The sequence below is a fragment of the Chanodichthys erythropterus genome, chromosome 18, assembly GCF_024489055.1.
Source record: "Chanodichthys erythropterus isolate Z2021 chromosome 18, ASM2448905v1, whole genome shotgun sequence".
Taxonomy (NCBI): Eukaryota; Metazoa; Chordata; class Actinopteri; order Cypriniformes; family Xenocyprididae; genus Chanodichthys; species Chanodichthys erythropterus.
The window spans coordinates 19,761,715-20,050,072 of NC_090238.1; the positions used below are offsets into that span (position 1 = coordinate 19,761,715).

The window sequence follows — 288,358 nt, forward strand, 5'->3', positions numbered from 1 at the left end:
AAACAAACAAATAAATAAAACATTATATATCTGTGATAAGTTGGATATGGCAAGGCAGCGGGGGTGGGGTTCCTTTCTGAAGCTGATTTCTTACAGAACATGCGCACAAAGTTCCTAGTTATTTACCATACAGGCAAAAACTTCTGAACAATTTGTAGTAATGAGTCTTTTTGGGAGTACAGCATATTATGCAGCATATAAATGCATATTTAATTGTGATGGACTGTAACATGTAGCCTAGTTGTAATTTCACTCAAGTAATTTTGAAAATGAATCATTATTTTCTGTTCATTAGTAGTTACTTCATAGTTATTTTTCTTGAACATTAATCAGAAGATAATTAATAATAGTTTTTCAGGAGGTATGACAGAATTAATTAGTTATTGATTAGCTAACATAATCATACAATTATATTACTGATTAGTTAACACATCTTCCTTAGTAGTTAACATTAGTGACTTAAGTCTTAATGAAGAATTACCTATTAGTTCTTTAGTAATTCCTTATTAGTTATGCAGTAAGTAAGAAACTAGTATTCTAAAGTGTTACCGAAAATACCATTATCATTACACAAAAAAATAGGAAAGTCAATGGAAAGTCCACATCATGATATAAATAAGGTTACAATGCCACATGGATGTATTCTATAATGTTTTCATACATGTAAAATGTACTCAGGCTGAAGGAAATGCGAATCCACGTCTGTACATTATAGAGGACTTAGCACCAACGAACCTTTCAGCTGACGTGGATCACAGAAAAATAGGACATAGGAGAAGAAACTTCACTCTTAAGCAAAAAAAAGAATAAAAAAGAAAATCATTTTTGCTTATTGGTATGGTTGATTTGGATCATTGAAGGTCAGCAGCAAAGACATTGGTTAATAAAGTGAGATTAAATACACAAAGTACATTTGGATTATTTAACATATTTAATTATCTTTGTTTTGCGTAATATTCTAATAGTCTAGAACTATAATAACCATCATGTTTACACAATGCCTCTGCACTTCACTCCTGATTTCTTTCAACATGGAAGAGGCGTCAGTAAATAAACTCAATGAAGTAAACGTTACTTGTTATGTGTTATACTTGTTATACCCCTAACACTGATGGTAATCATTCAGTGCCATTGCATAAATCAAAGTATTATTGTATTATCCTCCGATCCAGCGCTGTACCAAGTACTTTTTTTGTAAGGGTGAGTTGAAGCATGACATGCTAGCTCCAAATTAACACAGACTGCCATCTCAGTACTGTCCTATCTTCTTTTTCCCCTTAATTCATTTTCTGTCCCTTCTTGTCTCAACCACCATGAACAAGGGAATGCTTGGGCAAATGCAGTAGGGGCACATTGTGGATTTTGTAGTTTAATCATGTTCTGCTCTAATGGATTTAATGTAAATCTGAGGAAAGCAGAGCTGGCGTCAGGCCAAGTAGCTAAAGCAGCCTAGCGCTTTCAGGCTAATGTTACCGCAGCTCTCAGATACAGAATGTTTTAGGTCAAATGCTTTTTTATACACTGCCGCATCTTCTGCCATCTTGCATAGTGGTTCAGCCATGAAATCAGATGTCTGTGTAATAGTCGGTTGCTAAACAAGTATACTTTTATATGTCCTAGACCCGGTTGATTCAAATATTTTGTTAGTTTGTCGGTGTTCACATGGCTAAAATATATGGCATTGATGAAAACATTTGCATGCTTAAGATATGTAGTTGCAGTCATTCCTCTTTCGTTCTACTAGTTTTACACATTCTTGTTGTAAATGAAAGGAATGAATGTCTGCTGAGTGTTTAGAATAAATTATTTTTTTTCAAGCATAATATCCTGCTTAAAAATTCCTAAGTTGACACTTTGTTAGCAAATACTAACTTTCCTTTCAATCCTGTGACGAAAATGTTTACAATTTGTCATTCAGTGCAGAAATATATTCATTCACATTCATTCTGAGACGAGATGAGGTCCATACGCAACAATATGAGGCAGTAATGGTTTATTTTTCACATATTATAGCATTTTGAGTAGGCAAAATACATTATGACCCTCTGATGAAATGCATTGAAAATGGCTGATGCTTCTCTTAGGCAGTGTTTCTCTCTCTCTCTCTCTCTCTCTCTCTGTAAGGACAGATTACCCTTGAGATTTGTTCTGATAAGAGAAACATGCAAAACTGAAAAAGAGCTGAATCTTAGCTTATGAATGATTTATGAAGCATCAAGCCTTTGACTCATTATGGATCAGTTCCATAATTTTTTTGTTGCCTCAGTTGCAATGGGCCAGAGGGGTCAAGATTCTAGGCAGTGTAACACAATTTAATGCATAAACATGGTTCAGGAGATATTCAACTCAGCAGGAGGGCAAAATATGTTTACAGCATTTTTTTTATTTATTTAATCCTAGAATGAGAATCTGAATTGTAATGATTACCATGGAATGATTTTATGGTTTAGGCACATCGCTTAACCATTATGCCCTCATAAATATAAACCACAGATTTTTTTGCATTTCTTTGGGTTGACTGTGGTTTTTGAAAGGCTATTCAATATTTAAACATCAGTTTTGACTGTTACAGTTTTGTTTCTATGTATGTCAATACCACAATGGCCACCATAAAGGTGTGGTCACATTCACAAAATTTCCAACTTGAAACGGTTATGAAATATATGTGGGGGAAATGGGAAATCTCCTTATGCAAAATTCTCAATTGTGTGGATTCCTATTGAAATGACTGGATTTCATCTGCAAAAAAAAAAAAAAAAAAGAGCTTACAATGGTAAAAGCGACAGCACCTTAATACTGCCGCTTTGCTCTCATAGAGAATACATTGAAATGCCAGTGGACACAGTTATCTGGGCCCGTATGTATAAAGCTGCTCAGAGTAAAATTTTAGTCTTAAGTGTGTCAAAATTCTAAGAATGACGTCATTTTACTCTTATTCCTAGACTTAAGAATAAGTATGATTCATAAAGGTTCCAAAATGTCAGACTAGGTCTTAGCTCCTAAATTATTTAGGAGAGCTGGAGAGGAGTAACAAGATGGCAGCAAATAAGAGGAGACACTCTCTCCAATGAAGATATGAAGTACTGGAGTTATATGATGACATGATGTCAATTGTTTTTGTAACTGACCTAATAAGAAATGTAATAACTTTAAATAAATGTAATAAATAGTACTTAAACAATAATGAATATGTTTAATGTATTTTAATACATTTAATGACTTTGAATAAACATTTTATAACTTTAAATGTAACAACTTCTCCCACTCTACAAATCAATACTCTGACTGTAGAAATGAAATAGTAATTACATTTTTGGAAACTGTGAAAATGCCTTGGACCCATCGGTCCACGGTACTATTGCTAAACTTGCCACACCAAACATAGTGGCCAAAATTGATGTGCAAAGGTTTTTTTTCCTTTTTCTTTTAAATGACCCTACAATTTTGCTTGAACGATCAAAATATGAGGAAAATATTTTTATTTTTATGGTTATATTGTTAAATGTTTTAAAATATGACACTGACTACAACATACTCAGTTTTTTATATTTCATTGGTTCTATCTTGTTTTTGAATGTGTTCATAATTTCTTTGCATGACAGTCTGGCCAACAATAATTTGAAATAATTTGAAATTTCATTTCATTATCACACATGAAACAATTGACTCCAAGCACAGCTACATGATATGCTTACATCTTTAAACACATTTTTAAAAATATTTGAATTAAGGTTGAAGATGTCAGTTTTCCTATGGCCATTCGGCCACTACTCTATATGGCAGTTCATTGACTTTCCAACTGGCAATCAAACCATGCGGCAAAAGCAAGTCACTATTATGTTGATAGTGACATCATTGTAGTTCTTAGTTCACAACATTTAAGTCAGCACTTAAGAATCAGTCTCATACTTTGCTAAAACGTTGCTTTTAGCTTCTTTAGAAAAGTCTCCTACTCTTAGAAATGTACAACTCTTTACTAGGAATTTTTTGACACTAAAGTCAAAACTTAAGACTATTCTTAAGAGCATTTCTGAGAAGTTTTATACATACAGGCCCTGATCCAAAGCTATAGCTATTTTATAGTTTTCTCTCACATTTTCACCTTTTTGATCTCTTCTCTGATTACCATATAAGCATTATTTTGTGCAAATTAAATGTGTAAATTCATGCACAAAAATTAAAATGATGTTTTCTGTTAGCTCTAAAATGCACAGGTTGAAAGCACTCTTTGTACTTGACATTAATTTACATAGTTTATCTGTAAATTGTTGAAACCACTTTAATTTGCAGCAGATGAACATGTGAAGATAACATTAAAGTTTGAGGTTCATGCCTCAAAAAAAAACAACAACAACAACAAAAAAAAAAAATCAATGAGATGTAGTCGTTAAAACAACAAAATGTGTTGCATTTCCCTGGTTTCCCATAGCATGAGAGAAGATACTACTGATCACAGTGCCAAGGCTGTGTCATTTCGATTAGCTTATCTGTGGTGTTGCATCTCATTTTCCAAATGGAATCTTTGACTTGCACTTAACAGGATTGCCTGCATTATATCACCTGCAGCGCTGACATCAAACTCCCCTTTCTCTCCCTCACACACACACACACACACACACACACACACACACACACACACACACACACACACACACACACACACACACACACACACACACACACACACACACACACACACACACACACACACACACACACGTTCAATCGTTCAGCAGGCCATGTGTGAGATTGCTGAGTCATTTGTCTGACCGCACACCCATAGAACACAGACACACACATCCAGGGGTATACCTTTCTTTGTCCATCATCATGACAGATTGTATAATGCTGTTTCTCTCTCTCCTATTTAGAATAGCATGCTTGCTTTTTTTTTTTTTTGAAGTAAGCTACAAGTTCTATGCAGAACCAAACCTTTCAAAAAGTAATATGCTATAGCAAATAGTGTCCAGGTATTGCAATAATAATTTGTTATTTTGCATTTTTGGTCAAATAGAGTAGCTGGTCCTGTTATTCCATGCATAATTTTTTCTTTATTTTGCACAGTGTACTTCATTTCATAAATGGTATTAATATAGCATGTTATTTCAAACTCTTTCTCTTTCTAAATGATCATAACTCTAATCTAGCCCAGCTTTAAACAGATTATCACATGCAGTGTGTCTTAACTTTTATTAATAACAGTTCAGCAACCCTAAAGACCCAGAAGTGCACATTGTTTTTAAAGTGCTTTAGACTCATAAATTAACACTAAGTGAGTCTTTAAGAGCAATTAATAGTTGTCTGAATAATTACGTAGCAGCACATTAATAAAAACCTTTCCCATTGAATCAAATATAAAGGCAGTTGTACAGCAGAGGACATCTTTAATGTAATATGGTGCTCTGTTGCAGTGCCAGTCATTTGCAGCACATTTTATTCTGAATTTTAAACACTCGGTGCAGGGGTATAGTTCCACATGGTGTGTGAAAATCCCATCATGTAGCTGGATTACTTAGATTGGTTCTCATTCTCAAAGGATTCACCCTATAAACCTCGCACTGACCAGTTCAACAGACATACTGCATTGGCTTGACAGGGAAAAATTGGGTGTATTGATGTGAGACAGTGAATGTGCCTCTGTGCAACAGCATTATTGTCCCTAAGGGGTAAAAGGGCTCTGGAGATTTAAAAATTCTCTTGTGTTTTCCTACATGTAAATAACTTAGATTTGTACTCCGCCAGCCACAACATTATGATGTACAGTATGAAAAATGGATATTCATTTTGAGATTTGTTAATAAATTTGTATTTTTAAAAATTTAGGTGATGTGTTTAAATTAAATTGTTTAATTTAAATACTCGAATTAAATGATTTAGGCCCAGTTTCACAGACAGGGCTTAGACTAAACCAGAATTAGGCCTTAGTTCTATTAGGGCATTAAGGTAGCTTTTATAAACGTACCCTAGAAGAAAACATTAAGGGTGTGCATCTTGAGACAAAACAATGGCTCTGATATATTTTAAGAAATGTCAGTGCAAGTGGCTTTCAGTTAAAACAGCTCAAACATGCATTTTAGTTTAGGACTAGCTTAAGCCTTGTCTGTAGGGGTTAATTTATTTAACAAATATGTATTATCTGCTGATAACCAATATAGTAATGATTGACTGTATATCCCACAAAATAAAAATTGAAAATGCAAGTAAAATGACCCATTTTACTGTTGTGCACCTTCCTCCAGGTGGCGATAAAGAGGAATATCTTTTCTGGGCAAAAGCTGCTGGATGTCATGTAATCCAGTGGCTTCTTTGTATGAAGGTTCATGCTATGTCAATATATTTTCTCTTTAATTTAAACAGGCAGTGCACAGGGTTCCCCACAGAGAGATAGTGTGAGAGAGAGGGAGGCTTTTCTCAGCTATTAATGCCCAGACAGATGTTGAGACAGCTGTAGCTGTGCTTGAAAACATCTCGCATCTCTCTGTCACATGTTCGCACATACAAGTATCATACACACCTGTACTGCACTGCTTTCTGATATAATAATATATTTATTCAACAAAACGTTTGTGTGTGTGGTTCTGCATTTCCATGTCTGTAGTTCTGCAGATTTTGGGAAGGACAAGAACAGGACTGTAATTAATTCAGCATCTGAGATGATTTTTATGGCTCCCGCAGCTATAAAATGATTACTGAGGGCTGAAATAAAATGATTTAAGTTCTTCTAAATCTGTAAATCTGTGACAACCATGACTGCATATGCATGACCTCATTACCTCCTGCATTGTCCTTTCTCCTCTAATTTGGCCCAATTCCACTTCACCAGGAAATAATGACTACCTCTTGTTATGATCTGACCCAAAGACCATTTAATTAAAGTTCAAGTATGTCATTTTTCAGCACTAAATGAACAATGATGTTTTAAACAGGTTTCCTTGTGAGGGGCTGACCATCTATCCAGTGTATTTCCCTGTCTTTGGCCTGAGATGCAGGGATAACCTCCAACGTTCCTGTGACCATAAATTGGAGAAAGCAATATAGCGAAATATCCACTCACCCCATTTCCATTGATTTTGCCAGCTGATAGTTTTGCCTCAGACTCGCGCGATTGGATAAGTAAATGTTTTCTGTCGGGATGCTAAAAAAAAAGTAGAAAATACCAAAGAACCACTGTGTTGTTTACACGTTTGGCCTTTAAAGGGGACCTATTATGCTCCTTTTCACAAGATGTAATATAAGTCTCTGGTGTCCCCAGAATGTGTCTGTGAAGTTTCAGCTAACAATACCCCACAGATAATTTATTATAGCTTGTCAAATGCCCCTATTTGGGTGTAAACCAAAACATGGCATTTTTATGTGTCCCTTTAAATGCAAATGAGCTGCTGTCCGCATTCGAAAGAGGGTTGAGCTCATTGCTTATCCCTGCTTTAAATGCAAATGAGCTGCTGCTCCCGGCCCGCTTTCTAAAGAGGGCAGAGCTTTAACAACTCGCGCTTTAGTTGTTCAACAACAAAGCTGGAGAATCTCACGCAGCTAAAATGATGACTGTCAGTAACGGTGTTCAGCCTTACATTGTTCAAACTGAAGTTGGGTACTGATGGAGAGACTCAGGAAGAAGTTTGTGAGAACAAAATGATGGTGCTGTGGGTTGAAATGTGCAGATTAAGTGGTGGTAATATTATAATAAGATCCCCTTCCTTCTTCACAAGCAGAGTGAAATCTAAGCAGCTCGTTTTTTCACATGCTTGCAGAGAAAGGCTTGCCAAAACAAAATTACTGGGTTGTCCTTTTTCACGTTTTCTGGGTTGGTAGATGCACCGGGGACCCGATTATAGCACTCAAACAAGGAAAAAGTCAGATTTTCTTGATATGTCTTATTCAATATGCATTGTACGGAAGAGGATTAGGGCCAAGCAATAATAAAAAAATAAAACCATCTCGAGATTAAAGTTGTTAAATTTCGAGAAAAAACTCGTTAAATTTCGAGAAAAAAGTCGAGATAAAATGTTGAGAATAAACTCGTTAGATTACAAGAAAAAAATCATTAAATTATGAGAAACATTTTGACAAATTTTGATAAAAAAAGTCGAGATAAAATGTTGAGAATAAAGTCATTAAATTATGAGAATAAAGTCATTAAATTACGAGAACAAAGTTTATTCTCAACATTTTATCTCGACTTTTTTTTCTAAATTTAACGACTTTTTTCTCGAAATTTAACAACTTTAATCTGAAGATGGTTTTATTTTTTTTATTATTGCTTGGCCCTAATCCTCTTCTGTAGCATTGTCTCTGCATATTAAGCTGGTATTTTTTTTTTTCATCAAGAAAATGGACATTTCAGCTTTAAATTTTTTTCAATATTACTGTATTAATACATATTGCCTGTCAGATAGATAGATAGATAGATAGATATATAGATTTACACAATAAACATATTAAATTATATTTAAATCTAATATAGAGCATTATATTTCATACCATGTCTTCCTTAATTTGTTTTCATTGGTTGAATAAACAAAAAAAGAAAATCTTTACACACTAATGTGCGTGTGTGTGTGGGAGGGAGATGCTCTGATCTTGTGTTGCAGTTGTATTGATGAGCGTATTGATGTCTACAGGAAGAGTCATTTTTCCGCCCTGTCCCCTCATCTCATCCTTATCTTTCCACTGCGAGAGAAGATCACTACAGAACAAGATTTATTTCAACTCGGTTAAGTACTTAAGAATTTAAAGTGAGTCCGCAATACCCTCCCAAGGAAATGCTGCAATATGACTGGGAGAAAATCCATTCTTTACCTTCAAAATACTGTAATTGCATTCAATAATTAATGACACGGCCATTTCATGAGAGAGGAACCTGCAAGAATTTGGTGGTGATGAAGGCACAATCAAACATTCACCAGGCAAGCGTAAAGACATCAGGACTATAAATTATAAATGCACTCAAATTGAAATATCAGTGTTGGCCTAGTCACGGTTGACATGTTTGTTTATGCAGCACAAAAGATGTTTAGGACCACTGTAGTTGAAGGTGACAAAACTGTATTTATTACACTTGATATTTTGGAACCATATAGGTTATCAGAAATTATTAAAAAAAAAAGTATTAGATAATAACTATCTAATAGTTATTGAAATTACACTCAGTGTGCTTAAGTCCCAAAGCATGCCAACCACAGGGATGACCGAAGACACGGTGGCTCGACCAACTGAAGGAAGACATGAAGATCATCAACGCTGCCCTAGAGAACGCTCTCGACCACGCCAAAGGGAGAAAGCTTTGCGAAAAGGCAGACCCTGCAGACGAGCGGGACTAACATTTGGGTGAAGAATTGTAATAACACTCATGTAAAGTTAATCTTAAAAGACACTAATAATATAACACTGCTAAATGTAATCTTTAACAAATCTCAAAATTAATATCCATTTCATGCTGTAATAATGTTACATTATAATTCATTTGTAGCATTTTTTTTAGAGTAATATTAAATTTATTTTAACCAAGTAGAATGGAATTAAAATTTGTCACATCTGCCATTTATTGGTTTTATTCTGTTTTTTTGTTTGTTTGTTTTTTTATTGGTCTGCTGTTGCCAGTATTAAATATTTAATTTTTCATGCTCATTTCCACTATTTTTTACATTTTAGATAACCTTTGCTATCATCTAAAATAAAGTTATTCTTAAAGCTGCAGTCCATAAGTTTTGCCTCTTTGTCGCCATCTCTGTTTGAAACCTGCAATTGCAGTTATTTGCGGAATTATCATCTTTACGTGGGTTGTGCCTTGGCACAGCTTCTCAGCGTGGATGAATCTAATGTTTTGAGTATCATCTTGGGTTGTCAGTCAACACACCGGTGTGGATATTCACTGTATATCCAAATCACAGATTCACATCTTGGAAGTATGACCAAAATATGAATTTTCACCAAAAAATGTCATCTGAACAAGTAAGTGACATGTCTGCCACTTTTGTTCTGACCAACTGAGAACATTACAATAAATCGCTTTACCATTGGTGATTAAATCTAATGATTGCTTAGCTCATATCACTTTAAACTGTGCAAATTATTATTATTCAGTATTGCGTGACTACATGCATTTAGTGTGTACTCTGTCGATTGCAATTTCTGTATAGTCTAATCTCTAATTGCTTGGACCTTTCTGGATTACAATCTGCCATCAAAATAATTATTCCAGCTGCTGTGATAAAAGGCCTGATCCGCCACCTGCAGCATCCTCACCATAGACTGTATGCGATCCTCACACGTGATATAGCCTACTAGCTGGGGCTCATTTACGTGACATACTGACCGCGGCACGCTTGTATTTCCCATGGAAACCCACCAGTACCACTCAAATTAGAAAACATTATTATAAGCTTACTGTTGTGAATCGGGTTAAGGTAAGTAGATATTTTTGAACACTGGCTGGTTATGTACTTGCTCAAAATTGATTTTGGATTATTGGCTTTTTATTTAAAGGAATTAAATGATTACAAGGGATTTAAGGGAATATTGAAGAAGACATATGAATGGTAAAAGTTTAAGCAAAAAAAGATTCGGACTGCAGCTTTAAAATACACTAATAATATAATAACACTGTTCAACGTAATCTTTATCAAATCTCTGAATTAAAAGGTATTTTTAAATGTACTATACACAAAATGGTATAGAATTTTTAAATGGGCCATTTGTCGGTTAACAACCAAACATAATACTGGTACATCCCTAGCTGGAGTCATGAGTAAAGGGTCCAACAGTTCTGTGAGGAATTTATGTTCCCCACCAGGGATTCTTATCAGCAACATTCTAGTTATGGAGCAAGAACCATTCCAGCTCACCTCCAGCCTTCCTCCATTAAGCTAGAACAGATTAAACCTCCTCTCAATTCAACAAGACATCTACTGCTCCACCTTTGTAATGCTGCACGTACCCCTTCCATGTCTCTGCGGAGAAACAATCTCCTAGTACTGCAGAAAGCTATCTCACCCTGGCTAAATGGTGTGACTCAATAAATAGCTCCTGCAGACAATTGGCCACACCCTCTGCAGGCTAACCTTATATTCGGCGGGCGGGGGCATAGAGATTACTGTCTAACAGATACTGTGAAAGGTTTAGTGGAGAGAGCTCTTCACAAACACTTAATAACTCTCATTCCACGTTTTCACTTTAGCAGAAAAAGATGGGGGAGGACAGTTGAGCAGCATAATTCATTTTTTGATCTGCATGCTCTCAGAAATCAATCACTGCTTTGTATGTTAGAATCTTATTGTATGAAATGTACACTTAGTTTTTCATATATATATATATATATATATATATATATATATATAATCTATATATATATATATATATATATATATATTATCTCTTAATCACGGCATCTGTTAATGGGTGGGATATATTAGACAGCAAGTGAACATTTTGTCCTCAAAGTTAATGTGTTTGAAGCAGGAAAAATGGGCATGCGTAAGGATTTGAGCGAGTTTGACAAGGGCCGAATTGTGATGGCTAGACGACTGGGTCAGAGCATCTCCAAAACTGCAGCTCTTGTGGGGTGTTCCCGATCTGCAGTGGTCAGATCTATCAACAGTGGTCCGAGAAAGGAACAGTGGTGAACCGGCAGCAGGGTCATGGGCGGGTCAAGGCTCATTGATGCACGTGGGGACCAAAGGGTGGGGCGTGTGGTTCGATCTAACAGACGAGCTACTGTAACTCAAATTGCTCAAGAAGTCATTGCTGGTTCTGATAGAAAGGTGTCTGAATACACAGTGCATCACAGTTTGTTACGTATGGGGCTGCATCGCTGCAGACCAGTCAGGGTGCCCATGCTGACCCCTGTCCACCGCCAATATAAATAAACATACAGTAAAACAGTAATTTTGTGAAATATTATTACAGTTTAATATAACTGTTTTCTATTTGAATATGTTTTAAAATGTAATTTATTCCTGTGAAGGCAAAGCTTCAATTTTTGGCATCATTACTCCAGTCTTCAGTCAAATGATCCTTCAGAAATCATTCTAATATTCTGATTTTGTGCTCAAGAAACATTTTTGTTATTATTATAAATGTTGAACACAGTTTTGTTGGATAATATTATATTTATGTAAAAACAATGATACATTTTTCTTGGAGGAATAGAACGTTTAAAAAAACTAGATACTAGATAAAAATAAGAATATTGATTTCTTAAAAAAAACAAAAAAAACCTGTTGAAACATAATTAGGTTAGTCATCATTAGCAACAGCAGTCAATGGAAAGTGCCTAGCATGATAGAAAAAACAAATGTGTGTGTGTGTATGTGCTAATCTTCTCTGTGTATCATCCTTATCAGCTAAGAGGCCACCCTGATTATTCTTTGTTTACTGCGTCTATGCTTGAGTTCCATTTGCTTGTAGCTGTCAGCAGATTGAAAGTAGTGATGGGTCCCACTGGACTCATCTCATGTATCACACGGGGGATGGAAACTGTGCAACCGTTCCATCAACCTCTGCATTATTACCGGCTCACATGGGTGAAATGTGAGCTGCAGGTGAAATCTTGCCACGCTGAAAATAAAAACAGTATAGCTAGTCATCATCATGCTGTGCGGGTGGTTGAATTTGAGACAATGTCATCCATTGGTAGTTTTAAGAGTTTATACAATTTCTGTTTGCTGGGTTGATCCCTGAAAGTAGCCATTAAAGTGTTAGTTCAGCCAAAAATGAAAATTCTGTCATTAATGACTCACCCTCATGTCGCTCCAAACCAGTAAGACCTCCGTTCATCTTCGGAACACGAATTAAGATATTTTAGATTTAGTCCGAGAGCTTTCTGTCCCTCCATTGAAAATGTTTGTACGGTAGACTGTCCATGTCCAGAAAGGTAATAAAAACATCATCAAAGTAGTCCATGTGACATCAGTGGGTTAGTTAGAAGTTTTTGAAGCATCGAAAATACATTTTGGTCCAAAAATAACAAAAACGATGACTTTATTCAGCATTGTCTTCTCTTCTGGGTCTGTTGTATATATCCGCTCTCACTCCACAGTCCTAGCAACATTGCATGAAAGTCATAGAAACAAATTCCACATGGCATGGTAATAAATCATTCTGTTCTACTATATATTGGTGATGAAGGATTATGGAAAAGGAAGGTGCAGTAGTTCTTTTTCATATTTACACCTCTTCAAGGCGTAGTTGACTCTCTTGCATGCAAGAGAAGATTTATAAGAATATTTTTAAGAATTTAATGCTTTTATTCAGCAAGGACACATTAAAGGGTTAACCCTTCAAAAATGAAAATAATGTCATTTTTACTCACCCTCATGCCGTTCCAAATCTGTAAGACCTTCGTTCATCTTCAGAACACAAATTAAGATAATTATTGTTGAAATCCGATGACTCCGTGAGGCCTGCATAGGGATCAATGACACTTCCTCTCTCAAGATCCATAAAGGTACTAAAAAACATATTTAAATCGGTTCATGTGAGTACAGTGGTTCAATATTAATATTATAAAGCGACGAGAATATTTTTGGAGCACCAAAAAAACAAAATTACTTATTTAGTGATGGCCGATTTCAAAACACTGCTTCAGGAAGCATCAGCACAATGAATCAGTGTATCAAATAATGATTCGGATCGCGTGTCAAACCGCCAAACTGCTGAAATCATGTGACTTTGGTGCTCCGAACCGCTGATTTGACACGCTGCTTCATAATGCTCCGATGCTTCCTGAAGCAGTGTTTTGAAATCGGCCATCACTATATAAGTCGTTATTTTGTTTTTTTGGCGCACCAAAAATATTCTCGTCACTTTATAATATTAATATTGAACCACTGTACTCACATGAACTGATTTAAATATGTTTTTAGTACATTAATGGGTCTTGAGAGAGGAAGTGTCATTATGCCATAAATGCCATCAAGGCCTCACGGAGCCATTGGATTTCAACAAAAATATCTTAATTTGCGTTCCGAAGATTAACGAAGGTCTTACGGGTGTGGAACGCCATGAGGGTACGTAATATATGACAGAATTTTAATTTTTGGGTGAACTAACCCTATAAAAAAACTTATCAAAAGTGACATTTATGTTAAAACATATATTACAGAAAAATGAATTTCTTTTGTATCATGCTTTCCACAAAAAATATTTAAACTGTTTTCAACATTAACCAATAAAAAAAAAAAAAAAAAAAAAAAATGTTTCTTGACCAGGAAATCAGCATATAAGAATGATTTCTGAAGGATCGTGTGAAACTGAAGACTGAAGTAATGGCTGCCATCACAGGAATACATTACTGTTACAATTATGTTCAGGTTAGTTTTGTTCATGGATTTGTTTGTAAATCTTCAGTTCCTGTGTTCCTTTATTAGATTTTCCTGCCACTAATCTGTTATCATGGACACTAACTATCATCACAGCTGTTTGTCATTTAGCTCATCACAATTGTGTATTTAAGTTCCTGCTGTTCAATAGTCTTGGCCCGGTCACATTTATGTTATGGTTTGTTTGGCTGTTTGGATTAAACTTCGTATTGGATTTTATCTGTCTGACTATTTGTCTGTTTGTTTGCTTCACACACACCTGAAAGTGTGACAATTACATTTTAAAATATATTTTAAAAACGAAAAGTTATTTTAAATTGTAATATTTCACATTATCATTGATTTTACTTTATTTTAATCACATAAATGCAGCCAGAAAATAAGAGACTTTCCAAACCCCACATTTTAGAAAGATAATGCAATGAAATTGCAAAGTAAGCATACCCAGTGCAATAATATGATATGTTTGATTTGGAGAGATTGATTTGTGGTCTCAAGATTGGTTATGTATCTCTAGAAATGGTTTGTTGTAGGGGACAATTGAAGCTTTTTTTTAGTAGTGAAAATTATTTAGAAATTATTCTTTAGAATGGATCGACTTGATAGCAGATTCAGTGATTTTTCACTGATTTTCTTATTTTGACAGCAGTTTTAAAGGAATTTGGGATATACAGTAAATGCTGTGACCTTTCCCAGCACATCAGATGTCTCTGTGTCATGGCGATAAGAATGCATGTGTGTGCACATTTCTGCATGAGTGACAGATGGCGGCATCATGAACTGCAGAGCATGTTTCATCACTGGAGAGAAGGTCAAATGTGAGGCAGAAGTGAATATCTTAATACTTCCAGAACAGTGTGTAGTACTGTGTAGCTATATACGGCTAACTTCGGCTGATTTTAGGAATTATTTTTTCTCTTTAAATATCTATAAAATATCTTATATATATTTTATCTCTTTAAATCCATGGCTATGTTCTAAACGGAATATCTGTGCACTGTTTACTGCGTACTGAACGGGTAAAATGAAGGAAGATACCTCTAAGATGAATGTGCATTGTATATTAAACATATTTAGATAAAATTTTTGCTAACAAAAACCTTCAATGTAATACAATGTCACAGATCATAATTTTCCAGGGACAGAACATTTGATTTCACAAATGTTGACATTCAAATAAATGACAATGACAACATTAAGAAGAGCATAGCTATTCATTAAATCTGTTGAGATGAGATTTTGTGCCATCTATGATCAATTGATAAACTGAAGGAGGCGGGGTCATCTTGCCCCATCTTACCCTATAAAGCTTGTTTTGCATCTTTTTAAGTTCAGTACATTGGGTTGCTGTGTGCTCTGTTTTATATGTGTTAGCAGATAATCCAGGTGTTCCATGCATACAGAATGTGTAGGCTACACTACTATAATTGTGAAAATCAAATAAATATGAATTCTCTGGAGGCAAACTGGAGAAAAAGTGTGGGTTTAACAGAGGACTCTTAAGAAAACAGCAGTATATCAGATGATAAAGCCTGACAATGATTGGTTTAACCTTCTAAAGCCATGGCTCATCCTGATGTTATAGGCTGTTGGGTACTAGAGTGCAGGGAGAGCTGATTTATCTGAAGGTTAGTGGCCAGTATGAACCTTTTTAAGACTAATTTAAAGCTATTGTGTGCAGGCTCTTGATATATATTTAGGTGTATTTATTTTTTATGTGTTCTGTCTTCCATCAAGTCATCTCGGCTTCCTCAGGGGATGCAGACTTATACTAGCCATTTATTAGCGTGCCAAAGAGAAAATGTGTTTTTCCAGCTCTGCGTTGAGACAGTCAGCATTATTAAAGTAGGGGAAACTCTTGGCTTTAGCATGCAAGCAAAATATACATCTGCAAAGTCATAGCAAATGTATTTTCCAGCTGCGTGTGTATTTTACCCTGCGGGTCTCAGCATGATTGTTTGTGTCAACAACAAATATAAAGATCATACTAAGAGAGTGCCTGTATGTGTATATAAGAGAAAGTGAGTGTTTACACTGAAAACAGCTGTTGTGACTTGAATGCCTTTAATTTGTCTTTAAACAAGATTCTTATCTCAACTGATCTATTCACCTGAAAATGAGAGAGAAAAGCCTTCTGAAAAATTTTCTGGTGTCACTGTATTTTTATTTATTTTTTTAATGTTTGTTATTATACAACAGTCACAGTCCTCAAATGTTTATTATTATGTTTACAGTATATTTTATATATATATATAAAAAAAATATATATATATATATAATAAAGTAGAAAAAATAATTTGGAAAAAAAAAAGATTTCATAAGGCCCTGCATGTGTGGGACATTAATATAATGAAGTTTTGGTGATGCAAATTCAAAATCAGCATGTGGCATTTGCTGATCCTGTTCCCTCCCCTCCATCATGTCATCTCCTCCTGTTAATGTCCTCTAAATAAAAGTGCCAAACTCTCTAGTACTTCAAGTCAAATAACTCTGCAATACGTAAATAATTTCAACAAACTATCTAATTAAGTTTTGAATATCCATCCTAGACTGCATCCACATCCAACCTGAGGGGAGTGCAGTCATGGATCTCTGAAATCAGGGTGATTCTGAGCAGAAGAGCCCCAGCAGCTTCTCACTGGACCTGGGCCAACAGAGCATCTGGCTGCTGGACAATCCACATGCACTCATGCAGGACACACAGTACCGCAGTCTATAAGAAAGCTGACATCACTCTGAGACACCCCTAGCCTTCAGTCTAGGTCTGCAGCTTTCAAACTAGTCTGCTGCATCTGATATGAGGTGACAGCAAAGCGACAACATGTCTAATGATGACATTTGCTGTGGAAGTCATCCAAGATGTGCAAGTGTGGCTGCGTGACTAATTATCATGAGAAATATCTCCACACAGACCCAGACAGAATGCAGGGAACAGAGATGGATGGTGGCGCAGCTCTTGGCTCTGCAGGAAGTAACGAAGAGCTCTCCAACACAATCTCCCACCATCCACTATATATCTAGCACATTGCAAAAAAAAACAAATCATCTTGTTTTCCAGTAAAAATATGGAAATATCCTTAAATCAAGATAAATTTACTGCCTGCATGATATTAAGAATTATTTTCAGAGTAGTAAAACGAGAAAAAAATATTTTTGGCAAATGGGCTAAGAAAGACTTTCCAATTTTGCTTGTCAAGAAAATGTTTTTTTTTTTTTTTTTTAAAGATGTTTTGTCTTGGAAAATAAGACAATAAAACTGATTAAGATTTTTTATTTTTTTTTAAGGCACATGTGCTGACTCCACACCTGCTGCGCCGCAGTGCTGTCAGATGCGGTTTGATGGTGGGTGGGGTTTTCCCTGCGGGCAATTTGTGTTTAATGACCCAGAACAGCTAAAGAGCAGGTAGATCAAGGTGTAGAGATATATCAGCCTGATGACAATCTTCACCACCGCCACCTGTACCCATATATATATATATATATATATATATATATATATATATATATATATATATATATATATATATATATATATATAAGCTACTACTAATGCATAATGTTGCTTTTGAGGACATTTATATGTATATATTATTTAGTTGTATATATGTATATTATGTGTTTATATGTCTTTGTATTATATATATTTATACAACAGTTCTTTCTGGTTCTTGAATCTGATTGGCTGATAGCATGCAATATTTTAGTGATAACAGCACTCCTACTTTTTCACCGTTTGTATCACTGCTTGAAGCGACTGTTATGGCGGCCGAGCAAATCTACCATATTTTTTACAGTTTTAAGATTTTATTAGGCGAGAATGTTGTTTAGACCTGAAATATGTGACTCATATTTAATCATAGCGCCTATATTTGTTTAGACATTTTCAGAGATTTGAGCTCCAGGCCGTCAGCCGAGAACAGCTTCACCTCGGCCAGTGCTTCGGGGATTTGCTGCTGGTTCTTATAGTGTTTAAACATGATATATATTAATTTTATTTTTATATATATGATATATAATCAATTTTAAATAGAAAATGTGTGTGTGTCAGTCTGTGAGAATAGCTTTTAAGAGCGCTTTCCCTGTCATTGCTTCTGGCTGTGTAGGCTGCACAGTCTTCCTTCTGGGCAGTTTATTGAATGACAGTGTTGAGTACTGATGTTGGAAAATCATAAATCTATTTTCTTGCCTTTCTTCTGCAGTTCCCTTTGTCTTCGACAGCAGCACTGCAATGGCCATAAGGTAGAAGAGCACACAGTCTCTCCAAGGACTGCCTCAAGATTCATCATTCCCCACGATCAGTTAACGAGATCGATTTATCCCCTCTATCTCTCTCTCCTTCTCTCTTTCCTGGAGCATCAAGCCTCTTTATCACTCCTGACTTCTGCAGGAATGTATACAGTGTGAAGGTTTCCACGATTGCCATTAGTGGTCATGGGTAATGGGGGTAGTCTGAACATCTGAACGTGTGTGTGTGTAAATTGGGTCGGAATGTGTGGAACAGGACAAATAGTCCAGCTATCAGAAGCTAAAGTGGTTCAACCTACCAAGAGAGTAGGAGGTGAGGCAAGACATTTCTGTTTATGAGAATGTTTATCTCTCTCCTACACACATACACACACACACACTTACTTTAAAGAGCACGATCACAAACCATTGCAGGTAATGTCACCACTTGATCCGCCGCACCCCTCGACAGCTGCATGCGTGCTTTACGAAATTATGTGTGTGCCTGTCCATTATCGCCATCATTGCCTTTCCCAGATGTAATTTTCCTTGTTTCTTTAGTTTTCCTCGGACCGGAAGTCCGAAGGGATTCAGCCATTCAGCCACTGAAAGAAGAACAACCATTGAGACTCAAACGAATTAGAAGCTCAATCAACTTTACAAAGCAATTACCAAGAGTAGCATAATCTTCCGTTGTGGTCAGAAAGTCTAATAGAATGAAATGCATTAGTGATGAATGGAGGGGCATGAACTGATAAAATCAGGAGCTTGAAGACCTCATCAGAGTGGAAATGGCCTGTTTACCCCTGCGACAATGGAGTCGGATCCCTAAATCAAAATCCAAGCCACAAATTTCCATAAATATGCCATTGCACTCTGCAATGATATACAGTTTTTTTTTTTTTTTGATATTGCATTCTCTTTCTTGCTCTTTCTCAAAGGCGCCAGGGCTCATTTGTTTTTTATCCCTTTGGACCTGCGGAAGAAAATGTGTTTTGTTCACTGCTCAAAATGGAGCTAAGCACGGCAGTAATTGCAGCGGGGTCCCTAGACAAAGTTCTCATGGACATGGATGAAAATATCAAGCCGTAATGAAGGAGAATCACACGTACCCACGCAAAAGGATCACAGCATTCTTTCTCAGAGCTGATTGCACCAGACATTAACGCAAACAAATGAAAAATGAGAGGATGGATAAAGGGTTGAATGCTTTGATTAGACAGAGTTCCACACCTGCATGAACATTTAGAGAAGGGAATCAATATTACCCTACACTCTCGGTGGGAAACAGCGAGAGATTCGTAGAACTAATATTTGCCCTAGCGTTATCTAACTTTATTAAATTAGCTTAAAAATCTGTCATGCAGTCTCTAGCTGGGCTGCACAGATCAGAAAGTAATGTTTTTATGAAAGCATTTTATTTCTGTTCTGTTCTCTTTGCACTTTTTTTGCTTCTCTTATTCTTTCTTGAACTTTTTAGGATCTTTTTTTTAATACTATGTTCGGAATGGAATAAAACAGTAAAAAACTGTTGTCAAATTTTGTTCAGTTTGTGACACCAATGCAGTTATCGTCTCAGAAATAAATACTTATTTCATGTTTTTTTTTAAATCTAATTTGATCTGAATGGTTTAAAGGTGCGGTATGTAGGAATGACACCCAGTGGTCGAAATAGGTACTGCAGTCCAAATTCTAAACTTTGTTTGCCCTGCCCCCTCCTTCAAAGACGCAGGTTGCCAGCTTGAGGACACGCAACAAGAGGGAGCGCAATTGACATTGAAAGCTGAGGATGATTTATCTGTGTTTTAATATGCTGTCGTTCATAGAGATTTTTAGATGGATTCAGAGGCTTTTCAGGTCAGGTAGAATCTGTGATTCTCTGACCCAGTTTGGTTGCTGGTTTCCATGGCTTCAATACGTGGTGTTTTCCGCCACCTGGCAACCTGTGATGTCAAAATACTATTGGATAAACTGGCAGTACATGGTTTCGCACAGACCAAAACAAAGACAGACATTCCAACCGGAATGCACATTTCAAAGTAGAATATCTGGCTGTAGCATTGTGTTTCTGAGAAACAAGTAGGTGAACTTAGCATGTTTCCTAAATATCTGCAAACATATTAGGGTATTTTAATGCTTTATTGAAGTGAAAATCTAACATACAGCACCTTTAAGTTTCGGCAGTCCAATAAAATAGTAAGCCATTTGTTATTGGAAATAGAGTGCTAGTCACATTGCATTGTGGGATACAGTATTCCATGCAGTGTGTGTTGCGACTCTAAACGCAGGTGTGTCAATTACTCCAAGATTGAACATTTTCACTTGTCTGGCTATCACCAGACCAAGCTCAATTTAAAATTGAACATTGGTCTGGGGAGTCTGTATGTATTTTCTACTGCACAAGAGGCGTGATCAGTGAGCATTATTCACGCAATTGGATAGTCCTTCAACCAATCAGATCAACGATCTGGGTGACGTACTTTGCAGAGCGACGCAAAAACTCCAGACAGGTTTAGTTTGTAGCATTTATCAGCGGTTTGCAGAAGCAGCAATGGCATCGAGCGATTTTTGCAGGTTGTCCAAAAAAACCATGAAAGTGAGTGGTATTTACACCCACTCGAGCGATTTGTTTGCTAAACTAAAGAAGTCATTCAGCATCGTCAAGAGGTTAAAAGGAATTGGATTGACGGTCGTGCTTGCCGTCGCTTCTCTATCGTCATCGTGTTATACCCACCAATAGTGAGCAAGGTGGATAAACCCAATCTGTGATTGGTTCCCGCAAAAGTGTAACAGAAGCAGCAGAAATGAATGTACGGGTTCAAATCAAATCGCCGGCAGATCATCGCGACATTTTCACATTTCATCATGATAAAGTTAAGTAGAAACATCTGACATCATGTATTGTTCATCAGTGTCTAACAGGGAAAATGTAGCTGAATAGTTGGCTAAATAAAAGGTTTAGTCTAATGATTTGAAGGTCATCAAACATTACATGATATCCATATTATAACAATGATGGCATTTATAAATTATGAGACTTTCGTGAGTTATGAAAGTGTATCATCAAGCCTCTCATCATTGTAACATGTTTTTCAATATCGGTTTCTGGCAGATGCTGTAAATATTACATGGAACTGTAGATCTGTAAGTCTGTTCTCCATCAGCAGGGAATGTTCATCAGCTGTGCTGTTCAGCTCCTCTATCTGTGATCTTTGTGGTCCAGTGGTCCCCCTAATGAGCAGATGAACAGATGAGAAGAAATATAGGATTAGCCCGACTGAACCTCTTGAATGAATGGATGATGCTTTAACAGATTTTATTTGTTAATCTTATCATCTACAGCTAAGCTAGCCTCAACACTCATTTTAATTTTAGTGTTTGGTAGCCTATTTTATATGATTTTTTTTAAAATAAGTATTTTAGTAGTAATCAGTTTTTTAAATCTTTTCTATTTTTTCAAAAGACTATTATATATATTTTTAGTAACTTTTCAGATTTTGATTAAAGATTACCACGACAAACAATTTTATTCTGTGTTTTAACTTAGCACGGATTAATCGTTCACCACAAGACTAGTAATATGCACTAACTAAGTAAATAGGGTCAATTTTGATTTCATTTTTTTTTTTTCTTTTGCTGTGTAACCCCAAGCAACTTTATCTGTCCGGACTATGTGCATAAAGTATATGTGTGTGTTTGATTAGTCATCCTGTCAGTATGGATTTGTGCACCATGTGATCAGCGGTGCATAAGTAGCCAGGTTTGCTTGTATTTTCCTGTCGTCATAACACTGACTAATGTCTGTTCTGTGAGGTCATGAAATCCTGATCCAACAGTGGTCCTGTCGCCCTTAGTAAAACTCGTGTGCTCTTTATGAGGCCTGTAACGCAAGAGCTGACCTCCTGGCCCTGAAAGCAGTTGGTGCTATCAAGATTGTCGTTGTGTTATTCCAGGACACTCTGGATCTTTCTACAGGGCATCTGATTTGAGTCACATAAGAGTGTCAAAAGACTAAGATACAGTGCTGTAGGATGAAAGAGAGCAAGAGCAAAATCTTGCTCTCTCAGACACAAACATAGCAAGATGCACGTGTGTGTGTGTGTGTGAAGTAATGTAGCCCTCAAATGACCCCTAACCATGCATCTTCTGATAATTCTTCGGGAGGTGACTAAAGCGCTCCCATTTTTTTTTCATGGTTATGCTTGCGTCATGTCTCACATCTGAGTGTCTCCTATATGGACAGCAGGCCCCTTAAGTCCCTTAGTCAAAAACTGCTGCTTGTGCACACGTGCTTTTGAGTGTGAGTATATGAGGGTGTGCGTGTTTTTGCAGGTTATCCGTGTGACTATATGGGACACAGCTGGCAGAATCTTTTATTCTAGCTCCATTTCCTGCATATTAGCTGTCCTGCTGTATCATCAGAAGAAGATCAGTACTTACTGCTTCAGTGATATTTCAAGTTATTTTAGTTGTGGAATTTTGTTAAATGTATTCTATGAATTTGTTAATTATACTGTTTTAACCTAAAGGGAATTTTAATTTAATGGTAATTATACTATAAAAAAGGTGGACTATGATAATTTAATGCAGTGCAAATGTAGCTTTAATTGCTATTTCATGAGCAAGGACCACGCCACAGCCATAAATGTTGGAGAATTATTTATTAAAGAAAGGTAGGGATGAATGGGGAGAGGATGAAGAGGAAGGGGATGGAAATCAGGTTTATCCAGGCGTCTAGTGTTGGTGGCCGGGAGACTCAGAGTTGGGGCATCATCTCATTTAGATGTAGGCAGAGTGATTAGGACCCCCTGATACAACCTGGAAGGGAAGAGAACAGGGATGGTAAGGATGGATGGTTGAATGGATGAGAGAGGGAGGGAAAGGGAGGGTTCGAGAGAACAGTACTGTAGGGGGCAGCCCAATATAAGAAGGTTTTGAGAAGTCAGGTGAATGGTTGAGGTGTGGCCCCGCTCCCGAACTTCTGTTAACCGGTTAACTCCATGTAATGTACTGTACGGTGTTTGCAGAAGAAATGGAGATTGGTCAGCATCCGTCACTTACCAATTTAATAAAATTAAGGTGTGACAAATTGTTGAAGAATTGCGTTGTATTCAATCATTTAAATTAAGAATAAGTAAGCAGCAAAATTTTTGAATGTACCTATCTTCAGAATATTTGTACTTTATTGCAGTAGGCCTATTTTACGGAAGAGGATTAGGGCCAAGCAATAATAAAAAAATAAAACCATCTCGAGATTAAAGTTGTTAAGTTTCAAGAAAAAAGTCTAAATAAAATGTTGAGAATAAACTCATTAAATTACGGGAAAAAAAATCATGAAATTTTGAGAAAAAAGTCGAGATAAAATCTCTAGAATAAAGTCATTAAATTACGAGAAAAAAAGTTGGTAAATTTCGAGAAAAAATTCATTAAATTATGAGAAAAATTTCATTAAATTTCGAGAAAAAAGTCGAGATAAAATGTTGAGAATAAAGTCATTAAATTACGAGGAAAAAAGTCGTTAAATTTCGAGAACAAATTCGTTAAATTATGAGAAAAATGTTAAATTTCGAGAAAAAAGTCGAGATAAAATGTTGAGAATAAAGTCATTAAATTATGAGAATAAAGTCATTAAATTACGATTAGTCATTGAATTTCTCATAATTTAATGACTTTATTCTCAACATTTTATCTCGACTTTTTTCTCAAAATTTAACAAATTTAATCTCGAGATGGTTTTATTTTTTTATTATTGCTTGGCCCTAATCCTCTTCCGTACTATTTACATTTTGGGATTATTATTATTATTACTTATAATAGAGATTACTTTTTAAGCTATTTCAGTCATTTAACTGTGTCATTTAACTGGCTTTTCAGGGCTTCTGTATTTTCAATGAACCGATTCCCAAAAACTCTGAATGATTCTTTCGCAAATTGGATTGATCCGCTTTCAGCATTCTCTAGAAGATACAGTAGGTGTCCCTGACAGCAACATAGTGTTGACCCTAATCTGGCCCACATCTGGCCCGGGTGTAATCCAGATCTGGATCTGGGCCACACTATGTTGCTGTCTGGGGTGTTTGATCGGTGCAGACCGATCGGTGTATGTCATCAAAGTACCGTGAGAGCGAGAACCTGGATACCGGGATAGGTTTTACAATCTCTGGTTTTTTAGTCTTGTTCAATTCAAAAAGAAGCGAATAATGTGAAGTAAAATGATCGAATCTGCGGAGGATTTGACTGGCGAAGCGAGAAGTAAGTTGACTAAAATACTATTCAAATCCATATTTGTAAGTAACACAACTCACATATCCGTGTTATTCCCTTCTGTGTGCAGTACTTAATGTGCACAACTGTAAATAAAGTGTAGTCAGTGTTGTTTGTGTTGTTGGCGTGGCTGTTCTTGGAGGCCAAATGCATGCATGGATGATGCGGAGTCAATAGCCATAGAAAAGGAAAAGCAAAAGTATGCGCTACCAATGCATTTGTATGAATCGATACTTCATCCACCCCTAGTGACTGGCTTTACGCTGATGAGAATATTATCTTACTACTTACTTATGTAAATCCATAAACATTCAATTCATTAAAACTTAGTTTTTCAGTAGGCCTACCATTCTACATTATTGTCTCATGACGCCATGTTGCAATTTTAATTCAACTAGTGCCTCCTTTATAATATTGCAAACAGTAATTTTGCATCATTAATCTATTTTTTTTGTGAAAATGTTTTCACATTTGCCAGTCCAATAAAACAAGAGTCAAGAAACAGATGTTGGTATGAATGCAAGCTCATTTTTCACATGGATGGGCTGTCTTCCCTGTAACTTCCCTCAAGGATTTAGGGTCAGCTTTACCTGATTGATCCTGCACTTTTGTCTTTTTACACCACATAACTTAGCTGCTACATTACCAACATAATTAGTCAATTATGCTGTACGTAAAGATAATCGTTGTGCTCACTATTGTCATTATCATCAGCAACCATGAGCTCAACTCCCATTAGTGTTCTGATGCTTTGTTGACTAATCAACATGCTGCAGTTCTAATCAGTGCGCTGACTTGTCGACCCAGCCTTGTAATTGTACTGCTTAGTAATGATGGAAAAATTCATTATCCAGTTTCAAGCATGCACACTGTCACTGTGTGGCGTTTCAACTTAGAAATAGGAAAGAGTGGTTGTATGGCAGTTTGCATGAAACAGGGTCATGAGAACGCCTTTATGTAATTGGTTGGATGCAGAAGTGCTCTTTACTAGTCTCATTTACACACACACACACATACACACACAAAGCAGATTCTGTATTTTTCAAACATGTAACTTAAAAAATATTTACAATATATAAATATTAAAACAACTAAATGTGTAATATAAAAGTGTTAATAGCGAAAAAATCTGTTAACACATTATCTTTGACAGCTTTAGTTATATATATCACACCATATTGCATGATCATCTGCCATCATATTTGTATGACATTTTACACTTACATACAGTCAAAGACGGAGTTGAAAACTGCTTGAGTTTTAGGTTCTACTTCTGGAATGTGTACTGTTGCACTTTACTTTTCTGACTTTACGAGTTGACTGACAAACTTTTTTGGTAAGTATATTTTTAGGTCTTGTTATGACATTGTTCTGTGGTGAATCTTCTGACAACAGTGGTATTTTGATAAAATGTTCTTGTTTGTGGAATCCTTGATGTTCGTTATCTAGTTTTGAAATAAATCTCTGCACATAGTTTAGGGAAATTTACAGTTAAGACCTGAGGATCAGATATGATGAATGAAGACCAGATGCGATAAACTGAAGAAAATTTTACTGAAGAATAGTTTGCAGTTTTAGAGGACTGAGCTTGCAACCTTTATGCTTGCACGACAGAGTCATCACACCAGGACAAGCTAAGTTTCTTTCATTTATGTTCTTATTACAAGGACAGTTCTCCAGAGGTTGAAAAGATTTTTAAGAAAGAGCATTTTTTTCTGTGTTATCCATACCTGGGATTGCACTTGCAACCTTTGGATCGTGTTGAGGTATTCTCAACAGGAGGAAAGATGTTTAGGTGGAGCAGTATGTTAAATACATCTCAGTGAACATGAGATATGTGTGTTGAAGTATTTTAGGGGTTTCTGTCAAATGCATAATGAGAATAAGCAAAGGCTATATAGAATGACCTGCTCTTTTCAATACAATTAAATTCATGCACACTGTTGACCTCCCAAAAAGGCACTGAAGAAAACCATAGCGGTAGTAGTCCATATGTTTGATATGCTATTCCAAGTAATCTGTGTCTATGCAATAGGTTTGTATGAGAAATAAACAGAATTTTTTATTAGTATAGCACTTTACACAATGTACATTCATTACATTGCTCCACAGCAGTTTTGCACAAAAAAAAAAAAAAAAAAAGCTTTAATTGAAAACTGCATAAAAATTATGCCTTAATACAATTGTCATTACGCCCCAGCAAGGAAACCGAAGGCTACAATTATTTACAGAAATATTCCCCTCCCCCATAGCGCTCAAATACGATTCACATTTGAATCTTATCTATCAAAATGTTCAGATGTGTAGTTCTCAAAGCTGGTATATAAGCTCCATGTTTGAATAAACAGAGTGAAGGATTTTTTTCCCCATGATGACAATGCTTATTAGTCTTTTAATGCATAGCTATTATATAGTTTCATGTAGTCAGACCTTCAGACTGACGGCAGAAAGTCTGGACACCATAACAACTTTCATTGGCCAACGACCGCCCAGAGGCCGTCTGACTGATATGTAAAGCAAACAATCACAGTTCATTTTGTTCCTCGTCATGTTTAGGGGCGTGAAAACGTACAGTCGACGTCCCTACAATAGCAGACCGATGTGTAAAAATCTTGGACATATTTTAAAGACTATGCCGCAAACTTTATATACTTTATACTTTTGAAAATCCAGCGTTAGTTGATCCTGATAAGCTCTCATTGTCACTGTTGTAAACACAACAGCTTGCTTCTTCCATAAGGGGGTTTGGCTTCATGGCTTCTTTGTTTTTAGAGGAGGACCATTAAAGAATGTGACACACATGTCTTTCAGAAGTCTTGAGGAATTCAACCAATCAGATGACGACTTTGAAACTCCTGGGTTTCCAATTTTGTGTGCCATATGCAGCAGAAATTCAGCCAATGGTCCAGCACACAAATTGTAAGAATGACTTTTGGATGTTTTTCTGATACTTTTTGTAGATGGTGTCAATCATCTATTTTTAATCTATAAGAAATATCACCTTTTGTTTGCCATGGAAGAAAGAACAATTGGAAGGACATGTCATGAAGGTGAAAAAATGATGACAGATGAAGTATTTTATTATTATTTTAAGAACATAAAAATACTCCCATAAATATTGTGTAAAACAATACTTTTTTATTACTCTAAACTTGCAATGACAGAAAATGGGGGGGGGGGGGGTAGTTAGTCTGTCATTTTTAGAGATTGAGTTTTGTGCAGTGTATACTTGGATTGCCTTCCCCACATAATTGCACTAAAAACAAAGTATTTTATGAGGCCTCATAATTATTTTTGGGGTAGCTTTTTTTTTTTTTTTTTTGGGAGCATGCCTATGCTGCCTTAACATGCTGTCTTCAAAGGTTTTGGAACAGAACAAGTGCAAATATTATCTCAACAAAATGATTGTCAATAAAATTGAATACATATGTGCAGATTTACCTGAAATCCCTCTTAAACAATCTTTTAAAGGGGTCATGAACTGCATTGTTTTATAATGTTTCCTGAGGTGCACTTATAATGTTAGTATGCTTTTTACATCCAAAATTGTCATCATTTAGAAATAAACACCCTGGTTTTAGCCCACTGGTTTGAACGCTCTGTTTTAAGGGGAGTGTCTGCTGTGAGACTTCAGTGTAAACGCCCACTGCTGTGATTGGCTGACATCTTTGCATATGAAATAGCTAAGTATTATCTCTCTTTTAGCATGTTTTTACTACAGCTCTCAAGGTTAACTAATCATGAAAAGGGTTGCATTACATTTAGATCGATGTCATTATATTTAGATCGCGGCATGAAAGGTTGCAGAGATGAACATTGTGTAGCCAATCACAGACATGTTGTTGAGCGCATGAAACAGTGATCTCGTCATTGCAACTCAATTTCTTTACTCTAACAAATGCTTTCATCTTCACTAACAGAGCAAACGCGATATAACTAAAAGATTTGTTGAATAAAACGGGAGTTTTGCGCATCAGTCACTGATAAACTCGCCCTGTTTGATTGACAGCTTCAGCGCGCGCTGCTCCAATGATTGCAAAGGGAGCTTTCTTTGATCGCTTTCTTTAAAAATTTAATCACTGTTAAATAAATGATTATTTTCATCCTACTAAGAGAAACAACACAAGTTGACATTTAGTCACGGGTTTGATTTACTGACACACAGACAAAGAACATCTGACTGTACATGAATTATTACATTTCAGATCAGGCATTAGATTTAAGTTACTTACATGTTGTCGCATTACTGTCGAGTCCAGGCACTGCGCAATATTTTGTAATCCTCAACAGCATGTTTATTGCTTGGTAACTTGATCTGGTTTAGCACCACGTAGGCCTATGTTACTTAGACTACCTTCTTCTATTGCATGTCATGCGCAAATCGGTGGGCGGGGCTAAACAGGCAGTGATGAAGTAGGTGTTGATCTTCTTCTGCGGAGGAGGTGCTTGCTGCCCTTTGACGTCATAGATCCCCACTTTGTAAATCCTGTCGTTTGCTGGGTCTGGGTCCGGGTCCAAGCTTTTATTGGACTAATAGGTTTTCAGCTCTAAAACTTACAGGATATTCTTAAAGTATGATGACCTCTTATATGTCAAAAGCTCAAGGAAAATTTGATTTCTCAGTTCATCACCCCTTTAATGTTGAATTTGAATTTTAATCCGCATAGATGTATTTTAACTGTATTGAACAAATTCTGAACACATTGTGTCAACCCCATAATGTACATCAGTATCTGTCAACGCTTTTTTTTTTTTTTTTTGCTGCATTTCCCATAAGACCTTAGGCAGATTATGCCTTGCCTCCAGGACTCAGCAGCTGGTGCAGTGGTCATCTGACCTCCTGACCACCTGTTTGTGTTTATAGAAGAATCGGCGCTCGTTTGTCCTCTTGTTTAAACTCTTTTGTGCAGAGCTCACACTCTTTCACTCGCTCTGTTTTCAGTGGATGTGTTAACACTGTTGTGGGAGTTTGTTGTAATTTACACTCACAAAGCATTGCAGCGTGTTTGCAAACACACACATAAGCACATACATAAATATCCTGTGCTCTCTGATGAACACGGCAGTGACAGTGACTGGACTGTGAGCACCTGGTTCACAGGAACATTTTCCAGTGAACCTCTCATTTGTGATACATCAAATCATGAGGCTTGTTGTGGAGAGGTCTTCTAGTAATCAGATTTTTGTCTGGAATATGATTACTTTGTTTATTAATTAGTTCAGTGACCTTTCTGCAAGTTATATTGTTACATCTGTAGCTGGACACAAGTCAGTCAATGAATCAGTTGTTCTCAACTGAAATTTTTATGCCTGATAATCTAATAAGAATCTTCAAGTTTAAATATCATACAGGTTTCCAAACATCCATTTTGATTCATCCAACTTGACCATGATGCAGCTACATATAGCAATGCCCCAGAATACCCTAGGAACCATGTAGCAACCACATTAAAATTGTGGTGAAACCAATCTGCGTAGCAACACTCTAGCATTTCTGCAGCAAGTTTTATAAAGGCACGCACATTTTCTTGTGAAAATGTACAAATCTAATTCCTCTGTAAAACATTCAACAGGAGATTTGAGATTCTGACAGTGAACTGACTTAATCTACTTTTGTGAAGTGACAAGCTAAAAGCAAGATCAAGATTGTGTTGTTGCCGTGGAGATCTGTGGTACCCGTGTGTAAACTCCAGTCTTTAATCTGTAGCTTTCATAGTTCTAAAAGACAAACCCGCAAAGATCCCAAAGATGTTTAAAGGCTTTATTTTCCTGTTCAAGGCACACGACTCTCGGCTCTTTCGCTACATCTCAGCTGTTCATGACATGGAAAGAGAAAGAAGAGACATGAAAGGAAAGGAGTGCTCTGCTTTTTAAGGGTGACCAGATCAATATGGCAGACAAACCCATTTCTCTTTGAAGAAAGTGTATAGATGGACGTGAAGGAAGGTGGGGGCTTGTATTAATGAAAGTGTAATGTTCTGCTTGGAGTGAGGTGACAGATTGACCCGCTGTCCCAGCTGATGACAGATTCCAATAGATCCACTGCCCATCTGAAATTCAAATCAGCTTACTGCTGAGAACCTGCCAGTCTCCTTAAGCAGAGCAAACCCTTTTCAGCCAATCAGATGTGAGGGGAGGGACTAGGACAGTAATTAATTAGTGGTGTTTGCTGAGGCCTGCAACATTATTGCTGGTCGCATTACTGTTTGCAATAAATATTTTCTTGTTATGGACCATCAAATATAACTGGAAATGTATGCTATTTATACTATTTTGTCTAAATAAGTTAAAAGTAAAACAATGAAACCTAAAATCAATCATTTTAAATGCTTTTATTATTACAACATTATTACTCATGAAAAATTGATATTCATTATGAGGTTTGATAAAAAAAAAAAAATCACATTTCAGAGTGCTGTTACATGATTGAAGTTGCAATGTAACAGAAGTAGCGATATATCTATTCTATATCTATATTTATCATATTATGTACATCTGAGTAAAAATGTAGAATGAGGACTTGGTTCTATCCACTGGTTTTCCATTGGATGGAGGCAGATCTGAACATGAGGTTGCGGATGATTGTAAGAAGAGAAGTCTGCCAAGTGTCACCAGAGAGAAATTTGTTGTTTTACCAGAAAATTAAGTTTTATTTTGATTATGAAAAAAATGTAAAAAAATAAATAAATAATGCATTTAAATGTGTTAGGTGGCAGCAAAGATTATCAGTAAATGTTAAATTATATGGTAAATGTAAAAATATAGTAAATGAGCATGAACAATTTAATATCTGATATTTGCTAAATTGAGTTATACTGTATATATCTAATATCCAAACCGATAAAATAAGCTGTATCAGCTTGTAACTGATAAGGCACTGATAAATTATGCATCCCTAGTCTTTGGAGATGATTGTCAGAAAGCCAGATACTATAATTCATAATCAAAATGCTCCTTTTCCTCAGATAATCTGTATTAATGACACTTGTGTGAAAAATAAACAAACTACTTGTCTGAAAATGTCTTAATATTGAAGGAGGGACCAGTCTTGTCGTATATAGAGACGTCAAGGTGACTAGTGAGCAACTACGTAGCAATCACACACAATGTCTTAACTTAATTTAAAAAACACTCATAGCAAAGCCAGGATTAGTTCACTTCTGAATGAAAATTTCATGATCATTTACTTACCCCCATGTCATCTAATATGTTCATGTCTTTCTTTCTTCAGTCGAAAATAAATTAAAGTTTTTGAGGAAAAAATTTCAGGATTATTCTCCTTATCGTGGACTTCAATGATCTCCAAACGGTTGAAGGTCAAAATGACAGTTTCAGTGCAGCTTCAAAGTGCTTTAAACGATACCAGACGAGGAATAAAGGTCTTATCTAGCGAAATGATCAGTCATTTTCTTAAAAAAAAAAAATACAATATATGCTTTATAAACACAAATGATCACCTTGCAAGTGCTTCCACCATTCCGCTTTAAGTATTCTTCAAAAAGCTTACACTGTATGTCCTACGCCTTCCCTATTCTACTTACAGAAAAAAACGGAACTGGCGCCGTGTTCGTTCCGTAAGTAGAATAGGGAAGGCGTAGGACAGTGTAAGCTTTTTGAAGAATAAGGAAAGCGGAAGCACTTGCAAGGTGATCATTTATGTTTATAAAGCATATACATTTGTATTTTTTTAGAAAATGACCGATCGTTTCACTATAAGACCCTTATTCCTCGTCTGGTATCGTTTAAAGCCCTTTGAAGCTGCACTGAAACTGTAATTTTGACCTTCAACCGTTTGGAGACCATTGAAGTCCAGTATTTTCATCAAAAACCTTAATTTCTTTTCGAATGAAGAAAGACATGAACATCTTGGATGACATCTTGGGTGAGCAAATTATCAGGAAAATGTTATTTGAAAGTTTACTAATCCTTTAAAGGGAACCCCTGGTATTAAGACTTGTATGGCTTAATATAATGTAAATAATGACTCTTACTGAAATATGTAGTAGAAAACCCATGACAGATTTACTTTATTTAAAAAAAAGCCATGACTAATTTGGACAATGGGGGGGGGGGGGGGGGGCGCCATTGTGTTGAGGTGCACAGTGCGTTCTATGTCGATGACGTCAAATGGTTGCACTCACTGAGCTACTGACACTACCCTGTTGCTATTTTTACTGCAGCACAACTCTGAATGTAATATACAATATCATATTGTGCAGCTTTTGGTTGTAATATCCAGTCGAAGGGCAACAAGAGAAGCGATGCAAGTCTTCACTGCTTTACTAGCGATAAGAAGAGGAGAAAAGAATTGGAAATTGGGAATGGGAATGGAAGTGCACTAACCTCTAGGCTATCGCCTCCGACATTACATTTATTTTTTGAGTATAAGGATGGAAACCAGGCACCAGCCATTGCATCATGTTGATGGTAAATGAGATCACACCAGCTCACTGAAGAGATGAATAGCCTGTTTAGTGCTGTCTGTTTTAATCATTTTGCTATTTGGGACTGATATACAGTAAGTAGTGAGCTGTGTTCTTTAATGCACCCCATCCAGTTTTTAAATTAGAACCTCCTGGTCTAAATATCAAGAACGTTTAACTTTGAAATTTCAGGTTTTGTAAAACCTAAAACTTGTTGGGGTAATGAAAAGCATTCTCAAATGATTGGCCAGGGTAGCATTTGTAAAAGAATGAGTTTGGGAACCACTGGGCACTTTAAAATTACTTTTAACCTTTAGCTATGTTTTAAAAATCAATTCTTATTCTTACGGCACATTGTGGCAAACTTTTCTTTGAAACTCTTCTGTGCACAGCGAGACTATGACTGTGATTTGTTCAGATAACAAATGCCAAAAGGCGATAATAAGCACCCAAGACCTGTTATTACCCAGAATGCCAGAGCACAGGGCTTAGGAGAAACATGACGTCTGCCTTAATGGATGTCAATGTTTCCAGAGAAACTCTGTCTCTGCACATACTCAGGCAAGATGTTGTTTCTTTGAAGTTCTTCTGCGTGCTGCCTCTGCTTGAAGCACAGAGGTCAAATAGGGAGTGCCATATACATGATTTTTTATGCATATGTCATATTCCCAAAAAACAAACAAACAAAAAAAAACCCCATAAAATACCAACTTTCCAACTTTTTTTGGTTTGTGCCTTTCCCTTTTTGGGAATGTAATAAAGTGCCTATGGGCCATTTGGAGAAGATGAATATGGTAAGAAGTGTAATGAAGTATGCTGTCTCTGAAGTATGTCATTTATTTTCCATTTCCACAGCTGAGGAGTAGGGTGACATTTTTCACTAGAACAGAATAAAAGACATTGACATTGACATTGCTCTTGCACTTTTTGAAATGTTACACTTAGGTGGAATGAATAATAGAAAAAAATATCTTGGTCATTCCTCAATTACTTTTGAGAAAGCACTAGACTGTTTAAATGACATCATCTCGATGAGGCAAAAGTCAAACCTAGTCAAACGTAATAGTGAAAAGGATGGATGATCTTTTGACATTTACAGTGTTGTCATGATAAATGATAAATGTATTGCTATTTATTGATATTTTGCTTAAAAATAAAAATATAACTGTATATAATATATATATAATATAAAAGTATATTACTGTTATTAATTAATAATGTCTAAACTAATATTAATTATTATTCTTTTTAATTTTGTTAATTTTAACGTAGAATTGAATGATAGTAAAACGCTAAATTGGTAGAAAAAGTGTCTTTAAAGGATTAGTTCACTTTAAGTAAACAATACCCCAAGCCAAGCCATCCTAGATATATATGACTTTCTTCTTCCTGATGAACACAATCAGTTATATTAATAAATATCCTGACGCATCCGAGCTTTATAATGGCAGTGAACAGGACCAACGAGTATGAACTGAAGAAAGTGCTTCCATCTACATCCATCATAAACGTGTACTCCACATGGCTCCAGGGGGTTAATAAAGGCCTTCTGAAGCGAAGCGATGCGTTTGTGTAAAAAAAAAAACGATATTTAACAAATTTATGAAGTAAAATATCTAGCTTCCACCAGACCACCTTAAGTATTCAACGTATGAAGAAAGTGTAAAACTCTTGCAGTTCAAAAAGCTTACGCTATGTCTTACGCCTTCCCTATTCAGCTTACGGAAAAAGCTTAACTGACCCGACACCAGTTAATACGTTTTTAATAACTTGAAAATGGAAGGTAGTCTGGTGGAAGCTAGATATTCTACTTCATAACTCATTGACTTTAGGGAAGTAGCCATACTCGGGGGTGTTCGAACAGCCTATTTTGCACGCCGTGGGGACCCAAGGGATTGTGCCTCTGGTCCAGCTCCCCAAGGTACACCTGGCGAAACTGCAGTTGGACTCCGGCCAAAGGGTGGCAGGTCGCTGTTCCACGGCCAACCAATTCAATGGCCGCAGAATAGGTAGCAGGTGGGCATCCACCGAAAGCCTAATTGTCCCCTGCTGGCCTAAAAAATAACAGCCAAAAATCACCAAAATTGTAATGTGTAATGGCGGTATTGGGGGCAAAAGGGTAATACTGGAATTTTTGTCTGTTTAACGGATGAAACAGGTCCGCGAAGAATAGTGGGGTTGGGGGACACTCTGATGAAGAATAGGCAGTTAGGGGAAACAATAGGCTAATTGTGGATAAGAGGAAGACTTTGGTGAGGAATAGGCAGTCAGGGGACACCTTAGGCACTTTGTGGACAAAGTGATGAAGAATAGGCAGTTAGGGGACCAAATAGGAACTCTGTAGAAAAATAAGCAGTTAGGGTACACAGTAGGCTACTCATGGACGAGAGGAAGAGTATGGTGAAGAATAGGCAGTCAGGGGACAAAATAGGTGCGCCATGGACACGGTATGATGAAGAGTAAGCTGTTAGGGGGATACTATAGGCAAAATGAGCACATAGGGGGTCAGGGGACATGGTAGGACCTTTTTGGTCCCACTCAGTAGCTCGAGGGAATTCCTAGAGGTGTCCACCATACCCCACTTTACCCACAGTAAGGGGAACGTTTCCATTTCACCAGAAAATGGCCGTACATTCGTTGCTTCGATCTCACCAAAGTGCCCACATGTACAGTGGCAAGTTATAAGAATGGGATTTTTTCCATGAACGACCTAAGTTCCCTTACTTTTTTTTTTTAAACAAATGCATCGCTTCACTCCAGAAGGCCTTTATTAACCTTTATTTGAGTACGTTTATGATGGATGTGGATGGAAGCACTTTCTAAAGCTCATACTCATTGGTCCCGCTCACTGCCATTATAAAGCTTGGATGCTTGGATTAGGATATTTATTAAAATATCTCAGATTGTTCATCAGAAATAAGAAAGTCATATACACCTAGGATGGCTTGAGGGTGAGTATAACTATCATTTGAAAGTGAACTAATCCTTTAAGACAACTAGAAGTCATGTGATTTTCTAGTGACACTGAAGATTTTCCCACATGAAGCTAGTTCCACCTAGCATGTTGTCATTTCTGCAGTGACAGAATTATGCAAGTTGTATAAGTTAATTCGCCATAATTTGCTCACAGCTGCTCAACCCGATTTAACTTGTATCTGTTTTCATTATATACATTGGATGTGACATGGTACAGTTGCATCTAATGTGTCTTATATTTTCTCTTTTTACATTTTTGACACACCGCAGTCTGAAACTGTGTTATTTCTGTCTTAAACAGGATTCAAGCTTTCAGTGCCTGCTGAGTGCATATACTTTAACTACGGCTTCTTGCTCCAGTAGTTACTTTTTGTTAATGGACTCAAGAGTTTGAGTAAACATTCTTTAGCTTCTGTGCCAGGCTCTTATACAGAATTGGTGCAGTGAGTTGGAAATGAAAATATTGTTTTGGTCTTTAATATGCTTTTGTCTTGCTGATTTAATCACTGCCATCTGTTTGTTTGAAAGTACAATTTTCCCAAATATGTTCATGTAAAATAACCCCTGGTATATTGACTTTATATAATACCTATTACATCAAATCAGTTTAGTAAATTATGTGTTCTAGTCAGTTTGCATGTGTAAGTGAGGGAGCGAGAGAGATGAGGGGATACAATGAAAATGAGAGTTGGTAGAAAGACAGTGAGCAAGAGGGAGGAAGAGAACTGGATAAACACAAATGGGAAAATGACAATATTTATTTATTTATTTATTTATTTTTTAAGAAAACCAGAAAGATTTGTTTGACATTTTAAGTCATGTTCTTCTCACAGTCTAAAGTCTAAACAGACTAAAACTGTTTTGAATTGCTGACAGATCTGGAGACAGAACCAGGAGGAAAGGACACACACACTTAGACTCATAGCAGAATGGACCTTCCCGCTGCTGACAGAAACACTGCAAAAAATCGTTTTTGTAAGTATTTTTGTCTTGATTTCCAGTAAAAATGTCTAAACTGGATAAATGTATTTTGTTTTGTTTTTAAATTATTTTCTCATTTAAAGCACAAACTTATCAAAATTCATTTTGGACATTATTTACACCTTTTGTTATTCCCAAACCAAAAATGTTTAAGAAAAAAAAAAAAAAAAACGTTTAAAACCGTTTAAAAGTTTGAGGTTGGTATGTTTTTTTTGTTTTGTTTTTTGAAAGAACACTTTCTCTCTTACTTATTAGATTTAAAATACAGTAAAATGGTAATATTGTAAAATACTATTACATTTGAAATGAACTGTTTTGCATTTCCATATATTTGAAAACAAACTAATTAATTAACAAAATATTCCTGTTATGGCAAAGCTGATTTTTCAGCATCATTACTTCAGCCTTCAGTGTCACATGATCCTTCTGAAATCATTCTAATATACTGATTGGTGCTCAAGAAACATTTCTTATTTTAATCAATGTTGATAACAGTTGCGCTGCTTATTATTTTTGTAAAAATGTAATACATTTTTCATTCTCTGATAATTAGACAGTTCAAATGGAACTTTTACAATGTAAAATGTAAAAGTCTTTCTTAATGTCAGTTCAATCCATCCTGGACAAAAAAGTCAGCGATATTATTGAATATTATAATGTAAAAAATAGAATAAAATGCATGAAATGCATACAATGAAAACCATTTGGAAAAGAATGAAATTGTAAAAGTTTTTGAACAATATCCTCACCATTCGTTGTTATATAATGAAAGTGAATAGCAAACATAAGGAAAATCATTTACACAAATCATTGTACAACTGATAAGACATTATATTAATTTTTGTGTTAACTATCCCTATAATCCAAGATATATTTAAGCACAGTTTTGCTTCTGGAGTAAATTTATCTTGTTTAGAGACAGTATTTCTGGGAAATGAAAAAGAACAGATGTGAGAAAATTAACAGACAGACAGTTACAGATAGAGTTAGAAAGAGAGAAAATGAGTGAGAGAGCAAGACTGAGTCATGGGGAGAAAAAAAGAGGTATAGAAAGGAAGTCATAGGAGTGAGAGAGAGAGTTGAGTGATTATGATGCCCGTTGCTGGGATACTGAATCCTGTGTATTTGGAGTGCATGTGAAATGATGGAGAGGCACACTGAGTGATGTGGGCTGACAGCCGTGTGTGTGTGTTTGTGCATGTCAACATGTGAATACATATTTGCGGCCGTCTCTGTTTCTTTCTCTGTCGAAACTGAGTGAGTAGATCTACACTAGCGATAAAAATCACTGATGACAACCCCAATGGAATAACAAACGTCACAAACAGAGGTCTGCCAGCATGATTAGGAAACGCTACTCTCTGCACCTGAATCCAGGACAAACTTTGCTGATCACTACATTTTAAAAGGGAACACTACGGAAAGTGTTTGAGTCCTATGAGGGCAACAGTAATACAGGTTTACAAATAGCTGAGCGTTCAACATTTCGCTGCTATCTGACCTACAGCACATCTGAGGGAGAACTGAATCCTTGCAAGAACACAACATGCTGTCAGATATAGTGTGTCTGTAGATTAAAATGTTGAACAGTGTTTCTCAACCTTTTTCAGTACCTCTACAGGCCCATCATTAAAGGGTTAGTTTAGCCAAAAATGAAATTTCGGTAACACTTTACAATAACGTTCATTAGTTAACTGTCTTTCTTTCTTAAAATCAAACACAAGGGAAACACATTGAATCTGAGAGCTCACTTAACCCAAACTGTAAGTACATGTTATTGCTTGTACATGTCTTTTAAAGGTGCCCAAGAATGCTTTTTCACAAGATGTAATATAAGTCTAAGGTGTCTCCTGAATGTGTCTGTGAAGTTTTAGCTCAAAATACCCCATAGATTTCTTTTTATTAATTTTTTTAACTGCCTATTTTGGGGCATCATTAACTAAACACTGATTTTGGCAGCGCGCCGCCCCTTTAATTCGCCTGCTCCCTGCCACACAAGCTCTCGACTATATTACAGTGCATTATGAGGCTATGCTCTGTGGCTAACGGCTAATGCTACACTGTTGGAGAGATTTATAAAGAATGAAGTTGTGTTTATGCATTATACAGACTGCAAGTGTTTAAAAATGAAAATAGCGACGGCTCTTGTCTCCGTGAATACAGTAAAAAACGATGGTAACTTTAACCACATTAGCAACATGCTAATAATGAAACATTTAGAAAGACAATTTACAAATATCACTAAAAGTATCATGCTATCATGGATCATGTCAGTTATTATTGCTCCATCTGCCATTTTTCGCTGTTGTTCTTGCTGGCTTACCTTGTGTGTGCACAGATCCAGACGTTAGTATTGCCTTTCCTTGTCTAATGCCTTGAACATGGGCTGGCAAATATGCAAATATTGGGGGCATACATATTAATGATCCCGACTTTTACGTAACAGTCCGTGTTATGTTGAGATCCGCGTGTTTTCCGGAAGTCTTTTAAACAAATGAAATTTATATAAGAAGGAGGAAGCAATGGGGTTTGAAACTCAATGTATGTCTTTTCCATGTACTGAACTCTTGTTATTTAACTATGCCAAGATAAATTCATTTTTTTATTCTAGGGTAACTTTAAATGTATTATGTTACTATTCAACACATTTTTGCTTCGCTAGACAGTTAGCTAAATTCTATTGCATACTTCTCCAAAAACGCCAACAAACTTCTATGTTCATAGACAAACAGTTGTTCATGCTATAAATTAAATAATACCTTTACAAAAATGCTAATACTCAGTCTTGTATTAAGCCACAGTAAAGCTTTAATCAGGATAAAACCGTATATTGAAAGCTAACAAACAGCAGTAACATTTACAAGTGACAGCATATCAAAAGACTTTGACACAAATACAAACGGAAATACTTATTATTCTGAAACGTCCTTTTAAAAGCCGTGCTTGCAGAGATTCTGCTTGACCCTCTTCATCATTACTGATATCTGGGTCTGATTCGGGCTCAATTTTTATACGGCAATATACCCACACAGCAGGAAACTCCTATGCGGATCCACATTCAAGTCGCCAAACCAGCGTGACTGTCACATTCATTTTTGAGCCGCCCATAGGATCAGCTCCACCTCCGGGCGGCGCCGTAAATTCTACTGTCAATCAGCGAATCCTGAGCGGACCCATGTCGGATCCGCAGACGCGCATGCACCTTTACTGTAATGGTTGTATCAATTTGCAGGTCCCAAACGGACCCACAGGTTTTAATCACGGATACGGAGCGGATGCAGCTCAGAGCCACGGCTGGTCCGCGATCCGCCTTCATTGCGGATCCGTCACTGTGCGCAAGTAGACGCCGATACGGGTCCGTTGGTGGATACGTTCCGCCGCGGAGTTCTTTAGCTGTGAGAGATAAACGGCATTATTTACATTTCCACCGAAGCACATGTAACAACTAATGGCCCCTTGCGTGCCGTTTCCAGACACTTCAGCAAATCACAATACACTGGGCCAGCTAACCAATCTGAGCCCATTGCATATTTCGGAGGGAGTGGTATCATAGAATCAGGAAGTCAAATTGGCCGTTCAAATGACAGTGGAAACAGAGGTGTAGAATAAATGTAAAATATATGAAAAATACAGCGTTTTTTTTTTTTTCAAAATGAAGCATTAAGACTGCGCCCCATAAACACAATCAAGCCTAAAAAAAAAAACTGTGAACCACCCCTTTAAGCAAGCAATACAGAAATTTTAAACAATAGTTTAATATATATAACACACTTTTTTCATGCATGCAAAAATCTGCCTATGCTTTCAGGTGGACGGTTGCATAATTGATGCTGTGCATATGCCTGTGTGTTTGTGTGTATGTATTCGAGTGTGACGGGCATGATGTCTGTATAATGTACTTTTAATGTATCCGAGTGATCCTGTCGGTCACAGCTCTTTGTCTGGCTGTGATATTGTGACGTTCTGAGAATGGCACGGCTCATAAATCCTTTAAATTTAGCAGCACTGTTTCCGCTGAGCATACGTATGAAAAACGCTTCTGTTCACTTTCCGGGTTTAAATCGAGCTAGAGGCCTGGCGAGAGAAGCAGCATGAAACAACTGCAAAAAAGAAAAAGGGAAACAGGAAAGGAGAGTGGGAAGAGCTGAAGGGAGAGTCAAAGAGAAACATATAGTTATGGAACCAATCATCCACATGCTTCTGAAGTTTTGTTGTTTAGGTCTAGTGACAATTGTAGGCTCCTCTGTGTATTCTGTGTTTGAATTTGATGACTGGCTGCAAGATCATCCAGAATGTCATTTCAAGTCATCTTGTTTTGCTGGCTTCATATTTTTCTTTGCCTTTAAAAGCACAAATGTGAACCTTTAATGCTGTAAGCAACAGAAAGCACCAGGACTCTATGATTGCTGTCTTTCAACCTGTTTTTATGTTCAAACTGCTATTGTAACAGGCATTTTTAGAAAGTGGTTTCTGACAGCCTGCAATCTGTATTTGATACAAGCGCTTTTTTTATCTGATTTTATCCAGTGTTTTTGTCTGAAATTAATCTTGAGACCTTCATGAGGCCTTTAAAAACCAAGAATCTTATGAGTTTTGAGAACATATTTTAATATTCAGAATAATTTATACCAGCTTCTTTATGCTTTTGATATAATGGTCAGAAATATATTACTCTAACAATAATAAATCTGATTAATTATTAAAATATAATAATTCTTTAGAGAGAGATTAGTATGTAGAGTTAAAGGGTTAGTTCACCCAAAAATGAAATTTCTGTCATTACCTCACCGTCATGTCGTCCCAAACCCGTAAGACCTTCGTTCATCTTCAGAACACAAATTAAAGGTGCCCTAGAACCCCTTTTCAAAAGATGTAATATAAGTCTAAGGTGTCCCCTGAACGTGTCTGTGAAGTTTCAGCTCAATATACCCCATAGATTTTTTTTAATTAATTTTTTAACTGCCTATTTTGAGCCATTATTACATATGCACCGATTAAGCGTGCGGCCCCTTTAAATCTCCCTCTCCCCCAAACAAAGTTCACACAGCTAATATAACCCTCAAAATGGATCTTTACAAAGTGTTCATCATTCATACATCGATTATTGTGAGTATAGTATTTATTTGGATGTTTGCATTTGATTCTGAATGAGTTTGATAGTGCTCTGTGGCTAACGGCTAATGCTACACTGTTGGAGAGATTTATAAAGAATGAAGTTGTGTTTGTGCATTATACAGACTGCAAGTGTTTAAAAATGAAAATAGCGATGGCTCGTCTCCGTGAATACAGTAAGAAACGATGGTAACTTTAACCACATTTAACAGTACATTAGCAACATGCTAACGAAACATTTAGAAAGACAATTTACAAATATCACTAAAAATATCATGTTATCATGGATCATGTCAGTTATTATCGCTCCATCTACCATTTTTTGCTATTGTCCATGCTTGCTTGCCTAGTCTGATGATTCAGCTGTGCACATCCAGATGTTTTGCCCTTGTGTAATGCCTCAATCATGGGCTGGCATATGCAAATATTGGGGGCGTACATATTAATGATCCCGACTGTTACGTAACAGTGTTATGTTGAGATTCGCCTGTTCTTCGGAGGTCTTTTAAACAAATGAGATTTATATAAGAAGGAGGAAACAATGGAGTTTGAGACTCACTGTATGTCATTTCCATGTACTGAACTCTTGTTATTTAACTATGCCAAGATAAATTCAATTTTTCATTCGATGGCACGTTTAAGATATTTTTTGATGAAATCGAGGGTATCTGATCCACATATAGGAAACAAGTCATGGGTAGTAAAGACATTTCTCCTTATATAGAATCTTTAAGCGTTCTTTAAAATTAAGTCAAAAACCCTAGGGTTTTATTTTGAACCTTTTTCTAAGAGTGTGGAGAAAACCCCCTTCAGTCTTGGTAACTCGGTGAAAGGTGAATGGGTAAGAGTTGAATATTTTCTGTCGCACAACCAGAATCTCTGTTGAATGTCCACTGAAACTAATTAAATATTGAGAGCACCAAAGAAAGAGGGGTCAATAAAAAGGATTAATGTCCTTTGCTTCAGAAAAGAAGGATGGACAGATAAAACTACTTTGGCCAGCTCAGATGGCTCTCCAGGAGCAGAGACAGGACAAACTCACTCATTTGGAGAAGAAAAGAGATCATCTAATGTTGGAAACTCTGTCTCTATTCATCCTTGTCACTTGTCTCCTTTTTGTGTTGAATCCCACCAGGGCCGATACTTGAAATGTCCAAGTAAAAATGATCTATGAGCGCTTTGTTAGAGTAGAGACCATTGGGACAGACAGCAGAAGACAGTTATTCTGAAAACAAGCTAGAATAATATACATGACAGGAGCTTTTCTGTGGCTTGGAAACCTTAATGTCTTGGCCTTCATCTCTCTCTCTCAGTTGGAGCCTTTCGCTCCCTGAAGGTGTTAAATTTTAGTGAGTGATATGGATTACTCACAGTGTCATGGTAACAGTAACCGTGGAGAGGAGTGGGAGGGGTCAGGTTCTCTGAGAAACAGGGACTTACCGTACAGCTATGTTTATGGGAACCAGGAGCAACCTTAGTCAAGGTCACAAACTGGCTAACCAATCAAACTGGATATTTTAATGCTTTAGGCATTTACCAGTCACATCTCCAAGTGTTACGAAGCACTGGTAATTTATACTGCGTGTAACTTACCAGTGTGTTGTAATACACTCTTAAAGACAGCCGAGGTGAAACCTGCTCTCCTTGTTACTGCTTAACTTTTTACCTCATTAAATATCCACTTAAATTAAAAATCTTTTATTTGTCACATTGTGCATTTGTCTTCTGTGTGCATTTAGAGGAAACTGCAGATGTACTGTAAAAGTGTTTATTTTGGATCTAACTTCTAAAATACTGTTTTATTCAGAGCTGCGGACGTGATTTAATGAATTTGACAAAAGAACAGCATTTATAATTGAAATAGAAATCTTTTGTAACCATTATACAGTAAATGTCTTTACTGTTACTTTTGATCAATTTAATGCATTCTGCACTGTGAAAAAAAAAAGGCAGCTTTGGTTTGCCAGAATAATTAAGTAAAAAATAAAATTGAAAATATATTTAGAGAGCAACCTGTAAATTTTACAGTTTAAAAATGTAATTTACAAAAATAAAAACACCATCATGGTAACATAAAACCCTAATGTACATAACTGAAAAGAAAAAAACAATTAATAAAATTGAAAAACCATCAAATGTGAAGTGTTAGGGAATTCTAGGAATGTCAGTTTATGGCTTTTCACTGTAAATTATGAAATGATTTGTTTGTTTTACTTAAAAATTGTACATTTAACAGTATTTTACTGTAAAATTACATTGGTGAAAAATTGTGTAACGACAACTGTATATGCACAGTCCAGTGTCACAAAACACTTTTTAAAGTGAAATGATTTCTGTAAATGTAGTGATCAAATGTTGTGTAGGTCTCCGTTTTAGACCTTCTGAATATATATAAGTAGTAGGATTTTTTTAGAAAGAAACATTTAAAAGATAAAAAAAAAAAATAGTAGGGAGAATCAATGAATTCTGAATAATTTACTGCCATTGTGAAAATAACAATCATGTAGTAATCATGTAATCAATAAAAAAGTAACTGTAGTATGATTAGGAGTATTTTAAAATGTAATGGAATCTTATAACAAGTACTTAATTTTTGGAATCTGATTATATAATCCAGATTACATGTAATCAGTTACTATATATATAAAATATAAATTAATGATTATAAATTAATAATTAATATAAAATAAATAAATAATAGCAATAAGTTCAGTAAAATCACATCATCATCTTTTTTGGGGGGATTTTTAGATAATTTGTCTCATTTAATATCCCTATTTTCAGTCCTGTAGCCTGTTTCATCCTGTGAATATGTCAGTTCAAATTATTTTTTATTAGTGCCCCAAGTAATTCTCCTAGGCTACACGCACATTTACACTTGGCCTGTCTCTCTCACTTAAGTGCTTAACACTGCATACTCCTTTGTGTGGCTTCATAAACACGCATATTTAAAGAGCTCAGCTTGGACATTTAAACCCCCTAAAGGCTTAAGAACCAAATCAATGAATTCCCACAGATAGAGCTTGTCGTCTTCAGCCCCCTACACACAGCCAGTTAATGGCAGCCAAACAGCCGTTAGGAGTCTAAGAGAAGTCAAGGTGAACCCCATCAGACACAGGCTGAGAGTTTAATGCTCTGCGCTTGACACGCACACACATACACGCACTGATAGAAACGCACTGCGCACAGCTGCACACAGAGATTATAGTTAATGCTCACGCTACTCTGTGGTCAGGCCCGGAAGAGGCTGACAGTTGTTTTGATCAGAGGGCGACTTGGAAGAAAGCGATGGAAGGATGGGGGAATGGAAAAGAATGAATGAGCTAGAAAAATTGGATGAGATCAGAGATGATGTGTAGGATTTGATATGTGATATGTGGGTATTTCAACTATATTGCATAACACCAGTGTAATGAGGTGTCCAAATTTTAAGTGTCTTTGAAAGACAGGAAAAATGCTAAATATATTATTATAATTTTAACACCATATTTTGTGTTTAATAATTTTTCCTCTCATCTCTTTATTTTACAAAATAAAAATCATGTCTTTAATATTGTTATGTTTACATTCATGGCAATTGTTAATTCTGACTCTAAGATAGGCAGAGACAAAGTACAGTGAGATTTCTGACTAGCTGATCCTCCACAGATGGTTTTCATTTGCTTGTGCATCAGGGTGTGTTATTAAGGCTGTTCTCATAAAAAGCCTGACCTCCACTTTGTCATCAGCCATTATAGAGATATAAACCAAAGCAGAAGAACTCTAAAATAATCTAGATCCCTTTTCTTCCTCTTGCTTTGCCAACGTTAATGTGTTATTTGCCCTATGTTTGTAGTAGAACAACTCTGAAAGGAGTCGCATTATTCCTGCGGTTAATTATAAAACACGTAATAATATCATTGTTGTAATTGTGGGAAGTGTGACTGTGTTGCCGTGGTCATAATTAGAAGTGTGATTGCAGCGATGTGTGTGTAATTTATCTTCTTTGCACAGACACACACTGGATAACAACACAACATAATATTTATTCAGTTTCTTCCTTTATTATGCATGAGTACTGTATCAAATTCTTAATCTATATACACAATAAAATTGGATGGATGGATAGATGGACATTTGCTAGTGTTATTAAAGGGTTAGTTCACCAAAACATGAAAATGCTGTCATTAATTATTCACCCTCATGTCGTTCCACACCCGTACCATGTTGTTCATCTTCTAAACAAATTAAGATATTTTTGATAAAATCTGATGGCTCAGTGAGGCCTCCATAGACAGCAAGATAATTAACACTTTCAGATGCCCAGAAAGCTTCTAAATAATCTTTTGTTTTGAATCAGTGGTTCAGAGCGTGTATCAAACTGTCAAAGTCACGTGATTTCAGTAAATGAGGCTTTGTTACTTCATAAGTGTTTCGAAATTTCAATGGTTCACCACTGGGGGCCGTGACTTTGGCAGTTTGATACGCGCTCCGAACCATTGATTTGAAACAAAAGGTTCGTAAACCTTCGAAGCTTCATGAAGCAATGTTTTGAAACTGCCTTTTCATAGATATCGTTGAATAAAGTTATTTTGTTTTTTTGGCCCACAAAAATATTCTCGTCACCTCATAACATAAAAGGGGACCTATTATGCCCTATTTAACAAGATTTAAAATTAGTCTCTGATGTCCCCTGAGAGTGTATGTGAAGTTTTAGCTCAAAATACCCCACAGATAATTTTTTATAGCCTGTTAAAAATGCTACTTTTAGTGGTTGAGCAAAAACGAGCCGTTTCAGTGCGGTCCCTTTAAATGCAAATGAGCTGCTGCGATCAGCCTAAGAGGGCGGAGCTTAAAGAGCTCATTCTCCCCTCAGGATTCAGTCAGGACACAATATAATGTAAGAAACTGCGAATATATGCTGCATGGAGATAGAACAGGTATAATTTAGTTTAATTACGGTAATAGCTTATATTGTCTTCTTGTTTTTAATCTACTCTATATTAGTACAGGCTTATGTACCGTCCGAATGATGGCCAAAACTTTACAGATGAGTTTTATGACGTTTTATTGTACTTCACAGAAAAGATGTATCGTCTGTTTTCACTCTAGAAAATCACTGTATGAGCTTGATAAAACACTGCAAGTGCGCATTAAAATATTATCCATAAACACTCTCTCTTTCCCTTGTATTTTTATCACCAACATACATAGAGAAGTAAGTTAGCCTACACAGAAACACTGGCTACAACTAACAGTAAACAAATATATAAAGACCTTTTGCCTTTCGGGTGGTGCTTAATAAACTTTATACCTGTAAATCAACTCTGACGAAATGTAATAAAGTGCCCTCTTACCTTCATTACTGCCATATAGTATCACTCTGGAGGCTGTAAGCTGGAACACGAACAGTTTTTACTTGTTATCCTCCTTGAGTAGCACATTTTTAGCACAGTCTATGTTTTATATTGTCCCTTTGTATTGATATTCGTTCACAAAGCAGTCCGGTGTGAAATGATTCGCGCAGACATAAACGAACTTCGATAGAACTGAGGGAGCATTTTCCTGGAAAACCAAGTAAATCCACCTCGTTTCAGCAGCTCAGATTTAGAGAGTAAATGGAGAGAGTTATGTGCATTAATCCATCCAGCTACAGAACACCTAAAACGCTTGGGAGTCACTCTCAGCAGTGCATCAATGGCGGACTCGCTGTAAACAACGCGCTCAGGGCGGGTCTATGTTCAAACTTAAGTGTCAGTCAACACTGTGGGCGGAGCCTGTGGCTTTTGTGACGTCACACTGCCAGGGATCTGGAAACGGCTCGTTCTGAGACACTGCTTATGATTTATGGGGATTAAAAAAAAGGAGTGGGTGTTTTTTTATTACTATAGGGTGGTTGTGTACACACTCTGCCAACACACATTTATGTCCAAACACCAAGCAAAAGTGAATTGTGCATAATAGGGTCCCCTTTAAGGTTGAAACACTGTAGTCACGTGAACTGTTTTAAATATGTCTTTAATATCTTTCTGGGAATTGAAAGTGTTAATTGTCTTGCTGGCAATGCAGGCCTCACTGAGCCATTGGATTTTATCAAAGATATCTTAATTTGTGTTCTGAAGATGAACAAAGGTTGGAACGACTTGAGGGTGACAGAATTTTCATGTTTGGGTGAACCCTTTAACTCAACTTCAAGATTTACTAATGCATTTAATGCTCATTCAAAATCATTCACAAACAGATAAAGACATCGATAAGCATTATCTGAAGGACAACATGCATTACACTGCATACAATACTTGACCATGCTGCTTTTCTGAGCCGCTCAATGAAATGTGTTTCACTCAATAAAACCATTACAGACACTGGAAGGGAGAATTATAGTGGCCTCAAAAGATTGAGCTCACAGTGAATTCTGCCGGGCTTCGAAAGCGACGGAAAACACATTACAGCAGCTCCGTGTGATACATCCATCATATTTTAAACCTTAAAGGTCACCAGGTTTGGACTCTATGGCTAGATGGAAACTGTTGACCTTGACACATTTAAACTGTACACACACACACACACACATACACGCAGGTGATGCATATTATTTTTTAAATACAATACGGCCTACCTAGAGTGCTCTGTGAGACACTAAATAGGCCTACATGATTTCATCACCACACACACACACACAGTTCCCCCTTCTCACACACTCCATTTGTGAAATATTACCTAAGCAGGTGATTCAGTATTTTCCAGTGACTAACCGGTACTCACATCTGACCAGGCATTTTCCAGTGCTGTGAGGAGGGAACCTGCAGAGCACTCCTGAACATGGCAGGTGAGAACACAGGCTCATTTCACACACATTTTACACTCAGAATGTGTCATTTTCCATTAATACAGCAATATTTGCGTTTTGAGTGACATTTTGTGTCCAGTCACCTGCTGCCAGTCTGGCTGTCTTAAGGCCTGAAGAGAACATTATTGTTATACAATATATTGAAGAGCATTAAGTTCATTCTCATTTTGCGTCACTGTTCCTGTGGGAAAAAAAGTAAAGCGCCGTATTGCTGCAGGAATCTTTTTTTCATGTCTTCCTCTGGCTTCATTAAAAAGGAGCTCGGCTCTGTTACTCACTGCAGCAGCTGAGCGCTGACTGTGTAACTTCTGTTTACTGCTTCTTTATAATGTCTTTCCTTTTTGGCTGTTTTCTTAGTCAGAGAAAAATCTAAGTTAAAGTCTAAATCTGTCTCGACCGCATAGTAGAAAGTGGCATGTCGTGTTTAAATATGCATGTTTCTGCTATTTTGGTCATTCTGAAAGTGGCATGTAAAGCTAAATATTATTAGTTTAGTTATTTGGCTTTAAAGTAATTTATAATTTATTAACCTATACGTCATTACAAACCTGTGTGACTTTCTTTCTCCAAATAAATGTCTGAGCTGTTCTTTCTCATATAATGAAAGCGAATGGTGACCAAGGGCTGTCAAGCTCCAAAAAGGATTTAAAAAAGCACATGAAGTGTCATAAACGTGGCCCAATAGTCATACAATAGTTTTAAAGGCTTAGTACAACCAAAAATAAAATTTCTGTCATTAATTTCTCCACCCACATGTCATTTCTCTTTTTGTGTTACAGAAGAATACAGGTTTCGAAAAACATGAGGATGAGTAAATGATGACACAATTAACTGTCACATAACCACTTCCTGTATTGGATCTCCATGTGTGCATGTGTTTTTTTTTGTGTTTTTTTTGGATACAGAATGAATATGAAAGTGTGTCTAGTAAAAAGAATGTGACACACTTGACTCATTTTAATGATGGACTTTCACTGAAAATCTTTCCATTATACATAAGCATAACCTCTCAATCATGTCCATTTTAGGCCCAGTAACAAAAGCACCACCCTTAGCAAGTTCTCGGGTGTCCCAATATTAATGTGAATTACTTTGGTTTCTGAGCAACCAAGTGTTACATGAATAGCCTCTTTTATTCAACTCAAAAATGAAGCAATATTTTGTATTCTTCCCTTTTTCCCTCCTCATGCCCATTCCCATATTGTCACAGCAAGCCAATTTCCACATTTACTGTAATTCTTGCTGTATTTGTTTTTACTGAAGCTGAAAGCAGTCAAGAGAGGACACAGTTAGCACTTTAAAGTAGTAATAAATTAAAGCAGTGCTGCCTGAGATATAAGAAGACAGACACATTCAGTAAGTGAAGAAACAGCCTCATTCATAAAAATTCACATTAGCTAAACAGCTTAGTGGGTTTTGTACGACCAAACATTTCTAGTGAGACATTAACAAAAGTTTGATATTACAGTTGCTTGTCAAAACCAGATAAAGTTGAGCATTTGGGATACATGATGCATTGGTATAACATTTTCAATACATAATTTGTTTATCGATATCAGCCAGAATTTTAATGTTGATGCATCCCTATTGAGTATTATTTTGTGAAATGATCTTCATGAAGAGTGCCATTTTCCATGCTTTTAAGCAGATGTCTTTCTCCTGTGTCCTGGTGTGAAAGGTGGTGTTTTGATGCTCTGTTGTTTGCTCTGGTCAGCATGGTAGTGTTTCTTCTGAAATCACAGCTGCAGACACAAGCTGTGACCCCCTTACTTGCAATCACAGGGAGGCAAATGTCCATGAGGAAACTTTGATATGTTAGCCCTCAAAAAGACAGATTGTATCAACAAAGAGATACTTGCTGGAAAAAAACACCATTGTGTAAGATACCAGAGGTAACTGTACTTTCTTTTTTTCTTATGGGATCCTAATTCAGAAACTAGGGAAAAGGTAACTGGAGAAACCTGTTTCTGGGGAAAAGGTTAGCTGTTGGCCTCCACTGGTCTGAGAATTGTGATAGGGCAGAGCTGTAGAGATGGTGATGAGCTGTGAGGATTGTCATTTCTGCTTCCTTAACTTCTCATTCTGCATAATTTCCAGCTGAGAGTATGCGTGGTTATGCATGAGAATATGTACCTGTGTGATTTGTAAAATCAGAAGAGCTGCTAGCCTAATTTTCCATTCCTTTGATCTGATTGGAAGCCACTAAGAACTGGTGACGACCATCTGGAAAGTACCTGTATTCATGAGAGAATAACAAGAGCTGAAATGTCCATGTGGTATGCTTTTAATATCTGTCCCACATGTATTTTTTATATTTCTGATTTTCTTTAATTTATTTATTTATTTATTAACCAAACAACAATATCTAGTGATGGGCAATTACAAAATGCCGCTTCATGAAGCTTCGAAGCTATATGAATCTTTTGTTTCGAATCAATGGTTTGGAGTGTGTATCAAACTGCCAAAGTCATGTGTTTTCAGTAAACGAGGCTTCGTTACATCATAAGTGTTTCGAAACATTTCGAAATTTCAATGGTTCATGTGACATGTGGTTCATTGATACACGACCATCACTAGATATTGTTGAAAAAATGTTTTTTTTTGTTTTTTAGTGCACAAAAAGTATTCTCATTGTTTCATAACATTAAAGGGTTAGTTCACCCAAAAATGAAAATTATGTCATTAATGACTCACCCTCATGTCGTTCCAAACCCGTAAGACCTTCATTCATCTTCGGAACATTGTTTAAGATATTTTAGATTTAGTCCGAGAGCTTTCTGTCCCTCCATTGAAAATGTTTGTACGGTAGACTGTCCATGTCCAGAAAGGTAATAAAAACATCATCAAAGTAGTCCATGTGACATCAGTGGTTTAGTTAGAAGTTTTTAAAGCATCGAAAAAACATTTTGGTCCAAGAATAACAAAAACTACGACTTTATTCAGCATTGTCTTCTCTTCCGGGTCTGTTGTCAATTCAGGTTCACGACTCCGCTGATGTAAGACGCTGTTGACGTGTTTTCTGGTGCGCTTCGTTTACAGTCTGAAGGAGACACATGCTGTATTCAAGCTATTCTACATTGTTTGTATTTTGGTATTGCTATATTTTTTAAAATGGTGCGTAAATGTGCATGTCGCGGATGTCCTAATCGCCAAAAACAGCCACGGCGACGTAAAAGTGCATTACCAACGTCGACAGATGAAAGGATTCAATGGAATCAATTCAATGGAATCAATTCAATGGAAAGGATTCCAGAAGAGAAGACAATGCTGAATAAAGTCATAGTTTTTGTTATTTTTGGACCAAAATGTATTTTCGATGCTTCAAAAACTTCTAACTAACCCACTGATGTCACATGGACTACTTTGATGATGTTTTTATTACCTTTTTGGACATGGACAGTATAGCGTACAAACATTTTCAATGGAGGGACAGAAAGCTCTCGGACTAAATCTAAAATATCTTAAACTGTGTTCCGAAGATGAATGAAGGTCTTACGGGTTTGGAACGACATGAGGGTGAGTCATTAATTAAATAATTTTCATTTTTGGGTGAACTAACCCTTTAAGGTTGAACCACTGTAGTCACATGAACTGTTTTAAATGTGTCTTTAGTAGCTTTCTGGGCATTGAAAGTGTTAATTATCTTGCTGTCAATGGAGGCCTCACTGAGCCATCAGATTTTATCAAAAATATCTTATCCTTAAAAATGAATGAATTTTGAAAATTTGCTGAACTACAGTGACGTATATTTATTTGTTTGTTTATTTACTTAGTTTGTGTGTATACACTGATGAGCCAAAACATTATGACCAGTCACATGTGAAGTAAATATTGTTGATCATCTCCTAACAAGGTCACATATTAAGGTCTGGGTAGATGTAGATTAGATGGTAAGCAATCAGTTTTCATAATCAATGTGTTGGATACAGGCCGGAATAAAGATCTGAGCGACTTTGACAAGAGCCAAGTTGTTATGGCATGGAGACTGGGTGAGAGTATCTCTGAAACGACAAGACTTGTGGGTTTCTCCTGGTCAGCAGTGGTGAGAGTTTACCAACAGTAGTCTGAGGAGGCAGATCGATGCATGAGGGCAAAGAAGGCTATTCCGTCTGGTTCGAGCCAACAGAAGATATACTGTGGCACAGGTCACGCAGAATTTCAATGATGGTTATGGCAGGAATGTGTCACAACACACTCTGCGTATGGGGCTGCCTAGCCGCAGACCAATCAGAGTGCCTATGATGACCCCTGTCCTCCATCGAAAGCACCTATGGGCACATGAGTATCGGAATTGGACCTTGGAGAAAGTCATCTGAGTCACATTTCTTTTACATCACATGGACTGCCATGTATGTGTGCACTGTTTACCTGGGGAATTGGTGACACCAGGATGTACTGGAACAATGACAAGCTTATGGAGGGAGCGTGATACTCTGGACAATGATCTGCTGGGAAACCCTGGATCCGGCAATTCACATAAATTTGACATGTGCCACCTACCTACAGTACCTAAACATTGTTGCAGACCAGGAAGACCCCTTCATGACAAAGGTGTTCCCTGCTGGCAGGCCTCTTTCAGCAGGATAAAGCACCCTGCCACACATACTTAATCTTAACAAGTTCTTAATGAGCAGTTCTGTCTAATCTTCCAGTAAAAATATCTAAAAGTTGTTAAAACTAGATGAATTTACCTTAGAAGCAACAATGCATAAGACATTAAGACTTGTTTTCATAGATTACATCTTGAATGTTAGTGTTTTTTTTCAGTTTTAAGTATAAATGAAAAACAAAACACTCTCCAAAATACCTTCTTAAATAAAAATGACACTTTTTAGATACTGATGCTATTGAAAAGGGTTTGAGCAGCATACAGTACTGTTGCTATAGTAATCTCAGATGAACGCGATTTCTGTCAGCGGGTGTCTAGTAGTGCATTCTGGCACAGACTTTTGTGGTTACTCACACATTGTTTGGTAACACTGTTGAAATTCATGAACTGGTGTGCAAAAAGAAAATAGCAAGGCCCTCCTAAACCTTTTGTTTTGACTTTCTTTGAGGGTATCAAAGACTTAAGGGGTCAGACCCCACCATAATTTGCATCTTATTGAGGATAGTGTTAGTAGTATTAGAACCATGATTAATCTCTGTATTTTAAATAACTCACTTTTCATACAAAATGTCTCTTGCACCTGTAGAATCTAATATTTTACAACAGGAGTTTATTTGATTGACAGCTAAAGAAAGCCTACCCATGCTAATGGTCATAATCGCTATGCTAATGACAGGACGTTATTCACAAGGAGGTGAAAGCGTAGGCTGCAGTCTCTCTCTAAGAGAGGCCGCAACACAGGTTAAGAACAAAAACTTCAGATGCAATTATAACACTCCTGTTAAGAGATCTATTCAGTGCCTGCCTTCATTTGAATAACCACAGAATGGAGACAGTATGTTAAATCACAGTCTTTGATTTCTGTTGAATATCAGAATTAGGCCCACAGTATGCCTGACTGCACCATGCTGGACTAAACTTTACTTAAAGTTACAGTAAAGCCAAATTGACCATTCTTATTTTTTATGGTATATTTCAGTTTTTATTATAAAATCTTTATCCGTGCACATTGTTAGAGGTAGTTAGGGAGTAACCTAAAGGTCTTGGGTTCGAGTCTCAGTAGTGGCTGGAAATGTATGTGGTGGGAGTGAATGAACAGCGCTGTCTTCCAATCTCATTACCCACAGCTGAGCAAGGCACATAACCCCCAATCACTCCCCGGGCTCTGCAGCAAAAATGGTGTGTGTTCATGGTGTGCGTGTTCACTAGTACTCATACCTGCAAATTAGTCGTTTGTCGCCGTTTTTATTCAAAATATGTCATTTATGTGACTCGTGTAGATCCGAAGAGTTTTTTTATTTGGTTGGAAGGTCAGGGTGAGTTTGCAGGCACAACAAATCGAAAATGGGCTACTTTCCCATAGACTGTAGTGAGACCATAAACGCCTCTCGAGGTGTCGTGATCTTTTTAGGCGCTCTGTGGTGTGATTGACATTTCGCTGAAACGATTCAGTTCAAACAGAGGCAGAGTGCATGTGAACCGATCATCTCTTCCACTTTACAACACAAAATAAACATGAATGAATACCGAAGGTATGTTGAAAGATGCAGTACAACTTACTGAAATCCGTATCATATCATATGTAACGTTAATCGATCAATCATTGTTTCAACACCGGAAAAGCGCCAATAAAATAGCTTGTAAAAATGTCACATTTACATCACAGAAAAGCCGTTCAAAGTCCAAAAACTTGTTAGTCAGCTACAAAAATGAACTTATAGAGGAGCATTTTGATATATATCCACTGTGACTATAGGCCATTGCATATTCATGTACTTAATATGTGCTTCAATACTGAATGTATAAAACCGTTTTATGACGGCTACCATTTAAAGGTCGATATCAAAAACAAGTAGAAACATAATTATGTCATTAAAGGTGCCTTAGATTCAAAAATGTAATTTACCTCGGCATAGTTAAATAACAAGAGTTCAGTACATGGAAAAGACATACAGTGAGTCTCAAACTCCATTGTTTCCTCCGTCTTATATAAATCTCATTTGTTTAAAAGACCTCCGAAGAACAGGCGAATCTCAACGTAACACCAACTGTTACGTAAAAGTCGGGGTGTACGCCCCCAATATTTGCATATGCCAGCCCATGATTGAGGCATTACACAAGGGCAGCCAGTATTAATGTCTGGATGAAAGGCATTAGACAAGAGCAGAACGTCTGGATGTGCACAGCTGAATCATCAGACTAGGTAAGCAAGCAAGGACAACAGTGAAAAATGGCAGATGGAGCAATAATAACTGACATGATCCATGATAACATGATATTTTTAGTGATATTTGTAAATTGTCTTTCGAAATGTTTCGTTAGCATGTTGCTAATGTACTGTTTAATGTGGTTAAAGTTACCATCGTTTCTTACTGTATTCACGGAGACAAGAGCCGTCGCTATTTTCATTTTTAAACACTTGCAGTCTGTATAATTCATAAACACAACTTCATTCTTTATAAATCTCTCCAACAGTGTAGCATTAGCCGTTAGCCACGGAGCATAGCCTCAAACTCATTCAGAATCAATGTAAACATCAAAATAAACACTGTACTTACGCAATTAGACATGCTGCATGATGAACACTTTCTAAAGATCCATTTTGAGGTTTATATTAGCTGTGTGAACTTTTTTAATGTTGTTTAAGGCAAGCGCAAGCTAGGGGCGTGGAGCACCAGATTTAAAGGGCCACACACCCTGAATCGGCTCATTTTTAATTATGCCCCAAAATAGGCAGTTAAAAAAATTAATTTAAAAAAATCTAAGGGGTATTTTGAGCTGAAACTTCACAGACACATTCAGGGGACACCTTAGACTTATATTACATCTTTTAAAAAGAAGTTCTAGGGCACCTTTAAAAATGTATTATAACGTTATTATAAAAACTCCTTTATGTGTAATTTATATGTAAGTAGCTTACAAATCAATTAATTTTAACCTTTAATATTATAATGATGTACCAGCTGTGGTTCCCTGTATAGTTAACAGCATTAGTTGAGAGATATTTGGAAAATATTTGCCATGTACTGTACCTGATAGGCCTCAAATTAATCATTATTGAATTAAAAGGTGATCAAATCGAAATCAAGTCACAAGCTTCTGAATCAAAATTGAATCCAATTTTTTTTTTTTTTTTTTATTGAAGCAAATGTTGATTTTTCCACTTATTTTCTTGTGAGAGTGCACCAGAATTTAGTTTATATGTTAAAATCACAAACATTTTCTCCTGGGGGACAATGCCCCCAGACTCCCCTACTACTATTTACATTTAAACACCTTTTTCACCACTTTGGTGTTTGAAGGTATACCAACTGCTGTGTGTGTGCACTTGGATGGGTGTAATGCAGAGCCCAAATTCTGAGTATGGGACACACGTCACTTCAATTTTTCACTATTTTATTTTATTTTTTTAAATCCATGTGTCCTTATCATCTTTAATCAAAGTAACTTCCCTTCCCTATTCTCTTCTCTGATGACATGTTTTTGGCGTGAGGATGGGACAACCTGTCACTCACATGAGATCACAGCTATAGCAAACCACAATGATCCAATCAATTCCAGATGGACAAAATCAAATTCTGGCCTACATTTTTTCATGTTTGAGAAGCAAACTCTGACATATGGCAGAATAGGAAAGAAAAGACTATCTCAACTTCTGTTTCATGCCGACTTTAAAATACTTTGTTACTCAAAACTGAAAAATAGTCAGTTCTCCATATCTCAACAAATTATCTGTGACCTCTCCTCGCTTTTCAGAAGAAGAGTGATCGAGCACAGGTGAATTTTCCAAGAAATGAAATAAATTTCTGGTGAATGCTGTACCTCAATTGAACGACTCACCATGTCATGCTAAACGAGAGGGTTTCTGATAATTATGGTAATTATCTTTTAAGTACCCGAGCCTGAGACCATTAAAACGTTCTTACATAAATATGAAACTGCGGTGCTGCGGAGCTGACAGCTCCTGTGGTCCTGCATGCCCACTCAAACCTTTCTGCTCAACAACCCCCTGCCCTTTATTCACAAATACACGCGCAGACAAAAATCTCTTCCTTCATCCCATCTTCCTCTCTCCTCTATTCATCTCTGGTCCCTTCTGCACATGACAGACCACAGCTGGCGTTGAGTTCTGTCCCCATTACTCCCCGTCTTTTCTTTCTGTTCACACACACTTGCTCGCACGACACACACACACACACACGCATATAAGAATGTTAAAATTACGTTAGGTTCCTGTGACGGGTAGGTTTAGGTATAGTGTAGGGAAGGACGATAGCAAATTGAATCAACATTTAGTCTAATATAAAAGATTTTGTCCTTGTGGGGTCAAATTAAAGGACCCCACAAAGTCAAACATTCCATATATTTCATACTTTGTGTATTAAATATAAGTTCACTCATACACACAAACACACACACTGCAATTATCAAAGGCAATGAGACAGTTAGTTTGATGCATTGTCTATTATAAAGTTGCTGGAATAGAAAGACCTGAGTATGGAAGTGTTTGAACACAATTCCTTTTGAAAAAAGAAAAAAAAAAGTTTAATTTGTTACTTTTAATGGGAAATATTGTTACTTTTGCATGACCACCAGCTGTTTTATTAATGCAAAGTGGTATTTGAAAGGTCCAAATACACATATTGTCTCTTATGCTGAACAAGGCTGCATTTACTTGATCAAAAATACAGTAAAAACATTATTATTGTAAAAATATTACTATTAAAATATCTGTTTTCTATGATAATAAAATGTAATTTATTTCTTTGAATGTTCAGTAGTCATTGCTCCAGTGTCACATGATCCTTCAGAAATCATTATGCCATGACTTGATGCTCAAGAAACATTTCTTCATCTTATCAATGTTGAAAACAGTTTGCTGCTTAATGGTCATGGATTTTTTTCAGGATTTTTTGCTGAATAGAAAATTCAAAAGAACAATGTTTATTTGAAATAGTAATCTTTTGTAACATTACATATGTCTTAACTGTCACCTTGGATCAGGTAAAGGCATCCTTGTTTAGTAAGAGTATTAATGCATTTCAAAAAATAAGACCCCAACTGACCCCAAACTTTTAATGGTATATGTATATGTATGTGTCCTTGTGTTGTGATTTTCAGGTCTAGATGAACAGAGTGACTCCACAAATTTTTATACTTTGAACAAATGTTGGTCTCACCATCATAGTTTGCATGACCCTGTTCGCAGTATAGACTGCTTTGTTGATTACAGTGAGAGTGATCTAATTTTGTTGAGTCATGTGGACTGTGCAGGTGTATGTGAATACATTATGGTGAAGGGAGAGGTGTACAGTTTTATCTATCAGTAAATAAATGAAACAAATATAAGTTTTATGTATTACTTATTTTAAAATATTTAAAAAGAAATATATTTTCATCTGATTATTTTTAATACCCTCAACATTGCTGGTGGTTAAGGTCAAATAAAAGCACATGAACACACACACACACACGTTTGTTTTTGTGAATTGTGGGGACTTTCCATAGGCCGCAATGCATTTTATACTGTACAAACCGTACTTTCTATCCCCCTACCCTACCCCTAACCTAAACCTAACCATCACAGGAAACTGTGCACACCTTTATTTTCTCACAAAAACATCATTTAGTATTTTTATTAATTAATTTACATTGTGGGGACCGGTGGCTGGTCCCCACGATGAAGGTGAACTCAGGTTTATATTACATCATGGGGACATTTGGTCCCCACAATGTAATATAAACAAACCCACACACACTTTTCCCCCACATTCATACAGAGTCTCTTTCCTGAGCAGGTTCTTTGCGTTTCTCTTTCACAGAGAGGACAGGGAGGTCATCAGTGGTGGCAGGAGGTCATGTGCTGTAGCTGACTCAGTCCTGAAGGGTCAGTGTTTGGCTGGTTAGCATGCCCCAATTATCCCTTGCTCATAAATGTCAAAGCTACACCATCCAAGGCCAATGTTTTTACTTTCTTTTTTTAATCCTTTCTTTCTTATCAACATGTTTTGTTTTGTTACTTGCTAGTATTTACTGAAAATCTGCCAGTTTTTTGAGAGCCCTTAAAAGCATGGTGAATTTATTCCCTCTGTTGCCTTTGACAGCAAAGCTCAATATAGTTGCTAGTGGAGCTGGTGGGTTTCTTTATGTGTGCATTCTTGTGGTGTCATCAGCAAATCAACACTGTCATTACCACACTTTGGTTGAACCACTTTAGGTGTCTGCAAAAGCAAGTATGAGTGTTTTGTTCAGTGTTTTCAGTCATATTTGCATTGGTTAAAAGGTAGAGGGGGCATAAAAAGAGCAAGTAATCAAAGAAGATCTACAGTAAAAATAAGTCTGTCCATACAGATGTTGCATGTCTTACAGAGTGGAGAAGGTTCACTCAAATCCTTCGAAGTGTTAGCTACGTGATTTATTCTTAAGATCTTATGCTGCCTGACTCTCAAAGTGATATCGGTGAGAGAGGAATATTCTGTTGCTGCGAGGTTAGTTTCTGCATGAGCATTTGTTAGTCTGTATGTTTCCCATTTTAAACAACAGGCGAATCTCAACATAACACGACTGTTACGTAACAGTTGGGATCATTAATATGTACACCCGCAATATTTGCATATGCCAGCTCATGTTCAAAGGCATTACACAAGGGCAGCCAGTATTAACGTCTGGATCTGTGCACAGCTGAATCATCAGACTAGGTAAGCAAGCAAGGACAATAGTGAAAAATGGCAAATGGAGCAATAATAACTGACATGATCCATGATAACATGATATTTTTAGTGATATTTGTAAATTGTCTTTCTAAATGTTTCGTTAGCATGTTGCTAATGTAATGTTAAATGTGGTTAAAGTTATCATTGTTTCTTACTGTATTCACAGAGACAAGAGCCATCACTATTTTCATTTTTAAACACTTGCAGTCTATAATTCATAAACACAACTTCATTCTTTATAAATCTCTCTAACAGTGTAGCATTAGCCGTTAGCCACAGAGCATAGCCTCAAACTCATTCAGAATCAAATGTAAACATCCAAATAAATACCATACTTACGCGATTAGACATGTTGCATGACGAACACTTTGTAAAGATCCAGTTTGTGGGTTATATTAGCTGTGTGAACTTTGTTTATGCTGTTCAAGGCAAGCGCGAGCTCCGTGGGCGGGGAGCGTGAGCATTTATAGGGGCCGCAGCATGAATCGGTGCATAGTTAATGATGCCCCAAAATAAAATTAATAAAAAAAATCTATGGGGTATTTTGAGCTGAAACTTCACAGACACATTCAGGGGACACCTTAGACTTATATTACATCTTGTAAAAAAACGTTCGATGGCACCTTTAATGGCTGTATGTCTTGTCATGGCATTTATAGCTGCAAGTGTTTTTACTGATTTCGCCATAATAATGGTCAAACTGACAGTGATAAGAGCAGATCCTTTGGGAACCGATTCCGATGTGTATAGAGAAATACTTTGCTCTAAACACACACATACAAATGTAATTTGTACAATACTTGCCTGCATATTCTGTTGGACACATGCCTGCCAAATTTGAAATGTTTTCAGTTTAATAATTTAGCCTGTAATCCTCTTTTGGGGGGTGGGGTGATTTGAAGGTAATAGGAAACATTTTCTTCTGTACCACAAAAGCCCAGGATGTTGTTCGGTTTTCAACGGGGTGTTCTGACACTCCAAAGACATCTTGGGGGTCATTGCCGTTTTTAAGTTATTACACATGTAGTTATGATGATCTGACTCAATATGTGATAAAAGACATCAGCAGTGATTAATCGTTACTGTTAGTCTTAATGGAACATATTGGCAGAAAGCCTCACAGTCACAGCAGGAGTTCAAGTACAGATGCTAGGCACACACACAATGACCCAGTAATTGGAGTAATACTAAATCCCATGACTCCACAGCTGATCTGAGCTCAAATTGCTTGCAGCTGAGTACACTCCTTCTGGATCGGTTTGGTTTGGTTTGTGTTTCTGGCTTGTCTTTGGGCGTGTTTGAACAAACTCAATTCCTACTCAAATATTGGCAACTATCATGGCTAACTTAGAAAATCTGTCATGTTTTAATGAAATGGGAGAGATGAAAGTTTTATAAACTGTTTGGATGCCAACCGCGTGGCAAATAATCAAGTTGTTTGTGGAACGTGTTCATAGCTGTTGGTTTCCATTATCTAATTGGCTCTATAGCATGTAAACATTCAAATGAAAACAGATGCAATTTGTGCACACCAATATACAATATCACAAAATGTGCAGAAGTACTTTTATTAAGCAAGGATGCATTTAATTGATCAAAAGCAATCAAGATATTTCCAATGTCACAAAAAAATATTTCAAATAAATGCTGTTTTTTTATTCATAATAAAATAATAATAATACATTTTATTTGTAATGCGCTTTTCTTAAACCCAAAGCGCTACAGTAATAAAATAAAACAAAACAACACAACAAAAGCAATACAATTCATTAGAGAAAGACAGTCTTAAATAAGTGTGTCTTAATCAACTTTTTAAAATGACCCAACGTTGGTGCATTTCTGATGGGTAGAGTAAGCACATTCCATAGCTTAGGGGCTTTGTATGAAAAGGCTCTTTCCCCCATGGTCTTTAGCTTACGTGAAGGCTGGTAAAGTGAAAGAGAGTTAGAAGAGCGAAGAGAGCGTGATGGAGTATAAGGACTGATGAGATCGCAAAGATACTCAGGTGCAGTCCCATGAAGTGCCTTGTATGTTAAAATAAGAATTTTAATTCATCAAAGAATCCTGGGAAAAAATGAATCACGGTAACGTTCCACAAAAACATTAAGCAGCACAACTATTTTCTGCATTGCAAATAATGATTACAAATGTTTCTTGAGCACCAAATCAGCATATTAGAATGATTTCTGGTGGATCACTGAAGACTATTTTAAATTGAAAAAGTATTTCACAATATTACTTTTTTTTTTTTTATTTAAAAGCCTTGGTGAGTATAAGACACTTTCAAAAACAAACAACAAATCTTACCAACCCCACACTTTTGAACTGCAGTAGGTGTACAGCAGGTGTACCTCTGAGGATACTAGTCAAATAACAAGCTCATGTACCCATAATTTTTTTTTTCTTTCACTTTTCCCTCCAATGGTGCTTTGTGTGTGCTGTATGCACATGATTTTACTTTATATTTGTCAGTAATCTTTCTGATGATTGGTAATTGGGAGGGTGGGAATAGTAAGGGAATAAGAATATACAGTGCTGCTTGAAAGTTTGTGAACCCCTTGCAGAATCTTTGAAAATGTGAATAATTTTAACAAAATAAGAGGGATCATACAATATGCATGTTATTTTTTTATTTAGTACTGTCCTGAGTAATATATTTTACATAAAAAATGTTTACATATGGTCCACAAGACAAATAAATAGCTGAATTTATAAAAAAGACCCGCTCAAAAGTTTGTGAACCCTTGATTCTTAATACTGTGTGTGGTTACCTGGATGATCTATGACTATTTATTTATTTTATTTTTTTGTGATGGTTGTTCATGAGTCCCTTGTTTGTCATGAGCAGTTAAACTGCCCAATATTCTTCAAAGAAATCCTCCAGGTCCCAAAATATTTTCAGATTTCCAGCATGTTTTGAGCATTTGAACCATTTCCAGCAGTGATTGTATGATTCTCAGATCCATCTTTTCACACTGAGGACAATTGAGGGACTCAAACATAACTATTAAAAAAGGTTCAAACATTTACTGATGCTCCAGAAGGAAACACGACGCATTAAGAGCCGGGGGTGAACAAGGGACTCATGAACAACCATCACAAAACATAAAAACAGTCGTGGATCATCCAGGTAACCACACAGTATTAAGAACCAAGGGTTCACAAACTTTTGAACAGGGTCATTTTAATAAATTCAGCTATTTTTTTTTGTCTTGTGGGCTATATGTAAACATCTTTTATATAAATTATCTTACTACATAAGACAGTACTACATAAAAAATGACATGCATTTTGTATGATCCCTCTTATTTTGTTAAAAATATTTTCACAGATTCTGCAAGTGGTCCACAAACTTTCAAGCAGCACTGTAATTTGTGATGCTTCAATGCAACATAGTTTTATGATGATTCACACACATCTATCGACAGACACGTGAATGTGTCTGAAATGAGCAGAATCCAGTGTAGTGACTTCTGTCATGACCTCTGGCGCTCTGTGCTGCCGACGCCGTTTGCTCTCAAAAAGAGCAGCACACACTGACCTGGAAGGCAAAGCCAGACCCACTGAACCTCAAACACACACTAACAGCTACACTTGCAACTATAAAGATACTTTGGCATCATCATCCTCATGTTTTTCAAAACCTGTATGATTGTTATTTTACTGTAGAACACAACAGGAGTTATTTAGCCCAATGTGCATGCTGAACGACTGCTTTGTGTGAAGAACAAATTTAAATTATGTGTTCATGTTTTTGGAGTGTTTTAAGGCCTGTTCACACCAAGACAAATATTTGGTGCATAATATGTATTTTAATGATAAATATTTGTATTTTAATGAATGGCTCATCATGGTGAATGGTGCATCAGTTCAGACAGTCACAAAAATGTGCATGCTGTCAATCAATTAAACACTTTTTCTTTTTCTTTTTTTTACAGAGAAATCTCTTTTCCAATGCACTTCAAAGAAATCTGGCCAAACAACAAGTTTTACACTGCTGTTAGATAAACCGTGGTGACAAGTCAGTGACTTGTGTAATATATAATAATAAAGTTGTACAATGCTTTTGTACCAGAGTAACTGGGGTATTTGTATTGAAGAGATAAATCGCACATGAAAATTGGACTGAATTTTCATGCCAAATGTCTGTTGGGGTGAACAGGTCATTATTCTGCAATTTTGGCAAGGTCTCTCTCGAAAAAGTCTTTTCTTATTTTTTAATTAGATGATTTGATGATTACAATTTTCATTTTTGGGTGAAAAAATTCCTGTTAACTTAAAGGCCCACTGAAGTGCCTTGGAACGTGCAGCATTATTCAGTGTGTTGACGTAATTTCCACTGAAACAGTAAGACAGGGACATATCGACCAGCTCCTCCCCCTTTTTTTGAAATAGCCAATAGCGTTTTGTTTATATCACAGCTCGGCCAGAGCTGTTGAACTCGGTAAAGTTTAAGTTTCCTTCTAATCTCTAACCTTTTATCCTCCTAATCTCCTCCAAATCTCCTTAAAATACGTAGCATTCTGTGCAGAATTCAAATGTGTCTGATATGTTTTGTGGTCTGTGCTGATTTGCGTATATCATCCGCTCTGTGCTATCATGTGTTTAGACCGGAGCAGAGTAGACTGTGTGCGCTGTGGCGGTTTGCGTGACACCAACATGAAACCAAACTCATTCTCCTCAATGGAAAGAATATTTACATAGTCTTAATCGTTCCCTATCCCCTATATAGTGCACTATGTGCCATTTACCATTTAGAAAATAGTGTGTGAACAAATGACTGATTTAAGCCACAGCTTCAGCGTCTATTTATAATGTAGGGGGCGGGACACTTCAGATTCTAGAGAGCATTTGATTGGTCAGAAAATCTGATGAGAAGCTAAAGTGCAGGTTGGTGTCATCGAAACCAGTGATCCATATTGGCAGAAGTGACGAGACTGTAAGTTTTGAATGCTTTTATCTTCTAAATGTGAATTTTGTCATTGTTTTGGAGCACACTAGCTTATAGATAATCTTAAGGGTAACTTTCCATACTAAAAGCCAAAAAACTTCAATTTTGATTTCATGGCGACTTTAAAGGTGACCTAGATTCAAAAATTTACTTTACCTCGACATAGTTAAATAACAAGAGTTCAGTACATGGAAATGACATACAGTGAGTCTCAAACTCCATTGTTTCCTCCTTCTTATATAAATCTCATTTGTTTAAAAGACCTCCGAAGAACAGGCGAATCTCAACATAACACCGACTGTTACGTAACAGTCGGGGTGTACGCCCCCAATATTTGCATATGCCAGCCCATGTTCCCAACATTATGAAAGGCATTAGACAAGGGCAGAATGTCTGGATCTGTGCCGAGCTGAATCAACAGACTAGGTAAGCAAGCAAGGACAATAGCAAAAAATGGCAGATGGAGTAATAATAACTGACATGGTTCATGATAACATGATATTTTTTGTGATATTTGTAAATTGTCTTTCTAAATGTTTCGTTAGCATGTTGCTAATGTACTGTTATATGAGGTTAAAGTTACCATCGTTTCTTACTGTATTCATGGAGACAAGAGCCGTCGCTATTTTCATTTTTAAACACTTGCAGTCTGTATAATGCATAAACACAACTTCATTCTTTATAAATCTCTCCAACAGTGTTCAGAATCAGAATGTAAAATGTAAATTCAGAATCAATGTAAACACAATTAGATTAGACATGCTGCATGACGAACACTTTGTAAATTTTGAGGTTTATATTAGCTGTTTGAACTATTTTTATGTTGTTTAAGGCAAGCGCAAGCTCTTGGGGCATGGAGCACCAGATTTAAAGGGCCACACACCCTGAATCAGCTCATTTCTAATTATGCCCCAAAATAGGCAGTTAAAAAATGAATTTAAAAAAAATCTATGGGGTATTTTGAGCTGAAATTTCACAGACACATTCAGGGGACACCTTAGACTTATATTACACCTTTTAAAAAAAAGTTCTAGGGCACCTTTAAGGTTTTATTGACACACATATATTGTATGTATATAGTATATATTGAACATTGTATATGTTCTTGGTTTGGAAATAATTTTGGTGTATAAGTGGCAAATTTACATAAATGTAAATATCACCCAGACTTTAAAGGCCACGTTCACACTCTCAGTTTTTGTGACTGACAACCGCATTTACTTACAGGTGTGAGTCTCGAAATTTCCTGTTCACACAGCAACTTACAGTAGCATCTGTCTGTATGAATGTGCAGCGAGAGTCAACTAGCCTACTACCAAAGAGTATTGAACCCAAGAGGCGACACTCTGATACTTTTTGGGCAACAGTCACTAGTTGGCGCTCCGGTAGTGCGGCCGCCATTATGGGGTGAAAATACTAACTGGATCATAGAATCCTTCAAATCTTTTGCACCCAAAATCGGCGAATTTCACTGCCAAATAAGAAGCGCAAAAGAACATTTTTCAAATGAAATCATAAGTAAATTTTTTGGCACCTACAGTAAATGTTGTATTGTCTTATGTTTTATTTGACAAATAGTGGAATCCAACCATTCAACCATATGAGGTAACGTACTTAGCCTACTTTGAGTATTTCCATTTTATGCAACTTTACACATTTAATAATAGTATTAAGATTTATTAAGATCATCATATTCGCAGCGAACAATATATTTTAGACCCAGTGGAGTACGTAGGCCTATCACTCCACTAGGTCTGAATTGAAATAGGCTATATTGTATGTTTTAATGGATCACACGACAAACATAACGATATGATGATGCATATCTGTATCCGTTATCGCATAATTAACACTTTGGAACACTTTTGCTTTAACGGACCTTAGACAACACTGCAAAATCAAGCTGTTATATTCAATTATTGTCCAACATTCCCTATTTTTCTGATGCAAGTCCTTAATTTAATTTCATATGTTGGTATTAATTTGGTGTTTATTGCCAATACTAGATCTTTTAAAGAATTTTAACCCAAACTGACTGGGTTTCTAGAGAGCAAAAAAGTTGTGAAAAAAAGTGGAAGGCTTAAACAAAGTCTGTATAATAAACTTTTAAAAGGATTTGATGATCAAGTGATAGTATTTTATTCTGTGTTGTCATCATTCAAGTTTGATTTCAGCTTTAATGTACGTTTTTTTTAAACAAAGCAGCTGATACTGCCATAGAAAGTTTTTCGCCAAATAAAATGGCATTCTATTGAGTGCCTTACTAGTAACCATAAGTGACCAACGTAATATTAAAGATGGCGACGTCCATAAAACTGAAAAGTCTCATCACTTTTGACATGTCAAGAGAAGGCGAGTTCATCCATTCAAACTTGATTAACCAACAGCAGCATCAGTGTAAACACACGCTAGCCGGAGTCTTTAGCCGATACACTCGCGTCTCACGTCCTTTGCGACGTCCACAGCATTTGAATTTCGAAAAGAAACACAAAACTGCCGCGCCGGTGGGGAACATTGACTGGATTTAACACCTTGAGATGACGCACAAATCTGTGTCGCTGTAAGGTAAGTTACCGAAAGCAAACCACACACAAAACATCTTTTTAGAAGAGCGGCTCTCTCGCACTGGATGACGTGAGACAGACAATATTGTCCAGTCCGGTTCCGTTCACACAGCGCGGATTTTCTGAGAATGCGGCTGTGAGTCCTTGTTATAGCCACGTACACACTGTAGCTAAATTCGGTTGTCAGTTCACCTTTTAGTGCTTAATCCGGTTCTGTACACACACAGTTCAGTAAAATACGGGAGTGACAACCGCATTCTACATATTTCTATTAAAGGTAGCCTGACTTCGTCATACTCATATTCTAGGAAGAATGTGAGTGTGATACTGCTCCATTGCACTTGAATTATGGGGCGTGTCTTAACTGAACCAGTAAAAAAAAAAAAAACTCTCGCACTCAATTGGATAGACCTACAACCAATCAGAGCAACGCAGTAAGTGACGTATGTTGAACTTGTAGCCTACTTAAACTTTTGCCGAATCCCGTTGGAAGGACGGCAAACACATCTTTCCCATCGACAAATGCCTTGATTGCGGTTCTTTGTTCGTCTTTTAAAATTAATGCGCTGTCGATTTCTTTTATTACAGATGTGATAGCGGAATCTAAACATCTTACTTCTCCAGCTGCAGTCATTGTTGGTGAAAACCAATTCAACCCAAGTGCTCTTTGATGACATGAGTGGTTATGTAACCGCAGATAGCCTGTCCATCATCGATTAAAGTCCGCCCTGGCAATTTGATTGGCTCGGCCTTCTGGGAGCCGAGCATAATTACTCCACAATGGATCGAGTCCAGACTGAAATTCCAGTCCAAAAAATGTTGTGGGCGGGGTTCGGGCTGGCTAATTAAATGGTTAGTTCACCCAAAAATGAAAATTCTGTAATTTATTACTCACGCTCATGCCGTTCCACACCCGTAAGACCTTCGTTCATCTTCGGAACACAAATTAAGATATTTTAGTTGAAATCCGATGGCCTCCATAGGAAGCAATGCCATTTCCTCTCTCAAGATCCATAAAGGTACTAAACACATATTTAAATCAGTTCATGTGAGTACAATGGTTCAATAATAATATTATAAAGCGACGAGAATATTTTTGGTGCGCCAAAAAATAAATAAATAAGGAATTATATAGTGATGGTCGATTTCAAAACACTGCTTCATGAAGCTTCGGAGCGTAATGAATCAGTGTGTCGAATCCATAGTTCGGAGCGCCAAAGTCACATGATTTCAGCAGTTTGGCGGTGAAAACACTCCCGCATTAAAATACGGTTGTCACTCCTGAAACGTACAGTGTGTACGTGGGCAAAATGTACGGGTGTGAGTTCAGTTATAGATTGCGGTTGTCACTCCCGTAAATAACCGTACTGTGTCTGAACGTAACCGTATTAAGGACTCAAATACAGGACTGACAACCATATTCTGCTGCTGTGTGAACGTGGCCAAAATACTAGTGCTATATAGCCTACATGTTTTGCACCCATAAGGAAAAGAGAATGCACATACACAAAAACAAACAAACCACATTCATGGTCAACATTTCACAAATAGTCAGAAGACAAACAGGGTTTGTATCACATTTGGTCTGAGTGAGATGAAGCGATAAAGAACTGCTCTGTGAAGTGAAGACAGCTGAGAGTTATAAAACTAGAGTGAAAGGAAGAGCTTGGTGAAGTTCTCAAATGTTATCAGAGAGACAGGAAATATTTCTGCCATGTTATAAGATGAGAACATACCCCCACCCTGTTTAATTGCACTCAGTTTATCATAGATTAGTTATCAAAAGATGTGACCTGATCATATGACTGATGGTGTATTAGAGAGAAACAACTCTGCAGTCTGACAGAATCTTTGCTATAATAATGGGTTTTTCAGTTTGTCAACAAAATGTTATCCAATAGCTGTAATTGTATTCTGCATTTGGCCTTTTCACCCTTTGTTCAGCATGAGTAAGCTTCCATTTTTACAAAGATCCCTGTGGGGCCTATAAAACAGATTTTATACAATTACAGAAATTATACAATTACAAAATTAATAGATTATATAATGTTATATTCTGAGTGCATTTGTGGAAACGGCAACTGTCGTGATATGACATCACCTCTCTTTTTTAAAAAAACAAAACAAAAACAAACATTCAACATATAATAATAGATCCAAAATGCAAAAAATATACACTTTGCTCCACTTTGGGCTTTAAATGGCTTTTTTAATTCAACTAAAAGATCATTACATGACATATTGAATTTCTGAAAATATCTTAAAACTGACTTGTGAGGACATCTGAAGTGCTCTGTACTAATAGTGCACAAATCATGTTTTGCCTCAGAGCTAGTAATATCAACAGGTTTGTGTAAAGGTTAGGTGTTGAAAAACCACTTCTCTGTGTGTTTATGTGTGTGTGAAAGAGATAGTAGTTTACATATCAGGTTTGCTTAAACTGGCAGTAAACTGCTGGATCGATGTTGGAGGAAGAGAGAGACTGTGAGGGCGAGTGAGGGACGAGTAGAGAAACCGGCTGAGGGGAGGAGAGAAAGAGAGAGAGAGAGGCATCTCCCTCTGGCCAAAATGAACAAGAACTAGGCCACGCTGTACCGCACCTGAGCAAAGACAAAACAGCTGCTGCTTCTTTTTAAACTCACCTTTAGATTTATTGAGGGGGAAAAAAAACAACTACTGTAACTTTATTTTTACATTAGTGGCAAAGCTCAACGTCCTCTACACCAACCATGGTGGTGTCTTAGGAGCTGCAAGGACGTAACTTACAAATTCAACTTTTGCATGTGTTTGGCAGTGTGTGTTTAGCACCACTGTCACTGAGCTTCCTGGGTGTAAGATGTGGCCTTATATATCTGATCAAATACTGTATATCTGAGCCAAATATAGATGAATGAAACATTGTTTCAAAAAAAAGAGCACAAGCAAATATTTACACAAGTTTGGCAGTATATTTTCTTGTCTGAATCCACAAAGTAATATTAATTACATTAATATAGTGTGTTTTAGTGAGTAAGAAAAACAAATAGAGAAGAAATTCGCTAAAGAAAGACCATACTCACCTGTTCTGTAACTTCGTCTCTCATATCTAATATGGCGCCTCTGTTGGCCCAATGTGTTACTGCAGCCAAACCAAAAAAGTAGGTAAGCATGATACAGATTACTGTAAAAATGCTGCCCTTTTTTGTTGCTGATACTTTGTTTCTAAATCATAAACAGCAATATTAAAAAATAATAATAATTTAAAAAATACCAAATGAATCATTTTGATACATGTATGACTTTATGAACAATAGCATCTTAAAATGAAGTCATGTTGCATGTGTATTTAGTAATGGCATGGAAATTTAAAGAGAAAAGTAGCTTTTAGAAAAGGATGAAAATAAAAGGAATCTGCTTAGTTTTTAATTAAATTGTGCAATTAAGATGTAAATTAGAATTGTGTGTGCGTGAGAGAGCAAGCGAGAGAGAGAGAGAGTGTGTGTGTGTGTGTGTGTGTGTGTGTGTGTGTGTGTGTGTGCATAGCCTACATGTGAACCTGTTTATACATTTGTTTCTTTTGAGCCTGCAATGTTACTCGCAACATTAACATTTTGCTAACCAACAACAGTGGCACAACAAAAACAAGAAGAGTAGTGTGGAAATCTGTACATTTCCTTTTCAGTATTTATAGTCCTATATAAATGTCATTAAATTAATTTGTAATCATAAATTAAGGTATATTCATTAGCTTTGTCCAATTTAACGAATCGTTCTTTTGAGTCAGATCTTTTCTATATGCAGGTTTAAAATTCGGCCTGAATGATTCATTCACAAACTGGACTGACTAAGGGCAAATACCAAATAGCGTTTTTGCACCCTTGAAGTGCACTTTGGGAAGGGGATGCCATTTGTAGGGGCGTTCCAAATGAAAGTGGACAACTGAATCCCTTCATGAAGGGCCCTTTCACAAGTCTGTTAGTGAAGGGAACATGCAATGTAATTTAATAATTTATGGTCATGTGACCTAGGGTGTCAAGCACTGCTCTATATAGGCCCTGTCCCAAATGGCACATTTCATGTGCACTTTCGGTCTTGTAGACTTACAATGGCTGCCGTGCGCGCGTGTCCGTTAAGTCCCATTTGTCAATTTAGGTTTCAGAAGCTTCCTCTTTGCAGTTGTTATGTGCCCTCAATGATGTGCACCCACACTGACTTCTTCCTGACAGTCAAAGCAGCGTTACATGATGAATGTGCAGACTCGTGGGAAGACCGCGAGTGTTTAGGATGCCTTTTGGGACAGAGCCTATATAGATCAGTGGTGTCAAGTCCTTGCGATTCATTTTAAATCTATAAATAGCGGCAGAGTTGGAGTTAATGTATAAACAGAATAATTCAAGTTGGTTTGTTTTGTTGCGATATATTACACACATTTTCGTCATGCATTCATATTAAGTTTTTAAAAAGGTTCATAGGTAAGAAATGTTTATGCTTTGTCTTTAATCCTTAACTTATAATGTTAAGAGCAGATCAGGACTATGCATATAAAGCATGTTTTAAAAAACTTAATTATAACATATTTGTATCATATTAACAGCAATAATAAGATATTGCTCTTGTCGCTGTCTAGCGTTGTTGGTAACATTCAATGGGAAGCTAATGAGGAAATGACGTGGTCTTTCATTGCTCCCTTCTCCAAGTGTGTTCCAAACCGCTTCATTATGACGTACAACTGCCCTGCTCCCTCCATAGTCCCCACTTCAAGGGCTCTGCCCTCCGGAGTGAGTAGGACATAGGGTTGCTCACCTCCTATTGGAATTTGCCCCTACTGAACCGAGAATCTTATTGATTATATCGGACACTCTTTTTCGTGATTATTTGAAAAACGATGAGTGAGCGGATTGTAAAAGTGTATCATTGGACTTAAAAATTGGGCTAGCTACCCTGTTAAAAAAAAACACCATATGCTGGTTAAGGTAGGTTTTGAAGCTGGTATGCTGGTTTGAGCTGGTTTATGCTGGTCAAGTGCTGGTCCTATGCTGGTCCAGCATAGGACCAGCATTGGACCAGCATAGGATCAGCATGCACCAGCAGGACCAGTATAGGTCCAGCATAAACCAGCTCAAACCAGCATACCAGCTTCAAAACCTACCTTACCAGCATATGCTGTTTTTTTCAACAAGGTAAAAATAAGTTATTTTAATAGACAAAGAACAGAAATATTAGCCTATAAATAAAACGTATTAGACCCAAACAACCGCTTCGCTAAATGAGTAGATTTCCCCTTTACTGCTCACAAAAAAAGAAAGAAGAAAAAGTTCATCATAGAATGCAGTGGTTATACAGCCGGCTGGAGAGGTTGCGGAGATGTCGAGTGTATCATGCATTACAGCACTACAAAAGAAACTGGTATTGCATCACATGGTCACCGTCCTTGTTAGTGGCTGATAATTCATTCATTGATCATCAGTAACACGGATAAAGGGCTTGCATACATACATGTGTATGATGGCAACAAAGGGAGGGAAGAAAAAACACAAACGTTAAAGCAGAATCTCCGCTCTCTCTTTTTTTCTCTTCTCGAACGCAGCGCGCGTATCCCACTCAGAGCGCGAGGCTCCGCGGCACGCGCGCACACGCTCGCTCACACACTCACGCACAGTCACACACAGACTGAACCAGCCGAGAGAGGGAAGAATGAGGAAGAACTCGCACGCACATTTCAGCTCTCAGAGATTTGCTGATAAAGCATCAGATATTTGATCGCTACGGGTCTGTTTGGGGAAAAAAACAAACGCGTGTATGGAAATCGGAGGGTGCATATAATACTCGCGTGGGTCTCTAATCTTTCCTGCATATCATATATAAAAACCTAAACTAATGCGAGCTGGGATACTACTGACGGCTTCCGACAAGCACTGTCTCCGTTAACACTCCTGCTGCCGCTCAGACTTACTACTTCACAGAGCACCGTTACGGTAAGAGCACATTATATATATATATATATATATGTGTGTGTGTGAGTGTATATATATATATATATATATATATATATATATATATATATATATATATATATATATATATATATATATATAATATGTAGTATATAATAAGGATTATATATAAAGATATATAGCATATAATTATATATAATGGGATTGCATGAAGGTTAATGGTGGCGGTATCGTTGCACGAGGGTTAATATGGGGGGCTACAGACAAACCGAGTAGGTATCACATTCATATAATCATAACGGAGAGTGACCCGTTTTGATACAGAGGTGCGCTCTGGTGCCCGTACGGTGCGGTCCGGTCCGCAGTGGCCCGCAGATGATGATTTAACCGGGTGTTCGCCTTCACATCGTTTTACGGGATTCTAATGTCTAATGTGCACGTGAAAGTTGTATTAAACACGATCCGGTCTCGAGAGCCTCCTTGAACACATCGCGAAAAAAAGCCCTAGAGGCCACCGTTTTATCCGAATAATAAGAAATTGTTATCCCCGATAAGAAATGATGCAGGTCCGCAACGCCTAGGATGTAGGATAACAGATGTTTCATCAGTGGATAGGGTAGAGGTGCTGAATGAGAGCAGTAGGTTGCGGTAGATGTGAATGAGAGTGAGCGAGATCTGAGCAGTGCTGAATTAAAGCGCTGTTTGTTCGGTTCTTTTGTATTTCAGATCACTAAACCGAAGTTAAAAGATCGTTAAAGCTACTGAAATGCACATTATTATATAATTATGCAGGCCTATTAGTAGCTAAGTGTTTTAGATTCATATGAATGTGTGAGTAAGATCTCCAAGATTTTGCTGTGCACTATACCCATTGATGACTGCAGATATGAGTGTGTGTGAGACTGTGGGTGTGTGTGTCCATGCATGTGTTTTCCACCATGAGCAAGTGTTTCATCTTCTTGCCTCAAGGGCCGATTGTCACCCTTTGTCTGATGATGCATTTTGCAGGCATCGTTTGAATTCTGGACTGCTTGCTTGCAGTCAAGCCACCAGTGTCCCAACCTGAACTTCACTGGATTACTTTTTGGATCTAAACTATGCTCTGGACTAATTGCACTTTTTAAAGAAGAAATACCTTGCAGAATGTAATGTCATTCAGCACTAGGCTTAAGGGAGCATCTGGATTTTTTATGCATTCTGTTGAAATGAACCTGCTGATTGAATTGATAAATAAATGCAACAAATGCATAATCACGTCCAGATGCTCCGGAATGATTTTAAATTTTTTTTTTTTTTATCTAACATTTCTGGAATGTGGCTTTCAGCAAATACTGTTAAAATGTTCCAAAAAATATCAGACTTGAATCAGTGTCAGACACCCCATAATATAGCAATCACTTTTGACAACATGTATGTTGGTGCTTGTTGGTGATCACTGTCCTGGTTTCATTTCAATAGTTGCTAATCTGTTTTTCTCTATTTTCTTTTCTTCCTCCTTTTCTCTTTGTATTATAGCAGAAGTTTGTCACCGAGTAAGGAACGATGAGGCATCGTGAGACCTCCCCGCACCTCTTCCTGAGCTTTCAGTGTCTAGTCATGGTGATACTGCTCTTCAGCGTCCACCATGCGACAGCGGAACACGCTCCAGACCACAGCCAAGATCATAGTTCTCCTGCCAACAAGTCTTTGTCCTGTGGTGGGATTGTCACATGCTCACCTGGAGTCATCCTTCCGGTGTGGGAGCCCCCAAACCCTTCCTTTGGGGACAAGGTTGCCCGGGCCACTGTTTACTTTGTGGCACTGGTATACATGTTTCTGGGAGTTTCGATTATTGCTGACCGCTTCATGGCATCCATCGAGGTCATCACCTCTCAGGAGAAGGAGATCACCATTAAGAAACCGAATGGTGAAACGACCACCACAACTGTACGCATCTGGAATGAAACTGTGTCCAACCTCACCCTCATGGCTCTGGGGTCTTCTGCTCCTGAGATTCTGCTCTCGGTCATTGAAGTGTGCGGCCATAACTTTGAAGCTGGTGACCTCGGACCCTCTACCATAGTCGGCAGTGCAGCTTTCAACATGTTCGTCATCATTGGAATCTGTGTCTATGTGGTGCCTGACGGAGAGCATCGCAAAGTGAAACACTTGCGTGTTTTCTTCGTCACCGCCGCTTGGAGCATCTTCGCCTACTTGTGGCTCTACCTGATCTTGGCTGTTATCTCGCCTGGCATCGTCCAGGTGTGGGAGGGTCTTCTCACTCTTTTCTTCTTTCCTATTTGCGTGGTCTTCGCTTGGATCGCTGACCGCCGGCTCCTGTTTTACAAGTACGTTTACAAGCGATACCGAGCCGGCAAGCACCGTGGCATGATCATCGAGACGGAGGGGGACCGTCCTCTGCCGTCCAAGGTGGATATTGAGATGGATGGGAAGATGCTGAACTCTCACGCAGTGGACTTCTTGGATGGAACACTGGCTCTGGAACTTGAGGACAAAGACCTAGATGAGGAGGAAGCTAGACGTGAAATGGCAAAGATCCTGAAGGAACTGAAGCAGAAACATCCGGATAAAGAAGTAGAGCAGTTGATTGAACTCGCTAACTACCAGGTGCTCAGCCAGCAGCAGAAGAGCCGTGCATTCTACCGATGCCAGGCGACCCGCTTGATGACTGGAGCAGGTAACATTCTAAAGAAGCATGCGGCGGACCAGGCTCGTAAAGCAGTGAGCATGCACGAGGTGCGCAGTGACACTGGTGAGAATGACCCGATTTCTAAGATCTTTTTTGACCCTGGTTCTTACCAGTGTCTGGAAAACTGTGGAACTGTGGCGGTGAATGTGGTTCGGCGTGGAGGCGATCTCACCCAGACTGTGTCGGTGGAATTCCGCACGGAAGACGGAACTGCAAATGCCGGCTCAGACTATGAATTCACTGAAGGCACTGTCATTTTCAAGCCAGGTGAGACGCAGAAGGAGATCCGAGTTGGAATTATTGACGATGACATCTTTGAAGAGGATGAGAACTTCCTTATCCACCTCAGCAATGTCCGTGTGCTTCATGAGGGTGATGAGCCAGAGGCCACTGAAACCAATCACGTGGAGACCATCGCAACCCTCGGTGTGCCCTCCACAGCAACAGTCACCATCTTTGACGATGACCATGCTGGAATCTTCACATTTGAAGAGCCAGTCACCCACGTTAGTGAGAGTGTGGGTGTCATGGAAGTGAAGGTCCTGCGTACATCTGGCGCCCGTGGGGTGGTGTCACTGCCGTATAAAACCGTCGAGGGCACTGCCCGTGGAGGAGGAGAGGACTTTGAAGACTCCCATGGTGTTCTGGAGTTCCAAAATGACGAAATCTTGTAAGTCATAATCTCATATTTACAGTAAGATGTGTTTGGGTTCCTGTCCTAATGTGTCACTCCTAAAATATCACATTTTTTAAGAAATCACATTTTAGAACTTTTTCAAATTCAAAATCTGGATTTCATTTGTATTAGTATAGTGCTCTGTCAGAACAGGAAAGTAATGCATGTAAGATGTTTTTGAATTGTATGTGCCTGATAGAGCAGCATGCTTGATGCTAAGTATTTTGCTGTGTGACATCATTGTGATGTCACTATGATATCAGAAGCATTGTGTGCAAAGAGCAGCCGATGGAGGATGTCATCAAAAAGAAACTCCCCAGATCTACTCCTCATCTTCTCCTCTTCTCCATCTTTTCATGTATCTTTCATTCACAATTCTTTCTCTTTAGATTTTAGCCTCAAAGCCTGATTCCTCAGTCAGTGTGAATCATGATGATTTATAATATCCTGTTTGGTAGATGTTTAACTGTTTTGTATCCTGTTTATTTATTAATTATTTTATTTATTGACTGCTTCGTGTAGTGTTTGCGCAATGTTTAATGAGACTTCTTTTTGCTTTTGACTATAGCCTTTGACTTGAGTTTTTCGTTTCTGGTGATGTTGCATGGATGCGTGTAGCTTATGTCATGAATATATTCCCTGTTGAAAAAAAAACATCTTAAACCAAACTAAGATGGTCTTATTTGATCTCCCAATCTTGGACAGGCTGGTTTGTTGGCTGGATTAGGTGAGTTTGGAGCACTTTTCCAGCTGGCCACCCATATAAACACTATCTTGTCCAGGCTGGGAGACCAACTTAAACCAGCAAAGACTAGCAAACCAGCTTAGGCTGGTTTAGTCTAGATTTTTTTTACAGTGTTTGCCCAGTTTTCTTGCTATGCAAATCCCATAGATTTGCCATTCTGACATTATGACAACCAATTTTCTAGGCTACAGATCATAGAGCAAGTGTGTTTTGTTGTTTGCTGACAAACTGTTTCTTGACATGAGAGGGAAGCCTCAAAGCTATCTCTAACATGTCTCCTGCTCCTGAGCAAAGGTTATTGTAAGTGAATAATCAGCCCGTCTGCATAATACATATAGTAAAACAGAAAACTGTCCCTCTGTCCTGGTATACAAGGCGTTAGGCAAGCACAGTGACCGATTGTAACAGGGCCGTGTATATTTTAACCAGATTCAAAGCAGATGTTGAGGGTCAGACTTTCAGGGGCCTGTTGGCCTGTTGCATACTTTCCATAGAGCAAAGCTGTGCGTGCCTTTAAGTGGATTTTAATAACACTCCTGTAATGAAATGATGAAGGGATAGGGGGTGTGTCAGGCACTGTGCTGTAGACAGGATTGTGGCCACTTTAGTCTTGCAGCTCAAGTCGCATTCAAGAACTCAGATGTCTTGATTTCCTTGGGATCTTAAAAATTTCCAGAACGTATAATTAGAACATTATCTCAGCATTCTGGAATATGAGTGTGGAACAAGGTTGGAATGCAGGGTTACCTCACTGTGCAGGACCGTGATTCATTGCACTTTCTGAGCCCTTTTGGAACCGTTTGGACGCTCTGTTTACTAAATACAGCTCTGTGAAAGTTATTCGCTCCAAAACAGTATTTGACTAGAAACATTCTGGATGTCAGTTAAAGATGAATGGACTGCCAAACTCTCCCTTTACTGCCAATCTGTTAACATCATAGATGTGCTTGCAGACACACTACTTTTTATTTTCCTTACAGGATTGTGTGGTCTCTCTGTCACACAGTAGATCATCCAGATTGAAACTCGTGTGGTAAATATCAGTTCAATATGCCCTTTATTGTGGTGCCTTCTGGGTCTAATGGTTGTGTTTCAGGGGTATGATGGTATCATGGGATGTTAAGTAGTCCAGGCCAGATCTCACAGAAGGAGACAAGGCTGTGAAGCACCATTGTGCTGCGATGCCCTTGAACACAACCCAGATGCAAGGCACAATGGATTGCTCTGGAAAAGAGAGAGAGAGAAGGAAAAAAGTAAAAGGGAATGAGAAAATAGATGATCTACATCCCAGAGCCTGAGGCAAACTCCACCCTAATTTCAGTGTCGCAGTTTGTTAGAGAAACACAGAACTAAAGTTTGAGCTTCTTGCGGGCCTGTAGTTTCTTTACTCCCATTGGATTATTCCAAGAGTCAGGAGTGCTGGCATTAACTGATAAGCAGATTTCCACAGAGCTAGAGCACTTGTCAATCACAAAGTTCTACAAAGCTCCCAATAAATGTGTAGTACTGCAGTCCTGCAGATTTTCCCATGAAATCAGTAAATTTAGGAAAAAAAATTACAAATTCTATTTGCAGAGTCTGCAAATGAGTGTGTTAATGAATTCAGGGTTGTGTTAAATTGTGTCTTTTATGTTTTTGCATTTAATGACTTTTACTTTCCAATTCAGTTCCTTAATTTTAATTTTAATTGATGTAGCAAATAAAATGCAGAATTTTTTGAAAGTTTTAAGAAAAAAAAAAAAGAAAAAAAAGCACAATCTTGGTTTCCCTGTATTCATTTCCACCAGATCCCACTTAAAACAATATTGGCCAAGTCAGTGCAGTGCACACAGATTTACTGTACATTGTCAGCTGTAACTGGCATTTTGACTTTTGTGCTCATGAAATTGGTGGCAAGGAGAGTCATTCTAATTCTTTTACATCTGTTGTTTCCTGGTTTGCACATGGTCATCCAGTTTTGTGTGTGTGTGTATGTGGATGTGGCCTATGTCATTTTGAAGCAGCCACTGGTAAGATGTTCTTAAGATCAGCTTTAGATCAGTCTTGTTTATGGGATTATGTGTGTGCAAATACAATAACCGTGCAGGTGTAAGTTATAAAGCGGTGTGACAAATGACATCTGTATCTGTATCTGACAACTTAATCATCAGACCGTCCTACTGGACAGATTCCGAATAAAATGAAAGAAGAAAGAAATGAAGGCAAAACACAAGGGAGAGAGAAATGTGTTGAGAAATAGCTAATGAAGAAACTTAACACAAAATATAAGAGAGTGGCTGTTTAAAAACCTTTTGAGCTGCTGACATAGAGAGCATTTTGCATCACAGACTTTAATGTCCAAAAAGTGCTGTGGACAGCTTGCTAGTTTTTGAAACAACCTTGCTATGAATTTATATTTTGCATTTAACTGCATATAAATGTATATTTTTGAAATAGAAAATATAAGCTAGTTTTAATTTTATATTAATTTTGGAATTATTTAATTGTTTTTTCCCCCCGTACATATGAGTTTGGTGACCACACTTCTATTTTATGTGCTTTGGAGACCAAAAAACATAAAAAGAGTGGCGTAGATAAACTTGTAATGTTAACTTTTTTTAGGTGTTTAGATGGTTTAATTTAAATCACTCATGTCAATTACATCTATGAGGGTCATTCTTGCAGTTCGACTTCCATGTACTCTGTTTGAGTTACTGGCTAAATTGCAAGTAACTCCAGATTATTCACCTGCCGAAGCATTTGGTGCTTGGTAAGTGGTAATTTTTCAACTCTGGCAATAGGTTAAGAAAAAGGAAGAGAAAGATGAAGAGAACCACAGATTCAAAGAGAGAGAGTAAATTATAGATGGGTAAAATGAGAAAGGGAAAGAAAGAGACACAGGGTCAGTTTTGAAGTGTTAATCTGCTCTGTCTAATTAGAGCCAGTAACGGCTGCAGGAAACAGCATAACTACAAAATTCATTCAACACATAGACGCCACACACAGTTAGACACAAGCTAAGCACACTGGCGTAAGAGACTCCCCTGACCCCATGCAAGGGGCCTTCTCGTAACATTGATTAAAATATATTTTGGTTAAAACTGGTTCGAATGTGGTACCTATACCATTTTTATATACTGTTTAATGCTACACAGACAATATATATATTTATGGGATTCATGACCAGGGTTGCCAGGTCTGCGCAACAAAACTAGCTAATAGCTAATCAAAAATAGCCCAATGTGATTTTCTTTGTTGGGGGGTGGGTCTGAGTGGCAAATTGTTATGCCCCATGAGAACTTAGACACATGAAAAAAAATTAACCTGCGGCAACAATTTAAAAGTAGCCCAATTCCATGGAAAAAATGTGGACATTGTCTATCTATCTATCTATCTATCTATCTATCTATCTATCTATCTATCTATCTATCTATCTATCTATCTATCTATCTATCTATCTATCTATCTATCTATCTATCTATCTATCTATCTATCTATCTATCTATCTATCTATCTATCTATCTATCTATCTATCTATCTATCTATCTATCTATCTAATAACTGCAATGTGTGTATATGTGTGTGTGTTTGTACAGTGGGGATTGAAAGTTTGGGAATCCCTTTCAGAATCTGTGAAAATTTTTAACAAAACAAGAGAGATCATACAAAATGCATGTTATTTTTTGTTTAGTACTGTCCTGAGTAAGATATTTTACATAAAAGATGTTCACATATAGTCCACAAGACAAAAAAATAGCTGAATTTTTTTTTTTTTTTTTTATGTTTTGTGATTGTTGTTCATGAGTCCCTTGTTTGTCCTGAGCAGTTAAACTGAGCTCTGTTCTTCAGAAAATTCCTCCAGGTCCTGCAGATTCATCAGTTTTTCAGCATCTTTTGCATATTTGAACCCTTTCCAGCAGTGACTGAATGATTTTGAGATTCATCTTTTCACGCTGACGACAACTGAGGGACTCAAACACAACTATTAAAAAAGGTTCAAACATTCACTGATGCTCCAGAAGGAAACACGATGCATTAGGAGTCAGGGGGTGAAAACTTTTGAACAGGATGAAGATGTCCACATTTTTCTTATTTTGTTGAAATATAATTTTTTTCATTTAGTACTGCCCTTCGGAAGCAACAGAAGATACTTGCATGTTTCCCAGAAGAAAAATTAAGTACAATTGACCTTGATCTTCAAATTCAAAAAGGTTTCACCCCTCGGCTCTTAATGCATCGTGTTTCCTTCTGGAGCATCAGTAAACAGAGCTCAGTTTAACTGCTCAGGACAAACAAGAGATTCATGAACAACCATCACAAAACATAAAAACAGTCATGGATCATCAGGTAGCACACAGTATCAAGAATCAAGGGTTCCTAAACTTTTGAACGGGGTTATTTTAATAAATTCAGCTATTTTTTTGTCTTGTGGACTATATGTGAACATCTTTTATGTAAAATATCTTACTCAGGACAGTACTAAACAAAAAATAACATGCATTTTGTATGATCTCTCTTGTTTTATATTATATATATAATTTTTTTTTTTTTTTTTTTTTAAGAATAATTGTTTTTATTTATTCTCTAATTTTTTACCTAAAAATATTTTTTTTATTTTTAAATTATATATTTTTTGTTTTATTGTCATCATTTATGTGACTCAAATGTTTAACCTTCTAAATGATATTTTTTATCAAAATAATTTAACAGAAAATATTTTATCACAAGGGCAAGAAGTATTTAAGAAACGGCTAAATTGCCAAATTAGCATCACTGACTTTCTGCAATTATCAACAATAATATTTTACAAACACTCATGCATGACATCTCATTGGTTTGTGAGCGGGGCCTTAAGATTTCCATGTGCTGTTTTTAACACACAATGCAGTATCCACTCACACACTAGATTTGCTTGCACACACTTATTAGCACTCTTTAAATGCTATTTAAAGGCTATTAGCTGTCTCATGATTGACAATTAAGAATAACATTATTCAGTTAAACGTTGCAGGAAAAATATATTTATATTATTTATTTTCCATCAATTGTTGGAGCAAAGAAGAAAATTCCACTTCACCTGTATGCATCATTCATTCATTTTAAATCATTATGATATTTAAAAGTAATGAGTGCAGCTGATTACTGTTCTTAACGATGTGTACAGCTTGTAATATGTTACTGTGTATAATAGCACTCCATTAAATAATAATAATGAACCCCAATATTATCCAAGATTTTAAATTGGTCTCCTCAAATCATTTCTTGCTTTCTTAGTCTCTCTCCTGCTGTCTGTTGGCATCTCTCTCTCTCTCTTTTTCTCACTCTGAGAGTGGCATGAAAAATGTTACATTCTGGGCAGAGACTGCGCGTCTATAATGAGAGGGTTATTAACAGTGATGTTTCGATTAGCACATGAGCTTCCTGTGCAGGTGGGAAGGGAGTGTTTCTGTCAGATATCCTGAACCCTCACTCACCCCGAGAACTGAGTCAAGCCTCACTAATGAATACCCGACACACTGTCACTGTCTCACTCGCTCCAGTCCCCTTTCAGCTCTATCAGCGCTTTCTGCTAGATGTCTTTCTTGCTTGTTTTAATATAGATAAAGTTAATGTACTGTATATTATACTTTAGGTTAAAGTGTACTCAAGTTAAATATTATATTATATTATATTATATTATATTATATTATATTATATTATATTATATTATATTATATTATATTATATTATATTATATTATATTATATTATATTATATTATATTATATTATATTATATTATATTATATTAATTATATTATGTGATAAGTGTGATCATCTTGTGTGAATAATAATTAATAGTTGTAGATGTCACACTTTGGGACACATTCATTTCAAATGTACTACCCAAATACTCTCCTACATCTTTCTTTTTCATTATCATGTTTTTTTTCCTCACTTTGTTTTTCAGTTTATTGTATGTGTTGTAGGTCTAAGAGAAAAAGTAAGAGGGTGAATGTTTATGGTTGTTCTGGTTTCTCTGTCAGTGCGGGTTTTAGTGTGTGTGTGTTTGTTATGGGTCACTCTGGTCGAGTTCATTCTCACAGAGGTGGGTGAGGAGGTAATAGGGGATTGGTGAAATGAGAAAGGAAGAAAAAATGAGAAACGGAGAAGGCGGTGGAATGTTTGTTGTATTTCAGCTCCCCTGGCAGGCACTGAGCTAACAGGTGGGGATTACTTCTGCCAAAACACTGCTATTACTATTTACTGTAACCAGAGAACACACACACAAACTTTGTGTGTGTGTGTGTGTGTGTGTGTGTGTGTGTGTGTGTGTGTGTGTGTGTGTGTGTGTGTGTGTGTGTGTGTGTGTGTGTGTGTGTGTGTGTGTGTGTGTGTGTTTTATTTCCCCTTAAGAGTTTCTCCTTTTTGACCTAAAATATTACACAAGAAGACCAGTGGTAGTCACACAGATAGATCCAAAGCATATTTTTAAATCGGTTTCCTGTGCTAGGAGCTAATTGATTCACAGAAGTAGTTTCATATAGTGTTTGGACATAATAGAGTAGGACCCATTATACCACTTTCTCTCTCTCTCTCTTTCCTACCTGGGCCCTGTTTAGATGTTTATACATGACCAGGCCTGCGCTGATTTTTGCATAAATTGGAACACCCATTATTCATGCATATGCTGGTTCCTATTTTGTTTGTTTATTAAATATTTAGTCTAATTTGGTTATTTTTTCAGTTACCAATACAAGCACAACACTCTCGCATTCATGCGTTTTTCCTTGTTTTAACATTATAGAATCGGTGTATAGAATCCTGCAGATATTTGCCCAAATTCAGTGCAGAGAATGTGGAAAAAGACTCAGTATAGGCCTGAACGTGAGGAATGAAATCACCTTTTCATCCAGTTACTTAGAATGAATGTGTCTGGATTAAAAAGGAAATGGTTAAAGTGTGCATATTAAGGAAAACAGGCTTTTACTTGCTCTGGTGAAATTGCAGAATTTGATATACTGCATAAATACACTAAAGCTCTGTTTGTACAAGACCAGTTTTCTTCCCTGAGGAGGTCAGGTAATTTCATATTGCAAAAAATTGCAGTACGGAATTACTGTATTGCACTTTTTACAGTAAAAAATTATAGAGACTTTATATAGAAAATAAAATAATTTTCACAAAACGCATCTCAGTTTTGATCTTTGTTGAATTACTTAATTAAAATTTCATTACAGAATTACATTGTTACACATTACAACATTACATTGTTTTTTGCCAACTTTCTAATTATAAACACTCCCATCTTTGTAAAAACAAATACTATGTTAATACTATATTAATAGTTATATACAGCTATGGAAAAAATTAAGAGACCACTTAACAATGATTTCTGAACTTGGAGTGGTCTCTTAATTTTTTCCATAGCTGTATATATATATATATATAGCACCAGAAGACAAACGAGAATGTCTGTGAATGTCGTATCTGTGTGACTCGTACAGAAAGTCGTGTGCCAGTATCGAGTTCTCTTTTGTGTTTGTGCTTAAACAAACAATAAAACAGAATTATACCAAAATGGCAGTTTCCATCTGTGTCATGTTAAATGTTAAACCGTTGTTTAATGACTGTCTGTCATTAATGTTAATCAAAGAACAAAGGTAAAATTTAAGCTTTAAAAAGGATTAATCTATATTTAATTTATAATTTATGCTCTGAAGACTGTAAAGTGTTTGATAACCTTTTATTCAATTCTGTATATTTTATACCTGTTAAAAAGTAGGAAGACTACTGGTAAATATGATATTTATTAGAATGGGTTTATGTTTTTAAAGCCTAATAAATGTTGAAAATGATCGCTTTCAGTTAAATTGTAATGTTGAATGTCAATAATAATTTTTTAAAATCATTTTCATAGAGACATCAGTATCAATATTAGTATCAGTGATACTGGCCTTCATTCATAAAAAGTAAAAAATATTTAAAATATACTGTCTTTAAGTTGTTTCTGCATTAATTTGGAGAGTAACTGTGAAATTAAACTGTGAAACTCCAATGTTTTTAATAGCGATGTGATTAATTCGTTATTTTTTTAAATTGATTGACAGCACTAATATATATGTATATATACAATCAAACCAAAAAATATTCAGACACTAGATATAATTTTTTGTATTTTTTACTAGTGGGTGCAGGACACTATAGTTCATTTATGTAAGTGAGGATTGCAAAATAAAGTAAACTGTTACATGTTATACCCCAACATTCTTAATACAGTAGACTACCAGTAAAATTGATAAAAATTTCAGACCAAAAATTATTCAGACACTTTGACCTGACCATGTTTTGCTTAAGTGTTATCTGACATAATTAAGTCATATTTTACCTTTTTTTAAAACTATAGTGAATAAACTGTAAAAATGAATGAAATGTTTGACTGTATATATATATATATATATATATATATATATATATATATATATATATATATATATGTATATATGATATACAAGTCAACAAGCCACATAGTCTTGAACGTACAGTACAAAAAGCTTGAGGTACAGAGTGGGTGGAAAATAGTCATAAAAACTAAATTATGGTGCAAGAAACCTTTTGTAAACATTACAAGTTGACTTCAGAGGAAAAATATATAAAATGCCATGAAAGTTTGAGATATGACCTCTTTAAATCCAGAGTGGTGCAATAAGGCTCAGTCAGGAGCAGTGAGTTACTTTGTGTATATGTATATGGGAAAGAGAGAGAGCTGAACTTAAAAAAAAAAAAAAAAGAAAATTCACTAAGCAACAGATGTGATGGAGTGGCTGCCATTCAAATGAGGAAAGAGAAACTTGGTGGGAGAAAATAGTGCTGAGAGAGAGGCAAAGAGGGGTGCTGTATAAATGAGCTGGTGCGGGTGGAAACATTGGCATGGTTCTCTTGAAAGATTAGTGGAGCAGGAAAATCCTGCTGCCGGTGGAGACCGATCCCCCTGGATTAGATCAATTTTACACACCTTTACTAGACTTATGACACACACACACACACTTAAACTCACAAAGTCTGAGCTATCATACTTCTTTGGAGTTGGCCTTTCGCCTTCTGCAGTGGAACTTTTAAGCTGCTGATCTTTCTCCTGTGACTTTTTCACAGGATTAAAACTTCCCGCACTAATCTACGGTGGCCTGCAGGTCCTGTTTCTTTCCGAACAAATCCAGGCACGGTTGGATGAGGCACATTTTATAGTGAGGTTCCCCAAGTTGGGCTGAAAGTGAGGGCTATTCCTCTGGCTGACACCAGTGATTTGCTGAATGTCAGTTCACTCACTGGCCTGCAGCGAACGAGGGTGCATTAATGCTTATTAGCTCTCTGAAAAGGAGGTTATTAAATGTCTTGGGTTTGGTAATGAGCTCAGCTTTAGATTCATGATGTTGAAACAAGCAGAAGAAGCAATCCGTCCTCATTATAGAAGAAGAAAGGCAGGAGGAGTAGAAAAAAAAGGACAGAGAGGGAAAGGAGAAACAGAGAGTGACAGAAAAAAAGTTCTAATTTGTTTAAATTCTTATTCATGTGATATATAACACTTTTTGTTGTTGTTGTTGTTGGATTTCAACTTTTAGTTTCAAAAGTCTTTAATGTGAAGAACACTCACACAGTCCAGCAACACATACTGAAGTTATTTGTAATTTCATGTCTCTGTATGTTGTTGATTCTTACAATTATACTTTTACTTTTTATCTATCTAAAAATCTGATAATGGGAAATAATTAAAGGGACAGTTCACCCAAAAATGTACCTGCCCTCAAGTTTACTTGCCCTGTATGTATTTTTTTCTTCTTCTGAACACAAAAGATGATACTATAAAGAATGTTGTAACCAAACAGTTGATCTTTTTCCATACTATGGAAGTCAGTGTGGCCAACTGTTTGGTTACCCGTATTTTTCAAAATATCTTCTTTTTGTGTTCACTGTTCAGCTGAAGAAATAAATTCATACAGGTTTGGAACAACAAATTTTTGGGTGAACTATCCCTTTTGAATGGATTTTGCCTATAATGTGAAATCACAAGGATTTTTGGTCGGTATGAGGAAAATGATGCAATGATAGTGACATTTCTTACATGTCTTACATTTCTTTTTTTGGAGATAAACCTTGGACTTGCAAGTTACTCAGCAGTCAATTCATGAAAAGATTTATGAAAATACTGTATCTGAATGATCTTTTTCAATTACCAATTGTTTTGGCAATGACAGCAAAAAATACTCTCAGATCATGACAAAAAATCTACAAAAAATAATCAAATTTTTATTCAAAAGTGTGGGCTTGATAAGATTTTTAAATGTTTTTGAAAGTCTACATTTATTTGATAATGCTATTTTAAAATGTAATTTATTCCTGTATTGGCAAAGCCGAATTTTCAGCATCATTACTCCAGTCATCAGTGTCACATGATCCTTCAGAAATCATTGTAATATGCTGATTTGGTATTTAAGAAATATTTCTTTCCATTATCACACAATTGTGCTGCTTATTATTTTTGTGGAAAACGTGCTACATTTTTTTTCAGGATATTTTGATGAATAGAAAGTTTAAAATAACAACTTTTTTTTTTAAAAGATTGTAATAATATAAACACCTTTACTGTCACTTTTAATCAATTTAATGTATTCTTGAGAAATAAAAATCAAAAAAGTCTCAAACTCCAAACATTTGAACTGTAGATTGTATATACTAAGTGCGAAATATAATTTCCCTGATGCTTTTTATACATTTTTAAAGAGTTGAAAAGTTGGGCAAGACCCAGAATAGAGGCATTCTTCTAAGTTAACCTTTAAAAACTTTAATTGGACCACTTTAAAAATAAGGCAAAGGCAATTAAAGTAGCACAATAAAAAGTTAAATGCTAATCTATCCTTTATAACAATTGAAATATTTTTCCTTTTTCCTCCGTCAGCATCAATCTTTTTTTTTTCTGTAGTTTCATTCTAGAAGTTCTTAACTCACAATAAGTAAAGAATCACCCATATAGAAGAGTAATGGAGGGATATCAAGTGAGATGAGTCTGTGTGTGTGTGAGGTGACAGCTGATAATCTCCTAATGCTGCTGAGTCATGTTATGAGGGCAGTTTTGTTTGTAATCCTCTGACAGGAAGTTGGCCCTCTCGGAGGTCCAGCTATCCCATACCTCCCCCCCTCGTTTCTGTCATTGTGTTGTGCACGCTTCCCCTCTTCAGGATGCATCGTTTCAAAGCCGGCAGATGGATACGTGCTGAGATAAAACATTTTTTCGCAACACAAAAGACTTCATGGATTGGTTCGGTCCAGTTCCTGGGAGGCAGAGATAATAACACTCGTCCCAGTTATCAGTGCTATGCTGAGGGAGAAATCAATCACACACACCGTTTAAATTAATCAAACTCTTTTCATCTGATGTACTATATATTGTGAAAAGTCAGAGTCTGTCTGCCTATGTACGGGTGGTGTTTTACTGTGGTCAAATGAATCTTCTTTTTTGGTATTTCACTATGTCTCTTTGTGTTTTGAGAAGCCTGCAACCTTGGCTGAAAAAAGCGTGCGGTGTAATGTGCTGTATTTGTGTACTGGTTTAAGAAGGCATGTTTTATGTTTGTGTACATGCACACACTAAAAATACACATGGGCCAAACTAACTGAACAGTTAACTGCTTTTGCACGCTGCGTGTCCCTGTAACCCATGTGCTAAATGTGCACTGTGAGTATTTAAATGAAGTTATTGTCATTCAGGAGTCTGGATCGCAGTGGTGGAGTGATTTACGCTGGATTGATTTACGCCACTAAGTTTTTGGTATGTTTACCGTTACCTAATTTTCATTATTTGTTCATGTTTTTGTGAATTCCCATAGAACAGGAGTGTCCAAACCTGCTCCTGGAGGGCCACTGCAGAGTTTAGCTCCAACTTACCTCAACACACCTGCCTGGAAGTTTCTAACAAAGCCACTTGAAGGCAAGCTTAGCTAAAAACAAAACAAAAACATAACGCCTGTTAATGCTGCAGTACGCAGGGAAGACAAGAAGCCCTTTTTTTAATGTATGTCAATGGAGGAGAGGCTTCACTACACTGAATAAACTGCTTTTATGAGAAAATGATTTATCATTTATTGAATCGATAGCACATCGGTAAATCTTAAACATGTTTGCTCTTAAACATTTAAACATTAAACAAAAAAATGCTGTTTTATAAGAGGTCAGGTTTGCGAGACAGGTTTGATTCTGTTTACGGCACTTCTCATTCATTTCTATGGTATCCACAAACAGTGATTGACTGTTGCACAGCTCTGAACGAAATTCAATGGCGTCAAGGCTGTAATGTGATTGGTTATCAAGACACATGTGATCCAAGTTAGCCATTACGCTTTATACAGTGGTACTACTATCTTGTAAGTCCATGAATAGCTGGTTCAAGTGTGTTTAATTGGGGTTGGATCTAAACTCTCCTGGACAGTGGCACTCCTGAAGCAGGATTGGACATCCCTGCCCTAGAGTGTACATAAAACCTTGAAATATCCATCTGTGTGTTGTGTACATTTACTGAATGAGTGAACAAACTGCTGGTAGCACTTTGCTTTTATTCGCTAACATTAGGTAATGAATTAGTAGTGTTATTTTAGTAGTGTTTATATGCTCTGGTCATTATTAGTATTAGTATTTTGAGCTTTTATTTTTATACATTATTCATTTTTTAGTCATTTTACTATGTGCTTTATTTGCATATCTATTTTTTACTTTATAATTTTTCTAAATAGTTTTAATTTACTTTTTATTTCAGCCTATTTATATTTCAGTTAGTTGCCAAGGAAACATTTAAGATTTTCATCTAATTTTTTTATTTGATTTCAGATTTATTTTAATTAAAGTGTTAGTTCACCTAAAAATTCTGTCATTTATTACTTACCCTCATGTCGTTTCACACCTGTAAGACCTTCGTTGATCTTTGGAATACAAATTAAGATATTTTAGTTGAAATCCGATGGCTCCGTGAGGCCTCTATAGGGATCAATGTCATTTCCTCTGTCAAGATCCATAAAGGTACTAAAAACATATTTAAATCGGTTCATGTGAGTACAGTGGCTCAATATTAATATTATAAAGCGACGAGAATACTTTTGGTGCGGCAAAAAAACAAAATAACAACTTATTTAGTGATGACCGATTTCAAAACACTGCTTCAGGAAGCATCGGAGCATAAATGAATCAGTGTATCGAATCAGCGGTTCAGAGCGCCAAAGTCACGTGATTTCAGCAGTTTGGCGGTTTGACCCGTGATCCGATTCATGATTCAATACACTGATTCATTTATGCTCCGATTCTTTCTGAAGCATTGTTTTGAAATCGGTCATCACTAAATAAGTCGTTATTTTGTTTTTTTGCTGCACCAAAAATATTCTCGTCGCTTTATAATATTAATATGAAACCACTGTAGTCACATGAACTGATTTAAATATGTTTTTAGTACCTTTATGGATCTTGACAGAGGAAATGACATTGCTCCTATCGAGGCCTCACGGAGCCATCGGATTTCAACTAAAATATCTTAATTTGTGTTCCAAAGATTAATGAAGGTCTTACGGGTGTGGAACGGCATGAGGGTAAGTAATAAATGACAGAATTTTCATTTTTGGGTGAACTAACCCTTTAAATGTTAAATGTTTTTAATAGTTTTAGTTTTTGTTAATAACGACACTGGCTACTAACAATGAACAATTTTTTTACTGCATTTATTAATCTAAGTTAATGTTAAATTTTGCATATTCATGTGTTATTTCAGGTTTACAAATGTTAATGATTTGAACGTTATTGTGAAATGAATGAATGAATTAATGAATTATCAGTTTATAAGTGGGGTTAAATGTAAATAAATCACACACACTCTCATTGAAAAGCAGGAATGCTTTGCATATTTTAAAGAGGCAGTTTACCCCAAAAGGAACATTCTGTCATCATTTACTAACCCCCATGTCATTTCAAACATGTATGACTTTCTTTTTTACATAAGATAATGGTGAATTTTGGTAATTAAACAATTCTGGTCACCATTGACTGGAGAAAAAAAAAAAAAAAAAAACCTTTAAAAAAATCTAAATATCCTTTTTTCACAGAAGAAAGGGCATCACACAGATTTGGAACAACATAAGTGTGAGTAATTGACAGAATTGTCATTTTTGGGTGAGCCTTTTCTTTTAAGAGGAAGTGATAAACTTAAACTGCTTGGAATGTGAAGTCTTCAGTTTGAGTTTGTGGTTTTACATAGCTATATTTATTATTTTTAGTCCTCAGAAGTTAGAAAAATTTGTAAGTTGGCAAACCTGTTTTTGAAAAACAAAAGTCTGTTGTATGTCAGATGTCAGATGTCCTAATTTAAATAGCAGGGTAAGATGTGTGTGTGTATGTTTGTAGTCATGGAGGTGTGTTAGTGTTGATCCCTTCATTTGATGTCTAGAGGACTCAAGAGGCTGTGCTGTGCCACTGCATTATTCATCCACCCTTTCTCTCTCTCTCTCTCTCTCTCTCTCTCTCTTTCCTTTCTCTCCATTCACTGTTCTTCTAGCTTTGGTAGAGTTGACTGAAAGGATTAGACAGACAGATTCACCCTCTATTGACAGAACATCATTACACATTTTCCATCGGAAACTTGTGTGGATTTGTGTATGAAGGTTAAAATTTAAATATATGCCCCAGATACGATTGTCAGTGACACACAGAGGATGTCAGATCTCTCTGAATGACAAATTCTCTATATCTGTCATCCTCCCATAGCATGTCATATTTTTGAGTTGCAATCCTGTGGTAATCAAACAGCAGCACAGTGAAAAACTTGATAATGTATTGTCACTTCACACTGATGTGGGTGGCTTGTTACAGAAGCAGAAAAGGCTCTTATAACACCACTTATTCTGTTGTCTGAAAGGTTAACATGAAGACACCGCAATCAGCCTGTCCTTCGGTCAGCACACACACACACACACATACACAGAGAGAGTTGCAATCAGTGAGTCGCAGGGTCGAAACATGTCAGGGTGTCACTGTGGTCTGTCTGCCATCCTGTTAGTGTCTCTTGGTACTGACTGTCCAGTAGCGGTGTGAATGAGAGGGAGAAAGAGTGGGTTAGTTGTTAGAGCATTCTGGGAGCACATGCCCTGATAGTGTCTCATTCTGTTTTGTAATCGTTAAGAGCTTTTTAGCTTTTGTTTCTGCTGCCATTTTTATAAGAGCTATTGTTTTTGCTTGCATTTTGGTACAGTTTGTGATTATTGGTTTACCCAGATGAAATTTTATTGCTCTGTGGATGTTCCTTCAAAACTTGTGTAATTCAAAGGTCTTTTTTTTATTTCAAGTAACCCAAAAATGAAAACTAATTTTTAAAACTTGTACACACCGTGACGATTATCACACTCGCTTATCGCCAGCGTTTTTCGTGTTCATACCCAAGCGATTTTCTCTGGCGATGCACCAAGTGAACGTGCAAATTCACTCCCTGACAGTATATGCCGCTTGTGCTTAGTGCAAGTGAATGGTGAAGCAAAAAACATATTTAGACATTAATAAAATTAAAGAAGTTAAAAATACAGATACAAAATGAAATATATGGCATATACATGACATGAGGACATGGTAGTCAGAAACGGTAGTGCAAATAAGTCACAATGACAATAGTGCAAGTGAACGGTAGTGCAAATAAACATATTTATGAAATAGACATTCTCAACAATATTTCTTGAATGTAAAAGAAAAAAAAACAATAAAAATACAGAAATAAAAAATGGCATATAATACACATCTACTGGTGTGGCCAAGAACTGGAAGAGCACCCATAGTTTGTAGGGGTCTTCCTTGTCTATTTACTTCATCTTCATTGTCTTGGTAACAGTGTGTGCTCAGCAAGACCGTTTTGTGGTTGAGCGCCACCAAGCCGTGTTTTACTGTAACTCCAGCAGCCCCAGGCACGTGAACAAAAGCGGCAGTCTCATTGGTCGGCCAGTTTTTAAATTGGCGTGTCAAACCAAAAATCCAAAGCGTTTTTAAAAAAATTACGCTTTTAAGGCTGGCATTTTGCGCGTCGGTGTGAACACTCACATTGGTGCCCTTTGTTTAGTCACGGGGCGTTAAACATTGGCAAAAAATGCGCACAATAATCGTCCCGGTGTGAACAAGCCTTAAGGGTGTGATTTATTCACTCTTAAAGGGTTAGTTCATCCAAAAATGAAATTTCTGTAATTTATTACTCACCCTCATGTCGTTCCAAACCGGTAAGACCTTCGTTCATCTTCAGAACACAAATTAAGATATTTTTGATGAAATGCAAAAGTTTTTTTTTTTTTTAATCTCCCTTAGAAAGCAACAAAATAACCACATTCAAGGTCCAGAAAAGTAGTGAAGACATGGTAAAAATAGTCAACATGACTAAAGTGCTTCAACCTTAATGTTATGAAGTGACGAGAATACTTTTTGTGTGCAAAAACAAAACAAAAATAACAACTTTATTCAACAATTTCCTCTCTACCCTATCAATCTCCAGTGAAATTTGCATTGAAGACACATTGCAGAGCTTCCAGGTTCTATTAGGTTCAGAACGTTGACTATTTTAACCATGTCTTCAATACTTTACTGGACCTTGAATTTGGTAATTTCATTGATTTCAATGGGAGAATAAAAAAAAAAAACTCAGATTTCATCAAAAATATCTTAAATTGTGTTCTGAAGATGAATGAGGGTCTTGCGGGTTTGGAATGACATGTGGGTGAGTAATTATAGACAGAAATTTCATTTTTCGGTGAACTAACCCTTTGTCATTCCCAAGCTGTATTACATTTTACTTTTTCTTTCCAATGATGTTTGAGAGCTACAGAAGTATTTTTTGGAAGAACATCATGGTAAGTAAATACAAAATTTTCTTACACTATAAAATCGGAGGGGCCGTGGCCCCACTGTGTCTTTGAAAAACAATTGCGATATGAAAGATGTCTCGTTTGTGATGTATTATTTCCATGAGTAGATGTGTCATATATTATATAAAGCAGTCCATGTCGCTCTCTTTTTGTTAGTAGTGTCTTTGTCTTAATCTTTCTTTTCTAGTCCTGGCTCAGTGGAGGTTGTCCTGCTTCATTTCCCTATTTCCGCTCTGGCCTGGTTCACAAACGTATTTATAGATGTCTCCTCAGGCCCCTGGCAACACACACGTGTTCCCCTGGTTTTTGTCTTAGATGCACCATCTCCTAATTCAGTAACGTGTACAGCAGGGTTGGATCTGTTCTCATCTTGCCATGTCAAAGTAAATGTACTCTGCATCAGTTCAGATGTTTGTACACTTTCAGCTGTTTTGTGCTAGTGATGTTGTATCATACTGTAGTGTTATGTAAGAGCCCCGACAGGTGCAGCCAAGTTTCTTATATTAGAGTGAGAAGAACATACGTGAGGACGAAAGAGAGTGAGAGAGGATATCCTGCTGTGCGCAGAAAAATGCAATAAATGCCAAACATTTTCTGATAGAAAGGAAGGTAATTATGCGCAGAGAGGATGCACACTCCAGGGTGCAGGGGCGTGTTTGAGCACTAATGCCAATATCAAGAGCAGGTTATGTGGACAGGTTTGTGTGGACAGTTACATGGCCACCACAAGCAAAAAAATATATTTTGTTGTCTATGTGTAGAACATTGTCCCTATACTACATTTCAAAAGTTTAGGTTCACTTTTTTTTTTTTAAGAAATTACAGATGCATCTCTTTAAATTAGTCGTGGAAAAGTTAATTTATTTCAGTAATTCAACTCAATAAATTCAGTGCACACAGACTGAAGTACTTTAAGTCTTTGGTTCTTTTAATTGTGATGATTTTGGCTCACATTTAACAAAAACCCACCAATTCACTATCTCAATAAATTAGAATACTTAATAAGATCAATATAAAAAATGATATTTTAAACAGAAATGTCAGGCTTCTGAAAGGTATGTTCATTTCTATGCACTCAATACTTGGTTGTGCCTCCTTTTGCATGAATTACTGCATCAATGCAGCGTGGCATGGAGGCGATCAGCCTGTGGCACTGCTCGGGTGTAATGGGAGCCCAGGTTGCTTTGATAGTGGCCTTCAGGTCATCTGCATTGTTGGGTCTGGTGTCTCTCATCTTTCTCTTGACAATAGGTCAGACGAGTTTGCTCGCCAATCAAACACAGTAACACCATGGCCATTGAACCAGCTTTTGGTACCTTTGGCAGTGTGGGCAGTTGCCAAATCCTGCTGGAAAATGAAATCAGCATCTCCATAAAGCTTGTCAGCAGAAGGAAGCATGCAGTGCTCTAAAATGTCCTGGTAGATGGCTGCGTTAACTGTGGACTTCAGAAAACACAGTGGACCAACACCAGCAGATGACATGGCAGCCCAAATCATCACTGACTGTGGAAACTTCACACTGGACTTCAAGGAACATGGTTTCTGTGTCTCTCCAGACTCTGGACCTTGATTTCCAAATTAAATGCAAAATTTACTTTCATCTGAAAAGAGGACTTTGGACCACTGAGCAACAGTCCAGTTCTTTTTCTCCTTAGCCCAGGTAAGGCGTTTCTGATGTTGTCTTTGGTTCAGAAGTGGCTTGGTACATGGAATATGACAGTTGTAGCCCATTTCCTGAAGATGTATGTGTGCGGTGGCTCTTAATGCTTCAGTCCACACCTTTTGAAGCACTCCTACGTTCTTAAATTGGCTTCGCCTGACAATCTTCTCAAGCCTGCGGTCATTCCTTTCACTTGTACACCTTTTCCTACCACACTTTTTCCTTCCAGTCAACTTTCCATGAATATGCTTTGGCACAGCACTCTGCGAACAGCCAGCTCTTTCAGCAATGACCCTCTGTGGCTTACCCTCATTGTAGAGGGTCTTGATGATCATCTTCTGGACAACTGTCAAGTCAGCAGACTTCCCCATGACTGCTGTTGGGATTACTGACCTAAACCCAGTATTTATACTCTGAGAATGGTCATTTAATAAAACTTGAAATTAAATATTCTAATAATATGAGATACTGATTTTTGTTTTTTATTTTGATGAGCAGCAAGCTGTAATCATCAAAATAAAAACAAAAAAGTCTGGAAATATTTTACTTCATGTCTAATAAATCTAGAATATGTTTAAGTTTTACTTTTTTAATTAAATTACAAATAAATTACAGAAAAAAATAACTTTTTCATGATATTCTAATTTATTGAGGTGCACCTGTAATAGTTTTATTCAGCAATGGTGCATTAAATTGATCAAAAGTGAAATTAAACACATTTATTGTTACAAAAGATTCTGTTTCAAATAAATTCTGTTCTTCAGAACTTTCAGAAATATGTAATTTTTCAACATTTTTCAACATTGATAATAAAAAAAGACAATTTAGCTTTGCCATCATAGGAATAAATTACATTTTAAAAAAATATATTGAAATAGAAAATAGTTATATTAAATAGTAATAATATTTAAGTAAATGCAGCATTGGTGAGCATTAAAAAAAGTCTTAAAAAAAATCTTACCAGCCCCATTTTTTTATCGTAATGTAATCCTTTCAAGACAGTCCTACAATGATCTGTGCGATTATTAAATAATATAATATATGCATCAGTAGAAGATGTAAGTCCGTTTTATTTCAGCTTAATTTCTTAAAAAACAAACAAAACAAAAAACATGCAGCTGATTTGAATTGAAGAACTACAATACCCAGAATTCTGAAAAAGGAAACTCTTTAAATCAACCAATCAGAGAAGCTGTTGTTACACCAAAAGCAGTGAACTCCTAATAGGCATTTGCAAATGATGTAATCAAATTTGAAAATATATTGCATTCTATACTAATCTCTTTTTGGAATGTACTATCGATTTTTTTATTTTTTATTTATTGGGCTGAGTAATTCTAGTGAGTGATGTTAAGTACACATTGTTTCACCTTTGTCTTTTCGCTGATTCTCAAATATTTTTTCACCTACAGTAAAACCAAAGTTTTGAGATGTTGTGATTCATGATCTCAGTGCTGGTTGATTTGGTTCATGCCTTAGAACTCTTTATTGAAGACTTTCTCTATGGAGGAAATGAACGGGCAAATACTTGGGGAACTAAGGCCATTGAAAAAGTGGGCGGTGACTGTTGCTCTTTATTGTACATTTAAACAAAATATCTTTGGAGTGGCTGTGACTGTCATACTGATTCAAGTTCAGCCTGGACACACAATTTGCCTTTTGCTGAAAACGTGTCACATTGTGCCTTGTCACATTAGAACGCCATGTTAGCAAATCATTTATGTCAGAGCTGTGACCTAGAAGTTAGCTCGGCCACATTGAGCCCGGCACTTGTGTGGGTGACGCAGATTTGAATCCTGTTTAAAACTTAAACAATGGTGTATGTTTAACCATGTGAATTTCTTTCCTGAGAATTCTTTGTGTCTAAAGGTATTTGTGATTTAAAAAAAATGGAAATTCTAATGGCTGAGTTCAGCTCTTGCTGAAGACTTTAGGATTGGCGATGCATGCTGGGAAGCCAGAGGCACTTTATTCTTCTACTCTTGAAATGAATGACTGCAAGCAGATAGATTTTCCACTATCTCTCACTTGCTCTTTTATTTTCTATTGCTTGTTGTATACTTGTCACTCTTTCACTCATTCACACCTTATTTTGCCCATTCTGCTTTTCCTTTTATTTATTTTTTTTTGAGGAAGAGAGAAATGAGAGAGAACATAAATAATGAAGCAGGTTGAAGGGTAGATTCGGTTATCTGGGCAGACAACCCAGCCCCTCAGGATTTGAAGCACACATGCATGAACTCAAACACACACACACACACACACACACACACACACACACACACACACACACACACACACACACACACACACACACACACACACACACACACACACACTAGCTCAAGGAAAGAGAGAGAGATATACTGTAGGGGTTCGAGAGCGATACAGTAAAGGTTTAAATTGAGTGGACAGTTGATGTCAATCATATGTACAGTACAAGAGCAGTATGAATTTCAGTTCTGGCCCATACATACTAAATAATGTCTTCATGAAAATGTAATTTTCTGCGAAGGTTAGGTTTAGGAGATACTGCAGAACTGAGTGTATCAGAATAAAAACTATAAAAGTCAATAGTAAGTTCCCACTGTGATGGAAAAACAAACATGTTGTGTGACTGCATTGAAATCATCTTTAATGTATTAGATGTATCATGGAAACACTAAAATGCCATAAACCGATAAGAACCTGAAACCACCGTAACCATAAAAGATGAACCATAAAAACTGACCAGTGAGACAGATCCCGACTGAGCAAGCAAACTGAACTAGACAACCTGACTCTGTTCTTCTTCTAGAGAGCATCAGTAGAAGCGCTAACTGTTGTTTGTCCTAGCTGATGTTAACGTCACTTCTAATTGTATCATTGATCTTCAGTCGTTTGTGTTGGAAAAGACGTTCATCGGATCTTTAGCTGCCCACGGCTAATGTCAATGAATACAATCAATCATATTCTGTCACGCAGAATAAGCCAGGTGTCAGCTGTGCATTTGTGATCAAGTGCTTCGGTTCAGCTGTGCTTTAACATGGATGTTATAGTATTGAATGTAACTTATTGTATGATGACTCAAGATGACTAACTAGGTGCTGCTGTAAGCTGTTGAATTAGTAGAACTGAAAGGCAAAGTAGTTGTGGTAAAGCTAGTTTACTTTACCATTCAACACTATAGGGACAAACCAGCATCCCATGGGGAACAGTAATGCTGGTCTTTTCTGCAAGGCTGGTGGATTTGATCTTAATAACAGCTACAATTGTGCTTTGGGTGAGCTGATGAGCACAAACACTGTTCCTTTACAGCTTTATAACATTTCAGATAAAGACAAACACACAAAAAAGCATGCACCATATTTATAGCATTGACTCATTCACCTCCAAAAACATGCCAGACTAATACAAACAACCCCCTTACACACACACACACACACGCAAGCCCTTTTCGCACGGGATTAGTATTATCTGGGGACCTAGTGCCATCTGAATTTTGCATGGGATAAGATAGTTGAGAGTCAGGCAAAAAAAAATCTTGAAAAAATGATAAACGACCCCGCCAAATCACAGAGATGCTGATTTGCATGCGCCTAATATTATCACAGGACCTCAGTGTTTGGCAAATTATGGTAGTTCGTTTGTGGAGGATTTTTTACTTTACAAATTACAGACATGACCGATTCACATGGGATTAAGATCACAGACAACCTCGGCAATTATTACAAATGACTAGAGGTCACCAGGTAATCCTAATTCTGTGCGAATACGGCTACCCATCTTTCAGATCTCTGCTAGGACAGTTTTTGAAAAGCTTTATGCAAAAACAAGTTTTCTATAATGTCTGATATGCTTCATTAATCAGACTGATTAAGGGGTGGCACTAAATCCTACTTCTATTACTGATCTGAGGCCATCAGTGCTGGTGTATAATTACAGGAAAGAGCTGCTGCGTCTTTTTACTGTTCAATAACGCCATTGGACTGAAAAAGTGCTTTCATTAATTTTAAGCGTCCTCTGTCTGAACTACCTTGCACTGCATCACTAAATCAGCAGCAATACATCTGATTAAACTTCTCAGTCTAATGTGGATGTTCAGGAGGGTTGTTTCAAAATTTGATTATTTGAACAGATTTTTTGTGGAATATGAGGATTTCATTAGTTGGGCAAATGATGAAGTTGTGAGTATACATATCAGCAGTTGTTTTGTGGTGAAGAGATTACAACAACAAGGGGAAAATGTCATTTCTTTTATAGCTGTCTGTCCCTTTAGCATCCTTGTAATTGCTAATAAAGAGCTATCTTTAGCTAGCTCTATTATCTTGAGTTGCTATAGCCCTACAATTGCTGCAGTGATGTTTATGGGTATAATGAACATTTTGGTATTAAATTGGATCCTTCCGTGTGCTGTAGAAGGGGGAAATGGGAATAATGTGATGCAGAGATGCTATCCGTTTCAGTTATGGTTATTTTATACATTTTATGTCACTTTGTTAAGCTCCTCCCACCTTGGTTAATGTTGCTAACTCAACAGTAATGAACTGGAAAACCGATTATAAGTCAGTAAAATTACCTCAGAAAGTACAGCAAAAAAGTTATTTAAAAACATGGGTTGGTATATATTGTGACATTGTAAAGCACTTTCTTCCCTTTTACTGTAAAGACGGCTCATTTGAAAGCGATTGTAAGTGATAACATCAGTGTAAGTGAACACAAATGTTTCTACAGTTTCTGCAACATACTCTGTATGGCACTGTGAAATTTGCAGTTGCTATCAACACTACAACCTGAATCAGTATGTGCATGATTCAGCATTAATTATTAAAATGAATATACCTTGGAGCAAATGTAGCCTAGGTTTACTGATGTTCTGCATGTTCATTAAGGAGTGAAGGCTGAGAATGAGTTTAATACACAGCGTGTGCTTGTCAAGGTTTATTTAAATATTTGAAATCTTTTCTAAATGTTTTACCATATTTTTTGACTAAAATTACATTTAAAACTATTCAAACACACAGATCTTCCATAGACCTACCAGTGTTATAATATACATATATAGTATATGGAATATATATATATATATATATATATATATATATATATATATATATATATATATATATATATATATATATATATATATATATATATATATATATATATATATGTGTATGTATTAGTTATTGTTTTAATTTTAATTTTAGTAGTAGTTTTATGTGCTGTTGATTTTCTTTTTTACACTTTTGAATGTTTTTTTTTTTAATTTAAGTTTTATTTTTTAGTAATTTTAGAACTGCCAAGGTAATTTTCTAATTTTAAGATTTTCATCTATTTTTTATTTATTTATTTATTTTGTACCAGTTTTTTTTTACTTTTATTTAACATTTTCAACACTGATAATTACATTAGAAATGAGCAAAAGCTTTTGAAATTGAGAAATTGCTAGAAGGCAACCATAGCCAAGGTATGGCAAGCATCTTTTCTATGAACGGTAACATTTAGGGTTAAAATAAAAAACCAAGATGTCATGATAAGATTTTGTATTGAAATGCAAGGGAAGGTGTGGAGGATAATGGGATTAGAGTAGGGGTGTAACGGTACACAAAACTCACGGTTCGGTACGTACCTCGGTTTTGAAGGTCACGGTTCGGTACAGTTTTCGGTACAGCAGGTGGAGAGAAAACTAAACATAAAATTGCTTTTTTTTTATTATTATTAAACAGAGGTTTACTGAACAAATTGTGTTTTTGTCTTTAAATATATTAAATTAAATTAAAACTAAAAGTTAAGGATAAAAAAAATGATCTCTGCTAAGGCTATAAACTATGTAGGGAGCCCTAACTTGAAAGAAGCCCAAACTATTAGCCTAAATTCAATTGCTTTTTATTTTTAGATAAAATAATCAACACTCAAATAACAAATTGTATGCAAACCTGTAAGCTGCACCTAAGGCAGTTTTTGCATTAACTTGTAAATGTTTTTACTCCAATTCGTTGTTGAAATATAATCATTTCTACACAGTGGCTGTTATTTTAACATCAGATTTATTTAAACATACATTAAATAGGATATCACTAAAAGATTAAGTAAAATAATGAATATATTGGCTAATACAGTGCATATATTAAGCGAAAGAGTTCATTTCTCTAGCGAACTAACAAGCTGTGAACACTGAATGGCTTTTCTGAGGTAAATGCATCATGACATATTGTTGAATAGGACGCTTTCATTAATGTCTTTCCACCGTTGAAACACTGAATGAGCGATTACATGAGATATGACCATTTCAGTAAGTTGTACTGAATCTTGCAACATACCTTCAGATGTTCTTTCATGTTTATTCTGTAACCAGTATTAAGGAGGAAGAGATGAACACATTCACTTGCGCTCCGCACTCGCGCTGCCGGTTGAACTGAGGCGCCTGTACAGTGATCTGTCACCCCACATCAAAGCACGTCAAAATGGCATTTTCTGTTTAAACTTCATGATTTCGTGGACAGAATTTGAAGGATGACACTTTGTTTCTTATCGAAAGTAACAAAACGCAGAGCTTATTGCGGTTATTGGTGGTGAATATTGGTTGCAATGTAATGCTTCGGTACACACGTGCACCGTACCGAAAGCCCTCTACCGAAACGGTTCGGTACAATACGTGTACTGTTACACCCCTAGATTAGAGTTTGATAAATTTTGTGTTTTCTTTAAAAGATTAAGATTAAAGTTAGATTTAAGCTTTGGGGTGGTGAAATATAAAAATGCAAGGTTAGGGTGAAAGATAAGGCTGTAAATGAGGAAACAGGATCAAAGGTTAGAATTGGGGATAGAGATTAAATGATAGGTTTAGGCTGAGGACAGATTTAAGGTTAGGGTGTTCGTTGTGGCATTGTCACCCTGGAGATGGTGTAACACAAAAAGAGCAACACTTCGAGAGCAAGAGACTGTGTTTGTTGTGTGTGTATGTAGGCAGTTCTGCTCCTTTTATAACTCATTCCCTGCAGGGTGTGGCCAGGACAGGCAAGGACAGCCACCCGCCACATACATACACACACACACACACACACACACACACACACACACACACACACACACTTCACACATTGTGCTCCGGGTCTTGTGTCTGTGGGATCTGAATATTGTCGTGATGGGTTGAGACCTTCTGTCACTCAAACTGCTCTGAGTCAAAAAGCATCCAATGACATAGATCTTCCCTCTCTCTCCTTGCTTCATCTCTATCTCGTTCTCTCTTTCTTTGTTTGCTGAGGGCATGTTGTCCAGTCTACTGAGAGGACAGAGACACTGATAAGTGTGTGTGTGTGTATGTGTGTGTGTGTGTGTGTGTGTGTGTGTGTGTGTGTGTGTGTGTGTGTGTGTGTGTGTGTGTGTGTGTGTGTGTACGCGTGTCCTTCCCCGTGGTTCCTGTATTCTGAGGTCTGTCCAGTTCTGTCAGCTAAACTCAGACCAGCTTTAGTTTGTTTAAGCTTTAGACTTGAACTACAAGTGAAATGTGAATTTACCTTGCATGCAATAATTAAAGGACAAAAAAAGTAATGTTGCTTTTTACTTTTAAACAAAAATATATATACTTATATATATATATATATATATATATATTTTTTTTTTTTTTGCAATTAAGGATCTTTTTTTTTTTCATCATTTATGTCTTGGATTCCAGTAAAAATAGATCAAATTTCTTGTCTTGTTTTATGTAGGGATTCACAATATATTGGTACCATAATGGTTATTGTAGAGTCACATTGAATATATCAGCTGATATTGAGTAGTTAATTGTGCATTATCATTTCCCCTATTTTTTACATTTAGAATTAAAATTACATTTTAATTTTTTCCATCATCTTATGGTGCCTAATGGTTATAAAGTCAAACTGGTAACCTGAAGGTTGCAGGTTCTATTCTCAAAACAGGCAGGAAATTTACAGAAGAAAATCTGTTGGGAACACCATTTTGTCATACAAATGTTGCTGTTTTTCAGATTTAAGCACATTTTCCTTACTGGAGTTGACTCAGTCATCAGTCCTTCCATCATTCCTTCCTTTATGTTTCTCCTTCCTTCTCGAGTGAGAAAATGGCAAACGGATTTACAGCTCCCACAGTAATAAGTGTGAACTGCAGTAAAGAGCAGGCCACAGCAGGGGGGAACAGGGGGAGAAGAAAAGAAACTAAGTAGGAGTAAGGGAATAAAGAATTAGAGAAGAAGAATTAGCATATCCATCTTCGTTTTTGGTTTTTAGTGCTGCTAGTGTTAGTGAGTTTAATGGCCTTGAGTCTGAATGTGAAAGTCCCCTGCTGTCCATTTCTTTGTTGCACTTATTTTGGCTGGCAGTGAGACGAACAGCCCTAGTTCTGTCCAGAAGTGTCATGAAGGCAGAGTCGGGGCTTACTGTCAAGCTAGTTGAGCTGTTTTTGAACTTTAATTAGGTTGTCCAGCTCAGTCAGGTTAGTCAAGGTGTTCTACAAGCTCTAATTGGACAGAGATCGTTTACAAGGTCAAATTGTGTTGTGGAACAAAGTTAGGCCCTAATCAACTTGAGGCTGGAATACACTTTCAGTCTGGACGAGTCAATGCTAGTTGTTGAAAGTCAGAGCAATCCTGTAAATTTTGGCCAAGCAGAGTCATTAGATTTCGTATAGTAAAATGCATAGTGTACTGTTTGATGAGCATAGTTTTAGCTTCAGTCTATGATTCGATCCAGCCATCGGCTATCAAACATGTTTGATATTTCAGCCGATTTTAGAACGTACATTGTTTTAATTTGCCTTGCGTCTCCTAGCCACAAGGTGCATGTTTCTTTGTAAGTTTGTTCTGTTCGCAATGAGTCGGCAAGTGTATGATGTTCAGATTTTAAAAGTTGTTTAGTATTCCAGCACTTGGTCAATGCGGTCTAATTGGTTCTAATTCGTTTGACCATTTCTATGTTAAACCATCTGGTATTCTAGTTAATCAATCAACTAATCCACTTTGGACCAGACAGACCAGCTCCAAACCACAAGAAATCATGTAAAACATACCTGGATTTTCCACCTCAACACTTTTGGGATCAGCAGTCAAGGTCATTGCAGTGTTTTGGATGAAGAACGGGGCAATTTTGCTCTTCTGTCTGGATTTCCTGATGATATCTGGCTTCTCTTTGCACCGTTTGAATGCCATTTCACAAAGAAAATGGCGAGACAGGGCTAGTTAAATGAGAAACGAGAGATGGCAGGTGACGCTGAGGGAGGTGAGCAAGATTGCCGTAAATTGTCAGCGTTTGAATCGTTGTTGTCATATTCCAGCACGTCCTCTCCAAATAAGCGCTCCCGGTGTGTGTGTGTGCAAGCATGTGTGATCTTTTGGAGTGCGTCACTGCAGCCCTCTGCAATGATGTTACCCAAGGCACATCTCACATCCCAGAATCCTCTGGTGTTCTGCTTAAGCAACTGTCTTTTCCAAGCCCTTCCACACACACACATTTACATATGTACACACACATGTCAGTCTGTGTGCAATTCCCCCGTCTCATATTCCGAAGCCAATTAATCCGCAGAAGAGCTGTAACCCACTCCACTGAACTGATCCCATAATTCATCTGTATCTTTTAAAAAATGAGTCTTTTATTATTTAACTGTGTGTCAGACAATCTCGTGATAAAAGACTCGTCCTGGAAGTCTGACTACCACTAGATCAAAAAGATTTGTGCCAACTGAAATGGTTTAGAAATAAGCCGGCCTTAATTATACTGGGCTTGGCTAGTCTGTCGGACTGACTCAGATCAGTTAAACGCCACCTCTAAGGCTCCACACATGAAAATTATATGACATGTGACGCTCTGACATGACGCAGAGTATACAGACAGCATTTAGTGGATTGAGTTGTTCAGTTAGAGACTCTAGTTCATTAATAAAACACGCCTATATTTATTTTTGCACCCTTATTTCTGCTTTGCTCTGACACACTCGTGTGCCTCATCCGTCTGTCTCCAGAAGCAAAGCGTTCTGGTGGGTGGGCAGAGAGGCTGTTGTTGCTGTCGAAATGCTGTCTAATTGACAGGAAGTCAGGATGTGAAAGATTGCTGTTGTCCATTTTGTTTTTTGGCAGGCAGTGAGATGAACAGCCTAACTCTATTCAAAGGGGTCCTGTGAGAAGGATGTTTTTCATGAAGTTTTAAGGTGATCAAGCTGTTTTAAAACATTATTGTTAATGTTAACCAGCATGTCTCCATCGGTTTACCAATTTTACTGGTAAGGTGTGGTCACATTGTCTATTGTCAACAGTGTAGAAGGGAAGCTTGTTTCCGCCACTGAATAAAAGATAAGAAAAATATATAATTGTGCCTTTTTGTCTCGCAATTTTGACTCGTCTGATATAAAGTTGCAATCGTGAGTTATAAAGTCAGAACTGTGTGATATAAAGTTGCAATCACGAGTTATAAAGTCAGAACTGTGTTATAAAGTTGCAATCGCAAGTTATAAAGTCAGAACTGTGTGATATAAAGTTGCAATCACGAGTTATAAAGTCAGAACTGTGTGATATAAAGTTGCAATTGCGAGTTATAAAGTCAGAACAGTGTGATATAAAGTTGCAATCGCAAGTTATAAAGTCAGAACTGTGTGATATAAAGTTGCAATTGCGAGTTATAAAGTCAGAACTGTGTGATATAAAGTTGCAATCGCAAGTTATAAAGTCAGAACTGTGTGATATAAAGTTGCAATTGCGAGTTATAAAGTCAGAACTGTGTGATATAAAGTTGCAATCGCAAGTTATAAAGTCAGAACTGTGTGATATAAAGTTGCAATTGCGAGTTATAAAGTCAGAACTGTGTGATATAAAGTTGCAATCACGAGTTATAAAGTCAGAACTGTGTGATATAAAGTTGCAATTGCGAGTTATAAAGTCAGAACTGTGTGATATAAAGTTGCAATTGCGAGTTATAAAGTCAGAACTGTGTTAAAGTTGCAATCGCAAGTTATAAAGTCAGAACTGTGTGATATAAAGTTGCAATCGCAAGTTATAAAGTCAGAACTGTGTGATATAAAGTTGCAATCGCGATTTATAAAGTCAGAACTGTGTGATATAAAGTTGCAATTGCGAGTTATAAAGTCAGAACTGTGTTAAAGTTGCAATCGCAAGTTATAAAGTCAGAACTGTGTGATATAAAGTTGCAATCACGAGTTATAAAGTCAGAACTGTGTGATATAAAATTGCAATTGCGAGTTATAAAGTCAGAACTGTGTGATATAAAGTTGCAATTGCGAGTTATAAAGTCAGAACTGTGTTAAAGTTGCAATCGCAAGTTATAAAGTCAGAACTGTGTGATATAAAGTTGCAATCGCGATTTATAAAGTCAGAACTGTGTTATAAAGTTGCAATCACGAGTTATAAAGTCAGAACTGTGTGATATAAAGTTGCAATCACGAGTTATAAAGTCAGAACTGTGTGATATAAAGTTGCAATTGCGAGTTATAAAGTCAGAACAGTGTGATATAAAGTTGCAATCGCAAGTTATAAAGTCAGAACTGTGTGATATAAAGTTGCAATCACGAGTTATAAAGTCAGAACTGTGTGATATAAAGTTGCAATTGCGAGTTATAAAGTCAGAACAGTGTGATATAAAGTTGCAATCGCAAGTTATAAAGTCAGAACTGTGTGATATAAAGTTGCAATTGCGAGTTATAAAGTCAGAACTGTGCGATATAAAGTTGCAATCACGAGTTATAAAGTCAGAACTGTGTGATATAAAGTTGCAATTGCGAGTTATAAAGTCAGAACTGTGTGATATAAAGCTGCAATCACGAGTTATAAAGTCAGAACTGTGTGATATAAAGTTGCAATCGTAAGTTATAAAGTCAGAACTGTGTGATATAAAGTTGCAATCACGAGTTATAAAGTCAGAACTGTGTGATATAAAGTTGCAATCGCGAGTTATAAAGTCAGAACTGTGATATAAAGTTGCAATTGCGAGTTATAAAGTCAGAACTGTGTGATATAAAGTTGCAATTGCGAGTTATAAAGTCAGAACTGTGCGATATAAAGTTGCAATCACGAGTTATAAAGTCAGAACTGTGTGATATAAAGTTGCAATTGCGAGTTATAAAGTCAGAACTGTGTGATATAAAGTTGCAATCACGAGTTATAAAGTCAGAACTGTGTGATATAAAGTTGCAATCGCGAGTTATAAAGTCAGAACTGTGATATAAAGTTGCAATTGCGAGTTATAAAGTCAGAACTGTGTGATATAAAGTTGCAATCGCGAGTTATAAAGTCAGAACTGTGATATAAAGTTGCAATTGCGAGTTATAAAGTCAGAACTGTGATATAAAGTTGCAATCGCGAGTTATAAAGTCAGAACTGTGATATAAAGTTGCAATCGCAAGTTATAAAGTCAGAACTGTGTTAAAGTTGCAATCGCAAGTTATAAAGTCAGAACTGTGTGATATAAAGTTGCAATCGCGATTTATAAAGTCAGAACTGTGTGATATAAAGTTGCAATCACGAGTTATAAAGTCAGAACTGTGTGATATAAAGTTGCAATCACGAGTTATAAAGTCAGAACTGTGTGATATAAAGTTGCAATCGCGAGTTATAAAGTCAGAACTGTGATATAAAGTTGCAATTGCGAGTTATAAAGTCAGAACTGTGTGATATAAAGTTGCAATCGCGAGTTATAAAGTCAGAACTGTGATATAAAGTTGCAATTGCGAGTTATAAAGTCAGAACTGTGTGATATAAAGTTGCAATCGCGAGTTATAAAGTCAGAACTGTGATATAAAGTTGCAATTGCGAGTTATAAAGTCAGAACTGTGTGATATAAAGTTGCAATCGCAAGTTATAAAGTCAGAACTGTGTGATATAAAGTTGCAATTGCAAGTTATAAAGTCAGAACTGTGTTAAAGTTGCAATCGCAAGTTATAAAGTCAGAACTGTGTGATATAAAGTTGCAATTGTGAGGAAAAAGTCTTTTTCCTGGACTTTATAACTCGCCATTGCAAGTTTATATCTCACAATTCTGAGAAAAGAAGTCAGAATTGCGAGTTTAGATCTCGCAGTTGAGATATTAACGGGCAATTGTTAGTTTATAACCATCAATTCTGACTTTATTTCTCGCAATTGACCCTTTGTAAAGACCCACCTCCCTTAGTTACTGTTGCTTTGTCCGACAAGCCGTGGCGCTGTCACACCACACACAGCGGATAATACATTGTGGAGCAAAGAGGACACTGACAACACGTCGAAAGACAAGACAAAGCGGGTTACTTATGATCTTAAACAAAGTCCTAGCTTTCAAACTGTAGTTTTTTAAGAAATTCAAACAATAAAATCTGTTTTGTGGCTCTTTAATGTGATTGCTGTAGTGCCTCAGCTCAAGCAGCTCAACCGATCATCTCTTCCTATTAATTAATGTATAGCATCAAATAAACATGAATGAACATGAAAAGGAATGTTGTTTCAAACGCGGAAAGACGTAAATATACACAATTTTTTAAGTTTAACTCCACCGAGGTTAATCTTCTAACTACTGACTGCTTTGTCGGACAAAATGGCGGAATCGGCATTCTGATTGGTTAGATCGCTTGTCAATCAAACTCCCTGCAAAGGGTCAATTGTGGGTTTATATCTCGCAATTCTGAGAAAAGTAATCAGAATTTGAGAAAGAAGTCAGAAGTAGTCACTGATAAATGTATATTTCCTTTAGATTAAAGACAAATGTTTGTTTGATATTATTTCTACAGTAACTTTAAAAGGTTGGACTTGGTGAATGCTGGCATTACAGCTGATCAATCAACTAAACCAGCTTTGAGCAGCTGGAAACTAAAGCCTACTGCCATCAGAAGCTGGTTTCATCTGGATTTTCTTGCATGGACTCAAACTTCAACACTTCTGAGAGCAGTTAAGCAGGTCTCAGATCAGCAGTCAAGGTTAAAACCGTGTTTTGAATGAAAAACGAAGCAATTTATATGTAGAAAAGATGATTGATTGTAATGAACAAACGCCTCTATAGATTGTATGTTAGCATGTCACAAATATGCACACACACACACTTATTATACATGTCATCATAAATGCCATGGTCGTTATGGTGAAGCTTTGATGTGCGCATCACGTTTGCACTCTTTTATGTCTTCCCTCCCTCCTTCTCTTTTCGTTTAATCTGCTGTGGTTCTTTTCCAGTCACTCTCTCTCTCTCTCTCTCTCTCTCTCTTCTGCCTGTAACAATGCTCTCACACTGAGAAGAAAGAATATTGGTGTGACATGAAAGTCACTAAGAAATCTACACCAGTCTAAAAGGAAAAAGTCTGTAACTTCGAATAGGTTAAAAAATAGGGCCAGAAAGTTTATTTTTTGGTCAGTAAAAATGGTCAGTATGTAACAAATGTTATTTCTTGGGTTTCACAATTTTGAAGAATGTTACATGTTTTGGAAGAGAGGAAAATCATAAAGTAACAGTCAGACATCACTAAATATTAATAAAATTGGTAATAAAGGACATCTGATAGCATACTAATTTTCAATATAAAAACATTTGACAGTAAAAAAAGAAGTGTCATGTGTGCACACATTTGCGTATGATTTGCATACTGTCACAGATACACTCAGCTTAAATTGCCATCTAATCATCACTGTGAAGTGTCCATTCACTCAGTTTAAACAAAAGGAAGTGTATTATTTCTTTTTCTCCTATTGCAGAGTCATGAATCAGATCCTCTCTGCTGATATTCGTTTATCCTCCAGTGTTAAGGCCAGCCATCAGAGGCACCACAAATTCTACGTGTCAGACCATATTTTGGCTTTAGAAGGTCAATACAACTTTGTTTACTTGTTAGTTTGTTTTCTTGTTCTGAAGTAGTGCAGCAGTAGTGCTTTTTTTGTATGCGAAACACTGTTACATCTGTACTGGGAAATGCACTGTACAAATAGTGTTCGTCAAAATGAAATGTGTTACCTGATTTATATAATTATTTTAATGAATATTGTTCTAAAACAATACAGACACTGTGTACAAATTATTATTTATTTATTTTCTTGTCAATTTAGTCAATACATTTTTAATGTTTATTTAGTTATTTAAGTGCCAGGGAAAGGACATGGACACTCGAATCTTGTTAATTGTTACTCAGAAAAAAATCCCTCTGTGCAGAAAGATTGATTTGATACATACATTTGCTTGATACATTCATTAGATTCGTGTTTCAGGAGCTGATTACATTTGTGCTGGTAGCTGAACTAGCCGTTGCTCTGGTTCCATGGAAAAGAGTCTGGGACATTCTGAGAGGGAATGGAAAATGTCGGAATCCCCCAGGAATGCCCAGACATCCCCTAAACACACACACACACACACACACACACATATACAGTTCTCACAGTTTCTTTTAGTACGACAGCAAAAAGAAAAAAAGAATCGTGTTGTGTCTGTTGTTTTTGTGTTTGTAATTTACAATAATCAGCACCATGATTGGTACACACTGAAATTACAGAATGTTTAAAGATTACTAACCATGATTAATCTCTCTTTCTGTCTGTCTTTCTGTCTCTTACTGGCACAGCTTCTTGTTTTGAATAGCTACGTAAACTTCAGCATTTTTTCCATGACTTCAGTCCTTTTCATGCACACACACACACGCACACACACACACACAGCCCCCTGTGAAACTTCTTTGTCTGGTCTTGCCCAGAGTGCATGAGTTGAAATAATGGGGCAATGTCACCCGGGCAACAAGACCCCCAGAACCCATGTGTGTCCCCACCCTCTGGCCAGTGTTTTTGCCTAATGAAACATGGGATCATTGCTATATATATATATATACAGTATATATACAGTATATATATATATATTTATATATATAATATATCAGTGGTGTGCAGTCCACATAAGCTGCGAATGCTCTGCATACCCAAGCTTTTCGTGAACTCAGCAATTAATATTAGCACTATAAATACTATTAAGTCCCTTATTTGAGGTGTACCATAAATCCTACATGATAAAATGTTGGTAATGCGTATGTAAAGGTCCGTAATTTATTTATTTTCCAAATGACAGTAATTTTCTGTAAAATCTGAGACTTCCGGGTAAACTGATCTACATCAGCTTTTGTGCCTTTGCACTTTTGTTATGAAATGTCATCATTGTCGCACGTTCTCATTGGTTTGATGGCCTATGGGGGATTTCATGGGCAGGATAATCTGTGAGCGGATCGCTCACCCAAGAGGAAAAATTAGCTGCTGCTGCCAGATCTCGATCGCCGAAAATCACCTAGTATTTGAGACTAAACGAACTAGACTAAATCAAATGGGGGGGGGGGAAATCATGACTAAAACTATTTTCATAGTATTTCATTTTCTCCACAGGGAAATAATTTTTTTTTATTTTGAATAAAAATATTTTTTACGAAAACGTATAAATTGTTTAAGACAGTCCTGCGGTTACTATCAGAGGATGTTAATCGATAGTCTGTGCATTTGTTAAAGTCATCAGTTTGCTTAATTTCAACTTAAAAAAAAAAAAAAAAGAATACTGATATTTTTATTTATTATATCCTAGGCTACTTATATTTATTATAATTACATTTTACTTTTTATTTATAATAGGCAGCTAATACTAATTATATATTGGCCTACTTATTTTTAACTATTGATTTAAAAAGTACTTCTGGCATACATTTAAATTGACGCCATGGTGTTTTTTATTTGTAATCTCTGATTTTGATCTGTCTTAAACTGATACGTTGAAAGGAGAAGTATGTCGTTTCTGTGACACTAGCGGCACCTAGCAGTTTTACAAAAATACAGCATATTTTATAAACATACCTCTTGCATGTCGCGCCTCCATCGACTCAAATATCACAAAATCTCTTACGGTTGCTTGTGAAGGCACGTTTCAACTGGTAAATGTAGGCTACTCTCAATAAAAGGTCCAACATAATAGAAATACTTTTTGCTGTGTTGCTATTTGTCTTGAGCAAGCAAATGAGTAAACTAACACTGTCTAGAGAGAACGCGAGCGTCACGCTTATTAGCTAACTCTGAATCAGCCACATTTTTTTACATGATGCACCATCCAGCATTGATTTCATATATATATATATATATATAAAATTTTTGAGTACAGTTTATGAATATTATGTGTGTCTTCAGTTTATGAACATTCAAAGCACGCAAATGCCTCCTGCGTCTTAAACGTGTGTGAAATGTTAAACCGTTGCTAACCTCATTTTAGTGATTCCCCAAAACACCATCAATCAAATCACACAGCTCATACATGCCAATACTCGGGGACACTTGCGTGTATGTCACAGGTTTACTGCCTAATTTAATCTGGTGATGTAAGAGCAGGAGGGATGATAAGACTGTTAAAATGCTCTCATAGAGGAAGCGTAAGAAAGAATATCCAGTAAGAGTGAGAACAGCAGCAGGAGAGATGGACGGATACAGTGTCATGATGAAAAAGTGAAGCACTGAAGCATGTGGACAGATAAGAAGCAAACATGTGTGTGTTGTCTTATAGCCTCTGAGGCTGTTTGATCCAGATGGTTGCCTCAGAAATGAAACCCTGCCGTGGAAGACCAGCAGAGAAACATCCACACCACCCAAATCACATAAATATGGGGTTGAGCCTTTGCTGTTTTGTTGAAGTCCATATCAGGCAAACTCTTTCTCTCTGTGTGTCCTCCAGTTATCTATTTGTAGACTTCTTTTCATTCCTCTACTTCTTGTGAACTTTCAGACTATGTGGGTCCATGTCGGGAGGATGATGTGCATGATTTTGTGTGTGTGTGGTTTTCTGTAAATGCAAAACTGGCAAACTATCAGAGCAGGTTTTCTGAGAGAGCGAGACAAATCTAATGTTGGGAACTTAAAGAAACCCCCATGAGAAATGATCAGAATAACTATATTCGCACACAGACCCATACAAAGTTTTGCAAAAATATTGATCGTTTTATCCTGTCTATTTTTGTACTGCATTAACTGTTTGTAGTCTTACGATTCCATCTGGTTGTGTACTGTAGGAGAGGAATGTAAAAAAAGATTACTATGGGTTACTGTAGGTAAACAAGTTGTTCAGGCATGAGAAATGAATCAAGACCCTCCAGCAGTCGAAAGGTCTTCTCACAACCATTTGCTGTAAAGTGGGCTATTTGAGTGCACTCTTTTTAGGTTAATTTGAGGACCAATCTTGGCATATACTAGATTGGGTAAACCCAGCCTGATCTGCCGGCGATTTGATTTCGCCCGGCAACTCAGTCTGGAAACCCGTACATTCATTTCTACTGCTTCTGTTACACTTTTGCGGGAACCAATCACAGACTGGCTTATCCACCTTGCTCGCTATTGGCGGGTATAACACGATGACGATAGAGAAGCAACGGCAAGCACGACCGTCAATCCAATTCCTTTTAACCTCTCGACAATGCTGAATGACTTCTTTAGTTTAGCAAACTAAACTTTTTTTTTTTTGCACAACCTGCAAAAATCGCTCGATGCCATAGCTGCTTCTGCAAACCGCCGATCAATGCTACAAACCAATACAAACTAAACCTGTCTGGAGTTTTCGCGTCGCTCTGCAAAGTACGTCACCCAGATCGTTGATCTGATTGGTTGAAGGGCTGTCCAATTGCGTGAATAATGCTCGCTGATCACGCCTCTTGTGCAGTAGAAAATACATACAGACTCCCCAGACCAATGTTCAATTTTAAATTGAGCTAGGTCTGGTGATAGCCAGACAAGGCATATACATTTGGGTATACGGTCAAAATGTTCAATGTGGAAGACAATTTGCTCGTGAACTAAGCATTGAGGGGTCTAGAAATATTTCACTGATTACTCATAGGGTTAATAGTAGTGCTAAAATGCATAAGCATAATGTAAATATAGTACAGAATAACATTATATAAAGATAAAAAAACCCAAAATTGTTCTGTATATTAACACTAAGTATACTGTATACTGTATTTGATTTAGGGGCGACACCGTTTTCAATGAAAAACGGAAAACTTTTTATGCGTTTTGGCAGTTCATTTACGGGTCTCAAAATGCAAGTTTTTGAAAATGGTCTGCGTGTAAACAACAAAAAAGCGAATCTGTGAAAACGAAGACGTCATGAACATGCGCATTACATGTTCAGTCTATAGTGTTTCATCGCCATCTAATGGCCTGCCAGCAGAATACAGCGTTTATAGTCATTTACACAGATTCGAATGAATGGGAATCATTTTGAAAATGGTGTCGTCTGTATACGGAAAACTCAAAGGAAAAACTTCTCCGTTTTAACCATATCTTTTTCGTGTACACGTACCCTTATTTATGTAAGTTGTATTACTTATTTAGGTAGTGAGCATAGATTTATTTACTTGGTGGAGCTTTTGTGTATTTTCATTTAGTTTGTTACTTAGCATATTTTATTTAGTTACTTAGTATAGTTTTATTTAGTTAGTTACATAGTTGGCATACTTTCATTTAGTGAGCATGTTATGTAGTTGGTGGAGTCCTAATGTACTTTTTAGTTTATGGAGTATAGTTTTATTTATTTGCTTAGCATTTTGCTTTTATTTACTTATGTAGTAAGCATAGTTTATTTAGTTAATTGGTTGTTTGATTTGTTGGTTAGTGGTAGTTACATTTACACCTCCCATGAAACTAAATTGTAATCATTAGGGCTAACCGATTTATCGCATGCGATTGTCATGCGCATTTCGTCAGTAAAGCCGGTTCCCCGATTACCGCTAAATCTCTATCACATGCTTTCAAATGGAGCGGCATTTAATAGACAGAGCCACGCAATATCGTGTTCATTATCAAAGGTGATTCATCTGCGATATGAACGCGATATTGCGTAGCTTGTCAGTGATCTACGGCTCTGTCTATTAAATGGCGCTCCATTTGAAAGCAGGTGATGGTGATTTAGCGGTAATCAGGGAACCAGCTTTACTGGCGAAATGCGCGTGACAATAGCATGTGATATATCGGTCAGCCCTAGTAATCATGTTTCAAAGATGAGATTACATACAAGCAGTTGACAAACATAATTAAACATAAACATAGTAAATGTCAAATATTCACTCAGTACTGAGATTTTGTGGTCAGCACCCTGTTTCTGCCTCTCTCCCTGTCTCGTTTACTCTGCCAAACGCCTATGTAGGCTGTTAATTAAATTAAATTAAGGACCTGTTAGCTCAATTATTCATGAAAGACGAGAACATAGAAAACACACACACAAGCCGGCACCGAAGATGTGAACACAAGATAGCGTGAAGAGAAATTCAAGTGTGGGGGGGGGAGCTTTTTTTGGATAAGTTTGGTCTCTGTTGGTACAGTGCGTGTTAGAGTTCAGATAGCTTTGTGTGTTTTTGTTTTGTTCTATTGGATGTGATTTTTGTTTTGTGTGCCTGGGTTTTAGTGTGTTTATCATTGAGCAGGAATGATGCATTGGTTTTGAGTGTGTGTGTGTGTGTGTGTGTGTGTGTGTGAGAGAGAGAGAGAGAGAGAGAGAGAGAGAGAGAGAGAGAGAGAGAGAGAGAGAGAGAGAGAGTTAATTTCTTGAAGTTATTTTTTTTCCTATTAAAGAGACTGATGTTCCTGCCTCTGCTCTCAAAAAGTCAATTAACCAGAAAACAGAACCCATTGGCTGTTGCCATGGAGAAAGGAGGTGGGACTAAAAAGAACAGTCCTGATAGGTTGTCCTCTCAGAGTGATTAGTTAGGCAGAGTTTGACTGATCCGTTGGTCATGTTATTAATGTTTCGTACTGTGCTTTTGTTAGTGATGTCTGAGGAGATTTAGCTTGAACTCTGAGGAGAAAAGTCCCAGAAACATCAGTCCCTATTTATCTGTTTAATTGTTTTAAAGAAAGATAGTTATAATTACTACAGACTATACCTAACCTAACCCTAAAATACATTTTACTGTATGTATAAAATAAACATTATTTACTTTACTATAGTTTTGTCAGATTTTGCTAATATTTGCTAAGATTCATTCGAAGCTGTTGAACAACAAACTGTGATCACTCAAGATCAGCGCAAAACAAAAGAGGTACTCATACTTACACATTGAGAACAAAACAGATCCACCATTTAGACTTGCGTAAAGTAACAGCCCACAAACACGGGAAATTTAACGCTGTACTGTCGCAGCCCTCTCCGAGCTTCAGCTGAGCTGTGATTGGCTCAGAGCTGTCATGCAGCACGACAGCTCCTCCCACTCAGCCTCTCCGCTGTCATTGGTGCTGTCAAGCCGATGAGCCTTGTGGGAAATTTCAGCGTCTGAGGAAGTCACCAGGGAACACGCGGACGGCGGAATGACGTGTGCGACAGCGATGAACGGAACATCGTTTTGCCGAGTGACATTGTGGGGATTTTGTTGTCCTTGTCTCTCTCTTTTCTCATATCCAGCATGTGTTTTAAATTGACAGAGGTGTCTGTAGACTCACTCCGGGTGTCGTGTGAGCAGTGTGTGTGTGTGTGTGTGAGGCCCTGCGAGAGCAGCCATGCCATCCGGTTTAGTGGAAATTTAAAAGTGCTTGACTGCTTGAGGGATTCTGGGAAGAGCTTGATCAATGACTTCACATATTACCATCACAGTGACACACACAGTCAGTCACTCAGAGGTAGATGTTCCATATCATTCCACTACCATTTCAGTGTTAAATGAGGAAATGTTGAGTGTGTGTATGTGGGTGTTTGAGATGATATACTGCTTTAATTTCATGGGTTCTCTGTGCCTGGAGCTCCACTGCTGAAACCAGAGAAGAAAAATAAGAGATGAAATGAAAAGGTCAAAGCAATGCGTAGAGAGAGAGAGAGCTAGCACACAGTCCTGCTGGATAATATGGGTTAGAATGAGAGCATCTTGTCTCTGGTTAATCCCTAATCTAGCTGCACAAGAGCAGAACTCACAGTCACATCCTTATCTGTCATAATCGCACACCAGCTTCATATAATCCCATTATACTGAGAAAAATCCAGCTGCCTGCTGGATCAAAGTCTGACCTGTTATTAAGTCTGAGCTGTATCTTCAGAATGTGAGCCTGTGTAAATATTTATTCGTTAATGCAGGGGTTTTTAAAGTTTGATGCCACGGACCACCTACATTTCGTAGGCAGACCCATTCATACACTGTATAAATGTTTGTGCACTACTGTTCAAAATTTTGGGGCTAGTAAGATTTTTTTTTAAAGAAATGAATACTTTTAAAGTGCAAGGATGGATCAAATCAGCATATAAGAATCAGTTTTTAAAATATTTTTTTTTTAAAGATTTTTAATGTATTTTTGAACAAATAAATGCAGCCTTGGTGTACATATGAGACCTCTTTTTAAAAAACATTAAAAAATCTTATCAACCCCAAACCTTTAAACTTAAAATATTTATTTTATTTTACTTTACATTGATTTTCTTTGAACCGTTTATGGATGTCCTCAGACCCCAGGTTGGTTCACAAACCAAAAAGAAAAGTGTACTATCCGTTGAACTTCCTCATTCAATCGATTTGGTAAGAGTGGCACTGTAATCAAACTGAAATTCATGAGTTATTCAAAAGTGACTCCGGCTGTTTGTTTTAGTAGACAAATTCAAGTCGAATCACAGCAAGTAGCTCTCTCAGTCTTAGTAAACATTTCGTTCTTTCCCACCCGCCCCACCTCTTTATACACACACACACACACACACACACACACACACACATGTTTGTTTTTGTGAATTGTGGGGACTTTCCATAGACTTCAATGCATTTTACACTGAACAAACTGTACATTCTATCCCCCTACCCTGCCCCTACCCCTAAACCTAACCCTCACAGGAAACTGTGCAAACTTTTACTTTTTCACAAAAACTCATTCTATATGATTTATAAACCCATTTACATTGTGGGGACCGCTGGCTGGTCCCCACGATGTAGGTGAACTCAGGTTTATATTACATCATGGGGACATTTGGTCCCCACAATGTAATATAAACAAAAGCACACACACACACACACACACACACACACACACACACACACACACACACACACACACACACACACACACACACACACACACACACTCCATAACTCTCTGTGGTATTGTTCATCTCTGCCTGGTTCAATTAAAACGCTGACAGCAGCCACAAAGGAGTGAATTGAATGCTCCAAAAGGTCTTTTTACCATGCCGCCTGAGACAGCGAGAGATTGAGAGGGAGAGAGAGTCATCAGAAGAGAACAAATGCAAACAGAGTGATTGTTTTCCTCCACAATCAGCCTGATCTCCACTTCTTATCGCCTTTTGCAGCCATGCTAATGCTTTCGAAACTGATTCATACTGCTCTAAGAATTAAACATTATAAAATCTGTGATTTTGTGAATGTGCGTGTGGATGTGTGTGTGTGACATTCCCTCATTCCTTTCAGTGGCTCTGACCTCACATTGAATGTAGGTCACTTTGGATCCTTTGACCTGTCGTTAACCTTTCTAACATCCAGTAGTTCCTCATAATCCAGTCAGTGTTGATATACAGGCGATAACATCTAATTACGGTGTCACTCTCAGCTATAGATCAATGGTGTATGAACATAAGAGAGCTGCTATATGATTGGTCGTGTGTGTGTGTTAGTTGGTTGGTTTTAAAACGCAAAGATAGCATTGATATGGAAATGCACACCACAAGTCTGTTTGTTTTGCATCTTCATTTTTTCTCTTTCTTTGTTCATTGTATGTACATTACAGTAACAGTTTGCATGATTAGATAATTCAGATTATTATAAAAGCCAAAGAAAGTAAGAGAAGGTGTTAGAAAGAGGAAGGCCTCTCAGCACAGGTGAGATATACAGTACACACACCAGCACAACATGATAAATAAAAACGTGTACATACAGCACCCCTCCCCCTCACACACAAGCTTGTGTTTTCATGTGTGTCTTGTTTGTGATAGTCGAGCTTCATCTTTTGGTTCTCAGAGAGTCTAGTGGTGTAAATTTACACAGAGAGCACCAGACAGAGTTGTAGCAAAGCCACTTGAAGGCAAGCCTGCAAGGTTAGCAAATGAAAGCGTAACGCCTGCTAATGCTGTGGTACACAAGGAAGGAGACGAGGCCGTGTTTTAATGTATGTCAATGGAGGAGAGGCTTGACTACGCTGAATAAACTGCTTTTGTGGGAAAACGGCTTATCGTTTATTGAACTGACAGCCCTTCGGCTAATCTTAAACACATTTGCTCTTAAACATTCATTTTGGATTGATCTATTTTTAGAGGGAGTTTTCACGGACAATTGCACGACAGGTGTGATTCAGTTTATGGTATTTCTCATTCATTTCTATGGTATCCGTAAACAGTGATTGACTGTCGCACAACTCTGAACGAAATGTAATGATGTAAAGGCTGTAATGTGATTGGTTATCAAGGCACACGTGATCCAAGTTAGCCGTTAAGCTTTCTCCAATGGCAGAGCAACGACCCTCGTATCTCCCAATAATATGACCATCTATGGTAGTAACATAGACTGTAAAAAAAGATGGATGACACACCTTCACTCTCTTCCATTGTAGTAACTGAAGCCACCAGTGTGTCAATATGGCACTGACATCTTGAGTCTCGAGTCTGTGCATAGTGAACTTGGAGCCCAAGGTCCCGCCCACACTTCTGCAGAATCGGTTAATACTGCAGAACAACACATTATGTTGGTAAATAAACAGTTCTAAAAATGTAGAAATTAAAGTTAAAGCTCCAATCTCCTCCTGAAGATCTAGAGAAAAGTCTGTTAGTGCTTCAGCGACTATTTCGCTTAGAGAAGCTGTAAACTCAGCTGTCATTCATGATGTCAAAACCCATGTTTTTTAACTAACTTAAACTTAAAACGAACACTTTAACTAACATCAGCGTGATTAAAAACTGCCTAAAATGACAGAAACCATGTTTGGAAGAAAAATATTTGATGTGTAATTTGACTGTTTAGTTTGTCTCAAGTTGATTACATTACATGGAGAAGGCGGGGTTTATGACCTATACTGCATCCAGCCACTTGGGGGCGATCGAGACGCTTTGGCTTCACTTTTCAGGACTTGTGTGGCATGTTTGGGAAGTAATCATCGTCTTAAAGGGACAGTGCTCCCAAAAAAATGAAATTTTGTCTTTCTGTCACCCACGTCATCCCAAACCTGTATAACGTTCTTTCTACTGTTACATACATATGTAACAACCCAGCAATCTGTAAGGTCATATAAACACCTAAACATTCCATTCGGCACATCTAAATATTGCCCTTTATCCTGATTTTACTCTGCATGTCAACACAATTAGCTGGCAGCCCATAAAATTAATGAAAAATTATATTATATATTTTATTTTATTTATTTTATTTATTTATTTATTTATTTATTTTAATACTGAGTTTTCCACAGAAAATACAAAATATTAAAATACAAATGTATTCTTCAAGAGATGCATAAAACTATTGCTGTCAATAGGATAAAATAATTTGTGATGATTTCTGACCTGTCTTCAGAAAGCAGAATGAAATGAGAAATAATTTTATTTTAATTTATTATTTATTTTTAGTAAACTTAGTTTTCATTCGTTTTATATTATTTATTTATTTTAAATTTTTTACATGACTTTTCTTGTTCTAGAGAGTTTCTTGTACCCCCTTATTCGATGTACACGTGTTTGTTTACACTTTGTCATCAAAGTCAAAAAAGTTTTCTTGCACTGTTTATAGAATGTTCTGATTTTTGATAGTGAATTTGGTGTTTTTAAATACACTTAATGATGTCAGACTTGACACAATGCAAGTCTTATGCTAAGTTTAAATATGTCACATGTCACCTTGAGTAAACCACAATATATCTTATTGAACAGACTATACTCGTATCCCTCACAGCCTTGTTTTATTCATAAGTATTTATATATGGCATTGAGATTGGAACTACATAAGGGAAAGCAAATGACAGAGCTATTACTTGAATGGTTGATAATCTGGGCTGCTACAACTATTGCAGGTTTACAGCCAACTAAGGGTGACAAAGAAAGTGGGTCATATTCTTTCCCAGTCATCATTGTGGCTTGGAGCAAGGCACTTAGCTGGCTCCAGGGGAATTGAAAGTCCTGTCAATTATGGGACTTTAGGTCTGTTTGGAATGAAAAAGAGGCAGCAAACAGCAGTACAGAGAATTAAATAGATATTGACAATAAGTGACTGTAATACTGTAAGTGGTTGTGAGATTCCCTCGTCTGGGAAAACTCAATACACATAGAACAGTGAATAATGTCTCAGGTCAAATGTCAAACAGATGTCAGTTATCATCCACATATTTTTGTTCTGTCATTTTCAGATGAGGTCATAGGTCAACCCTATATCCTTCTTACAAGCAGACCCAGGAACCACATACGTGAAAATATTACAGTTCAGCCATAGTTCTTTAATTTATTATCTATCTCTGTTGCTCATGGTGCTTTAGGCAATACAATTTTTGTTTATGTGTAAATTATGAGAGGCTAATGTTTTTAAAAGAAGTCTCTTATACTCACCAAAGCTACATTTATGTTATATTACATGTTGATATTACAATTCAAAATAACTGTTTCTGTTTGAATATGTTTAATAATGTAATGTATTCATGTGATGGCAAAGCTGAATTACTCACATGATCTTTCAGAAATCATTCTAATATGCTGATTTGGTGCTCAAGAAACATGTTTTATTATCAATATTGAAAACAGTTGTGCTGCTTAATTTTTTAATGGAAACCTTGATACATTCTTTCTTGAGAAAAAAAAAAGAAAAAGAAACTTAATTTATTTACTTTATTTGAAATAGAAATTTGTAACATTATAAATGTCTTTACTGTTACTGCTTTGGAAATGTGGGACATTTCTAATTTGAATACCTGGAAATAAACTAAATTGATTCTGCACTATTTCTAGGTCACTAGTCAAGTAAATCACGTGACTCTTCATGTGATTCTTTATACTGACAGACATATGTTCTGCCATCGAAGCTCAAGATGCTCTTTGAATCCCTCAAATCATACTGGAGGACATGATCATCAGGTATGACACAAACTTGTGGAGATCATGCAGCTAGAGTGCTTTTGCCATTAAAGCAAAAGAGACAAACCAAAGACTTTTGGAAATTTGTTCATTTTTCATTAAAGTTTTACAATAGACACACAATCAGGAAATTGTGTGAACGGCAAGCTTTGATCTCAAAGGCAGAGCTACAAATTGGGATTTTCGTTTGAAGCATAACAGATTCTGCTCGCTCAGGGCCCATGTTGAATCAAAAAGCACTGTGATTTGTTTTGTTTTTACCTTGGGTATTTAGGAGTACAAGCCCATCTGCCATAGAGGATAAGGAACTAAGCTGAGCTATTTTAATTTACATCTTGTTATTAAAAAAAATCTGTTGTGCATGCTTCTCCTCTCTCTCTTTCTTTCTCTCTCTAGCTCAGTCATCTGTCACACATATATGCGCTGATTAAACTGCACGCACACTTCATCTTACATACATACTGCTTCAGTAGCTCATTTTGTATAAAAGAGCAGAATGAAGGAGAGATGTAGCGTATTGTAAGAACAGATGGAGGAATGAGTGGAGGATAATTGTGGCCTCTGTAACCAAGCGGAAAAGAGAAGCAGTTTGGCCTAACAAAACATACACACATCTACTGTGTGTTTCTTACTGCTCATCACAGCTGTGTGAGAGTCTTTGGCCTTTTAGCTAGAATACAGCATGAATGAGCATTAGGGATGTACAGCAATTTGTGGAATATTTATATCGGTAACGATTTTGCTGGAGATACAGTATAAGATTAAGCAAAATCGTGAATGTTTTAATGAGCTGTTTTGCCCATCAAGTTTCATTATAGGAATTCATTTACGATCTTGTTTTGTGACTTTTTGAGTATAAGAGAGATTTTTAATTGCAACAAAAGCCTTTTAGTGATTTTAAAAAGTGACATCACATTGATTTACATTATGACATTATTTTCTATATTCTGTAAAACATTTGATTGAATGAAAATCTTTTCAGGATTCTCATTAATATTCATCAATTAATGCCATAACGGAGTTTATAAAAACTGATAGATGTGGTAAGTTTGATTCATTTCCATAAGTCAGTTCAAACTGCCAATTTGAATGCATCACATCTAAATTCCATTTATTGCTCAGATGTTCATGTGGCATTTTTCATGTTTTAGTTAAAACATTTATTTAAGTGGGAATTTTTTATTTATTTATTTATTTTGTTCTTGTTTTAAACATTTTAGAATCTACTAAAATAGCTGTCAAGACGAAACATCATTTTTGTTCATCCTGTTTAGACATTTCAGAGCAAATGTTAAATTAAAGATAAATGTTAGGAAATATACATCAATCATGTAGTCAAAAGACAAAAATATTAAATTTTTTAGCTTTATTTCTTAGTTCACATTCAGCCCAGGCTCATTAGAAAAATGTACCTGTGTCAACATTTTTGCAAAACGCAATATATGTTGCGTTGTGCACGTTTCGCGACAGTTTCAAAATGAAATGTCCTATGAGTGGCGCTAAAAGCGAGTTTAGTTTTTTCCGGAACAGATGAACGTGAGGCAACGTTTTGTTACATTGGAGTTTGTACGTATCACCGCAGTTCAGAATTTAAAATGTCTGGAGAGTGGCGCTAAATGCTTAATGCTCCATCACATTAAATAACGTACACCTACACTAAACCCTAAACCTAACAAAAGTAAATGTGACATAAAAATGCAATCGTGGCATTTTAGCTTGTTTTTGAGCTGTTTTACTGAGACTCGTCTTTCGCTGGATTCGTACTCGAGCTCTTTGCGTCGCAAGTACAATTCTGTACCAGCTGAGCAAGCTTATTACATCAATAAAACTGAACATATGGAGCTGGGTAAGTGATGCAAACTCCAAAATATATTCGTTTACAAATCATGCACTATGGTAAAAAGTGTTTTGAGGTCATAACATTATTGTGCAAGGAGCCGTCTTTATTAATCCATAATCTGATCCTGTAATCATAATTGTGTGTGAAAACAATTAAAAGTGCTTGTTGTTTTACTGCCTCTAGCGTTCATATCTGTGAGAATCTGCAGTGATATGTACATATTGGTACTTATTTTGCATTTTGCAAAAATGTTGACACTGGTAAATTTTTTCCAATGTGCCTGTGTTGCTCAAATTAGTCGCTTAAATCAGATGTTGGTTAAATGCCACTCAGATTTATTAACCAATCTCAAATCTCAGATACCTTCATGTAACTAAACAGCAAATGTTGCAAAGACATTACATTATATTTATCAAGTGGACTAACAAGCTAGTTTTGAAATAATTAGTCACAGTAAAAAACGCCAAACCTGACAGATGGCACTGTTACATGCTCAGCGTGTGGCTGTAGCATTTCAGGTTTGATAGGAAACAGTCTGTGAGTGTGCAGTTGTTCCATGCGCCCCCACAACCAGCTGTCAAAGCTAATTCTCATTCAGACTGGACGGTGGAGGTGAGGAGGTGAATTTACTGCTCGTTGCATCCAAGTGGGATAAGTGTAGTGTTTTTCTCTGTCCATGAAGCATAATGTTTGTGAATTTGAACATATTCTGCCCTTAAAAAGTGGCTTCAGGTCTGCATGTAGTTGCCATGTGGGAAGAGGGATTGTTGACTGCATACAATTCGCACACTCTCATTACTGTATACTATGCAAAATCATTATTATGTCTCAAATCATGTGAAAATGCCAGATTTTTGAAGATGCCATAGAATTGGTCTGTATGCAGTGGCAGATTTTTGGTGCCCCTGGGCACTGACACCTAGAGTGACCCTCATCTAGGCCTACTTAAACTCATCTACTCACTAGTCCACTCTCACAGCCTACTATAACTTACTATAACTCAAACTTTTAGGAAAAATATTTTTAAACAAAGACTGAAAAAGTTACTGATGGTGACATTGAAGTAATGTGGTGTAGTTTGTTTATAATCTATCTTTAGCCAATCTTTGGCTTCTGCTGATTGTATTTACACTCTAAAATTCATAAAAGTATGTCATTCTGTACCATTCTATGCCTAATTGAGTTGTCTTATGGACAAATATACACACATTTATGTCAAAATATACTCATAAACACAAAGTTGGTTGGTGAACGTAAACAGCTGAGAAAAATCATGTGTATCAGTATATTGGATCCGTGCATGCACTCTTAAAGTGACAGGAGCCTAATATAACTGCTGCTATATGTCATTAATGTTAATTCCAGCAACAAAAGACAAAGAGAAAATCACTCACTGCTCTTGACTGAATAACTTTTATAAATTGATCTATGTGTTAATTATAAAATAAAAACTATGCAGTGTTATTTTATATTTGAGTTTGATTTCTACCTGAACTTTGTTCAGTTGAATTTATACAGTTATACAGGTACTGTTGCTAATATGTTTATTTGTTCTTACTGTATTTTATTACTGACTTTTTACTTGTATTAAATAATGTTTGAAACTTATATTAGTCAGTCTTGTGTAAGTGTTCTATAGGCTGCTGATTTTTACAAAAAGACAGAAAATTAATATCTTTGATATCTATATGTTTGACTTGGAATATCTTTTTGGAATAGAAACTGGAAATCGAAAATAATTAGAAGCTAAGCAGACTCAGAATCATTAGAATTCAAATGATACTCAACCCTAGTGTTATTGCTTGCATGCAAAAGCACATACCCTAAAACAAATGGGTCTGTGGTATGAAAATGTAATATCATAATGTGCTACTGTGTGTCCCAGTTCTAGAGACCAAACTAAAACATATTCAAAGTATTTTAACCCATCCAGAAGTATGTAATTTGGGATTCAGACATGGTCTTGGGTGGATTTGGGGTGACAGCGGCATGGACAGAAGCAGAAACTAATGAGTCCTTAAGGATGTTTGACTGAGGACAGCGAGATGGACAGAGAGAGACGCTAATCAGTCCTCAAGGGGTTGTGTGCCAGAGATGATGCTTACTCCTGGACTACAAACACACAGCTGAGCGTAAGGCGGACGTTGCCACCGAAAAGTTGACCGGTGCCATCTGTCAATCATCTCAAACACACTGGGAAGAGAGTGAAACATACATTTCACTTCTGTTTATCACAGCTTTTGCCTTTTTTCATTCATTTGAAGAGTTATTGCTTGTTTTGTTTTGGCTGTGCGAATGGTTACCATGGTGATGACTGGCCTGTTTTTGGGGTGTTTAAGAACTTCCATATTTGTGTACCTGTATGTGTGTGTGTGTGTGTGTTTGGGTGTCCACTCACACTAACGTACATGTTTATGCTATTCTCGCTGTGGTTGATCAATGGTAACTCGTGTAGAATAGCTGTGCAGTCAACTGGAGAGTGTTTATGTAAAACCAGGCCTGAGTTTAGTTAGTGTATGTTAGTATGTGTCCTGAAAACACACTTCTTACGAATGCACTTCTATAGGTTAAACATCCATCAGCGCACATGCTGATGTCAAATGTAGACTGGTGTGATATGTGTGCCACAAACGATTTCTGGAGGATTGATTGGACCTTCAGTGGAGCTCTATAAAAGTCCCAAACAGCTTCGGAGACTTCATTTTCCTGCAGAGCACCTTGCTTTTAGCCTTATTCTTTCTTCCTTCTTTTCTTCCTCTTTGAAAGCCTGTTTCTGTCAAGGCTTCTACCTCCTACGGTTATTACAGTACCTCACTCTCTCTCTTTTTTCCCTCGCATACATATTTTGCCTTATTCCATGGGCAGTTACCGCTAGATCAGTGTGTGAGTGAAAAAAAACAGGTGTTGAAAAGAGTGTCAAAGGTCATGAATTACTTGACATGTAAAAATTTCTGGAGCTGTCATGCATTCTTTATATATATAGAAAGAAGCATCAAACGCCTGATACTGGTGCGCATCACTGCAATTTGACTTTTAAAATTGAGGGTTTTTTTAGCTCAAAGATGGAGCTGATACGTTACGCAATCAATATTTCCATCTGTCCATTTATCGTACAATAGTATATCCTTGACCCATCAGCATCTTTGAACCCACAGTAAGAATTAGATAAATGAAAAAAGGAAAAACAGGAAAAAAAACCTGCTGTTTTTTTAAATAAAAAAATTAATTTTGAAATGGCAATTCATCCTATCTATTTTCCAAAATGCATATTATTGCTTTTATTGTGAATGATTTATCTATTCAGGTTTCATTTTTGAGCTTGAAATACTTTATCAAAATTTAGTAACGTTTTGTAAATGTCTACCTTCTCTCAGGTGCCAGACTTCTTAAAATATTTAGTTTGCTTAAACCTTTTACGATAATCATTTTCACTTCGATGTACATCACAATACAAATGAAAATATATATCTCTGCTGCCATTTCATTGGAACTTTAAAAATGCTTTAAAAATTACTAAAAGGTGTCCTAAAAGTAGTCTTTAATTTTTTTCCCACTGCATTTCAAATCTTTTAAAGTAATACAATAGATTTGTGTGAGGATAACACCAAAATTTAACTACCTTTCCCTTCCCAGGAAATATCAAATCTCATTTGCGCATTCAAATATTTAAATGGGGCGCTTTATGAGGCACAAGAAAAACCAATGATGTTTGACATCATTGATGTAAAACATAGTGTGATGTGTCTTAATGTTTGCAATTTGTGAATGTGTGAATAATACACAATGGAGGGGAACAATTTCTGTGAATACTTAAAACCAAAAATTTCTTTTTCTTGCACAAAGCTATCACCAGGCTTCAGGAGACATGAAATATAGTGAACTAGACATATGAACTATTTAAAGGGTGTTGACTAAAGATATAGAAAGACCATTCATTCCTATTACTTATGAATAGGAGATCTAAAACGCACAATATGGCGGAATATGTCCCGCCTTCTAAGTGAACGAGCCAATCGCTGATTGGTAAAGTCTTTGTGTCACTGCAGCTGCCGTTAGAAGCTCCAGTTCCCATAGAAACCTGAGACACACTTAAGACTGCACATGCACATTGGCGCGTCTAGTCTGAAAAATAAGCTTTTTTATGTTATTTGAGATTAAGAAACAACATTTATGAGATAGTTTGTGTCAGATTTTGTTGCTGATTTGAAATACGTTATTTCAAATCAGCAACAGATTTCAGGATTCCCCCATTCAAATAGATTGGACTTGATCTTGCGATGCCCGAAATAGCTGCCCGAAGGTGTTGCAAATATGGCCGCCGAGAGAACTGACTTTCCTTGAAAGGGACTTTGGTTTTGAGCATTTTTAAAGCAGAACAGCTATAGTGCAGCCTGAACATTTTGCCTAACATCTTCTGAAGAAAACAGGTGGAAATAATACTAGTAGGGAACAAGAAGATAAATGACAGAATGTACATTTTTGGGTAAACTATTGGGTAATTTACAGACATTTACATTATTTTGTCTATCCTCTGTATGTGTGTGAATGAAAAGACATGTCTTTTTTCAGTTGCCATTGAAATACAGGTCTGTTTTTTGTCACCTGCCCTCCCTTGTTATTTTTTTTCTTCTAGTTTTTGTCCCTTGAGAGCTTCTTTGGCTTTACAGACAACCTTTTGAAAAGAAAAAAAAACTGACACAAGCTTTTATAATGCATTTGTGTGTGTATTTCTCTGAGTAATAGCGTTGTGTGTGTGTGTGTCTGTGTGTGTGTGTGTTGCTCTATGAGTAATAGCTGTGTGTGTGTGTGTGTGGGCGGGTGGTACAGTAACAGATGCAGACTCGAAAGACGCATACACAGTGAAAGAGTGATGGAAGAAGAAGAAGAAAAGGAAAATGTTATTAAAACATGCCAGAAGAGAAAAAGGGACAGATTACAAGTTTTCCATTCAAAACTTGGAATGGCGACGTTTTTAAGTTTCCCCCCGTGATCTCGGAAAACCAGTTGCTATGACTTCACCGAACCTTCAGGAAACAAACAGCTCAATGACATCAATGTATTAGATTGCAATTGGCTCTGATTTGATTGACATTGCTAAATCCCACCCCTCACCAGAGGTCTTTGGTTCGCAAAGACCAGTTTTTCACTCAATGTATCATACCATCCTCTAAACGTGTAAAAGAGATTGAGGGTGTCAGAGCAGAGTTTTTTAACAGGTTTGATATATGCACTGGTCTGTACAGAGAAAACGACGGTCAGAGGAGAGTATTAATTATGCATTAAATGCTTTAGTTTGCACTCCAAAGTACCATTACTTGTCATTTTGAAGACTCTTTATCAAAAGCACATTACAGTACACTAAGTGCATGGACAGTCTTCATAGCAGAGCTTTTGCAGTTTGTCCCTGCTGGTAGATGCTGGAACTACACTATTTTGTGGAGAAAAAAAGGCATGTTTTTCCATTGAAAAGTAGCCATGTGTTATAATGAAATAACATTTTTGCTAAATAAAACTCTTTCCAAGTATTTAAGACCTCCTTGGTGACCTCTTTCCAGATATTATTATATTTATAGAAATTAGCTTTTGCTATATTTTGAATTGCTATATTTTACTCAAAACTTTTGAGTCCGTTCCCCAGAAAAAAAAAATGCTCAGATTTGTTCTGTGATTCATTCAGTGACTCATTTTGTAATTCACGTCATCATGACAGTAGGTTGCAACCAATCTTAGAAATATTATGAGTGAATCATTGAGACGTTCACTTGGGATTCTTTCAAAATCACCAAAAAAGGTCTTATTCTTTTTTTTTTAAATTGCTCATCTACATGATCTACTAAAAGACTCAAGAAATAATGCAATAGTAAGTGTTTACAAAGCCGATGTATTGTTTTTATTTCCATTTTGGGCTTTTAAAGCTGCTGTCCGCGATTTTTGGCCCTCTACCGGTTAATAAACAGAACTGCACGCGTCCTGGCAGAGGAACATTCTAGCCGGAGCTACTTTTCTCCGTTTATGTCTATGGCGAGTCACGCAGTTACTGTGATACTCTGCAGCGAGTCCGACCGGTCTGGTATGAAATAGTCCGAATATAAACATTTATTATAAGTGTACCATAATGATTCAGGATAAGACAAAAACACGGTTTGGAAAATTGATTCATGTTGTATATTCTCATTATATAATTTTTGTAAAGTTTTAACACAAAAAAAGTTGCGGACTGCAGCTTTAAGAGAAATGACAGCAATATCCTAAAAATGATTTATGAGTTTCAGTAATATGCTTAAAGTGTTTAAAGAGAGCTATTGAGATACTGTATTACACTGGGCACCATAGCAATGCATTTCAAGTAGGCTCCTTGCAGTTAAAATTGTGTTTGTCATCAGTCATTTTTACACATTCATAAATTGAGGATTATGTTGTATGTACACACTATAGAACTTGTCGTAGTGCTGCACTTTTTCCTCGGGCTGCTTATGCTTTGCTGAACTGAACATTCATTCTCATCCCAATGGTTTATTGTCGGTCAACAGATACTCATTCACAAATGACATGCCTCGTTTGTTCGCAAACAAGATGTTTGATTCAGTGCTTCTCTATTCACTCATTCAGTCAAACTTGGTTCAGTGAAGCAGTAGAATTCCTTCAGTAACTTTTACCAATTGATTAAAAGCTTGCCTAGTAAGACTATTTTCTCTGATGTGTTGCTGTTATAGCTAGTCTTTGAAGGCAGGAACACATTTAGAAGACTTACGAATCAGTGCATGGCAGTCGTTCAGGACTGAAACATCACTATTTGATATATCGCAGCCACATACTGAAGAGGAAAGTTATGTCAGGTGACAGTCTCCAAAGAGCAACTTGGAGTCAAGTGTTTCGCTCAAGGGCACGATGATTCAGAATCTCTGAAAGTCTCTGGTTCATAAGTTACTCTACCTGAGTTCAATCCCATGAGCCTTAGATCCACCGGTCTGAAACATGCTGTCTCACTTTGATGTCATGCATATACATTGGTTCATTTTTAACATGATAGATTACCACAAGGTTCCTCGGGATCTGTAAGTATTTTTCTTTTTGCAGTTTCTTTTCTCACTGTTTCTTTTTGGTTGTAACTCTCTCCCTCCCTTTGCTCTATATTCCTACCCATGCATGACTTCATTATATGGAGATTTTAATTACCTTGTTGCAGGTTATTTGCATATGCAGTGGGGTGATGAGTATGTTCTCCCTCTGCGGCTCTCACTGTGTAACCTTTGACATCAGTCAGGCTTAAAACCCATGAGAAGAGGCGTTGTAAGAGGTTTGTTGATCTCAGCTTTCATATACTCAAGTAAGAAGAAAGAAGAAAAGTCGCCTCCATACTAAAAACACATGAATATGTATTTTTTACTATTTCAGTATTTTAAAAATGTATTTTTTGTGATGGCAAAGCTGAATTTACAGCAGCTATTACTGCAGTCTTCAGTGCCACATGGTCCTTTAGAAATTCTTCTAATATGCTGATTTGATGCTCAATAATATTTTTGTGTAAATCATATAAAAAATTTTTAAATAGAAAATAGAAAGATAAAGCAACATTTATTTGAAATCTTTTGTAACATTATAAATGTCTTTACTGTCACTTTTGGTGAACTGAATGTATCGATGCTGAATGAGTATTGATTCCTTTTTTAAAAAAAAAAATATTTATATAGTTCCCCTAGACTTTTGAACAGTAATGCATGTAAAAGTCATTTTAAATTGTCACATATCAAATAAAAATCAGCAAGTAATAATATAAAGACAAGAGAAGACGATTCATTAATGGCAGGCATTACATGATTTTGGATGCAACACAAGGTTTTTTTTTTTATTAAAATACTTTGACTTATCTTAAAGGGTTAGTTCACCCAAAAAATGAAAACTCTGTCATTAATTACTCACCCTCATGTCGTTCCACACCAGTAAGACCTTCATCTTCGGAACACAAATTAAGATATTTTTGATAAAATCCGATGGCTCAGTGAGGCCTCCACTGACAGCAAGATAATTGACAATTTTAAATGCCCAGAAAGCTACTAAAGACATATTTAAAACAGTTCATGTGACTACAGTGGTTCAACCTTAATGTTAAGAAGCGACGAGAATACTTTCTGTGTGCCAAAAAAAACAACAAAACAAAAAACAACTTTATTCAACAATATTTAGTGATAGGCAATTTCAAAACACTGCTTCATGAATCTTCGCAGCTTTACGAATTTTTTGTTTCGAATCAGTTCTTCGGAGCGTGTATCAAACTGCCAAAGTCACGTGTTTTCAGTAAACAAGGTTTCGTTACGTCATAAGTGTTTCGAAATGTATCACAAAAAAAAAAAAAAAATTCAATGGTTCATGTGACTTTGCAGTTTCATACATGCACCGAACCATGTTTTGAGCAAGCCATTCGTTGGTTGATTTCTAGAAAAGTGTAAATGCTTTAGCTCTGTGGTGCTTCTGTTTGTTTGAGTGGCCCATGTCAGCTTCTCTCTCAACTAGAGTTGTCAAAAGTACAGACTACGGTACAAATCGTTACTGAAATTTTAAAATATGTGACGCTTTGAGCACTGTTAAGCAGATTCGTAAACACCACTTATTGGCCATTGTGTTGACGTGCTCATCAGATATGTCTGTGATTGGCTACTAGGGCTGCACGATATATCGCATTTAATAGATAGAGCCGTAGATCACTGACAAGCCACACAATATCGGATTCATATCACAGATGAATCACCTTCGATAATGAACGCGATAATGCGTGGCTTGTCAGTGAACTACGGCTCTGTCTATTAAATGCCGCTCCATTTGAAAGCAGGTGATGACAAAATGCACGTGACAATCTCATGCGATATATCGTGCAGCCCTATTTGCTACAACGATCAACGCATGGGAGCATTTGAAAGCACACGGAAGTGTGTGAATTTGAAAGCGTTCTGAAAGTGGGAGCAGGAGCATTTAAAAGCAGGCATCTATTAGCGAACTGGTCCGCGATAGATGCCTGCTTTCAAACACTCCCGTGTGTATCTGAGTAAGTGCTCAGTAAAGAGTGTCATTGATTACAATTTACAATGTTTTTGAAGCGTTGATCATTGAAGCCAATCACAGACATATCCGATAAGTGCGTCAATACATTGGCCAATCAGAGGTGTTTACGAATCTGCTCAACAGCGCTCAAAGCATCACATTTTTAAAATTTCAGTACTGACTTGGTACCGAAGTCAGTACTTTTGACAGCTATACGTTCAGCCAATCATGTGTGTTTGAGGTGGGACTGCTGAACTATCAAAAGGTGGAAAGTGAGATTGAAGCATTTGTAGAAACATGTTTATTCTAATGGGGTAAGACTGATGCCTCTCTGTATTGCATTATTGGTGCTATCAGTAGAACAGTGCAAATGGCTTCAGGGTCTCCTGGCCTGTCAGTCTGTTCCTGTTTGTCATTATTATCACACTAATGAGTTGAATTTTCTCTTAAGCAGTTGTGCTTACCTTGCACCCGTCCAAAGAATCAGTTAATTTATCTTTCCTCCAGTTCACACAGCCATTACTTCCTGTGGCAGAGGTGTAACCGCCACATTTGTGGATCATCTAAACAAGCTGCTGGGTGTCTTTGGTGCTAACAGGAGTAGCAGGGTGGAACAGGGTCTCCGTGACTCATCTGAGGGGCTACTGGCTGGAGCTGATGGGCCTCATCTGCTCTCGGTCCGTGCTGAATTGTTCGGAAATTAGGTGGATAATGATCTGGTGGGATGGGGCTCTGCTCTCTCTGATTTGTGAGCTGTCAGTTTGTCTTGAACTCAGCCTCACTGGTTAGCCATGTCTCTGCTGAGTGCCCAGCAGCTGCCGGGTGTGTGTGTGCATGTGTAAGAAACATTTGTATGGAATATGCGACTCTGTAGTAGACGGTAATCTGAGGAAAAGTGGATATCACTGCTCTTCCCAGAAAAGAAATCCAGAGTGAGTGCTGAAACAAGAGAAAGAGAGACATGAGAGAGAGATTGCTGTTATTTGACCTCTAGTAAATATATGACTTTTTTCATGCTGATGCTTGCCTGCCATCAGAGATGTAAGAGTATGTGTGTTCAATAAAGCATAAAACAGAATTGGAAACCTCTGAAAATCCTTCAACCTGATCCAGAGACACATCTCTATCAGTGGCGGAGCTTGCTGGGTCTATAGCCCTGCCAGAAATTTGCATAGCACATTTTTTTTTTTTTTTTTTTTTTTACTTTCACACTTTCATTAAAGTCATTAAAAACCTATAAATAAAAAGTGGTTTAAAGGGATAGTACAATTCTGTCATTTACTCCCCCTCAAGTTGCTCCAAACCTGTATAAATTGATTTGTTCTGCTGTACACAAAGCACAAACACAGTTAAATCAACTCTGCTCAGAGTGCATATGGTCCCTCTCTAAATAGTGTTAAAATAACACTGAAGCAGAGTTAAATTTAATGAGATAATTAGGCAATTAATTTATTGCGCATTAGTGATGAACACCTGCTGTTAACAAGCAGAATCACTGAAGAAATAAGAAACACAAGAACTACAAGTGACTTAAGTCACAGACTTATTAATTGCTTGATTATCTCATTAACTTTAACTCTGCTTCAGTGTTACTTTAACACTATTTAGAGAGGAACCATATGTACTCTGAGCAGAGTTGATGATTTTGATGTGAAGGAAGATATATGGAAGAATGTTTGTAAACAAGCAGATCTCATTCCCCATTGACTGCCATAATATTTTTTTTCCTAATATCGTAGTCAATTCTTAGTACCCCTTCCGTTAGTACCCCTTCTAAGTCCCAACCACCCCCTATCCCATTAGCACCCCTCTAAAAAAAAAAAAGATCCTGGCGCCGCCACTGATCTTCACATGTATGTAGAGTGTAGTAGCTACTGGGGAGTGCACAGTGTACACACTGTTGCTACGGTGACAGTAGAGCTGATGTACGTGGGATCTTTAGAGGAGGAGAGGTCAAGGGGTCAGCGCTGAGAAATGCATCCTTATATGGGCATCCAGAGAGCCCAGCAGAGTAAAAGACTACAGCACTATGAGGGTGTGACATGACTATGTATATATCTGTCGATCTATCTATCTGTCTGTCTGCCTCTATCTATCTCTCGGTTTGTCTTGTCTTGTCTCTCTGTTCTGATGCCCAAATTTAAAAAGCAAACGGCCCAGCAGCCACCTAGCAACACCCTAATAACATCCAAAAAAACTAGCAGTTGCCTCTTTAGAAAATGTAAAAAAACAAAACAAAAAAAAAAACAAATTAAGGTCTGAATGTCTTGGTTGTGTTTCTAGACATGTGAAATAGATTGAAGGCCGCTGAAACACATACGCACACGCAGACAAACGTGCCCAGCTTTTGTTCATTACAGCGAAACATCAGACAGGGCTGTTGCAGTTCCAGCAGCCCTTGATTTAAGGTCTTCTGTTAGAGAAAAGTGCACAGAGAGAGACGGTGAGACCTGCACAGGGCTGTAAATGAATAGAGAAGACAAGAGACACTATGAAGGTCATGAAGGCCAATTTTATTGCAGCTTTTTGTTCCACTCTCTGACTGTGTGTGTGTGTGTGCATGCTTGCACATACGTGCTTGAAGGCATGGATGTTTGTTGTGCTGCCTTTTTGTAAGGACTATCAACTCACACTGCCATGTCGCCACCATCCCATCTGAACATACTGCAGCTCTTTCAATTAATACATTATTAATGATTAGCAAAACAAAGCTTATGAATATTCAAATGCTTTTATCACTAAGGAGTTAAAAGGAGTTTTTTCACTTCACCAGAACACACCAGCATACTTTAGTCTCCTGAGGCACATAGCCAGTTACTATTAATCTAATTAACTGTCTCACTTAAGACCTGCCTATCAAAACTCACCCGAGAGAGGATGAGAGAGGAAGACACTGAGAAGAGAGAGAGAGCAAGAGCGAGAGGGGCGGAGTGAGCCAGATATCTGCAGACAGAAGCAATGGAGGTTTTGAAGCACTGTGGTTCTGAAATTGGGTCTTCTTGTCATTTCAGTCTCTTGTGACAGTTCAGACTTAAGAAATTGTGTCAAGAACAAAAATCTTTGATTCAGTTTGGATTCACCTTGACCCGGAACACAGAAATCTGAGAGCAGGAGAAGTGAACAGAGCCAAAAAAGAAAAATAATTTAGATGTACTACCACTTCCAAATTAAGGCCGGGAAAGTTTTTTTGGCACTTTTGCACTTCCATTAGATGACTTTCAAAAACACTTAATTATACACTGATTTGAGCAAAAACATTTTTAAAGGCCCACTAAAATGCCTTGGAACGGGCAGCTTTATTCACTGTGTTGACGTAATTTCCAATGAAACAGGAAAACAGGGCGGGATATATCTAGAAGCTCCTCACGCATATGATCCGCTCTGTGCTATCGTGTCTCTGGACCAGAGCAGACTGTGCTTGCCCTGCAGCAGTTCATGTGACACTAACACGAAAACGGACTTCAATGGAAATCATATTTACACTCTCTGAATCGTTCCCTATCCTCTATATAGTGAACTTCACCATGTAGAAACTAGTAAATGTGTGAACAAATGACCGATTTCACCAGCAGCTTCAGCGTCTGTTTATAGTGTAGGAGGGGGCGGGACTTCAGATTCTAGAGAGCATTTGATTGGACAGAAAATCTGATGAGAAGCTGAAGTCCGCTGTGATGTCATTAAAATCAGTGATCCATATTAGCGGAAGTGGGAGACTGTGAGTTTTGAATGCTTTTATCTTCTAAATGTGAATTTTGTCATTGTTTTGGAACACACCAGCTTATTCATTACCTTTAGGTTAACATATTCATACTAAAAGCTAAAAAACTTACATTTCTGTCAGGACCACTATCGTCAAATATGATTGATGATTGCATAGAGTATTTATTGGCGGTATGTTTCTGTTCTGGGCAAGAGCTCCCTGTGTATCCATGCAGCCTAGCATGGATAAGAGCTGGGAGTGCAGCAATAACCTCCCTAGGGTAAACAGAACAGAACCAACATGTGCAGATATAATTAATGTCAATAATTTAACATGTAGGGGAGAGCTTTTTGACTTTCTCAGTTTGTATAAATGTACTTAGGGTTCAGAGAATTTCTTTTGTTCCACATTAATTTCCACACGTGTCTGGTACAAATATGTGGCTTTGTTTCATTAATACAGTGTATACTTTTTACTTTATTTACCCTGAAAGAAGGGAAGTGAAATGTGACAACATGCCCCATAGGTGGGGCACATTGTAACATGTGATGGGGCATGTTGAAACATGACCATATGACTAGGGCTGGGTATTGAGACAATTTTCACATTTCAATTCGATTACTATTCACACGCTTGCGATTCGATTACGATTACGATTTCGATTCGATTCGATATCAATTATTTTGGATGTGGTATATCAGTTACAGTACATGCCAAATTTTCTAGAGGAAAAAAATCTCTCAACTAATGCTGTAAACTACACATGGGAGTCAGTTGGCACTACTATAATAATACTAAAGGTTAAATTAACATACAAACACTTAAATTACACTCAATGATGTTTTTTATTATAAATAAAGGTTAGAATTACATAATCATACTTCTACTCCAAATCGTGGCTGTCATAACTGATTTATTCAAACATGCATTAAATATTGAAGAACATTAAACATTAGAATGAATATGTAAAGGTTCATAGCTATATTTATCAGAATGTTGCTTTCTAGAGTACACCTTATAGCTGACTTATGAGTTTATGGTCACTGAATATGTTTTTCTGAGGTAAATGTGACGTTACGTGACATTGTTTACAAGCTGATTTATTGACTTTCCGAGGTTGAAACACTGATTGAGCTATTACACAAGACATGATACGGATTTTGGTGAGTTGTACTGTATATTTTAACATACCTTCAGATGTTTAGTCATGTTTATTTCACGCTGTATCTGGTATTAAAGCGGAGGATGTTCACAAGCGCTCCTTGCGGCTGCTTCTCTTTAACTGAGGCACTACAGCGATCTGTCACGTCACATTAAACAGCGCCAAAACATTATTTATTTCTCATAATAAGATGGACGTCATTTGAAATCTGAGACTTTGCTTCATATCAAAGGTAACAAAGCACAAAGATTATAGTGATTTATTGGATGGGAGGCGCGCTACATGTTCTGTTCATTCATCAACTGAAAACAGACTAGACTAATCGATTCTTGGGATTTAAGAATCGATATCGGTTCGTAAAAATGAGAATCGATTAAAATTGAGAAATCAATATTTTTTACCCAGCCCTGCATATGACAGCTAAAAATGTTATCTTATTTAACTAAATTTTTTTTTTACTTTTTTAAAAAAAATTCAGACTTTTTAATTTTAATTAATAATTTTGTAGTTTGACAATGAACACTCTCACAGAATATGAGATAAATAGACGAGCCATTACAAATGCTGTAAATTTCTTGAAATAATATTTTGTGAATGTTCTTCCCTTCTTTCATCACCTTTTCCCATGGTTTCTCAACAGAAATTACTAAAAGTTGATTATGCCAGTTGTATCATAGCTGTATAGAATAAGATAGTTCTAATAGCGGGGTACATTGTAATGCAGTGTTACAACGAACCCTATATGCGCAACTGGACTTTAAACCTGGTTAGTGTCTTCTGATAGTTAGTGAAGCATTAAAGAACTACCCAAACTGCTAATTAGCTCCTGAGAAATGCAATAGCTGCTGATAATACTGAGGAGCTTATATATGGATGCTGTGATAGGCGTCGTATTCCTAGACGCGAGTCACCTGGGAGTCAACTGATGCGAGCTTGACTGACGTGACCTGCCAGAATTGACACTAACGCTTGATTTTGATTTCAGGTGGACTTTAAGTTCCAAATCAAAAATGATATTAATTGTTATTGTAACCACCTCAGTTGCTATATATATGTGATGTGATCTGTGAACCTGTCGGATGTCACGATGGAACGTTTTCAGTAAAATCAAAAAATAGGTTGAATGTATTTTTTTTTTTTTTTTTGTCAAAATTGGGTTTTCATTAAAATATCATTCTATAACATCTTGTCTATCATCTCTGAAAATATATTGGCAAAATTCACCTGTTAAGTGCAGAAAAATAGCTATTTATAGAGGCAAGGCTGTCTTTCTCTAACATTACTGTTTAAGAATACACCCACGGAGGTAAAAAAAAAAGAAAAAAAAAGAAAACGCCCATAGCTTTCCCTCACTTAACACTACAAAGACAGTTCACCTATCAAAATAAACCACATAACATGTAGAATGAAGGTGTTTTAATGCAAATTTCCCACCAGTCCTGTATAAACTATGGCACACAAAGATTTTTTTTTTCTGATACAGCATTATCGTGAAGAGGCGGAGCACAAGAGAACAACAGAGCTATAATGAACATTCATGTTCTAATTATGTGCTTATTAGAGGTTGAATTCAAATCAAATGCTGCCAAACTGCCCATACTACTTCTGAATAGGATGTTTACTTCATAAAATGTATGAAAATATATGGTTTGGATTACTCAAATAAATGGAGGCGCCCTTAAATGGTCAGTTATAGACCTAGTGAAAACGTTTGGTACTGCGCCAAAACAAAATCTTACTGAAAGCTCATTTTTGAAATATTTCAACCTAAAATTTGGAATGTTGACATTTTTGGCTTTTAATTTTCGGCTTTTATTTCCCTGTAGTTTAAGAGTAAAACATGCTTTGTAATATATTATTATAGAATATAAACAATTATATTTTTACTTTTTCATAAACTTAAACTTCTATAACTTTTTTTAACATTTCGCTTTCATAATTTATTTCACTTCTACAATAATCTGATTTCTTTAAAACAAGACTTTGGTCTATATTCCAAAGCTTTCTTGAATTACAAACAAACAATTTGTTTGGATAGTGCATTTTCATGTCTGTGAAAAAGTTTTTTTCTCAAAAATCCATCTGAAAATCACAGTGATCAGCCGACTTCAGATAACCATAACTTTTGTTACAGACAAGCTATGAAAGAAAAGGGATTGATTTGAAAAGGGCTCGAATCCAGCTTTATGATTTTGAGATCCATCTTTTCACACTGAGGACCACTGAGGGACTCAAACACAACTATTAAAAAAGGTTCAAACATTCACTGATGCTCCAGAAGGAAACACAATGCATTAAGAGTCAGGGGGTGAAAACCTTTGAACAGGATAAAGATGTCCAAATTTTTCTTATTTTGTTTAAATATAATTTTTTTTTTCAATTAGTGCCGCTCTTCGGACGCAACAGAAGATGCTTGCATGTTTCCCAGAAGACAGATTAAGTACAATATTCCTTGATCTTCGAATTCAAAAACATTTCACCCCCCCAGCTCCTAATGCATTGTGTTTCCTTGTGGAGCATCAGTGAATGTTTGAACCTTTTTTAATAGTCGTGTTTGAGACCCTCAGTTGTCCTCAGTGTGAAAAGATGAATCTCAAAAGGACCTGGAGGATTTTTCTGAAGAATATTGGGCAGCATATACTATACGTGAAGCACCTGACAGAACCCTTTAAGGTTCTATATAGAACCTTTCTATTAAGAGTGTACTCTTGTTTTACATTAAATTACAAAATGTCGCTTTCTCCCCAACAGCAAGCCCTTTTAAAACAACCGCATTAGTGACGAAGCAACATTTACAAAAGAACTAATTGTAAGTTATGAAGCATACCATTGTGTAATAATTGCAGTTTGTAAAAGAACAATGAGCAAATGCACAAAATATGTCAGAAATCGGTGATGGTCCATTGTGCCATGTTTTATGAAAGGGCCTGAAAATGTTTTAAACACTAACAAATAAGCTTGTGACCTCAACAAATTAATATCATTAAAGTACTGAAAAGCACATGGAAGATGATGTTTTTGTGTCAGTGCCCTGTAATACTTATATTGAAGGCATATTCACTCGTCTGCTCAGTTTTCCACCCCCCCCCCCCCTCTCTTTCTTTCTCTTTCTTTCTCTTTCTTTCTCTCTTCTTCCGTTATTCACTAGCAGGTATCTGCAGCAAGCTCTCATTTCACCCCAATACGACACAATCAATACCTGCACTTTGTGTGTGCGGGTGTGTGTGTGTGTGTGTGTGTGTGTGTGTGTGTGTGTGTGTGTGTGTGTGTGTGTGTGTGCGCGCGTTTTACGTAGGCTTCAGTGTGTTTACACAAATGAGCATGCAAGCGGTCATAAGAATTTGCATGCACACCTGAGTCCATATTGCAGTAAAGAATATATCAGGAGAGATTGCAGTTGCTTACATTAGTTTATGCATTACCATGCACGTCTGGTCAGGTTGGAAATGGTTTCATTCTCCCTTTGAGACACACACTTAGTCTTATGCTCTCAATTTGAATTTTCCGTAGTTTAATGGTGTTTATGTTCAGTTCTCGCATATACAATCTAAGGAAGTGCATGTATTATTTCAGTGCAAAAACCTGCATCTTAACATTATGCAATCCAATTCTTTCACACTAAAATATTTATTTAAAACAAATGAATAATATAAGTGTTGTTGTTTTTAAAAATGATGATTATTATTAGCAATCCAGTTTAAGCGGACAATATCTGCACTAGTGTAGCACTACGACAGGCATTATCATTGTCATATGTCATTATCAATAATTTGAACATGCAAATGAGACATGTCAGTTATTTGCCTATTGCATTTAACATCTATTTTGCTTGTGTACTTTTTTTATTGATCCTGGCAGCAGTAATTCATCAAATGAAAAGAGTTAAATATTCATACACACAGTTGAACGGACTTGTTTTAAGGAGATGATTCAGGTGTCTGTATCGAAATGATGTAGTAAGGCTGTACAGTCCATGATTTGCACTGTTGCGTTATTTGCATAACTGCTGTATGAATCAGCTGTTAAAACAATATTGTTTATTTGTCCAGCATGTGCAAATAAGCAACGTTATCAGCGGCCGCAATTCATTCTTACTGAATCTCACCATGGCACAAGAATAAATATGAGTAAATATGCATATATTCATTCTATATTCATTCTAAACATGCTCAAACCCATGTGTGCGCACGCACACACACACACACACACACACACACACACACACACACACACACACACACACACACACACACACACACACACACACACACACACACACACACACACACACACACACACACACACACACATACACAAGTCAGCTTGTATTGATTTGATGTGGCTCCTCCTTGTGTTAAGGAGCAGACATGATCTGAATTTTAAAGAGGTTGCATTACTTCACCCTTTCTCTCTCTAGCTCTTATTCTCTCTCTCGCTCTGTTTCTCTTACACACATGCAGTGTAATGTGGCCTTTGGTGAATCGCAGTTGAAAAGTGGCTCTATTTTGGCTCTTTCTGCGGTTGCTAAGCACAGATCTAATTGCTGGCAAATGTTTCTGGACTCTGTGCTGTAAGTCAAACTGTGTGTGTTTATGTGTGGTTTTGGCATATAAATTAAGCTAATAGGTCTGGATCTCATTCCAGTCCAGCTGCACAGACCTAAACCTGGTGCCTGAACATTGATCAAACCCAGAGATATGTTCACATCACCGCAGTCACTAACTCACTGTAATGCAGCAGCGACGGCTGATCAGCTGCAAGCACTGCAGCAAGAGTGTGTGAGTTTAAGCTTCCTGACTGTCCCACAACTGGTCTATAAAACGTGTCTGCGGATCCTCTAGAAGCATCGATCCAAAGAAAATTCCGAACTGGAAGTGGCTGATGAGTTGTATGAGAATGTATTTTAAGGAGCTGTATGAAAGAGATTTTTCTTAATGTTGCTGTTGTTGCGTTGTGTGTGTCAGGATCTCTTCCGATCAAGGCTACTGCAATGCAGATATGCTAATGAACAGATAATGTCATATCATTTGTGTGTGTGCGCTGCGTTCTTCCCTCCTGTGTCTTTCATGAGTGAGATGCATGTGTGTGATCTCATGTTGCAGTGCTTGGTTTCTGGTCAGGCATGAATTGGAGCAGCTTTATATAACACCCTGATCAGAGATTCAAGACCCTGAGCGTCTCCCACAAGCCCCTGCCCATTTGGCTTAATCTAAAGCACGCTTTGATTTCCTGCAGGCTCAAATTTGAGCTGCTAAAGAGAGACAGGCTCTCAGAGGGGAACTCGGTACACACGCATAAAGCCACTGTCATCTACTGTAATAATATACAAGGAGAGAAATGCTGTACTGAAAACAAGAGGCTTCAAGGTGTGTCTCATGTCGATCATGTCAAGTGTGTGTGTGTGTGTCAGGTCAGACCCATGTGAATTGTAAAAGCTGAGATCACCTACTTTGTGGGGACGACGAGCCAATGGTTTGCATGAGGAAACTGCTTGATAAACATGCATAATGTCGTAAAGTAATATAAAAATGCATACAGGTTAGTTTGAAAGTTAGATTTCAGGTTAGAGGAGAAAATAAATATTTAAATAAATAAATATCTTCAGTATTATAAAAATCCTCAACATATAACTTTTTTTTATTATTGAAATTATTAAATTATTTATTACCAAAACAATTATCTTTACCTACATGGCATTTGAACAACCTAAAGATAAAGGTGCTAAGTTATCATAAACGTATCACAAACCTTAAATAAACAAAATTTACTGAAAGTAATGTTACTGACTCAGTTTAGTGAATCAGTAACTGCACTGAGTCAGTGAGTTCATTCAGTGAATGATTCGTCAGATTGATTCAGACCAGTAAATTGTTTGCAAATCTTATTGATTGATTTGTTGTAGAATGATCGGTTGATTATTTTAAAGTGTACTTTGTGAATTCCCAGGTGAAAAAAAAGTACACTTCCATAATGTGATTTAAAGTGCTGTACTTTTTTTGTGTACTTAATATACTAAAAATTCTTCTTTAGTACTTCTTAAGATAATCTTAAGAGTGTATTAAACTGTACTATTTTGACACCATGAATATGAAATAAAATGTGCTTTTAACATACTATCTCATTTAGTTACCACTTGTAGTACACTTGAACCCATCGGTGTACTACAAGTGGTAACTAAATACATTAGTAGTGTGAAGTTCAGATCATTTTACTTACTCGTATCTTTGAATCTCCTTCATCAAAATGAACAAATCTGTTTTTTCGTTCATTTCAGCAGAATATAATTAAAATGTTACATGTTAAATTCCACAATACATACTACTTGCGTGAATGTTGATCACATTTGGAATAAAAAAAAATAAACTATAGGCTAATGCAGCCATGAAGGCCAAATTTTTAATAAGAAATTATGAATTCATTGCTTAGCAGGGTCTTCAGGCTATGCAGTCTGTTAGTTCACCTCACCTCCTGATCCGAGTCGTTCTTTCTTTTGTCACCTCACATTTATCACGTCTGTTCCCCGGAAAGATTAGTTCACCTCTCGTGTCTTCGGGTTTGAGTCATTAGTTCCGTCGTAAGTGTCGGATCTGGGCCGTGACAGCCCCATATGCAATGCATGCAGTACAGAAATGATTAGTTCACCTCTCAAGTCTTCGGGTTCGAGTCGTTAGCCTATAGTTTATTTTTTTATTGGAAATTGTGATCAACGGTTGCGCAAGTAGTATGTGTTGGGGAATTTAACATGTAACATTTTATTTATATTATGCTGAAATTAACAAAATGACTTGAAAAAACGTTCGATTATTTTGCTGAAAGAAGATTCAAAGATCTGAGTCAGTAAAATGATCCGAACTTCCCGGTACATACTGCATAGCCTAGCTAGCCTATGGGGCTGTTACTGATGAAGGAATAACTTGAACCCGAAGACTCGAGAGGTGTACTGTTTCCAGTACAGAACCTATGGGATGTTGCGCATGTGCGGTCAACACAAAATAAATGTCTCTCTGACACAGTCATATTAAAGATTCATTAAAATTAATGAATCATTCATGAACGACACATCAATAAAATACATTTTTTAATACATCCACCTGGGTTGGCTCATAAGAGTAACTTGCTCTTAAACCGGCTCACTTGCGAATTAGACTACACTCCTTGCGCTGTGTGTTTGTGTTTGCTTGCGGAACAAGAAAAAGATGTGATTTCTCGTCATTGTTTCACAATATGCAGTCTATTTATATGCATTCTTTTTTTGCTTCAAACTTACATTCTCAACTCAGGTATGTAATTTATTTTGCTGTCACGCTGAAGGTTCTGCAATAGCACTTGATTTGTTTCGCCACCGAAAAGCAGTGTGGGCAACACTGCTTGTGAAAGGTGTAGATGATCTGCCAGTGTGTTTAGCAGGTGTTTTTTTTTTTTTTTGTGTCACATGGCCACATTTTGTCTCATTGAAGAGCTTAAACCATTAACATGTTTTCACTGAGTTCTGATGCATTGACTGCTTGTGAATGTGTTGATTCTTTTGAATGATGATAACTTCTGCAGCTATTCACAGAGTTCGGGAACACTTCTAATTAACATCTCGTCTACACCACACACACTTAAAATTATCATTTTGTTTTCTGTCAGATACTGTTATTTAGGTGATACATGGTTTGAAATGAGAGAGGGAGAAATTAGGGAAGTAATAAAATTATGCAGGTGTCCAGTAATTACAGATCACAGATGTCAAAAACAATTGACAAGAACAAAATGTACCATACAAAGAATAAATAGGAAAACATCCCCACACGCATGGCACACACACATACTAAAAAGGCATGCGCTGTCATTTTAAAACCTTTATGTGCTTGTAAAAGCAGTTCTATGACTTATTGATGTAGCCTTAGCACACTGACATAACCTCAGCTGAACCCAACCTACATTCAGATGAGCAGTGAAGAGGGTCATTCCCACACACATATAGCTTACTGCACCTCACAGTGTGGATCTGGAAACAATCTAACACTGTCTCTGTGACAACCAATGGGATGGAGGGAACATGAAATTGTCTATGAGAGGCAAGAGATGGAGAAAGACAGAAATATAGTCACTCAAAGCAGCATTTGATAACACTTCTGTCTTTCTTGACCCATTCCCTTATGCCTTTTCTTCATTAGCTGCATTTACATGGACCCTAATAATCCTTTTGTAATCAGAAGTAATAGTAGCACAGCCGGAATAAAAAAGTCACGTGTAACCATGTCTATCAGAATGAATTTGTCAAATCTGACTGAAATTTAATTTGGATTGTAAGGGGTGGTTTAAACCTTTTCTAAACACTTGAACTGGAAAGTTTTGCGCATGTGCAATGATGTAGGAATTGCATAATGATGTATAACACATGGAACAAGCTGTTGAATATAGTGTAATAAATGACTGTCATTCCAAAATTCTCATTCCACTTGAAGTCTGTGAAGTCTTTGCTTTGGACTCTCATCCACAGACGTCTTGTTTTGGGCTTTTTTACTGCTTGATGAATATAAGCAGCACAGCACAAAGCTTCATTGTGCTCGGCGTCTCATAATCAGGACCCGAAATAGATAAATATTGTCTGCTTTTTAAAACAAAGAAAAGAAGCGATGGCAGGATGATGGCTAGTATGCGCCAACAGCGGTAAACTCTGTATATTTGTGCAGTGTGCACATGTCAAAAGATTAAATCTGATTTTGTGACATATACAGTAAACATGCATCAACCTAATCACTTTATTTAGTGTTCATGTAAACACTATGTTTGGATTCATCAATCCGAATGACTTCATTTTGATTGAAACAAAGTGTCCATGTAAATGTAGCTACTGTCTGTCTTTCCTGCTGTAGCACCAGAAGATTGATTGCATTTTTTACTCTCTAAGTCTGGATATTGTTGGCACTGACAGTTTGTATATTAAAAAAAGAAAAAAAAAGCAATTAATACTTACTAGTACAATATTTTTTTTCATAATCACTCATTTCAGATCCTTCAGAGCTGTATCAGTCAAATGATTGAAACACAATAATGTCAACCAAACACCATCCTAGCTTTAAAGCCAAATTCAATTGAAATTCAGAACCCATTTTACCTCCATAATGTGACTTATTTTAGATTGAAATGTGATGAAATGAGAGAAGAAAAAAAAGTAGAAGTAGAAGCCAAGAGATGATTTCATGTTGACTTTAATCATGACATTAGGCCAATGTGACATGGTTGGTTGTGTAGATTTTCTGGTTGTAATGTTCTCCTCTGCAGATGCTCTTGGAGAAAGGTCATTCAAACATAGCAGCAAGTGGTCTGAGTCTGTGCATGAAAGAGTTTGTTTTTGGTTCTGATGATGATGCTGTTAGCTTGGAGGTAGAGGTTTTTATTCAACATTCCCTCTAAGCATGCTGGTCAGGATGTTGCTTCTGCTGGGAAAAAAATTCAGGAGGCCCAAAAAATCTGAGAAAAAGATTTCTTGAGTCAGAGCTTAATTAATGGCTGTTTCAGCTGGATTCCAACTGCACATTCATTGATTTTTATTTAACCTTTTCGCCCCGCCAGCGTTTTTTTTTTTTTTTCACTTTCAGAAATCTTTCATGGCCCCCAGAATATTTTGTTGTATGAATATTTGAACATACAATCAAAAGAAAGAACAGAGCATCTGCTTTAAAACAAACAAAAAAAAAAAAAAAAAAAACATTTTATTCAAGCTTCATGCATTCTCTTTTTATCAACACTTGGATGTGGGATAAAAACAAACAAACAAAAAAACAAAAAACAAACCAAAAAAAAAAAGCTAAGAAAATCGCTTTTTTTTGTCAAAGACTATGTTCAGATGGGATTCAGACTGATAATCGAAACACATAAACAGAGTAGATTGAGTCCATCAACACCCCCAAAGCTTGCATAGTCCTATACCTTTTGTGGGGGTCAACATTTCATTCAGTAACGTTTGGTAGATTTGATTTAAATGCTATTGAATGTTTGATAAATTACATATGCGTAAGCAATGCTTCTATCGCTTGTTTCTGCTGCTGCTTTGCTTGTTTTTGGATCTTGAGATTCTGTACTCTTTCAGAAGATATGTAATAGCACCCCCTATGGCATGACAGTGAAAACACAGATTGTATTGTGAAGGTAAAATTCCGTCAATACCAGGGAAGCGTCGTCATAAATGATGGAAAATTCCGTCAATGGCGGGGAAAGAATTAATATCATAAATCTTGCGTCCATAAATATGCAGCTCTGACTAATTCACAAGATGACTGCATCCTAGCAGAGATTTTAAGTTTAGAGCGGCACATACACAAGCCCACAGATGCCAAGCAATATTGTTTTTGTCTTGTTTTTTTTTTTTTTTTTCAACAAAAAAAAAATATTTTTATATAAAAAAAAATGGCTTTAGAAAACTTTATTTATTATTACTTGTATATTAAAAAATATTTAATGTATTTAATGATAATAATGACTAATGATATTTAATTAAATTTTTTTATAGGGCTGGCACTTTTTGTGATGATTGTTTAATGCTTTCATCCAAAGTAATGTCTTTGAATTATCTTTATTTGTCAGCTTTTCTTCGCAAATATTGATTATGTGATACATTTTCTTAAATGAGCAAATTGCTTATCAAATAAATAAGCATATTGTAGTTTTATTTCATGTATTTTTTAAACATATTTTCATATTAATTTAAATATAATTATTTTTAATAAATATTTATAAATATTTGTTTATTTGAAATTTTGATATGCACACACACGCACATAACATTAAAGTAGTTTAAAAATCTTTATTTCTACTTTAAATTAATGCACAGCAAGTACAAAAATTACATGGGATATTGATTTTATCTGTGTTTATTAGATTTACAGAGTCAGACTTGATGAGGCTGCTCTCTCTCTCTCTCTCTCTCTCTCTCTCTCTCTCTCTCTCGCTCTATCTTGCGTCATCCTCTTATTCTGACTGTCTGCCTGTGCATGACTGCATGCCGTTTATCTTTCTTTCATCTTTTTCTCTTGGCCTGTCTTTTCCTCACTCTTTTCTTCCTCTCCTCCTTTTTCTTTCTCCTTCCCTCTCTCCAGCAAAACAATAAAAGTCAGGATAATTGATGACGAAGAATACGAGAAGAACAAGAGCTTCTTCCTGGAGATCGGAGACCCTCAGCTCGTAGAGACCAATGAGAAGAGAGGTGGGGGCGTGGCCTGAGCCTGCTGAGGAAACCACACATACAACACACACACGCACACACACACACTGAACACCAGTCCTCTGGATCATCATCGGGATCAACTACAGGCCAAACTACATCCTCAACAGCCCTGTGGCACAGTCCCCTTGTGTGCTTGTTTGCGTGTGTGTGTGTTTGTGTGTGTACATCATGCATGCATTATTCCAACCCCCCTCCTGTTGTCTTGTTTCTGCAGGAAGACGATAACAGTCAGGGTTCTCAATCGAGAGGAATACGATAAGCAATGCAGCTTTTGCATAGAGCTACAGACGCCACTTTGGAGAAGGAGAGGATGGACAGTATACAGAGGTTTCTCTCCCTCTCACAGTGTCTCCTTCGCTTTTTACTCTTGTCTCCCTCTGGGCAGAGTCTCACCCTCTCTGTCTCTCTCTCCTGGTGTCTGTGTGCTGTCTTACTAATCTAATGACATTTCTTTGCTTTCGCTGATTACACAACTACTCGCACGATAACGCATACATTACATGTACTTTAAAGGGGCCATATGATGCTTGTTTTAATGGTAGTTAAAGATTATTGCTCCAAAAATCATAATTAAGACACAGTTTTCAACAGTCATAATGATGAGTCCAATGTTTTGATAGAATTCCTCCATATTTTACTCTCGTCTTTAGTTTTATACCAGTTAAGTAGAAGCCAGAGTATCTGTTAAGGCACTGTTAATGTTTAAATGTGGGGCGTCATACATATTAGCATCATAATGTGCACATGAAGATTTCAGAACGAGACTTATCTGCAGTTTTATGTCAGTATACACAACTGCTCAAAAGTTTGGGATCAGTAAAATTTTTTTAATGTTTTTGAAAGAAGTCACTTATGCTCACTAAGGCTGCATTTATTTGGTCAAAAATACAGTAAAAACAGTAATATTGTGAAATATTATTTAGTTTAAAATATTTGTTTTTTATTTTAATATATTTGAAAATGTAATGTATTCCTGGGATGGCAAAGCTGAATTTTCAGCATCATTACTCCAGTCTTTATTGTCACGTGATCCTTTAGAAATAATTCAAATATGCTGATTTAGTGCTCAAGAAACATTCCTTATTATTAGTGTTGAACACAGTTATAATGCTTAATATTTTTGTTTTAAACTGATTTTTTTTCCTTTTCAGGATTATTTAATAATTAGAAGTTCAAAAGAACAGTGTTTATTTGAAATATGAATCTTTTGTAACATTATATATGTATTTACTATCACTTTTGATCAATTTAAAGGGTTAGTTCAATCAAAAATGAAAATTCTGTCATTAATTATTCACCCTCATGTCGTTCCACACCCGTAAGACCTTCGTTCATCTGTGGAACACAAATTAAGATATTTTTGATAAAATCCGATGGCTCAGTGAGGCCTCCATTGACAGCAAGACAATTAACACTTTCAATGCCCAGAAAGCTACTAAAGACATATTTAAAACAGTTCATGTGACTACAGTGGTTCAACCTTAATGTTACGAAGCGATGAGAATACTTTTTGTGCGCCAAAAAAACCTTAATAACAACTTTATTCAACAATATCAAGTTATGGGCTATTTCGAAACACCGCTTCATGAAGCTTCGAAGCTTTACGAATCTTTTGTTTCGAATCAGTTGTTCAGAGCGTGTATCAAACTGCCAAAGTCACATGATTTCAGTAAACGAGGCTTCGTTACGTCATAAGTGTTTCGAAACGTTACGAAATTTCAATGGTTCACTTGACTTTGGCAGTTTGATACGTGCTCAGTGGTGAACTACTGACCACTCTGAACCACTGATTCGAAACAAAAGATTCATAAAGCTTCGAAGCTTCATGAAGCAGTGTTTTGAAATTGCTCATCAGAAGATATTGTTGAATAAAGTCTGTATTTTGTTTTTATTGCGCAAAAAAGTATTCTCGTCACTTCATAACATCAAGGTTAAAACACTGTAGCCACATGAACTGTTTTAAATATGTCTTTAGTAGCTTTCTGGGCATTTGAAAGTGTTAATTGTCTTGCTGTCAATGCAGGCCTCACTGAGCCATCGAATTTTATCAAAAATATCTTAATTTGTGTTCCAAAGATGAACAAAGATTTTACGGGTGTGGAACGACATGGGGGTGAGTAATTAATGACTGAATTTTCATTTTTGGGTGAACTAACCCTTTAATGCATGATTGTTGAATAAAAGTATTAATTTCTTTTTAAAAAAATGTATTGACCCCAAATATATAATACACAAAACACTTATGTAAAAAGATCAAGGGCAATTCAAATTTTAATGATATGACCCTTTAATTTACAGTGACAATCATGTCTTATTCAATCTTTGTGTAGTTTACCATATAGGGTTTGTTCCTGTTCGGGATACATTCAGAAAGAAAGCTTCAAAGCGAATTGTTTCATTTAGTTTCCTCGCAATAATCTCATAACAAGACACAAAGGAAATGTCAAAACACACCAGCAAATGAGTTCAGATACTGGCTGTAAATCATGAGGAGAGATTAGGGGATCTCAGAAAGACTCGGAGCTCAAGATTGTGAGCTGTCTTCAAAGCCAAGGTTGTTAGAGTGTGTTTCATCTCACATTTAGATAAACATTTATTTTCCAGGAAGCAAAACAGTTTGGTTTCCCAGCACTTCAGTGTTTTGATGTGCATCAAATGTTTTTGTCATATTTATTTACTTTTTGATATTCCTTTGGATTTGATTTATGCTTTATTTTACCATAATTGATATAAGATATAATAAAAAGAGAAATCCAAATATCAAAACATGGAAAAATAGGAGATTAAGAGGAACATCAGGTAGAGTTCAATCAAATGCAGCTGGATTTGGTAATGTATTTTTGATGTTTTGCTACTCAGCCATATGAGTGATTAACAAGAAAATTGATTAAGGCACTCAGATGAGTGGTGAAACGTTTTCAAAATAATTAATAATCAAGTCCATTTGCTTTTGATTAGCTTTGCTTGTTGAGAGTACTATAGATGATTCAAAACCTTCATAGACAAGAGAAAAGAGATTGTTTATTATGAAAGAAAGAAGAAAAGAAGAGACACTAGAAAAATAAAGGGCAGCAGAAGAGATGGTTGGATGAGAATGAAAGGAGCGGATGGCTGGATGGTGTGTGCGCGTGTGTGTGTGTTCGTGTGTGTGTGCGTGTGTGTGTGTGTGTGTGTGTGTGTGTGTGTGTGTGTGTGTGTGTGTGTGTGTGTGTGTGTGTGTGTGTGCATGCATGTAAGATGTGCAGCACCAAGCTGCAGACAGAAAATGATAGCTCTGTTTTCAAGGACATAACAAGAGAGAGAACCTCTCCAATTAAATCAATATCAAATTACATGACATGCGCTCTCCATCTTAATGTTGAAAAAAAAAATGTAGCTTCTCATTCAGTTACTAAAGCTAATCACAATGTCATAATGTGACCAGTTTAGTTTTAATTTGGATTTTTTTTTTTTCTTCACTTCTTAGACGTGCCACAAAGACTGTCAGTCTTTTCATTTACTTGCTATCCATCTTTTAGCTTTTTTTCTGTGGTTTTGTCACACAGTAAGTGTATTAATTAATGTATTAATTTTTGAGAAAAGTTCTAAGAAATGGACCCCCCCCCCCAACACACACACACACACACACACACACACACACAAGAAATGGTCCCACTTTATATTAAGTGGCCTTAACTATGTACTTACATCAAAAAATAAGTACAATGTATTGATATTCATATTGAATTGCTATTGAGGTGGGATATGGGTAAGGTTAGGGAAAGCTTTGGTGGTGTGGGTAGGTTTAAGGGTGGAGGTAAGGTGTAAGGGATGGGTCAACAGTGTAATTATGAATGTAATTACAGAAATTAATTACAGATGTAATTACATGCAGGTGTTTTTAAAATATAAGTACAATGTAAAAACATGTATATACACAATAAGTACATTGTATCAAATGATTAATTTAACATAGTAGTTAAGGCCACTTAATATAAAGTGGGACCCAAGAAATTACTAGGGGTGTAACGATGCCCTCATGTCACGACTCGATACATGTCGCGATGCTGAACTCACGATACAATATTATTGCACTACTCCAAGACATATGGTAAAAGGATAACAAAAAAATGTACTTTTGAATTAAAAGGCTAGATTTGCATTGGGAGTGGAAATTAATAGGTTTGGACTTGGTGCTGGTAGCCCAATGCACAGGACAATGGTGACACCAAAATAAAAATCTGGTGTCTTCATGATTCTGAAGCTGAAAATACAGAATTATTTTAGATGAATATGTTTGCACTCTGTCATTGACTAGATATATTTAAAATAATGTAGGCCACTTTTTAATGGTAACATAAGACATTTGGCATTTTCAGGACCCACAAATATTCCCTCATTGCATTATTATACATTATGTTCAACGTTATATATAGTAGTTTAATGTAGTACTGACACTAAAACTCTGTAAACCTGGATTTTTTTCTCACACAGTAATTTTCATTTTGCACTGTAAAAAAAAAAAATTACGGTAAAAAAACAACAGCTGTGGTTGCCAGAACTTTACCGTAAAAAATACAGTAGCAACGTTAAAAAAAATCTGTTAAATTTACGGTAAAATAACATATTTCATTAACTGATATAATGTTAATTTACCAACCTAATGAAGTACTAATATCTGTTTTGTACCTTTATAATACACTGACAGTCACCAAACACAGTGGTGATAAGAGTCACATGATGAATCAAAGTTCATCACAAGCAGATTTTACAACACTAACATATAGAAGGTGCACACAGTGTCATTCACACACACTAAACACCATCATGGTAACATGCATGAAATTTTAGGGAATTGTGGGAATGTCAATTTACAGTTTTTCACTGTAAATTTTACAATGAATTGTTATTTTTTTTTACTTCCAAAAACTGTGAATTTAATGGTATTTTACCATAAAATTACATTAAATGTTTTTTACAGGCCTTTTTACAGTCTTTACTGTTAAAATCACAGTCATTTTTTACAGTGTGGGTGAACTATACACATACACATATCGACATATCCATGATACAAATAATAATAAATATTATTATTTGATTGGTTGAAATATAAACAATAAATTAATACTAATCATAACTATAATAATATCTACATTTTTTATATTTAATTATTTTTTTCATAGGAAATTATGTTCCCTGCCTTTTAATTATGTAGGATTTTGGTTATATTAGTTAGTTTCTCTTATATTTGTTTTCTGTACAGTAAAGTCTTAATTCATGTGAGTGACTGCAGAATTTTAGCATGACGTCAATCAAACCTCTCTGATCCAATTATTGATATTTGTTATACCCAATTATTGTTCAGCCTGTACCTATTCAGTTATTTTATCAACTAGTCATTGGTCAGTCTATTATCAGATATTCATTTCATCTTGACTTAAAGGTGCTCTAAGCGATGTCACGCGTTTTTAGGCCAAAACATTTTTTGTCACATACAGCAATAATACACATAATTAGATATGAGATATTTTTGATAAAACCCGATGGCTCAGTGAGGCGATAATACACATAATTAGAGACTGGTACATGCTAAAACCATGAAGAATGCTGAGGAGTTGGTGAAAAAAACATATAAGACTAAACACAGTGTTTGTGGATAAAATGATCTGCAGTTCATAAGGACAGAGACAGAAAGAGATGGTGATGTGTGTATTTTGTTATCTCACAAATCAACAGGCAGAAAAGTGTGGAAAACCAAGTAATTCACAAAAAAGGAGAACTTGCCATCTGAGAATAAAGATGAACAGATTACTCTGCAGCAGATGAACATAAAATATCAAGACAGAGTGAGAGAGAGGCTGTTTAGGCTACAGGAACGAGTTGCTCTGCCATTAATCTGACAGTGAATCTTATGCAGGAATCCTCCACTAATGCCTCAGGGTTCATTTGTGGCTTGAGATTTATTCGTTCCATTAGATATTTCATTCGTTTATGCTGCCATTTCTGCCTATGAGGCTCGTGTTTGTTTTGAGCTTGGGAATGTAGTCTTCATAACATTGTTTTATGACCATTGCTGTTGTTGGTGTAGCGGTATTGCCAGCTGAGCTTATGAACTGAAAAGAAATATGAAATAAATGAGACAGAAAGAGAAATCGAAAGAGAGAATATGTGTGATGGGACTTAATTACATTTCCTCTGGAATCACTATGTTGCTGCCCAAAGGATTGTCATTTTCTCCTTTCTCCTTTCCCTGCCCTTTCCTTTTGTCTGTTAACATCATGTCTATAATGTTACTTAACTTATTTTATTTATTTATTTTTCAAACCTCTGTGTCTTTAGGTCTGCATCTGCTTCTTTGACCCTCTCATTTCATTGTGTGTGAGTGTGGGTGATTGATTGGGCTAAACCCAGTCACATGATCAGGGGTTGCTTATATCACACACTTGCTTACCCAGAATCCCATTGGGACCATAGAAGTTTCATCGCTGAAACAAATGTAGGAAAAATCCTGCCCCTGACATATTTCTCATATATACAGGGTCACAGTGGTCTGTAAGTGTTCTGTTACAAAAGTATGCTTTATGAAACGGACCCAGTTTTCTAAATTTACCAACGAAGATCTGAGATTTTGACCTTTTAAAGGATTTTTTCCCCACAGAGCCGAATTCTTGTGTTCACTGTAGCATTTTGACAAAAACTATATTTACACAATCCGGTTTGTTCACAGAAACCTATTGATCCACAAACACACTCTGGATGATTATATGAAATATAAGGTAGTTGGTCTGGTGGGTTTGTTTTCTACACTCTGACTGGTGCTTTTGTTTTCAGAGGAGGAGAAAGAGGCGGGGAAGGAAGAGGAGGAGCCTCTGACAGGTGAAGATGAAGAGGAACGACGCATCGCTGAGATGGGAAAGCCAATGCTCGGAGATCACCCCAAACTGGAGGTTATCATCGAGGAATCTTATGAATTTAAGGTGTGTTATTTTAGCTACATATATCCCATTCTTCACCCAAAAATGACAATTCTGTCGCAATTTAGCTTATGTCGTTCTAAACCTGTATGACTTTTGTCTTTTGTGAAACACAAAAGAAGATAATTGAAGAATGTTTCTGTGTTTATTTGTCGATACAATGAAATTCAGGAGTGTCCTATATTTTTTGGACCCCACTGACTTTCATTGTTTGGACCAAAAAAAGTTAATCAAATGATCCTCTGTTGTGTTCTGCTGAAGAAAGTAAGTCATACAGGTTTGTAACAACATGAGGTTGATTAAATGACAACAAAATGTTCATTTTTGCATAAACTTTTCATTTACATTCATATAGTATACTGGCATAAATTTATCAATAGCCAATTATCATAAGAAATATACAAAACAGAACTCCCATTCTTTACTGCAGTGGCTTTTTATTATGATTTGTGGATGATTTTCATTAACAATAGTTGCTAGTATTTACACTTAATGTAGGGTTACTACATTTAGCACTTACTTTATACAGTTTGAATCAGAAATTCATCAGACCGCAAGTGCGTAGATGCCGGTTTTTCGATAGTTTCCTTCGTTCCTTATAGAAACACTCTCATTCTGTCAGGGAAGTTCAAGGATCTTAAATGTTGGCATCTGATCGATCGCCTCCACACACTTCAGGACGATACACATGCGCACGCCTGCACTTTAGCCCACACGCACTGAGACGTACACACACTCTGATCCCACACACACTTCACAGCAGGGCAGAGCAGAGAGCAGTCAGAAGCACTCGATGGACTGTGGTTCGCCTCGTCTGAAGTGTGTGTATGTTTGTTTATTCCTGTTCTCAGTTGCACAGGACAGTAATGAAGCGGTCATACATTTACTTTGTGTGCTATCTCTCTCTCTCTCACTCTTCTCTATAGAACACTGTTGATAAACTGATTAAAAAGACAAACTTGGCTCTTCTGGTTGGCACCAACAGCTGGAGGGACCAGTTCATCGAGGCCATCACAGTCAGCGCTGGTGAGTCTGGTTTAGTGATTCAATAGCATCTTGAACAAATTCTTTCTTTTTTTTTTTAAATCTTTTAAGTGCTGCCAGAAGTGCCTGCAGTAGTTAAATGCCACTATTTAGCACTTTGCTTTTGATTATGTTATATCAAGGGTGTCCAATCCTACTCCTGGGGGCCATCTTCCTGTAGAGTTCGGCTCCAGTCTCAATACACCTGCCTGTTTGTAGTAATCCTTAAGAGCTCGATTAGCTGGTTCAAGTGTGTTTAATTTAAAGCTAGGCTCAGGCACAGTGTGTACATGTGCCAAGGAAGATCCTGAGATGAAATTTAGATATGGTAATAGGCAGTGTTTGTTAGTTATTTTTAAAAGTAATGCATTACAATATTGCGATACTCCCTAAAAAAAATGTTTGCATAAAATTCTGAGATTGCATTTCACTGTTTTTATTCATTTTGAGGAATACTGAATGTTTTTGTGCAAGTGAGATGAGTAAATGCATGTTCACATTTAGTCTAGAACTACAATATAGCCATCATGTTTACATAGCGCACACACCTCTGCACTTTATTTCTCTCAAAATGGGGACAGGAGAGCTGTTAGTCAATAAATGTGAAAAAAGAAACTGTAATGCGTTACTTGGAAAAGTAATCTGATTACATAACTCAAGTTACTTGTAATGTGTTACCCCCAACACTGGTAATAGGCATTTTGACACGCACTGTAAGCGGTAGACCAATCACAACAGACTGGGCCAATCAGAGCAGAGTAGGCTTGCGGAAAGGAGCGGTTTTGAGAGATCAATCAAATTCATTATTGAACCATTTGAGACACTGTGAGAAAAGAGATGATGCCGCAATGTATATTATGAGAAAATTATTTTTTTTTGGCCTTGGATGCATTGGATGTAGGAGACCAAGACAAATTAGGAAACTTTAACATAATTTTAACATAATTAATCATCCAAAGACCTTTTTAAAGAACCTTTTATTCAGTGGATATTAAAGGTTCTTCATGGAACCACCAATGCCATTAAAGGACCTTTATTTTTAAGAGTGTACATTATGTGTGCAATGTATCTCTGCTGTAAAGTGCCCCCTGGTGGCCACTGTGCTGCTCAGGAAATTCAGTTTTACAGCCTCACTTCACTCAGAAACTTATGGCCATGCAAAGGATTCTCCATTCTCTGTGCAAAGGACAGAAATAAATTAGATGAAGGCGGAGAAAGAGAAAAACTAGAGTTTTTTTTATTTTTTTAAATTTGTTTTCTCTAAAGTAATTAGCACTCACAGCACGTCCTCAGAGAGACTGATGATCATAGAGGCTACTGCTGCTCTAGCCGTGTGTGTGTGTGTGTGTGTGTGTGTGTGGATCAGGTGTTGGTGACTTAGTGATTCACACTTGAACACCTCTCAGTGTGCCAATTTGTGCTCTGGGGCAAAGCAAGGTTAAAAGCCTTTGTGTGTGTGTGTGTTGCTCTATCTGCTTTCAGAACTGACCTGTAATCACCAGTACAATACTGCTGTCAGACCAAGGCTTTTCATACAGCATTCCTTTGATTCTAAAACAGCTTTTTCTTTAATATATGCAGATGAGTTTAAAGGGATAGTGCTCCAAAAAATGAAAATTCTGTCATTTATTCACTCTTATGTCGTTCTAAACCTGTATCACTTAATTCTGAGAAGATGCAATATCCGATTCAATTATGAATTGTTGTTACAGTGATTCGATTCAGTAGTTCTCTCCTCCCCTACACCTCTCAAATCTCATTCAGTTGCACATATTTTCAAATTTGGTGTGTCAAGATGTGTCATGCCAGGTTGTCAATAATGCTAAATGTTCATAGTTCTTGTGCGTCTTTAATGATTCACAGTGTGCCAAATTAAAAATGTGCATTTTCAAGTCTTATAAATAAGATTTGGATGCACAAGTAATTTAGATTATTTATACAATAATTTCATGGTTTTTGTCATTTTTGCACCTAGGCAGCACCATTTACTTTCATACTGGAAAAAAGCAATGTAAACATCCTATCTAACATCAAACTTGCATTAATCGATTCCTAACAGATGTCATTGATGGATGAAAAATGGAACACTGTATTATGTTTTATCTAATGCCACTGAGGACAGAACAGAGATTTTTCCATGACTTTTTATCAGGACACGCAGACGTACACACGTACAGTACATGTAGGCAAATGCACACAGATAGATACAAAGAAGCGGAAAAAGGTCTGCAGCTAATGGCAGTAAATTGAAGAGTTTAAAGTTTAAAAGCTTTGCTAAATGTCAGACTCTGCAGCACAGCGAGATAATTTATATCCAAAGATAAGGAGAGAGTCAACACAGCGTGAGCAGAGGGTGTAGGGTTTACTTATCTATAGATTGGGCACACAATTGTCCACAGAATTGTGACAACCTTCTATTGGAGAAATTAAAAAAAGTTATTCATAAAGATTTTTCATAAATCATTTATAATAAACAAAACAATTATATGAGGAGGAGGAGGAGGGGGGGGGGGTTGAGGGTTAGAGTCAGTGTTGTTTTTGTTAGGGTAAGAAAAAAGAAAAAAAGAAAATGATCCCAGATTTACTCACCCTCAAACCATCCTTGGTGTATATGACAATCTTCTTTCAGACGAACACAATCGGAGATATGTTTAAAAATATTCTTGGTCCTCCAAGGTTTATAATGGCAGTGAATGAGGGGCCGCATTTTAAAACAACAAAAAAAGCATTACTCTTGCTGAAAGTAATCTGATGCTCTTTTATGAGGCATTTACACCCTTCAGACACACTCGTGGACAGCACATAAAGCATCATGTTGACCTTCTCTGTCTTTTTTACACAGATGTATCCATATTTAGACACGTGACAGCAAACATCATCGTGACCTTCAAATCCTCTTGTGCTGTGATGAAAGTCAAACATACACACATATACACTTGCATAGATCAGCTGACATTTCTTTCTGAATCTTCAAAAGCGACTCAAAATGATTCAGTCTTTTTTGAATGTTTTTGAAATCAAGGTGATTTTTAATTATTTGTATTTTTTTGTTATTCATATAATAAATAAAGTATGAATAGAATAAAGTACATTTGAGTTTTTTTTTATTTATTTTTTTTTATGTTCTGTCTTAGCTAGGGTCCCAGTCTAATTATCTACTTTATCAATAATCCTTTTAATCTCAGTGTGTAATCAGGTTTTTGCCTATGAATAGAAAGTCTTAGCAAAACAATGAGGAAATCCTCTGCCAAAGACTTGAATCCGTTTGCTCTCAGCCGCTGCAGTGAATAGGCGAGATTTCTGAACATCCTGTAGCATCTAATCACGCTTTAAAGGAACAGCCTCACCTGTCAGAGAGCAGTGTGTGGGCGTGTGTAAGCTGCTCTCTTTACGCTCTCAAGGAAACATAGCACCAACAGAATATCAAACAGATTAGAACCTCACTGAACACGCACACACACACACACACATGCTCTACATATCGAGTGTGAGTGAAGGCTTTATACTGCTGTGACTGCTGATCATTTGAAAGAACACATTTTTTTCTTTCCTGTTATGATGCTTTTAGGTAAATAAAATATAATTTTATATTTTCTGTAGAAAATTGCTGCTTGGTCTGTGCAAATTCGATTCCTCCTTCAGTGTAAATGAGGGTTCACGCTCAAATGATATTTCTTACTTGTTTTATCACATTTATCAGTCATATTTAATTATTTCTCCTTATTATCTTCCTGCAGGTGAGGATGATGATGATGAAGAATGCGGAGAGGAGAAGCTCCCCTCCTGCTTCGATTACGTCATGCATTTCCTCACCGTTTTCTGGAAAGTTCTCTTCGCCTTTGTCCCTCCCACCGACTATTGGAACGGGTGGGCGTGTTTCGTGGTGTCAATCATTATGATTGGCCTCCTGACGGCTTTCATCGGAGACCTAGCATCCCATTTCGGCTGCACCATCGGACTCAAAGACTCCGTCACAGCCGTGGTGTTTGTGGCACTGGGCACTTCAGTGCCAGGTGAGAGGAAGAGGGAAGTGGGTGACAGAAAAAAATCATGTGTACCTCAGATTTTTGTGTGTCAGCCACAGGTTTATATTTACATACAAACATTTATCAGAGAATGAGGATGTCCAAGCACTCGTGTCATGTGTGCGTGTGTGTGTGTGCATTTGTGTGTGCACGCACACAGGGCTATGATTATGATATATCATATAATTATGCAGAGCAAAGCTCCTTGCTACATTGCACCCCCATATATTACCTTCATCAGTCATGATAACTGTTATTTAAAACAGGAGAAACACACACACTGCAAGACGAGATACACAAACACCAAAATGTTCATGTACACACACACACACACACACACACACACACACACACACACACACACACACACAGAAAGACGTTAAATAGATTGTGTCTGCTGGAAGTGCAGTGCATGTTCACCATGTTTAGTATTCCAGACACACTGGACAGCTCATAGGGAAAATGCTGAGAGAGCAGAAAGCAAAAGCATTCCCTTCTCTCTCTCTCTCTCTCTCTCTCTCTCTCTCATGCTGTTCCTCTCCCTCTTTACCTCACTTACTCCATTTCTTTTTCTTTTCATCCTCCATTTCTTGCCCTTTTGCTCTTCTCATCTCACTGCAGAAAATCGTTTTCTTACATTTGCGTTTCTTGCTTTCCAGTAAAAGTCATCATGGACAATGTCATGCACGCAAAAGGACTTTTTCTTAATCAGTATTTTTTTTTCAAAATATCCTTAAGGGGATAGTTCACCGAGAAATGACAGTTATGTCATAATTTATTCACTTTCATGTCTCTCCAATCCTGCAAGAATTTCTTTCTTCTGTGGAACATCAAAGAGGATACTTTGAAGAATGGTTTTTGCCCATTCAATGTAAGTCAATGGGGTACAAAACAACACTGGACTCCATTGACTTTCATTGTACAGAAAAAAAAATCTCTGAAAATCTCTCAGAAGAAAGTCATAAAGGTTTGGAATGACAAAGTAAATGATGGCAGAATTTTCATTTATGCGTGAACAATCCCTTTAACAAAAGGATAAATTTACTTGAGAAGAAAAAATTTACTTGATTTCAGTCTTTTTTTCTGTCCCCAAATAGCATTGCAATAGAAAAAGAAACGTTAATGAAATATTGATTGAGTAGCACAGTTTGTGTAAAAAAGAATATTGAAGTACTTCAGCAAACAGTGTTCCATTTTTCATCAATCACTTTTAACATTTAATAGCTCTATTTTATAATAAATATCTGTTTTATTCCAGAAACCGATTTCATTCATCTGCACTTATGCAAAACAATTTGAAAGTTATAGGTGTATTGACGATAACCATGATATTTCAAAATTGAAATAGGCCTACTGATATCATGTTAATACTACACATGACAATATCAGGAAAAATAACACTGCTAAATTATTAATAATGCATCAGTATTTTTGAAAAAGAAAGAAAATCTAAAAGGAATATGATTGTTTTAAATGCAATAAATCCAATCATAATCAATAATGTTGGGCATTGTCATTTGAGCAGCATGAGTTGAAGTATATATATGAAGTATACCAAAAAAGATATATATAAGAAGTATATATATATCTTTTTTGGTATATATATATATATATATATATATATATATATATATATATATATATATATATATATATATATATATATATATATATATATATATATACCAAAAAAGATAAAACACAAAATGTAAATATTATTATTCAAAGTATATATAAAGTCCCCTCATGAAACACTAGATGACGCAGGCTAACTGGTCCTCTAACTCAATCTGCTCGTAATCCATCGTTATCTACACCTTCCCCAGCTCCACCTGTGTAGATCTGTTACGGGTAATTCATGTATGCTATATTGTGCAGCAGCAGCATGTCTTACTTGCTCACAGGAGCGTGTCATGTATGTATTGGCAGTAGCAAGTCCCGTACTTGCTCTGCAGCAGCAATAAGAGCAGCAGCAGCATAGCAGATCTATTCTGCCAAGACCAAACATGCAACATTGTCATACACATTACCATGCCAAACACTGATGACAGAATAGATATCTATAGATATGGCCAAGATAACTGTGTATTGAAAATTACATTAAAGCAGCCTTTTGTCCCAGGGGGCCTTTAGACACATTGTACCCTATCAACTAAAATCACTTGCTAACAAAAAATCTCTTGCTAACAGGAAACTATATTATCTGTGGGTAAATGTCTTTCCCTTAGGGTCAGAGAAAAGTTTGTTTGAGGGACCAAAACTTAGAAAATGTTTTTGGTCAAGTTTGATCAGTGGTTGAAAACAAATTGAATTAATAATTGAAAAAATATTTAAAGCAACATAACATCCTGAAAGACCAAATTTGACCCCTTATTTTTACAGAAGGAATATTTTAGGTAATTATTTTTAGAAAGCATAAATAAATAAATAGTTTTTATTGTGTTTGTTTAGATGATAAAATCACAAAGTCTAGTTCAGGTACCAAAAACTATGTACTATAACATTTTTTACTAGTAACAGGTCAAAAAATCAAGTCAATGGTAAGGTAAATGTAGCAAACTTTAAAACCCGTGATTTTTTTTTCTGCTGTTTCTGCACAGTTTGACAAATGCTGAATACTGAATGGGCCGATTGAACAGTTAGCAAAAGCATCAGTCTGTAGTGAGAGATGAAAGCCGGTAGTACTATGAAAACAACCGAACTTCCAATTAACCAAGCTCGTGGCCAGAAACCAGGCGAAGGACATGTACGCTCACTGATAAGGCAGCGTTCGCCAATGCTTTTGAACAGAAAACAAAGCCTTTAGATTCAGCGTATAGTTAGAGTATCTTGAATTAATAATTTGCTCGATGAATTTAAAATGAAAATGGGTTTGATGACTGGCATGCATCCTCTGAATGCAGTCTCGCTAATGTGTGGTGATGTGAAAGGTTAATTATAGTGATTTTTCTCTCTCTTAATTAAATATTATTTAGTCCACTTTGAATTTCCCAGCACAGCCATACATGAGCCACAGGGACATTTATAGTCAATAAAGTACTCATTTAAACTATATGTGTGGTCGTTCTGCACGGGTTTGTGTCCGTATGCAAACGTAAGCAGTATGAGGTTTATAACACTTTCAAAATCTGGAACGCTGATCCATTTAACTGCTCCCAAGCGTCTTTCTGGGATGAAGCTATTCATTGCCATGACACCCACATTAGCGGCAGTTGTCGTCCGCACGCTGCCAGGCTCTTTGGCAGGACTTTACACCAGACTGGGTGTTAGCTGAGCCTTAACTGAGAATTTCCTTGGTAATGCCATGGAAACGGCTCCATCCATGCTGTTGTTTACAACAACATAATAAGACAGTAATGAATAACGAGCAGGAAAATGTTATTTCAGAGTTAAGTGCTTTACAGTAAAACCCAGCTTTGACTTTAAAATACTGTCTTGAGATGCTGTTGCGTCAATTTTGGACTTTTAAGCTCTTAAATGACTGACGTTGTTCTCAGAAACTTTGTCAGATTTCCACAAAGAGTTTCTAACCTTCACTTTTAGAGAGATGTTGAGTGCTGCAGTCATGTCATGCTGGAATTACCGTAATTACGAGATGACAACTTTGAGCTGTTCGCATCCTTGGACTCAGAAATGATTCACTTCTGTTGGAACGCTCATTGTTGTTTACAGCGAAATGCTTCATCACGACAATTCTTTGCTGAATAGAAAGTTGAAACAACATTTATTTGAAATCGAAATCGTCTGTAACATTATAAATGTCTTTGCTTGATCCTGTTATGTGTGTGTGAATATTAGAGCGTGTATCCGCAGGATAGCGAGACCTTTAAATGAGGAAAATGGCTCTTTTGTGACCACAGTAAGCAAAGAGTAATATCCAGAGCAGTTCGTCAGGGTTATGTGTTATGGACTACATTAGCATAACAAAAGAGAGAGATGAAAATTAAAAGACACAGGGAGGAAGAAAGAGTTTGAAAGGGGATTCATGTGCATTTAGGGTTCTTCAGAGGCCTTCCCAGACAGAACGCACAATCAGCAGCCTCATGGTTTCTCAGCTGTCTGCAGTAGATCACCCTGTTAGCATTCAGCTGTCTCTGAGCAAGAGAGAAACCACACTGTTTAAATAGCAGACAGCCCACTGATTTCAACTCAAATCAGAGGTTAACCAGGCTGTTATTACAAAATTACATCCTCACCAAAAAAGGAGAGATGAGTGAGAGAGAATGTATGCTTGTGCATATGCTTGTTTGTGCTTTGCAGAAAAATATTTTAAAAAAAATAAAAATTTAAACTTTTTAATAAACGTATTTTGTCTAAAAAAGATGTACTGTTTTTGAAGTAGATTTTTTTTTAATTACTCATTCAAAGATTACTTGTCTTGAATCTAGTTTTATTTGTGTTATTCTAGGCATAAACCTCACAAAATTGTTACATTTTAGAATTCTCATTAGATTTATGATTTATTGTTTACTTAGCTTTACACTAAAGTTTTAGATCGGTACAAATTATTAATGTTTTAAAAGAGTTCTCTTCTGCTCACCAAGACTGCATTTATTTGATCCAAAATAACAAAAATAGTAATATTGTGAAATAACTTTACAATGTAAAATAACTGTTTTCTATTTTTGAATATATATTAAAATGTCATTTATTCCTGTGATGGCAAAGCTGAATTTTCAGCATCATTACTTCAGCCTTCAGTGTCACACAAACATGATTCTTCAGCAATCATTCTAATATTCTGATTTGCTGCTCAGGAAACATTTCTTATTATTATCAATGTTGAAAACAGTTGTGTACAGTGTGTAATTTTTTTTCAGGATTCTTTGATGTATAGAAAGTTCAAAAGAGCAGCATTTATCTGAAATACAAAGCTTTTATAATATTACACACTACCATTCAAAAGTTTATGGTCAATAACATTTTTATTTTTGGGGTGAGAATCCAAAGGTGGCCCAATAGTGCACAACACAGCGAAATGAAAAAAGCAAACATAAGTTCACAACACAACGAAATCGAGCCACAACACAATGAAATAAAGCCACAACACAACGGAATAAATCCACAACACAACGGAAACAAGCCACAACACAACAGAATAAAGTCACAACACAACGGAATAAATCCACAACACAACGGAAACAAGCCACAACACAACAGAATAAAGCCACAACACAACGGAATAAAGCCACAACACATTGAAATAAAGCCACAACACAACGGAAACAAGCCACAACACAACAGAATAAAGCCACAACACAATGGAATAAAGCCACAACACAACGGAATAAAGCCACAACACAACGGAAACAAGCCACAACACAACAGAATAAAGCCACAACACAACGGAATAAAGCCACAACACATTGAAATAAAGCCACAACACAACGGAAACAAGCCACAACACAACAGAATAAAGCCACAACACAATGGAATAAAGCCACAACACAACGGAATAAATCCACAACACAACGGAAACAAGCCACAACACAACAGAATAAAGCCACAACACAACGGAATAAAGCCACAACACATTGAAATAAAGCCACAACACAACGGAAACAAGGCACAACACAACGGAAACAAGCCACAACACAACAGAATAAAGCCACAACACAACGGAATAAATCCACAACACAACGGAAACAAGCCACAACACAACAGAATAAAGCCACAACACAACAGAATAAAGCCACAACACAACGGAATAAAGCCACAACACATTGAAATAAAGCCACAACACAACGGAAACAAGGCACAACACAACGGAATAAAGCCACAACACAACGGAATAAATCCACAACACAACGGAAACAAGCCACAACACAACAGAATAAAGCCACAACACATTGAAATAAAGCCACAACACAACGGAAACAAGGCACAACACAACGGAATAAAGCCACAACACATTGAAATAAAGCCACAACACAACGGAATAAAGCCACAACACAACGGAATAAAGCCACAACACAATGAAATAAAGCCACAACACAACGAAATGAAGCCACAACACAATGGAACAAAGCCACAACACAATGAAATAAAGCCAGAAAAACACCGGAATAAAGCCACAACACAACGGAATAAAGCCACAACACAACGGAATAAATCCACAACACAACGGAAACAAGCCACAACACAACAGAATAAAGCCACAACACAACGGAATAAAGCCACAACACATTGAAATAAAGCCACAACACAACGGAAACAAGCCACAACACAACAGAATAAAGCCACAACACAATGGAATAAATCCACAACACAACGGAATAAATCCACAACACAACGGAAACAAGCCACAACACAACAGAATAAAGCCACAACACAACGGAATAAAGCCACAACACATTGAAATAAAGCCACAACACAACGGAAACAAGGCACAACACAACGGAATAAAGCCACAACACAACAGAATAAAGCCACAACACAACGGAATAAATCCACAACACAACGGAAACAAGCCACAACACAACAGAATAAAGCCACAACACAACGGAATAAAGCCACAACACATTGAAATAAAGCCACAACACAACGGAAACAAGGCACAACACAACGGAATAAAGCCACAACACAATGAAATAAAGCCACAACACAATGAAATGAAGCCACAACACAATGGAACAAAGCCACAACACAATGAAATAAAGCCACAACACAACGAAATAAAGCCACAACACAAAGGAAACAAGCCACAACACAACGGAATAAAGTTGTGGCTTTATTTTATTGTGTTATGGCTTTATTCTGTTGTGTTACGGCTTTATTCCTTTGTGTTATGGCTTTATTTCGTTGTGTTGTGGCTTTATTCTGTTGTGTTATGGCTTTATTCCATTGTGTTATGGCTTTATTCCGTTGTGTTGTGGCTTTATTCCATTGTGTTATGGCTTTATTCCATTGTGTTATGGCTTTATTCCGTTGTGTTGTGGCTTTATTCCATTGTGTTATGGCTTTATTCCGTTGTGTTGTGGCTTTATTCCATTGTGTTGTGGCTTTATTCCATTGTGTTATGGCTTTATTCCGTTGTGTTGTGGCTTTATTCCGTTGTGTTGTGGCTTTATTCCGTTGTGTTGTGGCTTTATTCCATTGTGTTATGGCTTTATTCCATTGTGTTGTGGCTTTATTCCGTTGTGTTATGGCTTTATTCCATTGTGTTATGGCTTTATTCCATTGTGTTATGGCTTTATTCCATTGTGTTATGGCTTTATTCCATTGTGTTGTGGCTTTATTCCATTGTGTTATGGCTTTATTCCGTTGTGTTGTGGCTTTATTCCGTTGTGTTATGGCTTTATTCCATTGTGTTATGGCTTTATTCCATTGTGTTATGGCTTTATTCCATTGTGTTATGGCTTTATTCCATTGTGTTATGGCTTTATTCCGTTGTGTTGTGGCTTTATTCCATTGTGTTATGGCTTTATTCCATTGTGTTATGGCTTTATTCCGTTGTGTTGTGGCTTTATTCCATTGTGTTATGGCTTTATTCCATTGTGTTATGGCTTTATTCCGTTGTGTTGTGGCTTTATTCCATTGTGTTATGGCTTTATTCCATTGTGTTATGGCTTTATTCCGTTGTGTTATGGCTTTATTCCATTGTGTTGTGGCTTTATTCCATTGTGTTATGGCTTTATTCCATTGTGTTGTGGCTTTATTCCATTGTGTTATGGCTTTATTCCGTTGTGTTGTGGTTTTATTCCATTGTGTTATGGCTTTATTCTGTTGTGTTACGGCTTTATTCCGTTGTGTTGTTCTCGATTTCATTCTGTTGTGAACTTATGTTTGCTTTTTTAATTTTGTTGTGTTGTGCACTACTGGGCCACCGTAGAATCCTGAATCCTGAAAAAAAAAAAAAAAACAAACTACTATTTTCAACATTGATAATAATAAGAAATGTTTCTTGAGCACCAAATCAGAATGATTTCTGGAATATTTCGAAGGCTTTGCCATCACAGGAATAAAGTACATTTTAAAATAAATTCAAACAAAAAACAGTTATTTTAAAATGTTAAAATATTTCACAATATTACCATTTTTGCTGTATTTTGGATCAAATAAATGCAGCCTTGTTGAGCAGAAGAGACTCCTTACAAAAACATTTAAACATCTTATCGATCTAAAACTTTTGAATGGTATTTTTTTATTCATGCTTGTTTATTTGATTGTTTATTCATTTAAGATATTATTTCTCCCTCAGAATGTTTATGAATCTATCAACAGAAATATTTTACTGTACTAAAATCTCCTTTCTTTTTTCTCCTCATCATCTTCCTCTCAGACACCTTTGCCAGTAAAGTGGCAGCGATACAGGATCAGTACGCCGACGCATCCATCGGAAACGTGACCGGCAGCAATGCCGTGAACGTCTTCTTGGGCATCGGAGTGGCCTGGTCCATCGCCGCCGTCTACCACAACTCCAAGGGCCGCGATTTCAAGGTGGAGCCGGGTAGCCTGGCCTTCTCCGTCACCCTCTTCACCATTTTCGCCTTCATCTGCGTGGCGGTGCTCATGTACCGCCGCCGGCCCGACATCGGCGGTGAGCTGGGGGGTCCGCGGACTGCTAAAGGGCTGACCACCATGCTTTTCGTCAGCCTCTGGCTCCTCTACATCCTGTTCTCCTCCCTGGAGGCTTACTGCCACATCAAGGGCTTCTAAACACACGTACATGCGCTCACACATGCATACACTCAGAACTACACACCTTCACACACACGTTCATGCATTCTGTGGAAAACTAGCAAAGACTAAAGGTTAAAATAAAGGGAAAAGACTAAAGACTGCAGAGGAAGGCAACAGCGGTGGACTCGGTTTCTGGTTCACGTGGATAATCGTTTTCCGCAGACCCATCGGTCTGTTCTTCTGTTCTCTCCACACGCTACTCCTTCATCCTCATCTTCCTCTGTTTGTTGTGTGTGCTAAATGACTGCATCTGATTGGATGGGGTTTGACCACAGAGTTCAAACATCAAACGTAGACTATGAAAAGCTACTATTGCTACCTTTAACTACTGTAGTTGTGCTTTTTTAACCTAAACCAGTATAAAAGCCACGTGGGGCCGTGGAATCTGTAAGCTCCCTTCATAGTGCCATGGAACTCTGGGTAATGTGGCTGTGTGTTATAGGTTTGTTATCTTAACGTGGACCTAGCGGTAATTTTGCTTGGGTGAATTTTCAGACATACCACTTTATGTGTTTACAGATGATGTAATCGGAGTGGTCCTAACTGAAAGGGGTCAACTTTTGCCGTTTGTTTACGGCTCGGGCATCCTCCTAAACAGCTTTTGTCATTTTCAAGAGCAGCTCTGTGTAACTAATTCCTGTGAAGGCCAGTTTTTATCCTCTCTTGCACTGGTGCAGTTCATTTCAGATCAGAAAGAAAATAACACTAGGAAGAACGCAGTATGCCCGTTCCAATCTCTTCTAGCGCTGAAGCTTCAGAGACCAGAGATGCACTAGTGCAAGACTTTGATTTAAGAGCCTCAAAGATCGTAAAGTGCTATTGAATGAGCTTGGGTTACGGAACATCCTGAATTTTCTAACACGAACATACCGCTGTTCGTTACGGATTCGATTATTAATTTATGCAATCGATGGAAGGTCAGTGTAGTGAGATAATCCAGCATGTGACATGCTTTTGCCAACATCACATTGAGAGTTTACAATTATGACTGTTACTTTCCGTCCAAACAAAAGCGCATACATTTACAGACACACTATGAGAACTACACAAAACCAGTGGCCATATTTTCAGTGATTTGTTCTCAGACACACAATTTATAGTCTTAAACATGCAAGCATGTATAATTGGTAGGTTTTGCTTGATAAATATCCCATACAGATACACTCAGTCAATCATCTACGTGGAGTTTACGAGGGCACGCTTTCCCTCCAACCCTGCTGAGATTGCTTCTTTGTACTTTGTAGATTCGCTGCATATGGAGCTGTAAGGTAAATCTCATAGAGTAGTCACGGTTTTAGACGTAGGTCGATTTTAAAAGCAGAAACTGTAGAAGTAATCTGAATTTGACTCTAAACCTCTTTAGGATAGCATGGTTTAACACAAACGAACTGAAAAAAAAAAAGTAGCTCGTTTTATTGCAAGATTTTTCGTTGTCCTTTCCAAAGTTCGATTTCCAGTCTTAGTGGGTAAGTGAAAATTAAATGACGCTTCTGGAATGAGCACAGCAGATCTGACGTATATATACGTTGGACTGCATCTATTGTGTATTTTGCGCCAAATTTGCCAAAGGGAAAATCTTTCTAATGGAGAACTACAGTGTGCCACACAACCCCTGAAGTGGGTTTTGTATTTCGAATCATACATTTTTTACCCACACCAAAAAATGTCCTTGCAAGGATAAAGAGGCCTTGGTGACATTTCTTATAGGTGTTTGTACTGAAGGGATCCAGCCTACAGCTCTTTTACTGCATCTGAACACCTTTTCTTGTGATGAAAGAGTGTTTTTAAAGGAATTCTGGGATTCTGTGTTGGGGTTTGTAATTTCAGTAGTTTGATTTTGAAAGAGAATAGCTTGAATAGCTGTTTATTCTATCATTTTTGTTGTGTTTGTTTTATTTTGTTTGACATTTTTAATGAAGTTGTACTAGCTGTAGGGCATTTCTGTAGGAAACCTTCGATGATGACCTTCAATCCCTGTTGAAGATGGTCCGCTGTTGCTTGCTAATTCTAAGATCCACAGGAAAGACACTACAAACAACCAACATTGATAAAAAAAAGACTTTTTCTTGAAGCTTAATATCTATTTAACAAATAAACAAACAGATGAAGTTGGAGTTGGTGAAACCATGTGAATTACAGCCATACCAATTTCTGCCGAGAAGACTTTCACGGACTCTCGCCGTACGTGCTGCTCGCTAGCCGTCACGCCAACCGACCGCAGGTGCGTCTCTCCGTACGGGGCGTTCAAACTGTACATGGTCTCTCCGGTTTATACTGTATATGTATTTGCTTTGGCAGAGCAGGGGTCAGCAATTGTGTACATCTGTGCTCTGCGGTCTGTAAATCAGGGTGTGGCTGTATTGGAACCGCCCCCTGTGAAACCTAGCCCCTCCCTGTGCCCCACCCCCTTGTTTGCCATGTCCATATTTGGAATGTTAATGTGCTTCGTGTTGACAATGCATGGATGCTAACCTGTCTGTATATAGTACGCAGAATTCCCTTCATTAACGTAGTCGACAGAGGTTTGAAAGCTGTATAGATATTCAGACTTTGGTTTCGTTCGCTTGTTTGGTTGGTTTTCCTGTCCGTAAGTTTCGTTTGAATGTGTTTCTTTCTTTTTTTTTTACTTGCACATGTATATTAAAAAGGCAGTATCTGTCGTTTGGTACAGGAGCACATGTACAAACAAACGAAGCAATATGTCAAGGCCCTCTGCTTGGTTGTTGCAGTGGTTGTATTATGTAATAGTATGAAATATTTTGTCGTTGAAGCGTTCAGGTGTGTATGTATATACTGTATAGTAGAAGGAAGGCAGAATCATGGCTCTGCCATTATCACAGAGAGAATACAACATATTTATTTGAGACTCTTAAGAACTTCAGAATGACAAATATTGCCTTTTGGATTGATTGTTGCATAAAGCTTGTTTTGTTCTAGTTTCTTCGCTGAGCAGTGTGTGTGTGTGAGTGTGTGTGTTTGGTCTGGAGCAAACTGTGATATCTGTAAGAATTAAGGGAACATATAATCCGTTATTTATCTGCTCCGAGTCTGTAAACCATCTTGCAAAAATGAGTGAACCATCTGGAAAATGTCTGTAAAACATTAGGAGAATGTGTGTGTGAGGCGTCAGGGTTTGCCTTGTGTATGTCTTACATTCCTAAACCCCCTTCTCTCTTCCTCACTGCTCAGATGGTCTCTAGTCTTTCAGGGGTTTAATACTAATCTTTGATAATATTATTTCCTCCCCTCCCCCCTCTCAATCTCTCTGTCCTCTAACTCTCCAATCCAAGGCCTCACTAACATCTTGCATTAATGTGTCCAATGAAAACCTGTAGGCTGTTTGTTGTTAACAATCGCAGTGTATATGTGTGAAGATGTTCCTGGTATTCCTGAACAGTGCGTATATATGTGTTAATGTCTACATTTCACTTATTTATAATGTGTAAATTTATAGCATGTATAAAGGTTTGCAAAACCACTTATACTGCAAATAATATTGCTCTAAACTAGTCGTTTTGTCTTGTTTTCCAGTAAAAATCATTAAACAATACATTTGCATGAGTAAAATTATACTTTAATATATCTCAAATTATTTTTTGTTGTATCAAACATAAATATAACAGGTTGATGCTTGAGAACAAGAGAAAACAACAATTGAATATTTATAAAAACATTTTTATAGGAAAACAAGACAAAACACTGGATTTGTTGCAGTGTAAACAACATGGCAGAAAGCTCTCATGCCAAAGCAGGACTGAATGTATTGTATGTAACGTAATAGCTGATCTAAATGAAGGCTGTGAGTTTTTATCTTATCTTATCTGTCTTGTACAGATCGAGGGGCTCAAATCATTGTGTGTGTACGACCGCTGTAAGCTAAAGCTGAGAGTCATGTTAATGCAAGTGTGTGTGGCCTTGTGGCATAGTGTGTCTTACACAGTCCTCTTGTCATGGGCTTATTAAAGCTGGCACTGTTTTCCTCCTCACGCTCTCTCTCTCTCTCTCTTATCTCTTCTTTCTCACTTTTCGCTATTTCACGCTGTTTTGTTTTGATCGTTAGGTTTTAATTTCGATCGGAATAATTAAATATGAGATTTTTTTGTTTTGATTTATTTTTGTGTTGCACTCAATCTAATAAGATGGACGTCCACTAACTGTGATTGCTCCCCTAGTACACCTCTACACAGGAAATAAAGTTTGGGATATCCTGTTTAGAGCTAATTGGCTGCAGTGTGTCTCTTTTTATGATGGTATTTCTGCATACACACACACACACACACACACACTCAAAAGGTGTCATCAGTATTGAAATTAATGTGCAAGTGTAGTTTGCCAGGCTACTCATAAATTAAAGCAGTTCAGCTAGAGTATTTCGCAAAAAAAAAAGTAATTCGCAACACTAAAAGTTACTAACAAAAATGTAAGTAAGTACACTAATATTTAAAGGTCCCGTTAGTCGTGATCCCATGTTTCAAACTTTAGTTAGTGTGTAATGTTGTTGTTAGAGTATAAATAAAATCTGTAAAATTTTAAAGCTCAAAGTTCAATGCCAAGCGAGATATTTTATTTAACAGAAGTCGCCTACATCGAACGGCCAGTTTGGACTACATCCCTCTACTTCCTTCTTTAATGACGTCACTAAAACAGTTTTTTGACTAACCTCCGCCCACAGGAATACACAAGAGTTGCGTTTGTAGAGTGTGTTTGTCGCCATGTCGTCGAAACGCTGTTATTTTCATCCCGCAGTCCAATCACCTTTGTTTGGCCTTCCCAGGGACGCTGTACTTAGAGATCAATGGTTACAATTTATGTTTAACTCGGTTCCCGAAAATTATAATTGTGGTATCCTTACTGCAATAGTTAATGTTGGACTGCAGTGCACATAATGGCCACAAGAGGGGACTATGTTCATGTACATGGCTGTTTTCCGTATGAGGTACTCTTCTGAGTGAGTGCTAACGTTGTACATTTTCTCTTGCTGCTTGTGGAGATTAAAGAGTTCAGTCTCTCGGGAATTATTGTCTTTTGTGTTCATTCGGCACAACACCACAATAATCCACATGTAAAACTATGTGCAGCACACGTTATGGTAAGAGGCGTGACCTTTTCGGGCAAGGAGCGCTAAGCTGCTGTCGAATCACAACACAGGAACCGCTGGCACAATCAGAACTCGTTACGTATTTCTGAAGGAGGGACTTCATAGAACAAGGAAGTCATCAGCCCGTTTTTATGACAGTGGAAACAGCGGTATACAGATAAGTAAATTATGTGAAAAATACTGTGTTTTTTTACACGCGAAACATGAACACATGTTATATTGCACACTATAAACACAATCAAAGCTTCAAAAAAACACGAAAACGGGACCTTTTATTTCAGAGTGGGTAGCAATAGCAAGATCCCACCCTCCCTTCAGAGCATCTTCAAAGCCACGCCTCCTCCAAAACACATGAACGCACACAGCAGATCCTGCAAAGCATCATGGAAGACGGCTTTAAATTACTTAATTTGTCTCAAAGCACATAGCATTACAATAATAATGAATGTAAACTTAAAGACAGCTGACTTGGCAGATTTGGCAACACTGTACACCAGTTCTTAACCAATTTCAATTTAAAAAGTAAATAAATAACATTGATCATTTAAGGGGACAATATAATTGTTATATGTATTATATAATTTATAACTGTCAAGATGATGATTTTTTAGCACAACAAACACATTTTAATGATGATATAATTTAACAATAAGCACAACAAAACTTTTAAAAAAACATGAATTTATAGAATTTATATTTATATTTAGCACACAAGGCAATCGTTTGATTAGTGAACACATATACATGTGTTATTTCCAAAAAAACTTGAATGAACTGATTTGCTAAAATGAATCTGACTTCCCATTGCCACATATGAGAGAGAGAGAGACAGCAAACAGAGCTCTTTGATGCTTAATTGAAATTATTAGCTATGTGGTAATAATTATAGCAATGCAGTATATAGCTTGAATGCACTTTTTAGCATCTACCAAATTAATAAATGACATTTATTCACTTTGGACAGTACATTACAGATGTTTGCACGAGTTGTATTGGCCTATCTCATAAAATAACAGAGATTTCAAGATGAACATTCAGAACTGCAAAATCTTTTTTGCCTCCTGTTATTCTCTCAATTGTTAAAAAAAAAATAATTTTGGGGCGACCATGAGCCAGTCCATGAATTTCATCTTGAAAGCTTTTTTTGCAAAGAACACAAATCACTTTGTGATTCAGGTTCCATTTGTAGTTCAGGTAATGAGTTCTGATGAGACTGAACTTGGACTCACCTTGTCTGTGGAAAACGGCCTTGAGAAAAATTTCACGCCACTAATAAAGGAGACATTCATGTTGAACAGAATCAAGTCCTAACTGACACAATTTAACTATAAGCGGGCCCACAGAGTCCTTCAGTTCTGCGTGAACAATATACAAAAGAATCATCCCATATTGTACACATATTGTACATTTTGTAACGCATCAATTGTATTCTTTGTGTTCTCCAATCACCCACAATCATTTGCACATATTCCAGTTCACAAAACACTGCCCCAAATGAGTCAGCTCTGATCTTGTACAATTTCATTTTGAAATTCAAGACAAAAAAAAAAATGTCTTCAGAGATAAAGACATGTTTTCTTTTCTTTTGTTGTACATTAACCCTAAAAAGCTTATTGTAACAATCTACTTCATGGTGTCTATCTGATTGATATACTTTTAGAGTAAAAGGCTATGTAGTAAAATTCTAAAAACATTGTGGTATAAAATATAAACACTTTTAATAGGCATACTATAGTGAATCAGGGTAAGAAGGATTTATGATGTATTAGCTTATTATTAAAAATTTGTTCATTTTGAAGGCCTCCAAAACTCACAATCCCAATCCTAACCACCCTGCTGGCATGCAAGGCTAGTGCACTAAAAATAACGCTAAATACCGCACTCTCAAGCGGTCATCAGTGCGCAGTAGTTTACCTCAAAGACTATAGAATAACACAAGACATGTCACTCGTATTGTTTTGAATCGGAGAAATTGTAACGCGCAATATGGCGGAATAAATCCCGCCTTCAGCGGCCGTTAGAATCACCGGTTTCTATAGAAACAGTCAGACGCGCGCCTCCGAAGAGACGCGCATTTAGGTCTGCGCATGCGCATTAGCTTGATCCAGCAGGATTTTTTTCACGTTGCAGCAAAACAGACTTAAAATACTCAATTTTTTGTTATAGAAACAGAAGTAATATATTAACTGAAACTATAGAATCTCTTCTTTTATTTGTGTACACTCAGAGTAAAATCAAAATGGTGTGCTTTTTGCAAAATAAAGTAAACTAACATGATGCGTGATCTGTCTCCCTCTGAACGAAGTCCAATCTGATAGTTCTCAGAAAATTAACTGTAACTTAGTGAATACTAATGATACAAAAATGAGACTTATGTCTAAAGAAACGTTGAAATGTCAGGTTTTAAATTGTGTAAGTCAAATCGAAAACAAAAATTATGTGTGAATTTATGTGTAATCATTATCAACATATATTTAAAAAAACTAACTCTATAAATGAGTTCCAAATGACACTCACCAGATAGCAACTTTGTGCCGGCCCAAATCCGGCCCACATCTGCCACGAGTGGTATGATGATCTGGGCCACATGTGGCACGGAATGATGGTACTTGAGTGGACCGCTCCTGTTTACCAGATCTGAGCCACAAGTAGGCCATAGCAATGCCACATGTCAGCCAAGAGAAATGAAATAAACCAGAACTGGACCTTTTCTGAGACACTAAATCTTTATATATTATTTATAGAATAATCTTAGCATTAACAAGCCTGTTAACAAGCAAAATCTGTGCAGGAAAGAAGAGAACAGAAAAAAAGAGACAAACAGAAACACAAGAGCTACAACTGACTTCGGCCACAGCCTTAGATGAAATCATTTATAAAGCATGCATATGCACAGATTTGAGTGTGCGTATGCTTAAATCCATGCCAACGCTCATATTTATAAAAATGGTCTTTGATTCGGAAAAGTGCTTACGCCACGTCAGGGTCTGAGCAGACGCACTTTTCCTTGTCTGAGTACTGCAGGTTCTTTTTTTTTTTTTTTTAAAATCTAAGCTATTCTTGCAGCTCGCCATTCTGAATTAAAGGATTTGGACAATCTTTTATATGTAAATTACATTAATTAGGTGTCATTTACAATGCGGAGAACTGAAACCATTCAGCTACGTCGTGCAAGTTCAAGATCATTTGCGATTTATAGATATCACATCTGAAAAAGAGGCGCTAGTTTTCTGTGTGTACGTTCAATCTATGAATCACACATACGCACATCTGAGAAATGATCGTAAGATCAAATTTAGGATGGTTTGTGTGCAACATTTTATAAATGAGGCCCCAGATCTCTCCAGGTCTAAAACAACTCCACAAACAGCATTACAGCTTCATGTATTACAAACCAGACTGACTTTATTTCTGTCATTCATCTACAGAAGTTCTTTCTGAGAATTTACAGAAGTTTAACACTAATGTTTGTTTCATTGGTAGTCACCATAACGGTGATCAGTATTTCAATTACTTGGGCTCTTAACTCTTATAATACATTTCTCTTATAATAATCATTGCAAAATAGCATGAACTACTGATGTCATTTGAAATGTAATAATTGTGTTTTGCCCTTAATAATATTCAGACAAGATCAACTCTGGACATCACAAAAAGCTACTAAAAGACAACAAAAACCATAGCAAAAAGAAAAGCTAATAGTTAGAATTAAAGAAAATAATAGGACAATTCAGCTGCATAATTTATTCATAATGTGATGCATGCTGGGAGATTTATACTATTGTCCCCAGCATACATTGCAGCATGATGATGAAGAGGTTGTCATCATCTAGTGGTGTAATCTTACACAGATTTTTATCATGTAGATGTAATGCAGTTACTTTCAGCTTAATAATAGTCTGTTATAGGATGCATTGCGGCATGAAGCATGTCACCATTATTGAGATTTATATTTCTATGTAAGAGGGTCTATGGTTGGGAAGACGCTTGAAAGCCCTGCAGCGGTCAACCTGAAGCTTTTACCTGCACACCCACTGAAGCTAAACAGGGTTGAGTCTGATCTCTATCTGGATGGGAGACAGGGTAGCTGCAGTATGAGGTGTTAGAGAGGCCAGTGGGTCTGATCAACCTGATCAAAACCATCTCGTAAAGGAACAAAACCTACCGTCGTGGAGGTCACATAAAGAAAAAAAAAAACATCATTGAACTCTCGTAACGAAACAAAACTGACTTTTGTCTTTGAAATCTGTTAATGGGGATCCAACGTCGAGATCTCATAATAAAACAAAACCGACCATCATTGAAATCTCATAAAAGAACAAATCTGGATGTCATTTGAATCTCGTAATATAACAAAATGGACCACCATTGAACTCTCGTAATGAAACAAAACTGACTGTCTTTGAAATCTCATAAAAGAGCAAAACTGACCATTATTAAAATGTCGTAATGGAACAAAACCAACCGTCATTGAAATCTCATAAAGGAACAAAACTGACTGTCACTGAGATCTCATAACGAAACAAAATTGACTGTCTTTGAAATCTCATAATGTAAGAAAACGACAGTCATGGATAACTGACAGTAATAAGTGAGGAGACAGGAGACAGATGTACGTCGAGTCAGTTTCACTCTCCACTTCAATACAACACAACAGCGGTACAGTGGTACAGCGGTAGAGTGAGAGATGTAAACAACAATCTCCCAACGTTAACCCGGAAACGCTATATCCCCCAACCCGCTCCCTTAAAGTGGCAGTCTCTGGGTGAATGTCTCTATAAGTTCAACTTGTGGGCACCACAAGTGACTGAAATCTCGTGACCGAACAAATCTGACTCTCACTGAAATCCTGTAAAGGAACAAAATATCTAATAACAGTAGAGGGTTAAATATCATCTTACTAAAACAATATTGGGAGATATAGAGTGACAATTGGTATTTGAATGCATTTTACGGAAGTAGTCTGCTGTACTGGCTCTTGATGACATGGTAGCCGAGGTTTGCAGCCTTACTATAATGCAGCCTTTCATTTAATAGGAACCCCTAGTTGAAACCCTCAGTGTGTCTGGCATCATATGAAAACCTGGGAAGCCCCCGAGGCTGTGCGCTGGGTTTCCATCAGCTTTAGCTGGTGTGAAATGCACTGCAGTGTAACGAATGTGACAGGAGGACAGATTAAAGACTGCAGAACTTCATATTTTTCACATAGATTCATCAATCATCCAACACACATGAGTGTCAGCTGTGTTTCTGCTCTTAAGCCTCATGCGTTTCACTCAGGCCAAACGTTTGTTGTATGAGAGGCAGAATATTCAAAATATTCATAAACACGCACACATCCACAGTCTGCCTAAATGCTTTTCATTAAAGTTTAAAAAGGTTTAATGGGAAGCCTTCATGTCAGAATCAGATATAATCAGCTGTTTTCAGACCGAAATGCTCATTATGAAACAGAGCTTCTGCTAGCGAGCAGACACACTTTATTACAGTCATCTCTTTTTCTGTGTCATTTACTATTATCTTGTTGCTTTGAAGAGCTTTTCTACAATTGTTTTGCATTTGAATGAATCAGTAGAGATGATGTTCAATAATGATGTGCTTGGATATGTGCATTTCTAAACGGATATCATTCAGACAGGACCATCTTAGACTGCATAAAGAGTTTTTAAATGTCACATAAATGGCAGGGCAGTGGTCTCTGGGCCCTTAAGAGTGTGTTATGTTAGAGGGCCTGTCACAGTGACTTGTGCTCAACCAAATCACATACAATCCTAAAAAACTCTCTTTTCTCAGCCTGAATAGCTTAAAACGTTCCTTGAAACAAAGCAGTAATGTTGTAATGTGTTTCCATGTGTTATGCCGTGTTGTTGTATTCTTAAGCACTTGTAATTTAGGAGAGAAGTGTTCATTGTGTTTCAAGAGGTATTAGGCAAGGCTGTCCCCTTTCTAGGAAATTATTCAGCTTGTTACTGAGACAATTTTATGGAGGCAGTGGAGGGACCTCAAAGGAGTTTTAATTGCAAATGGAAGTAATACAAACAAAGTGTCCTCATCCACTTATGCTATAATAAAATAACAGTTTTTATTTCATTCCAAAGGATGTCAGAGCGTGTTAAACTGGTTGAAAATGCAGTAGCTTCTTATGACACACACAATGTCTCTAAATATATATATTTTTTGTAAATGTCTGATTGTTCAATAATTATTTTTCTTACATCCCACATAAGGGCATCAATCAATTTGAATACAATATTTACTTTTTTTTTTTTTTTTTTTACCAATCGCAATCTTGGTTCAGTTATTTCGCTATAGGTATAAGAAATAATACATAAGAGCAAAAAAAACTTTTTCAGACCTGGTGGAACACTTCAATTACAGTCAGGATGACTTGTGCTAATATGGATACTCTGCAGTAACTCTCCTTCTCTCCCTCATTATTCAATGAATAAAAAATGATTAAGACAACACACATGAATAAGAAATGATTGCAGATATGTTCATTTTTCAGTAATTAGCCCTGCAGATGAAATGCTAAATTTGATTACCACATGATTAACAGTAGCCGCTCGCTTTTCATTTAGGTTGTCCCTCTTCTCGAACCCTCTGTTGTTTAACGGACCATATCAAGAATGAAAACAGGCCATTGCGTGGCTGTATATCACACTATGGCCTGCCATTTTAAACAATGAAGCACTTAGTACATAGCGAGCATCTAATTATTCTGGTTGACGCTTTCCAAGAAGTGTATTAATGTCCTCTTTCTACATGGATACATCTAATACTTCACCTCAATGAAGTGAAGCCAACATTAACATTTATAGAGGATAAGTGGGAAAAAAAGAGATGAAATAACCAAACTGAGCTTGGAATATCAGGAAATAATTGCTTACACATTAATGCAGAGAAGCTCTTTAAGCACCAAAAATGGTCTTGCTTTGTCACTATTCTGTATATGGAACACTAATGTGTTCTGTCACTATTCTAACACTATCTCTATTCTAAATGCAAAACACTACTGTTCTCTATTCTATAAACTGAACACTATTTTGCTTTGTCACTATTCTATATTTAGATGACTGTTCTTCTATGTCACTATTAGTATAGCACTGTTTTGCTCTATCACTACTCTACATAATATTAATATTCTATAAGTAGAACACTATTCTGCTTTGCGCTATTCAAATGTAAAAATTAACATGCAACATGGGTGATCTTAGCATGTGCTCTTTTTCTAAAAGCCTACTTTTAATTATATTTAGTTGGAATTAATCAATCTGATTAACTAGTCAAACCTAATCAAACCTAATTCTTCTCTGGGTACTCTGTCAAAATGTTATCCTTGCAGATAATATAATAATCAACCCAGAACTTGGCAAAACAAATTCCCTCTGTCATTCTTAGCAGAAATTATTAGGCTTTTTTTTTTCCCTCAGACCATGAGCTTATAGCGACCCACAGTGGTGACATTCTGAAATACACACACACACACACACACACACACACACACACACACACACACACACAGAGAGATCTGTTTTGCTATCTTAGTGAGGACATTTCATTGACTTCCATTGATTTTATATCAGGTCAGTGATATTTTCTATCACCTAACCCAACCCCTACTCCTAAACCTACCTAATCACAGAAATATGAGCAAAACACTAGATTTAATTAATGTTTTGGTTGATTTATAAGCCTTTTTAACTAGTGAGAATGTTCTCACTAGTGGGTTGTGAAAGTATTTAACAACATTCTGTCCTCACGTATAGTCAAAACAAGTACACACACACACACACACACACACACACACACACACACGTTGGCGTTTATTACGATATATTATTACGATTATTACGAAGGGTTTACCTGAAAAACCTATACCTATATCAGGTTAATGATATTGTCTATGGTCTAACCCAACCCGTACCCCTAAACCTACCCAACATAGAAACATATGCAAAACATTAGATTTAAATAACATGTTTTGGACGATTTATAAGACTTTTTAAGTAGTAAGGAGGACCAATAATATGTCCTCACTGGTCATCATTACTATGACAGTGGTGTAGTCTAGTTTTTTGTAGTGAGTATACTGTGATTATACTGTGAATATTGAAATTTGTTCTGAGGTAACATTACAGGCATGAAAACGGGTCAGGGGTGAAAAAGGTGAGAAGGATATTACCCCTCTAGAGGGGTCCGGGCGCATGCTCCCCCGGAAGAAAAATTTAAATATTCCACATTTTAAAGCATCAATCTGATGCATTTTGAGATGCTTTTTTTGCCAACCTGGGGAGAGCTGGAGAAACTTAACTTCAGCCATGAGTCAAAAATGATTATGGCCTCCTTACTAAGTATTATGCAAGCCATTTCATGCCAGCCTGTCACTGGGTCTAACATTTACAGTATATTTGGGGGAAGAACCTAACGCTATGATTGGTCGAACTCTTCTTCTTTTGCTGTTGCTTGATTTGAGGACTGCGCGTGCACAGAGGCGTCATCAGGTTTTTGCGTAGCTTAGAGTTACAAATCGTACCAGCGTACTTTGAAGTCAAAATGCGTATCCGCTACGTAAATTGTGTACAGGTTGGCAGGTCTACTTATTAGAACAGTGGACCACTTTACCTTCTGCCTTGTCAGTCCCCTCACCTCAAAATCTAACTCCTCAAAAACGGTAGCATTAGCTAATAGATTTCCACCGGAGCTTTAGCTAGCTGGCTAACGTTGTGTTCTCTCCTACTGTGTTCAATGACTCAATTCATCAAGCTGTAGCTAACGTTAGCTAAGTCTATGTCAACAGAGCTCCTGGGTAACTTATATACCAGAAAATATTAAAATTATTGAAACCATTCAGGGCTCAACGCTCAACGCCCTGTTGGGCCAGTAGTTCAAATTTTTACTTGACCCGCCGAAATTTTCCGGGCCCCACAACAAAAAAATTAATAAAAGTAAAAGACAAGAAAATGGGCCTATAAAATAAGCATAGTTATTGTTTTCATTGTTTTTGATAAATTTAACCTCAATACATAAGGTTATGACACCAAAAGCTACTAGATTTATTTTAAATATTATATAATATAAATATATAAAAGTAAGTAGTAAAATAGCAACAAATAATCAAATTACGAGTAATAGCACAAATAAATACAACAGAATAAACATATAAATGAAATGGTGCTTTTCAAGTTTTTTATGTAGGTTTAAACAGAAGATTTTCAGGTACAGAAATTGTAATCTAATGTATAACTATAGAATAGATAACTTTATTAAAGTTAATCAAGAGCAGTTACAGATGCATAAAAATGTTTTTAATGTTCAAAATATAAAACGTTAAATACTGTTATTTGAAATTTTTAAAAATGAAGACACTTTAAATGTGAAATTTAACCCGCCAGTAGGTGGCAGCGAATCACTGTTAATGAGCGAATCATTGAGATTCAACCGATTCATTCAAGCGGCTGATTCATTCAGGAAGTGTTGCTCAGAGACGCAAAACAATTCGGTGGACTTTGGAACTATTTTCGTTGGTGAAATACAGCGAAACAGACGATTTGGTGTCTAAAAAGTAAGTCACTTGATATTAAGTTCTTGTTCATGAAATTGTATGCTGAATAAAATCAATATCACATTTGTAATCATGCTAATATTTGGAGAAAAACTGAGCTCTTTGTGTAATATTGATTAACTTTAATAAATTATATATGAAATATATACAGGGCCATTTTTGCCCCTTATCTTGAATTTTGGGGGCATTTTAATAGACTAAATCACGCAGTGAAAGCGTACACTTTAACTGTAGGTAACAACTATGCTGTTTCTAGTAACATAAGACTTGTAAAGTGAGGGACATACTCGATAATTTCAGATCGTTAAATCAACAATTAGCCTACGATATTATAGACGATATATAACGCACACCCTACAGCACTGGCCCGATCGGGCAAGTGACCGGTGCGTCTACTGTCCCGAGCGTCGTTCACACTGGCCCCGGGCCATCGGGCAGTCCTGTCGAGCCCTGCTATCACTCACCAAATACAGTCAGGTAAATCGCCGAGGCCAGGCGTGCTTTCAGCTTCTGATGGTGGTCTGTGATGCAAGGCCCTTCGCGTTAATATTTCCATGCACTCGCGCGCCCTTCTGGCACGCGCATCTGTTCACAGTTCACTGAATCGCAGGTCGCAGTTCACCGAATCTCGCGCTCCCTTCTGGCACGTGCACCTGTTCGCAGTTCACTGAATATGAACCCCCCCCCTTCAAAAAAAAAATTCTCATCGAATCTACACGATTCAAGTAGGTCACCTATTTTGGTTTCAAAACGGCGAATTTCGCCGAAAGGTGAGGGATTTTCATGCCTGAACATTAGCCTAAATTTGACGTTACGTGTTTACAAGCTGTTATTAACGTCTTTCCGCAGTTGAAACACCGATTATGCAAATACACAAGACATGATATGGATTTCATTAAGTTGTTCTGTATCTTTTAACATACCTTTAGAAGTTCATTCATGTTTATTCAACGCTGAAACTGGTATGAAAACGGAGTAGAGGGTCAGTTCATGTGTGCTTTACGCTACCGCTTCTCTTGAACTGATAAGGCGTTACACATCAAAGAGCGCCAAAACGGTATTTATGTTTTGTTTTTGTTTTTTTTTTTAATTTCGTTGTAAAATGGGCAGAATTTGAAATATGAAACTTTGTTTCATGTCAAAAGTAACAAACCACAAATCTTATTTATTGGAAATCTGATTTATTGGATGGTTACGTATCCTTGTGCTTTTTTAAGTGGGTATACGGAAATCCTTGATCTTTCCTAGTGGGTATACGGCGTATACCTGCGTATCACGTAGACTACACCACTATGTAAGTGAGGACATTTGGTCCTCACAAGTATAATTAAACAAGTAACGTTACGCAAACTCTAAAACTAGTAGCCTATTTTTGAGGGAGGATTTTCCAACCGCTGTATTACACATAATGGGTCAGGGGTTATTTTTGGCAATACGCCCATCAGGTTAGAAATAGGTCATGCAACAAGCTTAAACTGAAACAGAAAAATGTAAATATTAGTAATAAAATGTAAAAAGTAACGGGTAAGACGGGTAGCCTAATTGTAACAGGTAAGTTTGCTCACTTGCTATTTTTTATTTCCTCCAAAATCAAGTTAAAAATAAAGTTTACACACAAATTAGCATAGTTAACTTAAATATTTTTGAAAGTGTATATGTTTGCGAACTCAGGAAAAATATTACTTTATTGTTTGTCCACACAATTATTAATAATTTTCATTAACAAGGTGTAATGTTTGCATTTGGCAGATACTTTTATACAAAGCATGAACAATGCCTGTTCAATATTTGTTTTCCCTCGGAATCATTCAACCTTAGCTATAGTAGCCCACAGAGGCAGAGGTGAGAAAATATGGCGTTATCTATGGCGTAAATGTTCGTGCATCTACGCAATTTCCTTGAGTGGGAGAGAGATTCTTGAGCGCTCCGTTCTGCTCTCACACAGCTCGCGTCACACAAGTAACGTTATATGTCTGATATGCTGTGCAAGAAAAGTTGATTCAGGTAGTTTAAAGGTTGTTGTGTAGATTATATCTGCCAGGACAGCACGCGCAGAGACGAGCTCACAGGTGAAGTAAACACCGGCGCCGTACACAGCATTTTCATCCAGCAGTCGTATAAAGGTCATCAGCGAACTTCTCCTCTATGTTTGGAACAATCGTAGTGAACATGACGAGCTTGAAGGCGTTTACTTTTGGTAAGTAAATCTTTGTGATCTTTACTAAACTTTCTTTGTTCCTGGATAAAACGTGCAAAGTGAGTGATTGTTGTTGTTTCGGTGTTTGTGTAGGCTACTTGGTTTTCAGTTGTTCTAAATAATGCAGTTGCAAACGATGAATATAATTACATTTTAAAGAACAGTTGTTGCATAAGTGGACAAATCCATGTGCGGTTTGGATATATATATATATATATATATATATATATATATATATATATATATATATATATATATATATATATATATGTATGTATGTATGTATGTATGTATGTATATGTATAGGACACATCAAGCGCAACCTAGGTGGACTTGAACTGGCTTATGCTGTAGTCTATGGTGTGACTTCAGCTAAACGGATGCAGTTTTTATGAATAAATTTATATTTTTATTTATTTTTATTGAGTTACTAAAACTTGCTGTTTTGATTTTCAAAGGCTTTTCTTTTTTGTATGTGGAGGTGACCAGGTTTATACTGCAGTATTTGTTTGTGTTGCTTCTGTTAGTGTATGGGTGGCCATGCAGAAGAAGATCTGTGCAGAGGGTTTTGCCCTGCAGGATTATATTATGATGTGGTTTACATTTTATCTGTTCAAGTGCATCCCGAGCATGCAGCTACACGCTCTCTGCATTCCCTGGCTGAGCAGAAACACTCATGAATGGATGCTGGCCGCACAGGTTTGGATTCGTCTGCAGTACCGACTGGGGCTAAATGTGGCACGTGTAGATAGATCTGTCCATCAGCTTTAGTTTATTTCTTTACTGCAGTAAAAAAAAAAAAAAAAAAAATCTGGATTCTGATTCTGGATTCTGAATGAGTAAAACATTTGTACCAGATATTGATATAAAATCATTTTGCATAGACTTTTTTTTTTTTTTTTTTTTTAGTATTGGGTATTTTTTGCAGTGGGGCAGAAGAAATGAAAATATCTTTCCACAGATAACATCAGCTCAAGGTGCTAGGTACTCTTTCCGGTTTGATGCTTACATCAGAGTTTGTTGCTTGTTTTTTCCCTGCCTGTACTTTCAGCAGTCACCATGATCACTTGACGGCCAACATCCTGTTTCGGGTGATGGGATTTCTTAGAAAATACCCTTTATATTTCACACTCAAGTTTTCTTCAAGGACTTTTAGGAAACCAAATAACCTCTTGATTCCTCTGAATTGTATCTGTCTTTCGTGTGTAGCAGTGGTCAACACTTACACCCTGTTGTGTGTTACAACTAGAGGTTAAGCTATCTGGTGTGGGTGAGACTGGGGTGATAACCAGTCAACATGATCAATCTTTTCCCTCACCAGACCATAGGAAACAGTCAGTATTTTCTGTCTGATGTCTGAAGTTGTCTCCACTGTGCCTTTAGCCTAACTCAGTATAATGAAAGTCTTGCTTTCTCGGAAATGAGACAAATGATAAAAGTTAAAAAAAAAAATGCTTTGGATACTTATTTATCAGGAACTTGGACTGATCCAAGTGCTTATTGACCCAATGCTGTTATAATTTCAGGGCTAACATCATAGTGTTGGGGAAAGTTACTTTTAAAAGTAATACATTACAATATTGTGTTACTCCCTAAGTTTGTAAAAAAAAACAAAAAACATGCATGGCCCAGGTGATAAAAAGTAACATAATGCATTACTTTTTGAGTGAAATTAATGAGCCTCAGGTTGGAGGAAATGCAAATTCACGCATTTAGAGTAAAAGACGCAGCTCAAACAAACATTTCAGCTGTGCTGCCATTCTGGATTACACTTACTTAAGCAATAAAAACAAAGCAAAAATTAAACCCAAATGTGATGTTTATCTCAAGTCATTTTTGCTTATAGTATGGCTGAATTGGATCATCAAAGGTCAGCAGCAAAGACTGGTTAATAGCGTGAGATTAAAAAGATAAAGTATATTTGTGTTATTCAAAAGGATAGGTCACCAAAAAAATGAAAATTGTCACTAATGTCATTTCAGACATTTAAAAAGACATGTCATTAATTACTCACCCTCATGTTGTTCCAAATCCGTAAGATTTTTTGCTTATTTTTGGAACACAAATGAAAATCTTTTTAAATGAAATCTGAGAGCTTTCTGTACCTCCATAGACTGCCTTCGCAACTACCACTCTGAGGCTTTAGAAAGTTCATAAATAGATCGTAAAACTAAATAATTTGCAATGAGCAGTTTAGTTCAAATTTTCTAAAGAGACTTTATATGATGAACAGATTGAATTTAGGCTTTTATTCACATATAAACATTGATCAGGGAACATAAACAGAAGCTCAACTGAACCTGAATGATGCAAGAGAACAAACCTCTTGAAGAAGCTCAAATGTGCTGTGTAACACCTGAGAATAAACCTCATTGGATCTCGCATGCGTCAAGCAAACATGCTTGAGCTTCTGTTTACCACAACTGATGTGTGAGTTGATGAATGTTTAAATGTGAATAAAAGCCTAAATTAATTGTGTCTCTTCAGAGAATTTGGTCTAAACGGCTCAATTCACTGGAATTTTTTTTTTCTTACTTAGCATTTTTCTTGTTTCCAGTCCAAAATATCTAAAAATTCTTAAATCAAGTAGCATTTCCTAGATAAGAAAAATTACATAAGATATCTTGAACAGCTCCGAATATAACATCATGTGTTGTCATCTCAAGATTCTGGTAATTACAAGGTGGCGTGAACGCAGCATGAGTTTTGCATTCAGGCTTATCCAGATGAAATGAAACATTTTCCTGACTGAACAAAGCTAATCAATATTTAATTGCGAGCACCATTCAATATGATTAGTTTGATTGTCTTATCATCTAGTGCAGGCCCGGCGCCACGAGGGGGCAAAAGGGGGCATTGCCCCCTCAGATCTGATTTGTGCCCCCTCAGTTTCAATTTGTCCCCCCTTCACCCCTGAAACGTGATCGATTTAACCCTTTAACGTATACGATCACACTGGTGTGATTAGAATGTTCAGGGCTTCACTGCTAAATTCAATCCTGCTTTCAAGCTGCTGGCAGTGTTTTCAATCACATAATGTTTATTTGAGGTTTCAGACATTTACAGGGTTTCCGCGGGGTCTTAAAAAGTCTTAAAAAGTCTAAAATTCTGAACTTTAAATTTAAGGCCTTAAAAAGTCTTAAAAACGGCCAGATTTTCATCAGAGGTCTTAAATTTCATTTAGTCAGGTCTTAAATTTTTTTACCCATTTCCAGAAACGCTACCTGCTGAAAGTTATTACAAAGTAGCAAAAAAGTAGCGAGTCGTAGTTCTTTCTGGGGTATATTGGTGTTGGTATACGCGGTGATAAAACTACAAATCCCGTGATAAATGTAATACCTGCCCGCGAAATACGTCTGCGTCTCCTCAGAGTTTGTTAAAGTTCGGCTACGTGTGGAAAATGGGAAAGTGTACTTTCAACGAGACATGGCTAGATCACAGCGATTTCTGCTGTTGGTTACAAGCGGTACCCAGCTCCAGGTACGAGGCTCACTGCAAACTTTGCAAAAAAAAAAAAAAAAAAAAAAAATCAGTTAGAGAGTCTGGGTGTGAAGCGGTGTAAAGGCGCTGGAGTCACACGCCAGAGCGGAGAAACACAAGCTAGCCGCAAAATCCCTTCAGCGGACTCAGCCAATTAGCCTCACCACTGCCGTCGTCCTCCTCAATGCCTGGTCCCTCCGGTCTCCAGCGCAATATCATCACAGCTCCGTCGAACAACCTTCGGGGTACTTTTGGAGCGACTGACACATCGAAAGCCGAGGTGATTTGTATACTACACACGGTGACTAAACAAACACCACTCATTTAATAGCAACAGTGAGATTAGCGATCTCTTCCAAGTGATGTTCCCCAATTCAGTAATCGCGAAGCCGTTCTCTTGCGGGCCCAACAAGATCGCTTATGGCGAGATTTGGATTGGGGGAGTTTATAAAGAGGGAATTGATTCGTACTCTTACCGGGCCGTATGTCGTAACCATAGGTCGTAACGTTCAATGAAAGCCAAAATCAGACCAACAGGACCATTGTTCTGGAACAATGAAATAGTTTAGTCGAGGTACCTGGGCTCACAGTTCATGGGACAGTGCGGGACACACACACACACACACACACACACACACACACACACACACACACACACACACACACACACACACACACACACACACACACATACATACATATATCAGATAATCCATGTTAGATAGATACTCTAATTATCCCGAGGTAAGTATCTATCTATCTAAAATGGATTATCTGGTGTAGGTGTGTGTGCTACATTGGTTGTTACATGGGTTGGAGTAGCCTGTTCAATCTTTATTAGGCTATTAATATGCTGTTTTGTAATGTAAATAAATAATGAAATGAAATCTATTCTATTTGAGGGCAAGTTTGTTTTAGCCTATTTTAATTTTGGGCCTAAGGTTTTGGGCATTTGGCACATTGATGTGTGTGGAAGGTTACTAATGTGATTGCTTTATCTGTAAATTAAATAAATGCTTTTTCAATGACTGAATTCATTGAAATAAAATGATTTTTTCAGAATTTCTTTGATTTGAATATTTTTTGGTAATGCGTCGTGTAGGTCTTAAATTTCAGTCTTTATGGTCTTAAAATGTCTTAAAAAGGTCTTAAATTTGACTTACTGAAACCTGCATAAACCCTGATTTAAAAAGACATTTAAATGAAATACTATGTTATATATAAAAAAAGACATTTATAGTTTGTTAAATGCAAATTCCATACTCTGATATGGAAGCTGCAATAATCCTTTCAATTATAATTTTACAAAGTCTTTTATTCATATCAGATGCATTGCGCATGAAACAATAATGTTTACTCTCTTCTCCCAGTTCAACAGCCACTTATGTTTATGTATTTGGGGAAAAATGGATGAATTTGTGATGTACAGATCCTCTGTTTTATCAACTAACATGATCATTATGTTTTAAAACACATTTACTTCTACATATCTGTCATATATCAGAATATATCATATAATTCATATATAGTTAACAAGTTTGTGAATATTTTGAAATAAGACCGTGTACTTAATGTACTAAGACAGTGATATTAACAGACCAAACTCAGTAAACATCATACTAATAAACCATACTATGTACAGCAAAGCAGACAAGCCCAGAATATGAACACAATGAGTTTAATTACACGTTAAGTGTTTTTCTTTATAACGTTTTTTATGGGAGAAAAAGCTTAATGTCGCTTAAAGGTGCAATATGTAAGAATTTTGCAGTAAAATATCCAAAAACCACTAGGCCAATGTTAAATATTTTGTTAATATTTGTAATAAAAGTTCTGCTGCTCGTGAGGCGTGTGTTGCACAATCGCTTCAGCGGCCTAGTTCAGCTCCCACAACACTCGCTCCTGCTCTGCTTCATACTACAGTAACGTTAATATTCTCATCCATGAACATGAGTTCTTCCCGAAATCCTACCCCAATTTTTTTCCACCGGCCATTGAGGTGAAGACCACATTTCCCAAGATTCCGTGCTCAAACTTGGCATCATCAAGCCACACCTTTGTTTTGAATAGGCCTCTAGCGACCTCTAGCAGGCAGAAAATATTACATATTGCACCTTTAATGTAGCCTATAAGTGATGTTAAAAGATCAACCCCCCCCCCCCCCCCCATTATGAATGTCCCCCCATTTTGTGTGTCTTGGTGCCGGCTCTGATGATCATTGTCTCTGTACCATGAAAGCCGAGATCTGTGTTTGAATCTGCCACATGCCAGTGATGCCACTGAATTACACATGCACAGAGGCTTTGACACATATAAACTCACATGCGTCTCGCACACTTCCTTCCTCTCGCAGTTACTCGCAATCCTCCCTGTCTATATGCTGCTTGTTGGTTCCGTAATTGTCATAGAGCTTCTGAGAAGTGTTTGTGAACTGCTACTGCTCGTCTTTTTGGAATCCGGCACCCTTAAAGTAACTTGAATAGACGAGGAGCCTTTTTTGCGACAAAACAATAACAGGTTGTTAAGATTTTCTTCTTAAATAGAAAATAATCAAATACCATCACACTTGTCATATTTTGTTCTTGCGTATCATCACCGTTTGTCTTAACCAGTACGTTTTCTCTTCATATACATACACAAGCACAAATTCTGTATATTTATATTCAGAAACATTGACGCGGCAGTGTTGACATGATGTGGTGTTTCACCGCGTTTTTGTTTCGTTTTTTGCAGGGAGAGTGGCTTCTGAACCGGTGGAGGACACTGATCCCAGCAGCTTCATTACAGATATGGTATGCTTTTTATTTCTCCAAAACAAACATTTCATGTACTTATTTAAGTAAATGTCATACTTGACTCATTCAGAAGAGTTAGTTGGAATGCTATGTATTGAAGCCGTTGGGTAATACCCACTGCACTGACACATTCGTTGAATCATATGTGATGTTTAGTTTTGGTTTGTTATGACAGACTACACGAGTTGTAAACATTGTCGTCTTTCATATTGTGATCAAATGCCACTGATTATGTTAGTTAGACATGATTTTCATACATGATATCAAAGTAGCGTTGGATGGGAGGAGCATGTTTTAAAACCCACTCTTTTTAAATTGTTGTGTGATGCCCTCAGAGGTTTGTTCTAGCATGTTCTCTGCTCATTCATCCACACATCTGAAAGTTTAATTCCCCCCCCCTTCACTACACTGTACGCACCTCCTCTCTTCTAATGTGTCCCAACATGTAGCAAGAGGAACAAAGGTGTATTGTTTTCCTCTAAGGTCTTGATTCAGATGTGTGTGATGTGAGTTTGACCTCTGGGGGTCTTTGCTGATGTTTTTTTTTTTTTCTTTTTTTTCTTTGTTTCAGTCTCTAAGGTCAAATTACCCTGTTCAGGTCACTACTGATCCACAAGGTATCAGAGGTATTTATTGTTTATTTACATTGGTGCTGGTTGTATTGGTAGTGATTGTTGTCTGTCATTTCCTGTCTGCTTATTTAATAAATTCTGCTGATCTTAGTTCAGGTATTGAGAATGGTGACCTTTTGGCCAGCCTCCACACTTTCCATATAATCATGTTCAATAGGACATGAAGACATAGTGTTAATAAAAAATGTATTTATAGAAATGTGACCTCTCATTATCTACAGATCCTGTAACCCTACAGCTCAGTTCTGTTCCCCCTGGTTATCTGTCATCAGCGGTGGACAGAATACGACAGGTGAGTCATGTGATCTTTCAGTTGCCTGAGATAATTTCCTTGCCTACAGTTAGGTCTGATCACTTTGTCATTATTTGCTGAAGTCACATACTCATATCTGACAACATCCTTATTTAGAGATCCAAACCACACACTGTGTGGTGTACTGATTCTTGAAGAGTTGTATGATGTGGGCTGTGTAACACACATGTGGTTTTTGTGTAAATGCCAAAGGCTGCATTTCATTCCACTGATCGGGACTGTGCGGTTATTCCCCACTACATCTTTCTTTACGGCTGTGGATTCATATGTTCTGTACCACTTATTTTAATGTGTTTGTGCTAAGTGTCATGATAGAGTCTTCTTTTAATACATAAGCCTTAACATCTCTTCTTTATCACCCAGCCTGTGGAAAATGACTCTACTGAATTTATTCCATCTGCTTCTGTTTCATCAGGTATGTGTCAATGGTAGAATACTAGTATTTAGTACACTGTCACCACATGACAGAAATTGAAATTTGTACTTTTAACAGTGTTAAAAAAATACACTGTACCTTTTTTCTTTCAAAATTGACATAATGAGGGAGTACATCATGAATTTATCTTCTAAACCATGTTTTTGTCTTCTCAGTCACTACGGTATGCCTGTAATAAGTGTTTATATTCAGAGTATTTTAGGCCGGGTGGGACGACAACCGCTGAAACGGAGAGCAGTAGCTCTGGCTACAGTGTTCTTCTGCAAGATGCAAAGTTACATAGTGTAGCTTTAAAGATTAGCTTTAAGTGAGCATCAAGGGCCGGTTGTTCAAAAGTAATCCGATCATATTTTGGCTATAGGATTGGATCATATCTTGAAAATGGGTTGTTCAAAAGGAAAAAAGGATTCTGAAATCAGATTAGATCACAAAATCCAATCCTAGTTTTAATCTGGATCAAACCTTCAGTTTGTGTTGTTCAGAACTTGTCAGTAGGATTTGGATAACTTTGATCCAAAAAAAACAGGATTATCCTGATCCTAACAGGGGTAGGATTTCAAGGTGGATTCCAGGAGAAAAATGCAGTAAAACTTTAAAACTGGTCAAAAAAATACAACATTTATATAGTGTAATATACACATATAGTGTAATATACACATTTTTTTTATTTTGCTCTTGATTAGTTTAACTGTTAAATAAATTAGAAGTAGACATTAACCTACATATTTAGCCTTTCGGTAACCTACTGTAAAGTAAAAAAGATTTTGGTGCCATAAAACAATCCCCAAACAGCTGTAAATATCCAACAAAAATATTATATTTAATTCAAAACCCATATTTTTTTCTATCATTATGTCCCTTTAGGGGCTCCGTAGAGCACTGGTAATCCAGATTTGGTAATCTGGAAAAGTGTGTATCTGGATCATGGTGATCCAATCCAATTTTTCTTTGAAAAACCAGCACAAAAGTAAGATGGATTACCTGATCCTGGATAGCAAAACATGGGATTTCCAAATCCAGATTATTCTGATCCAGATTAAACTTTTTGAACAACTGGCCCCAGGGTCCCAGTTATTTTGTCTTTAGGATTGGATCAAAACTTGAAAATCGGTTGTTCAAAAGGAAAAAAAAGGATTCTGAAATCAGATCACAAAATCCAATCTCGGTTTTGATCTGGATACATAAAATCAACAGTTTGTTGTTCAAAACATTTTAGAAAGATTGGAATGGCTTTGATCCAAAAAATCTGGATTACACTGATCCCAACAGACAAAAATTTAATAAAACTTTAAAACTGGTCAAAAAAATACAACATTTGTATCATGTTGTATACACACATTCATTTTTTATTTTGCTCTTGATTAGTTTAACTTTTAAAGTAATAAATTAAATGTAGACATTAGGCTACATATTTAGATTTTCGGTAACCTACTGTAAAGTAAAAAAGAGATTTTGGTGCCATAAAATAATCCCCAAACAGCTATAAATATCAAACAAATATTATATTTAATTTAAAGTGTTTTTATCACTGTTTGCAAACTACTGTACATTGGCACATTGAACCAAGTTCTTTGAGCAAAGTTTCACGGGTGAACACTATGCAGAACTTTTGAGAGAACGCAAACGCATTGAAATATTATTAAATATTCTTTTGCTCCATCACCATGTCCCTTTAGGGGCTTCGTAGAGCACTAGTAATCCGGATTTGACAATCTGAAAAAGTGTGTATCTGGATCAGGGTGATCCCATCCAATTTTGCTTTGAAAAACCAGCACAAAAGTAAGATGGATTACCTGATCCTGGATATTGAAACATGGGATTTCCAAATCCAGATCATTCTGATCCAGATTAAACTTTTTGAACAACTGGCCCAAGAAGATGGAAAAGGCACATCCAAATTCACTCAAGCAAATGAGCATGAACAATTGGCCGATTTAATTTAAAATCTCAAATCCACTGATATGGTATTGTCACCATGTAAATTGCTTTCCAGTGTAGTAATCTTCTGTTCACACTAAAGTTTCAATTTAGAACAAATTGGAGAAGAATTCTAAAGAAATACTTTACTAAACTGAAATTGTGCATTGAAAATGTTAAGATTATTTGTAGATATTATATACATTAGTAACACTTTACAATAAGTCTCATTTTTAACATTAATAAATGCATTAGGTAACATGAACTAACAATGAGCAATATATTTTAAAACATTTATTAAATTATGTTTTAATAACAAAATTCGGGAGGAGCAGGTGCAGATAATTAGACTAATTAGCACAAGTGGAAAGCATTCAGCTAATCAACCAAGAACAAGAGTTATATATGTACTGCAGACTTACCTCTGTTCGTTGACAGTTTATCAGCATCCCTCCACCACCCCATCTCCTCACTTCTCGTTCTATCTCTCAGAGTACTTTGGGTTCGGGCCAAAATTCCGAGCTCGGTGCCCTCCCCCTGGACACCACGCCAAATACGCATTACTCTATCTAATTTTATGTTTATGTGAACTCGTGAATTATTGTTACTGAAAGTAATGATTTTAAAAATTGTATTAGTAAATGTTGAAATTAACTTTGTCTAATTTCAGTAAATGCTGTAGAAGTATTGTTCATTGTTATTTCATGTTAAATAATGAATCCTTATTGTAAAGTGTGTTACCTATGTGGTATTTTTACTGTTGAATTAGAATTTTTGATATATTGACAGTGGAGTTTATGCACTCATAATGTCTGCTTTCCTTTCCCCACTCTCTAGACTTTAGTAAAGAACGTCAGTCCTGTAAGGAGTGTTTGTGTTCTGCCCCTCCACCCAAAATCAGTGACCTCATGAACGACGAAGACCTTCTGTACACCCTAAGGCTGAAGCTGGACCCAACTCACTGCACTGTCAAAAACTGGAAGAACTTTGCAAGCCGCTGGGGGATGAGCTACGATGAGCTCACGCTTCTAGAGCAGCGCACACACGGCGCCACCTACCACAGTCCCACTCAAGAGTTCCTCCTGCGCTACAACCAGAAACCTGTCACAGAGCTCACCGAACTTTGCCGGCTTTACCAGCGCATCGATGTGCTGCGATTGCTCCAGAGGTGGATGGAGAACGACTGGCCCTCACGCTGGCAGAAGGCCCATTAGCTGGGACTTGGCAATAACTGGATCTTAATGAATGAAACGTGTTCGTAGAATCTGAAATTCATGACTGCAGGGACGGACAGCTGGTCAGAACACACACTAGTGAACAGTGGTGGTACAAAGACGGTGTTTACAAGGTTGTACACTGGACTTAGTTTATTTTGAACTTTTGGCTGACTCCAAGTGTCACAGATTGGGTCACATCTTTGAAATACAGATATTAGCTATGTGATTTGAAGGGTGATCAACAAAAATAAGCAATGGCGCCTCAGCACTTCAGGAGGAAATGGCAAGAACACTCAGGTGTGACTACACATTTAGATTCTGTCTGGAAATTATGTGTCATTCCAGTCATACACTGTTTAATTTATTTTTAATACAAACAGCTATCTACTGGTGCTGTGCCACTTGTTGGTGGTTTTATGAAGTGTCCTTAAAATAGTAACATTTATGATGTTGAGTCATTGTGCTCAGTATTCAAATGAGTTTTGAGACAGTTTCTCACCTTGAGTCTTGCCTGCACTAGTAATGGTCTATGAATCATTCACAAAGGAGTGGCTGGTCAGGACACACGAACTGAATCTCCTTCATTTCAGCTGTAGTTCAGCTTCCTATATTTTCTCATTGCAGCAAATCCTGCAATAAGGCATTGACAGTATATCCCAGGAAAAATTAGGTTAGAGGTAGTTCATGATTTTGATTAATGCCAAATCGCATATAGATTACGGCTGTTTTGCTGTTGATTCAAGTTCATAAAAATTAGAACAACATAAAAGACAAGAGAATTGATGAGGTTATTGGCATTGTTTTAATTAAATTTAGTCCTAGCTACAAGTGTATGGTACAGGATGGTGTGCTTTGTTGACCTTCTTTTATGCAACCATGAATTTGTCTATAAACCATTTGTTGAATTGAATGCAAGATGTAAGAATAGTGTTCTATGAATGAGACTCGTTTTGTGGGGAGGGTTTGTGAAGTAGTCCGTTAAAGATTCAAAATTTAAATTTGAGTATCATATAAAACATTGTGATTATATATTTAAATTCCCATTGCACTGCTTACTGAGCACTTGAATTTAATATCATGTTTGTTATGAATGGCACTTAAAAATGACTTCTTTTTTTCCCCCTATTATTTTGAGTCTTTAAGAAAGATTTATCAATTCTCTGAGAAAGGAGCAGAAAAATAGCAGCATAATACTGCAGAGTACCATGGATCTGGAAGTTGATTGGACTTGATTAAAGGGTTAGTTCACCCAAAAATGACATTTCTGTCAGCCTGCGCTGTCTATACGACGTAAATACCATAGGAGAATGACAGGGTAGAGAAGAAATTGTTGATTAAGGTTATTATTTTTTTGTTTTTGTGCACAAAAAGTATTCTCTTCTCTTCATAACATTAAGGTTGAACCACTGTAGTTACATGGACTATTTCAACGATGTCTTTACTACTTCTCTGGACCTTGAATGTGGTAATTATGTTGCTTTCTATAAAAAAAAAAAAAAAATCTTAATTTGTGTTCCGAAGATGAACAAAGGTCTTACGGGTGTGGAAATATATGAGGGTGAGTAATTAATGACAGAAATTTCATTTTTGGGTGAACTAACCCTTTAAATCTCAATTCAATCCGAGCTGTTTTAAATTCAGTTAAATTATCAAAAGTATTTGCAGGTTGTGGCTGTTTCAGAATTCGTAGGCAAATGTCAATTACAATGCAGATAGTAGGGTTGGTTTTGACAACGTTACCTCTTCTAAACAAGATTTTTTTTGTCTTCTTTAAAAAGTGGTTGGTTTTGTGCTTGTAATTTCCTGAATTTTAAAGCCACATCTGTTTGTGTGCATCATCAGAGGTTCTCTGTATAAAATAAAACTTTTATGTGCACAGTATCTGAATATTTGTTATAATTATCTTTTATCATGTCAGTAGGTACAAAATGTTTTTCATCAACAATACATCATGAATTATTGGCATAGTTCATGTCAGAAGTGGTGAATGACTAAACAAATCATTGTACATGATTTACTGCTGTACTGCATCTTTTTTTTTTTACATACTTTGAGGATCTTTTTTAGTTAATATTTAAGGCATCCAGCATAACAGCATGAAATAATAATCAAATCTGAAGTGAGCATTAAAATAAATTAGCCATGTGTTGTTCATATGATAAACTTTATTATAGTAATTCAAGAGATTTGTGCCTTATGCAAATATAGTGGACACATGCTTTATGAAACAGACAGAAAGCCACACATACATTTGGTTTTTAATAGGTGTAAGAATTTGTTGTTTTGTTGTTTTTCTCATTTGCAATACTGATGAATACAATTATAAAACTGGAATGGAAAAGTATAAAAAAAATGTGTGTATATATATAATATATATATATTATTACTACAAAAACTGGCAAAACAGACAGAATTATAGATTATAGATCAGTGTATTTTCCTTCATGTTCTTGTTTACATCTTGAGACAATACAATCATTAAACATTTAAACAGATCATTATACAAATATATATTCAACTGAATAAAAAAATAATTACATCTGTCAAATTCTATAATGCACCAATCCATCAATACTCCTCCCGCTTTTAATGTAAACTGTTAGGAATACTTTTTTTTTTTAGTACATATTATTTTACATATGCATTAACTATATGCAATGGATGTGGAACCACACTAACAAGGCTCCTGGTTTTACTTAAACTTTAATCTGTTGTCAAACCAAGCATGTTGTTCAAGCTGAGGTTCATCTTGGCATCATCTTCCTTGCTAGTAGTATCAACTACCGGATAGTCCTTTTCAGCATCAGGCTTTGTGACTTTAAATGTTCCTCTATTCACTTTTGTAGGGCTGCCTGGTTCTGAAGATATGCCGAAATCTGGGTTTGTGGTACGTGCGTTAGACAACCTCAGCCTTTCCTGGATATCTACAGCGACTGTCTGTCCATTGACTACAACAGATGGAGATGAAACTTTCAGATTTGTCTTGACTGACGAGACAAAGACAGTCGTGTCAGTTATTGTTTTCGTAGGGTCAGTACTGAGGTCAACCGCTCCACTGCGTTCTTGCAAGATACTGTCAATGATGCTGGCAGGCAAACTGTGAGTCTTGAAGATAGGTATATTTTTGGGGAGTTTTATTTCTGAAGTGGTACCATCTACTTCTGGTGCTTTACCGTTAATATCCTCATCCTTTGATTCCATAGATTTACGCCATTTGAAGGGCCATTTTACCCGACGCTTGGAGCCCTCAGCTTCAGCATTGATGACTGGAACATCTACATCAACCCCAGCGTTTGGTTGACTCAAGTCAACATCAGGACCACCAACCCCAGGTGCAGATAATTTCAAATCTGGTCCACTTACATCAGCAGCAATGTCAACATCAGGAGATTTGACTTTTGGACCAGATGGGTGAAACTTTTTGAATGTTGGGAATTTCTTCTTTCCTTTGGGAGCATTGATGTCAACGTCTGCTGTGGGAACATCTACATCAAGCCCAGCATTGGGAAGACTCACGTTAACATCAGGACTACCAACCTCAGGTGCAGATAGGTTTAGATCTGGTCCTCTTACATCAGCAGCAATGTCAACATCAGGAGATTTGACTTTTGGACCAGATGGGTGAAACTTTTTGAATGTTGGGAATTTCATCTTTGCTTTGGGAGCATTGATGTCAACGTCTGCTGTGGGAACATCTACATCAAGCCCAGCATTGGGAAGACTCACATTTACATCAGGACTATCAACCTCAGGTGCAGATAGGTTTAGATCTGGTCCACTTACATCAGCAGCAATGTCAACATCAGGAGATTTGACTTTTGGACTAGATGGGTGAAACTTTTTGAATGTTGGGAATTTCATCTTTGCTTTGGGAGCATTGATGTCAACATCTGCAGTGGGAAGCTTTATATCAGCATCTGGCATTTTGACATCTGTATCAACTGTTGGAGCTGAGAGGCTGAGATCGGGAGCTTCTGCATTTAAGTCAATCCCAGGACTCTTCACTTTTGGACCGGAAAGGTCAACTTTTGATTTCTTAAACGTAATGGGTTTAAACTTTCCAGATGGAGCCTTTAAATCTGGGGAACTGACATCTACACTGGGGACACTGACTTCAGCTTTTGGTAAAGTTGCATTCACATCAGGCACACTGATCTCAGCTTTGGGAAGATTTAGGTCAGTTAATTCTCCTTTGGGTTTGGGAACTGAGAGATCTAGATCTGCATTAGCATCCAGCTCAGGCCCTTTTACTTTTGGCTCAGACAGATTCAGTTTTGGCAAATTGAAATGTGGCATCTTAAATTTTCCAGATGTTGCATTAATGTCAACATCTGGGACATTTAGGTTTGCATCAGGTCCTTCAAGCTCTGCTTTTGGCAAGTTTATGTCTACATCTGGTGTGGAGAGATTTGGTGACTTTCCCCCAATATTCACAGTTGGAGCTTTCAAACCGGCTTTTGGCAAATCAATGTCTACAGAGGGAGCAGAAATGTCACCTTCAACTTTAGGTGCGGAAAGACTAAGATCAGGTGTTTTAACATCTACATTAGGTCCTTTGAGTTCTGCTGTAGGGATGTTCACATCTACATCAGGTGCATCTAATTTTGGCGTTTTAACCCGAGTTCCAGAAAGACCAAACTTGGGAAACTTCAAGTGAGGTAGCTTGACTTTGCCAGAGGGGGCATCAATGTCTATTTTAGGAGCATTTAAGTCAATGTCCGGGGCTTTGAGATCAACATTTGGACTTTTGATATTAGCATCTGGCAAGTTCAGATCCGAATCTGGCAAGTTCAGATCCACACCTGGACCACTTAATTTGCCTTCCACTTTTGGTGCTGAAAGACTGAGATCTGGAGCTTTTAGGTCTAGGTCCGGTGCTTGGAGATCTCCCTGTGCATTGAGGTCTACATCTGGACCTTTAATTTTTGACCCAGATAGATTTAATTTAGGCAGTTTAACATGCGGCTTCTTTAGCTTTCCAGATGGAGCTTCTATGTCAATATCTGGTGCCTGCACATCAACAGCTGGAGTTTTAATGTCTAGATCTGGTGCAGAGAGGTTGAGGTTTGGTGCTTGGAGATCTCCCTGTGCATTGAGGTCTACATCTGGACCTTTAATTTTTGACCCAGATAAATTTAATTTAGGCAGTTTAACTTGTGGCTTCTTTAGCTTTTCAGATGGAGCTTCTATGTCGATATCTGGTGCCTGCAAATCAACAGCTGGAGTTTTAATGTCTAGATCTGGTGCAGAGAGGATGAGGTTTGGTGCTTGGAGATCTCCCTGTGCATTGAGGTCTACATCTGGACCTTTAATTTTTGACCCAGATAGATTTAATTTAGGCAGTTTAACATGCGGCTTCTTTAGCTTTCCAGATGGAGCTTCTATGTCAATATCTGGTGCCTGCACATCAACAGCTGGAGTTTTAATGTCTAGATCTGGTGCAGAGAGGTTGAGGTTTGGTGCCTTGACATCTAGATTAGGTCCTTCCAGTTCAGCTTTTGGCAGATTCAAATCTACCCTAGGAGCTGACATGTTCATGTCTGATGCTTGTATCCCTGCATTTAGATCTGGAGTTTTCGACTTTGATTTATGTGAGCTTAGCTTTGGCATTTTAAGAGTTGGGAACTTGTGCTTTGCAGATGGAGCATGAACATCAATTTGGCCAGAGGGAGCACCTATATCGACATCAGGAGTTTGAATATCTATGTTTGGAGCTTCAAGATTGGCTCTTGGCAGATCAATGTCAACATTTGGGACACTGACATCTGCATTTAATCTCGGGACAGAAAGTGCAAGATTTGGTGTATTTAGATTTGCATCAACATTCGCCTCTGGTACTTTTACTTTTGTCGTTTTTGCTTTCTTAAATTTTGGAAATTTAAACTTGGTAGAAGGAGGTTCAGTATTCACTTTTGGTGTTTCAATGTCCAGGTTTGGACCACTGAGCTCAGTTGTTGGCAAGGTCATGTCTACTTCAGGGGAGTTAAATTCTCCATTAATCTTTGGGGCTGACAGATTTAAATCGGGGTTTTTTAGGTCAGTGTTTATGTCTGGGGTGGTTAAATTCACATTACCATTAACCTTTGGTTTTTTAGCCGGTAAACCGAAGTTGGGCATTTTGAACTTGGACGTTTTTGTCTTCAATTCAGGTTTATCCACATTAACAGAAACCTCCGGAGTGTTTAGACTAGGGGTGGACACACTGACATCAGGTGCTTCTAATGTGCCATCCAGACCTGCTCCTTCGAGATTTGGTGCAGACATGCCAAAAGTTGGCCTTTTGAACCCTGGGCGGCTGAAGTTTGGTGTGGCATCTTTTAACTCCATCTGTGGCATTTCTGCATTTACTGTTGGGGTTGAGATGCCACCCTTGAGGCTTGGGGCATTTATCTGTCCATTTAGCCCATTAACCTGAACACCCGGTGCTTGAAGTCCTGCCTCACTGTTCAATCGGAGATCACCAAGGGACTAAAGAGGAAGAAGAGATGAAGACCTATTTAGCATTTATTTTTCTATTTTCTCTTTTTTATTTCCTTTAATTCACAAGGTTGCTTACCACTGCTGCTTTTAGGTCTTTTGTTGTCTTAAGTTCAAGGTTGTTGTCATAGGGCTTAATGATTCTGATCAGTTCTAGCACGTCATCTTTACTGAGGTGGTCCAAATGAATTGTTGCCGAAACAAACTGATTTCCTGAAAGAAACAAAAAGAGAGGATAAGATATGTTTCAGAATCAATTAAATTTGTTTGTATGATTGAGGCAACATACTGTATAGGATGCTTGCTCACATTATGTGAGTTCCTTACCTTCCTGCAGGTTAATTGCAGGATTTTTGATTCCTGTGACTACGGCCCCTCCTTTCTCTGTGTCCTCCAAAGTTAAAGTCTTTGTTTCTCCATTCTGCACATGAACAAGGTGACTTACTACCATATGTTAAAGTGTTTTGTTTATAATCTCATATATACGCGCATAATGTTATATAAAGTGTTTTGTTTATAATCTCATATATACGCGCATAATGTTATATGCATCAGGAAAAAATATTTTACTGTGCCGTGGCAAAGAATTAGTCAGTGGTATAATGAATGTGTGAAATGTCATTTAAGATGCTATAAATGATTATGAGCCATGCTGGAACTTCTAGCAGACTTAACCACTGAATCAGACATGCCCTGCCTTCTGAATGGCTAAACAAATCTGACTATCTTTCAGGTAATAGGGATATTATATGTGTCATTGCATCTTTAAATTGCTATTTTGGTGAGAGGGTACCAACCATCATGTCTTCACTCCTTTAAATACAACTGGACATGTCATGAAAACCAGTTTTCAAGAGATCTGTCAAAACAAAAACAATTTAGTATTAATATTTGGGACTGAGTTATGTGAGCATTCACTTGAATTATATATATTTTTTAAAATGTACATTTAAAGTTTGCAAGTGAAATAACTGACAGTCCTACTGACCTTAAGTAATTCAACCAAGCATTTTATTTTAGTATTTTAAGGAACATACAAAGGAAGTAGTGACTAATCGGAATTTGAATTTGAGGCTAGTTTCAGACCTCAAAGCAAGAGAACCCCCTGCTGATTCAAAACAAAGCTGTTAAACACCATCATCATGACATTGTTACTCCATAAATGGGCATATAAGTGCATGGGAGTGTGATTACTTCCTTGCGGCCTTTTTAACCCCTTCCCACACTCCTTTAAACACTTGTTACATCTATATTGCATCATTTCAAGTAGTCTTGTACATTGATTGGGAATAAAGATAATATGTAGCACCACTGTTACATGTTTTGAAAAGATAAATTGTTTTTTTTTAATCAATAAAATTCATTTAAATATTAACCAGAAACAACAAACATTGCGTTTTGAAGAAGGGAAAGAGGAAGTGGCCATGAAAAGTCAGGAACCACCTCCAGTTTTTCTAAACCAGTAATGTAATCGGCTGTAATGCAGTTCTAGTTAATCAGATGTTCAACAAGACTAGATCTCATAGTGAGAAGGTGTATTAAAAAGTGATTAAGATAGGAAGATACTATTCCATACGGTTTGCAAAACACATTTCTTTAAGACAAGTCAAGCAATAAATAAATAAATAAAAAATATGCTCCCTTTGCCTTATAAAGTCAAAGTCAGCCAGCCAGTGACATGGGCTGTGGCTTTATGACATCATGACATCTTCAATCTCACACTAAGGTTTGAGCTAACATCACATGCAAAGTTTTTTTTTTTTTTTTTTAAAGAAACAACTGCCGTAACCTTACATATGTATAATATAGCAAAATATAGCATCTACAGGCCCAGCTTTTCAGATTTCAAAGTGTAAAACACAGCAGGTCTTACCTACCATAACTAAAAAATAAAATGCTTTTTTTAACCTGTTATTCTGTCTCTTTAACAGATTGTTATGTGTGTTTATGTGTGTGTGTTTTTTGTCAGGAATGCTTCAGGAATGGATGGACTGTGGAGTATGAGGAGAACCAGTTTGTTCAGATGAAAGAAAGATGAGGAGATAAATACCAAGGTTCTGATGTCTAAACATTGCGTACATACATAAAAAAAAAACAAAAAAAAACAAGGCACTGAAATGTGCATATGCACACTTTTAGGATGAAATCTACATAAATATCTGTCTTCCAGTTTTATCTGTTTTGTCTAAAACACATATTCAGACTGATTGGAAGGGCCAGATGGTCTTGACAATGTAGTGAAGATTTTCAGCGTCATTATCAGAATGATACAATTACTCAATAAAGCCTTGAGTTTAATCAGCATCGGTAGTTATCTAATGTGTCACCTCTCTTCTACAAAAACTCATGATTAAAAGCCATCTTTGTTATCATAATATTATAATTATAGCCTGCACATGTTCCATGATGAATCAGTGCTAAACGTTTCAGATTATCAGAATAACAATGTTTCTATACTGTTCACATTTTTGTGAACGTTTTCAGTTTCTAAAACCTCAGTAGACTCACATTTATAACAACAATCAGAGCAAAGTCCAAAGAAAACACAAATATTAAAAGAGCTGCTTCAACAACAGAATGGTTTTAATATTTATTCCATACTGCCTCTACATCTCGTAATTAAGTGAATTTATCAGTTTCCATCAGAGGCAAAGATGCCTAAACACAAAAGCATGATGCAGCATAATTAATTGCACTATGATGTTCTTTCTGATTCTGTATGTTTTATATAAGCAGCATAGACCGAAAAAATGAAGAGTGAGCCACTTACCCAAAGACGTTCATATGAGTGTTTCTGTAGTCGCTGGTGTTGACACCTCTAAACTTCTGCTGAGTTTGACTGTCATACTCTCTGTCATGGGATAAATGCATATGGAGCCACTAAACAGGTTCTACAACATTAGCATGACAACCACACACACACACACATCGAAACTACACATACAGAGAGTATGTTTTAAAGTGATGTCTATTGTAAGTTTAGATGTAAATTCGTGGCATGATTCAGATTAATGTTCTTGTTGTATGTGTATGTTTTTAATTTATTGTGTAGTTTGTGTGTGTTTGTGTGTGCGCGTGTGTGTGTGGGGGGGGTGTGTTCAGACAGACTTGCAACAGCGATTTGATCAGTCAAAAAAAAAAAAAATTTAAAAATCCAGAAGAAAAATAGGAATTTTTTATGTCATGTAATTAAATTTCTCATATTTGAATTTGTCTGAGATAAACCGTGTTTTACTCAATTATATGATCAAATACTTAATATTTGTGGGGTCCAAATGTCAATTGTGGGAGTGAGTCTTAAGGTCTATATAGCTACGGCCCTGGTTTCAGTCAGATCATTAGAAACATAACAGAAACATCCACTGAGAAAAGTGTGTTTTGTCAACAGAGAAATCTTGAAAGCAGACTGTTGTGTTTGCAAGGGTTTGGCCTTAAAGTCTTGTGCCACACACCCTTAAATTCTTTCTAAAATACATTTGAATGCAAGTTATCAGCCAAATGTTTTGAAAGTTTCAGTAAAGGGATTGTTCACCCAGAAATAAAAATTCTTTATTTTTTTCTGTGTAATATTAAAGAAAATTTTGAAAAAAAAAAAAAAAAAAACTTCAACATTTGACCTGACTGACTTGCAATGTATGGACAAATGAAGTAGACACATTCTTTACAATTTATACTTTTGTGTTCCACAGAAGGTAGAAAGGCATAGAGGTTTGAAATGACATGAGAGTGAATGAAGACAGAATTTTGGGGTGAACTATCCCTTTAACATTAATGTGACACTCACAAACCCAGATTGAAAAGTATTTCGGAAGTTATTGTTCACATTTCTCAGCACTACTGAGGCATATTTAATTAAATTAACCCACAAACGTCCAACTGGAAACTGACGTTCTTTATCGTTTCATTCCATGAACTGCAGTACATCCACATTTCTTTGCACTAAGTAATATATTCATCATGCTTTGAAAAGTAATACTATTAGTCACCCACCTTGCAACCATAAGCTCTTGGCAGCACAAATGGAGCATTTCATCTTAACCACTATTTATGACAGAAAATAGCTTCTATGATGTCTTACATTTACAAGAAAAGACTATGTCAATGCAAATGAGGAACCACTTGTCTTCACAATACAGGGTTTCTGTTTTTAACTACATTGGATGCTAAACTGTACAGTAGTTGTGAATGTTTACAATTCAGTACAAATGTAATTGTATAATTTAAACTATAGAAAAACAGTCACTCTATAAACAGACTTGACATTTTTTTCTCTAAAAACAGTGAAGGCTTTCATCAAGACCTTTCATGTTTTCATAAATACAAAGTTCTGTCATGAAACTCTAGATGGCGCAGGCTAACTGGTCCTTTAACTCAATCTGCTCGTAATCACATCATCTATAGGGCACAGCTGATTGGTTCCTGCTGTATCAGTAGCCAATGAGCTTGAATGCTCAACCATCAAAATACTTTGGTAGCATTTGCCTTAGCAGAAACCCTCCACCTTCCCCAGCTCCACCTGTATAGATCTGCTATGGGTAATTTAATGTACGCTATATTGTAAAGCAGCAGCATGTTGTGTGTTGGCAGCAGCAAGCGTTGTCATGCTTACTTACTGACGCCTATTACTCCTACTGGGGCATAGGCCGCAGACAAGGGTTCTCCAGGCATCCTGGTCCTGGGACAGTCTCACCAGCTGTCCCCAAATGCGGCTTGTACTCTTGACATCGGCGTCCAGGTCTCTGCGGCAACTGTTTCCATGTCAAGGCTTGCCTGGTGATGTTGGAAACCGGTTTACGGAAAATGTGTCCTAACCGTCTCCAGCGACGTTGGATGATCTCTTCGTTTTTGGATTTTGCACTGCCAGTGTTCCTGGTTGCTGATGGTATCGGGCCATCTGATCTGGAGAATGCACCGCAGATTGTGTTGATAAATGTCTGTATCTTTTTGGCGGTGGTTACAGTGGTCCTCCATGTTTCAGAGCCATAGAGCAGAACTGACTTCACGTTTGTGTTAAACACCCTGATCTTTGTATTGATGGACAAGTCTCTTGAGCTCCAGATATTTTTTAGTTGGAGAAAAGCTGTCCTCGCTTTCACATTTCTTTTTTTATGAAAGAAATGAAAAAGGACATGGAAGAACATTTTTGGTTAAGCGAGTGATAATGTCCTTCATTTTAAGATTTTTTACATCATGATTAGAGAGTAGATTTTTAGTGCCATTACCAAACTGATTTAATACAGACTTTCTAGCAAGTCAGTCAAAGGCTCATCCAACCTTTTTTCAAAAACTAAAAAGCACACTATTAAAATTCCACACATGGTTGCAGAAGTTTCATTTTTCAAAAGTGCATCTAACTGAAGAATCACCCATGTATGACCTTAATTTTACCCATTTTCACTGTGTACTCAGCAAAGCTCTTATTGACTGCACTGTCATGAACAGCCACAGATGTATTACCAAACCTCAAAAGAAAGTGCTTAAGAGAGGAAAGCACCTTGTGTGCTAAGCGTAAGCTAATGAAGGTTGACTGTGGCATTGAGCTTGTGCACATGTTGTGGCAAGAGCAGTACGTTCGCCTTAAGGGAGGACTTTGGAGTTAAGTCTTTGACTTTTATTTATTCGAGTTACATCCAAGTCTTAGCGTCTGGGCATCAGGTATGAACTTGCCTCCTGCATTGTATCTCTGTAATGAAATACAGTCACCAGAATCCGGGAAACAAAAGCTCTCCTCGAGCGGTAAACGTGTTAAGGCCTCACCATTAATTAAGGAAGAACCTCATAGTGATGGAAGCAAAAACACAGGAATGAATGTTGCTTCATGCTTCAAACAGGTGTCTGAATACGGCAAAGTCAGCCAATCTAAAGGCAATCTAAACTTTACTCGGTTTGGTCCAAGTCGAGAGTTGAATTTGTTAGGTCATTTGTTGGTTTCTTTAGCTGTGGTACAATGTGGTGATACAAAATGTGGTTGGGCAACTCTCAGTTTGAATTGCGAAAAACACATTTTTGTCATTGTACACACCACCATCAGCACAGTACTGAATGTTTCAGATACCATTGATCCGGTTGTGACATACTTGCATAAACACTAACAACATACTTGAAGAAACACTAACAATCAAGATGAAAAGCCTTGAATAGGTCATGGTAAACAAGCTAATGTTTAAGTAACAAGCTGTTTATCCTATTTACAAAAAGTTCTGACCATAATTAAATACATCATATCATTAAAAAATATATTGAACTTAAGAAAGACAAAAATATAAACATTTTTTAATACACATTACTAGTATGTGCTGAAATAATGTTACGTCTTTTATAATGTTCCATAACTGTTTCACAACTTTTTGTCATTGGTAGATATTTAAACATTATTTATATTTATATTTAATAATGATATTTATTTATATATATTGCACTTTATTTTACAGTAGGTGCACTTGCAACGTTCATACCTAAAGTACTGGTTCAATAAGGCAACTACATTGGTTAAGGTTAGGTTTAAAGGGTTAGTTTAAAAAGCCAAAAATGAAAATTCTGTCATTTATTACTCACCCTCATGCCATTCCACACCCATAAGACCTTCGTTCATCTTCAGAACACAAATGAAGATATTTTAGTTGAAATCGATGGCTCCGTAAGGCCTCCATAGGGAGTAATGACACTTCCTCTCTCAAGAGGAAATGTTAGTTTTATAGTTTTTTATTATAGCCTATTTTTCAGCAAATAGGCTTATATGTTTTTTTTTTTTTTTTTTTACATAATTTCCCTCAATTTAAGCAGGTCCTTTAGTAGCTACCAATGGCAGAAAAACAAAATGGCTGATGCATTTAACAGGCTACATGTGTGATATGGAATATATGATTATTTTGTCAACAAACAAAAAAAAAAAATGCGTCCCAGAAACACAAATTTCATATAATCCTCAAGTGGGATAAAGGTAAACACGATTGGCTTGCCATCCTTGAAATATCCTTCTGGGCTTCTTACAGAAGAATAGGCCTATACATTATTTAAAGGGAAAGTTCACCCAAAATTGAATATTCTGTCATCATTTACTCCCTCAAGTTGTTCCAAACCTGTATGAATTTCTTTTTTTTCCCCTGCTGATAACAAAAGAAAATATTTTGAAGAATATAAGTAACCAAACAGTTGATGGGCCCCAATGACTTCCATAGTTTATATATATATATATATATATATATATATATATATATATATATATATATATATATATATATATATATATATATATACACTATGGAAGTCATTAGGGCCCATCAACTGTTTGGTGTCCCATATTCTTCAAAATATCTTTTGTGTTCAGCAGAAGAAAGAAATTCATACAGGTTTGGAACAACTTGAGGGTGAGTAAAGATGACAGAATTTTCATTTTTTTGGGTGAACTATTAGAGTATTATTAGAGTATTAGAGTAATAGAATTACAATATCTATATCTAATAACTATTAGAATATTAGAGTAATACTAGAAGTGACTAGAAACAGAGGTGGTATGGGGGTGGTGGAGAAAAGACCGGAAGAATAGCATTGGGAGTGAGGTAAGTGTTTAAGCAGTTTATTTTAAAGGCCCTAGTGTCCATAGTAGTCAGTCTCACACTGTCTAAACCAAATTATGACTCACTGTAAAAATAATACAAAGTCTGTATATGGTTACAGCATAAATTAAGCAGGCTCTAAAGAAATCTTTGTTCTGCCAAAGAGACACGCATCTCCACTCAGACAGTGACAGCACAGGGGTCAGGGTCAAATTCAGATCACGTACAGCCTACTGCACTTCCTCTGATGTAGGAGGAAGATGTAATTCATCTTGATTAACATGTTCAAGATGGCTTTGAGATAAGATGTTTCTGTGTACCTGATTTTAGCCTAAATATAACTGTATCATTGTTTCATAGAGTACATGCAGTTCAGAGTGTTCATATACCATCTGTGTGGATAGTGCCTTCATCTTCTTGTAGCGGTATTCTAGGGACAAATTGAGGGTTTAATCAATGAATGTATATCTCAAACTACTTGCTTTCAGACATGTTTGACATTCCTGTTGTTTCAGAGTCTGTCCTGTAAGTAACATGCATGGCCATTGAGTCAGTGTTTCTGGCACTGTGTATCTTGTAAACTAGGCGCGGCAGCGACTGAGCATTGTGAGCACACTTCAGCGGAATGCCACCACTCCACATTCTCATGCAGGTATGCAGAAACCCAATGCAACTGCACAACTAAGACTAAAGAGAACTGTGGAAAGATCATCATTTTAACAGATATCCAGTGGACAGGACGTGCGAATGGTGGCGTGGTGGTAGCGGTGTCTCTTAAGGGCATTTTCAAACCTTGTAGAACTAGAGAGCAAGGCAAAGTTGCTCTAGGTGGACTATGAACTGTAACTGTGTTTCTTCAACTTATTTAAATTGTATCTCACAGGAGAATTATGTTGTTTTATTTGCTTATTTAAAGTAATAAAAATTCCCACCATTGTCATTTCTACTACATTTCAAATGATGTATTGTGTTTAGCAGCATTATAAATGTCACATTAAATATTTTGGAATAAAATGGATGATTTTGTCTCTCTAATAGCTAGCCTTTTTATTAATCCTAAATGCACAAAAGGAAATATTTTCACAATTCTTGCACAATTGACACTACACCATAACCTGGATGATGCGACGGCAGGCGCCAGAACGCCTACCACACCAGCTTATTGGTGGAGAGGAGACATGCAGTGAGTTTTGTACATTCTATTATACTGGGGTTTTACTTTGTTTATAAAACAGAAGTTCATTTAAAGGCACATGAAGTATATGAAGCATGAAAAAACAAAAAAACTTTCTACACATTTCTTAGTGTATGAGGCCTATGCAGGGGGATTGTTTCTGTAACAATGGAGGTCGCTTTATGAAGCTCATGCTAAATAAACACTTTCTTTTTGGTGGTTGTTTTCTTAAGAACATTCTAACAGTTGCAAATCACTGTGGATATTTTGTGTTTAACATGTATTTCTTAAGGAATTTATGTAATATTTCTTCAGACAGTTGTGGGGAGGTCCTTTTGGAAGCATTTTACATGTTCATAACCTGAGTGTGAGTGAATTAGTTGCATTAGAAACACTCAAAGAATTTGAGTGCAAGAGAACTAGTCGTATTGAACAGCGCCAAGAGTCTTCTGATAAGACAAGAGTTTCTCAATGAGCACATGCATTATTTGTGAAACTGACCAGTGTCTTTGTGATGCTTCCTCTGATGTCCTATCACAAAGAAGGATTGAGGTGTGAGGTCTAGCACTGTACCCGAGGCCTTTGTTCACTTCTACACTACATTCCTGAACCAGCATAAATACTGTTCAACCCACGCATAATACAAATATGCTAAATTATTCATTTAGATGGAATTCAGGTAAACTCCAATTCCAAAACAGTAACAAGTTTCACATTGCACATATACGCATTGCTGCAGCGCAGGCATAAATATTTCCTTTAATTCAAAAGTTCACCCTTACATACAGTATAATCGGATATAGAAAAAGCATGCATATTTGGCATGCTGTTCAAGGAGAGGGCTCCAAGCTCAGAATTTGGTCCACATGCAGAGTAAGGGGCAAGGTTTGAGTTGACTAAATAACTAGAGAAGTTCAGCATATGTTAGAAGTCTGTCACTAAATTTTGGATTCAGTTTCTGAATAGGAAGTGTTTGTGTGCCTGTTACTGCGTGTAACTCGCATCAAGCCTGACATCAAGAATTGTAAAAAAGTACAATTCATGCACAGGCAGGTTGATAGTTCAACTGAATTAGTACATTTCAGAAAGCAAACACGATCAAGGTAAAGAATCATGTCTTTATTGACTTGAAATAAAACTAAATTCATAATTACACTAAAATTTGTCTTTTATTGATCATAAAAAGCATAAACATACACAGTATGTTTAAAAGACTGGCTGTTACTCTTAAAGAGAAACAATGATTGAAAAGATGACATCATTCTGCGATGATGAGAATCTCTTTATCTGCTTCAGTGGTTTCAGTCATCACATTCTCCCTGACTGGTGACATCGGTTCTCCTTTCTTGCATGCACTTAACTTTGGATTGTCCCTTAAATAAACACATGCACAGACATACAATTACATTCATATCAAAGCATGCAGCCACATCATAAGGTTAATGTGTTATATTTCAGTCTGCTCCCAGGTAAAGCTATCATGTGACTTTAAAATATAACACATAAGTCTTAACTACATGTCGAAAAGTAGGAGAGAGAAGCAGCATATTTCTCTAGTTTCACCAAAGCCCTTAAATTGACAATGTTTAATTCATATGTTGATAAGCCCCTCCCCCTCAAGCCTGACTCAGATCTTTATTATTTATCTCAGGTCTCAACATTGCATAATGGGAATATGTTACTTTTCAGAGTGAAAAGACACCACCCTTCTCTAAACTACAACAATGACTCTCAATTTACCCATCAATCAGTTACACCTCTGTTGTTCACATATCATCTAGGTAACCACACCACTCCCATTAGTTTTGTCTCTTTCTGTTAACGTTTATCCCGCTGCCTCTGCTGGTCGCAGCTAGTACTGACAGCCATGAATAAACAGCAAAAGATGAATTGGAAAGTGCGAGGGCTTGTCTTCTGCTATACTGAATCATTTATGTACATAAACACATACTTACACACAGGCTAACTTACTTCTTGAAGCTGAAGGCCCCCCAGAGGCCGCTGATGGTGGCCTGCAGGCCTGGACTGTTCTCATTGTTGACAGGATTTTTTTTCCCACTCAGTTTCTTTCTCAGACCGCTGGGCCTGGCGGGAGCAGAGGTCTCAATTTTACAATTTTTACCCTGCCCACAAGGACGTTTCCGGGACAGACCTGAGACCTAGAACAAAGGTGTAGGAAGTCAGACTGAGGTTGGAGGTGGGGAAAATTGTACCAATGTTTAAATTTTTTTTTCCTCCATTATACTGTACGTAAGGTGTCAGGAAATGGAAATGCAGACTCTGTGGTTTTGGGTCATGATTAGACGGACGTGCCTTTGTTCTGTTCAGAGCAGGTTTCAGCTTGTCTGTGGGAGAACTGCTAGGGCTGTTGGAGACATCTGAATCTCTCTCCTTTTCCTTCAAAGAGAATAAAAAAAGAAAAGAGATTCATATTTTCTAGGAAAAATGTGAGTGGTGTTTGCCCATGCTAAACCTAGGGGGTGTTGTGGGTGGTTGCAAGGGCGTCGCTTACTAACCTAAGGCAAAAGGGACCATGACAATGTTGGGGTGCCTAGATTTTAGGATTTTTTGATTAATACGGATAAATGACTCATTTACTAATAAATGGCAGATATTAAAATTCTATACTATTATGTCCAATTAAATTACAAATAATAAAAAAAATCAATAATGGATTATTATTAAAATCAATAAAGTGGATTTAGGCATCACAACATAATGTACAGAATAAAAATGATTATTCATTATGAGATGTGCTAAAGATACACTTAACGGTGATAGTTATATAGTTCTTCAAAAACCACTAATTTATTAAGTTAGCACCAAGTGAGCAAATGAGCTTGCACAATTAAATATCCAATATCAACTTACATAAAATATATCATACATCTCTATTTAATTAGAACAGTGCAAAAGTTAAAAAAAAAGATTATTCACTATAGAAATGTCCATGACTTTTTTAATTTTCTGACTTCACTCATTTCTATGAATTTTCCAGACATCACAATTCTAATTAATACACATTTTAGCAAGCACATTAAAAAGGGATAGTTCGCCTAAAAATCTGCAATCACTTACATTTGCAATATTTCTTCTGTGGAACATAAAAGAAGACATTTAAAAATGCTGCAAACCAAACTGTTTTAGTTATCATTAACACTGAAGAATAACAGGTATGAAATGATATGAGGGTGAATAATAATATCCCTTTAAAATATATAATACCAAATATGAATGAAAAAAAAAATTCTCACCTTATCAGAGTTGTCCTCTGTGACTAGGGAGTCCTCCACACCAGCAGAGATGCTGCTGGACTGGGAGAAATATGCACTGTCCTGAGACGGAGGAGACCCAGGAGATTTCTCTGCATCCTCTGTGCCCTCTACAGGAGAGGACAAGAGAGAAAGCCCAGATCCTGCACAGGAGAAGCTGCCCTTCTTTCTGTGAAACTGCTGCAGGGTGGACAACCCTGAAGGTGTGGAGGACGATTGGTGTCTATCTGTGTTGACAGTGGGTGGATGTAAAGCAGATTTGCTGAGTTCTCTGGTGCTTCCTGACCAGCTAAAGACTCCAAGACCCAAGCTAGCAGGCCTGGCAGAGCGAGACGGAGATGCGGGTGGGCTGGACAACTCATCTTTGGCCTGATCTCTCTCTGTGTCAGGGTCCTGACACAATGCTGGTGTGTCTTCTCCAGATTGTGAGGCACTCATCTCTAGAGACTCCACAGGCTGAGGTGAATCTTGTTTTGGCGAGTCTTGCTGTGTCTCAGCCTTATTGGATTCATCATGACAGAAGAACCTGATGGAGATGTCAATCATATTATTGTTTAGCTGCGGTTAAATTGGAATTTTGGAGGTGAAGAAACAACCATCAGGTCTCCCAATACATGTAGTACTACATACTTAATGCCATTGTCCTACATGACAGTCAGGCCCAATTTAACCCTTGATTGTGTGTGTAATGAGAAAATCAGCAGGTCTAGCTGTATAGTTATGTGTGATAGCAACAGTATACATTCCTTTGGCAAGTTTCCCATCATGCTCTTGGTACCTGCTGCGTGTGCCCTGCTCTCCAGCGCCCTCTTCTGATCGGTTCCTCCACTGCAACAGTGTTGCAAAGCGATTTCGAGGGCGAGACTGTCCAGCTGTGCTGCCCTTCTCCTCAGAAACACTAATGTGGGTGGTCAGTGGCTCAGCGGTGGGAGGAGTTTCAGGACAGTGTCTCTTTACACCAGCTGAGTACTGCCCTAACAGGTCGTCCACAGAGAGACTTGCATCTTTACAGAGATAAAAAAAAGAGAAAATGTTTACATATAAACATGCCCAGTCAGGTGTTTTATTAATATAATCAGTCCTATCCCTGAGAGTCGTATTCATGGCACTGAGGTCTGCTTACCTTCATGGGGTCTTTTCACCTGTGATGTCCTCTGGGGCAATTTTAGATTCTGCACACTGATGACCCTCTCTTTGCCCCGGGTGGGAGGGGGTCTTTTGGGGGAGGTAGGACTCTGTGGCTGGGTGCCACCTGGTTCATAGTTCTTGCTCCAAATACTTGTCTGTAGCGGGTCACTTTTGTGACATTTGTCATTCCAAGTACTACTGCGAGCAGCTTTAGAGGGCTGGAAGGGAGGAGAGGTAAACCTCAGGTATTGTGCTAGAGTGTTGTTATTGTTAACTAAAACTATTAAAAATTATTTTTGATAAGTGAAATAAACCCTAAATAAAATAAGTGCTGAAACAAGTTCAAGTTCTAAAATTGCTAAAACGAAATCAGTAAAAGCTAGGTAACACTTTATTTTACAGTGTCTTTGTTACATCTTACATGTACTTACTATAGGGTTAGGATTAAGGTTTGTTTTAGGGTTAGTTAGGTGTAATTATGCATGCTTTACTGTTATTACTATTACAGTAAGTAAATGTTGTTAATTAATATTACTCAGTATTTGCATGTAATTACACTATAACAAAAGCTAATTCAAAATATTAATAAACATTAATACTATATAATAAAGCTAAAATAACACTGTTGTACTATGAAATAAACCAAAAGTTCAAGCAAATACACATTACAGATGACCAGGTTACCTGAGTGTGAGGTGCGTCAGGGTTGAAGTCATCTATCCTTTGCATTGTGTTAATGTCCAGATTGCCAAGAGCCATTTCCAGCCCACTCTCATCTCCTACATTACTGCATTTAATTGGTTAAGTTACATTTGCTGTCAAAGAGAGCTTTGTAACACAAACATACACATTTACAAAAGTTTAAAACAGCTTCAGCATTTGTAATGCAAAAGTAATTTATTGATTCCTTTTAATTAAGTGAAAATGTAAGATCGGCATAAAAGATACGTTCCAGCATAGCTGAGAGAAGCAGGGTCAATGTGATCCGGGTAAGGGTTCAAAGGAACCACCTTCCTTCTCAAGGGGTCAAAGACCAGCTGATATAGAAATGTGTTGTTGGCTTTTGTGAAACCCTCAATGTACTCATTTGGCACAGAGATGTCCATCTTCAGGTACTGACCCATCTTTTTTATCACCTACATGACAGATTTAGTTTGTTTAGTTATGCTGAATCACTCTCACATGTTCTGTTTTTTGATAATTCTGCATTTGTTTCCATTATTAAAAAAGGATGTTCAGGTTCACCACTAAAATTTGTAAAAAAAGATATAGGAAAAGAATTAAGTGCACTTGTGTGTAATAGGGACGCACCGATCATGATTTTTCATCGCAGAGAAGCCGTGCCGAGGCACAACCCACATAAAAATAATTCCGCAAACAACTGCAATTGCAGGTTTCAAACAGAGATGGTGACAAAGAGGCAAAATTTACGGACTGCAGCTATAAGCAAATTTTATTTACTTGCTCTATAACAGGCTAAACTAGCCTTAAACAAAAAAAAATCTGTAGCCATTTGAAATTAGAGGTAACCACTGAATTTGACCATGATCCAAACAAAGATGCTGCACATGTAGCATTAACAGTTGTTTTGTCTAATTTAAATGAGATAATTTAAAGATTTAAAGCAACTTTTTATTTGTGAAATTATGCTACATAAGACACCTGCACAAAACAAAAACAGCAGACAGACTGAATGAAAATGCAAATTCCCTTTCCGACAGTTGGTGGCACTTAAGGAACAGCAGCAATATAGTGTTTCCTTGGTTAATGCTGTTTATAAAGCAGCTCTGCGCTTATAAACAGTCACTATACAGAAGTAAGTAGAAAAGATAATGCCATCAAAACATTTTCGGAACACAGTCAGATCCCTTAAGAGATATATTCATAAACCCCCACCTCCCAATTCAATATTTATATTTTTCTTCCAATATTTCGGGCATCGTGAACAGTGAACTTGCTGTGCCTGGTACATTATTTTCTCTGCTGGCATGTCTGTGTTCTCTCCTTTTATCCTTCTTCAGTGTGTATGACCAGTGTTATCGTCCTGTTTAAAGACTTTCTAATATTTCCACACAAGTAACATTTTTGGAAATGACTCCAGTGGAGTTTGTGCATAAGTCCGGAACAGAGATCAACCAAAACAACACAAAAAAACATTTGTGTGTTTGGAGCAAAAAAATGTCTGGTTCCGATTTATGGCCAGTGCATCTCTAGTGTCTAAGATAATAGGCTGAATATGAATATGAAATAAGTTTCAAATTATAAAGGTGGTTAACTGAGCATAAACACAGAACGCAGTATGTCTTGTGGGAATCGTACCAGAGCAAGAGGGATGTCATGTTGTGCTGATACGCTGTTTTAGTAATATGATCAGTAGAGCAGAAATATATGTGCACATATTTAACTGTTTGTTGTGGCAGTTTAGTATATACTAAATGTTATTTCTAACCTTTTTTATTCTCTCACCTTCAGAATATCTGGATTATTTGCCATCCTGAGAAGCTTGCATGCCTTTCCCAGACCGATGCCATACAAAGAAGGCAGATAGTCGCAGCCAGAGAGGATGCACATGTAACGGAACTTCTCCTCTGTGAAGATGTTGCCAAGTGATTTGCAACGGCCCAGGTGACATTGGTCAATCTCCAATCCATTACCCTGTTTATCCATCTTTAAAATCACCTGCAAACAATACATACCAAATTAAACTCTGAAAACTAAATGAAGTCACTTTTCCCAATGTCCTCCAGCATGTCAGTCAGCACCCCCAGTGATTCAAAGGGTTATTTTATTTTATTTTTTATTTTTTTTAAATCATACTGACAAGACTTTTGTTTATTTGAAGCATCACAAACAAGTCTCACTAAATATTTATACAGTCAAACCAAAAAATATTCAGACATTTTTTATATATTTTGACTTGTAGGTACAGGACACTATAGTTCATTTATGTAGGATATGAGGATAGCAAAATAAAATGACATATTATACCCAAACATTCTTCATACAGTGGACTACCAGTAAAATTGATAAAAACTTGGAACCAAAAATTATTCAGACACTTTGACCTGACCTTGTTTTGCTTAAGTGTTATCTGACATTATCAAGATTATTTTTTTCTGACAGTTTAACTCTGAGATCTTGTCATATTGTATTAACATTTTTTAAACTATAGTGAATAAACTGTATTAATGAATGAAATGTTCAAGGTGCTGAATACATTTTTGTTTGACTGTAGGTAGATGCTTAAAGGGTTAGTTCACCCAAAAATGAAAATGATGTCATTAATGACTCACCCTCATGTCGTTCCAAACCCGTAAGACCTTCATTCATCTTCGGAACACAGTTTAAGATATTTTAGATTTAGTCCGAGAGCTTTCTGTCCCTCCATTGAAAATGTATGTACGGTAGACTGTCCATGTCCAGAAAGGTAATAAAAACATCATCAAAGTAGTCCATGTGACATCAGTGGGTTAGTTAGAATTTGTTGAAGCATTGAAAAGCATTTTGGTCCAAAAATAACAAAAACTATGACTTTATTCAGCATTGTCTTCTCTTCCGGGTCTGTTGTCAATCCGCGTTCACGACTCCGCAGTGACGCTGCTTGTGACAGCGGTTGCTGCTGTGTAGGAGCTTCATCCATCGCTCTTAGTTCTTCGTCCGTGTATTCGGGTTCAAATAAATATGGCTGAGCAAAAAAATGAAGTCTTCCTCTGTGTCCAAATCCTTAGACATGTTTGTGGAGGTTGTTTTGTTTACAGCGTGCGTCTCCCTCAGAATGTAAATGAAGCTCGGCCGCACCAGATAACACGTCAGCAGCGTCTTACGTCAGCAGCGTCACTGCGGAGTCGTGAACGCGGATTGACAACAGACCCGGAAAAGAAGACAATGCTGAATAAAGTTGTAGTTTTTGTTATTTTTGGACCATAATGTATTTTCGATGCTTCAACAAATTCTAACTAACCCACTGATGTCACATGGACTACTTTGATGATGTTTTTATTACCTTTCTGGACATGGACAGTCTACCGTACATACACTTTCAATGGAGGGACAGAAAGCTCTCAGACTAAATCTAAAATATCTTAAACTGTGTTCTGAAGATGAACAGAGGTCTTACGGGTTTGGAACGACATGAGGGTGAGTCATTAATGACAGAATTTTCATTTTTGTGTGAACTAACCCTTTAAAGAATACACTTTACAACAAGGTTTCATTGGTTAACTACATTAGTTCACACTAACTATGAAAAATATTTCTAAAGCATTTAATAACCTTAGCTCATGTTCATTTCATCATTTGCTACTACATTATTAAAATCAAAAGCTGCATCTGTTAACATTATTTAATGGATCTGAGCTTACATGAACAATAAACACTTTTTTTATTAACTAATGCTATCAAAGATCAATAAATACTGTAACAAATTAATTAATATTATTATAAATTAATTTTATTTAATGCATTAATTAACGTTAACTAACAAGACCTTATTGTAAAGTGTTACCAAAAGTATATATTTACACACACATATATACACAAACACTAGCGTTCACAATTTTGTTAAGTCTCTTATGCTCACCCAGGAATTTATTTAAACAAAAATACAGTAAAACTGTAATATTGTGAAATATTACTACAATTTAAATAATTCTCTTCTATTTTAATGTTTTAAAATGAAATTTATTCCTGTGTTGGCAAAGCTTAATTTACAGCATCTTTACGCCAGTCTTCCGTCACATAATCCTTCAGAAATGCTGATTTGATGCTTAAGAAACATTTCTTACAATAAAAATGTATCTTGTTGTAGGGACGTTTATATACTTTGACTGGAAAACAAGAAAAATACAGTAATTAAGACAAATTAGTTTACGCTATGCAGACTTGCGTGACACCAGCCGTTGGTCACTAGTCATCGTGGCAAGTGTATTCTCTATACTCATTCAAGAGCCTCTGCACTGGTACCTTTTTGCAGCCAAATGCCAGCAGATCTGAGTCCTCTGTGATCACTGCCTGAGCGATACCAGATTTATTCAGGAAAGCTAACTGGGCGTCTGCTTCATATGGAGCAACAACACAGTCCACTCCACGTGTCCTGGCAGCCTGAAAACCAGCAAAAATATGCAAATGAAAAGATGCTGACAAACAGAACAAGAGAAAAAATTTCTTTATTCATCAGTTTCTAATATTGTGACATAATTATTTACAACATTCACTGTCTAAAATGGTCATACTAGTACAATAACTTCAATAAATACCATATATTATTTGACTGATTCCAAAAAGAGACATCAGGGACAATGGTCTCACCTTAATGACATCATGTGCCATGGATGGGGTGATATTAACACTGCGGGTAAAGCATTCTCTGGCTTCTGATATCTTACCCTCCCGCAGCAGCTGTTTGCCTTTCTGCAGATTTGCCTGTCGACGCCTATTAGTAAAAATATATATGAAATAATCTTAATTGTCAACTAATTTAATTAACTTTTTCCCCAAGTAAATATTTTGCATAGTTCTTACTCGCGCCGGGACTTCTCCACATCCTGTTTGGAGGGCAAGTTGCGTCCATCAAACACCAAGATGGGCTTAACACCAAAAGAAAGCAGCATGTCCACAAACTTCATACAGTAGGACACATACCTGATGGACACACACAGAATGGTAGAATGAGAAATGCTCATTTTAACCTGCAAAATTATGTTAGACATTACCAAACAACTGAAATACATGCATGCAAATAATTGAAACAACTCACTGATCTGTAGGTTCCCCTTTTGCAAGTTTCTCTGCACATGAAAAAGCTCCTTTATGCAGCCAGCAGTATGTGTCTACCGCCACTGTCTGTCCTCGATACTTTTTCACATTTATGGGCTCCGAAGCGTCTTTGATAAACTGCAACAGGCCTTGAATTCCCATGTTGTCTGTCTGGATGGACAGATGTCTGAAGTTGATGGTTTATCAGAGTCCAGTCTGTGCCACTCTATCAAATGAAAACAAAAGTCTCTGATAACTGATGTAACGTAACGTTATACAGATACTGAATGCATCCACACGATCCACTGTATAACATAAACATCCTCAAAAGTCAACAGAAAGCATTCCCTAACCGTCCAACAACGACGAATATGTAAAAAAATGTCTGATAAACATCTGTAAGTTATACAATAACTTTTAATAAATTTAATGTTTAATTCATCTGTCCGCGAGAGACTCAACCGCCAAATCCCTCCAAAACAAAACACACTAAATATTCTCGCGAAACTAAAACGACTGAACGCCACGAGGAAGAATCAGAGAACTGTATCTAACACCTTAATCGTCTATGAATCAAAATTATTTAAAGTTTTAGTATTTATAATAAACACTTACAGAGAGCTTTTACTCGCGCTTTAGACTCTGACGTTACAGGGGTTCGACTTTAGCGGCAAAAACGTGACGTCACTGCACAGGAACCCTATTGGTCAGCCAGGCACAGACAGCCAATCACAGACCAGAAATGTGGAAGAGGCGGGACAAGGAGTTCCACAACAACGGAACTCTCTAAAATAGTCGTAAATTTATTTATATATTTGACAATATTATCGATAGGTCATTGCTACATTAAAATGATTGCAAAATAAGTCATCTTGGAATTTGACGAAAAAAGGAAAGAAAAGTAGTCATAAAAATTCAATGTTTTTATATTACACTTATATTATGTGTATATATGTATATTTGTTTTGTCTTCATATGCAAGTTACTCTTTCATACTTGAGTTTGAAAACTGAAATTGCTGTATATTAAAGGGGTAGTTCACTTAAAAAAGAAAATTCTGTCATTTATTACTCACCCTCATGCCGTTTCACACCCATAAGACCTTCGTTCATCTTCGGAACACAAATTAAGATATTTTAGTTGAAATCCGATGGCTCCGTGAGGCCTTCATAGGGAGCAATGAAATTTCCTCTCTCAAGATCCATAAAGGTACTAAAACATATTTAAATCAGTTTGTGTGAGTACAGTGGTTCAATATTAATATTATAAAGCGGCGAGAATATTTTTTGGTGCATCAAAGAAACAAAATAACGAATTATATAGTGATGGCCGATTTCAAAACAATGCTTTCGGAGCGTAATGAATCAGTGTATCGAATCAGCGGTTCAAAGCACCAAAGTCACGTGATTTCAGCAGTTTGGCAGTTTGACGCGCGATCCGATTCATGATTCGCTACACTGATTCATTATGCTCCGATGCTTCCTGAAGCAGTGTTTTGAAATCGGCCATCACTATATAAGTCGTTATTTTGTTTTTTTGACGCACCAAAATATTATCGTCGCTTTATAATATTAATATGGAACCACTGTACTCACATGAACCAATTTAAATATGTTTTTAGTACCTTTATGGATCTTGAGAGAGGACATTTCATTGCTCCCTATGAAGGCCTCACAGAGCCATTGGATTTCAATTAAAATATCTTAATTTGTGTTCCATAGTTTAATGAAAGTCTTACGGGTGTGGAACGGCATGAGGGTAAGTAATAAATGACAGAATTTTCATTTTTGGGTGAACTATCCCTTTAAAACACTCTTTTTCTATTCACTGAATACTTTTAACGGGGATAGTTCACCCCCCAAAAGGGTCACGGGGTGGTGCTGTCTCTGTGTTTTGTATGTTTGTTGTTGGTGTCGGTGCTCGTTTCTGGCGCTGGGTGGAGCGCGTGACTCCCGTTCCGCTCTGCTCCAGGATTTGACGTGTCGCCTGTGCTTTTTCTGAACTTCCTGCTTCCTCCATGACTTGTTTTGAGCCAGCCGTCTAGTCCGAAAGCTGATCGGTAGGAATCGTTAAACGTGGCAATGGTGTGAAGGTGCGCGATCGGCGGCGGTGTGTGTGATTGTGAGTAAAGCCCGAGCTGTTAACGCTGTCAGCCATGCAGTTCTCTCCCACCAACGGAGATTTTACCTTCGTCTCCTCGACGGACGCTGAAGGTACAGTAGTTAAAGGCCCCAAAGCATCCATACATCTGTGCTTTGATATGTGAATCTGATTAGTGTTGAAATGCTGTTAGTAATATTTGTGTGTTGTGTTTATGATGTACACATACATTAGTGAATATATACCCCAGTATGTTTATGATCAAGCTTCTTAATGCGTCATGAGGTGTTGTTTTGTTGGCTCAGTAGGGAAGCAACAGTCCTCTGTATTAATCTAAAACGACCTCTTATCCATCAGAGCTCAGCGGCACCATCGATGCACCAGATATCACACTAAATATGGGCCCTGATGCCACCAGGGACACCTACGCCACCACTTTCCTGAGGCAGAGGGGTTATGGTTGGTTGCTGGAAGTAGAGGAAGAAGATTCAGAGGACACTAAACCGCTCCTGTGAGTTTTTAGGACTCGATTTTTTTGATGCTTTATGTCACAATTGCTTTTAGAGTTTCTGGATGTATTTATTGGTTTTCTCTGTTTGTGCAGGGAGGAGTTGGACATTGACTTGAAGGACATCTACTATAAGATCAGGTGTGTGTTGATGCCCATGCCCTCACTGGGTTTTAACAGACAAGTGGTGAGGGACAATCCTGATTTCTGGGGTCCGCTGGCTGTCGTCCTGCTCTTCTCCATGATCTCCATCTATGGACAGTTCAGGGTGAGTCAAGGGTGTAGATTTAGTTTGAACATTGGGGTTGTTGAAGTGTGAAGCGTCCTGAGATTACTTTTATGCATTGTTTTATATATATATATATATATATATATATATATATATATAACATATTTATATTTATATTGTAGCTTATAACCCATAGATACAAAGTTGATTTCTACAATTAGTTAATAATTAACATAATTTATTTTTTGCCTGGGATATACATATTTTATATTAAGCATATGGAACCTCTTCAGTTTGACAGAATTTTCTTCAAAGTGCCATGGGACGTCTAACTTCAATTAACATTTTGTTCTTTTGAAAATGCTTATTTCCCATATCCTACACATACAATGGGGCTGAAGGCACACCCTAAGAAAAATATGCTTTTCACTACTTCCAATCTCCCATAGTGTATTATCGCAAAAAACAACATGTTTTTATTGAACATACAGATTTTGTGTGAAAATAAATCATAAAAGTGGTTTGTTTATTTAAAAATTTTATAAATGTATGAGGCGGCAAGGTGGGCCACACATTGGGTAAAAGGCTCACCAGCAATAATGTTTTTAATAATGTCTAAGTTAATACTTGTTCAAAACAATGATTTTAGCAAAGTTTGTACTATTTTCGGATTATTTTGACAAATAAAATAATTCATTTTTGTTTAATAAATGTCATTAAAATATGTTCATTTTAAAAATACAAAAAAACAATTTTTTTTTACTGAAAGCATTGAAGGAGATCCCAAAATAATGCAATATAGCTTTAGAGTAGTAACAAATAAATATGTTTTATTATATGATATGGTTAATAATATGTGATATGATTAATATGATTCATATTTTTTTAAATATGATGGTTTCATTATAAATATGATGATTATTTCTAAGGTGGACACCCAACCTGATGTATGATATTTACTATTTAAATCTAACCATGTCATGTCAACAAATGTCAGCATGTCAGCCAGCTATTTATCATGTTAATGTTCCTTTAGGCACAACAGCAGGGATGCATTTAACACAATACTAATACATATTCTTCCATTATTGGAAAACGGTTGCTTTAATTACCTTGAACAAAACTGAAAATTATTAACAAGACCTTTGTTTCAAAATATAGACAATAAATGTAATGATTCTCATTTGCTACATAAATGTACAACTTAAAAAAAACAAAAAAAACATAAAATGTTAGGTCAAGTAGCACCTCAAGAATAAGCCAAATTTCCATGTGCAATTGTGCATCATGGATTAAGGATCGCTCACCCAATTCTGTCATCATTTACTCACCTCAAGTTTTTCCAAACCTGTATGAATTTCTTTATTCTGCTGAACACAACAGAAGATATTTTGAAGAATATGGGTAACCAAACAGTTGATGAGCCCCATTGGGGGGAAAAAATACTATGGAGGTCACTGGGGTCCATTAACTGTTTGGTTACCAACATTTTTCAAAATATCATCTTTTGTGTTCAGCAGAAGAAAGAAATGCATACAGGTTTAGAACAACTTGAGGGTGAGTAAATGATGACATGATTTTCATTTGCACTGAGCACTGAGCTATTTTTTTTTTTTTTTTGTTTTTTTTTTTGTGCCATCTAGTGGTTTAAGAGATTCAAGTCAAATGCACCTTTTTACCCTTGTGCACCTTTAGCCCTGTTCCCTATTGTTGTCATCTCATCAGGCTTTTAATGATTGATGGAGTCTTTTTGGATACCAGAAACCCAGGTTATTCCTAATATCAATCATCATTAGAACAGAACCTGCACAGAGAAAACTACAGTATAGTAACTACCACATGTTAATACAATAAAACTTTTTTTCTATAGGAGTTCATGAGTGGTTTAAAAATGTTGGTGCATTTCAGTGTTGTACACTCTTTTCCTCATCAGTCTTTTTAGATTGTGTGGCTGTTTTAGATGATTGACCTTCTACATGGTGTTTCATGGTAGTTCACAAGGCTTGACATTAACTTTTTTGCTCACCAGCCACTGTGGCTAGTGGTTTTTGCAAAATTACTAGCTACTCAGCATTTTCACTGGCCACAATTTTGCTGTTGGGAAATTACATTTTATATGATTAAAGTTGACTTTGGCATGCTAAAATTACTTGATTTTGAGTCATTTTACATGATTAGCTAGATTGAAAACCCTTTCATACTTTCAAATGCAGATTGGCCATCTAAATCCAGACTAGGCCTACATGGTATATCAGCTGGTATGTACGAGTGGGCAAGGGGTGGGTAATATGACCATAATATCATAAATTTTTATTTATTAAAAATGTAGTTATTTTTTTAGGCTATATAAAAAGAACAAAGAAGCAAATTAGCAAATTACAAATACAATAGTATATATATATTTTTTTTTCAGATAAAGTAGTTTTTTTGGGGGGTTCTTTACATTTATTTAACATTTTTTTGTTGTTTGATTACCATTAATTAATATGGATGCAATACACTGACAAATATCCATTTATTACCCACCTGTTTACATCCACTTAAGCCATAAACAACAAAGAGATTACTTCTGTTGCGTGTAATTCAGTGCAAGTGCGAATCCGCCTATCCCGCCTTCACTAACTGCAAGTTAATTGATAACGAATTGCAATTGGATTGTAATTTTGTACTGCTGCGAGCTTGGCTACCTTTGATTAGGCTGTAGGCTGAAATTATATTCGACCCGCTAAAGTGGTTAGTGGGAGTAGCTGTCTTACCTGCCACAGCTGAAATCTGTCAGCATTTGGCGGGTGTTAATGTCAAGCCCTGGTAGTACATATTCTATAGAATTCAATTGTGTTGCACATTTTATCATTGGTGTCACAATTAGAGGGTTGTGTGCAAATCTTGTCACACTTTTGGTGCATGCTGATGTGATTCATGCATGACCACTCATGCCGAATTAAATAAAACTGTACAGTATAGGGCTAGGGTTACCTCCCTCCTGCCCCAACCCACCACGAATTTCACCCACCCACTAACTATGCCCCTTAGGTGGGACATGAGTCCAGTCTTTGTATCTTGACCATGGGCGTGATATGTATGTAGTTGTGACAAAAAATCAACCCGACTCTACTGCATAAACATGTCCAGTTGTCTTTAAAGGTTTTATTTCTTGCAAGAAAGGTCAGACAGGTCATACAGAAACACAAGTAGCTGCAGAGTGTAATACAAAGAATGAAAGCTTCCCCTCACTTTTATATTTCTAACCTCCAAGGCCGAAGCTTCTGTCCTTTTACCATATTTGGAACATCTCTTAGTGGCTGTAACTTTCCACACATTGTTAGCACAGACATGTTTTTAACATACATCTTGTATGTCCCCATACCATATCTTGCTCTTTCTATTTCTAACATCTATGTTAACACTATGCCATTACCACTTAAGTCAACATCATACCATGTTCCATAAGCATCATATTTCACAAGAATACAGGTAAAAATCATATGAAAAATAAAAATTTCCACAACAGTGTATATAGTCATGATGCATGTGTACATAGACCTACAATCAAAATGCAAAATGGATTGCTGTAGACCGTAGGGTAGTGACAAGTTTTCTCTTCAATAACATGGAAATAAAATGAACAATATTTTGACTTTTAAAAAGTCTTTTCATAAAATATTTTTTAAAATATTCATTCTGCCATAATAAAGCAGTCTCTTTTAATTATTTTCATATTACTCTAAGGCCCGGTTTCACAGACAGGGTTTAGATTAAGCCAGGATTAGGCCTTAGTTCAATTAGGATATTTAAGCAGCTTTTATAAACATGCCTTAAAAAAAAAAAAAAAAAAAAAAAAACATTTCTGGCATGAATATTGAGACAAAACAATGACACTGACATTTTAAGATATGCCAGTATAAGTTGCTTTTCAGTTAAGACAACTCAAACATGCATTTAAGTCTGGGACTAGCTTAAGCCTTGTCTGTGAAACTGGGGGGAAAATAAATAAATAATGTGATTAATTTATTGAAAGTGTCTATTGATTGACGGCCCTAAAATTATTGATAATTAAGTATTAATTTGGTCATTCTTAAGAAAATAAATACAATACTTATTATGCAAATAACTGCATACTAAAGTAATTTTAAAGAATGCATGAAGATCAGATAATTTATCTTTTTTTTTTTTTTTTCTTCTCAATATGACCTTGTCACTTGCACAATTTAATTATTAAAAGCAGAAATACCCCAAATTTGCATTATTCTTCTATGTCATATATCCTGTTTTGACCAATCAGGTTGTTTCCTGGATTATTACAATCTGGATATTTGGATCACTGACGATTTTCCTTCTTGCAAGAGTGCTGGGTGGAGAGGTATTTATATCTTGTAAAGTGTCAGATAGCATATGATTTTTATGAATTGAAAGGGAAGCCCACTCATGGGATGCCCACTCTTTTTAAATGTTTTTAATAGGTGTCTTATGGGCAAGTTCTTGGAGTTATTGGCTATTCTTTGCTCCCGCTCATTGTAATAGCTCCACTTCTTCTGGTCATTGGGGGCTTTGAAGTCGTCTCTACACTCATAAAGGTGAGAATTAAATGTATATAGTAAATGTTTAATAGTATGAAAACAGCTTCTCTTAAATGCAAAAATATGGATGTTTTTTTTTTTTCTTTTCTAGCTTTTTGGAGTATTCTGGGCTGCATACAGTGCGGCCTCTTTACTCGTCGGTGATGAATTCAAAACGAAGAAACCCCTTCTCATATATCCCATCTTCCTTTTGTACATTTACTTCTTGTCTCTGTATACTGGAGTCTGAATTGACCACAGGATTTGATTGGCTCGTTGCTTGGACATTTACAAAGAGCACTGTGGAGAGGTACACAGCAGAGATATTCCATGAAGACAGAGGAGTTTGCATTTTCCTTCTTTTTTATTTTCTTTTACCGTTTATAATCCTATATGCTATCGGGGATTGAGGTGTACAGACGTTAGTGTATTTAACTGCTTCCATTAATGTTGTACACAATAAAAAGCTGCATCTTTTACTGTGGAAGCCCTGTTTGCAGAGATCCCTCTGCCACCGCAATCTGGAGCCCTGGTTTTTACATATTTACAAACCTCGAAAGGAAAATTAAAAATGAGAACTTTATATTGTAAAAGACTATAGTAAGCATGATAGTCACGTAAAATGAATTTGTGTCACCACACGTAATGGTGAAAACTTAGAACTTTCTTTTGTAGGCTGTCCCAATACATTCCGAGAATTCTTCAGTTTTCATTTTTAATTTATGAACTCCAAAATGGGAAAAGAGTATGCAGGCAATATAGCTTGGATTAAATATGTCTGCTAAGTATGGGTGCCTTGAATTGGTTGTTTTATATGGCTGTGGTGTATTTTATTTATGTAAATGTATTCAAAAAGGAAAGAAATTTTTATTTGTAGAACATGCAATTGAAAAGAACTTTCTACCTGGTGATGTGTACACTGCAGACATATGTTACCACATTAGTTTAGCTGAAACAATTAAAATTGTTATAATATTCATACATCATGAATCAAATTAAAATTATTGACACTGTAATTACACTCTCTGTCATGAATCTCCTTAATGTCTGGGAATAGTTACTTTAATCACATGATTTATTGGTTAATTTAATATTCATTAAAATGGTTACTGGTTGTAAGAGTCAATGCTTTAACCAAAAATGATTATGTACAATATTTCAAGGACACTATGGTGAGGTTGTTTTTTCACAGACAAGGCTAAAGCTAGTCCCAGACTAAAATGCATTATTGAGCTGTTTTAACGGAAAACTACTTGCACTGACATAATATCTAAAAATATGTCAGTGCTGTTGTTTTGTCTCGAGAAGCACATCTGTAATGTTTTTTCTAAGGCATGTTTATAAAAGTTATGTAAATGTCCTAATTGAACTAAGGCCTAATCCCGGTTAAACCTAAGCTCTGTCTGTGAAACCAGGCCATAGTCTACTGTATAAAACCAGACACACTTATATTAAAAAAAACTACAGTGCAGCAGCAGTTGCCCAAACTGAGCATTATGTTGAGTGTAGTTATTAAAAACATTTTATCAAATAAGTTTTATAGAAGATAAAGCATTTATTAGTTTATTATTATTACAATATTGTTATTATAATATTTACCTTAGATAATTGTCTCTAGAGAATTTGTGGTTCCCATTGTCAAAGGCTGTCTTTTCCCCATCCATCCATCCATCTAGTCACAGCGCCCCTTTGAGGTTCGGCGGGCGATCACACAGTGACTACGCCAGTTCCGTTTCCCTGCTGAGTGTGTGAGCAGAAGGGGCCGCTGGTTTCCGCTCCGCTGATGGTGAATCGCTGCTCCTGCGGTATCAGGAGGAGGTTTAGAGCCCGCAGTGGAAACGCAGCGGTACTTGGGGATTCAGCTTTAACGTTTTCTCGTCGAGTCGCGTCCACGGAGGAGCTACTGAAAGAGGAGGGAAGGCAGGAAGGGAAGATAGTAGGAAGATGGCGGCGGCGGCGGCCTCGCCAGGCTCGCCGGACTGGGTCGTGCTGAGGGACGGCTGCCTGCGCTGCGATGAGGAGGGCCTGCGGAGTCTATCCTACCACCCGGCCCTTAACGCCATTCTGGCCGTCACCAGCCGGGGCAGCATCAAAGTCATCGACGGCACCTCTGGGGCTATTTTACAGGCCTCCGCGCTGCACGGTGAGTTTTGGTTCGGACAGGTTCTGATAGATTTATCCAGGCCGACCGTGGATCTTATCACAACATAACTGAATCCTGGGCTGGACCTCCTCATAGAGGAGGAGTATGGGAGATCCTTTCCTCGTGATGGAGGTGGAGAGTGTCAAAATGACCCTCATAGAGAGTTTGATTTTCTGATGGTTCAGTGTTGTGGGAATGACTCCTGTCTATGTGGATTCCCGATGGACGACTGTGTCAATATATTCCGTCCCTTTTGGGGCTTGTTGATGGAAATATTTGTGCGCTGAAGGACTGTGTGAGAATGATCATTTACTCCAGGGCCTCCTGATGCATGAATGCCCCCAATGGATGGTCTCTCACCCCTGATAGGTCTACATATATAAATATATACTTTTGTGAGAAAAAATCGCTCGCTCTTGATACAGTTGTTGTGTCAATGATTCCTCAGTCTTTGGGCCTCCTGATGATCCTCACTGTTTAGGGCCTCCCGGATCTGTTGTGCTGCCGGATCACCGTAAACATTGCCACGTTATTCACGAACACACCGTTTATGTACACATCAGTAGTGTTTATTTACACCACGAACCACTTGTTGTCTTTAATAGTCGAATAAAACTAAAACGACATGAACTAAGAGCTGATATGATCTTGGGGTAAAGCGGTACTAAAGCTAATCTAAACATAGCAAATATCAGCTCGTACAGGTCTTTGTCTAACTTGGTGTCACTGAAATCCAACCAAAATCTTAATATATGTCAGTGGTTTATAGTGCATATTATCATAGGTTTCGACTGTTAAAGTAAACAGTTTATTGATTTCGGCTCTAAATTAGCTGACAGCGGTTTAGCTAATCATGCTAACGTTAGCCTAGCGGTAGCCTAGCCTGCCTGCTACGGATCAGTAACACTGCTCATGTTTATGTCAATCCTGACAGGTGACAGCTGACTCTAAAATTGCGTACAACATGAATATTTATACTAATTTTGATTAATTTTATGAACGTATGTGTGGTTTGGGAAGGTTCGAGTGCTTTCTGTGCCGGTTTGCTGTTAAACATGTCATTTCACATGTAAGAATGAGTGCCAGTGTAGTTGTTGTTATTCCTCTAATATGGACTTGTCAGTCTGTTTGTTTGTTTGTTTTTTACAAATATATTTATGTATAGTGTGTGTGTTAAATGCTCAAATTGTGTAAAGATATGAATACATAATTAATTTAACGTTTAATGTTTATTTAATCTATATAATTTTGCTTGTTTCATTATTTTTATGAAATGTCTGGCTTGTTAAATATAAGATTGTAAATACTTTTAAAAAAGGACAACTGGAAACTAAATGAAAGTGAAAGTGATGTGACATGTAGCCAAGTATGGTGTCCCATACTTGCAATTTGTGCTCTGCATTTCACCCATCCAAGCGCACACACAAACATCAGTGAGTATTGAACACACACATCATGAACACACACCTGGAGCAATGGGCAGCCATTTTTGCTCTGGCGCCCGGGGAGTGATTGGGGGTGAGGTACCTTGCTCAAGCTGTGAGTAATGAGATCTCAGTTGTGGGTAATGAGAGTGGAAGTAAGTGCTATTAATTTACTTCCCCCACCTACATTTCCAAGTATGGGGTCTCTGCGGAACAGAAGTGTTTTTTGTTTGTTTGTTTTTTTTTTTGTTTTTTTTTTTAATTTGTGGGTGTTTTCAAACTGGTGGGTGTTTATAAATCATGCATTAAAAATGGTCCCCTTCACCTGACCTCACCCCTAAATCCTACCCTCACTGTGATGTGGGCAAATCAGGTAACAGTCTAAAACGCCCCTCTGTTTATGGCTTCGCCTACTGATCTGGTAACTTTTGTTACTGGAATTCAAAGACCTCTACTTGACATTTTCTGCTAGTACTGAGACTCGAACCCACAACCTTCAGGTTACAACTCCAACTCTATAACCATTAGGCCACACGTGTAAACATTTGTGAATGTAGCTTTAAGGCAATTTCCAGATAAACTTTAGGGCCAGATTTAAAGTATGTTGAACTAGAGGTTATGGATGGGACATTTAGTGTAGAACTAATCTGAAAAATACAACTGACCATCAGAGTTTAAGGAATTATGCAGCGATAGGAATTAAAGGAGTGGAGATGTGTTGTTCAGTGACTCATCTTTCTTGAATTAAAACACACTAGTTTATTCATAGATGTATATGCAAGGAATGATTGCTAACATAGCACATTATGATTCTTTGCTGAACATCCCCTGTGCAGCAACAACAACAAGGCTGTATCTTTAGGCAGAGAGTAGTATCTTACACTAGTGATTTGACTACATTTAGAGACTTGTGATGGTGATTTGCAGATATAATGTTATACTAACATGTCTGTTTGAATTGCAGTTTAGTTATTTAGCAGGGAGTCTTGACATAGAGAGTTGCTAGCACAGAACAGTTGACTCATGCTTGTATGGATAATATTGATTGATTAGGTTTTCCCTTTTTTCTCTCCCGAGTGCCAGCCACTTGGGAGCAGATTTGGGGGATGGCTGTTACTCTTGTTTCCTCTTTACCAGAACAAGTCTAGTATTTGCATTTTGCATTTGCTGGTATTCATTCATCTTTTTTTTTTTTTAATTTTGCAAGAAACAAGTTTTTCAAATGTACCCTACTGTTAAAATGTTTGAGGTCATTAAGATATATATTTTTTAAATAAATATTAAGTAATGTTTCTTGAGCATCAAATCAGCATATTAGAATGATTTCTGAAGGATCATATGACACTGTTTACATGGACACCTTTTGTTTCAGTCGGAATGAAATCATGCCAATTGATGAACCCAAACATAGTGTTTACATGAATGCTAAATAAAGTGATCAGGCTGATGTGCACATTCATGTCACAAGCTTCAAATGGTATTTGATATTTGGACATGTGCAGGCTACACAAATATAAAGCATTTTCCTGCTTTTGGTGCATACTACTAACTAGGGCTGTCAGTCACTAACTAACTAACTATTATTTTGGTAATCAAGTAATCGTTCAGTTATATTTGAATTATTTTTTTGTGGTAATAAAAATAGACCTCAGCGAACAATAACCATTAAAATGACTCAAAATACATAGGTATGATAACAATGAGGCAATTATAATTGCTTCAAATAAAGTATCAAAAGCAAGTAATCATATGGTTTTATTGAACAACACTGTTAAAATACATAATGTAATATGCATAATATAAACAGAATCAATGTATGTACATTGCGTGTTATAACAAATGCCCGCAGAAGGCACCAATGGCTTGGGGGTTGTTGTTACACATACAGCATGATTAAATCCTTGTTTAATATTGTCCAATGTCCACTTAATCTTTAATATTTGGCCACTTCTTTACAATAGAAATGTTACAACCAGTATAATTTTTTTGAACAAAAACATGTGGACATCAAAACATTCAACCTCAGTTCGAGAGTTTAAACTTTTATTTTGAAATCACATCGAACAGTTTGCGTTTTTAGAAACATTGATGTATTTTCCTGTGTTGGCTTAGGTTTATAAATGATTTACATTACAAATCTGGTGAAATGGCGAATGTTGAGAATGCACGTTGCATGGATTCTCATCCATGGAATGCGCCACTTTCAGTATTCTGCCAGTTAACAACATGGGCAAATTGCAATTGACGATTATTTTTTTAAAAATAGAGTACTTAAATGTAATCAAGAAATTGTGACAGCTCTACTACTAACCATCCTCCTTTTCTTTGTTTTAAAAAGCAGACTTAATATTTATTTATTTTTGGGTCCTAATTAGGAGATGACAAGCGCATGAAGTTTTAGTGCCATGCTGCTTATATTTATGAAGCAGTAAAAAGGCCCAAAACAAGGCGTCTGTGGATGAGTCAGAAGCAAAGACTGCCTTGCACCACTTCACAGATGATATGTGAAAGGAGAATTTTAGAATGACATGACAACCATTTATGACACTATTTCCCAGTTTCACAGATGGGGCTTAGGTCTAGTCCCAGACTAAAATGCATTGAGCTGTTTTAACTGAAAGCAAGTTGCACTGACATATCTTAATATATATTAGTGTACCATTGTTTTGTCTCAAGATGCACATCAGTAATGTTTGTTTTCTAGGGCACGTTTGAAAGAAAAATTGAACTAACGTCTAATCCTGGCTTTATTTAATTTAATTACTTTTTTTCAATACGATCAAGTGTTTATATATCCTATTGAATGGATTAGAAAAGGTTTAAACCACCTCTTACAATCTGAATGAAATTTCAATCAGATTTTGCCAATTCATTCCGATTGATGTGATCACATGTGACTTGTTATTCAGATTATAAACAGATTATAATTGTTTAATTTTTTTATATGTATGTTATAATAGGTATAATGTAGCAAAACATCTAAAGAGTGGTAGTGAGCACTAATGATCATCCTCTCTCCTTCTCTGTGTGTTTTGTGACAGCAAAACCTGGGGGCAGAGTGAGGTGTCAGTACTTCCCAGCTGTGGATAAGGTGCTGTTTGTGGACGATTACGCTGTCGGCTGCAGGAAGGACTTGAATGGTATTCTTCTTTTGGACACAGCTCTCCAGGCCCCTGTGTCCAAGCCAGAAGACCTGGTGCAGCTGGAGCTGCCTGTTACTGAGGTAAGAAGCATGTATATATTGATTGATTGTATATAACATAATAATGTTATAATAAATATAATAATGGGCTTTGTCTTTGCATTTGCTATGCATTACCTGACCGCTATCAGTAAATAGTGACCGTCTCAATTCAAGCCTAAACAATGATGCGATGCGTCCAACATTTTAAACTGCTTGGAATGAGTTTCTTTAAGGTATCAATTGTCTTTGATAGGAAAAAAAGATGGTAAAATCAGTGATCCTTTTCAAAGAAATCAAAGTATGCATATCTAAAATATGAAATATTGCTAAAAGTGTAATTTGCAAGTCTGTCACCACAGATGGCAAGTTTTTGAAAAACAATTTTTTTTGAAAACAATTTCACCTGATGACTTGAATAAATCTATTTGGAAAGAATTAATCATTCTAGACTGTTTGGTATGATTTTGTAGGGGAGTGCATCTGCATAGAAAATTTACATAGTAAATTATAAGCATAGATGATTTCAGTAGAACAGTGCTTTATTTTTTTTTTAGTTAAGTCTAACAGCATTCAGGTACAGAAATTGAATAATCAAATGTAAAATAACACTACATAATGTTCACTGTATAAATTAAATATGATAAATCTTTGTCAAAGCCTTGTTTTTACTTTCGCCTGGCTCCTTATCGTGAGCCTCTGCTGACTTCGTGCGCACATCTTCAAATGGACTAGGTGTTTATACTTGACATGCTTGTTGTTGAATTCTTTGAAACGACAGGGAGGCAACTCAGAGTAATTGTCCTCTTACGCCTGTTTCACACTGCAAGCGTGAGCGTTGCTTGAGCAGTGCGTGAGCGTAACTAAAACGTCACTGCAGCTGCAGAGACGCACAAGTATTTACACTGCAAGCGTTTGGACAGCGTCACAGCAGTGGCTCGAAGCTGCATATAAAATGGGCATTTCTTTACAAAGAAAATAAATTTGTTTTTATAAGTTGGTCATTTATAAAATTGAGAGTCTTGAAAGTTTGTTAACATGGGGAGGTGTACAACATTCTAATATATACGTAATAAATAAATAAAAGCCTTGTGTCATCCATTGCTGCACACGAATGAGGTAAGCTTTGTGTTTTACATCATCTGCCGCGTGCACATGTTTACAAGACAGCAAACTCGGCGAAAAAGCCAGCAAACTCGGGTTTGATTTGGGTATGCTGCAGCCTATATATCTATGTGTAATAACTAAAATAATGTTTATGTATCATATTTTATGGCTGGTTTACTTTAGTTTTTTTATAATACACCATACTTTAACCCAAACTGAATAATTAAAAACAAGTTTATATGGGTAAGTCTTCTATAATTATTTTTGGTTCTTAATTTTCTTTTCTGTCATACTCAAATTCTTGTTAAAACACATTTGAACACTTTGTGTGTGAAATAATATTTATTTTGTCCATCAAAAGTGTGCTTTTACTTTAATTGAGCATCAGCAGCACAGCAAAAATAGACTCGGCGCTGAAACCCCCGCTTCAGTGCTGCCTGTGGGAATGCATCCGTTGGTTAACATGGGCGCCGAAAAAAACACGCTGCTCACGCGCCGCTTACGTTTGCAGTGTGAAACAGGCCTTAAACCATCAGGAAGGGGTGTTAAGAAGTATGGTACACAAGTGATAAAGTTTGTTTTTAATATACTTCATCAAACCCACTCTAGTCCAAAAAATTGTGTAAAGTAAACCTTGAGATTATTACTTGTTATATTAGAACCAAATATATGGATATGAGAACATATGTATGGAACTAAATTAAACAACAATTTCATTAAACATTTTCAGTTAATTTTTATCAAAGACAATAGAATAACACAAGACATGTCACTCGTGTTGTTTTGAATGGGAGAAAGTGCAACGCGGAATATGGCGGAATAAGTCCCGCCTTCTAAATGAGAGCCAATCGCTGACTGGTAAAGTCATTGTGTCACTGCAGCGGCCTTTAGAAGCTCCGGTTTCTATAGAAACAGTTAGATGCGCGCATCTGAAATGGGGCACAAGAGACACACATTTAAGGCTGTGCATGCGCATTAGCTTGATCCAGCCTAAAAAATTGTTTGTTTATAGGTTTTTTTTTGTCATGATTCGAGCATTTAGAAAAAAATGTATGAGACAGTTGTCGTGATTTCAAATATGAAATTTAATCGAAAGCTTGGCAAACAGCTTTGAAGAATTTGATGTTTCCCCATTCAAAGAGATCGGAGCTGCACTTGCATGCCCGAGAGGAGTTTCAAAGATGGCCGCCGAGTGAAATGACTTGTCTTAAAGGGACTTTGTTTTTATTAAACATGAAGATTTATTTTCATTTAAAAAGGCTTATTTCTGCTGTTGTAGGCTCATTTTGTAAATGTAAGTAATTAATTCAGACAAGCACAAACTGGGTGCTGGTAAGATGATGGTACAGACGTACCTGCTCAGCCAGAATCATTTGAAGCCATGCATCTTTGGAAGCGGAGCCGCATGGAAAGTAAAAAAAAAAAAAAGCCATGCGCACCGCCACGCAAAATGGGGTGTCGCGCACTCAACATGCACGACTGCCCACACCGTGGTGACGTCATTTTTGCAGCGCACACCTTCGCACTTGCCAGGCTTAATGCTACAAAAGTGGTTTACTTTTAGTCTTTTTTTTGTTTGATTAACATTAATAATGACACAGATAGCAGCAGGTTTATTAGGCTGCTGTCACTTTAAGACCGAATGCACGGATCCAATATACTGATACGCACCTGTTTTAGTTGTTTACATTCACCTAAGACATAAGCGACTGTGTTTACAAGGATACTCAACGAGTAGGCATTTTGCCAGTTTTGCATGTATGTGTTCAAATAGATGAAAGAGTGGAATTCAGTGTTCACAAAAATGGCACGCAAACAGCACGCAAGGTATGAATTCAGATCTCTTTCGCGTGTTCTTGTGCTTTGGTTTAAAATCGTTTGAATGTTTAAACTGGCAGGACCTTAAATGCATGAAAATGATAAACTTTTACTCTACGATGGTTAAACTTTGCATGCATTTCGAACCATGAAGGCCTGGTCCGTTCGGCGGAGCATCCTATACTCAACTTCACACATTCTGTGATGTGACTATTGTGGATGCACATATAGTGATGATGCTTAAACGATATATCGTGCAGCCCTACTTACAGCTGATAAATGCATTCGACTAACGCATAACTGCTTGACAGCACGCAATATTTAAGTCATAAGATCTTAATATTTTTCATGACTGTCTTCAAACAACATATTAGCACAGGTCATCCGTCAGTCTTGTGCTGAGGTAAGTGTGATGTAGTATAGAGTATAACACAAGTTTCTGTCTCATCCATCACTGCATGACAGGAATTATCATGCACTTCCTTAGTTTGCGGTGTATGTTATAACGCTGCAAAACTGTAGTTGTTTGAGTGTGCTTTTTGATCTAGCGATCGCATAACCAGTCTGACAAAGAGTGCTATGCAGACAGACTGGTCTATTGTGTCCTAAGACACTCTGAAAACAAAACTCCCAGCTCTCACCACTCCCTGGCCACATACGCTAATGTGTGAGAACCAATGGATCTTGTACACTGATGGGCACACTAACCTGAGACTAAAATATAGTGTTGTTTTTACAGTTAAAATGAAATGAATTCCTTACAAATTTCATTCGGGGGTTGATTTTTGTCAGAGTATGCACCACATGATGTAATGGAAACAAGGGTCATGTCAGGCATGCTTGATTTGTCCTTTTGATTTGTTAAATTGGATAAAGCTGTGGATTTTGAGACTTGGTCTTGGCTTTATGGGTGATTTGTCATGCGTTTTAAGATCTGGTCTGTCTGGTACAGGGCTTGATCTTTAGTTCGTCTTTGACTGTTAATATGCTGAAGTGTTTCCTACAAATTGCATCATTTAATTGTGTGTACCACTTCTGTCCAACATATTTGTTTAGTCTTATTACTAGATAATAACACATGTCCGCACATTAGTTCCTTAGCATTTAATTAGTAATAGGCCACATCTCAGCATTTGTTTGTTGAGATTAACAGCCTGATCAATGGAAAGAAATTAATATTTGTATTTACTAAGAATGCATTAAATTGCTCAATACCACTTACTTTGTGATCAGTGACAGTAAAGATATAATGTTACAACAGATTTTTATTTCAAATAAATGCTGTTCTTTTGATTTTTCTATTCATCAAAGAATTCAGAATTTATTTTTATCATGGTTTCCACAAAACACTTGAGCAGCACAACTGTTTTCAACATTGATGATAAGAAGAATAGCCTAAATGTTACATCAGCAGCAAATCAGCAAATTAGAATGTTTTCTGAAGGATCATGTGATGCTGAAGACTGTTGTAATGTCTGCTGAAAATTCAGTTTTGCCATCACAGGAATAAATAACATTTTTAAATATAGAAAGCCATTATTTTAAAAAGTATTAATATATTACAAAAATTCAGCTTTTACTTTATTTTTAATCAAATAAATGCAGCCTTGCATAAGATACTTATTTCAGAAACGTTAAAAAATCTCACTGACCCCCAACCTTTTAAACAATATAGTAGTTACATCTAATCAGCAGTTAAAAAAAACATTAATTTGAATAAATTGTCTAAATTGAGTGATTTCTTTTTAAAGCGATTAGAAATAAACATGCGTAAGTGACATAATTATCGTTCTTCTGATGCTTGAAATCCAGTATTGATCTACGTGGGTGTAATATTGTCAAAAGTACCGACTTAGGTGTGATACCCACATTTCCCCCTAGAATTTTGAGCGCTGTTGAGCAGATTCTTAAACACCTGATTGGCCATTGTGTTCACTCACTCATCAGATATGTCTGTGATTGGCTACAATGATCAAAGCTTCAAAAACATGTTTTAAATTGACATCAATGACACTCTACATCTACAGATACACATGGGAATGTTTGAAAGCAGGCTTCTATCAGCGGATCTGTCTATCAGTGGATATATTAGGGATCTGCTGTTTTCAAACACTCCCGTGTATATCTGTGTTAGCGCTCAGTGAAGAGCGTCAACAATGTCTATTTAGGTCACGTAAATGGTATAGTCACATTTTTAAAATTTCAGTACCGACTTGGGACTTGGTTGGTACCGAAGTCCGTACTTTTGACAACACTACATATGTGTTTGTCTGATGATATTTTTACCTACACAATAAAGGCTATTGATGTTAAAACAAACTTCTGCAGGCTGTGAGCTGTTCCTCAAGGGAGCCAAATCTGTTCTGCTAGGTCACATGAGTTAACTTATGAGTTCCCCAGTCTCAGACGGAAGTGCCTGAGTCATGTGACTCAACTTATTGCCGTTCAGAAAGGCCATTCATAAAAGTGTACAGTGAAATGTGAGAACTGAAGTGTAAACGTGAGTCATCAACAAAGCACTGAAAGCAGAACTGTTTATCTAGCTTTTTTTAAATAACATTGTTAATCGTGATTAGCTTATTGTTTTTATGGTATTGATTTTGGTATCGACATAGAAAAATGGGTGAGATGGAACATCTTATCTGGATTTATAAATGAGGCTTGCCTTCATGTTCAGTTTTTCTAAGCTCTGGGGCAGTGTTGTACTTCTGTAGTCAAATTACATTGCCATCATGCCATTTTTATTTCACACACAAATAGCATAAATAGTTGGAGATCTCTAGGTGGAACTAACAGATACAGTATTGTTTGAAATGTCAGCTGTAAGTCCCTGTGATGTCCTTAATGTTGCGAGTAATGTAAAGCATGGGTTTCCCTCTGAGCTGTCATTAAAAGATGCACAACATATTAGGGTGATTCGTGACCATATTCTCCAGTGCATTGAACTTTATGGAGTGAAATATGAAGTGACATGTCATGATGTGCTCGGCTTCACAATTGTCAGTGTAGACCTTGTGGACTTTTCACATAACATATTAGTATGAAATGAAAGAGAGACTGATTTTGTGTGTATTTAGATTAATCAAGATTAACCATTAGACTTAATATAGTCTAAAATGTACTCTACCATTCAAAGTTGATGAATATATTCAACTAGGCTGTTTATTTGATCAAAAATACAGTAAAACAGTGATATTGTGCAATATTACAATTTAAATTAACAGAAGTTTCAGCATCATTACTCACATGATCCTTCAGAAATCATTCTGATATGCTGATTTGGTGCTCAAGAAACATTTCTTCTTACAGTTTAAAACATTTGTGGTGCTTAATTTTTGTGGAAATGTAATACTTTTATTCTGGATTCTTTGAATTAAACGTTCAAACGAACAGCATTTATTTGAAATATAATTCTTTTGTAACATTATAAATGTCTTTACTGTCACTTTTGATTAATTTAATGCATTCTTGCTGAACAGTAGTTTCTCTGTTTAAAAAAACAACAACAACTGCAGTAAAAAGCAGCATCATTCCTGTGCTATCAGTCCTTTGAGATCAATATCCCATAATAATATATATAAGTATAATATAAGTAAAATAAAAAAGTATAATGGCATAACACCTCATCACTGTCATTTGATATTCACATACAGACACGATGAGGCCAACCATCACAGTTAGGGATGTGCGAGACTATTTGACTAGTTGATTAAACATGGAAATATTAGTCGTTTGCATATTTATAATTTTTTTTGGCACATTTAATGTTTTGCTTTATATTTTTACAAAGGCTAAGTTTAAATTACTGTCATGTTAATATTGCATTTTAAAATGAAGGGGTTTAGGTTTAGAGGTTTAGACTAGTCAGTTGCAAAATTTCAGTTTAAACGTTTATCCCTAATCACAGTGTGACAGATTGTCATGTTCAACTCCTTTCGTACAAAATTCCTTATTCTTTATGAATGCCTATATTCTGTGCCTCTTAGGTTTGTATAGGTGGTAAGCATGAAATTAAATGCTCCTCTTGTTCCCCTGCAGGCCCAGCAGATGTTGTACGCGTGTATGGAGAAGGTGGATGTTTCCAACACAGAGGGCTACGATCTCTTTCTCACCCAGCTTAAAGAAGGCCTGGAGAATACCTCACATGAGACGGCAGCCAATCATAAAGTGGCAAAGGTGAATCATTTATCATTATAATGGTTTTGTAACCACAGAATTGTTAAAAAAAAAAAATCAGAAATATAAATAGCCTAATTAAATATCAACCTAGCCCACAATAAGTAGTATTGCTCATCTCTTCATTATTGTGCAGGGCTTCATGTTTCAGGGCTGAAGAGCTTCTTGCGAGCTACTTTTTCTTGAAATTCTGTACCTTATAAATTCAAATTAAAATCTCCCTGTACAGTCAGTGTTGACACACGTTTGCTGATGTAATGAAATCTGACTGTATGTGTGTGTGTGTGTGTGTGTGTGTGTGAGTGTATGTTTGGTAATAAGCCAGAATAGCTGAGTCATGTAGTATTACAGCATATAGATTATTCATGAGAGACATCCTCATGGTGACTGTGCAGACACACACAGACTGTATTGAACAGCGGTTCTGCAGAGCTTGGTGGTGTATCAGCAGCCCTGCAGAAAAAGGAGGATGATCAAAGACTCTCACTAATATACCTGAGATCCACCTTGAGGCTATCTCTGTGTTTGTACAAGATGTCCTAAGTGCTACTGTAAGAATGCAAAGAGAAGAGCACAAAGGAACGCTCAGTTCACAGAGTAACGCATGAATGGGTCTGACTTTAGATTGTGTTCGGACTCTCTGCAGCAAAAATGTACTAAGTCTGCTTTCATTCTTTTGTTCTCTTTATTTTCTCCTTTGGTATTTACTTACTATACATACAACAATAAATCAAATAAACAAATAAAATAATTAAAAATAAATAAAAATAATGTGCCAGCAATAATAAAATAACAATACCAATAAACGATACACAACAAATAGAAGAAAAGTGACCAAATAACAAATAAACAACAAAATGAAGCATAACAAGTCAACTAAAATACAATTAATCAAAATCAGTTGAAAAAAGTTGAAATAAATTGTTTATTAAAAATTAAAAAAATAAAATTGTGCCATTAATAATAAAATACTACAAATAATCGATATACAACAAATAAAAAATACAAAATAAAAAGTAATTAACAAATTAACAAATTATAATACTATTAAATAACAATTAAATTGATTATAAAAATAAATATTTAAAATAAATAAAACAACTTGCCAGTAATAATAAAATAACAATAAATAAATAAAATAAATAAACATCAAAATAAACCAGAACAGGTTAAAGGGGTGATGAACTGAGAAATAAAATTTTTCTTGAGCTTTTGATATATAAGAGGTCATCATACTATGAGAACATCCTGTAAGTTTCAGCACTGAAAACTTCATTGTTAGTCCAGTAAAAGCTTTTATTGACACCAGACCCAGCAAACGAGAGGTTTTTTAAAGTGCGATCTATGAAGTCAAAGGGCAGCAAGCACCGCCTCCGCAGAAGATCAACGCCTACTTCATCACTACCTGTTTAGCCCCGCCCACAGATTCACGCATGACATGCAATAGAATGGGTAGTCTAAGTATCATAGGCCTACGTGGTGCTAAACTAGATCGAGCTACCAAGCAATAAACATGCTGTTGAGGATTACAAAATATTGCGCAGTGCCTGGACTCGACAGTAATGTAACAACATGTAAGTAACTGTGTTAATTCTAATGCCTGATCTGATATGTAATGATTCATGTACAGTAAGATGTTCTTTGTTGGTGTCAGTAAATCAAACTCGTGACTAAACGTCAACTTGTTTCTCTTAGTAGGATGAAAATAATCTGTTATTTAACAGTGATTAAATTATATAAAGAAAACGATCAAAGAAAGCTCCCTTTGCAATCGTTGGAGCAGCGCGCGCTGAAGCTGTCAGTCAAACAGCGCGAGTCTCAGTCACTGACGCGCAAAAACTCCTGTTTTATTCAACAAATCTTTTAGTTATATCACGTTTGCTCTGTTAGTGAAGATGAAAGCATTTGATAGTGTTTAACTAAAATACAATAAACTAAATAAAATCAATAAATAGTTAAATTTATAAAAATAAGATATATTTATATATTTTCTAATTTGTTGTTCTCTGTCTTTTTCTTGCTTGCTTCCTTGCTTTCTTCCTCTCTTCTTCCTCTCCCCTTTCTCTTTATCTCTCTCTTTGACTCTGGGGCTGATCTTGAGCTCTAATTACTGCAGTTTCTGTAATATCAGATGCAAACTGTGTACAGAGAGCAGCGATTTCTTTAGTCTTTTGTGGATAGTACGTACAGATCACATCTGTGTAATGAGAAAACAAGAGAAAAGGTTATCGCACTAGCAGTTTGCGGCTCCGTTATTTACATTCTATGTTAATAAGAACCCCTCATGAATGCTGATCTAGGCGTTTGTGCATCTAGAAAAGAGTAATGAAACTGATTCTAGATCAGCACTCTTTACATAAATGGACTTCCGAAGTTAATAATGGCTGCATGTTTCTCCCCTGCGTCCTTCAAACCATCAGCATATTACTGCAGTCCTGTTCAGTTTCGCAGTGGACCATGGCATCAGCCTCATGTGGTAAAATGAAAGTAAATGCAGCATTCCCCCCGTTGTCATCCAAGCACCCTTTTTTACGTAATTTGGCCGACATCCAAATCGCACTGCTGTAACAATGAGCATCAGCTATGGAGGTGATTTCTCACTCAGCTCTCCATTGACCCCTGCCAGACCGCTACACTGGGTTCTGGAACTTTCCTGGCTCTTGGAAAGTGACCCACAGATCAAGTTATTTCACATTTTGTTTGAACATTGGAGGTTTTCTAGGTTCAAATGAGAATGAAAGTTCAAATAAGCCAGGATATTTGTGAACAAGCTTGTTTAGACTTGTTCAGACATTTCAGTTTAGAAATATTTAGATGCTTTGGCATGAAATTAGGCAGCCAAGCTTGGAAAATCTTTGCAGGTGTTACAGACGTACACCAGTATTTCCATTTTGCATAACTGTTTGCTGTGAATGATGTTGAAATTGAATGTCTCCCTCCGTCTTTCTCTCTCTTCAGTGGGCGACCGTGACCTTCCATCTCCCTCATCATGTGCTGAAAGTGGTAACAAGTGCCATCGTGAACGAGCTGAAAAAGTTGAATCAGAATGTGGCGGCACTATCGGTCGCCTCTTCGGTCATGGACAGACTCTCCTACCTCTTACCGAGCGGAAGGCCAGAACTGGGTGTTGGACCCGGACGCTCTGTAGACAGGTAACTGCATGAAACAGGGCCACAGTTTTTTGTGTGTGTGTGTGTGTGTGTGTGTGTGTGTGTGTGTGTGTGTGTGTGACTTATTTGTGATAGCATAAGAGCATTCTGAATTGTAAATGTTACCTCAAATAGTGCAGCTTGAGAGGTGTGCTATTATTCTTCTGAACAATCAGACTTTCCATTTCCACTTGGTGGACAATGGGACTTATGTTGATGAATGAACCAAAGCCACATCAACCTGTACATCAGATTTGGTGTCTTTTGGCCTGTTAATAAGGAAATAAGGAAAAAACTCTAAAACACCCAGAACACCTTAAGTAACCACACTAGTCTAAAACACTTTGGAAACCACCTAGAACACCCAATAAGTTCTGTGTTCTTTTCACCAAAGATCACCAAAGATCTTTTGTTTCACTTAATTGTGTGTGTGTGTGATATTTACAGGTCTCTAATGTACAGTGAAGCTAACAGGAGAGAGACGTTCACATCCTGGCCTCATACTGGCTACAGGTGGGCTCAGCCTGATCCTATGGCCCAGGCGGGCTTTTATCACCAGGTTTGTGTCATCACCATAGCAATGATTCTTTTCAAGTTGACTGTCACCTTTAAATTTTGCCCTAACATTCTCTTCTCAGGTCCTCTTTGCTTTGCTTTTTGTATGTTTTTATTTTTGGGTTCTTTTTTTCCCCACTGTTTGAATAATCTCTTTTAATGGCCTCTGATTTTGAAAGCCAGATTGTATCACTATTTGGAAGTGCCTCATTTTGAGCCCAGACTAGGTCAACAAGAATAAAAGGAAAAGAATTTGAATTAATCAGACAATAAAAAAAAAACCCGGGACACCACCGTCGATAAAAGGTTGAAATGGCTATTATGAGATCAAAGATCATTTCATGAATGGTTTGCTTTCAGTTTTATTCTGATATCTGGGTATTCCCGATGATGCTATGGTACCTGGTGTATTGTCTCTACTCGAGTCACCATGCATGCCAAGAAGGGTTGAGCTGCGCTGGTAACCAAGGAAACCACACTACTCCTCTCACCCATGTTCCCTGTTGTCATGCCAACCGAACAGAGCAAGGGGAGAACAGTGGCTCTGTGTTGTGGATGAAAGGGTGATACACAGCAAAGGGACATTCTGTTAGTTTAAGAAATAAAGAATGACATGGGAAAACATGATTTAATTATGAACTGAAGTTACCTTTAAGGATTGTCCTGAAATAAAGAAGTTGGACAGGAAAGTAAAAAAAAAAATTGAAAAATGAAAAGTGATTATCAAAGCACTCATTTGGGTCATTAATGTTCTATCAACTTTGTTTTTCAACGCAGAAGTAAGGTGTTTTCTGTGAATGTGTGAGACTTCTGATTTATTAGCCGCTGTAGGGAAATAACGAGAATAATATCAAAGTTCAGTAAACCGTAAAACTGTTTGTGCTACAAACAAGTGTGTTTATTATTAAGACAATAAATTAAAATAATATGGTAAGAAATACCAGTTTGCAATATCAGCATAACTAGCTGTTTTGTACAGCTAAAAATAAAAATAATAAAGCGAATGTAGCAAGACACATTAAGTTTACAAATAGCCACGCCCACTCTTCCCTGAAAAATAAGGTGCACAAATATTTACCTGTTGTCTATAAAATAACTTTGACTGGTCTATTTTTAGCTGGTTAGTGAGGTCCTTGAACATCTGTTTGCATTGTAGATGGCGTTAACCACTCTTTTCTTCCTTCTAGCCTGCTTCTACAGGTGATGACCGGGCCATGTGCTTCACCTGCAGCGTGTGTTTGGTGTGCTGGGAACCTACAGATGAGCCCTGGTGAGAAGCATCCAACTAAAAAACAGCCTGCAACGTCACACTCACTCACACAGTAGAAATCGCACAGCTATGAAAAGCTTTACATAAATGCACCATAACGAAGGCCATGAGCTGCAATCCCTCCAATTGCTATTAACCATTCCATTACTATATTTAATGTCTCTTTAGGTCCGAGCATGAACGCCATTCTCCCAACTGTCCATTTGTGAAAGGAGAGCACACCCAAAACGTTCCTCTATCCGTCACCTTGGCTACCAGCCCTGCCCAGTTTCCAAGTGCAGATGGTTCGGATAAAATTGTATGTTATGGGTTCGGTAGCTGCCCTCATTTTCTTGCTACGGCAACCAAAAGGGGGAAGATTTGCATCTGGGATGTTTCAAAGCTTATGAAGGTATGTTGAGCATCTCTAAAGTGTGTGTGAAAGATACAGTGCGCCTAAATCTCAGTGCACTACATCAACATTTTTCTCACCTGTGCAGGTGCATTTAAAGTTCGAGGTGAACCCATATGACCCAGCCATCCTGAGGCAGCTGATTCTATCTGGCAGCGAGCAGCAGAGTCTCACAGGAACAGAATCCCGCAGACCCACGCTCTCTTGGCTAGAGGAGGCCACTTGCTGCTCTGACTTACCCAAACTAGAGGGGGACAGGTTCTAAACCCAAATTTACACACTTTTTGCAAATCATTTTTAGACATCATACCCTATTATTGTGTTTATTGAACATTTCCTGTGTTTTTGTATCTAGCGATGACCAGATAGAGGACTCGGACAGCGAAGAGCATTCCAGATCAGAGTCAGTCACAGGTAGAAACATAATTTTCATGTATTAACAACGTTTATTCATCATTTGGTTTATATCTGTGCCCAATAAACACCTTACTTATTGTTCTTCCTTCTAATGTTTGTGTAGGCCCACTGGGTCAGAAGGAGATGATGGAGGTGAGTTTGGGAGTCACAGCTCTCAGTGTCCTACAGCAGCCTGAGAAGTTGCAGTGGGAGGTGGTGGCCAGTGTGCTGGAGGACACGGTTAAAGACCTGGAGGAGCTAGGGGCCAACCCCCCGCACTCACTGGGCCCCCCTAAAGCTGACAAGGCTAAAGATAGGCAGACTGAGCACCACAACATTCCCTTCCCCTGCCTGTTGGCCGGCGGACTGCTAAGCTACCGGTCAGCGGCTAGTTCTCCACTAGGCCCCCCTCTGTCTCGTCGCTCCATGGATAGCCCAGTAAGGACTGCTGCCCCCGAGGGGCTTGGACCAGACCAGGGTCCCATGGAAATCGAGTCCTGTAATCCCCCCACAGACCTGGGCTCTCCAAACCTTCCACCAGCCGCCCCTGTGCATAGGACTATGCCCGTACTGCTCCTGTACAGCATCAAGGAAGCAGACGAGAAGTCTTCAGGGAAGGTGTTCACCCAGATGAACAACCTGATGAGCAAAGGGCTTCACGAGGAGGGCTTTACCGTCCCTCAGATTATCGAGATGGAGTTTGACTCGCATGAGCAGCTGCTGCTGCAGGACCCTCCCATCACATACATCCAGCAGTTTGCGGATGCGGCGGCTGGGCTCGGACCTCTGGATGGGGAAAAGTGGAGCTCACTGGCTCCACGGCCGGGCTCTCTGGTGCAGTGTTTGCGGTTGCCGAAAGCATTAGAGGAAGAGAACCTGTATGTGGACTCCATCACGCCCTGCAGCGATGGCTTACACTTGTTAGTCGGTCTTCAACCATGCTCCGTAGAGTCCCTTAGTGCTATCAATCAGGTGGAGGTGTTAAACACCCTCAACCGTCTGCACTCGGCCCTCTGTGGTCATCGCAAAGGACAGACACTGGCCAATGGCCATGACGCCCACTCGGGCACCTCTCCTCCACAGACCCCTCTCATTCTGCCCCCTCACGACCAGCAGCAGCCCCATACTTCCAGGCCTCTGGGGGGCAGTGGTGGTGGCGGATACCTTGCGCTCTACAAATTAAATTACTCCACCCGCATCGTGACCCTGGAGGAGGAACCGGTGAAGGTGCAGCAGATTCGTGACCCACGGGATGCCGTTACATCTCTCCTCCTCTTGCCACCAGATGTGCTAGATGGCAGAGAGGATGATGGAGAGGAAACGTCTGAGGAGTCGACACCCTCTGGGCTCAAAAATGGCACGGGGACAGTGGCGTCCGCAGTGACGGCTGGCCCAAGTTTGGGATCAGCCACTGGGAAGGAGAAGAGAGGAGAGGTGGCCGGACTTGGACACCTGGTGGTGACTACACAGGCGGGTTACATCATGATTCTGGACTTGTCCACCCTAGAGGTGCTGGCAAAAGTGGAGCCACCTAAGAAAGAGGGGACAGAGGAGGTGGACCCCTTCGTCTCTGTTACCTACTGCTCAGGCACCGACCGGCTGTGTGCCTGCACAAAAGGTGAGCAAGTGTTTTGTTCAAATTTTCTGAAGAGACTCGATCGCTTTTATATGATGAACAGATGGAATTTAGGCTTTTATTCACAAATAAACATCAACTCACACATCAGTTGTAAATGAACGCTCAAGCATGTTTGCTTAACATGTCAGAACCAATGAGGTTTGTTCTCGTGTGTTACGCAGCATGTTTGAGCTTTCAGAAGAGGTTTGTTCTCGTGCCTCAAGCATGTTTCGGTGAGCTTCTCTTTGTTCGCTGATCAATGTTTATATGTGAATAAAAGCCTAAATTACCTCTGTTCATCAAATAAAGCCATTTGAGTCTCTTCAGAAAATTTGGTCTAAACCACTCAATTCATATGGATTAGTTTTACGATATCTTTATAAACTTTTTGAAGCCTCAAAGTGGTAGTCTCACAGCTGTCTATGGAGGGACAGAAAGCTCTCAGATTTGTCTGACGGGTTTGGAACGACATGAGAGTGAGACAGAATTTTCATTTTCTTTTTTTATTTTCATTAATGTGTTGTTCACTAATAGGGAACGTGAGGTGTGAAGGTTCACTATTTCATTCAGTTTAGCTTGCTGCCCACACATCTCATTGCCATGGTAACCAATAAGGTTCTCATTAACCATAGTGGTCTTACCGACACACTCTCAAACATGGCCACTGTGTCACTGGCATCCATGAGATATGACCTTGGGGAGTCAAGGATTGCATGCAGTGTGTTTGTTCAGTGTACTGGTTTTTATCTTGTTCTTTTGATTGGCTGAATTACAAAATTGAGTGCTGTGGTCTATTAAAATAAAATGTATCCAATGGAGGAACAGTATGTGTGTTTTTAAGTGTGTCTGTGTATATTACATCCGTGAATTAATCAGTGGGAGAATAGGAGAATTCCACCCTGCCTACTTTTTCTACTGTCTGTCAGTATATTTATTAAACAGTATTTTTTATTAAGACAAGCTTAAGACCTCTTTTGACATACTTAGCAAGTTACATAGTTAGCAATTTGAACAAGCCCCTAACCCTAAGTGTTAACTGCGTACAATTTGTGCTATGCACATGACCAGAACATCCTTGTAAATGATCAGAACATTCTAGCATTGTCATGGCAAGCACCATTTGCTCCAGAAAATAAAAACCTTGTTAATCTTGTTTTTCTAGTTCAGAGGAATATTTTGCCTTGCAGTACACGTTACATGTTTAGTAAACGTAAACACTTTTATTCAATTTTGGTTTCTGAATATTGATATTATAGCTAGAGCGCTTATTCGCACAATACATTTTTATTTTCCTTTCTGAAGGTGGAGAGCTTCATTTCCTTCAAATTGGAGGTGTGTGTGATGATATCGATGATGCCGACATTTTTGTCGAAGTAACTAATAGGGCGGAGCAACTACTGGACGGAGCAAAACCCACATCGAATCCTTCGAGCCCAGGAATCACAGGTCAGCAACAAATGGAAGGGCATTAAACTTAGTGTTTTTGTGGGGATCAAACAGATGGTTCACTTAATTTTCCCCTTCAGCTATCTCACATCAAAGCCTTGAGAAATCCATTGGTCCAGCTTAATTGAATTTTTTCTATTTCAGGTGATGATGCAAAACAGATGATGCACAGTGCACTTTCTGGGAATCTTTTCTTTGTGTTCTTTGTTCATTTTGTCATCTGATGTAGAGTTTCTCTTACTGTGAAATGGTGATTTGCCTTATACCCATGGAAATGTACAGTACTGTAAGCCTTGTGTCTGTTGGCAGGAGTTGACCTCCTGGTGGACCAGCCATTAACTGCAGAGACACTTTCTTCTCTGGTGGAGCTAACACGTTTTGAAACGCTGACGCCACGCTTCTCCGCAACAGTGCCCCCTTGCTGGGTGGAGGTGCAGCAGGAACAGCAACAAAGGCGGCATCCGCAACACCTTCACCAGCAGCACCATGGCGACGCAGCGCAACACACACGCACCTGGAAACTACAGAGCGACAGGTATACATTTACATAATATACATAACATATTTAATGTTAATGTTAGTAAATATTTTGCTATTTATTTAGCCAAAACTTTACTCTGGAGTAATATTTACATAGTATTTTTCTCCTTTTTTGCATGTAATTTGTAATCTCTCTCTCTCTCTCAGCTCCAGCTGGGATGAGCATGTGTTTGAGCTGGTCCTGCCCAAAGCTTGCATGGTGGGACATGTGGACTTCAAGTTTGTGCTAAACAGCAGTATTACTAACATCCCACAAATCCAGGTCACACTGCTGAAAAACAAAGCACCAGGCCTGGGCAAAGTAAACGGTGAGTCCGGGAACAAAAACTCACTCTTAAGCAGAAAAAAAGGGAGAATGTTTACTGTAGATTAGTTAGATTCATTTTTATTCCCCAAATGAATATTTTTTTGTGTAAAACTTTGTATTGCAGAGACAGCAGTGGACAGGCAGATTGTCTTCCCCTTGTCTCATGTCCTGCACTCAAATGGAGAGAAGAATGGACAACCACACCTGCACGACTTCTCAGATGACATCCAGTTCATGGACATCGAGGATTCGCCAGGTAAATGTGCTGAGGAAAAAGCCATCTTGATCACCTTAAAATGTTAATTTCTGTCAGCATTCTTTAAGAATACATCTCTATCTGTCTCAGGCTCCAGGCTGTGTCCGTTCCTGCAGGAACATAAAGATGATATCTTGTGTGGGCCGGTATGGCTGTCCAGCGGACTGGATCTGTCTGGACACGCAGGGATGCTGAGCCTTACAAGTCCCAAACTCCTCAAAGGTTTGTCTGGGCATCACAAGCCATTTATAGCAACCACTCCCAACCATCCAGCAGTGTGCCAGTAGAATTGGAGTAAAACAACACAGCTATGAACCAATGAAGAGCTGCATGCAGTATTTTACTGGCGTGAATATACAACATAAAAAAATACTGAGTGTACCTTAAATGAAAGTCATTTGGGTGTTGATAAATGGGATATAACCAACCAAAATCAATTTTCATTTCATACAAAGCATTTTCTCTTTATTTATGTAGACATTAAAGGTGCCCAAGAACGTTCTTTCACAAGATGTAATATAAGTCTAAGGTGTCCCCTGAATGTGTCTGTGACGTTTCAGCTCAAAATACCCCATAGATTTTTTTTAATTAATTTTTTAACTGCCTATTTTGGGGCATCATTAACAATGCACTGATTTACACTCGGCGCCGCCCCCTTAAATGGCGTGCTCCCTGCCACATGAGCTGTCGACTATATTACAGCGCATTTACAAAGTTCACATAGCTAATATAACCCTAAAATGGATCTTTACAAGATGTTCATCGTGCATGCTTCGAATTATGTGAGTAAAGTATTTATTTGGATGTTAAAGTTTTATTCTGAGTGAATTTGAGGCTGTCCTCCGTGGCTAACGGCTATTGCTACACTGTTGGAGAGATTTATAAAGAATGAAGTTGTGTTTATGCATTATACAGACTGCAAGTGTTTAAAAAATTAAAATAGCGATGGCTCTTTTCTCCGTGAACACAGTAAGAAACAATGGTAACTTTAACCACATTTAACAGTACATTAGCAACATGCTAACAAAACATTTAGAAATACAATTTACAAATATCAGTAAAAATATCATGCTATCATGGATTATGTCAGTTATTATTGCTCCATCTGCCATTTTTCGCTGTTGTTCTTGCTTGCTTACCTAGTCTGATGATTCAGCTGTGTGCAGCTCCAGACGTTAACTGGCTGCCCTTGTCTAATGCCTTTTATAATGTTGGGAACATGGGCTGGCATTATGCAAATATTGGGACGTACACCCCGACTGTTACATAACAGTCAGTGTTATGTTGAGATTCGCCTGTTCTTCGGAGGTCGTTTAAACAAAGGAGATTTATATAAGGAGGAGGAAACAATGGAGTTTGAGACTCACTGTATGTCTTTTCCATGTACTGAACTCTTGTTATTCAACTGTGCCGAGGTAAATTCAATTTTTGAATCTAGGGAACCTTTAAAACAGATTTAACTGTCTTGGTTTCCATTGTAAATATATCTCTTGTTGTTCTTAAAGGCACAATATGTAAGATATTTGGATTCAAATATCCAGAAACCACTAGAACAAAACTGTTATGTTTTGTTGACTTGTGTACTTGCATTATCCCAGATGTTTCCAAGACTGTTTAAATCCACAGAAAGAAGCAATACATTTTTTTTTTAATTTATTGCATGCCATTTATCAACACAAGCAATCCAGCATTTATTGATATGATATTCTTATATCGATCTAGCTTACTGTCTCATAGCAGCTGTCGAGCGAACACACAGAGTAACATTATAGCATCATTTTCAACACACTCAAATGTATCGAATATGATAAAACAGCAATGCGTTACCTCACTTTCGCTTGATCGTGGTATAATAAAAGTCCTGCTGCTCTCGAGCCATGTGTCGCGCTCGTCTATCATTAGCAGTCGTACCAGCAGCCTCGTTCTGCTCCCACGGCACTTGGCCCTGCTCTGCTTCATACTACAGTATTGTTAATAATCTCATCCATGAACATGACTTCTGCCCAAGTCCTGTCAGATTCTTTTACATCGGCTGTGAGGTGAAGACTACAACTCCCATGATTCCACGCTCAATCTCTGCATCATCAAGCTATGCCTCTGTTTTGAATTGGCAACCTCCTAGAAGTGAAAAATGACATATTGTGCCTTTAAAACAAATGAAATCTTCATGTAAATGTGAAATCCTTTTCTTTTTCATTCCACTTTCTAGGCATGGCAGGGGGAAAATATCGTTCATTCCTGGTGCACATTAAGGCAGTGAGTGATAAGGGTTTGGATGAGAGTTTGAGGCCTGTGGTGCGGATGCCGTCAGCCAAACCCCATAGTAGTAAAGCTCACTCACTGTCGTCCCTGCTACAGAGGGCTCAGGCCACCAAGGTACAGCAAAAACAGACTTTTGCAAAAAACAAACTGTAATTGACTTTTGCGCAATCTTAAGCTGAAGTGTGTAAACCTTTGTGTTCATTCAAGCTGTTTCAAAACACCATTTCCTGCAAACACTGACGTCATAGATTTGTGTGCTGGTTGATGGGTTGTCTAACTGCTATATAGACCCCTAGTGGCTGTGTAGCTACATTACTTCATAAAAGAAATAGCCCTTCACTTGATCTTTTTTCACTGGAATAAGAGGTAAAAGCCATATGATGACCTCCACTACAGTTTTAACTTTCCTAAAATCTCTCTTCCTTTCAGGAAAAGGCCTCCACGTCCAAAGCAGATCCTCAGCCTGCCCCTAAAAAGCCTGATAACTTGCGTGGCTGTGACTTGCTCCAGGAAGTGTCTGTCACAATCAGGAGATTTAAGAAAACGTCTGTACCCAAAGAACGGTAAGAGATACTGGGAACTATATGCTCAAAAGTTTGGGGCTGTTAAGATTTTTTTTTTATTTATTTATTTTAGGAAGCCTTTTATGTTGCATCAAACTACAGTAAAAACAGTAATATTGTGAATTATTATTATTATTATTATTATTATTACAATTTAAAACAACTGTTTTAATTTGAATATATTTTAAAATGTAATTTTTTCCTGTGATGCAAAGCTGAATTTTCAGAAGCAATTATTCCAGTCTTTAGTGTCACACAATCCTAATATGCTGATTTGGTGCTCAAGAAAGATTTCTTGTTATTATCAATGTTGAAAACAGTTGTGCTACTTAATATTTTTGTGGAGACTGATCATTTTTTTCAGGATTCTTTGATGAATAAAATGTTCAGAAGAACAGCATTTCTTTGAAATGGAAATGTTTTTTAACATTGTAAAATGTCATTATACATTATAAATACAGCAGCCAGTCCATGTTTTAACTGTGCTATCTGTGTCTGCTTGTATTTCCTAGAGTGCAACGCTGTGCAATGCTTCAGTTTCCTGAGCTCCATGAAAAGCTGCTAAGAGGTTTGTGTAAACGTGTAGAAGACAGTCAGAGCTCAGAACACTGTCAGAGTCTCATCTTAGACATCCTCTGCTGGCTGGCAGGGGTCTACTCCAACGGACCCTGCAGGTGAGATGCCACTGTGAGCCTGTATTTTTCATCTCTGTTTTATCTTGTCCATCATTTTAATGAATTTTATAATTGTCCTTTAGTTTGAGAGAGGGGAAAGAGGGGCTTTTGACCAAAACCAGGAGACGGTTGACAGACATCATCAGGGCGTGCTTCTTCGAGGCCGGCCGCAGTATAGCTCATAAATGCTCTCGCTTTCTTGCACTTTGTATTAGGTAAGTTTGCAACATCTCTGTATTTTTCTGATCTTCAGTCTTATCATATAGTCTTGTTGCAGAGCTAATGATATGGACTGTCCAATATACATTTATGTTATACTTATTAAACTTAATGGGTGAATGTCTGATGTTTCAGTACCGGTAAAGGCGACCCAGGTCAACAGGGTTTTGGCCAGGCTCTGTTTAAAGCTCTTCTGGATAATATGCCTTATCTGCCTGCTGCTGCCACAGGAGGTAATCTTTTAAAAGTAGTAAATGTATAGCGCCTTTTAATATCTGTTATAGTGATAAGACAGTTTTGTTTCAAAAATTGAAACTTTAATTTATTAGTCTACACTACCGTTCAAAAGTTTGGGGTCAGTAACATTTCATAAAGTAGTTAACTAATATTAACTAATGAACAAAAAAATCTTACTGACCCTAAACAGTATATTTAAATAACATGTTAAAATGCTTATATTCCTGTCTGCTGTTTTTCTCTCAGGTTCTGTCTTCTGGTACTTTGTCCTGTTAAATTATGTGAAAGATGAGGACCTGGCCGGCTGTAGTACCGCTTGCGCCTCTCTGCTCACTGCTGTCTCTCGGCAGCTGCAGGACCGCTTGACTCCACTTGAGGCTTTGTTGCAGACCAGGTCAGCTGATCTGCTGCATTCTGAATCATTCACAAACTGACTTTTGTTTCATGTACTTGAACAAAACAGCTTTTTATAAGCATGTAGAAGTGATCGTTTTATACAATTTTTTCTTCTGTATCTATTCAGATATGGGCTATACGGGTCTCCATTTGACCCAGTACTGTTTGACCTGGAGGTGAGCGGGTCTTCTTGTAAGAATGCCTTCAGCAGCAGCATCGGGGTCCAGTCGGACGAGATCGATCTGTCCGATATTCTCTCAGGTGTGGCAATGCAATCTTCCCCTTGACACACTTACATTCGTCAATAAATATCAAAACAGAAAATATTTTTTTTTTTGTCTAATGTCAGGTAATGGGAAGGTGAACAGCAGCGGGGTGGCAGAGGGCAGTTTCACCGCTCTGACTGGCCTGCTGGAGGTCGAACCCCTGCACTTTACTTGCGTCTCCACCAGTGACGGCACCAGGGTGGAGAGGGATGATGCAAGTATGTTCACCGGTAGATATCCCACTTTCCTTTTCCTCTCTATCATATCTTGTTTCTTTTACAACCAACCGTTTCATGGTGGACTTCATAAGATTTTTGCTGGCAAAAAAAGGTCCATTGTCAATAGTGTAATATTAAGCACAGCTCACACAAATGTCACATTAAGGTCAAGCAATAAACTCAGCAAATTTGCATGACAAACCTAAGCCAGTTGCTAAATCTGAGTTGGGGAACTATTTTGCACTGTTTCGCTATACTTTCTTTTGTAGTGAGCACCTTTGGTGTGACGCCTACGGTGACAGGGCTGTCTTCTGGGAGTGTTGGCGAGGCGTCCACGGCCCTGAGCTCAGCTGCACAGGTGGCCCTGCAGTCACTGTCTCATGCCATGGTGTCTGCCGAACAGCAGCTTCAAGTTCTTCAGGAGAAACAGCAACAGCTTCTGAAACTCCAGCAGCAGGTCATACATAGAGACATTCTTCATTCATTTCAATCTTGATGTCTTGATCGATTCAGTTCTTTATGACTTTTATGTAATTGATTATCTTATGAAACAGAAGGCCAAGCTGGAGGCCAAACTTCACCAGACCACCTCAGCAGCAGCCACCGCAGCATCAGGCGTTGTCAACTCAGTGCCATCCAACCCGTCCTCTGCCCCAGGCTTCTTCATCCACCCTTCTGATGTCATCCCACCCACTCCTAAAACCACCCCGCTGTTTATGACGCCCCCTCTCACCCCACCAAATGAGGCAGTGTCTGCGGCCATTAGCGTCGAACTGGCTCAACTCTTCCCAGGATCTGTCATTGATCCTCCACCTGTGAACCTTTCAGCACATAATAAAAACGCACAGAAAGCCAAACCAGTAAGTCCTGAAAAACTCCTCCTCCTTATATATTCATACTGTTTAAATATTATTTAGCAATGTTCAATTCTCCTTCATCAATAGAATGTATGCTAAAATAGATTTTGTGGCAAATTTTTTCCCAATAGCAGAGGCTAGTGGGTAATGTAGTGTAAATTACGCATGTTCTATTTTCCTATAAGGGGCCATATGTTTGTTAACTTGAATTTCTGTATTTCTGGAATGTTCAGCTAATGTATGTGTGTGTTGTCATTGCAGAACCCCATAGGAAGTGGCCTGGCATTGGCAATCTCACAGGCCTCTCACTTTCTTCAGCCTCCACCGCACCAGTCCATAATTATTGAGCGAATGCATTCAGGTACTTTGGATAAGTTCCTAGAGGCAGACATAAAATATATATTTTTTTTTAAATGGCTTAATCAAAATGCTAAAAACACAAAAATCAAAATGTACATTGAGATCATAACCCCCCCCCCCCCTTTACATAATGTGTTGGACAGTGGGGAGCAAAAAAATTTTGAAAAACTCAAAGGCCCCCAAATATCCACAACAATTCAAAAACCGCAGTACAGGCCGGTCAATTTTCCATCTCAAAAGAAGACAAACAAAAATATGTGTACAAAAAGCAAGTTTTGGGCAGGTGCTGCAGATGTGATCCATCTACAGCACCTGCTGCAGTATTAAAATCAGCAGGACATTCTAAAAGTTTGATGTGATAAACACTTAAGGCCAATTTACACCATACCATCAGATGCAGACCAATGCAAAGAGTCACCAGATTACAGCATGTCACTTCTCAAACATTCTGATTCAGCATGCTCACTCGGCGAAAACAAGCTCCAACAGATGCCAGCAGACTCAGACAGGGGTAACACGCTGATTTGACAAAACCCAACAAAGTGTCTGTTGCATTCTGTTGGCGAAGTGTGAATTGGCCTTTAAAGTGCCTTAATGTACTAAAACGGGTATTAAAAGATCAAATTCAGTATACAGCGTATTTATGATGCATACTATTTACAGGCAAGCAGATGAGCCTAGAATATGAACGCAACACACTAAATGGTCAAGTGTTTTCTTTATAATAGTTTTCTATGTAAAAAAAAAAAAAGAAAAAAGTGTAAAGTTTTAATCATTAATAAGGTGTATGCTGAATTTGGTCTTTTAATATTTCAATACTTAATACTAACCTGGTAAAAATGACTGACGGGCAATAAAGGAAAGCCTTGTTTTGCCTTCCAGGTGAGCTTACCTATAAGGGTATGAAGTCATGTGAAAACTGAATTTTCAAATATTTAAGAGCATGGCATAACTGCTTGTTGATTTAATGGAAGTTTTGTCTTATCTTAAACTTTTTAAGTCATCCTTAGCCCCCCTTTAGAATTCTTCTGAGGCCTTCTAGTGAGCCTTGACCATCTGGTTGATAATCACTTTTTTAGAACACTCTTTAGTCCTCATTCATTTGCTATATCTGTTTTGGTGCACAAACCTCTTTTGATCATGTGACCTTTGAAGTAAAGACTGAATTTCCCTTCTCTGTAGGTGCAAGGCGGTTTGTGACTCTAGATTTTGGAAGGCCGGTGTTGTTGACTGATGCGCTGATCCCCACATGCGCTGACTTGGCCTCCCTTTCCATCGATATTTGGACTCTTGGGGAGGAGGTGGATGGGAGGCGACTTGTGGTCGCCACAGATATCAGCACGCACTCTCTGATTCTACATGACTTGTTGCCCCCTCCTGTCTGCAGATTCATGAAGGTTTATACAAGTTTATCATAATCAGATGTGTACAGGTCAAATAGCAATCTGCTTTCTATAGGCTTTAGCACAGAGAAAATAATTTTTAATTGACAAGTCACTGATAGTCACTCCATGCCTCTCCCACAGATCACTGTGATTGGTCGATACGGCAGCACTAATGCCCGGGCTAAAATCCCTTTGGGTTTCTATTATGGACACACCTACATCCTGCCATGGGAAAGTGAACTTAAGCTGATGCATGATCCTCTGAGGGGGGAGAGTGAAGCTGCCAGTCAACCAGATCTGGATCAACATTTGTCAATGATGGTGGCCCTACAGGAAGACATTCAGTGCAGGTTGGTGAAGCTGCAAAGAGCATTTAACTGAGCTGCCATTGGCATTGACTGAAGTACACTACCATATTTCAAATGCTGTTCTTTTCAACTTTCTGTTCATTAAAGGATCCTTAAAAAAAATGTATCAAGGTTTTCACAAAAGTTTTTGAGCACTTCATCAGCGAATTAGAATGGTTTCTGAAGGATTATGTGATACTGAAGACTGGAGTTGCTGCTGAAAAATCAGCTTTGCTAACACAGGAATAAATTATATTTTAGTATAGAAAAAGTTATTTTAAATTGTAATAATATTTCACAATATTACAGTTTTTACTGTATTTTTGATCAAATGCAGCCTTGGTAAGCTTGTTTTTTTTTTTTTTTTTTTGTCCAAAAAACATTAAAACATCATACCAACCCTTAAATTTTGAATGGTAGGGTAGTTATAATTGTACTTAAGTGCTAATAATTAAAAGCTTTTGTCAGTTAATTTTGAATGGAAATTAATGGCGTGGACTTAATTTTGTCAGTGGTATAGGTGGAATTTTATGCTGTACTAAATATGCTAATCTCTCGTATAGGTATAATCTGGCCTGTCATCGACTTGAGACGCTACTTCAAAACATCGACCTGCCGCCTCTTAACAGTGCTAATAACGCACAGTACTTCCTGCGCAAGCCCGATAAAGCTGTTGAGGAGGATTCCCGTGTTTTTTCCGCCTACCAAGACTGTATTCAGCTACAGCTACAGCTCAACCTGGCCCACCATGCTGTCCAGAGGTTGCGTGTGTCTCTGGGAGCCACCCGGAAACACCTACCTGAGAACTACGACCCCAGAGAGCTGGTCCAGAACTCTTCTACTGAGCAGCTCCGAACCATCATCAGATACCTATTGGACACACTGCTCAGCCTGTTGCACTGCTGTAATGGTGAGGGAGGCAGGCCATTCCAGTACTATCTCACTGCTCAAAATGCCATGAAATCTGAATGACCTTACTTATTTTTAATTCTTCCGTTTTAATGTCAAAATCAACGATTTTCCCTCTTTCTTGCTCAGGTCACTCTGTGCCCTCAGTATTGCAGAACACGTTTCATGCCCAGGCGTGTGAGGAGCTCTTTAAGCAGCTGTGTATCAGTGGGACTCCTAAGATCCGTCTGCACGCAGGTCTGCTGCTGGTGCAGCTCTGTGGAGGTGAAAGGTGGTGGGGTCAGTTCCTGTCCAATGTCCTGCAGGAGCTTTACAACTCTGAGCAGCTGCTCATCTTCCCTCAGGACAGGTAAGGAGATGTGCTTGATGGTAAAAATTGTTAAGCACAATTAGCCGTTAAAAAATCTTTGTTCTATTGTTTGCTGCTTTGTTTTTATTTTTAATAATATAAAATAATATAAAACAAAAAATCAATAAAATCTATTCCTAAAGATACTCTGACCTCTTTATTTTAATCCATTTAATTTCCTCAGGGTATTCATGCTACTGTCCTGTATTGGCCAAAGATCTTTGAGTAACAGTGGGGTTTTGGAGGGTTTGTTGAACCTTCTGGATACACTGCTCTCTCCCCTGCAGCAGACTGCTGCAGCACAGCTCCGCAGGACAGAAGGTGCATTTTTAAGAGTGAGATTTTTATGTAATACGCATCTGTGTGTTTATGGTATTGTTACAATTTTGTGTGTGTTTGTAGGCGTGTTGGATATCCCCATGATCAGCTGGGTGGTCATGCTTGTCTCTCGACTGCTCGACTACGTGGCCAGTGTGGAAGATGAAGCCACTGCAGCTAAGAAACCTCTGGGGGCAAAAGACAGGGAAAGATCCTTTACGGGTGAGACTCTTAAGCCTGGACAAGCATAAGAACTGAAAAATGTTTTTGTAAACACTACTGTTCACAAGTTTGAGGTCAGCAAGGTGTTTTTGAAAGAATTTCAAAATTTGCATTAAAGGGATTTGCCAAAAGCTTTTAATTATTAGCACCTGAGTGTAATTATAAATAGATTACATTTTAATAGTTTGGGCTTGATTCGTTTTTTTTTTTTTTTTTTAATGTTTTTGAATTTAATAAAGTTGAATTTTCAGCCATTACTCCAGTCTTCAGTTATACATGATCCTTCAGAAATCATTCTTATATGCTGAATTAGTGCTCAAGAAGCATTTCTTATTATCTATAAGAAGACAGTTGTGGTGTTGTTTTTGATTAATAGTAAGCATTTGAAATAGGAATATTACATTATAAATGTCTTTGCTGTCACTTTTTAAGATGTCCTTGCTGGAAAGAAAGTTTTATTTCTTTACAATAAAATTAACATTTCACTAATCCCAAACTTTTAAAAGGTAGTGTACATACTGCATAGAGATTTTTCTTCATTGGTAATGTGTCTTTTTTTTTTCCTCTTTCCAATCTCACCAGGGAACCAGTGGAGTTTCATAAATAACAGTCTGCAGTCTCAAAACCCAAGCAGATCCGCCAAAGGCAGCAACAGCAGTTTAGATCGTCTATATTCACGCAAGATCCGCAAACAGCTGGTCCACCACAAACAGGTACATGTGTCTCGCACAAACTTCCTGTGCCATTATAGGGCACTTCTATATCATGAAATAGCAGTTAATTATGAAATCTGCACTTTAAACCATTTCCTTTATAGATATAGTGAGGATTTTAATCAATTCTCCTTTCATTGCAGCAGTTGAATTTACTGAAAGCCAAACAGAAAGCTTTAGTGGAGCAAATTGAGAAAGAGAAAATTCAGAGCAACAAAGGCTCCTCCTACAAGCTACTGGTGGAACAGGCCAAACTCAAACAAGCCACGTCCAAGGTGAGAATCTAAACTTTTGACAACTCATTTTGTCAAATGTCAATAAGGGTGGTCGTTGGACAACTTTAGGGGTAGCAACAGATATCAAAGTACACATAAGCAGTGATAAATATAAACTTCAAACAGATCGTAAAGTGAACCCTGTGGTTTTGTTTCTTTGGCAGCACTTTAAAGATCTGATCCGTTTGAGGCGGACAGCTGAATGGCCACGCTCCACCTTGGACTCAGAGGCGTCTGTGGCAAAAGAGACCCCTGAGGTGGAGCTCCTGCCCTTTACGTTATCTCATGAGCGCTGCATCTGCGTCGTTCAGAAGCTCGCTCTTTTCCTCCTCTCCATGGACTTCACCTGTCATGCAGACCTTCTCCTGTTTGTATGCAAGGTGCAACTCTTAAGCTTTTTGTTCTCTAATTCAGTTCTCTATTGACTAATAGCCCCATACACAATGTTAAAGGATTAGTTCACTTTAAAATGAAAATTACCTCAAGATTTGCTCACCCTCAAGCCATCCTAGGTGTATATGACTTTCTTCTTTCTGATGAACACAGAGTTATAATAATAAATATCCTGACGCGTCCAAACTTTATAATGGCAGTTAACGGGACCAATGTGTATAAAGCTGAAGAAAGTGCATCCATCCATCATAAACGTACTCCACACGGCTCCAGTTCAAAACGCTTATGCTACGTCCTACGCCTTCCGCATTCGAATACGGAAGGCGGTCTGGCGGAAGTTAGATGTTTTACTTTATAACTTGTTAAATATGGATATTATCGCTTTGCTTCACTTCAGAAGGCCTTTATTAACCCCCCCAGAGCCATGTGGAGTACGTTTATAATGGATGGATGCACTTTCTTGAGCCTCATACTCGTTGGTCCTGTTCACTGCCATTATAAACCTTGGACGCATCAGGATAAATGTCTTTACTGAAAGACGTCCTTGTTGAATAAAATAATTAATTTCTTATAAAACGTATATATCTTCCTGACCCTAAACTCTTGAACGGTAGTAGTGTGTATGTTGTAGACTGTGCCTATGTTCTAAATCTCATCCACTGCTTAGGTATTGGCCAGAATAGCAAATGCGACACGACCCACAATCCACCTGTGTGAGGTGGTTTCAGAGCAGCAGCTGGAGAGGTTACTGCTGTTACTGGTGGGAACAGACTTCAACCGTGGGGATATCTCATGGGGCGGAGCCTGGGCCCAGTACTCCCTCACCTGCATGCTGCAGGACATCCTTGCAGGTTTGTGTTTTTAGGTTTGAAAAGATGGTCAGTGGCCCATGGACACATTTTGTATGTCCCCGTTTTATATTTAGATGTTGCAATCTGTTTTCAGGAGAGCTGTTGTCTCCGGTGTGTGGGGATGGGATGGAGGGGGCGGGGGCTGATGAGGCCGGGGCCGCCTCTTCCTCTGTGGTGGTGGATTCTGATGACTCACTCCCTCAGCCGACCCCCATCCCACTCGTGGAGACCATTGATGAGCCTCTGGGACCAGATATCATCGCAGGTACACCCGGGACATCCTCTGTATTCCAAAGTGCGTTGGTAACCCCGCCCGAATAGCACGTCACCTCACACGGACCCTCACCTTTCTTTTATTTCTGATGTTTATTTGTTTCTGTTTTCTTCTCTTGAATGAGCTGCATGTGTGTTTTTTGTGTTTGCTTTAGTATATAATATTTAATAGTGGTACAATGCAGTGGACAGGGGGTTGGAACAGTGCAGATGATTTTGACTCGGCCATTTAAAACCTACAGTTTTCAGTCAGTTTATCATTTATTGTAGGTTAGATTTATGTCATTGTCAAAATGTATTTGAAATGGGTCAACGATCCACTGTTCACATGCCCTGTCCGTCTAAGAGGAGTGTGACAGCCTGGCATCCTGAAGTAGGCTGTCTGTGTAGTTGCTTCTCTTGGTATGCTGCTCTTGCAATATTAAACGTCTTTTCGTTGCCCAAAGGTGCTCCTCCACTGTCATCTTTGGAAAAAGATAAAGACATTGACTTTGACTTGCTACAAGACTTGATGGATGTTGATATTGATCCTTTAGATATTGATTTGGAAAAAGATCCACTCGCCGCCAAGGTTTTTAAGGTATGAACCTCATTCTCTTTCTCTTTCTGTTCTTACAGCATTAGGGGTGTGATTGTTAAAATTACATGGTTCTATTCTCACTGTTTCAGTTTGGCTGTGCAATTACTTTAAAAAGAAAATCGGATGAGTATCAAACCGATATGGGTTAACGGTATTGGGCTAGCAATGTACGGAATTGCCTTTATTGACAAAAATACAGCACTCTGTAAAATTACAGACATTAATATTGTGAAATGTCTGAAAGTACAGGGATTATGTAAAATTACTTAATTTTCTTGAAAATAGACACATTAAAATTTACACACATTTATTCTTATCCTTAGATGGTATAAATGTGCATATCGAAACATGGGAATTGAACTGTACTTAACCATTTCACCCCTATACTGCATGTATTATGTAATCAGAGATCAGTAGTTAAAGTTTGTTTGTAATTTTTAGAGCTGATTTGCACAAACTCAATGTATTAACCCCTTTTCCATTAAAGTGTCTCTTATTTTTTTTCTCAGAGACAAGTGTCTGAGATTTTTTTGTTGTTGTTTTTTCTTTCTTATGTTCTCTCTTACAGCCGATCAGCAGTACCTGGTATGATTACTGGGGTGCTGACTACGGCTCGTACAGTTATAACCCGTACACAGGGGGTGTGGGCATTCCCGTGTCCAAACCTCCTGCGGCCGCCACGGCAGAGAAGCCTGGATCTCAGAACCTCTCAGTGTCTGTGTCTCAAGGTGAGAAGTGTCCGAAAATACATGAACAGATATAACAGATATAATAAATCTGAGTGCTAAAATACTGTAATTTTTGTTCCAGCACTGGACGCTCGACTGGAGGTGGGATTAGAACAGCAGGCAGAACTTATGCTGAAAATGATGGCAACGTTGGAGGCAGACGCAATATTGCAGGCGCTAACGTCTTCATCTCCTTCTGGTAAACACACAAATGCAAACACTACATACATTTGTGTATGTTGTGTACTGGTTTCATACAGTCATGGAAAATCTGGTGATATCAAGCAATATTTGTATTTTATTTTATATTTTTGTATTTATGTAAAAGTTATACATTTTTCTAATAAAGTCTGTAGTGATTTTTTATTTTTTTTTTCAAATTCAGTTAAATTTAAATTTAAAACATTTCTTCAGGCAGAAATTGAAGATTGTGTGCTTTACATAATGCTTTTTTTTATTTTATAATTAAAACTTCTGATAATTCTAAACAAATTCTAGATAAATAAGTACATTTTACTAGTCTAAAAGTGTTTTTTTTTTTTTTTTTCTTAAAATGATTTGACTACATTTAACTTGTATCGCCCCATCTAATCATTGTCTTTTTACTGTCTCTTGTTTCAGTGGCCCAGTCTGCAAACGGGACAGATGACTCTCTTCTGCGTGGGGGGTTCCACAGTTCTCCCCCCGCCAGCAGTCTGATGGTACAACCTTCTTCAATCCCCATGTTGAGCACCTGCTTCAACAAACTCTTCTCTTTACTGCAAGTGCATCATGTTCAGGTATGGGCACATTCTGGTTTTGACACTTGCATTTACCACCAATCTTTTAAAATGTTCCCCTAAAATCCTAACTGAGAAGTTACAGAATCACACTGTTTTACTTAGTGACCATATCTATCTCTCTGTCTCTTTAGTTGGAGTCTTTGCTGCAGCTGTGGTTGACTCTGAGTTTGAGTTCCTGTTCCGGAGGGTCAGAGGAGAGCGGCTCAGACATATTCCTCTTCAACGCCAGCAGAGTGCCCACAATTCCCCTTAACCAAGGTGTGATATTCACTGACTGATAGAATGCTTGAAGATATTATCTGAAGATATTATACCGTTTTTTTAGCAGCTTGGATAACTGTTGCTTGAAATAAAGAGTGTGTTATTATTACTACTAATGATACAACTAGTAACCAAATCTGTTGAAATTTTCTTAGTCGGATTCAAAAAATACCTTACATATACATGCAGTGCCATTAGGTTCTGAATGCAGCAAATTTTTAGAAATGTGCAAGAAAGAGAAAGAAAATAATAAGGGAGAGCAGTGATAATAAGCTAAAGAAACACAGAAGTGTGTTAGATCACTCACCGTTCCTTATGTAGTTCATTGTGTAGATTTTGTAATGAGTATAATTAACTGTAACTCTGGTCTCTGTCAGCCTCCATCAGCAGTTTCCTGTCAGTGCTGGCCTGGTACCCCAACACTTCTCTGAGAACATGGTGTCTTGTCCTACACAGTCTCACCCTCATGACCAATATGCCTGCTAGTGGTGAGTATCTGATTGGCTGAGCCTGTCTTTGTACCTCTGGTTTGTTTCTGGACACACTCAAATGTGTGGGTGTTCCCAGGGGAGACCTGAATTTCTTTATATGGGTTTTCTCTGGGGGAATCCCGCTAGCTCAGCAGATTTCTGTGTCGTGTTGCCCTGCTTCAGCCTGATTATAAAAGCAAACAGTCTGGTGACCCATTTTCAGATTAACTGTACTGATATTGTGTGTATTACATCTCCAGCCTCCAGCAGTGGGATGGGTGTGCAGGAGAGCACAGCCCAGCAGATGGTGTCTGACCCCACACTTGTGCACGTGCTTGTGCGCTTCCTGTCTGGAGGAAACCCTCACGGCACTAGCCAGCACAGCTCACAGGTATTTATCTTAATGAACATACATTCATGACTGGTTTCATAGTTATATATTTGGCGACTGCCTCTCATACTCGTCTTCCTCTCTCTTTCCAGGTCGGCCCCACTGCAACACAAGCCTTGCAGGAATTTTTAACCAGATTGCAGGTGCACCTGTCCTCCACATGTCCACAGATGTTCAGTGAATTTCTGCTTAAACTGTTGCACATCCTGTCTACGGAGAGGTAGATGATTAATCCACCATTTATGTAAATAAACTGCTGTTCTTTAAAAATGTGCGATTGTTTTAAATTAAGAAAATCTTCTGTTTATAGGGGTCCATTCCAGTCCGGTCAGGGTCCATTAGATGCACAGGTGAAGCTTTTGGAGTTCACCCTGGAACAAAATTTTGAGGTCGTTTCTGTAACCACCATCTTGGCCGTCATCGAATCGATCACTTTTTTGGTTCACCACTACATAACTTGTTCAGATAAGGTGGTCTCACGCAGCGGTTCAGACAGCTCTGTGGGCGCCCGTGCCTGTTTTGGGGGCCTGTTCGCCAATATCATCCGCCCTGGCGATGCCAAGGCTGTGTGTGGTGAGACCACACGAGACCAGCTGATGTTTGACCTCCTAAAGCTGGTCAATGCTTTAGTGATGCTGCCGCTTTCGGGTGATCGGGAGTTCAGTGGGAGGCTGCCCCCAGCGGGCGGAGCCACTGACAGCGTATCAGATGAAGAAAAAGTGTGTGGAAGCAAAGAGTGTGGGGCAGCAGGCACAGCTCAGCACCAGGGACCAGCAGTGGGTGTGGCAGATTTGGTTTTGGCCAATCAGCAGATCATGAGTCAGATCTTGTCCGCTCTAGGACAATGCAACAGCAGTGCCATGGCTATGATAATTGGTACAAATCAATAAAATTATTATATTATATTATATTATATTATATTATATTATATTATATTATATTATATTATATTATATTATATTATATTATATTATATTATATTATATTATATTATATTGCAAATATTTGAATGGTTTATAGTTTATATTTTATTATATACTGAATATAAAGCATTTGTTATGTTGCTGTGCGTTTGCTCTCTCTGTCTAGGTGCTAGTGGGCTTCACCTAACTAAACATGAGAACTTTCATGGTGGGTTGGATGCCATCTCGGTGGGCGATGGCCTCTTCACCATCCTGACCACTCTAAGTAAAAGAGCTACATCCGTCCAGGTCATGCTGCAGCCCATTCTCACCTACATGGCCTGTGGTTATATGGGCCGACAGGTAAGTCTTATCACAGTGGAAGTGAGAGACCACAGTGACAGATTGATCTGCTGAAGAATATAAGAGCCAGGACTTTTTTAATTTTATTTTTCACACATTTTATTATATAAAATTAACTAAACACCACAAAACATGGTCTATGCTAGTATGTTGTGGTCTAAAAAACATTAACACTTATTCAAACAACACATTTTGACATTCAGCAACAGCCCTCAATATGCTTTCATTACATTTTGTGAATGCTGAGTGCTTTTATAATTTTTTACAGGGTTCTCTATCAACATGTCAACTCTCTGAGCCTTTACTGTGGTTTATTTTGAGAGTGCTTGACACCAGCGAGGCTTTGAAAGCCTTCCATGAGATGGGTATGCCAGCACTAACACTTTCAGAAGACATCATTTTTGAGCTGGTCTGTATGTTCTGACTCTGTATGCGCCCATTTAGGTGGTGTGCAGCTAATCTGTAACAACATGGTCACCAGCACACGAGCCATTGTGAACACTGCACGCAGTATGGTGTCCACTATCATGAAGTTCCTGGACTCCGGACCTGGAAAAGCAGCAGATGGCAGCCTGAAAGCACGAGTGCTTACCTCAGAACCAGACAACGCAGAAGGACTGCACAACTTCGCCCCTCTTGGTACAGCAAGCACACTTTATTTTAAGCCAAATACTCCAGCGTTTTTGTGTAAAAGTCAGTTAGGAATTAAAATTTAGGCATTCAAGGGGACCCATTATGCCCCTTTTCACAAGTATCTGGTGTCCCCAGAATGTGTCTATGAAGTTTCAGCTCAAAATACCACAAAGATCATATATTATAGCTTGTCAAATTTGCCCCTAGTTGGGTGAGAGCAAAAACACGCCGTTTTTGTGTGTCCCTTAAAATGCAAATGAGCTGCTCTGCCCGCTTTCTAAAGAGGGCGGAGCTTTAACAGCTCACGCTTCAGTTGCTCAACAACAAAGCTGGAGAATCTCACGCAGCCAAAATGGCGATTGTCGGTAACGGTGCTCAGCCTTACATTGTTCAAACCGGAGTCAGACACTGATGGAGAGACAGGAAGAAGTTAGAACTTTTAGAATGCATCTGGACGTTTCTGAATGGTTAGTGGATACATTTATGTAGTTGCCTGTGGAGTTGATTCAACTCATTGACTAGCATGTGCCATCATGTTAATATTTTGTGCAAATCCAGCATTGAATTGACCCTCATTTGTAAAGCAGTCTGGTGTAAAATGACAGCATGGCAATAACAATAACTCATTTCGAAGGCTGCGTCCTCTTGAGGTCGCATTTGAAGGCTGCATGCGTCATCGAGGCTGTCTCATTTATCCAATATTTATTCATAGTTTATACTGTTCCCTTGCAGGCACCATCACCTCCAGCAGTCCCACGGCACAGCCAGCAGAAGTGCTGCTGCAGGCTACGCCCCCACATCGACGAGCCCGTTCTGCAGCTTGGTCCTACATCTTCCTTCCTGAAGAGGCCTGGTGCGACCTCACCATCCACCTGCCCGCTGCCGTTCTGCTCAAGGAGATTCACATACAGCCCCACCTGGCATCCCTCGCCAGTGAGTGTACACACCATGTAGCCCTACCCACAATGCAATAAGTCTTTTAGAATTCTAAATGCTTCTTTCTCTTTCTGTCCTTCCCAGCATGCCCATCCTCAGTGTCTGTGGAGATCAGCGCAGATGGTGTGAACATGCTTCCCCTGTCAACCCCAGTCATCACTAGCGGTCTCACCTACATTAAGTTCCAGCTGGTTAAGGCAGAGGTGGCATCTGCGGTGTGTCTGAGGTTGCACCGGCCGCGGGACGCCAGCACTCTGGGCCTCTCGCAGATTAAGCTACTGGGCCTGACTGCTTTTGGAAACACTTCCTCTGCTACTGTAAACAATCCTTTCCTTCCCTCTGAGGACCAGGTCTCCAAAACCAGGTATTGGAAATCATTTGTTTTGCCAAGTAACATCTAAGAGAATCTGTTTAGTGAGAAGTTTGATTTCCTGTTTTAATTCTCCATCTATTTTAAAATCCCATTTTCTCTCTTTCTCAGTATTGGCTGGTTACGGTTGCTGCATCATTGTTTGACTCACGTTTCTGATCTGGAGGCCATGATGGCCAGTGCTGCTGCTCCTACGGCAAATCTCTTGCAGACCTGCGCCGCCCTCCTCATGTCCCCATACTGCGGCATGCACTCACCCAACATCGAGGCGGTGCTGGTTAAGATCGGCCTCCAGTCCACACGCATAGGCCTCAAACTTATCGACATCTTGCTGCGTAACTGTGCTGCTTCTGGCACTGATTTGGCCAGTAAGACCACTGCTTGACTTTTTTTTTTTTTTTTTTATCAGAATGAGTATAGTAAAAAGGATGTTTAGGTATTTAGTTGTATTCTTCTGCATTGGTTGTCATATAATTTTGTTCTCCCTTTTTATGGATTGACATGATTTAGTTTGGCTTTCCTTTTTTTCTGATTGGTGGTTTTGTTTTTTGCTGTAGATCTGAACAGTCCGCTGCTCTTTGGGAGGTTAAATGGCCTGTCGTCAGACTCAACCATAGACATCCTCTACCAGCTTGGCACTACTCAGGACCCCGGTACCAAAGACAGGTCTGTAATGGAGCTCATCTAAAGTGTTTGTAGCTTGATCTGCAACTCATCAAGTCATTTATGTATATTCTCTATTCCAGTTGGCCTGAAAGTGATGAAATTGAATTGTAAGGAAATTGATGTTTTATGTCATAATGATGACTTAGTATCTCATTTTGAATGGTGCCATAATTGACTTATCTCTTATTTCATACTTTTGAATTTATTATTTAATTTGGACTTTTTTTGTCATCATTATGATTTTTCTTTTTTCTTTTATGTGCCATCTATTCCAAATATCTCAAAATACTGAATAGTTGAAAGTATGCTGATTTTGTCCATTGCTCAATAAGAACCTTTATATTTATTAACCATAAACTGGAACTTAATTATCTCAGCTAAAGGCTCTAGCAGTTAAAAAAACAAAACTGCATGTATTTTGCGAAAGAACATTGTTTTGGTTGTGCTTCGGCTCTGCTTGATTGTGCGGATTATTATGACCCTTTGCAATAGTTTGTGCTTTACAATGAACTTTGTTAGAGAGCTACATATGGCAATTTATTTTTTCATTGGAGTAATAAAAATGGCATCTGTGCATTGCCTTTACAACATTTAAAATCCCTCAGTTCTCACTAGCTCCGAAAAGCCAAGCATGGGTTGATTCTCATTTTATTATGAGCTCTTTCACATTCTCTTTATGCCAGCAAGACTCTTCTCTGTTCAGCATTATATAATAATAGGCTCACCATAGTGAATCAGGGTAAGATAAATAAGTTACATAGTGTACCTAACTTAATTAACTAAAAACATTAGAAAACATTATTACACTAGATAATGCTTAATAAATCATTAGAACCATAGTGCTGCTTAAAATTTTTCTTCTAAAGACACTCTTTTATACTGTTACACTTGTACAGCACAAGTTCATACACGCTATTTTGTGGTTTCTGATTGCTTGGTTATGTTGTGAATGTGTTGTAGGATCCAGGCTCTGCTACAGTGGGTGTATGACTCCTCCCAGGTTGCTGCCCTGAAACAGAGTTCTCCATCAGGCTACGTGTGTCCGAATGCTCCGCCCCCACGGGAATACGGGTTGCTCATGCCGTCCCCGTCACACCTGCACTGTGTGGCGTCCGTCTTATGGCACAGTTATGAGCTGCCAGTGGACTACGACTTACCCGGTCTGCTTAACAGAGAGCTTTTTGAGTGAGTCCACACAGATAAACACACTTTCTTTTTGCAGTCTCACAGTACAAAATGTTCAAGTAAGGGTTTTGGATGAATGCATGTTCATGCCTGAGGTGTGCTGCATTGGGAGAGCCTGAGAGTACATATTCTGCTCTTATTTTCCTGCCCTCTTTTATATTTCATCCTCACTTCAGGTATGAATACTTAATGCATACTGAGTAGAACAAAGTGAAACAGCCTTCGCTGTGTATGTGGCCTTTAACACGAACAGTTCTGTGCATTAGTAAACCATGAGGTTGTTTTTGAACTATTTATTCAAGAGCTTCTTGGCTTTTTGTCTCACAGGTTGTTGTACAACTGGTCCATGTCTTTGCCCTCTAACATGGTTTTAAAGAAGGCTGTGGACAGTTTGCTTTGTTCCATGTGTCACATCCACCCTAGTTACTTCTCTCTGCTCATGTCCTGGATGGGTATCGTGGTGCCCCCTGCTGCTCAGACAAATGCACAGCGCCGTATGGCCATGACAGATGATGGCAAGAAGCAACATGACTTAAACAGTGCCGCCTCCCTCACAGATGACTCCAAACATGCTCGTACACCGGTAATCGTGCCCATTTCTCTCTCAGAGTGCCAGCTTGTGACCCTGGCAGCTGCATCCCAGTCTCCCGGTGCCATCCAGCAGTTGTTAGACTCTGGTCTGCCTTCCTTGCTGGTTCGCAGCTTAGCTGATCTTTGCTGCAACCTGTTGGTCAGTGCAGACCTTCCCTTGCCTGCAGGATTCTCCACACATGCAGAGAGACGCCCATACGCACACAACCAACCCTCTTCATCCTCAGCAAACAGGCCGCCATTGTCTCCTGAGCTGGCAGCACCCGTATTGCGGTTTCTAACAGAAGTAGGAAACAGTCACACCATGAAGGACTGGCTGGGTGGGCCAGAAGTGAACCCGCTCTGGACGGCACTGTTGTTTCTCCTCTGCCACTCTAGTGCCAGTGGAGCTGCTAATGCCAATGCAAACACCACCAGCAGCAGCAGTATTTCTGGGCACGGTGCATCGGCCAGCACCTCACACGCCAGCGCCGCATCTCACATCTCAGGGGCGTTATACTCACTGGCGTCAACGAGCCGCAGCAGTGGACTCACCACCCAGCAGAGGACAGCCATTGAGAACGCCACAGTGGCTTTCTTCCTGCAGTGTATCTCCTGCCATCCAAACAACCAGAGGCTCATGGCACAGGTGTGTTTAGGGTGCTTTTTTGTCATTTGACATTTTTTATAAGCATTAAATAAAAATACAAGTAAAATATTAATTATACAATTATATAATTTTTAAAATAAAAATATAACTTATATATTTTAAATTTTATCTACTACTATCAATTTTATTTATATAAAAAGGTTTTCTTCCCAAAAATATATATGTGACCCTTGCTGGCAAAATGAGCAAATTTAAAAAAAAAAATTATTTTCACAATCTCTATTAAAAAACCTTCAAAGTGATGTATGATTTGTTGGAATCTGACAAAAATGACTGAGCTACACCTGTTTGAAGTCGATAGAGTCAGCAAAGTCAATTTTGAGAAAAATTAACCCCTTACACATTCCGACTCATTTTGCCAGCACGGGTCACATATTCATATAATGTGTATTAAATAATAGTATAAATAAAATAATAAAATAAAATTACTAAGTCAATAAACAGCACATAGCACAGTTCACCTGGCTCAAAACATTTTCACACTTGCTGTCTACCATCCTTATTGCTTCAAACTCTTCATGCAGTCAACTGAATGCTTTTAAATAGAGTTTAGTCCACATTACATTAATTTTTCTTTGTTTGTAAAGGTTCTGTGTGAGTTGTTCCAGTCAGCTCCTCAGCGAGGGAACGTTCCGGTCTCAGGGAACATCTCTGGATTCATACGGCGGCTCTTCCTGCAACTCATGCTCGAAGATGAGAAAGTTACTGTCTTCCTTCAGTCTCCCTGCCCGGTAGGTGCTCTCACACACACAAAATATCATAACATATGCTTTGAAAATCCATCTAAGCTGAAACTTTGCTCTTTTGAGCCGTTATTTTATATAGAAGTTGTTTTGCTTGGTTAGTCTGTTAAATGATTTATTACTGTTGCTGTAAAGCTCAGAAAAGCCTCTTCACTTACAAGGAAAATTACCCTGACCTTTACATCATCTCAGAGGGATTTAAACCTCCACTGCTTCTGCGCTGCAGTTCTTTTCAAGGCAAATTGTGCTGTTGTTGTAGGTGACCACTAGGGGGCAGATTTATCCTCAAATCCTTCTCACTCATGCAGGAGTCCACACACGATGGTGGATGTTAGGAGAACTTGTACAAGTTTTTTAGCTGGAGAAAATATTTTTGCAGTTCTGTTTGGTGCCGCTAGTGGTGCAGCAATTACACACTTCACCTTTAACATAATCTAAATGTTGGAGGACATAACCAGCTCACCCCTTAGATGACAGATAGAGTTATGCCTCTCCTGCGGCTGCCAAACCGGAATGAAGCCAAATCGTAAAGTCCCAAGACATCTTTTTTTAGCTTGCGAGTCATTCACTCCGCTAAATTACAGCGGGACCATGTGCGTTTCAGCTCAGATTAATCATCAGGCTTTCAAAGAGAGTCTCGACAGAGGGGCTCTTAAAAGTTAATGTTTACACATTAGATCAAACCAGAGTGCCATATGATCCGGGGCGTCCTCTCAAAGGCAGGGATGTATTTTTTCCCTTTCAGATGCACATTCAACTGCATCTTCGACTGTAATGAAGACCTCTGGAGTCTGGATTGCCCATGCGGATAGTGGAAATCTCTTTTTGTGGTTCTTTGTTTTAATGTTGTGACATATATTGATTTGTTTTTGTTTTTCTGACATCAGCAGGACTTCCAAATGCCATTGCTTTCAAATACCTCGGGTTTGTTTTTCCTTATAGCTGTAGTGTTAAAAAAAAAGACTTCATAATCATGATGTTTAAACACTCAAATTATATCTATTTTAAATCTCTTAAAGATTCAGAGTTGTAAGACAAAATAAAAGATGGGTTCTTTGTTACCAATGAAGAGAAATAAAGATTTAAATTTTTTTTTTTTTTTTTTTAGAGATGAGATGAGTCACAATATCCCTATAAAGGCTCCATAGAAGCTTGAACTGGAGATGAAATTAACCATTCAAAATTGTTCTATAGGTCCATTTTAATGAGAATTCAAGGTCTCACACCTCAAGATCAACTTAATGCAAATGTTAACAAATACGCTTGTCCATGTACTCGTATATGACTGAGTAACATAGTCACATGCTAGTAACTTGACCTGTTTCATTCTGTTTTTCTTTTTCTCTGCTTCAGCTGTATAAAGGACGCATTAATGCTACTAGCCATGTGATCCAGCACCCCATGTACGGAGCGGGACACAAGTTCCGCAAACTGCATCTGCCTATCTCAACCACACTGTCTGAAGTATTGGACCGTGTCTCAGGTAGGAAGACATTGGAATACACTATTGTTCAAAAGTTTGGAGTCGGAATTTTTATATACTTTTAATCAGCAAGAACACATTAAGTTGATAAAGAAAAAAATATATCACTGTTTTTGGAAAAATATTAAACAGCACACCTGTTTTTAACATTGAATATTTCTTGAGCACCAATTCGGTACCAAATACAGTTTTTACTGTATTTTTGATTAAATAAATGCAGCCTTGGTGAGCATAATTGACTTTTGAAAGGATTAGTTCACTTCAGAATTAAAATTTCCTGATAGTTTACTCATCCCCATGTCATCAAAGATGTTTGTCTTTCTTTCTTCATTCGAAAAGAAATGAAGGTTTTTGAGGAAAACATTCCATATTGTGGACTTCAATAGGGTTCAATGGATTTAAGGTCCAAATTGCAGTTTCAGTGCAGCTTCAAAGAGCTCTACACGATCCCAGCTGAGGAATTAGGGTCTTATCTAGCGAAACGATCTGTCATTTTCTAAAAAACATAAATAAATGAAAAAATTATATACTTTTTAACCACAAATGCTCATCATGCACTAGCTCTGCGGTTCATCACGCATTACGTAATCATGTTAGAAAGGTCACGTGTGACGTAGGCGGAAGTAACGAGCAAGTGTTTACAAAGCAGTCGTGCAAAGAGTAAGTCAAACGGCCTTTACAAAAAAGGTAAAACGATGAATTTTTCGTCCTATCGCGGTACTTCAGTCTACGTCACGTGTGACCTTTCCAACGTGATTACGTATTGCGTAGCACATTTCAGAGCTAGTGCAAGATGAGCATTTGTGGTTAAAAAGTATACAATTTTTATTTTTTTTTATAGAAAATGACTGATTGTTTCAGACCTTTTTTTTTTTTTTTTTGGACTTTCAAAAGAAAAATCCTGGAATGGCTCCCCAAAAACCTTAATTTCTTTTCAACTGAAGAAAGAAAGACATAAACATCTTGGATGACATGGGGGTGAGCAAATTAATTCTGAGGAAATTTTAATTCTGAAGTCAACTAATCCTTGAATGGTTGTGTGTGTATATTGACAAGAAAAACAAAACTTCTCATTGCTCTTAACTTGTTTCTTTAATCTTTATTACACAGTGTGTGTGTCTACAAAGTCAGACACACACATTGTGTATAGTTTCATTGATAAATCTTCACTCTCTATCCACCAATTAAGCCAAAATACTAGAAATGGCATTTCCGGCATTTCCCAGCAGTCATCCAGCAGTCTGGTTTTATATGCACCCTGCAGTAGTCTTATCAGATCTCTTAGATTCCACTTTTGCTTCAGAATTTCAAGGTCTGATGCACAAAGCATGTAGTGCTGGAACTGCCATGTGGCATGTGTGTGTGTGTGTGTGTGTGTGTGATGAATAGCTTGTCTCCTGAGACCTTGAGCATGGCAGATATAGTTTTCGGTTCTTCAGAAGACTCTGAGACACACGGTATGTATGTAAGGTGTCCAGTCTCTGAGCCGTTGTCACGCTCACATCACTTCAATAGATGGAAGACCCTCACAGGAAGCGCAGCATGTTGTTATCGTTATGGATTGGTGTATCTTCTCAGGGATATTACATCTTTATCATCAATAATGCATATGATCAGTTAAGCTGGCATGTACGTTGATGTCTCTAAAGGGAAATTTATTTTTAGAGCCTGCAGGCCAGTTGAAGAGTGCGTGCACACACTGTAAAATGACATTTAAAGATCTTGCATTTTTTAACCCTTCAGACACACCCAGCATCACAGCCAAACTGATCAATGAACAGAAGGAGGATAAAGAGAAGAAAAACCATGAGGAAAAAGAAAAGATGAAGGCTGATAATGGTTTCCAAGACAACTACAGTGTCGTTGTAGCCTCAGGTACTGTTTAACCCTTTCTTGGGATTGATATAGCCCAATCCTTGCATCCAGCTAACAAGCACATAAAACATCATAGCAACCACCTGAAGTACCCTAACAACCACACAGAACACCCTATCCACAACCTAAAACATCCTAGCAACCAGCTAACATCCAACTGGAACAACCTAGCAACCACCTGGAATACCCTAGAAACTACGTTGTTAACTCAAGCTAGCATTGTAGTTACTGAGACTCCAATGCTACAAGCTAGTATTGTATATACTGAGACCTTTGGTCTATAGTTTACCCATGTTGCATCTCGTCTTCATGTTTTGTTTCAGGTCTGAAGTCTCAGTCAAAGAGGGCCTTGTCCACTCCTCCCCGTCCCCCGTCTCGACGAGGGCGTGTCCTCAGTGACAAGCTGGCAGCTTCCTCAGGAGTCGATCCGTCTGCCAAAACCATCAGCGTGCCTGTCTTCCACCTCTGTCACAAACTACTGCCGGGTACACACTCGTGTTCTAACAAGCACTCACATTCTGTCCGGTCCTCTTACTCATTCTGTACTCTTTTTCGTTCCCTCTCGTCTCTCACCTTTCGCTCCTCCATACCGATTAGAATGAGAGTAGAGGTCACCTCAGTTCCTGTCCCTGTCTGCCTGCCACTTCACCTCACTGCATTTATTCAGAGATCCAGAGAGTTTGATGAATGTCAATTTCAAAGTTTCATTCTGTCTCTCTCATCTCTCGTTGTCTCATCTTATCCCATGTAAAAAGCCTTTCAGCACTTGGTGAGGTGTTTAATTTCTAATCCTCTAACAGAATTTAACAAAATAATGTTTTTGAACAGTCCTTTGCCTGCCATTTGGATGAAAAAAAAATTGTCTTTGCCTTATTTGTCATGTGCGGATCCTTTTTTACTTTTTGTTTGGGCTATATATACTATACATTTGACACTACACCACTTTCTTTATCATTTTTGAAAAAATGACACTTCTGATTCAAACAAGGTTCTGATTTATCAATTGAGATGGAAATGTTCAAAGCTCTTTTCTCTTCAGGTCAACCATTGCCACCGGAGATGACCTTGGCTCAGCTACTAACACTGCTGTATGAGCGTAAACTTCCTCAGGGATACCGCTCTATTGACCTGACGGTCAAACTGGGGTCAAAGGTCATCTCAGACCCTGGGCTCTCCAAGACAGATTCCTTCAAAAGGCTTCGTACAGAGAAAGGTATACAGAAATTTCAAATGCAAAGACAAACTCTTATGTTTGTCACGGACAGTGTTGTTATTGTTAGCTAAAACAATAGTTTTTAAAAATCGTTGATTTTGTAATTGAAATAAAGCTGAAATAAAATAAATGATAAATATTAAAACTTAAATGAAAAAAAAAATGTCAAAAACAAAATTACTAAAATTTATTCAAAATATGAATAAATACTCTAATAGTTTATAAATAATACTAAAATCACAAAATGATAAACAAGTGTTTGGTATCAATACAGATTACTCGATTCAGTTAGATTCCGATTCACAAACTGTTTGATTTGATTCAGATTCATTTGGGCATGTTTCAGTTACAGTGTCCATTTTCCTTACCCAGAAAAGAAATTCGCTCTCTGCAAATGCTGAAAATTATACTGGGTAGACTGATTCAAACCAGTAACGGATGAACCTGCTGCAGTTGTTTGGGAATCAGACTACATTGGTCACTATATGTTTTTGAAGCACTAAGAAGAACAGACTCTTAAGAGTCATTCATTTGAAACTCAGTAGAATCTAATTTCTTGCCATTATTCTATGATAGTCTGTCTTCCTACCCAAAATTCTTCTGTAGTTTTTAGCTTCCATCTCCCACGTATCCTGCTAGCCCAAGGAAAAATAGCCTGATTAGCCACGTGTGTTTGTGCTTGTGTATGCGTATGTGCCCACACATTTCCCCCCTAGTGTCCTGCATCGTCAGATGTCAAATGATTTTGCTTTGCTCTGTCAGTGATGTGTTCATGCTCTCTGAGGGATACCAAAAAACAAAACAAAAAAAAAAAACCCAATCCTGACAATGACAGTTGCCTCCCTACCGGATAGCTGATACTCTTGATTGATTCTCCCCTGTTGGAACGAGCAAATGTTCATACACACATATACAGAGTTCCTGCTAAAGCTGATGATGTCAGCTCAGGTGAATCCGCTAACACAGGCAGAGTGCTGGATGTCAGCTGTGACAGGAAAGTGTCCCGACAGCATCTTAATCAGGCACGACAAAACGTCAAGCGATGAATCTCACTTCTTCTGTGTTAATCTAAGTCTTGTTCCTAATCAGCAGCGATGACTGATGTGTAGCAAGATAATTTCAAATCCCTTGTAGTGGTAGACACAAAAACAAAAAAATATAAGCACTCTCTACTTGTATTTTAAAAGAATATTGAGTTAAGTTAAAAGAACTTAAACTCAGTAAAGCTGCTAGTACATTAGCTGTCAATGTTTTAAAATCTGACACACATCCAATTTTCTCCCAGCTCTTTACGTTCATTTAAAGGTGCTAAAAAGGATCTTTTCATCGACTGAGAAACCAAAGACTGTTTTTGAAATGAGCGCATGCGTAAGAGAGAACCCCCCCTCCTTCACAGCTCATTTCAAGGGAACACCTCCCAAAACTCGTGCACGAGTATTGGAACACGAGTGTTTACCACCGGCATTTGCTGTGTCGTGTTCGTGGATTCATTATGTCGGACTCACCGCAGGTAACTCATTATCTGCAGTTGTTACTCCTATCTGCTGACAAAAACATTGCATGCGGCGCCTGTGGAGTGTGGAAAGTTACTGGAGTGCACAGCCGTGCACGGAATGTCATGGCAGTGATTGACAAGCCAGAGGGCCAATCCGCGCACGTCTTTCACAATGAACTTAATGGCAGTGATTGACAAGCCAGAGGGCCAATCCGCGCACGTCTTTCACAAGGAACTTAATGGCAGTGATTGACAAGCCAGAGGGCCAATTGTTTACACGATGATCGCGTAAACGATTGGCTGATGTTTTTAAGGCCCTACCTCGTGCACAGATTATTAATATTATTCCTTTCAGTGCACCTAATAGATAGTCTTTTATCAGTTAGTAAAGACTGTTTCAAGTAATATTGCAAAAATGTTTTAAACAAAACATCCTATTTAGCACCTTTAAGACTTTTTAACTTATTTAATGTTGTGCTTACGGGGATACTCACGTTATATTTATAAAATATAAGTGTAGTTTGTTGTATACTGCTGTGATCTAGTTTCAACATGCAAATCCGATGTAGAGACAGTGCAGCAGCTTTTTGCTTTCAGCGAGTACAAAAGAAGCATTTTGACATTGGAAAGTTGCCACGCTGTGCTTTGTTAGGACAGTGTTTCAGGGTGTTATATGAGACTGAACCGTAAGCTCTCAAACTGTTGAGATTTCATCAGGAGGTGGAGATCTGGCACTATTTGATTACTTTGCTCCACTGGTTTTTTTAGAGCACACTGCGTTCATTCGTTTGTTTGTTTGGCTCTGTAAGGAGTCTTGAAGCAGCCTGCGTTTGATGGCACCCGTTGAGTCTGGCATCAGAAGTTTGCAGTTTAGTGATGGTGCCTGGGGGACTCACCTCACCCTCCGGCTAATTGGCCATCTTAGCCAAGTCAAATCACTGTTGGCGTACACAGCCCTACTTCTTTCCATGCACTCTTTCATCTCGCACCCCTCCGTCGAGGAGCTGAACGGATGCTCATCACCCCAGGGATAATTCTCTCCTCTGCCTTGAGTCCATCCCTCTCTCAGCGGAGGAAGTGTGTGGAAGACACTCCAACCACAGGCAGTGTTCTGAATCGTTGCCGATTGTTACTGTGATGTGATATCAACCTGTTTGCTTCTGGACACAGACTCTAGACTTGCAAAATTAGGTTTTCAGAGACTTTCAGATGTGCTATGAAACTAAGATCAAATATGCCCTACTGACTTCCCTACAGCAATTGAGGCATTGGCTTATTTCACATTCTGCTATGAAGTATAGCTTCTTTGTATATCTCTTTAGCAAGAGTTTTTGGCTTTTTGAGTCTTTTTACTTCTGATCTCAACATCAAAGACATGAAGTTCTCCGTGTTTGTTTCAATTGGTTTGTTCTGCATCAGTTTAAAAGGGAAAACATTCTTTTACAGTCCTCTAAAGCTTAAAATAATAATTAATCTGTAAATACTTGTTCTTTTCTGTTGTTGGCCTTCACAAAGACACGACTGAGCAGACTAATCTCTTTGGGAAGTTGCATCTCTAAATGAATCCTCTGGAAAGCACCACCTTTACAAATACTGCTAAAACAAAAAATGCGAATTTGAAATTAAAATGATATAAATGAATACATTTTACTGTAGTGAATGTACATATTTCTTGTCTTTCATAGGCTAGAAGTTGATCTTGGGAAAAGCTTGCTTAAGTCATAGCTGTGAATGGTTTGTTAGTGAATTATTCTTTTGAGTAAGTTCTTTTCAACAAATCAATTAAACTAGTTCAGAATCTTAACGATTTGTTAGTGAATCGAATCAATTAAATAATTTTTAGAAATCATCCAGTAATCATAAATGATTGAAGAGGTCATGGTCAAAATCTGTGGGAAGTTTGCCACTAAATTCCAGTTATCTTAACTGTACAAAAACAGTCAATTATGCAATTATTATTTTAATTTATTATCATAATCATAAACACAATGAGTTGCACAAATAGTTTTACTGTGTACTGCACTTCGTTAGCTGTTGATGAATCGGAAGTCTTGCACATTCACAGGAAATACCTTGAAGAATAAGGTGGAAATGAACATGCACAAAAATATTGAAACAATGACCTAAGGTATTGATTCAGTATTGTAAGAAAAAGATCACAATCTATTTATATATGACCTTACTTTTGGTCTCCTTTTTTGTTTTAGACATTTAAATGTCTCAAGTAGAGACATTGTCAACTGTAAAGTCCATAAAGTCGGTTTGTGTTTGTAACAGATGTTGTTTCATTACTGTTCTGACAATACATTCCCAAGCATTTAACAGCCAATATTTCCTGCAACTTTCTCCTCATTCTCTTGCATCGATCGTCAGTCTCAGTGAAAAAAAAAAGAAAAAAAAAAACCTGATTTACAAGAATAATCTGATTTATGAGAACAGATATGAGCTCTTGTGCAGTACCGCCTGGTTGGACATCATGGTTTATGATGTGAACAATTGAGAACACTTTATTTATAGCTAGACGTTTTGAGAGTTTATTGACATCAGACTGAATGATGCGTTTCCTTTCTGCTCTGTTCCTGTAGATCACTGTGAGATGCTAAGCGGCTGTCCGGACGACGAACCGATGACCCCAGGGGATGAGGGTTTGGATGCTGCGGTAGATGACTCCCTCCTGGAGACCAGCCCTATCCAATCCCCCTTGCAGGTGTTCGCCGGTATGGGCGGCTTGGCCCTCATAGCAGAGAGACTTCCCATGCTGTACCCCGACGTCATCCAGCAGGTCAGTATCATATTCTACCGCGTAGGTCATTTAATGTAGTTTCGCTCCATTTCTGCTTCATAAGCTCGTCCGGTGACTGTACACTCAGGTGTTAGTCAGCATTTCTGTTCATTTGCACGCCCTCTGAGCCTGTTCGTCCGGATCGTTCTGTGCAGGTCAGCGCCCCAGTCGTGCCGTCCACCACGCAGGAGAAACCCAAGGACAGCGATCAGTTCGAGTGGGTCACCATCGAGCAATCCGGGGAGCTCGTTTATGAGGCGCCCGAGACTATCGCGGCCGAGCCTCCGCCCATCAAATCCTCCGTTCAAACTATGTCGCCCATCCCCGCCCATTCGCTGGCAGCGTTCGGCCTGTTTCTGCGGCTGCCGGGATATGCTGAGGTTCTGTTGAAGGAGAGGAAGCATGCACAGTGTCTGCTCAGACTGGTGCTGGGTGTTACAGACGATGGAGAAGGAAGTAAGTACCGCTCAAGTACAGGAAGCACTACTTCTGAAATTTGTTTAGTTTAGCAATCAATTTTGTGTTTTGGGAATAGATGCCTGTTTCATATTCAGTCTGTGTTCACATATCCATTAGCCCTGTGTGTATGTGTGTTTGAGAAAGATTATTGATTGAAACAGAGCAGACTGATATGGAACATTGTTTTTGATTCTCTCATTAGCAACCCCTGCTTATCTGTGTCCGCCATCAACCGTTTAAGTCACTGTCTCGGTGTCAGACTCGCCCCTCATATTAAACAGGCTATTTCTTATACTTCTATTCAGATGTTTGGGTCTGTAAGATTTTGTAATGTTTTTGAAAGAAGATACTTATTCTCACCAAGGGTGTATTTATTTGATCAAAAATACAGTAAAAACATTAATATTGTGAAATATTACAATTTTAAAATGACTTCTAACGGTTTTAATATATTTTAAAGGTTTAGTTCAACCAAAAATGAAATTTGTCACTGAGTACTCAACCTCATTTTGTTCCAAACCCAAAAGACCTTCGTTCATCTCTTTGGAACACAAATTAAGATATTTTTGATGAAATCCGAGATGTTTTTTTTCTCCCATAGAAACCAATGAAAATACCAAATTCAAGGTCCAGAGAAGTAGTAAAGACATCTTTAAAATAGTCCACGTGACTGCAGTGGTTCAACCTTAATGTTATGAAGCGACGAGAATACTTTTTGTGGGCAAAACCAAAACAAAAGTAACTACTTTATTTAACAATTTTTCCTCTTCCCTGATAATCTCATAGGCAGTGAACGCAGTGCAGAGCTTCCGTGTTAAAGTCAGAACGCTGACTCATTATTGGCTCCTGCAGCAGCATTAAACTCATTCGTTGTGGTGCTCATGTGAACAGCATCGGCCAATACTGAGCCGGCGTTCGGACATAAACGCGGAAGCTCTGCACTGCGGTAACTGCATAGAAGACTGACAGGGAAGAGGAAAAATTGTTGAAATAAAGTCGTTATTTTTGTTTTGTTTTTGCACACAAAAAGTATTCTCGTCGCTTCATAACATTAAAGTTGAACTACTGTAGTCACACTGACTATTTTAATGATGTCTTTACTGCTTCTCTAGACCTTGAATGTGGTAATTATGTTGCTTTGTATGGTAGATATTAAACCTCTCGGATGTCATCAAAAACATCTTAATTTGTGTTTCGAAGATGAACAAAGGTCTTGTGGGTTTGGAGGATGAGTAATTAATGACAGAAATTTCATTTTTGGGTAAACTAACCCATTAAAATGTAATTTATTCCTGTGATAGAAGATTAAAAGAGCAACATTTCTTTGAGAGAGAAATCTTTTGTAATATTATAAATGTCTTT

At 37.4% G+C, this 288,358-nt stretch overlaps 6 protein-coding genes and 1 long non-coding RNA gene across 18 annotated transcripts in view; 4 read left to right on the top strand and 3 right to left on the bottom strand.

Moving 5' to 3' along the window:
• The first annotated feature begins 49,051 nt into the window (after positions 1–49,051).
• slc8a1b (solute carrier family 8 member 1b) lies at positions 49,052–175,353 on the top strand. Of its 3 annotated transcripts, none has more exons than XM_067366629.1 (7): positions 49,052–49,103; positions 75,410–77,253; positions 150,703–150,815; positions 157,299–157,444; positions 158,368–158,467; positions 162,202–162,477; positions 170,771–175,353. In XM_067366629.1, exons 2-7 carry the CDS (start codon positions 75,437–75,439, stop codon positions 171,145–171,147), a joined length of 2,829 nt encoding a protein of 942 aa, XP_067222730.1. In that variant the 5' UTR covers positions 49,052–49,103; positions 75,410–75,436; the 3' UTR covers positions 171,148–175,353. The 3 variants fall into 3 exon arrangements, with proteins under 3 accessions (XP_067222730.1, XP_067222728.1, XP_067222729.1); XM_067366627.1 differs by lacking the exon at positions 49,052–49,103 and adding an exon at positions 73,635–73,915; XM_067366628.1 differs by lacking the exon at positions 49,052–49,103 and adding an exon at positions 73,635–73,915 and having other exon boundaries at positions 75,413–77,253.
• A 12,403-nt stretch (positions 175,354–187,756) lies between these two features.
• On the top strand, positions 187,757–200,702 carry edaradd (EDAR-associated death domain). 4 transcript variants are annotated; one of them, XM_067367288.1, is made up of 6 exons: positions 187,757–188,031; positions 194,245–194,303; positions 194,878–194,932; positions 195,160–195,230; positions 195,615–195,666; positions 198,442–200,702. In XM_067367288.1, the coding sequence occupies exons 1-6, from the start codon at positions 187,980–187,982 to the stop codon at positions 198,816–198,818; spliced, it is 666 nt and encodes a 221-aa protein (XP_067223389.1). In that variant the 5' UTR covers positions 187,757–187,979; the 3' UTR covers positions 198,819–200,702. The 4 variants fall into 4 exon arrangements, with proteins under 4 accessions (XP_067223389.1, XP_067223390.1, XP_067223391.1 ...); XM_067367289.1 differs by having other exon boundaries at positions 194,878–194,923; XM_067367290.1 differs by lacking the exon at positions 187,757–188,031 and adding an exon at positions 193,877–194,028.
• An 822-nt stretch (positions 200,703–201,524) lies between these two features.
• On the bottom strand, positions 201,525–205,515 carry si:ch211-125o16.4 (neuroblast differentiation-associated protein AHNAK; the record flags this gene model as incomplete). Its single annotated transcript, XM_067366904.1, has 4 exons — positions 201,525–203,906; positions 204,039–205,078; positions 205,178–205,289; positions 205,378–205,515. Coding segments are annotated over 4 exons (3,672 nt in total), but the record flags the coding sequence as incomplete, so codon positions are not given.
• Positions 205,516–205,672: 157 nt separating this feature from the next.
• On the bottom strand, positions 205,673–208,243 carry LOC137006772 (uncharacterized). The gene is made up of 3 exons (XR_010892536.1): positions 208,069–208,243; positions 206,096–206,157; positions 205,673–205,719 (listed from the first exon to the last, which is right to left on the bottom strand). It is a non-coding gene; the product is annotated as an uncharacterized lncRNA (long non-coding RNA).
• Positions 208,244–215,200: 6,957 nt separating this feature from the next.
• exo1 (exonuclease 1) lies at positions 215,201–224,860 on the bottom strand. The gene is made up of 14 exons (XM_067368042.1): positions 224,798–224,860; positions 224,184–224,408; positions 223,949–224,068; positions 223,736–223,859; positions 223,391–223,528; positions 220,895–221,107; positions 219,377–219,564; positions 219,113–219,215; positions 218,424–218,646; positions 218,079–218,304; positions 217,283–217,826; positions 216,342–216,425; positions 216,000–216,187; positions 215,201–215,401 (listed from the first exon to the last, which is right to left on the bottom strand). The coding sequence occupies exons 2-14, from the start codon at positions 224,342–224,344 to the stop codon at positions 215,287–215,289; spliced, it is 2,427 nt and encodes an 808-aa protein (XP_067224143.1). The 5' UTR covers positions 224,345–224,408; positions 224,798–224,860; the 3' UTR covers positions 215,201–215,286.
• A 1,289-nt stretch (positions 224,861–226,149) lies between these two features.
• yipf4 (Yip1 domain family, member 4) lies at positions 226,150–232,556 on the top strand. Its single transcript, XM_067367119.1, has 6 exons — positions 226,150–226,395; positions 226,640–226,793; positions 226,887–227,058; positions 231,302–231,379; positions 231,480–231,593; positions 231,688–232,556. Exons 1-6 carry the CDS (start codon positions 226,338–226,340, stop codon positions 231,823–231,825), a joined length of 714 nt encoding a protein of 237 aa, XP_067223220.1. The 5' UTR covers positions 226,150–226,337; the 3' UTR covers positions 231,826–232,556.
• A 725-nt stretch (positions 232,557–233,281) lies between these two features.
• The window catches only part of birc6 (baculoviral IAP repeat containing 6), a 107,453-nt gene continuing 52,376 nt past the window's right edge, over positions 233,282–288,358 (top strand). Inside the window, exons 1-62 of one of the 7 annotated variants that reach the window (XM_067367117.1) lie at positions 233,282–233,718; positions 238,184–238,365; positions 245,287–245,424; positions 248,383–248,576; positions 249,021–249,132; positions 250,316–250,398; positions 250,567–250,789; positions 250,878–251,047; positions 251,145–251,203; positions 251,310–252,803; positions 254,106–254,249; positions 254,559–254,784; positions 254,937–255,097; positions 255,221–255,352; positions 255,443–255,574; positions 257,562–257,728; positions 258,044–258,177; positions 258,690–258,851; positions 258,935–259,066; positions 259,206–259,303; positions 259,554–259,701; positions 259,831–259,964; positions 260,053–260,199; positions 260,457–260,644; positions 260,742–261,047; positions 261,306–261,405; positions 262,587–262,801; positions 262,931–263,139; positions 263,700–264,046; positions 264,175–264,394; positions 264,579–264,715; positions 264,797–264,934; positions 265,517–265,647; positions 265,791–265,922; positions 266,087–266,302; positions 266,983–267,166; positions 267,261–267,431; positions 267,886–268,019; positions 268,588–268,747; positions 268,830–268,946; positions 269,369–269,526; positions 269,661–269,787; positions 270,168–270,278; positions 270,521–270,651; positions 270,744–270,871; positions 270,962–271,527; positions 271,741–271,916; positions 272,185–272,281; positions 272,361–272,555; positions 273,282–273,482; positions 273,570–273,849; positions 273,967–274,223; positions 274,413–274,521; positions 275,482–275,706; positions 276,034–276,925; positions 277,534–277,677; positions 279,043–279,172; positions 280,916–281,047; positions 281,371–281,532; positions 282,087–282,260; positions 286,341–286,537; positions 286,693–286,993. In XM_067367117.1, coding sequence (XP_067223218.1) covers positions 233,520–233,718; positions 238,184–238,365; positions 245,287–245,424; positions 248,383–248,576; positions 249,021–249,132; positions 250,316–250,398; positions 250,567–250,789; positions 250,878–251,047; positions 251,145–251,203; positions 251,310–252,803; positions 254,106–254,249; positions 254,559–254,784; positions 254,937–255,097; positions 255,221–255,352; positions 255,443–255,574; positions 257,562–257,728; positions 258,044–258,177; positions 258,690–258,851; positions 258,935–259,066; positions 259,206–259,303; positions 259,554–259,701; positions 259,831–259,964; positions 260,053–260,199; positions 260,457–260,644; positions 260,742–261,047; positions 261,306–261,405; positions 262,587–262,801; positions 262,931–263,139; positions 263,700–264,046; positions 264,175–264,394; positions 264,579–264,715; positions 264,797–264,934; positions 265,517–265,647; positions 265,791–265,922; positions 266,087–266,302; positions 266,983–267,166; positions 267,261–267,431; positions 267,886–268,019; positions 268,588–268,747; positions 268,830–268,946; positions 269,369–269,526; positions 269,661–269,787; positions 270,168–270,278; positions 270,521–270,651; positions 270,744–270,871; positions 270,962–271,527; positions 271,741–271,916; positions 272,185–272,281; positions 272,361–272,555; positions 273,282–273,482; positions 273,570–273,849; positions 273,967–274,223; positions 274,413–274,521; positions 275,482–275,706; positions 276,034–276,925; positions 277,534–277,677; positions 279,043–279,172; positions 280,916–281,047; positions 281,371–281,532; positions 282,087–282,260; positions 286,341–286,537; positions 286,693–286,993 — 12,769 coding nt within the window. In that variant the 5' untranslated portion in view covers positions 233,282–233,519. Of the gene's footprint in view, positions 233,719–238,183; positions 238,366–245,286; positions 245,425–248,382; positions 248,577–249,020; positions 249,133–250,315; positions 250,399–250,566; positions 250,790–250,877; positions 251,048–251,144; positions 251,204–251,309; positions 252,804–254,105; positions 254,250–254,558; positions 254,785–254,936; positions 255,098–255,220; positions 255,353–255,442; positions 255,575–257,561; positions 257,729–258,043; positions 258,178–258,689; positions 258,852–258,934; positions 259,067–259,205; positions 259,304–259,553; positions 259,702–259,830; positions 259,965–260,052; positions 260,200–260,456; positions 260,645–260,741; positions 261,048–261,305; positions 261,406–262,586; positions 262,802–262,930; positions 263,140–263,699; positions 264,047–264,174; positions 264,395–264,578; positions 264,935–265,516; positions 265,648–265,790; positions 265,923–266,086; positions 266,303–266,982; positions 267,167–267,260; positions 267,462–267,885; positions 268,020–268,587; positions 268,748–268,829; positions 268,947–269,368; positions 269,527–269,660; positions 269,788–270,167; positions 270,279–270,520; positions 270,652–270,743; positions 270,872–270,961; positions 271,528–271,740; positions 271,917–272,184; positions 272,282–272,360; positions 272,556–273,281; positions 273,483–273,569; positions 273,850–273,966; positions 274,224–274,412; positions 274,522–275,481; positions 275,707–276,033; positions 276,926–277,533; positions 277,678–279,042; positions 279,173–280,915; positions 281,048–281,370; positions 281,533–282,086; positions 282,261–286,340; positions 286,538–286,692; positions 286,994–288,358 lie in introns of all 7 variants that reach the window. The other 6 variants (XM_067367114.1, XM_067367118.1, XM_067367112.1 and 3 more) reach the window with 6 other exon arrangements.

Excerpts from the sequence above, each read along its gene's own strand:
- slc8a1b (XM_067366629.1), top strand. The coding sequence starts at position 75,437 with ATGAGGCATCGTGAGACCTCCCCGCACCTCTTCCTGAGCTTTCAGTGT. Across the intron at positions 77,254-150,702 it reads TTCCAAAATGACGAAATCTT|GAAGACGATAACAGTCAGGG; the intron begins GTAAGTCATAAT and ends TTGTTTCTGCAG. Across the intron at positions 157,445-158,367 it reads AGGAATCTTATGAATTTAAG|AACACTGTTGATAAACTGAT; the intron begins GTGTGTTATTTT and ends TCTTCTCTATAG.
- edaradd (XM_067367288.1), top strand. The coding sequence starts at position 187,980 with ATGTTTGGAACAATCGTAGTGAACATGACGAGCTTGAAGGCGTTTACT. Across the intron at positions 188,032-194,244 it reads CTTGAAGGCGTTTACTTTTG|GGAGAGTGGCTTCTGAACCG; the intron begins GTAAGTAAATCT and ends CGTTTTTTGCAG. Across the intron at positions 194,304-194,877 it reads GCAGCTTCATTACAGATATG|TCTCTAAGGTCAAATTACCC; the intron begins GTATGCTTTTTA and ends TCTTTGTTTCAG.
- exo1 (XM_067368042.1), bottom strand. The coding sequence starts at position 224,344 with ATGGGAATTCAAGGCCTGTTGCAGTTTATCAAAGACGCTTCGGAGCCC. Across the intron at positions 224,069-224,183 it reads AAAGGGGAACCTACAGATCA|GTATGTGTCCTACTGTATGA; the intron begins GTGAGTTGTTTC and ends TGTGTCCATCAG. Across the intron at positions 218,305-218,423 it reads GGTGAAAAGACCCCATGAAG|ATGCAAGTCTCTCTGTGGAC; the intron begins GTAAGCAGACCT and ends ATCTCTGTAAAG.
- yipf4 (XM_067367119.1), top strand. The coding sequence starts at position 226,338 with ATGCAGTTCTCTCCCACCAACGGAGATTTTACCTTCGTCTCCTCGACG. Across the intron at positions 226,794-226,886 it reads GAGGACACTAAACCGCTCCT|GGAGGAGTTGGACATTGACT; the intron begins GTGAGTTTTTAG and ends CTGTTTGTGCAG. Across the intron at positions 227,059-231,301 it reads CCATCTATGGACAGTTCAGG|GTTGTTTCCTGGATTATTAC; the intron begins GTGAGTCAAGGG and ends TTGACCAATCAG.